At 47.9% G+C, this 284,908-nt stretch overlaps 7 protein-coding genes and 1 long non-coding RNA gene across 16 annotated transcripts; 3 read left to right on the forward strand and 5 right to left on the reverse strand.

Moving 5' to 3' along the window:
* Positions 1 to 2,428: 2,428 nt before the first annotated feature.
* Positions 2,429 to 76,076, reverse strand: MPRIP (myosin phosphatase Rho interacting protein). The gene is made up of 24 exons (XM_062503634.1): positions 75,957 to 76,076; positions 65,145 to 65,222; positions 63,263 to 63,328; positions 45,045 to 45,196; positions 43,027 to 43,111; positions 39,388 to 39,598; positions 38,351 to 38,867; positions 32,343 to 32,484; positions 31,725 to 31,841; positions 29,507 to 29,563; positions 28,272 to 28,340; positions 27,961 to 28,050; positions 27,432 to 27,541; positions 22,518 to 23,103; positions 21,493 to 21,609; positions 14,687 to 18,550; positions 11,674 to 11,821; positions 10,966 to 11,083; positions 9,946 to 10,105; positions 9,737 to 9,856; positions 9,168 to 9,254; positions 8,359 to 8,521; positions 7,945 to 8,030; positions 2,429 to 3,889 (listed from the first exon to the last, which is right to left on the reverse strand). Exons 1-24 carry the CDS (start codon positions 76,074 to 76,076, stop codon positions 3,818 to 3,820), a joined length of 7,335 nt encoding a protein of 2,444 aa, XP_062359618.1. The 3' UTR covers positions 2,429 to 3,817.
* A 10,918-nt stretch (positions 76,077 to 86,994) lies between these two features.
* Positions 86,995 to 89,857, forward strand: TNFRSF13B (TNF receptor superfamily member 13B). The gene is made up of 4 exons (XM_062503228.1): positions 86,995 to 87,133; positions 87,991 to 88,107; positions 88,588 to 88,797; positions 89,583 to 89,857. Exons 1-4 carry the CDS (start codon positions 86,995 to 86,997, stop codon positions 89,855 to 89,857), a joined length of 741 nt encoding a protein of 246 aa, XP_062359212.1.
* Positions 89,858 to 94,236: 4,379 nt separating this feature from the next.
* Positions 94,237 to 187,462, reverse strand: USP22 (ubiquitin specific peptidase 22). Of its 2 annotated transcripts, XM_062503471.1 has the most exons (14): positions 187,328 to 187,462; positions 155,618 to 155,750; positions 144,197 to 144,310; positions 143,597 to 143,641; positions 138,795 to 138,896; positions 120,112 to 120,281; positions 113,333 to 113,480; positions 107,253 to 107,358; positions 105,345 to 105,503; positions 103,109 to 103,235; positions 101,123 to 101,214; positions 99,621 to 99,683; positions 97,629 to 97,778; positions 94,237 to 95,673 (listed from the first exon to the last, which is right to left on the reverse strand). In XM_062503471.1, the coding sequence occupies exons 1-14, from the start codon at positions 187,451 to 187,453 to the stop codon at positions 95,631 to 95,633; spliced, it is 1,578 nt and encodes a 525-aa protein (XP_062359455.1). In that variant the 5' UTR covers positions 187,454 to 187,462; the 3' UTR covers positions 94,237 to 95,630. The 2 variants fall into 2 exon arrangements, with proteins under 2 accessions (XP_062359455.1, XP_062359456.1); XM_062503472.1 differs by lacking the exon at positions 143,597 to 143,641.
* A 16,113-nt stretch (positions 187,463 to 203,575) lies between these two features.
* On the forward strand, positions 203,576 to 213,686 carry DHRS7B (dehydrogenase/reductase 7B). 5 transcript variants are annotated; one of them, XM_062503562.1, is made up of 7 exons: positions 203,576 to 203,607; positions 207,840 to 208,015; positions 209,550 to 209,665; positions 210,325 to 210,535; positions 211,166 to 211,258; positions 212,468 to 212,620; positions 212,942 to 213,686. In XM_062503562.1, the coding sequence occupies exons 1-7, from the start codon at positions 203,588 to 203,590 to the stop codon at positions 213,145 to 213,147; spliced, it is 975 nt and encodes a 324-aa protein (XP_062359546.1). In that variant the 5' UTR covers positions 203,576 to 203,587; the 3' UTR covers positions 213,148 to 213,686. The 5 variants fall into 5 exon arrangements, with proteins under 5 accessions (XP_062359546.1, XP_062359545.1, XP_062359548.1 ...); XM_062503561.1 differs by lacking the exon at positions 203,576 to 203,607 and having other exon boundaries at positions 207,822 to 208,015; XM_062503564.1 differs by lacking the exon at positions 203,576 to 203,607 and having other exon boundaries at positions 207,826 to 208,015; positions 209,562 to 209,671.
* LOC134050472 (uncharacterized) lies at positions 204,144 to 207,203 on the reverse strand. Its single transcript, XR_009933696.1, has 3 exons — positions 206,974 to 207,203; positions 205,779 to 205,886; positions 204,144 to 204,386 (listed from the first exon to the last, which is right to left on the reverse strand). It is a non-coding gene; the product is annotated as an uncharacterized LOC134050472 (long non-coding RNA).
* A 140-nt stretch (positions 213,687 to 213,826) lies between the features above and the next one.
* TMEM11 (transmembrane protein 11) lies at positions 213,827 to 226,027 on the reverse strand. The gene is made up of 2 exons (XM_062503567.1): positions 225,909 to 226,027; positions 213,827 to 217,972 (listed from the first exon to the last, which is right to left on the reverse strand). The coding sequence occupies exons 1-2, from the start codon at positions 225,971 to 225,973 to the stop codon at positions 217,456 to 217,458; spliced, it is 582 nt and encodes a 193-aa protein (XP_062359551.1). The 5' UTR covers positions 225,974 to 226,027; the 3' UTR covers positions 213,827 to 217,455.
* A 1,883-nt stretch (positions 226,028 to 227,910) lies between these two features.
* On the reverse strand, positions 227,911 to 238,650 carry NATD1 (N-acetyltransferase domain containing 1). The gene is made up of 3 exons (XM_062503568.1): positions 238,472 to 238,650; positions 232,000 to 232,118; positions 227,911 to 231,266 (listed from the first exon to the last, which is right to left on the reverse strand). The coding sequence occupies exons 1-3, from the start codon at positions 238,566 to 238,568 to the stop codon at positions 231,150 to 231,152; spliced, it is 333 nt and encodes a 110-aa protein (XP_062359552.1). The 5' UTR covers positions 238,569 to 238,650; the 3' UTR covers positions 227,911 to 231,149.
* Positions 238,651 to 243,035: 4,385 nt separating this feature from the next.
* Positions 243,036 to 273,127, forward strand: MAP2K3 (mitogen-activated protein kinase kinase 3). Of its 4 annotated transcripts, XM_062503924.1 has the most exons (14): positions 243,914 to 244,049; positions 255,256 to 255,305; positions 259,879 to 259,911; positions 260,288 to 260,357; positions 262,135 to 262,183; positions 264,635 to 264,748; positions 265,224 to 265,343; positions 265,501 to 265,617; positions 265,760 to 265,811; positions 266,595 to 266,722; positions 267,285 to 267,362; positions 269,152 to 269,291; positions 269,976 to 270,021; positions 270,447 to 273,127. In XM_062503924.1, the coding sequence occupies exons 2-14, from the start codon at positions 255,290 to 255,292 to the stop codon at positions 270,528 to 270,530; spliced, it is 1,047 nt and encodes a 348-aa protein (XP_062359908.1). In that variant the 5' UTR covers positions 243,914 to 244,049; positions 255,256 to 255,289; the 3' UTR covers positions 270,531 to 273,127. The 4 variants fall into 4 exon arrangements, with proteins under 4 accessions (XP_062359909.1, XP_062359908.1, XP_062359910.1 ...); XM_062503925.1 differs by lacking the exons at positions 243,914 to 244,049; positions 255,256 to 255,305 and adding an exon at positions 243,036 to 243,105; XM_062503926.1 differs by lacking the exons at positions 243,914 to 244,049; positions 255,256 to 255,305 and adding an exon at positions 244,167 to 244,183.
* The last annotated feature ends 11,781 nt before the right edge of the window (positions 273,128 to 284,908 follow it).

A 284,908-nucleotide genomic window follows, 5' to 3' on the forward strand; every position in this document is an offset into this window, starting at 1 on the left:
AGAGCTGGGGCTTGGCAGGGAGTTGTTGCTGCTCTCTGTAACAACAGAGCACAGTTTGCACATGCACGTCATTGATGCCACTATCAAACATAAGATTATTGAGTCCTCTGACTGGAAAAAAATACCCCAAATTTATAGCAAAGTAGGTTACAGTGGTCAAACAGACTGCACACAATCTTTGGACGTGTACCTTCAAAGCTAAAGGCACAGATCAGCAGAAAAGGTTTGAAAATGTATTTCTAACAGTCCTCAACCTCCCCAAAAAAGCAGTTTATCAGGGCAGATGGGGTAGGTTGAACACTTTACACTTCTCCTCTCCCAACCCACACTGGGGCCTCTGTGCCACAAGACTTAAAAATCAAACCCACAACCCAGTCATAAAAGAGAACCCTCTGCAAACTGCTCAGGAAGAAATATTTACACTGCATGCTTGGAATACAACACAGGTATTAAATTACTTTTGTTTTTAAAAAAGAGAAGAATAAGAAAGCTTTTTCTTACCTAAAAAAATGGAAAAAATTACAGAGCAAAGGCAAACCACAGCGAGTGTGCGTGTGCTTGAGTGTCCACAACAAACTGAGTATCCAAACCAGGACAAATATCCAAACGTCTTTCTTGTGGTAGTGCCATCAAATAGAGTAGGTACAAAAGTGACATATTTTGCAATGTGAGCACTTTTACTACAGCCCAGTTCTCTGGTACCAAAAAAAAGGGAATTTTTTGGTTTGTAAGTTAGCACCAATTCTAAGCAATTCTATTTTTGAAGCAAACGAACACAGTTTGTTTCTTCATTTAATACACGGGCAAAGAAAATGTGACATTTAAAGGATTCAGTCTGGCTCAGGGGAGATGGTGCAAATGGGAGGAAAATTTTACTCAGGAATAATAAGATTACTTGGAGCCGACAAGGAGACACCTGTGCCTTGGCTGCACTTGACTTTTCCTAAACCTCCCTTTTTAGTGTTATCAGTAGTCTGAAGTGATGCAGAGTGCAGCAGCTTGCCCACACACTTTCTAATTTAAATAACCACTGATTAATCCCAAAAGGTGGATGAAGCCTGGAGCAGGAAAAAACAGGAGCATTAACTGAGGATCATTGCTTTGAGTAAAAGGACTTCTCCCTTTATTTTCACGTACTGGGCTCTGCAGGAATATTTCAGTTTCAGGGGCTGTTTCTTGGTGCTGCAGGTTCTTTTTCTTTACTGTCAAGACAGGTAAAGTGCTGTCCCTTGTTTTGGAGACACGTTCAGACTGAGCCTTATCAGGGGTTCAGAACATTTGGCTGCATAAGACACCTTCCTTCCTCCTCTTTCTCTCAGTGACCCCCCAGAATTCACAGCTCCCACGCTAAACACACTCCAAACATCCTTCCCAATCACTGCCCTGGAGGGTGCAGATGATCCTGGTGATGTCAAGGCCACTGCTCAGCCCTGTCTGTACAGCAGACCAAGATTCCCCATTTATTTTTCCAGAAGAGCCCAACGCCCCCAAGGAAAACTGCTCCTACAAGCTAAGAGCACATGAGCAGGATTTGCTGGGGAATCTGAGAAAGGTCAGGATCCACATGGCAAGAAGGAGACCAGAACTTTCTGCTTGGTTGGCTAAAAAGGACAGTTTCATCCTAAGTTGAAAGAGAACATGAGGAGGAGGAGAGTGTTCTCCTAGAGCCAGTGATATCTTGCAAGGGAAGAGCAATGACAAGGTTATCCCAAATCCATGCTGCATCCCATTGCCTCCAGGAGATCAGAGCTCACCATGGACTTGGAACAGCCAGGGATGGAGAGGTGAGGTGATCCAGGTGGGTCATGGCAGGAAGGTTCCCAGGTTCTCCAGTGCCCAGATCATGGAAGTGCTGTGGTGAACTCGGATTGTGGCTGCACATCCACACATCTGAGGGCATGTGCTGCTGATGAGGGAAAGGCTTCGTATCCAACAGGCTGAGCATCTTTCCTCCCCTGCTCCCATCTCCAGGACCTCCATGCACAACCAGGCACACAGAGCATCCCAGCAGGAACAGGTACTCTGCCCCTGCAAGGTGCAAGCAGGGCTCCTCTGGGCAGGACCAGCTGCCAAGTCCTGCTGTGAGGTGCCAAGCTGGACACCTGACCATGGCAAGGCCACACAAGCTGGACAAGAGCCTGATTACCACCGTGACACCATGTCCTGCTGAGGGTCTAGTGGCTGGAAAAGAGATTCTGCTCCCAAGAGGATGAAGGTAACACTGGTAGCTGCTGTGGTCCAGCCTGGTAGGACTGGAGGTGGCTTCACCAGCCCCAGGGTGCTCTGAGAGCTCTTCTTGTACCAACCACCAGAGCCAAAAACAGCAGGGAAGCACCAGGAGCTGCTGGCCTCAACATTGGCTGAGTGCCTGAAGGACAAGGGGAAGCTCTGCTCTGGGTGAAGGCCAGGATATCTTCCACATCCCAGCCTGAAGTGGTCACTCAGCACCTAACCAGGCTGGGAAGCCAATGTGCTGGAGTCTCCTTCAGCTCTGGTGACCAGAGAGGCAGGACCTGGGATCCTTCCAGGTGGCATCTTAAGATTTATTCTGGGATGAAGCCCCACACCTGCAAAGCAGCACAGGCTTCTTCCAGGAAGCCTCTGCTCAGCTGGCTGTGACCATCTAGTTCTACGAACTCCTCATCCCTTGGTTTGTATGCATTTATCTGCCTCACGGTGCTAAACTGTATATTTTAAATACAAAAGCTATTAGGACTGAGAAGGTCTGAAGCACATACGGGTTTTGAGATTTTTATTTCAGGAAAAGATTAAAGAATTAAAATAGGAGCTGCCCTGCTGACAAGAGTTGAATTGAAGAAGCTGGTAAAAAAGGAGCATTATATGCATTGAGCACTGTGCATTTTCGGTCAATATTGGCTCTACTTTCTACTCTACTTTCCTTTGACTAGGAAAAGGGAGTTTCACATGCGCACAGACCCTGGGATACACAGGATTCAATGAGAGGAAAGGTATAACAGCAAAAAAAAAAAAAAAAAAAAAAAAAGAAAAAAAAAAGAAAGAAAGAAAGAAGAGAGAGTGCTGGGCTTGATCTAACAGAGGCAAGAAAGTGATCTTACAGCTTGGCCCCTGGAACACCAACTCCGACCACCAGCGACACGGGAGCGAGGACGCGCCGATGGGGCCGACTCGATGGTGCACTTCAGTAGCTGCAGCTCCCCATCCAAAACCACCTGGGCAGCCACCAAAGCTTGCCAGGCTTCGGTGGCACCTACATTCAGGATACGGCACAGTCACGGGGCAGGAGAATCACTTCTTGCATCCTTCTCCAGCGAGATGTCAGTGTTGTACCTCCAGGCTGCGGACGCCGGCACGGACTCGCGCTCCCCGACAGCTTCCCCCGGCTTTCCCCCCTTGTAGGTGCAAGTAATGCAGTCGAGATCAATGGTTAGATCAGGCTCCTGGTGTGCTCTGAGCACGGGGTCTCTAGACAGCAGTAAGAGCTTGGTCTGGCTGACACCACCCAGGCCCTGCTTGCTCTTCCCGACAGAGCTATAGCTTATTAACAGGCTACTGAGCCTTAATACTGACACTTAGTGTAATGGTTTACAGTAAAGAAAGGATTCTCCTACAAAGCGCCGAAGAGAGGGGGAGAAAACCCCCGCTCCAATCCCTTCCTCTCCCTCTCAGAGTCTCTGGAGTATCTCACAAGCAGGGAAAGGAGCTGGGGAGGTGAGGGTCCCGTCGGGGCGTCAGGACAAACGACAGCAAGGACATCGTAAGGAACGAGAGACAAACGGTGCTGGTGCTGTGCTGCCTCAAGCTGGGAGGTGCGCGTGGTCAAGCGGAGCGGGGAGAACTAGTCTTTCTTCAAGTCCCTGGATTCAAAAAGCTTCAGGCGTTCTTGCACAGTCAGGCCTTCCTTCAGACTCTGGGAGAGACAAAAGACAGAGAGCGTTGGGGCACGGGGAGGGAGCGATGCTCGGGCAGAGGAGACGTGGCAGTGAGGAATGGGCTCCTCGGCAGAGGGAGGATTAGTGGGACATGCTGAGAGAGAACACACGGTTATGGAGGGCGGTTACTGGTGGGTGGTGCCTTGAGACAGGGTGAGATTGCAAACGAACCAGGCGACGAACCAGAAGCGAATGACAGGCATGTCATGCTGCAAGCAGGATTAGCTGACTTGGGAATGACCCCCAGAGCTCACAGGGCACTGCTGGATGGGGCAATTCCAGTGGGGGCCGTTCCAGACAGGCCAGCTGGGATCTGCTATGCTGAAGTCTCAGGATGCTGAGCAGGACCTGCAGGCTGGTCCTTCCCTGCCTCCCACACCACTGCAGCACCCGTAGGGACAGTCCTGGCTCCACTGTGTGCAGGATTTGCTAAAGACAGCCTGGAAACTGCTGTGTGCTGCCAGCGACCATCCCACCCCTTCTCTCACCCCACCGTGGGAGTCTCCCAAAGCAAAGATGCCTCGACAGCCCAGAGTTTGACAGAAGACTCCTAAATGCTACTCAGGTCTGGCAGGCTCTGATGGCTGATCCAATTCAGATGCAGCATCCAGATTTCAAGGCACAACTCTCAGTTGGCCAGCAGCCCCCTGGCATTTGGAATTGTAAAATCTATCACCTACACATGGGGACTCAGGAGCACAGCACTAAGAAGGGCAGAAACCCAGAAACAAATTGCCTGACTCCTGTAGGACAGCTTTAAATTGAAGCCATCCTGAGGGGATACACCAGCCTAATGCCAGCACCCTCCTTCCTACAGCCCCAAACCTGTGGCACGAGAGATTGAGGACAGCAAAACATTTTAGGTGGCGAGTTGTCCCTGTAGATGAAGAGACACAGACACCTCCTGTCACTAAAAAAAGCCCCACAGCCAGGGCTCTTCCCCTCTGTGCCACTCTGCCTGTCCCCACCCCACAGCTCTGCCTGCCAGCCCAGTCCTTGGAACTTGCAAGGAATTCACACTGCAGCTGGAACATTATTTGCTTTACAGACCAAGACTTGGCACCTTCAAAGGCACAGACTGGAGGGATGGAAATTAGCTCCAAGGAGGAAAGTCTGAGGGAATTGGGATTGTTCAGCCTGGAGAAGGCTCAGGGTGACCTTAGGGTCCCTTCCAGAGCCTATAGGGGCTCCAGGAGACCTGGAGAGGGACTCTGGATGAAAGCCTGGAGTGACAGGACAAGGGGGAATGGTTTCTCAGTGCCAGAGGGCAGGGTTAGATGGGATATCGGGAAGAAATTCTTCCCTGTGAGAAGGAAGGCCCTGGCACAGGGTGCCCAGAGCAGCTGTGGCTGCCCCTGGATCCCTGGAAGTGTCCAAGGCCAGGTTGGACATTGGGGCTTGGAGCAGCCTGGGATAGTGGAAGGTGTCCCTGCCATGGCAGGGGGTTGGAACTGGATGATCTTTGAGATGCCTTCCAACCCAAACCACTCTGTGATTCCATGATCCTACTATCAGGCAGCCACCTCCCCTTCTCCCTTCCTTTTCTTGGCTGTGGTGCCAGAGGACTGTTCTATCACAGCAGCAGGTTGGACTTCTGGGCTGAGTTTTCCTTCCCATGTATTTATCAAGGCAGGACTCCATGATAAACTTGCCCCAAGGCTGTGCAGATTCCCATGGTTACTGTATTTCTGGAAATGTTTTTCCTCCCACAGGCCCACAAACACATAAGGAAGCATGGAAATAAAAGCACTAAATTGGATTGGATTTCCAAACGCTGCGTGCTCTCTTTCCAGTGGGCAGCAGAGTCTCCTGGGATGAGTCTCTGAGCACACACTTCCTAAAGGAAGTTTACTTTGGGCCTCTTTAAATGGGAGCAACTTGTGCATTCCAGTTCTTGCATCTGATTTCTCAGTGGATGGGAAAGCGATACCAGGAATCACCAGACTGTTCTGCCTGATGGCACAAATTCCAGAAAATTCAGCCCCTGGGCAGTCCCACAACCCTTTCAGTTGCTGATGAGGAGAGCTCGATGAAGTGAGACTAATGTAGGATGGTATCTGTGATAAAGGGATCTTCCAACAGACTTCCTGGGCTCTCCACCCTCTGTGCTGGGAGCTCCCCCCTTCTAACCTGCCTCTGCAGGTGCTCCCATCTCAATCTTTGCCATGGGCCAGGGAATTCACTATTTCTCCCATTAATGGAGATATCTGGCTCATTAGAGTCAGCCTCATTTCTTATCAGCTCCCTCCTTTGGCTGGATGAGCTTGGAAGCCTTGGAGGCTCAGGGATGGAGAACAGGAGGAGGTTACTGAGCAAGGAAGACTTGCTCAGGCATGGATCGACCTGAAAAAGCAGCAACTGTGGGTAAAAGAAATTAGGGTAGTCCAGGACATTCCCTCTGCAGCTGAGCATTTTCCATGCTCTGGGCTGTTATGGGAAGTACACTTAAAGGTATCCCTGACTATTCCTGCACCTGGCTAACAGCAAAACAAGTGTTTTCCTATTAGACCTGGACAGTGCTGGAGTTTAGTCTGAGGCATGCAGAGTTATTCAGGCATGCACACTCAGTGTCCCACGCTCCCAACACAGTAAACAGGAAAACGTGCCCCACCATGTCCAAATCCTCTCTGTGATAATGAGCTGTGTTGGTGAGGGTGGGAAGAGCAGGAAGACAAAAAGCCATATTCCTCAGGGAAGAGGCAGAGAGACTGCATTTCACACAGATCTTGGGTACACTGACTTCTCCCCTCCCCTTCCCCTTCGCCCAGGAAAAGAATTAGCAGTGAATAAACCAGTGAGTCAGTTATTAAGAGGAGGAGGGCTCTGGTTTGGCAGGGAGGTGTGAGCAGTGCATGCAAAGGTTGGGCTGCTCCCGTGGTGGCTGTGGCGCTGGGCGGGTGCCGGTGTGTTTACCTACGTGGCAGGGAACCTGGACTCGGGTTCATTTCAGTTATCCCATGAGACCTGCTCAATAACGGACTGTTGAAGGAAAAAGCAAAATAAAACAAAAAACAAAAACAAAAGAAGCTCATAAATCCCAAAGGAATTTGTGCTGGCGCAGCCCCAGCCCCCCGTCCCGCAGCAATGCCTTGGCACAGACCCTGCTTCCTCTCCTTCCCCACCAAGCAACACCCATGGGAACCACACAAGGTGATCTGAAGTGGTGAAGGGAAACCCAACATCAGAGTGGCTCAGCAGGTCTGGGCTGCCCCAAAACGTGCAGAAGTCTCTCTCTGTTCAGTGGGTACAGTGCAGATGCCCTGAGCTGAGGAGCTGCTGCTCACAGAGCTCTTAAGTGTTTCCCCACATGGGCATCAAGCTCAAAGTATTTCTCTTGCCCTGCAAGGGCCCAACCACTTCAAACATCAGCACGAGACACCAGGTGAGAGGCACAGCAGGTTTGCTCATGCAGAGCTTCCTCCCAGCTGCCCTATGTTTAATGCTGACTCCTGATCAGCATTATTTGCCCTTCCTTATCCCTGCGGTCCCACATGATGTAACTGGCTGCCAAGGAGAGCTTGGCACGGCATCACTGGGCTTTGGGATCAAGAGCAAGCACAGAAGGACCACAGAAGCACAGGGCCATCTGCACCATGTTAACACACAAGCAAAGAGTGTGTTAAATATGCCCAGGACTCAGGCATTGCTGATAAAGACAAAAAAATCTTGCAGTGACGAACACTAAAACTAATGATGTGCACATTTCCACCTATATTTCAACTGAAAAGAGGAAGCAGATACTGGGATAGTCCTCCTGTGAAAAACCAAACAACAAAGCAAATTTCAGCCTTTTTTCCAACCAGGAAGAAGTTTCATGCCTCCATGTCAGCAGGGTCTGGAGAGGGTGAGTGGGCCCTGCCTGGCTGCACAGTCAGTCCTTTCGCATTAAAAAACCATCCAGGCTAGCACTAGTGGCTGGGAAATTCTTAATTTTGTTCCCCTGCCCATTTTTTTCCCATTTGGGACCCCCAGCTAAGAGAAATGCTGGGCATTCCTCATTCCCATCCCAACTGGGCAGGACATCTGAGCTCACCTTTGACCTGATATTCCTTAGTTGCCGGCTAACACTGGATCTGTCTTTCTTCAAGAAATCAGGGTTGCTTTTTGATTTCATAATATCTGGGAAGAAGCAAAAGAAGTGGGATTAGCCTGGTGCCCACTGCCTTCCTGCAAGGACAGGGCTGGGGCTCTACCCTCCCAGCCCAGGAAAGTGCCCCGATGAGCCTGACTCAGCGCTGCCCCAAGGGCAGAGGGGGCTTTTGGGCATCCCTGCATCACCAAGTTTTCCTGATGCAAAATACCAGAAGGCTTTCAAAACCCATCAGCTTTGGGTTGGAAGGCCAAGTCCTACACTCAGACCCATTACTGCACGAGGTTTTGTAGTCCAGGATGCCAGTGTTAGTTCGGGACACCCAGGACTGCTTAGAGCTGCTGGGGGAGGACTGACCATATCCCGATACAGTGGTGTTCACAGGGGATTTCTCTCCCTGAGCTTCTGTGGCTGCTTTCAGCTGCTCTTTCAACCTGCTGATATCACAGTCTGCCTTGGCCTTCACGATGCTCAGCTCCGTGTAGATGTCTTTGTACTTGTCACTGGCGTATTTCTTATCCTGGCAAGGGAACAAGAACAATCCAATGGAGCCAGACAGACAGCTGGAGCTGAGGGGTTTGTGGATGCACCAAAGAGGAGCTTGGCAAACGCCAGAGGAAGAAGAACTGGCAGAGGGAGAGAGAATTGGCCAGGGCAACACATGCCCTGGGATCTGCTTCCAACAGGGATCCAGGACTGTGGGAATGGAGAGCTGAGAGCCAAGGGCCAGCACACAGTGCTGCCCGTGAGTGCAGCCCCTCAGCTACAGGCTTGTTTGTGGCTTTTCTTTTTAGCCAAGACACAGAATTCAAGCAGAATTCCCAGAAACGGCCGTGGCTTGTTCAGAGCAAACCAGTTCCACCGCTGCGAGGCTGGGCAGATCTTTTAACACTGATTGTTTGTGCCATTTAAATCTGATCTGATGTGACAGTAAATGGGGAAATCATGCTGAAAGGGATGTTTTCCCACACTGTCTCCTTTGTGGGGTAAGTCTTAAATTGATACATGGAGTGCTTTACTGATGACATCAAAATGGGTATTGAATTACATTCAGGGGAAAAATTAAATATGGTTTCAAATCTGGTTGTAAATGGGCTGAAATCTAAGCACAGACACTCAGAAGCAGAGCACAGTAAGAGGATTTGCAGAACCACCCCTGGCATTACCCTCAGTGCTGTCTGCAGCTCATCTTTGAGGGAGCTGATCTCCTGCTTCAGATACTGGATTTCAGATTCTTTGACCCGCAGCAGGACCTGTGGGAACAAAAATCAGCATCTTTGCACCTGAGCAGACACAGTGTGACACCTACCGTACCCAGTGGCAATCAAGCCAAGGTCTGGAGACTCAGCCCCATGCCAGCACCACAAAGCCTCTGTTTTCTGCTTGTCACAAGAAAACTCCTCCCGGTTCTCTTGGGAACCTGCCCAAGCTTCCAGTGCTGATGTGCTCCCTGCACACCCCAATTTCTGTCCCTCACTGCTTTGCATGGATTGGATCCCAGGGACAGGGGCTGCAGAAGGAAGAGCGAGCGTCTGGCTTGACGTGGTGAGAAGATCAGGACCCCAGAATCTCCTGGCCTCATGCAGCCCATGATAACAGCACTGACCAGCCACAAGAGCTGACTGGGCGATGGGTGGCTGTGACACCTCCCGGCTGTGACACACTCCCAGGCTGTGACACGCTCCTGGGGTACACAGCACTCATGCCCACCCACGGGCCAGTCTACAGAACTCACCTCCAGCTCATAGGCATCCTTGCCCTGCGTGAGAGGCGACCCAGCAGCCTCTCCCCCGCCCTCCCCGGTCAGCAGGGTCCGCAGTCGCGTGATCTCCGCAGCCAGGCGGTTATTCAGCTCCTGGGAAGAAGAGCAGAGCTGTTGTGGGAAGGGGGAGCATGGCCATGGCTCAGCAGGGAGCTCGTTGTCACCAGGGCAGGGTTCCTTACCTGGTTGTGGGCGTTGAGCTCCTGGTTCTCCCGCTGGCACTGGCGGAGGGCCTGCCTCTCAGCCTCCAGCGCCTGCGCCAGGTGGGCGTTCTCCAAACACTTCTGGGAATACTGCTCTGAAAGCACCTCCAGCTCCCGCTGCACCGACTGCAGCTCCTCCCTGAGGAACACACAGGGGGGTAGTGCCCTCTCCACACAAACACACATCTCCATGCCCATTCTTCCTTCAGCATCCCAGGACAAACCAACAGGGAGCTAAGCACCCCCTCTCCTGGCAGAGCCATGCTTGGGCACCAAAGGGGACAGGAGGTCATTCTCCCAGAGGTTAAGTGGCAGAACTTTCTCAGGTTCCCAAAAACTGAGCTGAGGTCTATCAAAATCTACCTATGAAACATTCTTCCCTGTGAGGGTGGGGAAGCCCCGGCATAGGGTCCCCAGAGAAGCTGTGGCTGTCCATCTCTGGAAGTGTCTAAGGCCAGGCTGGATGGGGCTTGCAGCAACCTGGGATAGTGGAAGGTGTCTCTGCTCATGGCAAGGGGCTGGAATGAGATGAGCTTTAAGGGCCCTTCCAACCCAAACCATTCCAGGATTCTAAGTTTGCTCTGGGCACCCAGGACCAGGTGTATTTGCACACCTTCCCAACTTACACAGATGTATCATGGCTGACAAAGTTGACAGGCAGTCCTGCTCAGTTCCCACAGGAGGACAGCCTTGCCATGGAAAGTTCAGAGCTTCCTCCTCACCTTTTAAACGACCCTGCTGCTGCACCTGCATGAAAAGCAGCACTGGCTGCTCATCTTCTACTTCTGGGGACCATAAAGCAGCCATTTTGGGTAATGTGGGGACATTGACCTAGTGCCTGAAAGATTATGGGCAACCAAGAGGCTCTGATGGATGCAGCTGGGTCAGGACCAAGGGAAGAAATAACCCCAAACTCATTGCCAGAATCAAATGGGTGAGAAGGGTCTCCCACACGTGATCTCCCTGCAAGATGGCAGCAGAGGACAGTGATGGTCTTACAGGTACTGCCTTTGGAGGGCCTCAATGTCAGCGTTGACGCTGCTGATCTGGGAGCGCTGGGACTTCTCCAGCTCCCGTTCCAGCTCCTCCCGGTGCGCGTTCTTCATGGCTTCAATGGCTGTGAAGCAGCACACTGTTAGCACCCAGCACCCTCCATGGGTTTTTGAGTTTCTGTTCATTTTTTAAAGGAACAAAACCAAAGTCACCCCTGAAAATCTCCCACTGCTTCATGGCCCCTTCAGTCTGTGCCCCAGCTGCAAATGCTGTTTTTTTTTAATGGCGTACAAATGATTGCCCACTTCACACATTGTTTCCTGGACGGTGGGACTCCTTAATGCAGAGCCCCTGAACTCCAGTGTTTTAACATTCCCTGGGGCACTGAATAATGAATTCAGTGTGGAATTCATAATAATTTAACCACAGGAATGACTAATGCCTTTCAGAGTTGGAATGGAAAACAGATCAGACTGTGTAACAGCCAAAGACAAGGGTACCAAGCCTGGAGAAGGACCAGGAGATGGGCACCAAACCTGGATGATCAGGAGACGGATTTCCATCTAAAACATCTTTCCCACAAGCCCGTTCCCATCTCCCTGTGCAGCCCACCTAGCCCTCACCCCATCCCTGCTCTGCTCTTCAATGCAGCCAACACCACCCCTGTGTCCCCATCACCACAGAGCTGCCCCACCACGGGGGACCCTCTGGTACCTGAGATGGTGGCAGCTGTTTCCTCTGCCAGCAGGCGATCCTTCTCCTCCCGCAGCTTCTCCAGCTCCCGCTGGTGCTGCCGCTGCAGGTCCTCGATCTTCTTCTGGTGCGTCTCCTCCATGGCTGCAAAGCCCCTCTCACATGTTGCCTACAAAAGGATGAGGGGAAAGGGTTGGCCCAGGAGCACAGGGCTGGTGCCATGGCAGTGGGGAGCCCACCAGGAGCCATATGCCAGTGGGCAGCTCAGCTCCCCAGGTCCAGCAGGGATCTTCTGCTTCCCCAGCCATGGAGCAGGATGGACCTCGCAAAGGTCAGGGCTTGTCCTGCAGTCACTCGACCCCTGACAGCTCCAGGGAAAGGGATGCACAGGGGCAGACCCAGTTGGGGAATGCAAATATAGGTCAAAAAAGCAACCAAAAAACCCTTCTGTGCCCCTGCTGCTCTTTGCAATGCCTGTTTTTTTCAATCTCCGGGTGGAAGGAAGATGATGTGACAGCAACAGGGTCTTAATTCTCAACCGAGTATTGCTACAAATGCTGCAGGGAAAATTTCTTGCTAATTTAATTACTAGGAAAGAACTCAGGCCAGGACACAGGAGGAGCAGTTTGGGGAGCTGGGATTCACCAGGGGTGAGGTCCTAAATTCCTGCCTGGTCCTTCTGCCCCTGGCACAGCCCAGACTTCTGCCTTTGCAGCAGACTGTTTTTTGCAGCCTGTTCCCAGCTCAGCTGCCAGCCCAAGCATATTGGGATTCTGGATGGACACACAGCTGTGGGACAGGGACAGGACCAGCAAAGCCACAGGCAGGCCCAAGCCACGAGGGAAGAAGGGGCACACGGTGGGGACAAGGTGCTAAGCCCCATCAGGCAGCTTGGGACAAACCTGATGCCAAGCACTGTAAAGGGCTTTTCCCCTTAACAACACAGGTTGGCTTTATTTCCTGATTTCAACTGAGCTTCCCTTGATTAACACCAGTGTTTTCTGTGGAAAGTGACAACTGTCACTTAGTGACCACTGGGACCCCATGGGAAATTTTAGGGAGACAAATTCACTCCACCAGTGGTAAAAGTGCTTAGGACAGTCCAACACCACTGACCATCACTGATACCCCTCAGTATCATTATCTTGGCTAATGCTCAGTTACCCATGCCTAATAATCATTCCCAATTTTCAGCTTTGGTGGTTTTTTCCCCTCCCATTTAATTTTTAATCCCAAGGCATTCTTCACTTTCCCAGCCTTGTTTGTTTGTTTGTTTGTTTGTTCATTTTTTTAAACTCCTAACTCTGTGCCAGAACCTGCTTGGACTTGGCTGTGGCACAGAGCAGCCCTGCAGGATTCTTCATTACACCCAGAATCATATAATAAGCTCAGTTGGAAGAGATCCACAAGGATCATCAAGTCCAACTCCTGAAACACCTCTAATTTTGGAAGAAGAAGGTGCATACTCTGCCATAGGTCTGCCTGTAGATTCACTATTTCATGTATTGTAAATGCATTGCCATAAATCCACATATACAAATCGGTATCTCATAGAATCACAGAATGATTTGGGTTGGAAGGGTCCTTAAAGTCCATCCTGTTCCACACCCTGTCACAGGCAGGGGCACCTTCCACTATTCCAGGTTGCTCCAAGCCTTGAACCTGGCCTTGGACACTTTCAGGGATGAGGCAGCCACAGCTTCTCAGGGCCACCTGTGGCAGGGCCTCACCACCCTGAAAGAGAAGAATTCCTTCCCAATATTAAACTTAAATCTACCCTCTTTCATCTAAAGGACATCCCCCTCGTCCTGTTACTTCATGCTTTTGTCAAAAGTCCCTCTCCAGCTCTCCTGGAGCCCCTCTAGGCACTGGAAAGGGCTCCAAGGGCTTCCTGGAACCTTCTCTTCTCCAGGTTGAAGACTTACTCTTGTGCTACTGATGTCACATTCCTACATCAGGCTCTTAAGAGAAGAATGGAACATATATTTAAGCCTCTAGTTAAGCAGGTTTCCAATTGCTTGGTTGGCTTTCTGACCATCACTGCTTAATTCCAATGGGATTCAGCAAAACTATTGCTCTCCCCAGGATAAAACCAGCTTTTGTCTGGGGCTGAGCCATACTTCACCCCCAACTCAAATGTGTCTCAAATGGATCTTGTGTCTGGAAGCAAGCTCTGCCACATTTTTGCCGATTCTTAAAAGCAACTGGTCTGTGAAAACCTCACTGCCACAGTCTCTGCATCGCTGCCCTTTAGGCTTTCTGTTCAGCCTGGCAGCCTCCCTTGGTACTGCCAGAGTCCTCTACAACCCTAAACTCACTTCCAAACTGGGAGTGCTCTCCCAGGAAAAACTAACCACCAAACCCATTTTTTTTTAGATGCTGGATGATTTCAAACCAGTTATACAGCCAGTCTGACTGGTGGGGTAATTTGAATGGTGGCATTTCATTGTCAGTGGGTTTCTCTGCACCTCACCTCCATAACTGTGCACTCTTTGTTGCGTAACAAATTATTGTGTCCAACACCAGCGTGGTCCTCACAGCATCCTGCAGAGGAGCACTGCTTTGCCACAGAATTTGGCATCTGTTTGCAGCTACTTTCCCTAGGAACATACATTTTGAGAGCACCAAGTTTCCGTTTCATCTTGCATTTCTGAAGGCAGCAGAGACAGACTGGAGATTTGATCAGATTGGGAAAGACAGAACTGAGGAATGCTTTTAAAGGGAAGTCACCAACAAAATTTATGTGTTGGATACAAGGCAGAACACTGAGGTCTTTGTGTTGAAGGAGTGTGATGTTATCAAAACTCTACTTAAATCCACCCTCCCAAGCCCTCAGCAATGCATTTAGAATACCCCAGCATGGAGAGAAAGGCAACACCATACTCTACAGAAGCCTGGCTAATACTTTGGGGCTTGTTTCAGCACGCTGGACCTTTTAGGGGATGCCCCTTGGTTTGGAAAGCGAACCCCGGGACTGCACGCACCCTCCCGCTGCTCAGCAGCAGAAAGCAGAAAGTGTTAAACATATCAAGACCTTTAGATTTTCAAAGTCTTTCTGGTATTTTTCCCTCAAAGTGGAAGCATTTCCCTCCAGATGTTTGTTCTCCAATTCATCCCTCATGACGTTCATCTGGGCCTCCAGCTCCTGGATGCGTTCCCTCAGGCCGTGCATGGAGTCTGGGTCACTGCCAGGGTCCTGCCCGGTGCCACCCGCCTCACCGGCCACCCAGGTGTCCCCAGCACCTGGGGCCACCGTGGGGGACACCTCAGGGTGCTGCCTCTGGTACTCGTCGAGGGTGTCTTGCAGGCGCTGCAGGTTCTGGCTGTAGTGCTCCTGCAGTGCCTGCAGCTCCTCGCCATGGATGGCCTGCAGCTCCTTGATCTTGGCCTGGAACTTTTCCTCCAGCGTTTGCATCTGCTCCAGGTGATACTGCTCCATGTTCTGCTTGTCACGGACAATGGCATCCAGCTGGCTGAGCCCCTCCATCCTCTCTGCCTTCAGGGCATCCTCTGTCCTGTTGAGCTGTTCGATCACATTTCGGATCTCCTCCTCGTACCGCCCCTGCAGCTCACTCAAGCTCTTGCTGCGTTCATGCCCTTCCTCCTCCAAGAGTCTCCGCTGGTTGTCCAGCTGGGACACCTTTGCCTTGAGGTCAGCATTCTCCCTCTCCAGCACGGCAATCACCTCGCTGTACTCCCCCTGCTGCTTCCTGAGCAGCTCCTCGTACTCGTCCCGCAGGAGAGACACCGTCTTCACACGCTCCTGGCACAGCGCATCCATGCTCTGCAAGGACTCCTTGTAGGACTTCATCTCCCTCTCGTGCTCCAGACGGACTTTGCAAGCTGTGTAACAAACCTGAGCCTGAACAATGGCATCGTGGACTAACAAAGACGAATACCGCTCCAGGTCTACCATGCACGAATGGTAGGAAAGAGTCTGGGATATCTTCAGGAGCTTCTGACAGTCTCTCATGGCCTCCTCAGGAGGCAGAGAGAGTAAGGCAACAGATATCTCCTTCAGAACATTGGATTTGTCCTTTAGTTGCTGGGCAAGATCTTCCTGAATGGAAACAAGAGCTTCACTACTACGGTCTGGTGCACTGCCAGTCTCCTCCACCTTGGCTAATTCCTGGCATGACACCATTTGGAGACAGCTCCCATCCCAAGAGATCTGGGTTCTTTCCGAAGCTTCTTTTTGTATTTCAAGTGCTTCAGAAATCTGGTGCATAACACTGTCAAACTCAGGAGTCCTGTACGCTTTGATGATCTCCTCCAACATGCATTTGTGCTGCTGGAGAGCTGTTTTGGTATTATGGAGCTCTTCTTCAATTGTTTTTAATCTCTGATGAAAAGATTCTCTCATTTTCTCTGCAACAAACCCAAGTTCTGCCTTGATCAATGTAGCATCTGCTACAGCACTCAGAAAACATGGGGAAAAGCCCAAACTTGTTTCTGTGTTACCCTCAGCTTCTCCTTCTCTAGTGCTCAAATGCGCTCTCAGCTCCTCCACCTGGCTCCAAAACTCCCCTTCCAGCAGCAGCTTTTTAGACAGGACACTGGCCAAATCACTGGCTGTATGAGAAACACTTACTGGCTCCAACAAAACCACCCCGGCTGTTCCCTGGATCTCTCTCAGGAGCTGGGCTATCTCAGAGCTAGCATTTTTCAAAGACTCTGCTATTTGGTTGATGAGAGAGGCTTCAAATGCCACCCTCTCAGAAAGCCACCTCAGCTGACCAGTGTCAAACACATCTGCTTGCTGCTCCTCGGAGATGTGCTCCTCTTCCCCCAGATCCCCTCCTTCTGGAGCAGGGCTCTCTGTGGTGAGGCTTTCACTCTGCTGATACTCTGATGGGACTGGCGCCCCTCTCAAGGACTGGATTGCATTTGATAAAGTTGTTTCCATGCTGGACAGAGTAACAAGGAACAAATCACCCTCTTTTTCCTTGTCTGATTTGGGCAAGGATCTTAGCTGCTCCCTGCACTTCTCTAAGCAAGTCAGCGCTTGATCGTTTTTCATCTGGAAACCTCCCAGCTCGCTGACATGACTTTCTATGAGCTTCAGCTTTTCCTGCCTCTCGCTCTCCAGCTGTGAGATCAAAGCATTGACTTGGGACAGGCTGGTCTGAAGCTGTTCCCGCAGCTGGGACTCTGTGCTGGCCCACTGATGGTGGAGGGCGATGAGCGTCTCCTGGTTATGGCCATGCTGGCTTTCAAGCTTCATTGTCACATCTTTGAGCTTTTCCTCTGTAATATACAGTTTGGTTTCCAGGGAATGGATGATGGAGAGATAAGTCTCGGAATCGCTCGTCCCCGATGAGGGGTAACCCAGAGCTGGCTCTGAAGACATGCTTTCTTCAGACAGAGATCTGTCCTGGCTTGTGTCTGAAGAGGTACTGCTTGTCCAGTTTTTCTCTGATCCATCTGGATGGATGTATTTTTGACACTGGATGCTTGAAAAACGGATCCTTTGCCTCTTGGCCCCCATGATTCCTACATCAGGCTTTGCTAAGGCTTTCTGAACCAACTCTTGGTCCTGGAGCTCTACAACTTTAGATGGGGAGCCAAACTCCTCCACTTGCCTCTGACTGGTCTCAAGAACCTCATCCTCCTCCTCCTTCAGTGCGTAAGTCAGAGGTGGGAGGACATCCTGAGTTTGCAGAGCCTGCCCTAGTTGGGGTGGATGACCTTCGTCAGCCTCAAGACTAGGGCCAAGGTCTTCTGCCTCCTCAGCACATGGACCTCTGCCCACACTACCTAATTTCTTTAAAGCCTCCTCCTTGGCCTTTAGCTTTACTTTAGTCTCCTCTAAACTGCTATCCAAAGCAACCATTTTAACCAAAGCCTCACTGAGATCTTGATCTTTCTTCTCCACAATTCTCAAGTGCATTTCCTTAACATGTCTCAGCTCCTCTTCTTTCTCTTTCAGCACCTCCTGCACCCCCCGGAACTGATCTGACACCTCCTCGAACGACTGCTCCAGATTGTGGTAGTTGGTCTCTTCCATTTTCAACTTCGCTTGTAGCTTTGCAACTTCGTTATCCGACTCGGCCACCTGATTCATGAGCTCGTGGAACCGGCACTTGATCTGATCCCTTTCTCTTTCAAGCTCCTTGATGTGCTCGGCAAGTTTTTGGATGCTGGCCTCCTTCATGGCCAGCTGCTCCTCCAGCTGGTGGACGAGCTCGCTCCCTTCGAACTTGGCGCTTAACTTCTCCTTCTGCAGAATCTCCATTTGCTGCTCGCTGTTCTGCAGCTGGTTCTCGTACTCGTTTGCCTTGTCCTCCACCTCCTTCAGGCTCTGTATCAAAACCTGCTTCTCCCTCTCGCAGCTCTCCAGCAAAGCCTCATAGTTCTTCTGCAGCTTCTCCTCCATGAGGACCCGTGCCTGCTCGCTGGCATTCAGCTGCCCGCTGAGGTCTGCAATCCTGTCCTGGAGCCGCTGCACTTCCTTCTGGTGGTCCCTCTGCAGAGCCTGCTGCATCTCCAGGTCCCGCAGCTCCTGGGTCTTCTCCAGCAGCAGAGCCTCCGCGCTCTTCAGCTTCTGCTCGCTGGCCTTCAGCTGGGAGCTGAGCGTGGCCTCGCCGTGCTGCCACTCCTCCAGCTGCTCTTTGGCTTTCTCCTTCTCGCTCCTCAGGTCGCTCTTGAGCTTGGCCAGGGTCTGCTCCTTGATGGCGAGCTCGGCCGCCGCGTTACTGAGCCTCGCCTGCAGGCTCTGAATCTCGGCCTCGTGGTGCCGGATCACGTCCTTGGCCTCGGCGTAGCTGCGCTTCAGCGACTGAATCTGCTGATTGATCACCTCTTGACGCTGGCATTGGGCTTCCAGCTCGCTTTGGAGGTCTTGGTTGACTTTGTGGAGCCTCTGCCAGGCACCTGATGGCGAGGCGGCCACCTCGGTCTTAAAAAAATTGATTAAATACTAGATTAGTAACACTCTTGGCTCTCCCTTCTGAGTGTCACACCTCTGGCCAGGCAGGCCATGGAAAAGCTCCTCGCAGCGACTTGGCTGCTACCCACAGCTCCAATTGGGATGATTTGTTCTTGGCACAATTTGGTTTGTTTAACCAACTTTTTTTTTTTTTTTTAAATGAGCGACAACTGCTTTCCAGTAACAGAAAACACTGACCACGACATCAAAACAGCTGTACAGTAACAGGCTAAATGGAAAAAAAAAATAAACCCAAACTCAAACAGAATCAAAAAAACAATGAAAAAGAAACACCAGTAGTAAAATGGAGACAGACAGACAAAAGAAAAATGCCAAGGATGACGAGGAGGAGGAGATGAAACAAGGTGGGAGGAGAAAGGAACTGCTTTTCTTTTAGTGAGTTTGTTTTTTTGGTTGTGAAACAAAAAGTGCACAGTTCAGGTAATACAGTCCACCGACCAAAAGCAACAACAGTAAGTGAGGTGACAGCAAATGACATCACATCCCACCCAAACACAGGGCGATGGGCCAGCTATTGTGGTGGCGATGTCATTTCTGTGCCTGCCAAACAGGACTGAGTGGCTGCTCATTGCATTAGAGAGATGCTGTTATGCTAAAGCTTAGGGCTAGGGAGGATCTAATTTCTCTACCTGCAAAATAAAATAAACCAACAAAAGACAAAATAAAAAGCCCAACAAATGGAGGGAAGGAAAAGGTGTGATGAGAATGTAAAAATGAAAGAAACCAACCTTTGTGAGATTCAAACCAAAGCAATGGAGCATGCAAAGAGAAAACTCACAGAAAGCGTCATGCAAAAGGCGACAGAAATTATGTATCTTAAAAAAAAATACACAGACAAGAAGAGGCGAGAGAAGCACAGCGTTAAGCCTAGGAATTTGGCCTGCCTTGCTGTACTCTGGTTGCTGATTAAGGAAAGCCCACAGATGTGACACTCAGTTATGTTAAGTTAAATTTCATGCTTTACACCAAAAACATGCAAGAACATCCGCCCGGGACAGGTTAGTGCGTGCCCCCTCCCACCCACAGCAGCTGGAGCTAGGGATGTCTCCAGCCCATCTGAAAGGAGCACGAGCTCCTGGTGTTTCTCCCAGTAGGGATCAAGGTTAGGGTGCCCCATCCCGAGGAAGCTCAGAGCAAGAGAGGAGTTACACGAGGCCAGAGAGGCTTCGGTGCATGGCACATGCATGGGAGGGGTGGCTCAGCACTGCCTCACAGAACAGGCAGCTCATGGGGTCTGTGCAGGGCTGGTCAGGCTGCCAAGGAGGGGTTGCTGCCTCCTAGGCAGCTCAGGAGGGATGGGTTTGGCAGCAGTCAGGCTTCTCCATCAGCCCTCCTCATAGACAACGAAGGAACCTCCTCAAAATCAGGCATGATGGGGGGGTCAGGGGGGGCACATGAAAGTCAGAGGGTTTGTCCAAGAAAATCCTGTGATGTTTGTCTGCAGTCTGGGGCTGCAGAATTCCCCCAGTGGCTCCACTCCCTCCACCCGAACAGGGTTTGGTGGGGTTACTCCCTTCTACAATAGGACTTTAATCCCTCTGGCTCCCAGGAAACACAAGGGAAATCCCCAGAACAATTAGACTGGAGTAGGCAAAAGCCTCCAACCTTTCCAAAACCCCTCTCCAACTTCCAGGTCCAAGTTTGGGTCACTTCTCACTGCATCTCAGCCTCTCTGCAGGCTTCCCCTCTTGCCACCCCTCCTCATATTGAGGCACTGTGGCCAACTTCAATTTGATGATGGATTCAGCATCCAGCTTTTAACCCCATTCCTGATTTTTCCAGGCTCCAGGCAAAGGGAGGTCAGACTCTCTGCTCTTCCAGCTCTGCCAAGTGAAAATGGAACTCCTCCAAGCAGGCACTGTCAGCTCAGAGACTCCAGAAATGAATTAATTACTCCTCCTGGGAGATCATGGGCAAGGACGGCAAGACGTCCCCCTCCCTGGGCTGGCTCCACTGCCTGTGCAACTTCCTCAGGGAATATTTTCCTGTGAGAAATAAGGATGCAAGGTTTGGCATCGACACTGGGTTTGCTGCCATGGGACCGCAGTGTGTGGCCATGCATGGCCACTATGATCCACAGCCAGTCTGGTCAAGTAGATTTGAGCAGGTCAAAATGCTGCCCCTGAACAGAACAGGACTATGGACTCCTGAGAGCAGCCAGAAGATTCCCTGCAGGTGCCACGATTTCCTCCAGACATGGATGTTCACAGAGGAATGGCTGGGAAAAACCTGCTTTGTTTAGACAAGGGGAGGGAAGGTTTCCCCAAAGACCATCCTGCCTCTTTTGCTGGATCCTCCAAAACTCATTTCTAGGCTTTGCTGAGGAATCTTGTAGATTCCAGCAGAAACCACCAAAGTGATCCAAGATCATCCAAGGTCATCCCAGTGCAAATCCCAATCTGGCTGGAGGGAATGTGCCCAGGAGATATATCTGAGTGTTCTGTGTTTGCCTGTAAAACGGGTACTCAAAATCCCCAGTCAGGAGCAACTGGTGGGCTACAGGATGCTTGGAAAGCCTTGTGTTCACCCCACTACCTGAGGGGAGTATCTGGGGCACAGAAAGGGGGAAACAGCTGCTACAAAGGCAAAACACAGTATGGGATGGATCAGAGGTGTACTTTGCTGAGGTCCCATCTGTTTGGCTCAGTTTTGTTTTCCCTTGGGACAGCTAACAGGTAATGTTACGTTCTATTCCATCCCAGATCAGAGGTTTCCATAAGCAGATGACTCTGGTAATGCTACATAACTAGCCATGTTTGCAAGAAGATCAAATCTCTCAGAGCTCAGCGGTGGTCACCCAGGATGTCCCCACAAACACCAGAGACAGAAGCCCACTGGGGATACCTTGGGCACAGGGAAGATGGATCTCCCTCTCCTCCCTGCTCTCCTACCTGCAACACGTAGCCCTCCCGGGCGCTCTGCTCTCGGCCCAGAGCCACTTTCAGCTGATCCTGCAGGTGCCGGTTCTGCTCCAGGAGCTCCAGGGCCTCCTTCTGCTTCTGCTCCAGCTGGAGGGACACGAACAGAGACAGTGTCCAGGGAGTGGGCAGGGGATCAGCCATAAGGAACAAGTGGCTCGGAGGGGACATAGAGCAGAATTAACAGAGCTTTTGAAGGCAGCGCTGCTCTGCTCTGCTCTGAGACCTGGATTTCATTTTGCCAGGAAAATCCCTCCCCTCTGAAAGAACTTATTTATGCAATAGTGTAATTCGTAAAGCTCACTGCGGCAAAGGATGAATGGCACCAGTTCGTGCCAGGCACAACCCTGGCAAATCCCAGCCCAGTTCTGCTCTGTGATATTCCTGGTTACTCCATAAGAAAAGGTTACCTCTTTCATTCCCACTAATACACCTTAATCCCAACTCAACAACCTTTTTAATCCCAGCCATGGAACTCTTCCAAGTAAACTGAGTCTCCTCCATTCTTTTCCAAAAATCTTAAGACTATTTGATGGAGGCTCCACAAAAAGCAACTTTTGTGGTGTGTGCTGCAACTCAAGGCAGTTTATAGCTGCAGACACAAATCTCTATAGCTGCAGAGGCACAGAGTATTAGGAGTTTGAATTTGTAGTCTGGCTAATACGCCTTGATTGTACCCATTTTGTCAGAGACAGGCTGGCTACAACCATCACAAATCAGGCTGGGACTGGCTGGGAGGGGTAAGGAAGTACCAGGCTGTAAGAACAACCCTTTCTGCAGTTGTGGGGAACTTGAAAGCTGCTGGCAAGGCTGAACAAGAATAGATGCAGATCCGTGTCCTGCCAGCTCCCCAAGGAACCTACAGCATCTCCGCTAGTTGCTATTATGAAGGAGGAATATTTACAGCTATTTTTAAGCCTATCTCAGGCTCCCTACCATCACCCCAGTGGCCTGAAGGCCATTCTGACAGGCAGCCTGCACCCTACACACCCCTTTACCTCCTTCTCCAGCAGCGTGGTCAGGTGCTGCTTCGCCAGCCCCTCTTCCCGGTCCTCGGCGTTGGCGAGGTGCAGGGGTGTGATGGGGATCTGCTTCTCCTCCCGCAGTGGGGTGGTCTCCACCTGGTGCCAGCGCTGCTCGATCTCCACGTGGACATTCTGTGGTTTGATGTCTGCTGGGACGGGCAGGATCCTGTCCACCTCCATCCTCAGTGCCTCTTCTGACCCTGCCCCATCCACGGCATCGATCATCTCGAAGCGCTTGCGCCGCTCCTCCCGCCGCCGGGCTCGCTCCCGCTCCAGCTCTCCCGGGTCAGCGTCGGCGGCTCCGGTGTCCCTGGGGAAGGCGGCTGAGCCGCTACTGGAGGAGTCTGCAGCGTTCGCACGTTCCTGCACCAGGGCCTGCTGGATGGGGCGAAATTCAGCCCAGTCAAAGGTCTTGGACCGTCCTTCTCGTCGGCGTTCGCGGGCTCGGCTCCGCTTCTGCTCCATGTCCAGTTCAGCTTGTTCCGCATCCGGCTTCTCGCTCGGCTTTGGACCGGTCTCGAAGGAAGAGCTTGTTTTGCTTTTCTCTTCCGGCAATGAGCTACGAGGACAGAGAGAGGGTGAAGGAAAGTATCAGTGGGTGCTGGAGACAGCCAGGCGCTCCCATGCATGCCTCCGAGAGCCGGGTGGAAAAGGGCTGCTGGAAGCCCAAGCCAATGCCACGTGGGTGCCCCCTGCCCCTCCGTCTCCCCTCATGTGCAGGAGCTGTTGCTGCCCTTCCCCTGGTTGTGCTGGTGTGCAAAGCCTTGGTGCAAGCGGCCCCAGCTGCTCCTGGGACACCCTGGCACCAGGAGAGCAGCTGATCCCAACCCTGCTTCTCCTTGGCAGCCACACTGGGGCCAGTGACCATGACCAAGCAGCAAACCCATGGCTGAGGCAGCAACCCCAAACTGTGCTGACAGAGGTTCCAACAGCTCCTCCAGCTCCCCAGCTGTGGGTCTCCATGCACACCCCAACTGGCATAGTCATGTGCTTGTGGGAAAGATGCCACCAATCCCATCAAAGCCAGGCTAGCTTCAGAGCTGTGGGGTGGAGTAGCACAGAGCAGTTCCAAGAGTCTTGGGAAACTAGGGTAAGGTTCCCCTTCAGCTTGGTAAAGTATTAATGGGTCTATAACTTCTCCATGCCACTATCTTCCCCGAAGGCACAGACTTCCCCAGGGCACCCAGCCCCACAGGCAGCACGGGCAGCCCCCTGGCACTGGGCAGCCCCTCTGGCACTGGACAGCCACCCTGGCACAGGCAGGGGTGAGTGCAGCAAGGAGAGCGCGTTACTCAACACATCACGGAAATCACTGAAAATGCCAACTTCTCAAGCAAGGAATGATTTTTAGTGCTGAGTTAGGAATGGTGGGTTGAGGGGGGAGACATACTCATCAGGCAGGGGAAGTTAATATGGGAAGGCAATACCATTTCTAACCTACAGATAATCCATAATGCAGTATTAGCTTATTAAATACAGACATGCCAGCCCTGTAACATGCAGATCAAAATTAAACCAGAAAACAGCAGTATGCTAAGTCTGTGGAGGAAGCCTGTCCCAAGGGAGTAGTGGGCACTTGCTGAACTCTTTCTGCTACTCAAAGCTCCAACAGCTTCCTCCCAAGGCACAGTCCTGCTGCTCAGGCTGACTCCTGGCTCTCCCAGCTTCCAATACAACCACAACATCCCCAGCCTCCAGCAGGGGCTCAACAAGCTTTCTGCAAAAGCTGAAAAACAGCTCACTGTGCCCTTCACTACAAGCTCTGACCCATGGGACCACATGCATGGGGACTGCCGTGATTTGGAACAGCAGCAGCAGCAGCAACAGCAGCATTTCGGCTTCTCCCACCTCAGAAACACACCGCAACCCCCAGCCAAGAACCTCATGGATGTGCACACGCCCAAAACAAAGGATGGGGCAGAAGAGATGGCTCTGGATGGGCTAGTATCTTCCGATGCACTGTCATCCAGCAGCAAACCACAGCTCAGTAGAGCTGGGTTTTGAGAGACTCTGGTAGTTACAGGCTAAAACCAGCTCAGAGATAACTCCTTCTTCAGTGCTGTCACTTGCAGCTAATAAAATAAACCCAGAAGGCATGATGATGAAATGTCACTGCTCCTCACCCATGATACTGCACGACTCCAAAGCCAGGCTCTCAATCTGGAGTCAGTTAGTGATTACAGCTGCATTTTTAAGTAAAGCAGGGGTGAGATTCAGTCTTAAAATGGAGAAGAGTGTTAGGAAAGAAATGGGGGTCCCGTGGCCTGCCATATGGCGTTGGGATACAGAAATTTTGCTGTCCTAAATCCCACGTGGAAGAATCTTGGCATTTCTAGAGATGTCATCTCTCAGGAGTTCATTTCTCCTCTGCTGCTTTCCAAAGGGCATGGGATGTGGGTCAGGGAGCAGAGGGACGGCCGCTGGGAACGAAGTGAAAACACTCAGAAGGTTGACCCTAAGTTTCTCATTTCATCTCCTCCAAGTGCCCCATGGCTACTAATTGTGCTCAACCATTTCACATCTCCTCCACCATATTAATGAAATTAATTCATATCACACAGGAAGGGAGTGGTCTTTGCCTCCCAATGGTGTTTATAGGTCAAAATAAAAAGGTTTTTTTTAATAGGGGTGGGTGTGGGAGCAGTGCAAGCTGAGCACGCTGTGGCAAGAAGCACACAAAGGTGGCAGGAACTGGGGAGCACTGGGGAACCCAGCCTCACAAGGGCTGTGAGCTCACCATGGATCCAGGTCTCAAGCAGCCACTTTTGTTCATAGAGGTATTTTCTATTTGCCCCATCATCATTAACGGACTGTAATTAGTGTCTCTGCAGATTGCAGGGCACTGTTGAGGGCAGGGAGCAGTGCAGCATCTGCTCCACGCTGGGTGCTGACACATGCAGCAATGTAAACCATCATTAGGCCCAAGAAACCAAGACAAGGAGTGTTTGGCTAGGTGGAGCCATGGCAGCAGGTTAATGAGACATGGCCAAGGGCTGCAGGAGTGTGTGGGTTGGGGCCATCCCAGAGGTGGGTGACCACCACTGCCCTCCCAGCACACCCAGCACAACACCCCGCCTGCCCCTGGCCACACTGCGCCAGCACCTGGCACTCCTCCATGCTAAGCCATGGGCAGTTTGTCCTTCAGCCTTCCAGCAGACCCCTTCACCCACTGCCTCCTGAGTGTGGAATGCAATGACATCCCAAAGCCAGGTGGGATGGGCTGAGATACCCCACACTGCTGCCAAGGGCTGCCAGGCAGGCACCAGTGAACACAGCCCTGCTGCACACACAGCACAGGTCTCCTCAGCAATGTGACCAACCCACACCAGCCTCTACCCCGTCTGACACCAGCAGGGTGGGAAACAACAGAAGCACACACATCATTCCCTTCTCCCAGCTCAGGATTGCTTCAGTCTGTTTGCGCAGTGTAACAAGTTACTGCTCAACCAGGACCTGCGCCTGGACCCTCTCAGAGGAAAAGCCGAGTGAAACCACTTTGTGTGGGCTCAGAGCAGGTGCAGACAGTGAGCACAGGGCTATTGTGCTTCAGTAACCTGTGAGCAACCATAAATACATCTGGCTCTTTAAAGGCAGAGAGGTCCCCTCAAATTTCCTTGGTCTTCATCTTCGTATCTAGTCACATCGGAAGATACCAGTGTGGGGTAATCAAGGGTCAAGACCAGGTTGCTTCTTCCCTTCTCTCTGGCTTTTATTTAAAGGAAGAAAAAAAAAAAAAGAAAAAAGGAAGGGGGAAAGAAAAGAAAGAAAAATAAATGGAAACTGCAGGACTTCCCATCCGAGGTGCAGAAAAGGAGGAGCATGCAGTGAATCACGAGATATACAAACCACAGAACGTTAATACAGGAGAGAACACAGTTTTCCAACCTGGGCTTCAGCACGGATAGTTTCAAAGAGAAGTTTTTCCTGGATTGCATGGAAATCAAACATACACAGGAGTGAGGAGAGAGGCGGCTTCCCCAAGACCCCTGTGAGATCCACCAGAGCTTGAGCAGGGCTGGGAAAACAGTGGCTAAGGGCTAAGCAGGATGGGGAAGGAGAGGCTGGAGCATCTCCAGGTCAACAGCACTGGGTGAGAAGAGCCATTCCATCAACACAGGGACAAACCTGGCAAAAACCTGCTGGCTGCAGCTACAGTAAGGACAGGAGACAGTGTTGCAGCCATGTCCACGCAGCCTGTAAGAGGTGGCCTGTAAGAGGTGGCCTGTACTAGTGTGGCCAGCTGTGTGGCCAGCACAGACAGCTGTGAGGAGGCCAAACACCCTGCACACACAGCCAGAAGTTCCCACAGAAGGTACTCTGTGATGCACGAGGTCCCCTTCCTCTGGCACCGACGCAGGAGGAGACACCAGCGTTACTACAGCTTAAGGGGGACGAGCTGCAGCAGCTTTCTGGAAGATCAGAAGAGGAGGGAAGATGAATTCCTGGCTGGAGTTTAAAATAGATCAGAGCCAAACAGTTTCTAAACTGAACCCTGGGCTGCTGCTGTTGTGACCCATAGAAGGGCTGGGTAGCTCGTGCTGAACAGTAGCCAGAGGAAAGGGTGAACCCAGCACAACTGAATCCAATTGGTTTCACAATACCTGGTGGGAATCCAGAGGAGCCTTGATACAGAAACAGTATTTCATATTCCTATGCACAAATTAAAACCACATTTTCAACCCTCTTTGAAATCTGCACGTGTAAGAAGAACTCGGCATATCAGCGTTCCCACAAAGTGTATCCAAATTAAGCTCAGAGAGATGTGAGAAAGAGCTGCAGCTTCCAGGAACAGACAGGCTCAGAAAGAGGAAAAGAAAAGGGATGAGGGACAAGTTACTCCTGCACAGCAAACCACACAGCTGCAGGGGCTGCTGCACTCCCCCTTACCTTGTTACATCAGGAGCAGTGGTGGGGCGAACATGTTTCATGATGGTCTGGATCCAGTTGCGGCGGATACCCGATGTCATGGCAGAGAGGGTGAACTCCCCTTCCTTTGTCTACAGAGAGAGAAAGAACAGCTCAGAGCAGGTGATTGCACCCACCAGCAGCTTCGCAACTCCCCAAGACCACCCTGCACCCATCCCCAAGCCCCTGGTGCTGGGGCACTGCTTCCTAGCCACACAGAGGTCAAACCCAGTCCCTCCATCCCACAGCACACTCCCTGTGGGCATTAGAATTTCTCAGCAACCAGGCTGATTCTGCCATAGGTGAGACACTAAGGCTGTGACAAAACCTCCCCTTCCTGACAGCCAAAAAACTGGCTCTCAACCCCAAGGGCACAACTCTCTGGAGCACTGCAGGGGGATGCTGAGTGACCTTTCTGGTGTGTTTGGGGAGATGTTCCCTTTTTCAAGGACAAACATCCCCATCAGATGTCCTGCAGCAGGACTCTTCCTCCTCCCCATGTTGTCCTTACGTGGATCTGGAAGCCGTAGTTCCGCTGAACTGGGTATTCAGTGACATCGTAGCACGTGGATAAATCGATTTCTCCATCCAGGTCAGCTGCCTGCAGAGGGAAGAGGGAAAATAAGCCACAAAGCTTTGCAGCCCCAAAGCCTGGTGGGCTCACAGGGAGGCACAGCAGGTCCCTGAAAAGCACAAAGCCCTGAAGGGGCTCCAGGATTTCAGCATCTGGGAATGGGGGCACTGAGGGAGGCAGTGACCTGCCCAGCTTCTGTTTGGGAGCACCAGGAGCTGCCCTGTTGAACACTGACAGAAGGCACTTACCTCCTCTGCCACTGAATCCCGGTAGTATCTCAGGCTCTGGTCAGTCAGCACAAACCAATGCTTCTTCCACTAGGAAACAACAAAGATGGAGCAGTCGCAATCCTGCTCCTTCCCCACCAGCATAGTCATAGCTGCTCGTCACAGGTCGACTGGCAGAGTCCCCCCACCAAGGACACAGCTCATTGCCTGCCCTTCCCAACTCCACACGTAGCTTCATCAAGGCCCCTCCATGGGAAAGGGGAGACCCAAACAGGCAGCAGTGCAAGGGACAGTGATGGTTTGCTGCCACCCTGCAGAGTACCAGACCCTGCATGTGACAGTGACACCGCGAGAGCCACAGCGCAGTCACAGCCTCCCCATTAGCTCCACTGCAAGAAGAGGCTTTTAGGGACTGCACTTAAAGCCTTTTCAGCACAAAAAAAAAAAAAAAAAAGTAGTAAAACACTCATGTTTTATCAGCAGTACCTAGAAATTGAGCTGGGAATCTATTCTTAGCCCTTGCTCTATACAAATCTGCCTCCTGAACGCTTCCAGCACAGGCTCACCCAAGGTAGCTTTCAGTCAACAAAGCACTAGCTCCAGCTGCCAATTCCCCTTTGGCTGTCTATGGATGTGTCCCTGGACCCAGGGGTACCCACAGGAGAGCCTGGGCCACCCACAGCCACAAGAAAATTGCCCTCATTTTCCCTTGACAGCTGAGTAGGAGGGAAGGGAATCCAGGGAAGGGGTGGTTTGCAACAGCCAAGGCCATCCACACTGCCTCAGCACCAGTGCCCACTCCTAAGGCTCCAATAGAGCAGAATATCCTGCAACCCTTTGGGAACTGGCAGCAAGAAAGTGACACCAGCTGCTTCCCTCAGAGCCATTTATTTATTTATTGCCACTTCCCTGGCACTCAGGAAATTTTACCTGAGCCTCATTACTGACACCAAAGAGGTTGCTGGGTCACAAGGGAGATGAGACTAATAAATAGGGAACAGGAACATGAAACCAGCGCTGCCATCCAAGCTGCCCTGGCTTGATATGATATCCACCTTTGGAACCTCCCCAGGACAAAGCACCAGCAATTCCCACTTCAAGAGAAGTCCAATACTGATCTGCTCCATACACTGGGGCTCCATCAGCACTGAGAGCTGCTCCATGCACAGCCAGGATGTTAGAGTGAGCTGCCAGAAACCAGGACTGACCACAGCATCAAACACTGACACGAAGGGCAGAGCTTTCTCCTCACTCACCTGCCCATCCTCATACTGCTTTGTCAACCAGCCTTTCTTGAAGTTCAGCAGGTCAGGCTGGAAGAAAGGATAGAAGGATCAGGAGAGGGAAGAAGCATCTGCGCTCAGAAGGCAACAGCAGCAAGTTGATAAAACCCAGAAGAGCAATAAAAGAGACGAACAACAGTTAAATTCATAGAATCACAGACTAGTTTGGGTTGGAAGGACCCTTTAAAGGTCATCTAGTCCAAACTGAACCATTACACTGCATGGTGGTTAAATGTTTGCTCCTAGGAGGAACTGAGACCTCTGCACACCTCTGCAGTTTATTCAGGCTGTTCCCTTCCTACCATTTCTCCTGCAATTTCCTACTGCTACACCAGCATTACACAAAAAGGATAAACAAGGAATTAGCAAGACTTCAGGCAGTTTTACTCTCTATTATGGAAGAAGATAGATATTATGGAAGAAAAACTATGTGCTACTGATGCAAGGCTGCAGGGCTTAAAACAGGCTGAGTTCCCAAGGCTGGAAATACAGGGAATCTGAGCCCTGCACCACCCAAGTGACACCTGCTTTTTCCTTCAATGTGGGTGCAGGGGGGTGTTGAATTCCTGAAAAAAGCAAGGAGGACAGCTTGGGATAATGGCTGCCAACCCGTCCTCCTAGCCCTGCCTGTGTGCAGGGAAGGATGTGGTGGAAATGCTTTCACTCCCCCGAGGCTGAGCTCCTCCAGCTGCTCCACGTGCTGCAGAGTGGAGGAGGAAGGGAAAAGGACAGCAGTGTGTGAAAGCCAGCTGCAGCATCTGAAATGGGTTACAGCAAGGGCAGCAATAGAAACCGGGTCTGGGAGTTTATTCAATCAAACTCGTGGGGCAGCACATTCCACATTTGAGTGATCCAGTGGTGGTGTGAACCCAGTTCTGCTCCACAAAAACACATGGGAAAGTAAAGCATTAAATTATAGAATGTTTTGGGTTGGAAGAACAGTAAAATCATCCTGTTCATGATCACACCCTGCCATGGCAAGGACACCTTCCACTATCCCAGGCTTCTCCAAACCCCACCCAACCTGGCCTTGAACACTTCCAGAGACGGGGCAGCCACAGCTTCCCTGGGCAACCTGTGCCAGTGCTCCACCACCCTCACAGGGAAGAATATACTCCCAGTATCTCATCTAAACCTGCATGACTTTCTTCCCTTCACTAGATAAGGTGCACTGCCACTTCACATGCACTTCTTGCACTTTTTATTCCCACCAAGAATTTTAAAATCACTCTTGTGGCTGTACAGGTCTACAGAACAAGCTCCAGAAACACCAAGCTACTGAATTTTTCTGGTAAGTCCTTGAATTGAAGCCATCCATCCACAAAAAAATGCAACTTGTATTTACAGTAGCTCTGTAATCTATTTGAGAGACTAGCAAGTGTATTTATTTTGCTCCTACAGAAGGGCGGTGAGGGAGAGAAGAGCACTTTGTGTTTATTCTGTACTGTTTGCCTCCAGGTCTGGTGAGCATTTGAAATATGCAAAGGGAGGAAAGCTCAGGAGGGAAGATTCAGCCCTTCCTTGCAGCCTTCATCCCACTCACACCCTCTTCCAACTGCATAAACATCAAGGAAATGGCATTAGAAAACTAGGACATGTGTCTGCTTAGCCTGGTCTGTGTCCCTGCCCCTGGCAGGGGAATTGGAACAGGATGATCTTTAAGGTCCCTTCCATCCCAAACCATTCTGGGATTCTGTGATCCTATGAAAATACCACAGTCATGACACAGCAGCTGCTCTGTCCAGAAACAGGACTGACCCTCTGTGAGCTGGAAATGCCCTGCTGCAGCCTCTGCTGGGGGACACCATGGGGCAAAGAAGGGCTCTGGCCAGCTGAGGTGACCCAAACACTTCCAGGGTGACCTACAGCATGAGTGTTTGACACATCACACAAAGCATCGAGGAAATGGGGTATTCCAGGGGAAAATAACCAGAACAGAGTCTGCTTCCTAAGCTGCTGCAGCACTTTAAGTGCTCCTCACAAGACTCTGAGTTTTGATTTCTGCAACAAGCAAGAAGTGTGGTTCTTCACACCAGATTCAGGTCCCTGAACCTGCTCCAAGTCTGAGTGTATCCCATATCCTATGTGCTGGCTGTGAGGAAAGCAGCAACAGTCCAGTTTTTGTGAGACCTTCTGGGAAGGGCCTCTCATGTCCTCCTCCAAGGTAGGGGACATGGCCCTGGTGGCTCACCGTCATAGAGGACTCCGTGGACCTTCTGTCCAGTGACTTTGCCCGGCGGTGTGGGGACAGAGGTGACGCAGACACGTCCAGGATGGAGCCCACGGCTGCTCCTTCACAAGTGAAGTCCTGTGTGAACAGCATTAGCCCAGATCAGTGCAGAAACTAGGACAGAGTCCTGCTCTCTTGGCTCATGGCATAAAAATCTGCTTTATTTAAGGGACATCTCAGGCTCAGAACAAGTGTCATTTCCTTGGCAATACATTTTTTTGTCCTTTCAGGCATTAATTTGTTCCCATTATATCCAAGCATATCTGGGGCTCTCAAACCTGGCTTTTTTTGTTCCTTCACCCTATCCTGATGTGTCCTGCCATGCTGGATCTGAAGTTTCCCTGTGTTATTATGGAGAAAGAAGAGACAGCCTGATTTCCCACTCTGACCTACACCTGGGCCAAGGGAGCAGAGCAGGAAAATTTGCACAGACCGAGCACACACCAAGGTTCAACTCCTGCAGGAACTGCGTGTGACTCCAAATCCACACCCAAGGACAAACCCTGTAGCTGAACCCTCTATCCTGGGCTGCAGAATTCCAGGTTTCATCTTCCAGGAGAATTTGGCTGAGCATCTTACCCGTTTCCGTGGGAAAACTCTCTTCTCGCTCCTGCCCTGCCGCGTCTCGCTGGAAAGGGCAGCACCTCCCGAGGCATTTGTTTCCATGTGCTCTGCATTCTCAATATCTAGTGCCTCAAATTTCTCAATCACCTGGGATCTCCTGGAAAACAAAGACAAAAGGGAAACCAGAGATGGTTTAAACACAAGAGCAGCAACTGCGTGGAGCTGTACAACCCCACAAATTTAAGGTCGCAGAAATTTCTTGACCCAGAGTTCATGCACACCTGGCTTTTGGTCCCTGTTTTGCTGTGAGCTCCAGCGTGGTCAAATCCAGGGTAAAATCCCTGATCTGACATCGTTTTACCCACAAAGTGGGGAAAAATCTCAAATTATTCAGCTCTGCACCTAGCATCTTCTTCACTAACTAGAAATTTCTCACAAAACCAGCAATAAGTTTTTATTTGTGAATTTTACAGCCCCTTAGGAATCCCCCTTAGGGATTATGGAGCAGCTTTGGCTTAAGCTTTGCCTCTTACCCTCTAGCACTGGGGCTCTCAATTGTTCCCTAGACCCCAGAGCACAGACACATGAGACCAAGCTGGGGTGCAGAGGTAATGGGTGGCTCTGGGTCCCCCAGTCTGTTCACTGCAACAGGAACCCTCTGAAAACTCAGCCTCACACAGGGAACAGCCACAGGATTGCATGGAACAAGGGGTGTCCATAGGTGCCCCCAGACCACACTTCTGGCTCAGGGTGCACCAGCTGGAAGGACATAAGATGAGGAGCACCCTGTACCACAGCAGGGCACTCCCTGAAGAACCTGGGGCCTTTCCCTCCTCTTAACTGGGCAGAAAATACAGTCTGGACATCAGGGAGCACAAGCTGGGCTCTCAGACACTGCCTTGGTGGCCCATTGTACAGTGGCACTTGTGTCTCTGAGGATGGAGAACTATGAAGAACTGTGGAGGAGCCAGCCCTGGATCAAACCCAAATGGGATTCTCTTAAGGACGAGCAAACAGGTGGAATTAGAAGTACTGTTTCAGCATGAGGAGCTGCTTGCTGACCTACAGGAGAGGAATTTCCAAAGAACCTTCTCATGTCTAAGTCTGCATTCTCAGGGGTTCAGACAAGTATCAGCCTCAGGTCTTCAATCACAAACTGGAAATATAAAGCAAAAACCCACCACCAGCAACTGCCAGCTGTACTCTGAGATATGAGGCTTGAAGTTCCGTTTCAAACCTCCCCAAAAAGCTCTGTCCAGGTGGTTTCTTGACACAAAATTTGGACCCACATGTACCACATCTAAACTTGGGGCTGCTTGCTCTGTGCGAGTCTCTGATGTGCATGAAAATCACAATGGCAACCACATGAGGGAGAACAGGTTATCCAAAATAAAAATATTTTTAACACTTCCCACAAAGAAGAACAGTAGGTTAAGGGTTCAAAAATCATGAGATGTTCATTTTTCAACCAATATTTGCACCAAATTCTATAAATGAGACAACCAGTCTGAGCACATCCCATCCCCTGGGGGGACTGGGGCCCCCCACTGCTGCTCAGAGCCAGGCTGCCAGGACACAACCAAAGAGGAAGAGACAAAATTGGTGGGGAAGACATTGCTTTGTAAATTTAAATATCTTTGATGCTTTCAGGGGACATCTGTTCAGCCCCTGCTGCCTCCCAGTTTGCAAACTGGGAGTGGGCAGATCCCCAGCTTGTGCAGAGCTCCCGATTTCCCTGGGATGTTCTGCTCATGAGATGCCTGACATAGGCTGTGGAACATAAATCCATGTTCTGTTTCACTGACAGACTGGGAATTGTTATGGAGCCACATATTTTTAACCCTTTTTGTACTGGCCCAGCCTTCTCTGAGTCTCAGTTCAGGAGGGAGGAAAAGGTCCATGAATTAACATTGTCCGCGCCCTATTAGGTGAAGGTCTGAAGAAAAACAAATCAAGAGGAAAAAAAAAAAAAAAGAGAACATAAACCCAACCAAAAAAAAAACTATAAAAACAAAATCAAAAGCAGGTTGATTTCTCATGAAAGGGGCTGCACCACCAGGTTGTTCTACGGCTTGAGATTGAGATGAGATGGTAGCGAAGCAGGCGAAGTAAAGGTGGACACGTCACACAGCAACACAGCAGGAGAAGGTGGAGAGCAACAAGACCTGGAAGAAAACAAGGCTGGAAAATGAATGAACAGAAGAGGAAATTATATATCTGCATCTACATACAAAACAAAATCAAAATCATTCCAGTCATTCATCATCAAAAAAGGGAGGAGAAAAATAAATCACTGCAACCAAATCACAGCCCCAAGGGTTAATATCATCCGGATTACAGGAAAGACTTTTTTTTTTTTTTTCCCATTAGAACAACATTTAAGAGAGGTTACTTCCAGAGATCTTGGAGGGACAGGGAAGGAAGGGCTCTCCTCCCCTCCCCACTTGGATAGAGCTGCTCCCTCTGCGCAGCAGCTCTGTATGGACAAAGCAAGGCTGGGACAGGTATGAAAAAGCTTTTTAAAAGCTGGGGTGCCATTTAGTGCTTTTTGACTACAAAAGCTCATCCCAAGGAATTCCTTGGCCATGCAGGCTGTTAATCTTTTCCAGGCCACTAAACCCAGGCTGCAGATCTCAGCTGTTAGTGGAGGGAGTGTGCAGTGAGAAGGAAAGCTCCAAAGATCAGCATGAGCTGTCATTAAAGTGATTTTCTTTGATTGGAAGAAAGGGCTTTGTTTTTATTGGATTCATTCATTATTTAGCATCAAGAAAGATAGTGAGTGTCAGAAAAAGGAAGAGGAATTTCCCAAGAGGTCCACAAGAACGATAAGAATAGTTTTACAAGGAAAAAACCCTGTATTTGGGAGAGCAGGCACTCCTCTGTATGGGGAAAAGCAGAATTCAGAGCAAAGCTTTACACCTCAAGAAACTATGGAGAAGGAATTTGAGCAAGAAAAGTCTTTTAAGCAATGTCAGGCAATTCTGCTATTAATTGATGCTAGAAATACACCTCAGCCCTTGACCATACTCCTACAGCAGATCTGGCTGACACCACTGTGAACTCTTGACAGTGCAAGAAGAACATGGGGTCAACTGGGAAAGCTGTGGTTTTACAGGCTGCACTCCTGGAACTGTCCACAAAAAGCCAGGTTTGTGAAACAGAAATCCTGAGATGTGCAGGGATTTATCCCTGCAGCTGCAGAGTCCCTCTGGGACACGGGGATTGATGTTTAAGGACATTCCTGCAGTTCTTTTCAGCCGTGATTTTTGTGTGCAACACCTCGAGATTCATCCATGGGGTTTCCCTGGGGTTTCCTTCTGCCCTAGGGATGGGTCTGAGAGGGGAGACTGGAGATGGCTCGACCTCTCTGGCCTCAATCTCTTTCCCCCAGCCCAGTGTGATAGCCTGGTGGGTGCCACAGCCCCGTCCTGCCACGTGCCAGCAGAGGGAACTCGAACTCTGCTGCTCCGCCAAAATTGTGGAGATTATCTCCTGTTTTTTGATTCCTCGTTCTGAATGGCTGCAAGCTCAGACATCTGCATGGGGTGTGGAGGCAGCATCAGGTATAAATGGTCAACACAAGAAATTCCTGGACTTAAACCAAGTAATATTTCCTGCGATAAGGAAACAGGATGAGAAGACTCGACAAAGTGCCTACAGGTGTGGCACTCAGGATGCCACCCTGGGTACCTAAAATTATTCTTTTCTATTCACAGCTCTGACACCTGCACTGATTTACACAAAAAAAAAATGGGAGGAAGAGCTGAAAATATCAACAGAACCTGAGTAAGTTCATTTGGCTGCACTGAAGGGCAGATCTGCATGATGCCTGGCTGGTGCCTGTGGGCTTGGCATGGGACAAGTGGTCCCAGACATGTTAGTGGGTTATTGAGAAGGATTATTACAAATGGTATTAAACCACGGGGGAAAAGCCAACCCCACAGCATGGAAATGAGTTACTGTTGTATCTGCCCAACCTCAAACTCTCTTTTATCAGAGCTCGGAGGAGAAAAACGAGAGTGACATGGTGACTTAGTGAACTTAAGTTTAAAAAGCAGCCAAGCCAAGCTGAGCAGGGTGCTGGGGGATGTTAATTTTCTGGTGCAACACTGAACAGTGTCTCTGTGACCTGTTGAGTCCACTGAGCTCCAACATGGCTGTCCCAGCTCCAGGACACAGAGCCTCTCCATCCACACCACCTGCGCTGGCCAATTCCCAGGTTACCAGAGGAGAACACAAACGTGCCCATCCCTGAACACCCACTGAGCCATCCCTGCTCATGGCACACTCCTCCAGCACTGTGGGCTGTGATCCATGGCCAAACCCTCTGGCGGGTAGGGAACCCTCCCCCTTCTCTCTGCCATCACCCCCCTCCCAAAAGCTGGACCAGGTTCAGCTCTGTGGGCAGCAAGACCCCTGTGCCTGTTGCAACTCCTGCTCCTCTCCCTGCACCCATTCTGCTCTGATAAAATCCCTGGGTTGATACAGGGGAATTTCTGCCAATACTGACAAAGCAAACAAAACTGTTAACAGCCCAAGCCAGGCTAGGGAAACTAGACTTTCCCTGGGAAAAGGCACCCACCAGCAGGTAATGAGTGGGGCTGACATTAAAAAAGGACAGACTCTGGCAGCAATGCCCTCTACCAGGCCCTGTTATCTGTTTTAATTCTGCTCCCCAACTCTGTGCAGAATGATCCCAGTGCTGCAGGATGCCCAAGGCCAAGGGACTGTTGGCACTGGAGGAATGCACTGTTCTATCACACTGGGGACAGGCACTGGCCAGGGCATCCTGTGCATGCAAACACAGCAGGCACACAATGTCACCAACAGGCAGCACCAGCTCAGCCTGAAACCAGAGTGACCAGCCTTTTCTCAGCCCCGTCCCCAGCCAGGATGGCCAAGGTGGATTCCTCCTCCTCCATCCTGGGGAAAAGCCAATTCCCAAGGCAGAAAAAGCCAAACCCAAGCCTTCCTCATTTATTCCCAGTCCAGCACTCCCTGCACACACTCTGGGCCAGGTTTGGGATCCTCCTGCTGACTGATGGCACCAGCACAAGGCTGTGCTGCACATCCCAGACCTGCTCCCAGCTCTCGGAAGCCAGTCTGGAAAACAATCCTTTAGGGGCTGGGAAGAAACAGAGGAGAAGCTCCTACTGGAACTGTGCGAGAAAGAACATGCCCGGAGGAGAACCACGGCAGGAAAATCAGACTGGCAGGCGGCCCTCTCACCCGGGGCCTGGCTCCCAGTTTGCTCCACTGCCCTCACTGCACAAATGTGCCTCTCCCAGGGCGAGTGGAGCTCGTCCTTGGCCTCGCCCGGAGGGCACCCAACGCACGCTGCCGACGCCCTCCCCGTCCTCCTCCACACTAAGCTGTTTTGCAGCCTGCTGAGCCCTGCCTTGGCACTGTACCCACCTCTCCCTCCTCTCCCAGATTAATGCCGTGACATTTTGAAACCTCTCTCAGCTCATTAGGCAGTTGCGTAAGGCACCTGGCACTAACGCCATTAGGAGAGCTAACCCAATTAATGGTGCTGGCTGCCAGCGTGTGCCGTGTTGGGAGGGGATGGCAGGGTGGGCTTGATGGCAATGTGGGCATCCAACACCACCCAACACCAGGGTAGGGTTAAACAGTAGGAAGAGATTCTTCCCTGTGAGGGTGGTGAGACACTGGGAGAGATTGCCCAGTGAAGCTGTGGCTGCCTCATCCCTGGAAGTGTCAAAGGCCAGGTTGGACGGGGCTTGGAGCAACCTGGGATAGTGGAAGGTGTCCCTGCCCATGGCAGAGGATGGAACTGGATGAACTTTAAGGTTCCTTCCAACCCAAATCATTCTACATTCCCCCGAGAGGCCAGGCAGGGTGACACCTGCCCAGTACCACTATTAAAGACATCCCACCGTGTGGTCAGCGTGGATGGGCACCCTTAAATCCAGGAGCCCTGAAAAACAAAGAGGCTCCACCCAGCGAATTCCAACCTCACTGCTGCTGGAAGCATGCAAGGAGATGAGTCCCTCATCCCTTACCTTCTTTCATTCCCAAAGAGCCGGGCAACTTCTTCTCTCCCAGGGCTACGAGCCCGGGTTCTCCGCTCTAGCCGCTTCCTCTCCACCTGGAAGGCCTCACGATTACTGATCCTAATGGCCTTGGGAACGTCGGCCAGGGTGGTGTACTGCCGGCTGGCTTTAAAAGAAAGGGGACGCCCCGATTTTTCAGCTCCCCTTCCTACATCTTTGTTGTTGGAGTCCTTGTGCATGGGACAACTGCTCTTCGAGTCCAAGGAGTTCAGAGAGAAGCTGTGAATCATTCGGTCGCCTGATCGGATACCTGGGGAAGGAAAGGGCTGGGCATGCTCCTGTGAGGGCGATTTGGGATAACTGTACCTGTTGTTCGGGGTGCTGGGGCTGGGTGGACTTGGTGGGGGTGGCAGTTGCTGCTCTTCCAGCTTCGAGTCTTGTTTGGTCTTCTCTAAGGAGAAGTACCCGCTCTCAACACGCGTCTTCCGCCCGCAGTCTATCCGGTCTCCGTTCATGGAGCTCTCCTCTAAGGGACAGAGAGGTCACCCTGCTTGGTTTCAAGTCCAAGTTCTGCTTTTAAGAAAGAAACACCCTGATTCCACCCAGGATAGGGGCAGCTGTGACAGCAAAGCTGTGAGAGCACCAGCCCCATGCGGTGCTACCTCCTGCACCCTTGGCTTTTCCACCCGGACCAGCCCTCATGCCCAAGGAGATGGTGGGACAGTCTGCAGGAACTGGGGATGCTGATCCAACCCTTGGGACAGGTTTGTACAGGTGAAAGATCTGAACTTTCAAACCAAGAAATGGGCAGCTGCAGTCACAGTTCTATATCCATTCCCATCCCTGTCCTTCCCAGCCTGGAAGCAAACACAGCTCCATGGGAACAAGGCAATGGACACCTCACTGCAGAAAACATTCCCCATTTGAGTGGGAGGATAAGAAAATGTCCCCAGCACTGTAACCTGTCCCCAGTCCCCATTGTTCCAGGGAAAACAGTGGCACGACCACCACAATGTTACATCAGTGCTGGCATCCCCATCTCTCACCTTCCTTGCTGTCCAGTATGGGATCCTTCATGGAGCTGGCAGCCCCAGCCTGGCCTTGAATGGGGCTCTGGGCTGGACCAATGCCACTGCCCCCATCTGCTTGGTCTTTGCCCCTCATTTCTTCCTGCCACAGCGTGGACTTGGTGGCAGGGACCTTCTCAGCGCTGGGAATGTTGCTGCTGGTCACAGCCATCTTAGCAGGACCAGGCTCCTTAAAAAAACAGGAGACACAGGAAGTTAGAGAGTTTGCCCCAATTCCACACTCAGGGTCCCCAAGGCCTTGGCCCCAAGGTGTGAATTCCACATAGCTTGGACACATCCCAGCAGGACACGGATGGGACAGTGACATGTGTCAGTGCTTCACACCCTTTTAAAACATTCCCCATCACCTTCAGTACTCCTCTGCTAACAAGGAGCTCTGGAGTCCATCAGATGATGGATGATGCCCCTTTGGTGGCCACAGCCCAGCCAGCCCAGGTTCAGAATGTGACCCAAAAGAAGCAGCAGCTTTCCCAACTCCTTCCTTGGCTTTGCTCATTCGCAGATGTTTTGCTGTTGTCATATTAAGCTTCTGCATTCACAGATTATTTTTCTTAAAGCCACCAATAAATCAATGACAATTAACTCCCCTTTGGACTGTGGGAAGTTTTCCAGCTGCTTGCTCCCTTTCCATGGAGCAAGGGGAATAAAGGATTGCATGAACTGGTAACTGAAAGCTGGGAACAAGGGCTGCAAAGAGCATCTTCTCTAACCCCTCCTCCCACATTATAGGTGGGTTTTAGCCCTGAACCTCCACTGGCATTTGCAGGGCTGTGCTGGAGCCACCAGGGAACTCCCAGGGAGTGGGTCCTGGCTCGACACACAGCCATGACAAGCAGCAAATGACCTCTATTTAAAAAAAAAAAATTCCCTTGGGCAATTTCACACTAAAGGAATGCAGTGTTGGAGGTAAACGATCCAGAGTTCACAGGCATCCTGCTCAAGGGGACCCTGCTCAAGAAGAGGATCGGGCCAATCTCCAAGGTCCTCTACATCCTCCTTCATTGATCCAAGACCAAAGCTAATCACCAGCTCAGGATATATATCTTGATATATCTCTTACACACACCCCCATGTAATTATTTGTAGATATGTATTTAATTAGGCAGAGATGTGGGCCAAAAAGAAGTCTGTGAGGGAGCAGAGACATTAACTCTCTGCTGCTCAGGGGTATGAACAACTCCAAAAGGCAGAACGCACCAAAATCGGCAAAACCGGCCTCTGGTTGCATAAGGTGTGTCTGGGCACGATCTGCTTAGCTGAGTCTGCCACACCCCTGTGCAAACCCAGGGCAGAGCCTCAAATCCCACATTTCAGCCCCAAACCCTGCCTTGAGTTCCCATGGGCATCAGGCAGGCACAGGCATTCCAGCCTCTCCTGCTGCCTGTACCTCTCTGCTGGAGCACGGCAAAAGCTGCAGGAGAAACCTGCATTTTTCCCCCTAAAACTGCAACCTGCTTGCAAAGCAAAGTGAAAACATCTAACACTCCCTGTCCAAAAATCTGTAGCAGGAGTGGTATTCCCTGCATTGCTCCCACCCTGGTGATTTTGCAGAGGGATGATGCAAAATGATGGGGGGGAGTTGAAAATTACCTTGATGCTGCAAGAGCATCCAGCTGTAACCAACCTTAGCTCTCCCACAGGCAAGCAAAAACTATGTGAGAGTGAGAAAAAGCAGGAATATCCAATTGTTTTTTAATATCACAAAGGTGTCCACCTTCCCCAAAGCAGCTCTAAGACATGATCTACTGCCTGATTAGTGTGTGGCCATCTTTAGGAAGAGTACAAGGTTTTAGCACCAGCACACGGAGACCAAGCTGAACAGCAGCCAACTTCAGGAGAGCCCATTTCACAGAGGAGAATTTGGTGCTGATTTTCTCCTCAACATCCTTTTCCATTCCCTGGACCAGCCACCCGCATCAGCAGGATCTGGGAGACAGAGGAAAGATGCTGCTTCTGCCTTTGCAGGTTGTTCCTCAGTGCCTGACACAGCACAGCATCCATACAGCAGCCGTTCCCACATGGAGGTTGGTTTTGTAAAGCGAATTTGAGTCTTTTTCCCAGCACCATGGGGCTGGAAGCCACAGGATGGAGAGACTGGAAGAAGGGTAGCAAGCAAGACAGGGTGGTCTGTCCCAAGAAAAGAGGGCAGTGTGCCACAAGGGTCCCTGGTCCCCATCCCCAAGCACCTGGGAAGCCCATCTGCCCATGGGGAGCCAGCATCCTTCCCACAGCTGCTTCCCTTATTTGGTGCTCAGGAGCTCAGATCCTGTACGGTTTCCAAGAAGTTGCCATGGTGATGAAATGTAACCCAGAATGATGTTTTTCTGGCTCTGCGCCTCTTCTCGTCTCCACCCCGTTCCCCCCCTGAACCCAGCCTGGGTTTAGTGGAGCACCCCAAGCAGGGTGAGCATCCCTGCCCTGCTGCATCCACTCCCTGGGGTGCCCCAGATGCAACAGTCCTCTTCTTGGGAATTGAGGATTGACAACTCATAACATGAAGGGAGGAGACATCTTCCCTGGAGCATCACCAGAGCCAGCACTTGAGGGGTTGCTCAGGCTGTGAGGACCCCAGACCTTGGCAAGAGTTGGCCCAGGGGTGGCTTACAGCTTAGTGTGCAAAAAAAAAGGATCATCTCCCACTAACTTTTTTCCCATTACCCAGAACATCTTTATCCAGTGGAGTGATGAAAATTTATTCAAACAAACACTGTACAAAACCCATCCACGGCCCAGTTTGCACCAGGGCCATCCCTGGAACTTCATCAAAGAGGACCTGAAAACCAAGGCTCAGGGGAGCCCTAACCAAGGCTCAGGGGAGCCCTGATGCTGGTTTAGGACCCCAGCACGGCTGAAGGAACCCTCCCAGGCAGTCCCCTGTGGCAGTGGGACGTGTGCCCAGAGGTCAGGCAGCCTCAGGGACACGGCTGTTCTCAGCCCCAGTGAGGGACGAGGGTGGCCTTGGGGTCATGTTCCCCATCTGTGGGATTGTCCCCCATTCTGGCCACGTGAGAGCCAGGCAGGAATGAGTGAGTCACGGCTGGCCCCACTTTTTACCATTTATAGTCAAAGTGAGCACGAAGCCACTGCTGGGTCCCTGGAGAGCCCAGCTCCAGCCCCCGGAGCTCCCAGCCTGGCCCTGGCCTTTAGTATTTTCCTTTCATTCCCATTATCTCTGGGGTCATCTCAAAGGGAGTAGCTGGAGCCCGATGGAATTTCATCCTGTTTCTGATGAAATGGCCCATGAGCAGCACCTCTCCCTGGTTCCCCATGAGGACCATGTGGCTCTGTGGCCACTCCCAGGATTGTCTGCAGGGATAGCACCACAAAACAGCACACAGTGGGGTAAAACGTGGCCCCAAAGCAGCCAGGAAAGCAGGAGTGTGTGACCCTGAAGTGATGACCAGGAATTAATTCGCACTGATCTGCTGCCCTGGTTTGCCCCAGCTCTCACCCTCCACACAGGCAGCACCAGAGGGCTGGTGCTCCCAATGGCTTGGGGGGATCTACCCCAGGACCAGAGCAAGGCTGTGGCCCTGACAGAGAGGCAAGGGACTGGGTGACAGTGTGTATGTGTGTGTGTGTGTCCCCCTGGGTTACCTGGGGAGTTGGGGGCTCTACCTTCCTCTTCTTCTTCTGATTTTGCTTGTTTGTCCTGGGATAGACGATCAGCATCTCCAGCCACCTGCAGGCAGAGAAGCAGAAGGTGAGGTCTGTGCCACAGGGACAGGAGTGATGTTGACCTGGTCAGGGTCAGCTTGGTGAACCATACCCAGAAACCATCCAAACCAGCTCCTGGGGGAAAAATAAGGCAGGAAAATATGGATGATCCCAGGGTGCTTTGGCTCAAACCCTGCTCTCTGCAAAAGTGAGGCCACAGCCAAGACTGACATGGGGCAGGGATTCAAGGATCCTGAAAGACTGCAGAGAGGGACAGAGCCTCCAGCAGGACCGTCCCCTTGAGCCATGCCAACACCCGCACAGTGCAGACAAAGCTCTTTTGTCCAAGGAAGAGCAGCTTGAACTCGGCATTGAGGAGTCCTGTGTCCTCCCACCGTGGCCTGACAACCTGCCCCCGCGTCTCTGAGAACTCCGCAGGGATCCCTGGACCACTAAGAAACATTCGTGCTTCAAATTGCCCTGCTCCCCTTTCCTTCTCCCCTGCTTTGCATGCTGCTGCTGTAAAGTGTTCAGAGATGACCACATCAAGTGGTGTTTGGTTAAGCAATAAACGCCAGAAGCACAGAATGAACGTAAAACAAATTCTCCCCCAGCCAGGGAAATCTTCCTGTCGTGCTGCAACTGCAAAAGAAACCAGCCTGGCTCAGCCCCAGAGTGGGACTGCTCAGGGATGATTAATGCCTGCAGTGAGGAGCAAATGCACTGCTTCAAAACCCATCGCTGGGTTGATGAGCAATAAATCAGCCCCACCTCACTCCACAATGCCTCTCCCTCCCACGGCAGGCAGGAGCAGCAACAAAGGCTGAGCTGGGAACCAGAGCGTGGGGAGAGGGTGGAGAGAGCAGGCCACTGGGGCTGGCCATGGTTTGGGACATGGTCATTGCTCCTGCCAGGGAGAAGAGGAGCTCGCTCCCCTGTGCCCTTATTCCCCCATGGCTCTGCATCTCAGCTCCACGTCACTGTGAATGGGGCTGGGGGACAGTTTGCCAGCCCAAAGTTCAACTGTGCTCACTCGTCTCAGTAGGGCAGGGAAATTTCAATGTATGAAAACACCCATCTGGTCAAAATCCCAAGCTCTTAGTAGAAAAAGGTCTATTTCAAACAATAGTTTACATAACAAGGGGAGTCACAACTGAAGATAAAGCTTGGAAATAAAAACCTCAGCAGAAAGTGCTGACTCTGCTGCTGCCAGGGCTGGGGGAGGCAGAAGATGGGAACAGTGGGAAAGAGCAAGTGTTCATCCCTTCAATTTCCAGCTGGAGTTACAAATGTCATCAGATTTTGGGAGGGAGGCACTGAGCTCCAGGCACTCCATGTGGGAAAGGCTCTCAGGTGAACAGCAGCACAGCCACGCTTTATCACAGTGTGCTGGCAGCTTGGCTCTCCCAGGACTCTGCACCTTCACCTGCACCAGCTTGAACCCCAGCTGGCATGTGAGTGATGGAAGAGGATGTTTCTAGGTCACCACCCAACACCTGGAATTGGGAAATTTACCCTGATTTGCTCGTTTTAGCAGTCAAATCTTTGGTGTCACTGAGCCACTGCATTCCTGTGGTATTTTAATCTTCCTTGGAGGTGAGATGCTCCACTGGGACCAGGGAGGTGGGGAGCATCCAGCCCAGGATTCCACATCTGCCCAGGGATGGATGAGGACCAGAGGGTGCATGGCACTCAGGGTCGGACACGCCAGCCCCTGAATTATGAATTATGCCACTGGTGTGGGGACAGGACCTGTGCCAGCAGGCTGGGTGCCTGATGGGATCCCTAAAAGCACTGTGGGGTCACCACAGCACCCATCATGAACCCCAGCACCCAGGATCAACCTGGGTATGCACAGCCATAATAGCACCCAGCCTTGATCAAGGTCCTATCCACCTTCCTCTTCCTCCTGGCTAATGGAAGAGCTGGGAGTGGCTCAGCCCCAGATCTGCACTCACCCACTGATGATCTCCTTGTTCTCGGCCCGGATGAAATGCTCCTTCTCCGGGGTCAGGATGCACAAGGAGAACTTCTGCCCTGTCCGGCTCTCCCCATCCACCACATCTGTGCACTGGTTCATGTTGATGGTGCCCTGTGGGAGGGTGGTCGGCTGCAAGGGAAAGGAGGAAGGAGCAACTTTAAGGAGAGAAGAGCAGAGGAGTGCAGAGCTGAGCCCTAAAACCTCTCCTGGAGGACACCAGGATCCTACACACCAAGATGCTTTGCCCACACAGCAAAGCTCTGTGCCACACATCTGGGGACACAGACCAACAGGTACAACTCCTGCCAGACCAGTCTGGTCCACTGCTGCCAGTAAGGTGCTTCCCCTACGCCAAATATCCAGGGAAGGATGGCTGCCCTGCTGTGGCACCAAGGAAGGCACTGAGTGGCCAGCTTTGGGTCTGCAGCTGCAAACCATCCGGGCTGGTGGGGTGGCACCTGGGGACAGGGATGGCAAAGCAGCAAGGTCCCACTGCCATCAGCACTGGATGGCTCATATAAACAGACAGACATAAGTGACAGGTTTTTCCCATTAGAAACAAAAAAACCCCACAGAATTTGCCAGGGAGGGACTGCAGCATGGAAGGGACCTTGCTTGGAGGGTTTCCTGAACAGTGTCACCTCTCAGCCCCGTAGCTCCAAGGAGACCTGGTGAAGTGGGACAGGTGGTGGCCCCTGTGGCCCAAGGGGACATTGAGGGACACCCAGAGGGGTGTCAGCACTGACAAGAGCTGACAGGTCCATCTGGAGCAGCGCTGGCTCATCCGATTACAGCATATCCACCCATCCCCAGTGCCTGCAGCCCTCCTCCCTGAGCAATTCCATGGCTTCCATGTCCTCAGCCTGCCTGTCCCCAACAGGATTGGTGACACTGGGGTCCTTTCAGCATCCCAGGGCAAACCTGCACCTGGGACATAAATGACTGAGGGGGAGATCCCTCTGAGCTGCCAACAGCACCAAAGGAGGACCTAAGGCAGCCTGTGGACACCTCCTCGCCCTGCCAAAGCCTCCTTGTGCCCTCCAGATGGCCGGGCCAACAAGGAGACAGATTTCTGGCAGATGCTGTTAAGGTTTTTACCATGGAAACCAGCTCCCCTGCCAGCAAAACCCCTCCAAAAGCAGCCTGTGCCATGCAAAGAAATGGTGACAGGGGAGAACTCAACAGCTCCAGCCTACAAACCCAGAAAATTCAAATCAGTCTCCCAGAGCCTCCAGTTTAGCCATCTGTGGGTGGTGGGAAATAGCCCCTTTGCCCAGGAAAAAGGCTTTCCCTGCTGCTTTGTCCCTGGGTGGGAGCATCCTATGACAGGGTGGCAAGGAGCCATCACAGGTGCTGCAGCACCGGGTACATGAACAGGACCTGTTGTACATCAGGGACACCAAACCCTCCTCTTTTCCTTGTGGAAATCGGCATCCAGAGACCCCCCCCAGGATGGAGGGAGGGAAAGAAAGCCCAGCCCAGACCCCAAGCACGGCGCATGCCCAGCCCCCCACCCCGCACCACCACGGGTAGTCAGCTCCTAAGAGGATTTTTTTGTCGTAGACAACAAAAATAAAACCCCGCTTTCCGGGAGCTATAAAAACCCAACGGAAAAACTTTCTCCTGTTCCAAGTGGAGTCTTAGAACAGTTTTTGTCTTGCTGGCCTCCGGCACAGCCAAGGCCTCCAGGACTGTAAGGGCCAGGTCCAACCTCCCTCCACTCCCAGAGCACTTTTGCACCAGGGAATTCAACAAGGACAGGGTGGTGAGGAGCAGGGAGGAAGCCCCATTCCCACAGGGGAATCCTGGGCCTTGACTCCCTGTAAGGTCCCAGAGGGATTTGGCAGGGAGCTGACACGGGAGGAGAGGAAGAACCAACACCCTCCAAGCCCATGGCAGTTCAGGGCGGCTGCTCCTGCTGCCCACACCCAGCCCTGACCGAAGTGTGCCGGGAGCAGAGGAGCCGGTTTGGGGCCCCTCCACTGCTGGGCTGGCCCTGCAAAGTGGTTTTGCCACTCAGCCCTCCTTGTGAAGGGTGAATGCTGCCATCTTGCACAGCCTGACACATGGGTGTCCATCCACCACTGCACCTCCAAGCCAGGACACCAGAAAAGAGGTGGGAACAAAGCCGGGAATGACCCTCTTCCACCTGCCCCAGGGATGAACCCTCCATCCCACAGCAGCTCCCCTGTACCCCCACACCCCTCAGCAGCACAGGAAACCTGACAGACCAGCAGCCTTGCTCACTTGGGATGTAAATTCCTTTACACCATTTGTTTCCATCCTGGGAGGCAGCACAGCCATTTTGAAGTGAAGCAAAATGCAAATAGTGCCTGGTGGAAACGCGTGTGTGAGCTCACAAACTCCACCAAGGAAAAGGAGATGGCTTGGATCCCTTCTTCACCTCTGAGCACCTTCTGGGCTGGAGGGTTTCTCAAGGCTGGGGAACCTCGGAGAAGGATGAGCAAAGCTGGTCCCTGGCTAGGTGAGGACTCTGTCAGTCCAGCAGTTGGAAGGGAATAAATTAATGCAGAAGCAGAGATGTGTTGCATGGCAGAGACACCAAAACAACAGGGCTGGGATTTCAACCAGCCCTTGGAAGAGCAGATGCTTTGATACAAGGCTGAACCCAGCATCAGACCCCAGGGTGGCTTCGTGTCTGGGTGAGGCAGGAGTGGATGCTCAGGCTCAGCTGCTGGCGGCTGCCAGTCCCCAGCTGAGGGACAGCCCCATCCCCAGGCACCAGCCCTGCCTTTGCCCTCTCCCATGCTGCTGCCAATGGGAAGGAGCCCACAGCTACCCCAGAAGTGGATCTGATGGCTGGGTGTGCCATTTAACTAGGGGTAGGAGTGGAAGCACAGCAGGGTGTACCTCTGTGGAAGCAGAGGACACCATTATGGCCACCATCACCAGCTCTCCTTGAGGCCACCAGATGCCTCCAGCCCAGTCACTGGAGCAGTCCCTGTCCCTCATCAGTACAGGACAAGGAGCACTTGCATCACACAAGCAGCTCCAGCTCTCCAGGCTGCCAGTACCAGCGGAGGAACCAGAGACAAGGAACAACTGGAGACGAGGAACAATTGCATTGCTGTTTCCCTCTGGAATGACAGATCCCTACTGACACACACACGTGCTCACCGCGTCCCTCTCCATAACACACAAAGCCTATAGAGTGCTCTACTCCTCCTCCTCCTCCTCTCCCTCCCCGGGTGCCCAGGGAGTGAGTCATGCCAGGCTCTCCACATCAACAACATCAGCAGCCTCTGGATGAGATACAGGGATCTTTGGATGGATCCTCCTAGGATGCAGAGCTCAGCAACTGCAGCAGCCCCTTCCTTGGGCAGTGGAAAGGAAGGAAAGAATGGGGACCTCTAAGAAGCTTGAAGGAAGAAATCCCAAGCAGGGCATTACTGCATCCTCTGGCACAGTGCTGGATGCTTCACAGGAGATGAACTCCCAGGTACAGGAGTTGGTGCTGTAAATCAGAAGGGTTTATCTGCAAAGTCCCTCATATCCATAAGGCACTGCAGGGTTGAGGTAGAAAAACAGGATTATTTGAGGTAGAAAAACATTATTATTTAGGTTCAAAAAATTCTGATTTTTTTTTTTTCCAAGGACATTCCCAGTCATTTCTAACACATGGGAATAATGGCAGCTTGATACAAAATACAAGGGAGATTTGTTCAGGAGCTGTACACAGGATGTTTTGGAGCAGATAACCCCATGGTCGAGCTCCTGAAGAGGGGCTCTGCCATGGCCTCCATGGGACATGACCAATGCCCAACCCGTTGTCCAGGGCTATTACACAACGTGGGTTGATGAAATCTGGAACACAACCTTTAAAGAAAGGCAATAGGGCAGGGGGAGGAGGAAACCAAACAAAAGGGACATTTTACTTTCTGCCAAGAACCAGGAGGGGAAGAGAGAGGAGAAAAAAAACCAAAAAACAAACCACGACCATTTGTCTATCTCGCATGGCGGGCTGGTTGCCTTGGCACCAGGACCTGGCTGTCCCAGGGGAGATCACAGCTCTGCTGTCCCACTCTAGGCTCAGGATCTGGCTGCTCTGCCCTGGCTCCCAGCACTGCCCTGGAGCAGCAGCAAGCCTGTGGCGCCTGGGGAAGACATCCACACTGCCTCCATAAATGTGTCTTGACAAATGTTAATTCTTCCAGCTAAAATATTCATGAGGGTGGCTGCTGAGTGCTGCTCATTTGAAGCACTCTCGAGTGCTCTGTGCTCTGCAAAGGCAGCTCCTGTACCTGATGAAAGCTTCAACCATCCCACTGCCCAGGCTCAGCTGATCACAGTGCTCCAGGCCAGATTATGAACATAAGGAGCAAGACCTCGCTGTCCCATCATCATGGGCACATGGAGATAACCATGGCATGGGCAAGGGTACAGACAGAGTTTGGACATGCAGCTCCCAGAACCAGCATGGCACTGGGAGCCTAAACCAGAGCCACATTCACCATTCCTACCAGGAGACCATCGAGAAAGCACCAACTCCTTGTGAAATTATAGAATCACAGGAACACCTTCAATCATTAACCCAGGGCACTGCCAGGTCCCCCACTAAACCATGTCCCTAAGCACCACACCTACAACATTTTTGAACACTTCCAGGGATGGTGACTCCACCACTTCCCTGGGCAGCCTGCTCCTATGTTTGACCACTCTTTCTTAAAAGAAATTTTTCCTAATATCCAACCTAAAACTCCTCTGGAACAACTTGAGACTGTTTCCGCTTGTCCTATCACTTGTTAGCTGTGAGATGAGACTGACCCACACTAGACTACCACCTTTCAGGTAGTTGATGTAGTTGCAGAGGATCCCTTTTCAGACGTAGAATCAGCCCTTTTCAGCCATGCAAGGCATAACCTCCTAAAACCCAGCTGGGGATGCAGCTCCCAAATCCCAACTGGGGATGCTCTGTGCACACACACAGGGCTGGCTCAGCCTGCCCTGAGCTGCCCAGGCATCAGGCAAGCACGACTGGCACAGCAGCAGGGCTCTAATGAGCCTTTTGGGCTTCCTGCCACCAGGCATGAGGCTATCAATAGGGCCACAACGGGGCTGGAGCGCTGCGCTGGGCAGATTTTATTACACTTATAGATCTGCTGGCAGGCTGAGCATCCTGGATTTATTAAATTAGACAAAGGCTCTTGAGAAAAACCTCTGTGGGGTCTGCAAAAGGATGGACTGGAGCAGTCACCCATTGAAGGGCAGCAGATGGTTGTGCTCCCACATTTCCATGGCAGCTCTGCTTTCCCAAGCAAGGGGCAGGTGTCTTTTCTTGGCCACCTGGGCACACCTTTCTCACCTGCAAACCTCCTATATCAGCATCTACTGCTCTGTGAAAGCCACTGAGAAACCTCTGGCCATGCACCAGGCAATGGAAAAACAGGTCTTTACCACTGGCAGGGGAATCACAGAATCAGAAAGGCTGGAAAAGACCTTTAGGATCATCCAGTCCAACCATCAACCCACCACCATTAAACCAAGTCCTCAGGTGCCACATCCACAGGGAGGTATCAAGCAACACATGTCCCATGCACTTCAGTACTCACACCTTGTGCCCCTTGCAAGAAACAGGGGAAGATGCCCCCAGATGCCACCACTGCCTGGATTTATCAGCCCGCCAAACACCATCATCCCCTTTCTCAGATGCAGGCATGAGCAGTGCTCTGCAGATATGGCCTTGGCACCTGCCAATGTGCCTCTGTACTGGCAACAAACCCGTGCCAGCACAAGAAGGGATAGGACACTTGCCCTGGTGTGCAGCCAGCAATGCAGAACATCCCCCAGATGGATAAATGCCACAAATGCCACTTCCCCCAGCACCACCACAGATTTCCCCACTGTTGACCCTGGCTCGTTCATCACAGGTGCTGACAGCCAGCTCCTGAGATTTGTTTTGCTGAAGGAACTCCCCACAGCTCCAGGTCACCCACCCCAAGGAGATGGGATGGATAAGCAAGTGTCACACACACCTGTCCCTGCATACCAGCCCTGAAGAGCCCTCCTGAGCCTCCACCAGGACATGAAACAACATCGGCTCCCCTTTTGCCAGTGTGATGGAATTTTCTTCCCGGGGGAGAAGTTTGAGAAGGGGGTGAAGTGCAGGGGCTGGGCAGGAGAGTTCAGCCAGGGGCCACTTTTAAGCGGAGTCGGTGTTTATGTGCACAGACAGCGAGTCTAAACACTGAGTGGGGCCGGGAGCTGCCTGCAAACTGGCTGGCTGCACCCTCAGGCTTCTCTCCCACCCAGTGCCACCTTGGCCAGCCATGGGCAACACCCATCCCAGGGGTGCCCAGGTACCAAGTTTGGGACTACACATCCCATTGGTAGCCCTGTCCCCACGAGCACCCATCCGGTGAGCGGGTGCTGGAGCGGCGTGAGCCCGGCCGGGGCTGTGCGGAGGCTGGAGCTGGCTTGTCTTGGCCTTATAAGGCTATTTTCGCACTGCTCTTGCAGCTCCCAGCTGCTCCCCACTCCAAAGCAGGGTCGGAGTTGGCAGCCAGAGCCTAGCCTGCCTCCTTCCTGTTAACCTCTTTCCTGCTGAACGGCCTCTGTGGGGTCTGTGCGTGGTGGGAACAGCCGTATCTAGTCCTGGCATAACCACCCATCCTGGGCAGGGAGGGTCAGCAAACCCAGTGATGGTCACCAAGTGAGTTCAGCCTCCCTCAGCGCTGGTGTCTGACCCTCTAGGTCCTCAGCAGCACCAACAAATCCAGGAGCCTTTCAGCAAAGCTTGCATCCACAGATACGCACATTCCACTTCCAATGCCGCTGGTGAGGAAGAGGGAGAGAGATGCAGAAAACACTGGCACCATGATGGGAAGGACAGCAAGGTCCCAACAGGATGGGGTATCCAGAGGCTGCTCTGAGCTGCCGTCCTGGCTGTTTGCGGACCAAAGCAAAAGCAAAACGTTGTACAAGGAGCCCAGAGCATCCACTCAAATCCTATCCCAACTCTCTGGGCACCAAAGCAGAAGCCCAGAAATGCACAGGCATTGGCCAGTCCTGCAGTGCCAAAGGCACCACCATGCAGCCCTGAAAACCCAATAGTTATTCTTTCCTCTTGCTCTATAGGATTTAAATGCATTTAAAAAGCAAAATGTCCTCCTCCCGTCTAAGAAGGGGGGTGGGAGGAATACATCATAACAGATCCAACCCCATCTGCTCACAGCTGCCAGCATGGCATCTTCCCTGCTCCCGGATGCACAGGCACAACAGCCAAAGGGGAAGCAAATATCTGCAGCCTTCCAGAAAGTTGTCATGGTAATCAGCCCGATGGCAAAAACCTGGCAAGACCATGGACAGACCAGAGCTTGGTGCAGGGATCATGACAGGAGTTCCCTGGAGAGGGAATCGCAGTCATTTGGGGGTGGGAAGGAAAAAAGGGCTTCATTTGCATCTTGATACTTGAATCTTAAACTGCACTGTTCCAAATTGGCCTTGTCAACTTTATCCTCCACCCCCTCGGTGTAGGAGACGAGTCCCAGGTGGTCCCTGCACCGTGTGCCAGGCACACATGTGCAGGAGCTCAGCACCACCTTCGTGCTCGTGGCCCTCCACAGCAGCAAGGGGCTTCAACAAACACCAGCAACCACACCTCCCCAAGGTCACCCACACACAAAGATGCTCATACACACAGTGATGCCAGTTTTGGACACAGCTCAGGAGGAGGAAAGCTTGGATCAAGGCAGGATGACCTCTACCCATGTTGGCCAGCCCTGATCCACCACAGCTGGACCTGGATTTCTGCTTCATGGGGGTGAGGGAACATGACCAAAGTAATTGTCATCCAAGGAAAGCAGTAAATTAGATCAATCAAATCCTTTCCACTAAGTAAATCCATCTCCCATCCAGCCTAGAGGGGAAGGAGGGACAGGTCTCCTCATACCCAGCCATCCCACCTCTCCCGCAAATACAACCAAGCAGAGGAATCAGTGCAAAGACACAGGGACTGAATGAGCCATCAGCAGCATCATAGCCATGAAGAGCCACCTCCAACAGCCATCGTCTGGAGCTCTGGATAATTTCAGGCCCTGCAGCCACCATGGTGGGGTATCCCACCACCTTCACTCCCCAGGACTGCAAATACAGGGTCTTGTGCCAGTGCTCAACACCTGCAAAGGAGGAGAGGACAACCCTGGGGATCAGCAGCACCAGATCCACCGGAGGCTCAGGCAACTCCCACGGGTGCAGATGCTTCAGTGGAAGTTCTTGAATCCGGCCAAATTAGTCTGGAAATCTCATTATTCCCCAGCGCCGCTCTTATGAGCTTTGCAGAGCTTCCTGCCAGGCTGGGAATACCAGCATGCTGGGCTCCCAGGGCCCTTGGGGTCTGCAGCTAGAGGTGTGAGGGCCAACCCAAACCAAAGAGCTTGGCTAACCAAGCAGCAGCCACATCCTGCACCCCACACCCCTACAGAAAACCCCACACCCACTCTGCATTGCTTCCAGCAGCCTCCAGACCAGCTCGGAGCCTGCAGATCTTCCCAAAAGATGAGGTGATGGCTGGAGAGGGTCTTCCAAACTTTGACCATTGGCCATCCCACCAAATTGCCCAGAAAGCTCACATTTTGTGCCGTTTCAAGGAGAAAAGTTCCCAACAGGCACACACGACTGTTGTGGGGCAAGGAGACCACCCAGCAGCAGCTTGAGCTGGGCTTTGCTGCCACTGGCATGATGTGGTGGAGTCACTGACAGCAAAGAGCCATCGTGGCCAGACAGGCACCACCAGGATCACAGGCAAGTGGCACCTGGGGTAAAAAGTGCTTTAAATGCCCAGGAAAAATTCTCAACTAACACATGAGGCTGCTAGAACTGTCCCAGGGTAGCAGTATTTTCTCTCTGAACCTGCTGCTCACATCTGGCCCCTGCAGAGGAGTACAGGGAGAAGAGAGAGTTCAGTTGTGTGCTGCTCCCACCCCCTCCTTTGGGAGCAGCTGTGCAATCCCAGCAGAGAGGAGCAATCTGGGGCTAGTGCATGTGAGGATGATGAGCACAAGAGGTTTCTCCATCCCCCATGCCTGGGATGACAGATTTCATCCCCCCAGCATTGGCCTGTACATGGCATTAACCACCCATGCAAGCTGAACATCCCCTCCTTCCACACATCTGCTCCATCCATAATCCCTGCTGTCCCTCCCCTAACAGGAAAGCAGCCAGGAAAGTGAACCAAAACCCTAATTATATCCCAGTAGCTCCCCAGCGCCCTGGCGATCCCTGTGACTTTATCGATGTGATCACAGCAGGGCTGATGAAATGTGGAGGAGAGGGCCAAGGCTGGGTGTGCTCCAAAACCCCACCTTTTCTCTCCAGTCACACCATCACAACAGGTGGAAATCCCGTATGAGCTCAGGATGCTGCTGGGACACTTCTAAACCCACGCTGTGCGCCTGTTCCCTCTGTCTCCTCTGCCCAAGGACCCACAGCATAGGGAACTGGGAGGAGACTGGAAACAGCCATGGGTCACAGAGGGAGAGCAGTCCATGGCCTCACTGCAGGTTCCCAGGGCTCTGTTTGGCCATAAAATCATGGAGAGTCACAGCTACAGCACCTAGAGCCGCAGCACCCAAGGCTTGGAGTGTGTAAGAGCCAAGACCCCCAGGATCATCCCACAGAATTCCAAAATGGTTTGGGTGGGAAGGGACCTTAAAGCCCATACAGTTCCAAGCCCCTGCCATGGGCAGAGACACCTTCCAATACCCCAGGTTTCTCCAAACCCTGTCCAACCTGACCTTGGACACTTCCAGGAAACAGACACAGCATCTCTGGGCATCCTGTGCCAGGGCCTCCTCACCCTCACAGGGAAGGATTTCTTCCCTGCAGCCCCATGGCAAGGGGTGCCATGGCAGCAGAGATGGGGCCAGGAAAATGTGGGGGAAAAAAACCTCCATGGAAGGTGGGACCTTCCCAGCTCTCCCCAGCACCTGGAACACCCCAAGCCCCACATGCAGCACCTCTGCCCCTGGACCTGCTCTCCTGTGGCAGCACGAGAGGAGCCATGCTGCCTGTGGCAGAGCACGAGGCTGTTAACACACCCACAAACCAGCTCCTGGATCAGATCTTGCAGGAAGGAGGTGAAGGGTAAGCGAAGCTGTTGCACACGTGATTTACCTACAGTAATTTCAACTTTCAGCAAGCCTGTCTGGCTGTTTTATCTCGTTACCTACTTGCAGTCAGACTTCAGTGACTGGATGGAAAAACCTCCTCTGTAGCTTTGAAGAAACAGAGCAAAATAAAAAGATCTTACAAAATACATATTACCAAGAGCATATTCACATGCTGTTACTGGTCCAGCATAAAGGCAAAACAGTATTTTTTTTTTGCCCATGGTAAGTAAATGAGCAAGACCAATAATCAAACCTGCCTGGAAATTCTCATTTTTCACCAGAAATGCCTCAAAATAGCAGAGAGAAAAGGGGGAAGACTACTGCAAAACCCTGTGCTTGGTAACCCTGAGAAAAGCTGTTTACAAAACCTCACTGAAGACCTCAGCATGTCTCCACACAAGTTTTAACCTGACGTCCTTTTTACAGCCTCCAAACCTGATGAATAATTCATGCCTGGGATAAAGCAGAAATATCATATTCACCAATGCTTACCTAAGAGAGAAACAAGGACTGAAAATAAGTAATTTATTAACCCCGAACCGTGTTGCTGCTTGAACAGAGGGCACACCTCAGCTTTGGGTGGAAAAATTGCTCCTGAGCTGAGGCAAGAGCACGCTGAGACCCTGTGCTCAAATTCAAACCCTTGTCGTGGGCTCAGTGGGAAGAAAGCCCCCCAGGAGCAAGTGTGGGAACTGCCACCCTTCCTCCTCCTCTTTCTCTTCCTCCTCGGGGGTCGCAGCTGCCCCCTCTCCATCGATGGGAAGCCCACAACCCCGCGCTCTGCCACGGCTCCAGCCGCTTTCTCAAGCATTCCAAAATTTGGCTGGAGTCTCTTTTTTGCAGCACACCCCCTTGCATGGCTGGACGCCTGCCTAATTGCGTATTTATTTATTTCTGCATTTTCCCAGCTCCCCGCACACACTGGCGCAGGGTGGGGGGGAAGCCAAGGCCAAAGCTCCCCAAAAAAATAATAATGATAAAAAAAAGCTAAAAAAAAAAAGAAAAAGAAGGAGTGCAGCCCCCCACATTCCCCGGAGGGTGGGAGGAAGCTGGGAAGCGCAGGGCTGGCTGGGAAAGGGGTGGGAGCGGGGGGCAGAAAGGGGGGAACGCCGGCGGCATCGCCCACCCCCTTGCTTTGTGCGCGCTTGGGGAAATTAAAAATAGCTGTGTCCAAAGAGTGGCTGCAAGCGCCACAAAGAGCGTGTTGAGCGGAGGCAGCTGCAAGCTATTTGCTGCCCCTGGTAATCAGCATCTCGGCTTGCAGAGCCCCTCCGGCCCCCCCCAGCCCCTTCCTCCCCTGCCAGAAGCTGCCGCTGCCTTTCTCCAACCCACATATGTCATGTCAACAATCAATGAATGCAGGATCTCTGCCGGGGAAAAAAAAAGGGGGAATGCGCTTTGATTTTTGGAGCAGCTTTGCTGCCTTGTTCCATTCACGTTCTCGTCCTCCTCTCTGAGCTGTCACTGAGGGGTTCGTAGCACTGAATCCCACCAGTCAGTGCCAGGATACTTCATGACCCTCAGGGAACAGGGATGTGTCAGCTGCTGGGATGCTCCTCCTTCTAGGAGCGAGAAAAGGGATGCTAGTACCCAGCATCACCCCACCTGTAGCCCACAGCCCACTGGTGGTCCCTCACCTGATCCGGTGGCCAACAACAGGACTGGAAAGAATTAAACCTGACCCCATCCCCACCACATGGCTGCAAGCTGGTGGGCTCCGGGTTGTTCTGCAGGCACCTCGTCTCACATCCTCTCCCCAGCACCAAGCAACAGCAGGACGAAAAAATGGTGGTTTTGTTGTTTCCTTGGGTGGTTCGATAGTTCATGTGTGGGACTGGCACGGCCACCCAGGGACTGGGGGATACTCAGGAGCCCAGCGATTCCCTGGCTTGGAAAGAGCTGGCATCAGCTGCCCCTTCCTCCGCTGCCTGGGGGGACCACGGGGCCCATGTGAAGGTAACTGCTCAGCCTTAGCTGTGTCATTTCACTGCCAGCCCAGACATCTTCCCTCCTAAATGCCACCAGAGCTTGATTTCCACATTAACCTTTTACAGTAGATACAATTTTCCCTTTGCCAAGAGCCCGCAGCCAGGCTGGAAGCCACAGGTCCAGGAGCCACAAAGGAACTCCAGCTGCTATGAGTGCCTGTTTCACTCTGCCCCCCCACTAACAAGATAAATGCAATTTAAACTCCAGCTCACTTCCCTTGCTGCTCGGGCACACGTCTTCTACAGAAACATCTTTGCTAGGTCCCGAGGGACAAGGAGTGGGGAAAAAGCAGAAGGATGGAGCCACTTGAACCTGTCCTTGCTGCTCAGCTTAAGAGCAATTCCAGCTTTGTGGCTCGCCCTGCAGAAGACAATAGGGGTTGTGTTGTTTCCAGGAAGGAAGCACCTGGGCCAGGTCATCAAAGCAGCTTGTGCTAGGAGGTCGCTGACTGCATCAAACTTTCAACTCCACTTTCATCCTCTTTCTGCCTGTTAACTCCCACACCTCCCACCACGGACTGTTTCACACCAGGGCCTCTCCTGAGAGGGTCCTGCAGCCACAAAATGTCCTTCTTGGGGGGGCTTGGATGTGGGCAACAGTGCTCTCCAAAGCTCACAATAAAACCAGGCACTTTTGGGGTCCCAATGATGGTCCCTGACCATTGTCAGATGGAGCCATCACTAGAGGAGACATTCCTGTTCCCTCAGCCCCCTCCCAAATTCTCCTGCAGCTCAGCAGTTTTACCTTCCCAAAGACACTAAGCCAAACTAAAAGACATAGAACAGAAGAGGGTTCAGCAAATGTAGGGAATCATTACTAGAGTGTCCTGACAGCAGGATCCACCTCCCACAGCAACTGGGGCCAGGCACTTGGAGCAGAGAGAAATGGGAAGACATGAACACCCCAAAGTCACCATTATGGGATCCCCACGCCCAACCCCAGTAATGACACTTGCATCAGCATCAAGACAGATATTAATATAAAACCACAAATGAAGATCTGTGTATCTTCCTCACACCCCCTTCAAGGCTGCCTGGTCTTAGCTTCAGCAATGTCCCAGGAAATGAGTTCCCAGGGCTCCCTGTAGGTTTATGGGGTCTTTTTCCCCCCAAATCAGTACTGAAAACTAAACAAATTCATCAAAGATCTGAGGTCTGTCAAAATTCACCAGGACTTGTGCTGCCCCTACATCTCCTCTAGAGCAGTCACAAGCATGTACTTTGTCCCCTCTCCCTAGCACCCTGATTTCAGGTAGCCCTTTCCCACGCAGCTTCCCTGAAAGGATCTCTGCTTCCCAATTTTCCCATCATTTCCTTATTGCTACAGCATCATCTACGAGATGTGCACCAAACATCCCACATAAAACCTCCTCAGAGAACACTGTCCACCCTGACTTGACTACATCCAGTCTTGGAAAAAAACTGGGATGGGGGTCCCTGTCACCGCCTGAGCCTCACACAGTCCCTCCCAGCCTTCCTGTCTCTGCTTACTTTAAATTTCAAACACGCTTTGATTCAAGCCAAAAGCTTTTTATGCTAAACAGAAACTGAAAGTCCTGATCTGGCAAACAGAGGCACTGGCAAAATTGTGTCCATGGGGGAGACCACTGGGGATGAGGGGAATGGGGTTTGTAAAGCCTGGTGCTCCCACGGAGGAGGGCGCAGGGAGAGCTTGGAAACATTTAAATGGCAAAACGTGTGGAAAAAACTAAGGACAGAGAGGCCAGGATGTTTAAGGTTCGTTTTTAATCCCTGCCAATGAATTTCGACTCTGTGCCAGAACTGAAGTAAACTGCTTTGATCTAAAAAGGAGGGAAAAAAAACACACACACGGGTTCTTAGCTTCTTAAAACAATACAGATGACAAAGGAGGTAACTACAATGCAAATTAACGTAGCACAGCTCTGCTGACAGTGACATTTTAAAATGCCTCTTTTCTCCAAATAAAGAGGTTTTTGGAGGGGGATGAATTAGGAAACAATAATTACAACAGGTCTGTGGATCACAGCATCACTGAGCATGCATCCCTTCCTCTGATCCCCATCCAGCTGACACCAATGCTTACACCATTCTCCTTTTTTACCCTTTTACCAGTTCCTTAGGTTTCTGTGGCCAGGAGTGGGGCCTGGGGCTGAGCAGGTCTCCAGATGTGACCCCACAGCTCTGTTGTATAGTGCCAGACCTCCCACCTCTGAGCTGGCCTCTCTTCTCCTATTTATACACCCAGCCCAGGGGTCCCACTGCTCCCTTAACCATTCCCAGATGCCAGGCTGGCCTCGCTCTTCATCCCACCCCAGGCCCATCAGCTCCCAGCTCCCTCTGGACCTCCCTCCCTGCCATCACAGGCTGGAACAGAGATGTCGGCTCCATTGTACTGAGGTTAATGACATTATGATCCATCAGAGTTCCTGATTTAGCAGCAGGACCACCCAGCTCTGAGCTCAGGAAGGGTCTGCAACACCACCATGGAGGACACAACCATCCAACCCCAGCAAACTCTGGTATTGAGGTAGCTGACTACTGGTTCAAGCATCCTCCTAGATCCCTTCCCAGTTCACAGATCAATTTGACTCCAGCAAGGGAGAAGCAGAGAAGAGATAGGGCTCACACATTTCATCAAGCTGGGAAGTGCTGGACACAGACTGAGGTCAGTTTGTTGCAAAATGGGTATGTCATGCCCAGGGGTGCTCCTCCTGAATCCCTGCAGAGAAGCTGAAAGAGCCAATCCAGAAGATGCCCTCATCTTGCCTCTCATTCACAGCACCAGTGAGTTAGAGATGCTTCCAGACAAGCCTGAATTTTGCCTTGTTTCAAACCAGCATATGCACAAAGCAAAAAACCTCTAAATTAATAGTCTCAGCTACCAAAAGGAAGCCTGATGTGACACAAGAATACCCCCAGGAAGGATGCAAAATGCCAATCTAGTATAAATCCCAGCTCAAAAGAAGTGGCACAGGGATAAACCAAGGCACAGAGGCAAGGCCTGGCCTTGGACATGCAGTGACTCATAAAGAAGCTGGCCTGGAGATCCAGACCCACTCCTCTGACCTGCCCCAGCCGTGGGGCTGGATCCATCCTCAATCAGGGCTTGAGGCTATGGGCCCACCTGCAGGCCCTGGGAGGGACATGGCAGCGTTCCCCATCCCCACAAACCCCTCCTGCCTTTCCATTCCCACGCAGACAGGCTCTATTTATAGAGACCTCGGCCGCTAATTATAGATCGCAGCAATCAAAACAAAAGGAGGCAAAAGCTCTGCACTTGCCACTTGCTGGCTCTGGCCCCTGAGCCTGGCACTATTCTTGTGGCAGCTCCCATATCCCAAACAAAATGTCCTGGACTGCCCCAGCACCGCAGTGCTGGGCTGCTCTCCCACAGCAGTGGTTTCACTGGACACCACAGGGCATTTTACCAGAACTGCAACTTGTCCTTGGACACTCACAACACAGCAGCTCAATCCCAAGCCTGCCCCAACTTCTTTCCTGCTTTCTCTCAGTAAGAGTGGCTTTGTCATCCTCCAGCTGCTGCAGAGAATCATCAGCCCCTGTCATCATCAGTCCGAGCACAAAGGTTTATCAAACAGCAGGAGCAAGCCACCATCGGGGTGCAATCCCAGATGTTCAGCATGGGAAGGCATCCCCAAGTGATCACACAACCTCCACATCCACCCACAGGTGGGAGGCAGGAATTTCTGTACTCCTGAGCAGGCTTGGCAGAGCTGGGAATGGCTGCTGGCAGAGGGAAAGGGAGTAGGATCTGCTGGGCATTCCCAGGGGCCTGGCTGGTTCTGGGTGCCACCAACTGCACCCAGCCTGAAAGAGGGAGACCCCAGGGACAGAGTTTGGCAGCTCAGCCTGGTCCGAGGGGATGAAGGCTCATAACCTCTGCAAATTCTCCCTATTTCAGCCATCATGAAGAACTCATTTCGTTTTCAGACTGGAACGATGGCAGAGCAAGGACAGACAGAACGATGGACACACAGAAAGAAGGTGGCCAAGCAGGAGCACAGACTCAGGATCAGCTCTGGGATATACCTGAGCAGGTCTCAGGAGAGAGCTGGATGCCAGTAAGGCAGCTGGTGCCTGCTTGTGCCACCTTCCATGCCCAAAATGCTCCAATCCAACACCAAATTTTACCCATCCCACAGCAAAAGACTCCCATACCACTGCTCTCCAACCCGCTGGGTGCCAGGAGCAGAACCTCCCTGGCCAGGCACAGGAATGTCGCCATCAGCATTACCAGCCCAGGACTCCCCTCCCAAGCTCGCCCCTTCCCTCCAATTCCGCTTTTAATAAGAGCAAAAATTTCCAAACCCACAAAATTTATGTCTGAAAGGTTCAAGCAGAGCCATTCTATCCCAGCCTGTGACTGCCTGGGAGGTCTCCAGCCAGCTCCCACATGTTCCAGAGGCTGCTCCACACCAAGGCTCCCACGGGACCCCCACCCAGCTCAGTGGGGCACACTGAGGGGAGATCATCCCTGAGTGGACTGCACAGTGTATCCCTCATGGAAAAAAACAGTGTCTCTGCTGGCACCCCCTGGATGAGGTCCCAGCCCTGTTACTCCTCAGCAGGCCAGGGAGTTGGGGAAAGGGCAAGGAGCAGGCGCAGCTGGAGGGGTGGAAAGGTCAGGAGGGTATTTTCATACCATGTGTCAAATCCCAGTGAGGAGGAAGGATCCATGACAGCTTCCTCTATGAATATGACATGGCCAGACTGTCCTGCGATCATCACAGCACAAGTGGCCATGGGGCAGCAAGTCCAGGAGCCAGTACAGTGGTGTCACACTGGCTGGGACACCATCCCATGCTGCACATGTACCTTCCCTTTTTCTCTGTATTCTTCCATTTTTCCCTTCTCAAGGGGAAAAAGCCCAACAGGTGCCTGTAGAGCTGCAGGATGCTCCTGCTGTCCTCTGGGTGCTCTTTGACAATGGCCCCTGTGGCACAGGGCTGGAGCACTGCCTGTCTGCTTCTGCCCAGATGCAGCAGAACCTGGCGCAGTCCAACCTCGTCAGGATGCGAAACAGCAAAAAAATATTCCAGATTGTGTTGCCCAGCATTCCTGCACCTCTACCTCAGACTGGGGAATCTCCCTACTCCACCCAGACACAAAGCACCCTTCTGTCAGTGTAGGACAGGAAACACCAGCCCAGTGCAGAGTCAGGTTGCTGACACTGAAAATGTATTAAAGACTCCACTGCTCCTACCCAAGACATTTAAATTATTTAGGGAACTTGGACCAACCCCAAGTAAAAATACAAACAAACATAGCATGAAATCTGAGCCACACTCGTGTGTCTCTTCATTCCACGGTGCCCTCCCAGGTGGCACTGGAGGAGGACCAAGGTACACTGACCTCGCAGGGAGCATCCCTGCCACAGACACAGGTCCCCATGTGTCCCCGTCCCACACGTGTGCTCTCTCCAGCTGGCTTCCTGAACCTCCTGCCCAGGCAGAACCCAGCACATGGGTGTCACTGTGCTGGCCTGCTCAGCCTTGGGAACCCTCCTGTGGGCTTGCTGCAGCCAGCAGGACAGATCAGCAGTCCTGGGTGCTCCTGGGATTGACCTACTGGGCTCTTCAGCCTCACTCTGCAGCTCCCAGAGGATGGGTTTCCTTTCCTTTGATCCCCTTTTACTGATGGGAACAGTGCTGGTGACAAGCTGCAGCTCCAGGGCAGGCAGGCACTGGAAGTTGTTCCAGCTGACCTACTTTCCATGGGCATCACTAGGCAGGGCCTCCTTCTCGGACACTGCCAAGGTGATTCACCACAACCAAAACCCAGCTGGCACTGGGAAACTGGGCAAAAAGGAGGAGGAACTACCTTGGAGACCCCCTCCAGCACTTCCTGCCAGTGTGGGATCTGTCAGCAGCTGATGAATCCCATGCCAGGCGGGACTCACACGCCTCTGAAACACTCACCATCCTCTGCAGAGCGTCCACTGAGCTCCCACACAAACCCAGCCTGGCACAGAGTCAAACCCAGCGAGCACAACTCTCCTCTGGCTTGGCAGAGCACTCCAAGGACAGCAGACAACCCAGCTGATCCCCAGAGCCTGGACACAGCCAGGCAGCACTCACCATCTCGTCGAGGGCATAGCGCAGCAGCCCGTGCTCGTAGAGGATGAAGAACCGACGCTGCCATTTCTGCAAGAGAAGACATCAAGGTGGGTCATGACAGTGCCCACCAGTCCCTCGACCTCACTGGGAGCACTGGAGCTGCAGATCAGCTGGCAGGATTCTGCCAAAGGTATGTGTGCACCAGCCCACATTGCCCAGTGCTGACTGCCTTGAGCTCTGGCAGCCTTGGAACCTTGACCGTTCCCTGGGGAGCCTGTTCAGTGCCTCACCACACTCTGGAGGAAGAACCTTTTCCTAATATCCAAAATGAACCCCTCCTGACTCAGGTTCATGCCATGAATACTGGGGACACCAGAAGGATCCCCAAACTAAATGCTCTGAGCCCTCAATTTCATCCTGCATCATATATTCCAGCATCTAGTGCTGGAGGGTGACAGGGTGTCATATCAGACATCCCCTAGAAGCACAAACTCAATTTGGATGGTGGCTGCACTTCTGGCATGCCACTGCCCAGGCAATTCTGGCACCACACTGGCACTGCTGCCTCTGCAGCTCCACAGCAAATCAGATTGGAGAACTGATCTGGCTGGAAAACTGCCTTTTTTTTTTTTTTCATATGTGCCAGGTCGTTTTCAGCCAAGAGCAAAAACTGGTTGAGCAGGCTGAAATAAAAAAAGTCCTGGATTCATAGCCCCAGTACAGCAATTCTTATCTCATTTTTCTCAGCCCTTTGGGCAAAGTCCAGGGTACTCAGGGACAAGCAGAACTGTGGAGGACCTTGTGGACCTCCACAAGCCCCAGGTTAACAGGCAGCCTGGGTTTTGGGGAGACCCATGTCCCATATCCCCTTTATGACAGGCCAGCCAGCCTATGACAAGATGTGACTCCAAGTAATGACCCATATACCCCAGGCTGAACTGAAAACTCGATTCTTGCTCATTCGGGAGTGATTTTTTTTATTACAAACAGCTCCAAGAGCATTCTGGCTGCATGACAGAAGGTTCACGGACCATTGCCATCCCTCCCACACACAAGACAGCCCCATACTGGCAGCCTCAGCAGCAAGCTCCCTGCAAGACAAGCTTGGGGACAGGCTGGAAGTCCTCGTCACAAGCCAGCAGTGAAAGGAGATCAGCCTGGCCACATCCTTCTGAGACTCATACCTCCCAGGACAGGAAAGTGGGCGATGCTCTGACCCCACAGGATGTTGCTGTTTCTGTCAGGTATGAGAAAAACCCTTTGGGAAGGACCTGAGTGTGTCCTGCTCTGTCTGCAGGTCCCTGCTGCCAGCATTTGGCTTTAGGGTTCTTTAGGGTTATAGCAAATGGGAACCACCACTCAGTCCCTTCCTTGCTGCAGGACCTGCCTGACACTGGCATATCCACACTAGGGGATGTGATGCAGCCTCCCTCTAGAGCTCTGGGCACATTTATGATGAGCTGCAGAAAATAAAGTAGCTGTTTCCAAGCCCCAAAGGAAAACAGGGAGCCCTTCTGATGGTCACAGCACAGCTCAGAGTCATGCAGCCCACACCACACTGCCTTCCTAGCAGCATGACGCAAGTCAGGAAAATCAGAGCAGCATCAAAACATCAAAAAGCAAAAGCAACAAGCAATACAATTGCACAGACTGAGCCTGACCTGCAGCTGCAGTGCCCCAGGCTGCTGCCCAGCACGGGAGACCTTGCACCCCAGAGAAGGTATTCCAGCCTTGCTGCCGGAAACATCTCCCAGCTTCCTGGTTTGCACGAGGGGATGGGTGCATCAAAGTGCCTTCGGCACTCCCAGGGTCACAGCCACTTCCATGGGCAGGAACAGCCCTTGCTGCTCCTCCTGCCACCCCCACCAACGTCATGGGGAGGGGATGTCTCAGCTTCACTTACCCGGGAGCGATGGACGGGGTTGTCAAAGTCCGTTCCTTCCGGGGCCAGCAGCAGCCAGCCACCATAAATGGGTTTGGCCTGCAAAAAAACAGCAGAGAAACACTCACACACAGCGGAAAATGGCTCAACATGGATCAGCACCACAGGGAATCAATGGTCAGGGACCACGGGAAACTGCAGCAGCCCCAGCACGAAGGCAGCTGTGTGAGCTCAGCCTCCTGCATGCAGGCAAACTCAGCCTTCCCAGTGCAGGGAACGTGGTGTCTGATGGCAACCTGTGGTGTGACACACACTGTGTGCCAACGGCACTGAGACGAGGACTCGGGAGGAGGCAAAATCCCAGCCACAAATTCCAAACACAGCTGCTCCTGCATGGCACCGTGCCCGGAGCACCAACCTCCAGGGTACAGCCGAGCAACAGAGCCCATCCCCACTGCCGGCTCTTCCCGACGCCATCGGCAGCGTGCCTCTACTCCAAAGCAAAAACACACTCCAAAGGAGAGCTCCATGTTTTCCGTTCGTTAATTAAGAGAGGAAAAACTACCCAGTGCTGGCAGTTCTCCAGCTCCCAGCCGCTTCCCGTGCTGTGCACATCCAACTCCTGCTTCCCTGCAGGGGCAGCCCCTGCCAGCTCTCTCCCCCCACCAGCAGCATCCAGCGGCCCACAGCTGAGCACACATGAAGGTCAGAGCCAGGAAGAGGGAAAACAGCTCACTGAGCCAGCCGGGAAGAGAAAGGGAAAGAATACTCGGAAAGAACCTTGCAGCACTGCTGTATGGAAAAAAAATATCCAGGCTCTTTCCAGCGGTGGCTTGGGTGCAGAAGTGGCCAGGGTGAAGCTGACCCACGGCAAGCAGTGGGATGGGGATGGGCACAGAGCATGTCCTCCCACGCAAAGTCCTGCAGGCACCGCTCCTGCTGCCTTGTCAAGCTGTGAACGATGAGCCAACACCTGGCAAGGGCTGGGGCCAAATCCTGCTGCAAGAGTGGCAAGGCATTGCCACACCAGCAAGGCGGCTCCACAGATACCAAGACAGACCAGGAGGGAGGAAACCCAAGGAAGATCCAGCTCCAGGAGACCCTGGCTCTGGGAACACTGCTTTCCACCATGGAACATCCAAGCACGTCCACCCTGGCCCAGCCAAAAAGTCACAAGGACACACACTCCCAGCTCTTCTCTAACTGATTCACTCAATCTTGCTGCTTTCATTCTTTTCTGTTCCTTAAAGTTTAAAACTGTTTCCAATCCAGTACCTCCCCTAGATTCTTCCTGCCAGCTTCTGTGGTTTTGTAATGTTAAAAAAAAAATTCCCTCTGGAAAAATCCCTGCAAACAATAGAATAAACTGCCTATACACCAGAAACTGTCAAATGCATGAAGCACTGAGTAAGCAAACTGGAAACACGCCGGAGGAGACCTTTTGCTGTTTATAAAGTGAAAAGAAATAACAAAATCTCTTATCCCCTTCACAATATGACATACCAGCTCGAGGTGTTGCTCTCCCAGCAGCTGGGAAAACACGATTTGAGAAGACCTTCCTTCCTTCCTTCCCCCTTTAAATGAGACTTAAACCAATGAAAATGAAACGCTGGGATTTTGGATCCAATCTGGGGGAGTTAGGAGGGTCCAAGGCACCCCATACCTGTTCCCACGACCACACTGGGGGTGCAGAAAGGCACCTGTGTGCACCACAACCCTCCCTGGGTTTGGCAAAGGGTCCGGAGCCCCCTACCACCCCTGCCCAGCTCACCTGGACACCGGTGCCCTGCTCGCCCATGGCTCCCATGGCACCTCCAGCTGCTCAGCACTGCTCCGTGCCCAGCTCCGTGCCAGTCTCCGAGCCGCCCACGCTGCCAGCACCCCACAGGTGAGCCAGGCTCTGCCACTCCCCCGGCACACCCCGCTCCGTGCCCCCACCCAAAGCCGCCCGTGACGCATCCGTGCCCACGCGATGGGAGGACTCCAGAGCGGGGGATCCCGGTGCTCCCTGCCATGCTGGGATGTGGCCACGGCCACCCACGTGGCCTGGGAAGAGCCAAACGTCCCAGATTTCTCTTGTTTTTTACAGGGCAAAAGCAGAATTGCAAGTGACTAATGATGACCCCTCAGAGACCCTTCAACTGTGACAGGAAACGGGGTCCCCAAATTCCCGTGAGAGAATTTAGGGCGAGTGCTGAGCAACTGGGGCTTGAGAAGATCTTAGGAGTGGCTTCCACCATGCAGGAACAAGAGGGTGACAGTGATATCTGAACGCTTGGCACCACTACACCACAGCAGCACCCTGGTGATGCTCTGGACAGCTGAGCTGTGGGCAGGGCTCAGCCCTCCTCCATCCCCCAGTTTTTCCATCCCCCCAGTTTTCCCGTCTGTGCCCCAGCACAGCTCCTGACCAAGAGCAACTGCTCAACCCAGCAAAGCTCCATGAGCAAAAACTCTCCCTGACATAAGCCACAGCACTGCAGCCAAACAGAATCCAGCCCGTGTGACAGGCAGCAGGCAGGTCCCAGTGCCACACCAGGGACAAAGAAACCATGAAACCAACAGGGACATCATCACCAGAACCAGCAGCAAGCAACCTTAACCCAGTATTATAGGCATGAAGTCCTGCCCTACCTCAACCTGGCTCACACTCCCCAGCAGACATTCTTTTGCCCTCAGCCACTCCAATTTTAGCTCAAACTGTCTGCAAATAAACACTGAGCACCTGAAATACACACCCTTAACACAGAGCACGGCCATTTCTGTACTGACATCATAAATAACCACCAGTGGGCTACACGTATTTTGGCAGAAGAATCCAATTCCAGATATTGAAACCAAAGGAGCTGAAAGGTACGAATTAGAGCCAGGCAGCGTGGGCAGTCTGGTTCCACCCATCAACAAATGAACACGCAGCAGTGCTTTTTAAAGCCAAACCAAAACAAGCTCCTGCTAAAACCAAGCAAATGCCCAGAGAGATACAAGCCTAAATGAAAGGGATATGAATTAGCACACGAAGTGTATGAAATAAGCTCATCACACCTGCATTGGAATGGCCCTGCTGAGGAAAGGTTTAAAATAAACCCAATGTGGGAGGCAGGTCCAAGAGGGTGGTGGAGCACCAGGATGGAGCTGGAATCACATGTCCTTTCCACTGACTTGGCTTCCTCTGGAGAGCTCCTCAAGAGGAGAAAAATGCAACAATCAGCACTGACCAAGACCTCAGAGCAAAAATCTCCCTCTTTCAAGGAGATTTGTCCAACCTCACATTCAGGGATGGTGTTAAAGCAACGCCAGGGTTTCCAGGATGCCTTCAACCACACAGGGCCCTGTCTGCCTCCTGGCAGTCCTGGTGATAGCCAAAGGGCCGCTCCAGATAGTTTCTCCACAGGTAGCAGCCACACAGGATGCTGGGTGGGTGGCTTTGCTTTTATCTAGAAAGCACCTGACTGGAGGGTGAGCCACAAAATGCCGTGGGAAAGCAGAGTGGAGAGTGTCTGCTGATGGAGCTGGGATGGGGTGATGTTCACCCCACCATGGCGTGACGCTCACCTCACCATGGCGTGAGAGCTGCAGCCAGTTTGCAGCCCCACAGTGCCCAGTTCCATCCAATCCCTCCCGTGGGACTGCTGGGACTGAGGCTGACTCAGGCAGAAGCACCCCCACGTCACCACTCCGCTTCCTGTCACGCCTCTGGGAGCGTCCAGGTATCGCATCCCACCTTTGAACCGACACTGGAGCTGGGCTGTGGGGCACCTGCAGTACCTCACCTGCCTATCAGGCCACCGTTCCAGCCACTGCTTGCATCCCCTCAGCCCACGGGCCTACAGTGCAGCCAGGGGGAAGATGCTGCCTCCAGCCCAGCGCTGCCGGCAGCACGGCGGGTGGGAGGAAGCGGACAAGGAAGTGGCCCCAGCTGGGTTTACACAAAGCTGTCAGGCTGCTGTGCTGATGCTGCCCAGGCATGGACAAACCACCCCAACCAGCTCCACCAGCACTGGGAACACAACTCCCAGCAGATGGGGAATGGGGCTTGAAGGACGTGCAGAGCCACTCAGCACCTCCCAAAGCCCAGGGTGATAGAGGAACCCCTACACACCCCCAGGGCCACAGAGGGCAAGCTGGGTCACAAAAACGTGGCAGCCCACGGAGCGCCATGTCACAGGGCTGGAGGTGGGCTGTGACCAACAGCCTGTTGGACCAGCTTTCACACCTCCTGTGTTTTTGGTGGTACCTTCAGCTTTTCCCTCCCCACACAAATCTGCCAAGCACGCAGGAGGCAGCAGAGCCACACCGTGCCAGCCCCACAGCGCAGCAGGCGTTCATTGCAAGGTGGAACAGGAGAGCTGTACCGACATCCACATTCCCCCTTAGGGTCCAGACTCAGCCCACATTGCTGCTGGGGTGCTGGACACCCAGGTGGGCTGGGATGCCCCCAATAGCCAGTGCCCACCCAGCCCCACATGTTCTGAGAGAAGTCTGAATCCATTGCCGGGAGAGACTCCTGGCTCCAAGCGCGTGGCGGGAGGAATAATCTGTTTAGGCTGCCGGCAGACGTAATCAGCCTGTCTCGGGTGGAGGCAGGGCTTGTTTTGTTCAGGCTTGGCAACTGAGCGGGAAGGGGAAGAAAAATGGATTGTTGCATTGGAGCTTTAGGCTCTGCCTCCAGCACTGGGAGCAGGGAGCCCTGTGCACCAGGGAAGCAATGCCAGGGCTTCCAGCAGCCCCACAAAAGAATGATGTACCTGACCTGATCCAGGCCGTGGGTGAATCTATGGTGGAACTTGCTCCATCACCTTTATGGGTCAGCCATGATATTCACCAAAGGAGCCCTTCTGACAGCGGCGAGCCTCTCTGCTGCTCCCCACACCCAGGGCAGCACAGTGGGGTCACAGCTCTCACCCAGACCCAGAAAGTGTGGACAGTAAGGTCATCGTTGCCTGTGTGCTGCCTCCTGATCCATTCAGAGCTCCCCAGAGGAAGGGATAAATTTCTGACACAGTTCAAGGAGAAAGTTACCACAAATACTGTGGTTGAAACCTCAAAATAGGAAATCTGGGCCGTTTCAGCTCTGCTCTGCTCTCAGTTTTGCACACCTTGGAGCCAAGAGAACATCGTCGATGGATGAGTCGGAGCAGCCGTCACTCGGCAAGAATGGGGAAGGTGGCATGGTGTTCAGGGAGGGAATGGGATGTGATACCCAAGCAGGCATTTCTGCCCACAGCAAGGCTTCCAGGAACTGAGAGACAGGCATCACCTGACATTCTGAGTGCTCCCAGTGGGATGGCAGATGGAGACCCACCAGAGACCCGTGACCACAGCTGTCCAGAGGCTCTGCAAACACTGCTATGCAAACCCACGCTCCAGCAGCAATCCCAAAAGCTGGGATGAAGCCCAGCCTCAGTACTTAAGCTACTTATATCCCTGTTTCTCTGCCTGTACAACATTTCCCCTCTGCTGTCTGTCACCTGGTGACGCCAAACCCCAGCGCGGAGGCTGCAGTGCTGCTTCTGAGCATCCACAACCATTCCTGAAGCAAAAACACTCTCCCATCCCCCAGCTCCTCATCCAAGTGGCTACTCACTGCTCCTGGGTTCAGTCCAAACAGTGCTATTTCCAGGATGAGACCTGGGCAGCTCCTGGAAGCCACCCTGGATGATACAGAGAGTCCTCTCTCCATGCATATCCTGCTCTTCTCCCAAAACACATCTGGACAAGGCAGACACGAGTCAGCCACTGCCAGAGCTGCAAATCCCAGGCCAGGATTTCACCACCAACACATCTCCACATGCAGCACAAGGCCAAACCAGACTAGTCAGACTGGACCTGGGGCACAAGGAGCACCAAGTGCCACTGCTGTGGACCAGCTGGTGCGCACTGTGCATGGCACAGGCCTCCTGGCACACCTCTAGCACTGACCCAGGCGTCGGCAAATCCCAAAGGACAGTGGGCAGTAGGAGTGACCGACCGACCAGAGGAACAGGAAGGGGAAAGGTTGAATTCACCCTTCGTGCAAACAGCCGGCCTCCTACTGCAAACACCCCTGGTCCCGGGCGAGTGCTGCCATCGCCTTGGGGCAGTCGGAGCAAGAGCTGGCCGAGGCCGGCTGCAGCACGCACAGAGAATTTGTCAAGCAGCAGCAAAATGAAGTGGGACAGAATGGACTTTGCAATTCCAGTTCCTCCTGGAGCAGCCCTGAAGCTGTGTGCCTGGCAGCGAGCAGGCGTATCTAACCACTTCCCACCACTGGCCTTCCTCAGCGCCTGGGAGAAGCCACAACATCTCTCCACAGTGCTGGAGAGGGGATTTATCACTTTGTCAGGTGCCAGTGCAGATAAGGTGCGGCGCCATGCAAAAACCCAGCAGCGAGTGAATGTGCAAAGGGGACGGTTCTCCAGCACCCAAAGGCGCCGCCACGTCCCTCCCCTTGGGCCAGGCGGAGGTTCAAGTGCACCCCAAATCAACACCAGCATCCAACACAGCTTCCAAGTGCCTGCTGCCCTCCCCACCTGCACGTCACTGTCCAAGGATGGGATGCTGCCCATAGGGCAGAGCCACCATGACCCTGCCCTCCAAGTCCCCTTGGCTGTGCCCCGCCCCCCCCCCCATGTCCCTGCCCTCCACAACCACCGACAGAGGCAAATTTGACATTTGCAGAGAAATCTCCCCCTGTTCAGTGGTAATAATCAGTCAAGTAGAGGCAGATTTTTGCAGCATGATACAACCAGCGGGGAGCGGGGAATGCAAGCGCAGGGGCTGCCTTCCAGGAAAATGGGGGGTTTTCCTCCTAGAAAGGAGCAGGACTGGAGGGAAAAGTGTGGCCGGGACATGATCCCTCACCCTGTCACCCTTTGGATAATGCAAGGAGCCAGGACAAGACCCCTGCAGCACAGAGCACCCCAGCCCCATGGATGCAATGTCCCAGAGCAAAGCCAAGCCTGCGACCCGACACTGATACACTCCAGCCTCAGGGCTGCTGGCCACCAAGTTGCTGAGCATCCAGAACAGTAGGAAAGTGATAATGTCCAGTGGAGAAGAGATGGAAATAACCACCCCCTGTCACTGGGCACGGGTGGTCACAGGAAGAAGCAGTGGGAGAAGTCTGCGAGCTCTATTTTCTAACTGGGTGGTCCTCCGGGCATCTATGCCATGATCTCTAATAAAAAGAAAAAAAAAGGGGGGAAAAAAAGACACTGGTAGCTGGAAAGACATCCTCAAATTCCTCTATCTGTGCCAGTCTCCACGCCCCGAGAGAGCAAATGCATGCAGAAAATTAAAAGCAACTGCTTTACACTCTGCTCTTCTTCCAATTCAGGCCAGGCGAAATTTTTAGGTTAATTCCCAGACTGTCCCATGTTGTTGGGAGCTTCATCTCAGACCAAGGACATGTGTGTGCAGACATGGTCAGGCCCAGAGCAGCCAGCATGGACAGTGGAGACCCCATGGAGATTCTCCCACGAGAGCCTTGGGTGGCTGCTTGGGAAAAGGGTCCCACTGGACAGGCTGGTTTTCTCTTGGAGACAGGAGGGGGACCCTGGGAACCATGCATCTTCCCAGGGCAGGTTCTGAAAAGCTGAGTTCCATATGAGGTTTGCAGGTGGTTACAGGGGACTGTGCAATGCCAGCACAGGCATGTCTTGCCAGGAAAGTGGAAATTCCCGCAAAAAGGGAATTTCTCCCTGGATGGGAAAGGAGCAGCATAAGACAAGTTGACAACAGGTGGGTGGCACAGGACAGAGCCACCAACAGCACTGTGTCTGCCAGCAGCTAGATCCTGCCATCACACAGGATCAAGGGATCTGACAGCCCACGACCCACAGCAACAGATTTTCCGAAAGGGAGAACAGCCGCGCTGACTGACCCAGTTTTCCCCATGCTGTGTGGGCACCCCAGAAGGTCAAACACAGACTGGGGGGAGTAAAGGGCACATCACCTCCCACCTGCAGCCATGGGAGGGGACAGTCACGTCTCCAACAGGTGGTGGGACCGCATGAAGCTGTCCCAGATCACACTGAGCCCCATCCGGCAGCACAGCCACGCACAAAAAACAACTCGTGAACGCAGCGCTCCCAGGATTAGGGACTTAGCGTCTGCACAGCCCTTTGAAGTTGGAAGCGCTAAGTCTGATTATTATTAGAGAGCTCCAGCTCATTAATCCTGATGTTTGGGGCTGGATTTCCCCCCTCCCAGCCCCATTCCTAAGCCGGTTCCCGAGTACGACGGAAATCCACTACTACCGCTAAATATTTGTGACTCTGCTAACATAGTCTGGGTCTCTGCCCCGAGGGGCTCCAGCGCCCTGCAGCACCCCGGGAAGCAGTGGGGGAAGCTCCTGACATCCACACAGGTATTTTTATCTAATAAAAATCCAAAAGAGACACGAGTGAGTAAGTGTGAAGTACCTTCACCTTTTCTCCAAGCCAAGTACAAAGGTCAGATGACTCCAAAAGACTTTTCCAGCCTGACTCTAGGTAATCACCAACACTGTCCCTGTCCACGGGGTGAGCAGGACACGCTGGGCACCGAGCCTCCACGCTGCAGAGTGAGACCCACCCCCCAACCCAGCCCAAGCTTCAAATGTTTGAGTTTAAAAGGCAGAAACATTCAGAGCTGTTAAATGAACCGTTATTCCTGGGTGTGCTTCGGAGGGAGCACACCCCCACATCCAGCCAGGCTGCGAAACGGGGCACAAACTGGGAAGAGATGCGGGCAGGGTGGCGGGGATGCGCTGGGGTGGTCGCGGCCGGGGGGTCCTGGGCACGGGGAGCTGCAGGCAGGGAGGGAGGTGCGTGTGTGCATCACACGCTACCACAGCCACCATCTTATCTGGGAAAGCGGGATTACTTCACCCCAGCTGCAAGGGAGAAGCCGAGCAGGATTGCGCCGTTTTCCCAACCGGAGCCCCCCGCACCAAAGGCCTGGATCCGGCCACAGGGCTGACCCCGACCCCATAGGAAGCGGACGTGGGGGCAGCCCCCCAGGGCCACCCACCACCCCGACGGGAACAAAGCCAACGAGGGGCTGCCCGAAACGCATCCTTGGGTCCCCAGAGAGGCGGGTGGCCCCCGTGGCAGGGCGGGCAGACGCTATGGCGGGCAGAGTGCGATGCTCTGAGCCCCACAACAAGAGCAAATAAGCTTTGCACCAGGAGGCAGCGCAATCCCTAGGCAGCGAGAAGGGGCCGGTCGGGAGCGGGGGGCTCTTCCCGAGCCCCCTCCGGGACGGCTCCTTTGTCTGGGCACGGCCGCGACTCTCCGCGCCGCCCTCCCCTTTCCCGCACACACCACGGCATTTTTTTCCAGTTACATTTTTTCCATATTAGCCCTCAGATTTCACGATGCACCCCCCCCCCCCCTCCCGCTCCGCCGCCCCCCCAGCGAGCGCAATATGTCTGATCTCATTGCCATAATAGGATCGGGAGCGGGGATGGCAGCCCTCGCCCAGAAAGGTGTGGGAGGAGAGAGGGCGGCCCTGTTCCCCTCACCCCAACACCACGGACGGGACCTCGCACCCCAAAAACGCCCCCCGTGCCCTAAACAACCCCTGCCATGGGAGCGCCGGCCTTGGGCCTGAGGGAGGCCTGGGAGGAAGAGGAGGAAGAGGAGGAAGAGGAGGAAGAGGAGGAAGAGGAGGAAGAGGAGGAAGAGGAGGAAGAGGAGGAAGAGGAGGAAGAGGAGGAAGAGGAGGAAGGCACAGCCCAGGCAGCCCCCAGCGCTGATCCCTCTCCGCAAAGGGGCTACGGGACCCTTTCCCATGTCCCCAGGAAAGCAGGGGGGTCATGTCCGGCACGTCCAGGAGGAGACGTTTTGTTTTCATTCGAGTTTTTCCCAGGACTTTCTGGATCACCTGATGGAGCTCACAGGACACCCCCCACCTGCTGCCCTGCACCCCAAGAGGAGACGGGATCACCCCAAATGCTGGTGCAGGGCTCCAAAATGGCCTCAGGGGTGAGGCCCCAGGGGAGGTGGCACTGGGGTGAGCCATGGCCTCAGGGACCAGTGGGCACACTGTGTGACACGTGGGAATCTGTGGGGTCAGCAGGCATCCCATGGGATCTCTAGACACTCTATGGGACCACGTAGCACCCAAAGCACTCTTGGACATCCCATGGGCTTCACAAATACCTGTGAGGCCCTGTGCTGCCCATGGGGTCAGCAGACACCCCAAGGGACCACAGGCTACACATGGGACCAGCAGGCACATGCTAGAATCAATGGATACCCTATGGCACCAGAGAGCAACCATGGAGCTCCTGGACACTGTATGGGATCAGAGTGCACCAGTAGGGTCCCTGAACACCCCACAGAACCCATGGTTACCTGTGGGTCCCTGGGCTACCTGCAGGATCAGCGAACACCCCATGGGGTTCCTAGATATCCTATGGGACCAGGGAGCACCCTTGAAGCTCCACAACACCCCATGGAATATAGAGATACCTGTAGGTCCCTATCCCCACAGCATCCCTGACATGATCCCAAGGTACCTGTGGGAGCAGCAGGCACCCACAGGACTCTACAATATCCAGCAAGCACCCCGTGGGACCCCTGGGGATCCCATGGGATCCGGTACCAACCATAGGGACAAGAGGCACGCGTGGCACCCTGTTCTATCCGTGGGACCCTATACTATCCAGCGGATCCTGAGCTATCCATCGGGACACCCATGGGACCCTAAACTACCCAGGGGGCTCCCAAGGTACCTGCGGGACCCCAGGCTACTCACGAGGACAGCGGACACCTCACGGAGACCTAGGGCGCCCAAGGGGCGGGCAGGGGGCGGGACACCGGGGTGGGTTCTGGGGGGAAAACAGTGGATTTTGGGGTAAGATCCCACCTGGTTGAGGTCCTCGTCGTTGAGCAGGTGAGACTCGCGGGGTTTGAAGCAATTCTGGCACTTGCTCTTGTTGAAGATGTTGGCCTGGAACTTCCTGCAGGGATTGTCCTTGGCGGCCATGGCGCGGCCCGCGCCCGCTGCGCGCCCGCTCAGCGCCCCGCGGAGCGCCCGCCCGCCGCCGCGCCCATCGCCGCCGCCCCGCGCCCGCGGGGGGCGTCACGGGAACGCAAAAACCGACACAGAACCCCAGCGAATACAGCAGGAGAAAAAAAAAAAAAATATCAGCAGAGGGAGCGGAGGGCAGGGCGGCCGCCTCTGCTGCGGCTCAGCGGGCGCGCATGGCCGAGCGGCGGCGGAGCGCGGAGGGGCGGCGCTGCCCGCGCCGTGCGGGGCCGGGCGGGACGGTGAGAGGCGGTGCGGAGGTCGGTGCGATGCGGGGCCGGGGGCCGGCGCGGGGCAGGCCGGGTGTGCGGGCGCTGCGGGAGCCGCTCCCGACTGCGCCGTCCGCAAAGTTTCCAGCGCCGCGGAGCCAGGCGGAAAAGGGGCGGGACAGCAGCACGGACTGACGTGCCCGCCCACCAATGAGAACGCGCCTCCGCCCCTAACGGGAGGCCGAGCTGCCCAATGGGGAGCAAGGAAAGGGGCGGGCGCGGCGGGGCCGCCTTGGCCGCGGGGGAGAGGCGGTGCGCTGACAGCTGGGGCGGGATCGGCCCCATCGGCTCGGTTCGGCCCCCATCGGCTCGGTTCGGCCCCCATCGGCTCGGTTCGGCCCCCATCGGCTCTGCTCGGCCCGGCCCGGCTCGGTTTGCCTCAGCCCAGCTTGGTTCGAATCAGATCGGCGCAGCTCGGTTTGGCTCAGCCTGGCACAGATTGGCTCCGCTCAGCCCACCACAACTTGGCATATTTTGGCGCAGCTGGGCTCGGCTCTGCTCAGCTCAGCCCAGCTTTTTTCAGCCCAACTCAGTTCAACCTGGCTTGGCTCAGCCTGGCACAGATAAGCTCAGCTCAGCTTAGCATGGCACATCTTGGTTTGGCTCTGTTCGTCCCAGCTCAGCTCTCTTCAGCCTGTCTCAGCTCAGCTCAGCTGGGCTTTGCTCAGTTTAGTTTGTCCTGGACCAGCTCAGCTCAGCTCAGCCCAGCTCAGCTCAGCTCAGCTCAGCCCCTTGTAGGAGCAGTTGTCCGGTGCCCCCACCCTTGGTCCCCCTAGAGCACAATGACCTCCCCAAAGAGCGCACACAGCCCATCCCAGCAGTGGGACACACTGGGGGGTGACAATTCATGACCCCGACCCTGTCCCCAACCCTGGCACACAGGGGTCACCAACCCTCGGACACTCAGATTAGGTGGGGACAATGTCCCTCGCACTCCTGTGGCACCTCGGTGGCCTGTGGGACTGGGGACAGACCAGGAATGAAGCAGGGACGGGGTGCACATCCCACCTCAGCCACGTCCCTGCTGTGCCACTGCCCTGGGGCCAGCTGGGAGCTCCTGTTTGTCCAGCGAATTTTTATCCGGTGGAAACCGGCAGGTAAATATTCCTGACCGGCTGATAAGGACCCGGTGTGAGGCCATGGGTTTGGCCTCCCAGCTCTGCCCCTGGGTTCTGCACAGAAGCACCAGGGAAGGGACCTCAGTGCCTGTGGAGCATCACTGGGTCAGGAGAGAGGTGGGAATGCTGCCCCTGGGGCAGGGGTACAGAGCAAAGGTGCCGAGTGGCACCTCCAAAATGCCTGACACATCCTACCACAGTCAGACATCACCACGGCACAGAGCATCTCCTGCTCATCCCAGTGTTCCCCACCAGCGTGGGATGCTATGAGGAACAGGCACATGGATCTTCCTGGATTTTTGGACCAGGAAAAACCTGTCAGAGAAGAGGCGACGGCGTGGTCCCCTCGCGCCCGGCGCTGTCCCGCTGTTTGATGTGGGACCCGGTCTCGGCGGCCTCGCCACGCCGGCTCCGCGCTGTCATCCTGAGTAAATAAAGCCCAGCACAATTGCCTGCTTGTTTATTAATTTTTGTTTCATCAAAGGCAACTTTAATCATCTCTCTCCCTCCTGCCAGGGCCACTCGCAGCACACACCTGGTGCCACAGATTGGGATGGGGCAGCACAGCACCAGTGACCCCAGTGCATCCTCACCCAGCCCTGAGTCCACATGATGATCCCAGGCTCAGGGTGGCCACCAGACTCCCACATGTCACCGTTTTGGGTGGATTTTCCCACCTTTTCTTTGATCCTAATGTTGCAAAAGCAGCATGACCCTACCCCAGGAAGAGAGGTTTTTCCCCTCTGGAATGTACAGGCCCTGCTGCCCTCGCTGTGGGTCCAGGGTTCACCTGGCACATGACTGTGGAAATCCTTCTTCCCTGGAGAAGAGTGGATGATTTTCCCAACCAGCTCTTGTCCTTCTCTGATTCCTTCCTCCCTTCTTCCATCCCCAATGTTGGATTATTCCATGCCACATTGCTTGCTGGCGCGCCCTGCATCCCACAGTTCCTACAATTTTTTTTCCATCAAAAGCCCCTCTGCAGCTCCATGGACGCCTTCATGTGTTCTCCTCATGGTCCCCAGCCCTTATCCACCTCCTCAGGGCATGGACCCCACAGACTGGAGGAACTCTGGAGGGAAGGGACTGCTGTTTCCCTATTTCCATGGGTCACTATTCCCCCAGAAAAGGGCACAGTGTTGGCACAGAGCAGGGAGCAGGTCCTGCATGTCCCACCCGCAGGCTGTGCCTGCCCCGTGGGCCCGGGGCCGTGACCTGGCGCCATGCACGGCTTTGCTGGAGCCAGCAGCACCTCACGGGAAGCGCCTGGTGCTGGGACTGGCTCCAGCCTCTCCAAAAATCCAGCTGAACGGGACAGGCTTCTCCACAAACCTGTCGGGCTGCATTCAGCCGTGTGGAGCCGGCGTTCGCGCGCCGCCGGCCGCCCGTGTGCCACGTTTGGTGGCTGCTGGAAACTCGCTGCCTGTCACATCCCCTGTGTTCCCCAAATCCTGGCACAGCCATGGCATTGAGGACCCCAACGCATGCCATGAGAGTGGATGTCTTGCCCCATCAGCCACCCCTTACCACCGCTGTGGGAATGCCCAGTTGGGGCTGCCATGTCTCTTCAACCCAGAGCCGGTTTTTTTCTGGAGGAGTTTTCTCCAATGAGGGCAATTAAAACATTGGGAAAATGGAAAGTTTTTGTCAGGGAGCTGCAGTGGCAGAGGAGGAAGGTGCTGTGGTGAGTCAGCCTTACAAGAAGAAGCCCCAGCACCAGGTAAACAAGGTGCAAACCAGGAGGTGTTAGTCACCAGCACAGGCTGTGCTGGCCTCAGCCTGGGGAGGGCAATGGCAAAATCCTCCGGCTCCAGGAAAAGGTTTGGGAGCACCAAACCCCACCCGTGAGAGGAGAGCAGCACCTGCTCCTGTCATGATGTGGAGATCCCACCAGCACCATCCATTGGCCCTGCTCACCAGGATGTCACTGGTTTGGGGACACGGTCCGTGCTGCTGTGCCATGTTTTTCCTGCTCTGTGCAACATTTTTACGCAGGGCCGGGACAGCTGGGTGCTCCTCCCAGGTGGCCATCACTCCCCACGGGACCTTGGGCAAATCATTTAATGCCTGTGTGCCGCCAGGTCGCCGTCATTACCGTGGAGCCAGCCGGATGGATGCCTGGGGGAGAGGGCAGGAGCCATGGCTTGGAGGTGGCAAGCCCTGGGATCCACAGTGGATCCAGGCTTGGACCGAGAGGTGCCTGAGAGGGCTCCCCTCCTCCTGCCCTGCTCCAGGTGGAGTCCCAGTGTGGGATGCTGGGATCCAGAGCCCTCCACAGCCCTGCCAGGGGAGCATCTGACAGGGGAAACACTGACCAAAGGAGGCTTGGATGCCCCTCATGCCATCATGTGTCTTATAAGGGTAAGACCCACAGGGTGGAAATCCACATGGGGTGGAAATCACCTTTCTGGATGGAGAGAAAGGCCCTGGGCTGCTCTGTGCCCAGTTGTCACAGAATCAGAATGGTTTAAGTTGCAAGAGACCTTAAAGATCTTCTTGTTCTACCCCCTGCCATGGGCAAGGACACCTTCCACTAAAATAGGTTGCTCCAAGCCCCATTCAATCCCATTTTTCCCACTGGGGAAAAATAAAAGGACCCGAATAATCCACTGGAGGAAATCCACAGCATTCAGCTGCAGCTGTTACAGTCCAGAAGGGAGGATGCAGCTTCCATGGTGCTGGAAAAGCCCACAAGGATGGTCCAGAGCAAGCTGTGCACACATGCAGAGGCTCGAGCATGTCCCAGAAGCCACAACAAATCCTGTCCCACCAAGCAGAACTTTCCTCTTGTCCAGAGATGCCAAATGTCTGTGAGTTCATACCTTTCTCCTAAAATTGATTAATTACACTCCAAGTTGGGTTATCAGTGGCTGCTGCTGCCATCAGACCTTGCTGTGATTTAGCAGGAAAATCCATATCTTTTGTTCCCACCTGTGTTTCCCCACCTTTTGGCTGCCAGGCAGGGCAGAGGGGATCCCCCTGTGAGGCTGCCTGCCCAGCCAACCCCCTCTCCCCTCAGCAGCTCTGCTAAAAACATCACCCTGTGCAAAATCCAGTGCTCTCAGCCTCCTCCATCACTCGCCCCCTTGGCCACCACCCCGGAGCTGCCAGCGCAGCCGTCGGATGTCTGCTCTGCTGACTCCATATAATGCAAGTTTTACAAATGAAAATGTCACATGGCCCTAAATTAAATACTTTGGAGAAACCCATTATAATGCAGCAGCACAATTAGCTTTATCAGCCAGCCCAGAGTCATGCCAAAAACCAAAGCCGACTCACTTGACAGGAGCTGCCATCCATGAAACCAAGCTAACGACCTTAATTATATTTTTAGCTTCTAATTTTTGGCTGACAGTATCCTCAATTACCCAGCCCATAATTTGTGCAGGGACGGCGATCAGCCTCACCTGGCCTGTAATTCCCAGATCAGCCCTTTTATCCCTTTTAAATATTAAATTGACTCCCACTGGCCACCCTCCAGTCCTCTGGAATTTCCCCAGGGTTTTAGTGTTAAAAATTAACAGCAGAGCGCCTGGGCAGGCTGCAACCCCCTTCCCATGTGGGTTCTGCCAGGAAAACGCCTCTTCAGAGAGAATTCAGCAGTGAGGAGAAGGAGTTGTTCCCACCAGGTCAAAACTCCATGTAATCAGATCAGCTGTTCTGGACAAAGATTGTTCTTTGACTCATCTCCCTTATCCGCCACCCACGCTTTACACCTCAGCAGATAACCCTGGCACTGAAGCCTCCTCTCCCTGCTCCTTCCCTACGCATTTTTAGGGTTTTTTCCTCATTTCTGTGCCAGACCTCAGCCAACCCAGGTCTTTTCCCATCTGGCCATCCTTGGTCTCCAGCCGGCTGCTGAGTTAGGGGAGCCAGCCCCGAGCACAGCCTGGGTTTTGGTAAAATGTTTCCCTTTCCCTGATCAGTGCTGGGTTTTGGCAAGGAGGCTGTTGCAGCATCACCCTGCTGATGCACAGGGGCACCTCTGGAGCCTGGCTCACCCAGGGCTCACCCACAGCCCTGGCACAACCTCTGTGAGGGTCAGACCCTCAGCACAGGGGCTGCCACAGTGCCCAGACACCGGTGGGTGCTGAGCATCCTTGGGATGCTGCCCCACTGCAGCTCTGGGGGTGGTGACAGGACGAGGAGCAAAGGGAGGAATGGAGCAGTGTGGGGGGTGTGGGGGGCCCTGAACCCCCCAGGCTCTGGGGGCTGCTGCAAACCGAGGTGCCAGGAGCTGCATCCCCACATGGAAATGTCCAAGACCAGGCTGGATTTGGCTTGGAGCAACCTGGGATAGTGGAAGGTGTCCCTGGCCATGGCAGAGGGTGGAACTGGATGAGCTTTAAGGTCTCTTCAACCCAAATCATTCCATGTGTAATGATTCTCCTTGACCTGGCAGGGCTGGAGGATTCTCGGGCTGCGGATGCCGCCGGAGCCCCAGGAGCCAGCGGGAGAGCCGGGCTGGGCTGGCCAAGGGTGCCATCTCCTGGGGACAGATCCGCACAGCCGAGCTGCAGGAGCGGGACAAGGAGCCGCACCCCGAGACACCCCGGGGGCAACAGCCCGGGCTGGGGGAGACAGGGCCACCGGCGCACGGTAACTGATGGTCACCGTGATGGTCACCGTGATGGTCACCGTGATGGTCACCCTGATGGTCACTCTGATGGTGGCCCTGATGGTCACCGTAATGGCCCCCGTAATGGTCACTGTAATGGTCACCTTGACGGTCACCCTGGTGGTCACCCTGGTGGTCACCATGGCATTACCATGGCATGGCCACGGCTCTGCAGAGCCCCGGGGCATCCCCAGGGCCAGGCAGCCAAACCCAGGTGGCAAACCCAGCAGCAGCCCCCTGGGTTTGGGCTTGCAGTGACTCTGTGGTTTGCCACGAGGCGACGGTGGCAGGACGGGGGATGCCCAGGGACAGGCACGTCCTGGCCCCGGTGCCTCCGTGGGGAATTGGGGTGACAGAAATGAGCTCTCGGAGCTGTCTGTGCTCAGCCCGACCCCACAGTTGGCAGTTTCGACCCAAAAGGGCTCCTCCTCCCCTTCTTCCCCCAAAACCCCTTTTTTTCAGGTCCTAAAGAGAGCACGTGTGTGAGTCCTGGACTGCTAAAAAAGCAGATGGGCTGAGGGGAGGAAACCATCCCAGCAAAGCCACTCAAGGGGAAGGCAAAGCACCCCCTAATGTTTTCAGAGCCAAACATTATCCACCCTGTATGCCTGTTACCTGCAGCTCTCCTTGCAGCACTGCCACTGGGGCAAGAGCCCAGCAGAAAAACAGATTTTGTTGTCAGGACAAAACTGAGCCCTGTCACCCCAAAGAGAGTGTGGCACCTCCAGAGCCAGGTGCAGATGGGCACTGAAGGATGCAAAACGATGTGGGGGGGATGCAGGAGAGATGCAGATGGATGCAAAGCCATGTAGAGGGATGCATTGCACTGGGAGGATGCACAGCTACTGGCTGATTCTCTGGGGAACCAGTGAACTCAGCAAAGGAAGGATTTAACCCAGAAATCCAGAACAGGGGATGGTGGTGGCTGCCCAAACCACAGGAACAGCCCCAGGAAGGGCAGGGTGGCAGCCACTGCCTTGGCTGTGAGACAGGAGCTCATGGGGGACCATGTCTGGAGGTGTTGGAGACCCACAGAGCATCCTCAGAGGCTGTAGGAGGAGGGTGATGATGTTTGGGGCACACGGCCGAGGAAATGGGGCTTCAGTCCACACAGCCCCAGAATTCTACAGCTGAAACCACGCTGCCTGATCCCTGCTCAGCGAGGAGGGACAAACCACCCCCAAGTGCTTCTCACTTCCCTCTTGAGGACTCACCAGGGTGGAAACTGCAAGTCTCTGGTGCTATTTACAGAGGTGAGTTTCCCCTGCAAAACCCCAGAGCCAGCAGGCTGGCTCCATCTCTCCGGAGCCATCTCCCTGCTCTGCCACACTCAACCAACTCAGCAATGCCAAAATCAGGATTTCCCTCCCAGTGGGAGACTCAAGCACAGCAATGACCCCATCTTTTTTACCAGATACAGGACATGTGACAGCATTGCTGTGTCCTTGTGGCTGTGGTGTCTCCTCTCCTGGTCCTTGTTCCAAGCCCTGTGGTCCATGGGATGGTGCCAGTGCTGCTTTCCACCCTCCTGCAGGATCTGGGGTGTGATGGGCCACATCCAAACACAAGATGCTGGGTTCCTCTGCTTTGGGGCTCTGCTCTCCTTGAGCAGGATAAGCCTCCAATGCCCCTGCAATGAACACAGTAGCCAAACATCCTCTGGCCTCTCCATTCCAACTCCACAAGGCAAGCACAAAATAGGAGTTTTTGAACCAAACAGAAAACCCTTGATGCTGCTCCACTGATGTTTTTAGTAACAGGTATTGCTGCTTCCTTCCTCCTTCAGCTGCTTCTGCAGAGAGGTCCCTCCAGGCTGAGCTGAGTCACTGTTCTGCCACACTCCCAGCACCTCGTGCCTCTGCCTGGCACCACTGCCAAAGCCATGCCCAGCATCTCTGCAGGAAGAAGGGATGAACCTCTTGGAGGCTGCCAGCAGTGCAGAGGTGGCTCTTGCCCTCTGTGAAAAAAGCTGTTATTAATGTGCTATTAATGTGTTACTAATGCTTTGTGCCCCAACTCAGCCAGCACTAAGTTGCCCATGCAGGACATAGCACAGCCTTCCTGCCTCCCAGATATGGATGCACCTGAGAAAATCAGTGTTTAAGGCACCTTGTTGGGCTCTGGAGACATTCTGTGAGTTGTGAGCAGGAGCCAGGACAGTGGCTGACCATCCTGAGGACATGGAAAGGATGAATGCTCTGAATGATGCTTGGTCCTGGCAATTGCCTCTTGTTCAGAGCAAAACACCTTTCTTTAAAGAAAACATCCCACTGGCACAGGCTGCCCAGGACAGTGAGGGAATCACCATCCCTGGAGGGATTTAGATGTTTAAGTGTGGCACTTGGGGACGTGGCTCATCAGTGAACATGGCAGTGCTGGGGGGATATTTGGACTCGATGACCTTAGAGGGCTTGTCCAGCCTTTATGGTTCTGGGATTCTGCTGCAGTCCTGTGATGCAAGATCAGGTGCTGCAGAGCTCCCACTCCACCAAGACCCTCTGAAATGTGACCACCTGGCCCAGGACACCTGTCCCTGGTCCTGGTGACACATCACCCCACAGTGTCCCCCCACAGTGTCCCCAGCAGCCCAGGGACCCCACGAGCCAATGCAAGGTGCTGAGTGTGCAGCCAATTTGCATGGAAGGGACAAGGGGAAACCCCAGGAAACGCACAGCCCAGGCATTAACCAAATCTCTCTAATAATAAACCTCTGAGGCGTGCAGGGGCTCAGGGCTGCAGCTCGTGGGGCCATGGCAGGAGCCGAGGGAGAGTAGAGACTGCTGGAGAGTCAGACGTGAGTTACCCCACGGAGGGGCTGCAGAGGGATGGATGGGGGTGAGGGGTTTGTCTGTGCCAGGGCTTGGGGTTGGTGGTGCTCCCAGGGCCAGCAGGGAGTGGAGCTCAGAGCTCTCACCTTGCTGAAGGTGGGCAATGCTGTGGGGATGGACAGGGAAACACAGAATGATTTGATCTTAATTCTCATCCAACCCCCTGCCATGGCCAGGGACACCCTCCACTATCCCTGGTTGCTCCAAGCCCCAATGTCCAACCTGGCCTTGGACACTTCCAGGGATCCAGGGGCAGCCACAGCTTCTCTGGGCACCCTGTGCCAGGGCCTGCCCACCCTCACAGGGAAGAATTTTTTCCTGATAACAAATCTATAACTACCCTCCTTCAGCTTAAAGCCATTCCCCCTTGTCCGTGGCTGCTTAAAGCTTGGCATGAGGGGTCCATGGGGGAATTCAGAAGGTCCTGGTGGCTGAGAGGCAGAGGGAAAGACTCACCTGGCTCTTCTGGAAAATCCATGGCTGCTCAGTCCACCACATGTACCTTGGGACTCCCCAGGGAGGAGAAGACCTGTCCTAGATAAGGGCATCTCCTTGGACGTGTGGAGGGAGATTCCAGCCTGCAGCCCCTCGGCTTTAACACAGCTCCAGATCTGCTTCCCATCAATCATCCCATGGGAAACCCCACCTAGGTCAAGGATGGCTCAGCTGCCTGCCATCCCCAGGGCTTGCAGTAACCCCTAAAGGGCTTCCTGCCACCCTTGGGGGGCTTCTCTGGGTATGAAATTTCTCCCAAGAGCATCCAAGGAGTGCAGTGGCCTGAGCCTCGCCCTGCCCGAGGGATGTCTCCAGTCAGCTGGACAGAAAGTCATGATTTAATTGTATAGCAATGTTAATTGAACAACTGGGAATGTCGGGCCAGCATCCCAGTGTAGAGAGGATTTTTTCCCTGGGAATGGGAGGGTTTCACGTGTGCTGCCCCGGGTAGGACCCAGCCCATCCTCAGCCCCTCTGCAGGGAAGGTGCCGGGTGGGCAGCGCCAGGACAGATGTGCAAAGTGCCCAATCTCTGCACACTCCCCAGTCCTGGAGAGAGAGGAGAAATCCTGGCAGAGTGCAGGGGATTTTCTGTGTAAAAATCAAAGGTTTGGCTTTGCTGCAGCAGCAGCTCAGCCTTTGGGCACGCAGAGGCTGACGCTGCAGCTTCGGGGAAGTTCTCAACCTTTGGGCCCTGTCAGCACCAGCATCTCTCAACTGTGCAGGAAACAGCTGTGGCTCCAGGCACAGCTCTGGGTAGGGATGTGGCTCCCTGGAGCCCTCTCAGGCAGCCAAGGGCACATTTCCATTTCCACCTGTGCCACTCTGGTGCTGGGTTAGAGCTTCCTGCAGCTGCTCCATTGTGCTGGCTGCAGACCCTGAACTTGGCACAACACAGGAGCTTTTATCAGCCAGATAGCTCTTCAAAATGTAAGTCTTGAGCAGATTTTTATGCTGCTGAGATTTGCTGCTGTCCCTCTGCCATCACATCCAGTGCACAAGGGCGTGGGGAGCACTGGGGCAGCAGAGGATGGAACAAGCAGCCCATGATAGGGACAAGAGCATGTCCACCTCCAGCTGGCACTGGTTAAACTGGTGCCTGAAGTCTTCTGGGGAGATTTCCCTCCTTCTGCTGCTCTGACATGTCTTATACATCAGCCTGGGTTTCACTAGAAACCGGAACACCCAAGAGAAAGGGCAGGAATGACACACAAGATCTTGTTTCTGGTATTTTCAGAACAGCCTGTAAAGACAGGAAAAGTCCCCAGTGTTTGAGCTCCCACTGGCAGGTGCAGGGATCCCCAGACCCTCGAGGCACCCCTAAGCCAGGGTGGGCTCTCTGTGTGTCCCCTGGGACTGGCACAGGACACACACAGATTTTAAAAAGCAGATTTGGCTGTGTGCTCTTGCTCAAGCCTGGGAGCAGAGAGGGCTGAGGGACAGCCAGAATCTCCCTGCCAGAGGTCCCAGCCCTAGAAAGGGATGAGGTGGTTGCAGAGCAGCCCCGTGGTGGCCACTCCATACCTACCTGTGTCTCTGTCCTGCAGCCATGGATGGGACAGGTGTGGGGCAGGATGCCATGAAGAACTGCACTGACCAGGAGTACTGGGACAGCCTCGTTTTCCAGTGCATCCCCTGCAGCCTTGCGTGCAGCCAGTCCCAGACCAGGAGGTGTGATGCTGTGTGTGGTGAGTGCTGGGGTGAGCCTGGATGGAAGAGTCAGGGATGGGGCAAAGCTGGGAGGGAGGATCAGACCCCAGGGTGAACCCCAGGGCAGGCTCTGAGCCAGCTCAGCTTTGCAGAGCCAAAAACACAGAGGGATGTGATAGCTTCCCATGGACGGGCTGGGGCTGGCAACATGTCGGGAGTGAGGCCAGAACCAAGTGCCTGCACCTCTGCACTGCTCCTTTCTGGGGTCACAAGGCTGCATCAACACTCATGTCGCCTAGTGGGGCCACCCCACCGTCCAAAGGCAGGGCTGGGAGCCACCAGGTTCAGTGGATGTGGATAATGATAAACCCCCGACCTGGGACAGGCACTGAGTCCTGAAAACGGCTGGGGAGGAGGACAAGGGACAAATGAACTTTGTACCCAACCCTGTTGCCAGCACCCTTCCTTGAGTCATGGGCTGAGGTGGCTTCACCCCATCCCAGGGTTCATTCAGTGAACATCTCCCAGTTGGGGACAGGAGATGCCATTCCTGGCATCCCAAGCCAGTGTTGAGGCAGGTTTTGGTGTGTCCCAAAAAGCCATGTGAGCCCCAGGGCAGCAGCATCAGCTCTGAGAGCAGCAGGCAGGAGCTCCCAGGTGAGCACAGCTGCCTTTCCCCAGCTCTCCAGCCAAACACCACCCTAAATCCTGTGGATCTGTCACCCTACCAGCCCTGCAGGGGTTGTCAATGCTTCGTGAAGTGAGCAGGTCCCACCCTGTGCCTGCCAGAGCAGTGAGCTGGGCTCATCCTCGCATGAATCCAGGTCTTGGGGTGGTGGGGGGATCTGCTGAGGACTCTGTGATCATCTTCTTCCCTTCTCTTCTCCTTCCCCAGAGTCCATGGATTGCAACAAGAGACCTGGATTTTACTACGATGAGCTTGTGAAGAACTGCATCAAGTGCAGCTTGGTGTGCGGGCAGCACCCCAAGGAATGTGCCCTGTCCTGCGAGCGTGAGTTGGGGAAGGGGCACCAAAACACCCCCCTTTGTCTCAGGGGACTGCACTTCTGGGGGCCGCCATTTCACTGGGGCTGGGGAAAAGCAGCCAGGGCATCTCTTTCCCATTTTCTCCATCCTACAGTGGCTTTTCCCCATTGTGTGCTATTGTTTTACAGGCTGGGCAGCTCACGCAGCCAGGGTGGAATTGGTAGCTGTGGATGCCACCCGGCTGAGCTGCTCCCAGCCCTCGGGGAGGGGGGACAGGTAGATCTCCAAGTCCTAAACTGGGGTTGAAACAATCCCTGAAGATGGGGGAGGGTGTGAATGGGGTGTGGGAAGGAATCTCCTCTACCTCATCAGTGCCAGCGAGCAGAGGGGGATACAGAGCTACTGTGAAATTCTTTCCCAGTGGAGGACACAGGTGCTATCAGCTCTTTCCCCATCAGAAAGTCACCCCAGAGGTGTCTGATCCCCCCATGTCTCTGCCCCACAGCCACCCCTGCGGGGCCGCCGGCCGTGCTGGAGCAGAAGGGATGCACAGAGCAGGACCCGTGGCTGGTGCTGTACCTGCTGCTGGGGCTCTGCCTCTGCACCCTCATCTGCTCCCTGCTCCTGGGCTGGACTCACCTGCGCAGGAAGGGAGAGGGGGTGTCCTGCCAGGCCAGCGCTGGGACCTGCCACTGCAGGGAGGACCCTGCCAAAGGTGGGTGCTGGCATCACGGGGGGCACTGGGAGAGCGTGGGGAGCTTGTGGGGAACAGGCTGGGGCTGAAAGCAGAGCCAGGTCCTAACAGGGGAGGGAGAAAAAGCCAAGACAACGAGTGTGAGCCTGGAAAAGGAGCAGGACTGAACCCCTGTGCCCGATTCTCCACCCCAGCACCTCAGTCACTCCCTGCAAAACCCCAGCACCTCTCCAGTCCCCATCCAGACGCTGAGGGAACAAACACCTGTCACTGAAAAACCCAGTTTTAGTTCTGCAGCCAGAGGGGCTTCACAATTCCTTGTGTTAGGGAGAAAAGGAGAAAGGATAATGTGGAACAATTCAGCATGGAAAAGGTGCTTTTATTTTGACTCCTTTTCTTCTCTCCTGCCTTTCCGAAGAAAAATTGCCTACTTACCTGTTTCTGCATACACATCACACACATCCATGTTTACATACATCCACCTCAAAGCCATGAATGTCAAAAATCACAGAGGAAGACTCCACGAGCCAGTGTGACACCCAGAGTCACTCCAAGGACTGTCCCTCAAGCCGTTCCTGTCTGCCTTGCTGAAGGACACAGGGATCAAAGGGTCATTTTTAAGATAAGCCACTAGGTTTGGAGAGATTTTCTGTGTGGTTTAGGTGATGCAGCGAATCCAAGCTGGAACTGGGTGTCCTCTCCATTTCCAGGACCAGCTTTTCACAGGCTCTAGTGCAACACTTCAGGGCATTCTCAGGTAAAAGCTGCTCCTAAACCCCCTCAGCTGACACAGAATTTATTTGCAGATCGTCTGGTGGAGGCTGGCAGTGTTGGTGATGGATTCACCAGCATCAGAATCCCAGAGCCAGTGGAAACCTGTGGCTTCTGCTTCCCTGGACATGGCTCTGCTGTACAAGAGACCAAATCCTGCCACAGCAGCTCCTGCCACCCTGGGGAAAGGGCTGCTCCCTCCTTCTCTGGGATCTGCAGCATGGGAAGTGCTGGGGCCATTCCCAGTCCTGACGACGGCCACTTCAAAATCATCTGTTCTCCTTCCCAAGAGAAGACACCCGTGGTGTGACCACAGTGGATGTTCCAGCACGGGATCAGAATGGAGGGATGCTCCCTCTGCCCCCACATCAAAGCTGCTTCACCCTCTATTGCCAGTGACTGGAACAGCCTCTACCCAGCCCAGGCTGTGGGATAGACAGGGCTGGAGGTTGCACAGAGCTGTTTGCTTCCACTCAGGGAACTAAATTCCCATTATTCTTGTGTACTCCCAGTGAAAGAAATCGCTTCCCATGTAGCAGCATCTGACTTCATCCTCCACCTTGACCTCGGTGCCACTGGGGACAGCTCATGGGGGTTTTCCATCCTGGTTCCAGCACCAGCATCCCTGCAAAGGCTCAAGTGGTGCCCACTGGTCCCCATGGAGAGCTCACCTCTCCCTGCTTGGAGATTCCTTCATGTATCAGAACAATTTCCAGCACAGCTGTAAATGTCTTAAACATGGAATTGGATCCAAGGATTTTCTGGTGACATTTATATAAGGAGGCAGTGTGGGAAGCTCCAGTGTTAGTTTCCAGCACTGCCATAGGTGATGGTGAGCCTTTGCCTCATGAACAGGACACGATGCTGCACATGACGAGATGGGACAGGCACCAAAATCCTCAATGGAATTGGGTTTCCATACAAAAATTCATCCAACTCTGAAATTTTTCTACAGAACTGTATTTATGTATATCTGACCTGGGTTACTCAGAAGAGCTGGTAAAAGTGAGGAATCTTCTGGAGTTAAAGCTGCTTTGAGAGAATATTTTTATCTAACCTGGCTTTGAAAGCTACCATGGAAAAATAGGAGTTTCAGTGTGTGACTTGAAGTCCTCATTTCCACTAAAGGAAACTGTAGGAATTTTTTTGTTTAGTTAAGAATCACTCCTGGTAGGAGCCCATCCTTTCCACTGCCCCAAACTAGAGCTTTAAACTTGAAAGAATAAATGTAATTCAATATATGCACAAATTGGTGCTGGGAAAGCAGACAGCTGGAGAAAACATGAGCAGAGTTATAACAGATTTCTATCCCTACTATATTATACATTCCTTTAAATGTAAATACTTTCTTATCATTAAAAAAGGCATCACCTGGGAGGCTGAGCCTCTCACTCTGGTCACCTCCCACTGTCTCAGCATCCACAGTCCATGGGCCTGCCAACCTCCACAGGCAGGGACACCTCCCTCTATCCCAGGTTGCTCCAAGCTCCGATGTCCAACCTGGCCTTGGACACTTCCAGGGATCCAGGGGCAGCCACAGCTTCTCTGGGCACCCTGTGCCAGGTCTTCCCCACACTCACAGGGAAGAATTTCTTCCCAATATCCCATCTAACCCTGCCCTCTGGCAGTGGAAGCCATTCCCCCTTGTCCTGTTACCCTATGCCCTTGTCCCAAGTCCCTCTCCAGCTCTCCTGGAGCCCCTTTAGGCTCTGAGGCCTGCGTGGAGCCTTCTCTTCTCCAGGTGAACATCCCCAGCTGTCCCAGCCTGGCTCCATGGCAGAGGGGCTCCAGCCCTCGGAGCAGCTCTCGGGACTCACTGCACAGTTCCACATCCTGTTTATGCCAGGGGTTCCAGAGCTGGAATCAGAGCTCCAGCTGAAGGGTTTTGCACTCACCTTGAGGCAGCACCAGCACATCCTCCCCTGGCACCAGGGCTGGGAATGCCCCCAGCTCTGTGCCCCCTCTGCCCAAGCACTGCCCAACAAGGACAGGGAATTCAGGAGAAGGAAAACTCTCAGGAGCAGCCAGTGCCTCACCAGGCTGCCCCTTTCCAGCAGGGAGCTCCTGGGGACACTTGGATCCAGTCCAGCCCTGATACCCTACAGACCTTCACGTGTCACCTCCAGAAACCCCTGGTCATGGTACTTATACAAAGAGATTCAGAACCTTATTTAGAAACAGGACAGAATTAAGTGAACACGTGCCACCAGTGTTGCAATTAGGGCATCCCTGGAGGATCAAGAGGTATCAATTATTCAAATGAGAAGGATTTTAGGGCCATGCCTGTGCCAGTGAGAGCAGGAGCTCATCCTGTGTGGCACCAGCAGCTCCTGCCCCAGCTGGCTCAGGAGGCTACTCACACCCAGGCAAAGCCAGGGCTGGGACAGGGCTGCTCCTCCTGTTACCATGTGGTGTCTCAAAAATTAGGGAAAACACTTATCACAAGCCAGACACAAGAGGGGAGCATCCCTCACCCTCCCCTCCTTGTGGGAATGTAACTATGATTATCAGCAGAGAAAAGGTAACACAGAGCAACTCGAACAAATTAGCAGGAAAATAACAAACACCCTTAGATGGAGAACCAAGAGGAATCAATGGATTTGGAATCACATTTTACAGCCAATGGCCAGCAGCTCCAAAGTATCATACCTGGAGACATCAGTTCCAATATTAGAGGGACACTATGTACAGGACACCAGCAATTCCAGACAGAATGAATCAAACCACATGGATTCTGGGTTTAACCAATTCTCACATTTTTGCTTTTTGCATCAGGCACCATCATCAGGCAAAGCTTTATCTCTACTCGAGTGGCTGAGGGACATGAAAATGTAGCTAAAACCACTTTCTGGCTATTTTTGTGTCCCCTGTAGAGCTGTGTTCACTGCTGGCAGGTAACAGAACACACCCCACCGTGAGCCTGCATCGCAGCACCAGTCTTTGTTTCCAGGCATTTCTGCAAATGCCTCCTCCCAACAGATCCAGCTGTGCCGATAGAAAATGTACCTCAAAACAGACAAGTCAAGCCCAAACTGCTCCTCCGGATGAGGATCTGTCACTGGTGGAGGATGCAGCCTGTCACTGCTGAGTGTCAGCACATCAGGGAGGTTTTGCTTCACCCTCCCTTCGGGTGTTCCGCGGCCGGCGCTTTCCTACAGGCGATGTGGAAGGAGTTCCACGGAGAAACCTCCCGGCTCTGCCGGGTACAATTCAGTGCATGAATTCAGCTGCCTGGAGGTTTGGAGGGGGAGAGAAGGCTGCGTTTGAGAGAAAGCAGCGTGAGGGGTAGCGCTGCTCGTATGCCAGCAGCTGCTCTTCCATTTTTATAGGAAAAGGGAAGAAAAAGCTGTCCCCTCCTCTCAGAGCCGGCATGGATTTACTGCTGCTGGAAATAGAACCCGGTGTGGTTCGGGCAGGGAAACAGGGGGTGCGGTGGCAGGCGGGAGAGGGAGGAAGAAAAGAATAATAGAGCTTTTAATATCCCAGAAATTCTGCTTTTGAAACCAGAAAGCTCCCCCCGAGAACCATCTGCGCCGGTGCAGCCGCACAGAGCAGAAGCCTCTCCACCAGATGGGCGGGGAGGAGAAATTAAGGGTGATTTATACGGCTGCCTCGTCCCTAAACAATTTGTTCCTGAAGGCTTAACAAAGCAGGCTGCAGCATCTCCGCGTGTGCTGTGGAAAACAGAATTCATTAAAAGGGCAGCCAAAGGTTTAGACCTCGGCGCCACAAAGCGAAGGCACCGCCGGTGTCATCCTCATCCTCATCCTCATCGTGGCCGGGTGTCTGCCGCGCGGTGGCAGCGCTCATCCAGGCGGGAATGCCAATGCAGCAGCGCTGGGAATGACGAGAGCCTGGCTCCTCCGCAAGGCTGCTGCATTATTAAAGAGCAGCAGAAAGCGTCGCACGGCACCCGCACGATGCTGGGCTCGGGGGGAAGGAGGGGCTCCTCTCCTGCAGATGCTCGGCCGCGTTCCACCGCGGGAACGCTCGGGTTAAACCGTGCGGCACCGAGTACAAATGGAAATTAAATTACCCCGCGTTACACAGGCAGGGGAGGAGATGGCCTCGGTAGCACAGGGGTACCCCCACACCACACCCAGCCTCCTGGGTCTGACTCCAGATGCTTCAACTCGTTCTTTCTTCCTCCTTGCCCTGTCACAGATGTACAAAACCTCCTCGCACTGTTCCAGTCCGTGTGCAAATCAAAAGAATTCCACCGTTCTTCTGTTCAGCTGCTCTTGTAAGGCGCTCATTAAAAAAGCAAACACACTCAATTCCCTTATTTTCCTGTTTATCATACTGTCTCAGGCAGGTTAGACAGCTGTACCTCCTTCCTAGAGCACAGGACTAGAGGCTTAGATCCCTCCCTGCCTTTCCACACTGGCAAAGCTGAGGAATGGCTGGCTGGGGATTCATGCAGAGGTTAAAGATCAGCGAAGCTCTGGCTGTCCCTGGATCCCTGGAAGTGTCCAAGGCCAGGCTGGATGGGGCTTGGAGCAGCCTGGGACAGTGGAAGGTGTCCCTGCCCGTGGCAGGGGCTGGAACAAGATGATCCTAAAAGTCCAACCCAAGCCATTCTGTGAGTTGTGGTGTGACACCAACTTAGACAGTGCCCAAACTGACACTTCACCCTCCCCACAACGGAGAACTAACTGATTTTTGCTCTTCCAGCTCTGTTCTGAAGGTTTCCTCTCCCAGGCTACAATTCCACCCCCAGCCCAAGCTCCTGAGAGCAAAATCCAACACGAGCAGCTCCTGCTGGTGCCTCACCACAGCAATGGAGGGGGAGGAAAGGCCCCAGAGCTGCGAGCTGAGAACACCGACACACAGGCTGTGGCACTGCAAGAGGAGAAGAGCACGTGAGGAGTTAATCCATGTGGGAGGATACAAGGAACCAATACCAGCCTAGCACATACCAGGAAAACGTGTTGTTTACTTAGAGCACTGCAGAAGGGCTCAATAGCAGCAGATCCATCGTTTAAAGCTGCCCCAGCAGCGACCGTTCCCAACAGATGGTACATTTTTCACCACTGAGGTTCTCTCAAGTGTCAGATATATATACATCCACCTTTGGAAGGCAGCAGGGAAAAAAGAAAAAAAAAAACAAACCAAAACCAGCAACAACAAAACAAGTGCTTTAGAGAAATTCAAACTTATTCACAAGATTAAAAAAAAACAAAACAACAAAACAAAACCAAAAAAGAACCAAGACCACTCTTACAGTATAAACACACCAATTCATTCATTTTTACTGATGGTTGCATTTATGAATTTCATTCTCGTGAAAAAAAGGGAATAAAAGGAAAAAAATTAAGAAAATAGCTATTTATAGAAAACAAAACAAAAAAGGGCTCAAACAACAGAACCTGTGCTGATGCTTTTGGATGAGCAGTCCGATGGCATTGAACATTACCTGTGCAAGCAGGCATGCTTGAAAACCTGTCTGAGTACTGCAGCTTCAGTTCCACAATCCAGGATTTCTTTTATGGTTGTTGGAAAAAAAAGAGCCTAATAGTTTCATACTGTATTTATTTAATAACTAAAATTCACAAATAAAAAGATACTTGCAAAGTCCTTTAGTTGTCTCATCCCCTCCTCCTCCACTCTACTGCTTTCAGACCCATATGCATAAAAAAATGGGTTTGGATTTTTAATTTTAACTGTTATATGATTGGTCGTTGGAGCTGAAGCACCGAATGGAGAAGATGCTTTATGGAGATGAGGGTAGAATCCTTTGCCTTCCCACACACATTTTGGAGGAACACAGGAGATGTACCAGTGCCCGGACTCCTCTGCTCCCATTTCCCCCACCCAGAGCATTCCTTTCATTTTATATTTCCTCTGTTAAGTGACTGACTGCAGCCTCTTTTCCCCCTTTCTGCCCTCGTGGGACTGCACACACATCGGACATTGTTCATTTCTCACTCTCCAGGCTGTGAGTCAGTGTCAAGTAGGTCCTGTTTCAGCTCAGTGCGAGTTGGTTTGTAATGGGTCTTTTCATTTCAGGTAGGTCTGTGTGTCGATTCAGAAGGCTTGTGTTGTTTCTTCCTTGTTTACATCTGACAAGCTGCTGGGTAAGGCTATTCATACTCCAGGAACTGTTTGTGATAGAACAGCAAATATCTGGAAGAGAGCAGAGGGACAGTGTCAGTTCTGTGCCAAAGCAGATGAGTTTCCATTGATGCAACCGTAAGACATGAGGGCTGTTAATTTTGGTTTTGTTATAAATTTGAGGTGATTCCAGGGACACTAACCAGGGATGAGAAGGAAGGAAGCCAGCTGACATAATTTTACCAGCAACTCAGGGAACTGAACAGCTGTACATCAAAGAGGAACCCCACGGATGCCCCATCCCTGGAAGTGTTCAAGGTCAGGGACAGGGCTTGGAGCAAACTGGGATAGTGAAAGGTGTCCCTGCCCATGACAGGGGGTTGGAGTGAGATGAGATTTAAGGTCTTTACTTAGCCAGGCCATTCTATGATTCTGTGAAAGAGTCAAAACTTGTAAAATCTACTCAGGATCTGAAAACTCTGGAAGACTGGATTCTGTTGGTGCCCAGACAGGCAGCAAATATTTAATACTAATGTGACAAAAAATAAAGGTGCTTTAAAATGCAACTGTTGCTTTAGAGTCACGCTACCAGAGACCACTTTGATTACTGTAAACTGCCTCCTTTACTGGAACAGAAGCAAAATGGTGCAGCAGCCACATGGGTGAACACTCATGTCCCAGTCAAGTATCTGATGTGTCAATCTGTACTCAAATCTGGTGTTTTAAAGGATGAAATTCTTCCTGTCCCTAATTACTGGGTGTGCACTGGTAGAGAAGGGAGCCCAGCTCCTCAGCAGTCACACAGAAGAGGGGGACTGATCTCCACACAACCCTGTTCCTAAACTGACACAGGCACTGGTGAGTCCTCAGAGCACTTCTGAGATGTTCCAATTGTTACCATTCCATCCAAGTCCTATGGATTCCCTCACATGATGCAGAGGTTTTGTGTCAGCATTTATCTGAGCCAGGAAAATGTATCAAAGCTCAAACCAGCCTTTATGAGCAATAGTTGTGTTGTACCTCCTCTCCTCCTTGCCTCTAGCAAGTTCTTCCATGGGCATAACCCCACCAGAGCACCAGGCAGGTGTTACTGAATTACAACAAACTCATTTCTCTGCTCACCTCAAAGCAGAAGTTCCCTGTCAAGTTACTTAACACTAAAATTCAGGTATTACAGATTTCTGGTTTTACTTCCTGACTGAAGTTTAAAAAAAGAAAAAACAGGAAAATCTATTAAAAAAAAATTACAACCTGAACACTGTGCCTGCAGCAATCTTTGAAAATGTCACAAATAATTAAAACAAGAATGGTAAAGACTTATCTCTGCAGTACCAAGTCCACAGTTGAAAATTCAAAATGAAGACTTCAGATTTAAAATTGCTTTTTTCTTGGAACATACGCCAGCCCCCAGTGCTTCCCTCAAATGAGGAACACTATGGTGCTTCCTTTGAAAAACACTGCTCTGTTCTCCCAAAAGTTGTGTAATATAAATATCAGAAACCATAATGCCAGTCTGAGATTAATTTAAAGCCATAAGCTAAGAAACAGCTCATGTTCTCTACCTGCCTCCCATAGAGCCTTGCTATTCTGGGTCAAAGCACTTCCTTCATGGCTTTTCCTCAAATCTTTTACACTCACAGTAATCCAAAGGCTCTGCAGGCACAGACTGGATTGTGTCATAGAGGTAAGCACTGCTCCTGCACTGTTCCTGGGTGGTCACATCACTTTGGTTTTCAGAACCCCTTCCATTAGCAGGAGTTTGGACATGAGCACCAGTTCCAGACACTGCAGAGTCACCTGATGTCCTTCATCCTTCCCCTCCCTTTCCTTCAGTAAATCCAGGGTTATAAAGCAATTATCTACAAATATAATTGTGCAGTCTTGATGCTGGAGCACTGAACCTTACAGGGGATATTCAAGAACGAAATTATCCTTCTCTATGATTAAAAAGGGGTTTTTTTAAAGTAAGGAAAATCTAACAAAGGTCAAAGTTTGCCTTCCTTTCCCCTTCCCAGGGGACCACTTACCCTTCACTGTCTAGCACATCCTTAATGCTTGCCTTGGTGATAATGGCATCATCACACTTGAACCACTGGTCCTTGTGCTGCCGGATGAAGCTGGTATAGTGCCCACTCTCCAAGGTTCCCTGGTGATTAACTACTGCAAACAAGGAATACCTGGGACAGAACAAACATCATGAATATGTGCATCAAAAGGGGGAAAACAAGACATTTCAGACAAGCAGAAACTTTTGTTCATAAACACATAGAGCAATGGTAAAGTATCTGGTCCATTAAAACACCAGCTTTAACACTAGCTGGGAAGAGAGTGGTCTTGCCCAGGGAAAAAAAAGAAACATTTTTCTTTTCCTGTCTTGCTATTTCTGCAACTCTCCAGTCTGGTGACCACTGACAGCTTTACCGATACTGGCTACCAAATTTGCTTCTAAAAAAGATCAGTACTGGTGTGTTCCTGAAGAGGATCATGGATTATCCAGTCTGACCTTCTACTTCCCTGATTTACTCTTAGAGAACCAGAAAAAAATACATTTGAGGCATAGGGAAGGAGGTAATCTTAGATATTTCTAATGATAAACTGCTGAACTGATTAACTGTTCTTCATCTGCAAAGCCTGTACTTATTTTGAAATACTGAATACATTCAGCCTCAACTGCTGTTCATTTGCCTGAAAACTTGCAGGCCCACCTATGTTCCAAAAAAGATACTGATAATCAGGCTGCTCTCATTTCCTTTTTCTTTTTTAAAAACGTGCAAGACTGAAGTCTTTGGCTCTTTGTTCTAAGGTAAGATTTTGTTTCCAGTCTTAAATACACTAGTGGCTCTTTTTCAAGCATTTTCCACTAACTCTTTCAAAAAATGCTGCCCTCATACTTTGTGTGTGACACAGGCACAGCTACACACTGGTAAAATAATCTCTCTAATCTCACTTGATATTGTCCTATTCCAGTTCAAAATTCACAAAACTCTTTTGACACAGCAGTGACACAACAAGGCACCTATTCACTGACTGCCTACAGAGCCACTGATTTAGAGCCACCCTCTCTAGGGGAGTCCTTGAATCCAGCTAGGATGGACAGCACCCTCAGGCCCAGCTGGAGCCTTCTGATACCACGCCAGCTGCTCCCTGGCACCCAGATCCCTGAAAAATCCAGATGTCTTTGCTCTCATTACCTAAATAGCTTAATTTTTAACGATTTCTCCAAGTTAAGGCATGTGCAAACCTCAAAAGTGATCAGCTGTGTTACCTTCAGATCTTTTCTAACACTACTGAACACCCCACATCTAATGATTCAAGCTGTAACCTCACACAACACCTGCCCGGTACCTGCCTGGATGACAGCTGCACTAAGCTGCTTAGTTTGGTTTTACATCTTTGTGTGATTCCAGAGTCTTACTGAAACTTTTAGTGGCAAACCAAGTGCCTTGAATTTAAATACACAACAGCAGCAGTGAAACTTGTAACCTTATTTAACTGAAGGGGTAAGGTTTGTGACCACTTCTATTCCCATAAAGCAAGGGATGCTGGTTTCAATTACACCTCCTTTACATTCTTGAGCAAGTCCCATATCAGCCCATCATTTATTCTGACTGGAATCAATACCTGACCAACAGACCCCAGGATTACTGGGACCATCTACTGACTTTGAGTGCCAGTGCTCTATTAACTTTCTTTGGTCCTCTGGAACTCCCTTTGCTATTGCAATAAGAAGAGGAGTATTTCAAGGAAACACCCATCCATTGTAATAAACATTGTGACCACAGAATTTAATTTTGCCCACAGACCATTTGCTGGGTGTATCACCCTCAGCTCTGGAACAGCTGCCACAGCCCCATAGAAGGGCAGGAACTGCAGTGAGTGAAGCTTTATTTTGCAACATTTCAGACTTACTGTGCTGTCAGATATGGTAATGCACTGGCACTGCAGGATATAAAGCAACACCATCTCTTTCTAGAAGGCAACTACCTTTCACAATAGGAGTCATGGAATGTACCACTTACTTATTATCATTGTTTAGACTATCCGTCGGCTGCTGGTACTGCCCGTTCATTCTGCTCTCTTTACTGCAACACACACACACACAAAAATCCAGTCACTTAAAGCAGTGGCTTCCCAAACCCAGGAAATTGCTCTGACATGTCACACAGCCCATTTGCTGAATCCAGGTCCTTATTCCAGCCGAGCAGCAAAAGGCTGATTAGGATGCTAAAGATGCTTTATTTGCTCTCACAACAATGCTACATCACAAACACCATTTCTCCTCCTGGTCAAGGCTTCAAATACACATCTGTTTACGTCAAATGTTTCATCCAAAAAGCTTAAAAACAGGTTAAGAAAAGATTTGTATTTGAAACCTGGGAAATTATCTAATTACATCAATCCTTTATCTTGTGATGGGTCAATCATCCTGGCTCTGACTTGTAAATTCATTTTGTGTTTTGACAGCAGCAATAGGATTATGCTGTTGATTTCCTAGCTGGTGAAATTCAGACTACTGAGTTATGCTTGCTGATGATCCCCTCTCTATTCCATTATGTTGGATACCTTTCATCAGCAGAGCCTTTTCTATCCAGGGAGAATTCACCACAGAGGAACAAGGAAATCTCAAAATCTCCAGAATATATTGGAATAAACCATACATTCTTAATATAATAGTATTTAACAGACCTTCAAGGCTCTCCTTTCTCTCTTAGAAAAGAAGCATCTAGTTTTTTTCCTGGGAAATGAGGAGTGCAGGCAAATCTTGAAATTTTAAGTAAAATTTCAGCATCAAATAGTCTCTCTGTTAAGAGATACCGTGGTTGGGGGCTTTCTGCACTGCTTCAGATATGAAAGAGGATATTCAGATTTAATTTATATTTGCATGAATAACTGACAAATACTTTTGAATTAAGCTGATGAAATTCCTTTCATAAAGGTGCATTTATATAAATGCCATGTCTTCCACAAACCTGGGAGGTGGGAGAAGTCTTGCTGTTTCTATTTTAATCTGGACTGTGTTTTTGCTTCTTGCAGCATTCTCAAAACAGAAGTTGAAGGTACTAAACAAAAGCCCCCAGATTTGCGTATGTGCAGGAATAAAGAGGAAGGATTTTTATAACTTCATGAATACTGGTTAGGGATTAGGTTGGCTCTGTTCTGGCCAACTGCACAGGATGGCAGGTGGGTGGGCACTGAGGGGATGGGGCCAAAGCAAGGATTTGAAGGCACGATGGATCTGGGTCTATAAATTTAACAGGCAACCAAAAACATAACACACATTAATTAAAGAACCCAACCACAATGTTTAAATAGAAATCCTTTTCAGGCACATGAAACTAAGGAGTTTATCTAAGAATGGGTTTAGACAAGCTACACCTTCCACAGAGAAGCTCATGGCAGAAGTACCACCATAAACACTGCTCTGTACCCTTTCAAGTATGCTCCTTGTTTTATGCTGCACTTGTATGAACTGGGAACCAGCTCTGCTCAATTTGTGGGGAGTTTTGGACTTGGAACTCACCTGGAAGCCATGAAAGGTGTCATGTCCAGCTCCAGTGGAAACGAGACATACGTAGTGATCTTCCGCCTCAGTTTGGCTGAGTGTTCAAACCGCTGCAGGCAAGAGCAAGAGGTTTTTTCTTTAGAGAAAGGTTAAATTTTATGTCTTATTTATAAGTGTCCTAAGATGAGAAACAGTAACATGAAAGTACATTAGCAGTCACCATACAAGGACAGCCCCAGATTTTTCCTACCAACTCTCTGGGCATGTCCATGTAAATAACAACATATTTCTACCACATTACAGGAAAATAAACCACCATTTATGGGCTCAATGTTAATACAGTATTAATTAGATTATTCACCTTGCTTGCTATGCATACAAACTTATTCCCACCTGACATCAAAGAAAAAAACACATAAAACAGGGAGAGCACACAGAGCCTTTACCCAAAGTTCATTGCACTAGGGCTGTTCAAACCCTTGGCTGCTGCCTACCCTCGCTCACAGAACTGGTGATAACAGTTTGCCTTCAGATTCACACTCTGAATCCACCCATCCAATCATCTCAAGTGACAGGAGTCAAGCCTACACAGGAATACCCATTCAAACTAAGGCAAAAAATGGAATATTCTATCAAAAAAAGCCTTGTTCCTCAGCCAAAAGGGGCCTGCAATACCCATCATCCTCTCTTCATCTCCTTCATTGAACATTAAATGGGAACAGGAACAAATACCAGAAAGAGATGAATGAATGTCTATTTAAAGGCAGCTTCTCTCTCCATTTCTCAGAAACTCTGCTCTATTTACACTTCAAGTTAATTATTTTCCAATTGTGATGCTGCAACAATTCCCTAGCAACAGATCCAGATGTGAAAACCTGAGACTTCTGTAATTCTTATCTTTTGTGTTTCTCTCTTGCATTAATTAATCTTACATTAACACACAAAATGAAATTTGCATTTTGCACAGAGAGGACAACACAGTCCAAAAAGTCTTCAGCAATTTGGGCTAACACATAATTATAGGAAAGCAGTGGAGCACGTTTACCTTGACTTGTCTAAAGAGCAGAATCATGAAGGTCTGTCTTGTTAACTACTCTATAGCAATAAAAATGAAAGCCCAAAATTGCTTCCAAAAGCCAAGCGCTCCTGAAACTTCAATTCAGTAATGAAACAATGTCCTTCAGGAAACCAAATTAAAACAAAGGAACTGTGCTTCTGCCCAGTCCTGTCAGGCTATACCATCTTTGGCATGTGACATTGCACATCCTCATGGTCACTGGTCAAGATGCAGCTGAAGAAGCTGGTGGGGATGAATACCTGCAACCATGACTGTGCCAAAGTCTGGAAGGGCCTGTGAGTTAGAGGGGGAAGTTTTTCCACCTGTAACACCTTTTTCCAGGATGTGGCATCACTTTCCAAGGACCCCTTGCCTCTTGACACAGAATGACTTCACCTGCTGTGACAGCTGCTCACTTTACACATTTCAGACAGAAATTAAATAAGACTAAACTATCCAAGGGCCCCAGCTGTGACATTATCTCTCATAATTACACATGACATATGCTTTGGAAATGTTTAAAATGTTTAAAACTTCACTGCAGTTAGGAAGATACAATAATGTTTCTCCATTGATACCAGAACTTTCCCATGCTTTTCCTTCAATACAGTGGCAATCTTTCAGTGAAAGTGTAAAATTTGTACTATGTAGGATAAGGCAGTAACTGTAGATTGGTTTCTGTGCTGGTTCAGGTTTTAGACCAACCTTCCATTCTGTCTCTAGATTCAAGCTGGTTAAATTCCCCCAGACATACTGCAAAGCTACATCAGAGGTAATGTAACACTATCTTAATAGAAAATCTAGCTGGGCAAGGAAATATGTTCTTTATATTAATTTATATCATAAAAATTTAGTCAGTGAAAGCCAGAAGAAACATCCAAGAATTCAGCCCATCCTCTCAGAGAGGAAATCACATCCTCTGCTCTGTTGGCCCCCTGTGAACTTACTTTGAGATGAAAACAGGCCACAATGGGTAACTTCTTCATAGTGAGTTGTTTGGTAGATTCTTGGTAGCTATGGCAACCACTACATTTGATTTTGGCACTGCTTCCTAGATGTTCTGGCCTTGTAAACCTAAAAAAAATATTGAAAAGCAAAGGAATGCACAAAACAATCAGATGGTTTTTGACACGTGCTGAAAATGCTTTAGCTTGTGGGTCACTGGCAGCACAAGACACGAGAGTCAGTGGGTTTTCAGTAATTTTGGGAAATTCTACAATAAAACCACAATAATGTAAAGTACTGTGGCTCAGATATCCAAATGTGACATAGATCATTGCTCTAACTTGTACTGAAGTGAATCAGTGGGTGAGAAAGGAGCTCAGTGTTAGTTCATCTCCTACAGCAAAGCAGCTCATTTTCACACAGAAAGCCAAGAAAAACCTTTTGTTTTCAAACCCAAAAACATTGATACAGAAGACATTCTTCTGCAACACACTATTCTACGTTGTAGCCCTCCAGGGCTGGGATCAAAGCTCTGAGATGGGAAGGTCTGTAAACACAAAGTTCTTTTCAAAATACAGATACCCTTCTAAAAAAACCTTTGTTGACAATTAGAAAAATCTCGTTCAAAAATTTCAGACAGAACTGCTCAAAGGAGACATAGGAAGAGAACATTAGGGAACAGGGAAGTAATCACAGAAAATGGACTACCTCAATGTTCTCACTACAAACTAAAGCAAAATCCCTCTTTTCCAGAAACTCAGCAGAGAAAGGCCAGGACCACGGACTTGCCTTTCTCAGTCCTTTCGTCCAAATTCAGATTTCCACAGGGCAAATCAACCATTTACCCAGAGGCTGCCTTATAACTAGAATTTTTGAGATTAAGTATTTTGAAATATAGTTTAATTTTTTTTCATTAATGCAAATGAAGAACATGAGGGCAACACGGTATCAGTTCGTCCCTCACCCTCATTCTGACTATGGCCAAAGCAGCCTCCAGCACTAAATGGCATCACAGCTTCCTGATGAATTAACAAAATTTCCTTTACCTGGCCTATGTGCCATCATTCTCTGGTTTTTCTTTTTTTATTTTTGCTTTGTATCTGTTTTCCCTTAAGTTTCTAAAAAGGCTCATAAACTTGCTCTGATAGTTGTTTGGAATGCCCTTGTATTTCCATTTTTGTGTCACTTTCCTGCTCAATCCTTCCTTCTTCAGGTCAACTTCAGCTACATGGCCATGCTGACATGAAGTTACACACCTTTTTTGTTGCTAACTTTTGGATAAAAACATAGACCCATCCTCTTCATCCACTACAGTGCAACTTCCTTCCAAAATCCATACTTTGTGGAAGTATCTTTGAACCTGGATGTTTTTCCTTCCCTGTAATAAGCTGTGTTTCTACTAATCTCTATACTGAAGAAAATCACCATATTGAAGAAAATCACCAGAATTCAATTGGTTTTGCCTCTTGATGTCTTCCTGCATCAGTAATTTTTCATTTGCACTAATTCCCTCATTTCCTGAAAACTATTGATCTTAGCAGTGTCAAGCAGATTAGAAATCAGATGTTAGAGACTATGAATTTTTATCTCAGGAGGATTAGCTTTGCCCCAGGCTCCAGGTAACCTCTTCCTCAGGCAAATGTCTGCATTTGCCACAAGAGAATGACTTTCAGATCTGCTGAAAGATCCAAGTGAGCTGTACACAAAGCTATAACCTTCTCCCCAGGTACCTGTTTCCAAGATGCCTAAGTGTCAGCCTCAGAACTACCTTTAATTTTTGAAAGCTCCATTCCTTTAATCCTTAATGGCATCCCTGCAACTAAGCTGGCAGTAGCTGACTCTCAGTTGTGCTTAGAGCAAAATCTGATTCCTACCTGGTGTTAGAATTTACATAAATATTAAATACAATGTAAACTCTTTTCATGTGCCTCCTCTGCCACCAGAACCAAGAACATGCAGACAGACATTAATGATTTTGATAATGTAAAAACACATTGCCTGGCAGTAGCCAATGCAAAATTTGTTTTATTTTTACATCATGTGGCAAAAGGCTTTGAGTACTTATTGCTGCTGTGAAACCTCTTACACTCGAAAAACAAAATTACATGTGAAAATGCTGTTTGAGGACAGAGCTGTGACAAAGCATCACTTAGTCCCAGTGTTCAGAGCCACCTGGAGAACAAGATGAAGCCAAATTCCCTTTCTCCAAGCCCAAGCAGTGTTTGTGGCAGGCCATACCTTCTCAAGCAGTCTGTGAGGGTGGTGGTGCCCGACACGTGGCTTTCCCCATTGACGACGCTGCCATCGCTGCCCGGACTCAGCGGCCAGAACGGGGTGGAAGAGCCTGGCAGATCCAAACTGATGTCCCAGAACGGGTCTATCGTCGTGGAAACACCACTGTGGGGAAGAGAATGGTTCCATACACCTCCAAAGGAAGCCAAACCAGCAGGTTCTCTCTTGCTTTGGGGTGCACTCCATTTTTAGGACTTTGGGATCTCCATCACCCCTAGAGGGCACTCAGAGATGACAGAAAATAGAGCTGCTCCAGCGTGGTTTCCCACAATTGATCTTTTTCCCTGCTTATTTAAAAGCTGTATGTTTGGGGAAATGTATGTGATGTATTAAATGAAAAACAGAAGTATTTAAGACATTCTCCCACTCATTGGAGCCCTGAGACTCAAAGCAGAGCTGCTCTGAGACAGGGACACTACTGACCAGTATAAACCAGTTAACATCTGTGACAACAGCTGCGTGCCATCCAACTAGTTCAGAAGCTGGTCTGGTGTGCTCAATACAGGGAAGATGGCGCTTAAGGCTACCTCAAAAAAGAGAAGGCTTTTAAAATATTTTTGCTGTCTAGCAATGCACTGAATTCAGCTTTGCAGCTCCTTTCAGCAGCATCTCCTAAAGCCTCTGAGATGTGAGAGGCCAAAGAATAACTGCACCAAGCAGTAGCTTGTGTTCTCCATCAGAGTTCTCTAAGGACAGCTGAAGACAAGCCAAGAGCCAGACTGTGGAAAAAGCTGCTCAAAATTTTGACTGCTATTGACTTAAATCTTTTCTTCCCGCATCCACGTTTTCAAGAGAACCTTCCTTGTTATGTTTATTTTTTAGCGTTCTCTCTTCCCATAAAACCAGAGTCTTTCACTCTGCAATCTAATTAAGCCTTCGATATTCTACCTTTTCCCCTGTTTCATTTATGCAAAAGTTGTCAATTTTTAAAAGAAAACTTCTTCTGTCAAAGCTTCATCAATGTTAATATTGTGTCATAACAAATCAAGCTTTGCATTATCACATAAGGATTCTGTGGCTCTACCAGGCAAAGAACCAAATTTCCTATGTTTTCCTTAAAGTAAATCTTTTGCAAATCCCTCCAGGAAACTGAGAATAAAAGCAGATTCAAACAAGCCCAGCCCATGTGCAGGACAGCAAGAATGTAATGCAGAACAAAAAACAAGAACTCTGACTTCTGCACTATGGCAACACCAAACATCTCCAAAGAGAAATCAACTTGTTTCCGTACGGAATAGAACAATAAATACATTTTTCCATACTCTTGCAAAGGCTTTTTCTCTGGTACCTGAGATTACATTAGGCATCAGCCCCTTTGAAACCTCTCCTGATGATACATGAGGCTCCTGACTAAAGGAAAATCTGGTTCTGCATCAGAATTTTCTTCAAATGTAGTTGCAATTATGTATTTTGAAATTCAAAGAGATCTTGGAAGCATTTTTCCTTATGACCTTGCAAAACAACAACCTTTTCCACACTAGTAAAAGGTTTGTGTGCATAAGCCTATGGTACTTTCCAGGCAGCTTTTTAGGTATGCCTTGATATGTGACAGTTATCTGGTAACTGATTGCATTTAGCTGACAGAATTAGAGAATTGTGGGCAGGGACAACTTCCACTAGACCAGGCTGCTCAGAGCTCCATCCAGCCTGGCACTGAACACTCCCAGGCATGGGGCAGCCACAGCTTCTCGGGGAAATCTGTGCTGCTGCCTCATGGTGCTGCACTTACACAGTTCTTGTCTTTCTGGAGTTCCGATGGTAATTATTGGTATTCAAGAGAGGAAAGGTTCAGTGCACTGCACTGGATGGGATGCAGATTCAAATCAGAGCCCAAGAGCAGGAAAAGTGACTTACTGGCAGACTTGACAGGTAACATCTGACTGCAGTCCACCTGTGAAGATTTGGTCTATGATGCAGTTACAGTGGTTGGGGTTGTTGGCCTTCTTCCCATTATCATCACCTGCAGGAATGCAAACACAGGCTCAGAAGTCAAAAATCCTGAGGGAACAGTGGTTTGTCTTGGACTGTGTCTCCAGTAACTCTTTCTAACTCAAACTTATACTGCGAGTTCACAGTGATAATACAAAACCCTGCAAAAGTTGTGCACTGAAGAAACCAAGGAAATAAGCTGAATTCCTTGAAAAACATCTTAGATAACCAAAAGGTGACTCAAGTGTAGAGGTGAAGCTTTAAGCCATAGCAGCTCTTATCCAAACCCTTGCTCAGGGTATCTCCCTTTACAGAGGTTTGCTTTGCACTACATAAAGACCAGCTCCTAAGACAAAGGAGTTGCCAAGATGGTTCATGAAAATCAATAAACTTCCCTGAGAGAGAAAAGTTCAGCAAATTCTACTTCTATTCCAGTCAACTTCTGTGAGTAGAGTGAGGGGAGAGGGTTTGTTAAGAGCCACTCACCCCCAGCCCACTGCCTCCATCCTGACCTTTCAACATCAGTGTGCACCTTCCATGCAGGATTTCATCAGTGGGCAAATGAAAGATGTCCTTATCTGAAGTGAGGTCATGCTGTGTCCTCCTCCAGCTTCTCCAGAGGCACAGCAATCCTCTGAGTTCCCCAGGAGCACAATGAACATATTCCCATCTTTTAGGCATCACTGTCACTAAAGGTCCCAGGAGTAAAGTGTCATTTTCAGGATTTGAGTGCTGAGATGAGGCCAATTCAGTTTCTCACAGTAACCAGAGTATTAAACAACCAAATGCTTCTCCACACACTCCTCAGCTTCAAAGGCTTCTCCCTCCATTCCCCACAGGTGAAGTAGGAATGATACCCTTTTCTCTGGATTTCCAGACTTGGAAAACACTGCTTGTTTTCCTTGGGTAAGACAGATGCAACTGGGCTTGCTTTGCAATCAGAGAAGCACACACCAACTACTACACAGCATCAGCTAATTATTTTTTAAAATACATCTCAATGTGTTTTCCCACCTGCTTCAACAGCAACTGCTACAACAGAACTAAGTTTGGACAGGGTTTCCCAGTATATTAACTTACTGGGAAGTATTTGATTTCTGAAATTAACTTACTGGGAAGTATTTGATTTCTGAAACTGAAATACTAAGATTGAAATACAGAAATATTCCTCAAATCTCAGCTATTTCTCAAAACCAATTATTTTCTACTCAATAATGTCCAAAAAACCACCTGAAGAGACGAGAAATTTCTAAAAGTAGGGCAACAGACCATTTTCACATGTCTGAGGTGCTCTAGCTGGAGGTTTTCTTGTAGTAGGAACAGACAGAACTACATTCTTTTTTTTCAATTAAGCTTTAGAATTATGTTGAAAAGTATTATATAATAATCTGGCAAAGGTTCCACCAGATACTAAGTGTAGAAAAGCAGTCATAGGTGATACCTACTAAGTTGCAATGGGCCACTTGAGTTAATTAGATTCCAAATGCCTCAGGAAAGCTCTCCCTCAGCTGCTGGATTTAGGCTTTAGAAACTTTTGTCTGAATTGCCAAGAAAAGCACATTGTTTCCTTAAAAAGACTCTTGAAGAAAATGCTCTAAAATTAGATTTCAAGTGTGCTAGGTTCAAGTTGGGGGTTATCACACCCGGTCTGAGGCGTTTCTTGATGGGAATTTCAGCTGAATCTTACTGAACTTAAGAGCTTTTAAAGGGCTCAATTATGCTAAGCTAATGAAGATGGCATACAGGATAGAGACTGTGCAAGGCATCCTCCACCTACAGAAAAAGCTTCACTTATATTCACAAGCATTAAGGAAAAAAAAAATCAAAATAGAATTAACTGGGTTTTAGTTAAAACTCCACTTTTCCTTTTTAAAGACTCCATGTGCAACTATCACATCCTTGTAATCTCCCAATTTCAAACACTGTCTCTGTTTTGTTTTGAGGGGGCAGAATGAAAAAAGCAATGCTGAGAGCTTATCCCTGGACTACAGGTACCATCCCAGCTGGACACCTTCAGCAGACAGTCATTTCCTCCTACAGAGAGAACTGAGCTCTCCCTTTTCAATTACACAAGTCAATTAGGATCAGCCATGAGAGGGTCTCAAATGAATATCCTGCAAGCTTGTTCCCAGCAAAACAGAAGGGTATTACCCACTCAACATTATTTCCCATGACATTTGGTTAGAGAGGAGGGAAAAAAGAGTAAGATTACCACCTACACACACTTGTCAATATGGAACAGATGCTGAGGGGAGGTATATTATGCAGCTGAGAACTAAAAGCTGCTAGATTGTTGTGCTCAAGTTAAGGTTTCCCTTCAATATTTCTGTTTCCCAAATGAGGTTTTAATTTCAGATATTTTTGGGGGTTTAAATCCGGTCCGGGGAAATCAGCAGTTTCTAAGAATGGTCAGCAAGAGACTAAAAACAAACTTAAAAATATATCTATGTAGACATTAATGTGATTATGAGAATGGCTGAAAATTGAGTTTAGGAGTTTGCACTCAAATTAAGTGCAACTCTCAAAAAACCACACACAGGTTACTACTGTGTCTGTGCAATAATTAAGCATGCTAATCTGTGTTCAAATAAGGTATTTAATATACCACTAAAGGTAAATAATACACATCAACCATAAAAACAGCTATACACAACCTTTTAAGACTGCTTTTGGTCTTGATTTAAAAACAGAAGTTTTGCCTCAGTCTTCCATTCTGTATTTTAAATAAGAAAAGGGAAGTCAAGAGTTGTCAGATTTTAAAAGGGGTGTTTATCAAAACAATACATTAATGTTAGTATTTCTGCTTTACTTTGGTCCCTGGTGTTCTGGAACAAGAGCATGTTATTTCTGACAAAGCAGTGTACACACAAATCTATATGGATCAGAACAGATGACATGTTTCACAAGCTCTATCAATTCCTAAGAATATCACACAGAATTCACAGAGCAGGGCAGTGTTTTCCTCCCAAATCTCAGTACACCATTCCTTTTCTGGTTTCAGATTTACTTTGCAGCATCCCTTGTTAAAGGTGAATGCAAAATGCTTCAAGAAATCCAAATAAATGAGGCATGATCAGCTTTAAAGTACTACTCTCCCTTTTTTTAGACTGAATAAAGTTTGGGATAAAAACACAGGATTACTTCTCTTTTTTTATCTTGCTTTTTGAAGCTTTGTGTACCAGTGCCCATCTCTGCCACTTGAATACTGTTGCTCCTGCAATAACTACAGAAACCCCCCCAGTCAGTGATGTCACTGGGCAGAACAGTAATTTTTGACTTGCAGTACTGATCCTTTTAAGAGAACAGTAATGCTGGTCTAAGTATCTCCAAGCTTGAAGATGTCTGAGATAAAGGTGGGAGACTAAAAAGTGTCTGCAGGGCTGGAACCTCACCGGTGTGGAAGTTTGCAGAGTTAGAACCCTGAATTTATCCCAGAGCACTGGGGATAAAGATGCATCTGTCATGTTGACTAAAGGTTGACTTAGTGCTTAACAGCCTGGGCAGAAATACAGATTATTTACAGTACTTTTTCCACCAAAATACTACTTTCCAGTTACGTCACCTGCCTCCAGCTGTTGAAATGAAAAAGTGATGCACAGGTAAGGCAGACTCGACCCCTTTTATTCAGAAATATTTTCCATTATTCAAGCAGCACCGAGGAGACCTACTTAGGGTTCAGAATATGCCCTGCCCAGATGCCACAGCTCAACCCAACAGTGCCAGCACATCTATCACCCCTCAGACAGGATTCACATGGAGATCAGACAGGTATCCTGGGCCTCCAAAACTCCACAGATGCCACTAAACAAAAGTATAGATTCAACCAGCATTTAAAACCCCAACCAAATCAAATCAAAATTACCTGATCCAGCCTGCCCACATAATCATCTCAAGGCAGTTATAAGACTACAAAACTTATCTTTACATGGACATCACACATACTTTTCTTAATTAAGGCAGTGACAGATCAACAACAAATATTCCCAGCATTGTCTTCACTTGATTAAGACACTTCTTAGACAGCTGAGTACATGGAATGGAAAAGGGATAAATGACTAATGGCAGCCAAACAAACATCACTGGGTATTTATACATAAGAAACAATTTCATTTACTTTGGTGCCTGAAGCCTTGTTGATCATGAATAATGTCCAAAAACTAGAGCAAAATCTCCCCCATTACTTTATTTTATTTCACTGTGTGTTAATTGTAAAATTTCATTACTATTGACTGGGAGCTTTAAAAGCTTTTTTCATTCATTAAAACAAATATTTAATATTGGCAGGGGAGGTATTATTTGCTTATTGTAGCTGTAGGACATATTCTCACTATTAGTAATAATATTTTTACATCTGCACACTTCACATGCAAGTGTGTCTGTGCGGATACACAAGTGGGAAAAATTTCTCATTATATTGAAAACTAGTTCATTCCAAATGTGGTTTTGCATGACTATACTTGAAATTCTGGTTTAGATTAACTTGTTTGGTTCCCACACAACTGCTCTACCACTTCTTTTAAATTACCTTTATGTGGTATAAATTATTTACTATGATTTAATAAAAGCCTCCCTGTTTCTTCAGAAACAGAAATTTGAAAACCTGGCTGCAGAAATGTCAAGGAAGATATGTCAGAGAGATTCTTTATTTAAAGTCAAACCACATCTTTTTCTAGTCTTTTCAGATTTTTTATCAGTTTGAGAAGAGCTCAGGGACCTCTACTGTTGCAAATTTTTCTCTTTACAATTCTGAGACACAAACAGTGCTTCATTAATTAATGAGGATGTGTAGAAGAAATGTGAGCATAATTTTATATCCAAAATGATGAAAAAAGCTTCAAGATTTGTTAGATCAGTGGTTCAGAAATTTAACAGGAATGAAGAAGTACTTCTGTTTGCAGCTGAATTTATTCAGCATTAAGAAGTGAGAAGTCAATATTTGGGTAGATTTTGTTCCTTACTGGACTGCCACACCAGTTTAATTTGGATTATTGAAATCCAGTGAGTGGCTGTCAAATGACAGATATTAATAACTACAGAGGAACTGCTCTGTCTACTCCTGTCCTTAGCAATACGTTTTTTGGAGAACATTCTTTATCACCAATTATGGATGTGAACAAGCCCTTGATAAAAATAAGATTCTCAATGGTTCACAGAAGCAGCAGCAGCCTTCCCTTTGATAATCCTCTGATAAGCCAAAAAACGAAACCCTAAGTGCTTTTCCCAAGAGCAGTGCTTAAATCTTCTTCTTGACAACCAAGAACTTCTTGTTTGTTCTGTTAGTATCAACCTTACTACTTCTCCCTTGAAGGAAGAATAAAAATTTCACTGCTGCAGTAAGTGAATCAAGCTACAGCAAACATTGGCAGATTGGGAAATTTTCAGTTCAGCTTGACTTCACCTAACAAACAGAAAATACATCACTTCATATGGCGTTACAAAATCAAGTCTTAGACGCTTCATATCAAAAAGCATGACACTGAATATTTTTATTGTATTGTACAATTACGTACTGTTCTATACAGACTAATGTAACAAGATACCAAAGCCACCCATTGCTCTTTCTTATTCACATTTCTGTAAGCAATTTGGTATCAGAAATACAGTAGAATAATTTTTAAGCAGAATAATAGTATTAAGACATAACCTCTCCCCTCTGTTATTTTCATCAGTCCCATGACACACTGAGTAAGAGTTCTAACTACTTCAAGTATAAATAGAATTAAATTGGCAATTTAAAATAAAAGACAGTGACTCACAGCCAATAAGAGAACATCATGATGGTGATTCAAACCAATGTGCAGGCTTGTCTACTTCTAACTCTTGGTACTTTTTGACAGTGGGAATGGTTTATTTATTTACAAATACTTTAAGTCTACCGAACATTTTAAAAGGAATTTGCTAAGAGCGCTATCTGTACTGGCACTAGACTTGGCTTACGAAGAGATGGCTCTACCTCCTTTTGATGCAATAATCCTTGTTGATTGGAGCCTCAGGACAAGCCTTACCTTTGCAGTGTCTGTGTAGCACATCTAATGCAGCAATGAGGAACTCGTGTGCATCTTGTTGCTCGTACCCTGCTAAATGCCGTGCGTGAGTCCATACCAGGTGCAATAACCTATATGGAATGTGAGGAGATCGGTGCCCAGAGTAAAACTGCTCAAAGCAAACAGAAGGACATGACTGTTAACAACTTGCACAGCCTCAGAGCGTTTCATTATTAAAAAGTTAAATGAGAGCAATTAGTCAAATCAATTTAAACTGCTTAATTCTGATGGCCTTAATAATAAAGGAGAGAGACAGCTTTTGTCACAGACTACTGGAGAAGTGATCTCAGAACTGAGCAGTTCTGTTTTCTCCCCTGAAATTCCATCAATTTGTGATGGATTAGCCTGAAAAATGTGGGAGTGCAGGGAGTGGGGTAGACAGACACAAGCATCACTCATAATTTGTTTACAGATACCACTGGATTTATTAAAATAGCCTGGGAAGGAAAGAAAGGAAAAGATCCTGCATTTGAAAAGGATCAGCAATTTCATTCACTAATTATGTGAATGAAATGCCCCCCCCCCGCCCCCCCTCATATCAGAACAAACACTGAAGATGAGAATATTAGATGCTGACTGTCAGCCAATCCCTGACCCATGGCAACTCTGCATCCAAATGCTATGCACACTCCAATTTTATGGAAAAATTTCCAAGCAGGGCAGCAGTCTCATGCCAGTATTGGCCTTTCACCGTAAAAGGATTTAAAAACAACTTTATTGAGCCAGCTGTTTGCAGAGCTGAAGGTCCCCATTCAGTCAGCGATCCCCAAAGCCAGCTGCCGTCACCGCTCCAGCAGGGTGTCCCTGCCTGGGAATCTGGTGCTGGACCAGCTCCTGCATCTGCTCCTTCATCTGTTTCAGTCAGAATCTGATGAGCTGGCTCTGGACTGGCTAAAAACTGCCCCAGGTGATTTTGCCAGAAGCACATTAGAGAGTGCACAGATGAATTATTCAGTCAGCACAGCCTGATGTGAAACACTGCTGCTGCTGGGGGGGTGACGCAGCCGGGGAGGGAAATCAGCACAGGACAGGAAGACACTGATCACAGAAACTTTATAAAATTAAAAACCAGCCAGGTCCCACTTGAAAAAAAAAACAACAAACAACAAAACCCCCAAACAACCCACCCACTCACCCCAAATAAAATATGCCAAAAAAACCACCCATGCTAAGGGTCTGTGTTTCCCTGGGTTGAAGTTCAGCCCTTCCTCTATCCCTGCACAGCAATACCACTTCCAAAAGCAAAGCAGGGATGCTTGTGGGGCCTCTGCAGGATTCAGAAAAGGCCCAGAAGAGTTTATTCCCTTGACAGAGTAACATTTTATTTTTAAGAAGCGAACATTTGTAAGTTGTTTTGCCTTCCCTCACCTTCAGCAAAGCTATCTGCCAGTAAATGCTGCCTGCAACACCACAATTATGCTTTACCAAGATCCTATCAAATCCATGGCAGTTTCTTTTCAGTTACTCTTCCCAAACAGAAGACAGTAAGTGGCAAATACACAGAACAAAATCAAGATTGAAACCCCCAGCAGTATATATTTCTCATCCTTATTGGGAAAGTGATCTTCCTTCCCCATCCCTTAGTTTCTCCCTGCACAGTCTCTGACCATTTTATGTTAAGTCCAAGCACTGTGCTACAAACCTGCTGAAAGAAAACACTATTTTAAGGTGACAGGTTGGCAAAAGGCAGCACAATCTTCATCTAGTCCTCATATTGGTAGGGATTTCTACATGATTTTAGTGTATTTCCTCCCACAGAAATTTTTTCCTCGCAAGCTGTGCTCTTCCCAAACAAGAAGCTGTACCTCTGCAGCCAAACACCACAAAATACTCCTATAAATACAAAGATCAATAGTTAACTCTGATGCCAACAAGGATGACACCAAGGGACTGAAGCAGGAGTGTGGTAATTGAAATCTGCTGATGCAGCTGCTGCTCAACATAATTCAGGGAACTGCAGCAATAAAACTTCCCTGTTCTGTCACTCCTTACAATTAGTCCCAGAGCTCTCCGGTCATTTTAACCACCAGCACTCCATGTAATTACTCCACTGCAGGCACAATACCTGCCAGCAGATTTTACATTCTCTGCTGCCTCAGTAGGATGAGAAGAATCTGACAGGAAGCTTTAGCAAATTATTAACTATTATCACACAAAAAAACCTAGAAACGTGCCTGGTAAGAATGTGGGGTGGGGGAAAAGCTTCACTGCTCAAATAAATAAAACAAAGAATCTGAGCACTTTCAATAACAATATTTTGACTGGAATGTATAAAACATCCATCCCATCTCTGTAATTTCCTTGCTGCTGGGAAGAGCAGCCTATCAGGGTTGTTCCAATCCACAAAAAAGGAAAAGAGTCCATGTAAAATCTTATTCCAACCTTTTCACTGAAGTGTGCAAATATAAACAATGATGTATTTGCAAGTTACCTTTAAAACACTTCAATGGCACAAGCATTCCAAACATAATTTAAACTTTTTTTTTGTTTAAATTTGTTTTAAATTCAACAGTATCAGTTGTTTATATTGGAGAGAACTAGTTTGAGCAATTTCAAAATGCTGGGTAATACACTTCTTAATTGCTGTTCCAGGAAAAAAAAACCAAAACGGGAGGGGTGAGAAAGGAACAAACCAACCACGATTCAAAGCCTCCATTCTTACACACAGCCCAAGTAAAAGTAATTTTGTTTTTCCACTTAAAACACTTGCTTTTGCATTCTAGAGAGAATCTATGGGGGATTTAGAAGACTATAGGCATTGTAATTTGCATTATTGTTACCAAAAATATACAGACACCAGTGAGGTTTTCAAACAAAACCAGACCCCATTGCACTACACATCTGTACTTCCTTCTGATCCTTCTGCCAGACACACGCACAGAAGTTTCTCAATTATGTGAATAAACAGATAGATTTGATTTATCCTGCACTTGTATCCATGAAACAGTCTCTGAGCTTTGTAGTTACGAGTTTATAGGCAGAAATCCTGTACCAGGTTCAAGTCCAATTTAAAAAGTCAAAAAATCCTCTTGAAAATTAGTTCTCAGCAAAGACTTCAAATTTTCTGGCAATTTACAATGGATGAAAGGAGTGGGCAACACGTGGAATACATGCAATAGAACACCTTCTGGGGGTTTCCAAAAGAACAATGGTTCAAAGAATCACAAAATACATTTTGCTTGCATGAACTTGGTATGTTCCACATTTATTTCAGGGAAATGGTTTTACTAAATCAGCACACACTCTATATTTTCCACGACTAAATGCAAGGCTTCTGTCCATATAAAGAGCCTTAACTACATTTTTACTCCCTCTTGTACCTTTGTTGCAACTTATTTTATGCGTGAGTCACTTCAACAGTAGCATCTTCAAATATTGAAAATAAATAAATCATAAATCATCTCCTCCTTTTCCCTCTTGGTCCTCACTTCCCAGCTCTTCCCATGCTTGCGCTGTGCACTGTGATAGGCTCGTGAGGATGAACAATGATGGGAAAAAGGAAGGTTTTGGTCCTTCCATCTCTGAGTGGATGCACTGCATTCTGCTCTGCTCCCAGGTATTCTTACTATTCAAGTCACAGATCTTCTAATCCTACCTTCCTGAGCGGTCATTCTGAAAAAGATTTAGATAAACCTCAGGGTGTGGACCATCCTGAAATTAATTTTCATTGGTGAAGCAAAACTACAACACAAACACCAGTAGGTAAAAAGGAGTGCACCAACCCTTTCAGCCAAAAGGCTCAATGAATGGATTCTGGGTGCTCTATCTTCCCTCCATCCAGCTTCACCACTATCTGTTACTCCCAAATCCTTTTCATTCCTTTTCTTATGCCATGATTCTATTGAAAAATAGGTTTCATGTAGCACAAATGAGAATGTTAATTGATGCAGTGAGATATTTTTAAAACAAACAGAGCTCAATGCTTGGTGTGTCTGCCAGAAAAGCTACCAGGAAAAAAAACCACCTCAGTGCTGAGAGCCATCTGATAGTCATTACTCACCACCAACCTACTTCAAGGTGGAAGAACTTTGTAGCTTCCTATTTATCACAGAGAAATCACTCAACCTATATAACAACATGATCTTAAAGAAAAAAGAAATAAAGTGAGATGGGTAACTTCTGTTTGAGAGGCAAAAGAGCAGAACTTGCTTATTTATATATACTAGGTTTTATTTAATGTTCAAAACAGTCTTGCTTTTTCTCCTGGAGAGCTCCCACTCAGGCACTCACCAGATCCCCTGGCATTCCATTTGCCTAAGATCACACCTTCAGAAAAGAAGGGTGGAGGGGAGATGAAATTAACCCTTGCCCTGATTGTTTGTCCCTGGGTAAAATGCTTTGGGATAACCACACCAGTTAATCCTGGTGGGAAAGCTATGTAGAAACAAGACAGAACCTGAATCAAAGTTTCCCTGGTAATTCAATTACAAAGGAATTCTTAACCATAGCACAGAGATCTCCTGGCCTGCCTTCCTTCACTCAGACCTCAGCTCTGCAAAGCTAGTGACAGAATCTTCATTACAATCACTGCATGGAGCTGGGACACGAAACGTAACTAGTCTGCTCCAAAAAAAATGCAAGATTTTTGTTTTAATTCTGAATGCAGAGATATTAAAACTCACTGGGAACAGAACTGTACAATGGGTGCTGACAGAGCCATAAGTACAACAAGGTATTTACTGCTTGTGAGCTAAAATATACCAAGTTGGTTACAGACCAAACAGCTTTGCTTAGGAGGATTAAGCTCCAGTTTTACTTCAAGGAGGTTGAGTCACTTTCTGTGTCCTCCCACAGCACATGGCTGCAGTATTTAATGTGAAATAAGGACAGGGACTACTGCTGTCTGCACAGTCTGGTGTCACAGATATGGCTGTTCCCTCATCCATACACCCTCATGTTGCAGAACATTTAATTAATAGAATGAATGCAAGTGTAGGCATGAATTTCGATTTGAAAATGAAGGCTGAGCTTCTCAAAGTTGTGTGTGAAATTAAAGTTGGTTACAATTGAAACTACAACAAATGCTGCATTTAAGCCCCATTTTGGATAACAGCCTGTTCTTTGTTCCGTGCTCACAGTAGAGCAAAAGGCATTCTGAGCCATTAACAGGGCTCCACATACAAAAATGGAAACAAAAATCATTACCTAGAGAGTCCTGATCTTTCCTGCAGCCTCTCAATCTGTAATGTAACACTTATTTTCCCTTTCCCAAGGGATTTAAAAAAAAAAATTGCATGTGTAAATAGAATCTGGTGATGTTCATCAGCATGAGACTTTATATCACTATTCAATGAAAGGATACCAAGAATATAACAGTTCCTTGTTCTTAAATGAGCAAATAGGTTTCTGTATTAACAGGATACAAAAACTGGTATTTCTATTCCATGACTGATTTTTTTATCTAGGCATTGTGGCATTTCCCCACTTAACTGCACATCTGGTTTCAATAATCCTACAGCTGCTACCTATTGGTCTGCCTGCCTTTTGTTTTTACCTCCTTTCCTGACAGACTCAGGAGCAACTGAAAAACAGAACAAAAAGTAAGAAATGTAACATATAGCTAATGGTTGATAAGCAGCATGAAATGTGGCAAATCCTCGTAGTCTTGAAAGTGAGCAGAAAACAACTTTATACTGGAACAACTAAAGGGGCTTTACCTTCTTCTATGTATGTTTAACTCACCTGCAGTGACCAAAAAGAATCATCTCTGGTGAAAAAGGCACAGGAGTAAAATGAAATTGGAAATCACAAGATAAAGGTAAAGCTATTTTAGGTTGGTCCCTGTCAGAATGAACTTCCACGACAGCACATCCACAGAAAACCTGCTCTGTGTACAGACATCTCCAGCAATTTTAAATGCTTCACGACAGTACATTCACTACATCTCTTTCTGGGCTTTTTTGGTTGGTTTTATTTTACTTACCAAGAACGCCGGATCGACCACTGAGGGAAAGGCACAGAACTGGCTTTGTTTTGAAAGACATCTTAAAACTAGGAGCCCATGTCCACCCACAATCCTTGCAATACTGATGTGGAATTAAGACAGATAATAAAGCTCTTTGGCTATTAAGGAAAAGCCTGTGCCTGTCTCACACAGCACAGACCAGACCTACAGTAAAAACACACTGCAAAGCAAGTTTCCTGAGTGGGAAAAAGAAAGAAGTGCAGCTTGTACAGGGAAGACACAAACTGTAGCAACACATTCACTTATCTTTATCCTCTTTCCTGGCCCTCACTGGGTTTACACAGAAAAGATGTTTCTGCCAGTGAACAAGCACTGAATTGCAATCTTTAAAATATTCATACAGACCTACATAATCCAGTACCTTAAACCACAAGGATGTACACTCCTGCCTTATTCTCACTCCCATTATCACCCAAAGAGCTCATGACATATTTTCCAGTTACAACTTGCACCTTTAATTAAAGCACACATTGAGCTTTAAAACTAAGGACTCCCAGATCAGTCTCAGAAGAACAGGCAGCACTGTAATTATTTCCAATACCAGCTTTGCCTAAACAAGGGTGACTTCAGAACAGGACTTAAAAGCCATTAGTTTTCTTTTCAGCAGGTAGGTTTTTTTTACAGTGAGCTCTCAATCTCTACTGCTCTATTTTACTACAATTTGAGGGAAAACACGACTTGCATTCCCTTTATATTTGCAAATAGAACACAATTCCTTTTGGGGTAAGAAACAGCATCTGCAAGAAGGTGATGCTTTGTGGCAAACAGCACTCACCTCCTGAAAGAGCGTAGACATTTCACAGACCAGACATGAGCTGGGGCTTTGCATTTCACATTTGTGCCTGTCGGAGAGGAAGAAATCTCGCAGCAGTGGAGTGTGGGTAAGTGCCTGGACAATACAGTTCATAAAACATGTGTTCCCAAGATTGATTAGCCCTCGTAGACCTATAAAGACAGAAAGGGGGAGGGGATGCATAAGCATTATCAAGTTTTAAAAGTGGTAATTTGCATTTTTATATAGTTTTCACAATAGTGCTATGGATTTACTATATTACATGCACAGCTCCAAATACAGTTTTATACTGGTTTAGGGAGGCTACTGGCATTCGTGTACTCAAGTCACAGGAAGCTGCAGAAGCTTTCTGAACTACACTAGGATTTCTTAAATTCTAAGAAATAAGGAAACCTAAAAAATTCAGCAACACCAATACCATTTTTTTGCAATGGCTGTTGTGCCACATTTCACCAAAATATGTCCCTCCCCAAGATTGATACCAAAGTACAATGACAACAATTGGTAAGTCAGTACAGTAAGAAACCAATACATTTAAAGAAATCAGTGAGTAAGTTTTCAGATTGTTTAAAAAAGCTTTCCCCCCATGCAGGTCATGAAGCCAGAATAAGGTTTTTGTACTGTTATTATCATCTTTCTAAGACGGGCAGCAAAGGAAACAGCCCTGACAAGTCAGGCTGTGACATCCAATGCAGACTTAGATTTTGTATAAAACCCAAGATCTGAACAGAACAACTTTAAAAAAAAGAAACTCTGAACAACATTAATTCCACACTCGTTTCGGGAAAATTAAACATTAATCTACAGCATACATCAAAAAATTCAACTTGGCATAAGAGGATTCATCACACCTTAAGTCAAACGTTCAGTAATGCCCAGAGACGATTCCTTGTGCTTGGAAACCAAGATGCTTAAAGGAAAGCTCTTTTGTTGCACAACAGAAGAGAGTTTAGGAGTGGGGAAAGCTTTTCAGTCATTTGCAAAGTCTAAGTGAGAAGAAAAACATGCTCAAATCCTTGAGTATTCTTCCAAAATGTTAACACAATACCACCAGACAGGAGCACTACACAAGAAGAGCATCAGGTGGCCAAGAATGCTTATTTTTAATCAACAACTTACTTTGAAACGAGATAAAATGCACCGACAGATATTACTCTGGTATTGATTTTAAATCAACACAGTCCTCTTCTGCAATAAAAATAGGATTACTACAGAAACATCGAAAGAAAACACAGGATTACTGGACAGAGAACGAAGAATTTCCTTGTCATTCCACGGGATGAAAAAAACCTCTCAGCTGGCAGTGCTGTGGTAATTAGAAGTGGTGCAGTTCCCGTGCAGTACAGCAGATAGTGCTCCAAGGGCTCTTTAGCATCCTGCAGCACGAGGGGGTGTGGTCCAGTCGCTGTGTTACCCACCAGAGCCGGCACCCGGAGCCGAAGGCACGGACACAGAGCACTCCTACATTATTTTCCTGTTTATCTCAAGCAACATCAACCTGCTTCCAGCAGCTTCCCTGTTCCTTCTGTTTACTCACAGGACAAAGTTTCTCATTATAGTACAGTGACTTCTACTGGGCAGAAGCTTGTTGCAATTATTTGCTTGGTTTTCATGCTGGGAGGCAATAAGTGTGTGCACAACATTAGCAGAGTGTTAAATAGTTAATTTGTTGGAGCAGCTTGAAATACTGTGTGATGCTTCAGCTTGGTCCACAATCCTATTTCAATTCCCAGTCTGTGTCTCTGCAAACAATGTCACAACAGGAGGGGGCTCGTGCTGTGCAAGTGGAGAAACGTTTTGGTACCTCTTGCTTACCTCTCCCCTCGTTTTCTGCCATTTAAAATCGACTGGGTTTACTTAAATCACAGGCTGTGCTCACAGGAGGCTGGAAGGCTCCCTGACATGCAGGGTATTTTGAGAAGCGGAAGAGTCTCTCCCTATTTCTCCCTCTGGTTAGCACCAGATTTCAAAGCCAGCCTGTTCAGCACAGAAAGCTGGAGGAAAACCAGTAGTAAATCTAGAGATTCCCCTTAGTGCTTTTTGGTGCCTAATAGAGCAGTCACAAAAGCAAACACAAAGGCAGCTTTTTGGAATCATTTATTAAACACCATTTTTTACATGCCTGTGGCTGGACTGTCTTTCCCTGTGACCACAAGAATCAAATCTTCCTCAAAGTTGCCACCAGAAGACAGTTACAGGTATCAGACTCAGAAGGCTCTTGGTTTACTCTGCTTGTTTGGTCTTTGGTGTCAGTTTTTCACGGATCTAAATGGAGTGATTCATGTGCTGGGATTTCACTTGAATGAACCAAGACAAAGCAACCTGCAAAACAGACAAGGCTGAAATGTGAATACTCCAAACCCCAATAAAAATCAGAAAATGGTGATTTGTAGCAAAACATGAGAATTTACTCAGTTGAAAAGGGAAAAAGGGAAGGAGCACACATCAATCTTATCCTTGTGGGAGCAATGACTGCAGCTGCTGTAGTCTCTTAAACTGGTGTTTGAAATGAAGCAGGTATGAGGAACTACAGCTCAGGTACTGCATAAATATTTGCAGCACATTGAAAAACATCAGAATTTGATGTAGGTAAACTAAAGAGCTGACAGAACTCAGAACAACACATCCTCCTGTGCTTAACTTTTATGGGGAATAATGAGTTTTGCTGGAAATAAAACCAGCTAAAAATTAAAGCCTGTACAGCACTCTGGTCAATAACATATTGAGAATGTAAAAGCTTTGTGCCTGCCACACCTATTCTTCCCTCCCCTTTAATAAAGCCTGGCAAGGTTTTGCTGGAACAGTCAAGCATTTCAACATGTGGGTCATAAATTAACAGAAAAATAATGTGCCAAAACCTCACATGTAGCAGTCCATTTCTGCTATGGCACCACAGTGGTCTCCACCAGGCTCTAATGAGAGCACAGTGTCAGAGTCTAAGGATTGCCAGCAGGCTCCAACCTCAACTATTAAAGCAGCTCTGGTACTTTGCAAACTTCTGCTGTGCTTCATAGCATTGTCTTTATTCTTGTTTCTTATGAATTGCTTCTGAAATATGCAAGAGCAACCTGTGAGACACTTAGTATTTTCTACACATGGTTGTGTGCTGTTGTGGTAAATGTACTTCACAGGAAAAGCAGTTTTAGCTCTGAACCTTGCTGATACAATTCTAAATATTGGAATAAATTAACACTGCTGTTAAGACAAAATTGTCATATATATATATATATATCTCTATATATATATCTAGTACAATCATAAAAGAAGGAAATGTCCTTTAAACATCATGCATGGAATACAGACTCTACCAAAAGCTGGGCAGGCAGGGCATAAGCAAAAGCAAGAAATCTACTTCTGCAATGCCTTGAGCATAGGGAAACCAATCTGGGAAATTCTTTGTACATTTGTTCTCAAGACTGGGTTCTGGCTGGCTTACCTTTGTCAGCTTCAGTTCTTCCAACTTCTTCCAGGAACAGGTTCTGTTTTTCCAATGCTCAAAGCAATAGATCTGCAACACTGGGCAACAGTGGTTGAGATCCAGAACACTGGTTCTGCCAGTCCACCCACACAGGGGAGATGAAAAATCCAAGACAAGATAAGGAAATTCCACTTCTCCATGAAATGCAACTCTATAGCTATTAGAGGTGGGGAAGCAGGGAAATGAGAGGACCACACATAAATAGAAACCACAGAAAACCCAATCTTGCCCTCATGAAGGAGGTTTTGTTTGCCTCCAAACTCAGGCTTCGGGCTGGAACTGGAAAGAGTAAACAAACCAGTCTGAAGAAATGTTCCCATGCAAAAGCCTAGGATTTAGTGGAATGAAGGTTCTGGAAGGAAGAGAAGCAGTCACTGGACAATGCATCTTGGTGAAACAACCAGGAGAGCATTCAGATGCACCAAAGCACAGCCAGCCTGAGATCCTTTCTACATGGAGCACAGGTTGCAACACCTTAGAGCAATCTTTGTCCCCTACCCCCAGTCCCTCATCTGGTGTTGATGCTTCCCTGCAGCTCCATCAGACAGTGTCATAAATCAGTGCAAGCTGAGGAAGAGCTCACTGAAATATTTAAAGACAATTCAACACCACACTTGGAAACAACCAGTGTAGCACAGCAATGAAGATTTCTAGGACAATTTTGGATCTTCATCCTATGTTCATCCAACAGCAATTGGCAACAACATTTAAGAGCACCTTTCTGAGAGCATTTCAAGACAGGACTGCCCTAGCACCTAAAACTACACCCAAATTCTCTCTCAGCTCTCAAGTTTCAGGTGTAGAACATATCACACATGACCTGAATGGAGCTGCCACAAACACTGGCTCAGTCAGACCCAGAGCTGCTATTCTACCTGCATGCCAGGAGCAGCAGTTTTGCTAATGGGGTTAGTGACAGCAATTATTTTTCAAAGCTAATCCCTTTTGAAATGTTAATACAAAAACACTCATTTCAGAAAGCAGCAGTATACAGATATGTGAAATTACAAGTCTACACAGGAAAACTCATCACATTCTGTGACACCGATGATCACATGAGTGATCAAAAAAAACCCCAACCATGCAGTTTTGGTGAATTTATTCCCCAACACTTCAGCTAAGCATCCTTTCTCAGGGACTGAAACCCACAGGAACTACAGAAGCAGGAACACTGAGTCAAATGAATTAGAACTTTTTCTTCAGAGGTTTTTAGAGAACATTTTTTACAAGCTTACCAATAACACATTTGGGTATTAAACTGTTTTGACAACTGTTTAAGAAAAAGCTATAGAAACTTTTACCACAGCAAAATTAAATGAAGAAACTTCAACCACATGATCTTAAAAACTAATTGAACAATTCAACTACCTACAGCAAACACAGAACATGCAATCTACCCTGAAAGAAAAAAAAGCAATCTTGGGAGAGAAAAGAGGAAGAAGAAAATATGTGATCCATTGATTCGCATTGGTTCATTAGATCTTTCTTTCAACAGAGTAGTTTTGACAGCAACACCAAGCAAGGGATTACATGACAGATCAAAGTGAAGATGAACACTCAAGGCAATTATCTTCCCTTGCTGGGTTACTGCTGAAACAGGTGAAAACATTCTCATGCACCCTTGTTTTTACTTTTCTGACTTGACTCCCCTTCTCCAGCTATTCAGGGCTGCCAGGTCAGTCCCTGCTCCGTTCAAATCACTGTAAATCCCTTTGGAAACAAATCTCCTTCCTTGAGCTGTACCACCAGCACCAGCACCAGCACTCACCTCCCACCCCCTGAGCTATTCCATCACCAACAAGCACAACCTGGAGAGCTTCACTCGCTCTTCTGCTCTACCCAATTTTTAAGCTAAGACTTTTAAAAAGTCAGAATAGAGTTTTAGAGCAATACATCTTAATTTAGAAAACGAGATCTGCAATACATGTATATTATATTCTATACACGAGTATTTCACTGTATCACTGCATTATCTAAAAATGTCTCTTGAATATCATATAAATGTGTGTGCACATCAAAATTCATAGACCATGTTGAATCCTGCAGTTTTGGGAGGCTGAGAGGTGACAGAGGATATTGTATTTAGATAATACTGTTATAAAAATAGGATTTCTTTTTCCTGTTTTAACTATAAGTAAGTATTTTCATTTGTCACTGACAAGAATCAAATAAAAATCAGCCCCTTCATCCAAAAGCCCTGATAATACAGAAGACACTGAGTCCAGAAGCAGTCAGCATAAGACTGAAGAATAACTCCTGTAAACAGACAGAAAGCAAGTTACAGGACTATTTTAGATGCACTGCATTGTGTACTGCACTAAAACCTACAATTTAGCCACTCCTACACAGCAGAAAGGCAAATAAATCAGAAAAGGCCTTCTGGAATGAAAAAAAAAAAAAAAGAAAAAGAAAAAAGTCATCACAGGAAAAAGAAATACTTGAATTTTAAATGAAATCCCATCTTTAACTTTCCCATTTCCAGCTAAAGGATTCTGGATCACTGCATTTTTTCCATTGCTATTGAAGTAACAGATTGCTCAACAGCAAAAAATTTGCTTATGTGTACAAAAGGGAACTGTCCATGAGTTTGTTTCCAGTTAAGAACCCTGGAGTCCAACTACAGAAGCTACTACACTGGAGGGAACAAGAATATGCCATGAGTGGCACATGCATTGCAAAATCATTAAGTGGGGAGAGAAAACAATATAGTCATTATTCCTCCTTGGATGTATCAGCAGCACCAGAAGACCAGGACTATTTATAAGGCTGAATCATCAAACCCCCAAGTTCTGAGTCTTGGTGTGTCACTCCTGTACAGAGATGGTGGAATTCAGCCCCATTACTGACCTGCTTCACTGTTACCACAGCTCTACCCCGAGCCAAAACCAGCTTAGTCAGCCCAAAGGATGGATCCAGACACAATTCATTGAGCAATTCACACACACCTGAGCAACAACCCAAACCCACAGGGGGAATTTGTGCCATGCACTGAATGCAGGCTGGCACCTCAACCAGGGGCATGTACTTCCTCTGCCTAAGGTACTCCTTCCTGACTAAGGGTGGTTTTGTTTTTCTGAAAGAGAGCTAATTTCACACATTCCAGATTTTAAGTGGTTCAAAATAAACAAAACAACACAGCTGTTCATATTTCCCAGTCTGTAAGAAAAATCTCACCTCGTGTGTTTTGACTTGAATTCAACACTTGAAAGTGTATTCAAGTACTTTATTCAGGCTCACAGGGCAACTTCAAGTCTTTTTTTGGATAATTTCTGGCATATTTGTGTGCAACTGAGCAGTTCTGGAGTGACCTCAGCATTCCAAAGAGACTTTCCAGGTTTATTCTTTATGTTGTGTTTGAATTGCCATTCAAAAGTCAATGTTTTTGTTCTTTTCTTCTCCATAAAAATACCCATAAACCCATGAAAAGTTACCAAATGGCAACAACCCACCTACATTACGTTGCCAGGATAGATGCACAGTGAGATTTGCAGCAGTTCAGAAGCAGAGAATAATGTATTTTCTAGCAGATCTATGAAGAGGACTTAGTTCATTCACACCACATGGAAACAACAGCACTTACTGAAACACCAATAATGTTTTTCCAGCATTTAGTTTGCCCCCCACCCTTCTTAGTTAACAGGGAACTGATTGTATTCACTATTCTTATTCAATAGCTTCAGTGACATCACATAATAACACACTTAGAGAAGGGACAAACCACATCAGGACAGTGCAAATGTAATTGGAAGACAAAACAATAACTCAAGAGCAACTTGTTAAAGGGGAGAAACTATCTGAAATCCATTAAGTTCAATAAAAACAATTGTGAAGTAGGAAACAAGAAGAAATTAAGAGGACAAACACAAAATAAAAAGCAATGGCTACAGTAAGTCAGCCTCAAGAACTTAATCTTGAGCTGTAGTTCTACAAACACAAGAACTTAACAGGAAAATGAGAAGGCCTGCAGGTCATTCTGCTCAGCTGACAGGTAAATCTCAGCTGCATGATGTCTGGAATTGAGCACCCATTTCAAAAAGAAATTATGCAAAATCAAGAACATGAGTAAAAATTTGTATGGAATTAATATTTGAGGTTGGAGAAACAACTGAAGAATCCACTAGTTGAGTTAATTAATTAAAACCAGATAGTGTTGGTGGAGGAACAGCCAGGCTGACAATTTTCAAGTACGTTACAGGCCACTACAATGAGGACTGTAATTAACTCCTGTGACCTACCAAAACTATAATAAAAAAAGACTGAGCTCACAAGAAGTAAAATTTAATTAGATATTAAAAATAATTGTCTCAGTCAGAAAACATTGCAATGAGGGAGTTTGGGACTCTAGAGTTGTTGGAGTGGTTCCAAAGGCAGCTCTGTCAGCCCAGTGCACCTGACTCAGGAGAGATGCTTGATGCCCTTCCCTGTTTCTCATCCTAAGCCTGCTCAGCCATTCAGACTGATTCAAAAGCACACAGACCAGACTGGGACAAAGCACACAGACCAGCTCTGGCTGTGAGGTGAGGGCACTGCCACACAACAGCTCAGCCCACCTGATGCCAACTGCAAAAGTGGCGTCACAGAAAGGACGAACTCACCCCCTGCACACAGCAATGAGCCTCTGACCTCTGAGCAGTTTCACCCAGCTCACAGGGGCCAGGACACACAGACAGTGCCAGAACAAGAGAGGGATGCAGGGACTGGCAGTGCCTCCCAAAACAGTCACCCCTCACCCCCTCTCCTGTAACAAATTCCCAGCACAGGCAGGTGTCTCAAAGCCACAGGCTGAGCAGTGAACAGCCCTCAGCCCTGGATCCCTACTTGACCTCACAGCTTTGCAAACCAAAATTACCTGCCCTGCTGCCACTGAGGCAAGGATGGAGAACAGGTAACAGCTGCTGCTGGAATGAGGTCTGCTAACTCTCCTCAATGCTATTTTTAGACTACATAGGTATTCTGTGCATGGGCTTTTGCATTTGTGGCTCAATATATCACTCTCTCCATTTAGTAATGCAAAAAAAAAAAAGAGTCACAGGATAAGGCAACGAGATCGCCTGGGTCTGGTACTTTGGTTCATTACCTTTGTGTCACACATGCTACTGTGTGTCAAGGAAAATGTACGTTTGCAGCTGTCAAAAAGGTTTAAAATCAATTCTGGAAGAGCTCAATGGAGTCCCTGTATCATGCTGCACCTTCGATTAAAAGCAACTCTGTAACATTGACACAAGAGTGGACCCAGGATTCAGCATAGGAGATGCGTGTTTGTGGCTTATCTAAACAAAGAATTTCTAGTAATGACATAGAAATAACCAGCAACAAATATCGATGAAATTCAAGAAAGGCTGCCCTTTGCCAGATTTAGGAGGAAAATGACATCTCTAAGCAATGACTACCAAAGATGGCTTTACTACAGATCCTTCCCCAGAGCAACAGCTTGGCCTTTCCACACATTCTACTCGGACACATATTGTTGGAAGAACCTAAGGGCAAGTGACATCTTTGGAGCAAACACATCAAACAAGTTACCAAGAGTATGATCCAACACAAAGTGTATAATTTTATATCACTATTGCCCAGATGAAACCAGAGCCAGAAATGACTCCTGAGCATGCACAGTGCGCCAGACACACAAAATATTCTCTATACTCTACTTCCAGCATGTATATCTTTGAGCCAATTCCCAAACTGATGATGCCAAAACAGGAGCCTTTCCACTGCCCAGAGTTCTCATTCCTTGCCTTAGGGCACATTCCCTGTTGAGTTCATTTCCTGGGGTTGCTGTGTGTGTTCAGTAGTGTGCAAGCACCGTGCTGCTCCCGATTCTCTGGAGGGGTACTGAGCAGTAAGGATTGTTTTTACTCCTGTTTCTCAAGGCCTAGAGCACTTCACACAAGGCAAGTGATCTCCTTGGATGGTGTGGGTTGTGAGCTTACAGCCTGTCACTAGTTTGCAGTGGCTGCATGCCCAGATTAAGACCAAGCACACAGGGCAGGAACACTTGATGTCCTTTAGGTTCTCCTCCTTGTGATTTGGTGGCAATTGGCTCCTGTGTGCACACCCTCAGCTTTGTAAAATGAGTCAGCATTCCTAAAATATCTGGCAATACAAACAAACAAACCCCTTAAGGTTAATTTTTCATATGGCCTGTGTAAATAGAGAAGCTGTTTCAAGCAAGACAAGGGACTGCAAGTATCTCTTCCCTCTGAATTTAGATTAAGAAATGGTGTTTCCAAAACAAAATAAAAAAATGAGGGGTTTTGACTAAGCCACTGAAAAGTGCATTGAACCTTCCACTAAAAGCACAAGAAAACAGCTGTAGAAGTTAATATCACCTGATATGTCCCTGTATCTCAATTCAGAATTAACAGTACCTGTATTATTCCTGACAAATGTTTCTCTGAATTATTCTTAAATCTCTTCAATGATGAGATCCTGCAATATTCCCTGATGCCTCTTGTATTCTGAAGTGTTCCGGTCTCATCTTTGTAAACAAAGTAAGTCCGAGTTTAAGAACTGCAACAACGTTAATATGGAAGATACACATACAATAAAACCTACAGATAAGCTCCCCTAATGCTAGAGCTTCAAATCAAAATAAATATAATGCTGCAAACAGCAACAGCTTTACAACAGCTCCCAAAATGAGGAAGGAGACAACTTGTCCAAAACACTGGGTAATCGCTGGTTTTCTCTCTCTATGAATTTACTGTCTCCCACAGCAAGCTTAAGTTTAAAAAAAATGTGGGGGAGAGGAAAAAGGGAGTTAAAGGAAAGGATCTCTACATTGTGCAAGAGTAGTTTAGAGCCTTTTGGTAAATCATCTCACAAGATGAGGACCCTGGAGCACCCTGCAAATAAAGGTTTGGGTGGTTTTTTTTCCCCTTAAAGGTTGTGGAAAATGTCAGTTTTTATATCTGTAATTTTGTATTTCAGCATTTTTATTGACCATCTGCATTGTGAAATTGTTTTTCTCTTTCAGGTGTCAGGAAGAAACCAATGCAGCATGTTCTCAAATCCAGAAACCTACACAGCATATAATCATCACAGCAACCATTTCCCTGTTTGATTCTCTCAGCTGAAATGAAGAAAGCTGAAAGAGACATTAAGTTCTGCAGCAGAACTTGAACCAAACTTGTCTGAATTCCTGTCCTGGCATATCAAGACCCACTGAACAAATTTTGCCTGCTGTACTTCAACCTGATCCAATCTCTGTCAGGATCTCTCTCTGAGCATTGAGTGAACATTGGGGAATGTACACACTGGAGAAGAAAACATCTTTCAAACAGGTCACTAGAAATAACCACATAATCAAATTTATTACTAAATATCAAAGCATTATCTGACCCCTGTAAAATATGAAGATCAATTGGCAGGAGGACAAAGACAGGATCACAGAATCTTGGAATGGTTTGGGTTGGAAGGGAGCTTAAGGATCTCCTAATTCCAACCTGGTAGGGACACCTCCCACTGGAGATGTGGAAGCATGTCACAAGAGCTTCAGAAACAAAAAGGCACCCATTCCTGAGAAGCAGAAAGCAATATAAAATGCCACATTTAAGTACATGTTCTGCACAAATTTCCTTAGTTTACTACTGAAGCCAGAGACCTCTCAACTCTGCTGCTCCTTGTATACTCAGATATACAAAGATGAACAAATTTAAAGCTGAATAAGGCCATGGAGAAGCTCTCAAAGCAACCAGGAGCTGCCCCATCTCACAGACTTTATAAAGTAAATTTCAAGACATTGAAGTCCTAGGAATCTGAGCAAGTAAATAATTATTCTCATAATTGCTGGAAGGTCAGGGAGAAGAGACAGAAGACACCCAACAGCAAAAAAGTAACAGTAGCAGGCAAAGAACAGGAATTGTTTGTGGAAACGCTGGGGTAATGGATCCAAAGCTTTATGAGACTGGCCTTTAACAGACAGTTAAGCTGTAGACCCTTCAAGGTGTTTTCCTCTGGCAAAAGAAAGCCTTTACACAAAACACTTCAAAAGGTGGAACAGAAGAAGATATTCTCTTTGCCCTCCCCCAAAGCAGCCCAAGTTAAAAGCTCAGCGAGCTCTTTCGTGCTCTGCACAGAGCACAAGCCTTGCAGAGAGCCCTGTGCAGATGGCACCCGTATAGAACAAGAGGTACTCCCACCAAACTGACAAAATAAAATTCACACCCGCAGCCGTCCTTTCCCCCTAATATCACACCATATGCTGCCTACAAGTTTTTACCCTTCCTCCAAACAGATTTCACAAATTAATAACTTAAGGAGCAGGCTAAGCGCCAATGAAATTAAATGCATCCAAATATATTAATATGCACAAATTATTGTTGATGAACTGGCACAGAGCTCGTCCAACAATCCACAACACACAAACCATGCCACATGCTGTTTATGCATATTCCTGCTTTCAATATATACTGTATCTACCTTCTGGCCACACAAAGCCAACACTGGAACAGACAGGAAAGAGCAGAATGAAAGGTCAGAGTAAATATAATCCAAAAGCAATCCACAAAAGAACAAAACTGAGATGGGGATGATTGACCTTGTTGAAAATGCTACGCTTGCTGTGCTGACACCGAGTTAATCAGGTGAAAATACAGTGATAAATCAAGACTTATTTCAGATTGTTGGCTAGAGAGATCTATGGATGCCCCATCCCTGGAAGTGTCCAGGACAGGGCCTGGCACAGCCTGGGACAGTGGAAGATGTCTCTGCCCATGGCAGGAGGGAGAACTGGATGAACTTTAAGGCCCCTTCCAAGGCAACTCATTCTGTGATTCTATGATTTACTAAAGATAAGAAAATGAACCTTCTCATGCTAAGGACACATCTCTGCCCATGACAAAACAACAGGCACTGGTCCATAACCACTGCAGCTCCATGGGCTAATTCTCAACTTCCTTATCTGTAACAATAAATACCTCATCTAAATAAGGTATCTCAGCTAAATAAGGCATTCAGAGGGCCATAATCAGATTCTGGCTAAGTACTGCTGTTGGGCTTTCCTTGGTAAGAAAATTCAGATTCCCACAAAAATCCATTCAGATGACAAAGTCAGACTGCATTTTTCACTGAAAGGCTGCTATTTTGACTGCATACTGAAGTTATATAATGATTTAGTGAAGAAAACACAGCACAAGAAAAAAATTAGCTACCATTAGAGAATGAGATAAGACAAATAATTGAGTCAGCAAACATTTTACATTTGAAATCAGTGTCTCTGAAGGGAAAAAAAGGAAGGGCTTTTTTTGGTGCTTTTATCCAACTGGATTTAAACGATGAAGTTTCACCTGAAAAAAGTGCAGAGCACAGTTCAGAAAAATCAAATTGAAACACTGTCTGCAAACTAAAAATAATGTGTCTGGATCAGTAACAACCATGGATCTACATCTAAAAAGTCCAGAGCAGGAAAATCAGGTTTGAGTTAGAAATTTGGAATGTGATCCAAGCCCTGGATCAAGAACCTTGTCTTCTAAGGAATTTCCCATTGTGCTCCAGGCATCAGTGCAGACACACACAGGATATCTTCCTTTGTCTCCATCCCCCAAGAAGCCAACTAGAGTTACAAAATTCAAGTATTTTCTATGCAAGTAATAGGAATACCAATTTTCCAAGACAGGATAACAGAAAAACTCAACCCCAACTGCAATCTGCTGATTTCAAATACAAGTAGTTCTAACTTTGTACAGTCTGCAGGGGTTTTAGCTGATGTGAAATGAAAACATCAACAGGACAGTTCATACGCTGAGTGGCATCAACTCCTGATCTTCCTGAAAGGGGGTCTAAAATTCTAACAAATATTGAGGTAGAAAGATCAGAACCCCCCTCATTCTTCATTGGAGCTGGCCTGGTGGCAACAAGGCATTCTGAGGAAGTGCTGGTCAGTGAAATCTTCAGAGGCTGACTGATTTTTGTTAACATAAGTTTCTGAAACAAAAGTTTGTTCACTCCAAGCAGGAAAATGCTGCAGGGATTTCACTGATGTTCCTAATCCTACCCAGGAACAATTAAATCACAGGTAACTCAATCAACTGCTATGCAGATAAACCACACAGTGACATCACTGCAGTGATGTAAATTGCTTTCTGACACCAGCTTTGGAAAACCAGGTGACAAGTTCCCAGACAGTCAATACACAAAAAGGCAACTGAAGCATCCAATCTAGAATTCCTCCTCACAAAAGCAAAGAAAGCTTTTCTTTTATATTCATCAAGAGCTAAGCTTCGGAAGTCTGCAAGACTTTCTAAAAAGTACAGCTCTACAAACCTCAGACAGTAAATCACTACTTGTGTTTTAGAATTCTTAAAATATTCACGTCTCTCTAATTTTTCTTAGAATTCCCTGGGAGCTTTGAGAGGAGAGGGCTTTTAAAATTTAGTTTTAGGATCAGCTTTATCAATTTCAGACCTAAGAAATGTATTACACAACTGGGTCCAATGGCCAGACAGGCTAAACTTGAGATGAAGTGAAACAGGAACAGAAGGCTCTCCCTATTGATATGAAAGTATAATTTTTTTTTTAATTTTACCCATTCAACCTTTCAAGAAACAATTTTTCAAGAAAACCATTTTAATAATGAAGTTAATACAAATAAAGCCAAAGAGGAAACATTCACCTAAGTAGTCTTAAAGGTGGTTTTCCTTTCCTTCATCACATAGCAATCTAAAAGAATTTAACAATCAGAGATTTCTATTCAGGATGCACTTTGTGCAGTCATAACTTCAAATATTGAAGTATTACTGCTTACAAATCAGTAATTTAAATGTAAAGCCACAGCTAAAAACGTGGTGCTGTACCAAACTATATTTTTTCATTCCTCTTTTCCACTTGAGTTACCTTAAGTATCATCCAACAAGAAAAAAGCACACCTGAGCACTGGCACATTCACAAAAAAAAAAATCCAAGTACTAATGCAGCCTTCAACACTTCCAAGTTAAGAGAGGCAAAAATGCTTCTGGTAGCTTGTCTAGAGAACCAGAAATATTTTCCAGGTCACTGTTCTTCTTCCCTTGCCACCTTCACACCAGAGTCCTGCTGCAGTATTTATTGCACTCATGCTGCTCTTTGGCCCATCAGGCAGCTCAGCACTGCAGCTGCAAAACCCACCTGCTACTCCCAGGCAGTTTTGGTTTTGCCACCACTCCACCCCATCACTCCTGGTGAGAGGATTTGCTCAGTGTGCTGCAAAGGTTTGTCTCCCCTCTGCCTTTTTGCAACACTGCAAATGGGAATCCCGAGTGGCTCCTGCTAATTACCCATGTGCATTGGGAGTCTAATTCTTCCTATTGTTAAAACACCCATCTTTAGCCACAAAGTCACTTCATATGCTAATCAGAGAGCAGCTGATCCCAAGCTAGTATTTCATATACTCAGGAGAATGGATCTGCTGGGAGTATTAATGACAGCAGAGCAAGATGAGCTTGGAAAATAGTTCCCAAAAGATACTGTATTACTTCTAGTTCAACCCCCTAACAAATAATTTGCTTGTGAATGTGGAGCTTTGTCCCTTCCCTCCCTTGCAGAGGGAGGCCACTTTACAGACAAGAGGAGACTGAAAAAATTATTTTTTTTTTTTTTCCTTTTACAATGTTGGAATCTAATTTAATAGCTGTTAAGAAGTCTTACCCAATTTTTCCATGTAAAAGTTTTTGTGTTTATGGGATGCTTGAAACATCAGTTCCAACCCAAAATCAAGAGGAGCATTTCTGTGAATACTTAATAGTCCAGGACACTACTCAGTCCTGCTGCTGAGACCAACATAAAACAACTTGGGAAATTTCTACATGCCCCACAATATGCCATCCCTTCAGCCTGATCTGTGGAAAAAGCTGTGGCAACACAATGAAAAAAATCAGCATGCAAGTGTCTGAGGTGGAGCAAGGTCTGAGAATGTCTTGAGCTGACACTGCTTCCACAGAGCTCATTTATGGTCTGAGTGGACATGACATTCCTCCCGAATCTCCTGAAATACAGAAGCTCCATCAAAATGTCAACTCAGGACACCAGAACATGTAATGTCCCACATAAAATCCACACTGCCAGGATTTCTCATCATGGCTTTTTGCCTGTAAGACAACTCAACCTTTCCACTTGGTTAACACTGCGTTCCAAGTCACTTTGAAGGTGCTTATATGCTGGGAACAACCCTGTACATCCCAAAAGACAGGAATCAGCACAGTTTCCACAGCCTGCAGCAGTGCCCACTGTGAGTTCCCATATCAAGAGCAATTTGCTCAATGGCAAAATAGACATTCAAGTCAAGTTACCTGCACTGTCTTCTTACTAGCTGGAAAATGTATCTATGAGATGGAAACACAGAGCATTTTAAAGAGAACCAAGGAAATTTTATGGATTTCTGTGAAGTTTTTTTCCTTATTTTTCTGAGGATGTGAACAAGAAGTTCCTCCTTCAGTGGGTTTCAAATTGTCATTCAAGTAGAAAATTCAAAAGCTGTGAGTTTTGCACATCATTTCCTCTAGTGAACTACCAGTTCAAGTCTCCATTATAAGATATTCATCTCGTGTCTGAGTATTCTTCAGTTTTAATTCATGGTGCTGATCAAAGACAAAAGACCCTGCAGCTGTACAAAAGTTCAAACAGCTCAAAAAGCAGCAGACACATCCAGCTGTTTCGAAAAGCACCGTGAGATTGCTACAAATCTTGGATAAAAAAATTCCCTTCACCTAGCCACAATGTTCAGCCATAGAGTAAACATCCACCTAAATGAGTGTCATGCATGTAATACAGATGTGACAGGCAACTGCAGCAAACATACTGTACCACCTAAGTGTGTTTTAGATACAAAGAACATCAAGTTTAATGTCTTTTATTGTCAGGGCTCAAAATCATATGCAAATCCTTCACATACAAGTTATGTACATCCTTTCAAGGCCACACCTGTCCAGGTTTCAGTCTGCTGTCCCATGTATTTTAGTTGTAACACTGATACACTTGTCTTACACAAATGCTGAAACTAAGTGTTGGCACAACCAGCATTCCATGTCATGGCAGAGCAGTGAAACGTTCCGTACCCAGGTGATGTCCATGGATCTCTGGGGGTAGGATAGAAAGCCACAAACCTCCCCCTAGCCTTCCTCTTAAAGCAGCTTTGAAAAGAGCATTTTATGCATAGAAGGCAGCTGGTTATGTTTTAACAGACTCTTGTGTAAACAGAAGTGCTCAACAGATGTGCAGTGTCTATCAGAGATGGTTATCAGCATCATTTTCATTTCCAGAACCAATAAAACTGGACATCATGCCTATTCTCTGAGCCATTTACCTACCTCAGAAGATAAACTGGATTGACTAATATCTGCTATAGGGTTGGTAAAACACCTGATGTCAAAAGAATTGAGTATTAGAAAAAGAGAGGAATGAGAATGTCCAGCTACTGCAGCATTTCAGTGTGCAAATAGGCTCTTCACTGATCTGAAACTGCAAACAGACAAGTCAAAGTGAGGAGAGGGAAGGCAGAAAGACTCTGAAGCAGATTTATATTTAGCAGAAGGTTAGGTGAAGAGAAAAGGCTCAAGGACAATGGCAGGTCTTTTCTTCCTTGAGCTAAACCCCCAATGCATTTTTGTGAAAGAAAGCAAGTCTTCTGCTTTTAACTGCAGCCCAAAACTGCATTATGTCTCCTGGGTGCTTTGATTTTTTTTTTTCTTTCCTTTCTATATCTCAGCACAGAGGCAGCTCCAGGGCTCTGTAGGAGAAACTCTTAAAAGCAGGCCTGCAGAAGTGAAGAGATCAGTCATTCCCTTGCACCCGTGTTCCTCGAGCTCCCCCGCTCAGGCAGCCACGGATGAGATTTCACACAACCAGACGTGGCCTTTTTGAACAGCCTGAAAGATTTAAAATCCTCCAAGAGCAAGCAGAGCATTCCTTCTGATTGGAAAAAGAAACATGGAAATGTGCTTCAATTCTTCACGAAGGTCATGGTAACCTTCAAAATTCTAATCAAACTTCTTCCCCCTCCCCAGCTCTATTATCTTTAGTAATTTGTAATGTTCTTTACAAAATATACTGGAGTTTCTCAGAACACAAATCCCAATGTGAACATGATGCAAGCAATCCTTGCTTAGTTATTTTTTCCTAGGCTGCTTGAAATTTCCAATGTCCAGATGTTTTTCCAACTGTCTTTCCTGTCCCACGACTGCAAAAACATAGGTCCTTTCTTTAGAATTACCATTTTATATACATTTTCAACTTACTCTGTGCTTCTCAGGCCATTTTTTTCCAAATAAATATACACATACTTTGGATTAAATTACTTCCTGTATTAGAAACATGACATTAGAAAGCATGTTCAGTGCATTTGGACAAATGCAAACGTGCTGAAAGCGTGACATGTTCCATGAAACAGTACAGAGTTTTAAATTTGTGGAAAAAAACTCCAATGGTTTCCTACTTGCACTGTCTATGGCTACACCACCAACCTTTAACCATTATTTCCAACCTTCACCATTAAAATGTTACTGTGCATTTAGCAGTGTAGGAAAATGCCTGGTAATCTTAATTAGTTTATCAGGGAGCTAATTGTAAGCCCCTGCTACCCCAACCTAAATCAGCAGGGAAAAAATTAGAAGAACTGTAAATTTTTATCACCTTTACCCAAATACTGACCAGCCAGAAGCAGACACACACATTTCAGAGAATTCTTTGCTCCAGACCAGTGAGCTCTTAAGCATTAAACCTTTTGAGATGCATTTCAAACCTGCTATTTGACACCACTGGAGAAATGAAAAATCACTTTTCAGAGCTCACATGAAATTGAAGAGATCACATTTAGAGTGTAAAACATGAAGCAGGAATGGGCTGCTTCTGCTAAACCAGATTTACCAATAGACTGCTTTGGTTCAGGATACACCAACTACAGGATTTCCCTTCACATCCCTGCACGGGATCTCCGATGAAGGCTGAATTGAGATATTATCAATGACTTCTCATTACAAGCATATTGTCAAAAAAAGGATTGTGTTTTGTAGCTGTTACACAGCTCAATCATCAGCAGTATTTGAAGTGCAAGAGCAGATATCCTTCCACAGCAAGAAAAAGGCAGTGTAAAATAAACTGATTTTGTTATTCTAAAGCTTACAGAACTCTGCTACAATTAACAACAGGAAAACAACACAGAATTTTGAACATACAAGTCAGTGACAATTTGGCTCCAGAAAGGATTTCTGGAACTCACCTATGGTGCAGTTTGTGGTTATTTTTCTTCGCTTGGGGTTGTGTCGTAGCAATTCTAATTCTCTCTTGGTCGGCTCCCATGTTGAATACTTCTCTCCAATGCCTAAGCAGACGAAAACAAAGTTTCAGGAAGTTCTTTAGTAAAAGGATTAAAAATTCTGTTCCGTTCAAAACTTTCAACATGCTGTCCATTAGGTTAGATTCAATTTATGCACAGCTTTAGGACACTGATTGCTTTTTTACCCTTTCTCAAAAAATATGGTTCAGAAATGTATTGTCAAATTTTCCAATAAGGAAGAACTAATATAAGAAAAGAAAGGTACTTCTTTACTTATAAAGAACATCTAGGCCACTAAACTCTCCATTATTGGATGACAACCCTCCTTTCAGCTAAAAAAAGGAATTCCAGCACAAGAATAAACTTGCTATTACTCAAAAATAAGTTTCTTTGTGCTTAGAGGAGGTCAAATAAAAACAGCATTGATGAGCTTGACAAGTTATTAAATAAATCTAAATGGATCCAGCTTAATGGACAGATAATCTTTAGAGAACAGCAGAATTTAATAATTCAATATACTAAACAGTTACTACATATCTTAGGATATGCCATTACATAGAATGTAATGACCTTTCCTTGTACCATTAATGCAGGAATAGACAAGTTTTAATTTTTGACATTCACTTTATTGATATATCTAATGTTACCTAAAAATGAAATTAGTGGTAGGTTTAAACACCACCCTCCCTCCACCAAGCAGCCAAAACTCTCCACATATTAAACTACCCTTTCTCATCAGCTAAAATCTGTCATTATTCTCTTTGAAGACAAACACTGCATTTCCAGTAGATTTCTTTTGCTCAAAGGGAAGTGCAGCAGAAATGAGCCAGGTCAGTAGTATGGAGACCAGATTTGAAATCAGCAGAGCTGTGTTCAGTGTAAACCTGATACAAGAAAAACACAACAGTGAAGACTCACGTGCTGACCAGCTCAATACTGCTGCAGCTTTCTATGTAGCACAGAAATTGCTGTGCAAGGTCAATTATTGTGAGTCACAAAGGCATTTCGGCATTAAAAATAAAGAGTTATAAGATGGCAAGCAGTCTATTCTAAAACTGAGAATTAAAGTCAATTAATAGTTATTTTTCACAGAATGCATGGAGCAGAAGCAACACTTTGCTATAGAAAATAAATTATAGATCATACATATGAAAAGGATAGTAGAAAAATATAGCTGGAGGCTTACACATTCTGCATAATATACATTAAATTTTAATAGCTCTTTGATCTTCGTTTTCAGAAATAGCTATGCTTGTCAGAAGCTACCCTCCCAAAATGTTCAATTCAGTTACTACTGACCCTACAGGTTCTAGTAATAGAAGGTCTCATTTTTCAGTTCTCAAGGTCTAGAGAATTCTTATTTACACAAATATACCCATCTCTCACTTTATCTGATTCAACAACAGATTATGCAAGGAGCTTAAGGAACAATACCAGAATCCCCTTCCTTTATCCAAGGTTCAGCATCAAGCTACACACTCAAGAAAACAGAAAAGGCAGGGAATGACTGAGACTGATGAGATAACACAGCTGCAATGCTTTGGACACACTGCACGAGGGCAGAGACCCTTTGGAGATACACAGATGGACACTTCACAGAGGATGGAACATTGGCTTCCAACAGGTTTGGCATTGGATGTCTGTCCAGCAACCCTGGTCATGTTTGTAATGTTCCCTTAGGAATTTATATAAATTCACTGGTAACACCGTGTTAGTTGCAGCAATTGCACTGTGCAGCTGTAAATTCCTGTGTTTGGCTTCACTTCAGCTACAACATGGCCAAAACACAGTCAGTCAAGTGTGATGAACCCTCTTAGTAATTTAAATAATAGCCCCTTGGATATGTTTAAATCCTGGTTTAAGTCAAACACAACAAAATTCATACCTTGAAACACATGTGTACTTTAGGCATGCAATAGCTCCACGTATATCAGCAGCACTATTCATATATATTTATATAGATCTATATATAATTATATAGTTTAAATGCTGTAGAGGATGGGGACCAAAGCATGTCACAAGAGCAACTCTAAGTAAGGTTAAACATGACAGACTGGATTATGTTTAAGGATTCTGGGTGAACCAAATATTTGTTCAATTAAAAAGAAATGAAAGGAAACAGAAAAATCATGTGCAATTAATGCCACAAACAGAACAAACCAGACAGAAAATGTTGTTGCAGAAGCCTTTCATTAGAGAGAACACAAGTTCAGTCAGACACAGAAATTAAAACGTGTTCTGTTCCAGCTATATAACTTAGCAGGAGTGCTGAGGTTATATTACTCTTGAAAATTTGGAAAAAGCAGAGCCATTTTTTAGGAATGGTTTGATGTTTAAAAACTAAAAACAACAACAAAAAACAACTGAAAGACAAAGAAGGAAAGAGGTTTAATAACACTCACAAGCATGCCAAAAACTCCAATATAAACTACCTTAAACAAAGATTTGCAAACCATGCACAGGTCACCATTTAAATTAAAGGAAAATAGTGTTAGAAAAGTGCAAATTAGTAATTTTTAAAATGCTGCTATAAAATAGCCAGAGATTCAAGTCACCATGTGAAATCTCTATCTAAGAAATTATTTTATTGGATGAAATGCTCAAATTGGCATTTCCCAGAAAATTCATCATTTAAGGCATAGGGATGAGTGAAGGAAAAGACAATGAAGGCTCTAGTTTACAGAAGTCACAATTTTTCAATCATTGTTTACTTTGCTAAACTTCAGCAAATTTCAATTTTTCCCCTCCCAAAAATTCAGACATTAATTAGAATGAAGGGCTCTGTGTATTCTCACCTCCCCTGTTATTAATATTCAATATCAAAGGAAAAAACAGTGGCCAAGTTGCAACTTGTTCAGAGTTACATCAGATAACCCTGAACTACAGCTGGACTGGGGAACTCAGCACACCACTGGGAATTAATACTACAGGAGTATGAAATGAATCTCATGATATTTGGGGGTTTTCTTAAAGCCTTTTTTTCTCCAGGCATCATGTTGTTATGTGAACTTCTGATAAAGTATGAACTAACACCCTTCAAACACTGTGGAGAGAAATTTGAAAATACACTGCATTTACCCTTCAGTTTTTAAGCCCATCAGTTTCTGCAGACTGGATTCACTTCTGAAGTTCTTTAAGTTGGCAATGAGATCTGAGGTAAATGAACTCTGTGGTAGCAATATAAACCCAAGACACTGAGTCTGGGGTTTGTGCTCCTCTTGACATTCAGTTTGGAGCAAGAAGGGATCTTTCAGGTAACAAGAGGGAGCACATGGATTGGAACAACAGAGAGAGAGTGAAAAAAACAGACATAGTTCTCCATTATTTCTCCCATGTACATTTCTCATGCCTTAGATAAATTTTTGAGGAAGCACATGGCTTCATAACAAAAAAACATAAAAAGAACCTATGCCATGACTTTAAAGAAAAAAAAAAAGTCTACATTATAGACTCCAGTAATTTAGTGTTGCTGTCTATTCCTTGATTTTCTGTCTTCACTGGCCACAACAGATTAGTTCTCCAGGGACAGAAGATGCAATGTGCATATTCATACAGATATGCATTTGTGTATATATATTTAATGTGCCATTCATTAGTCAGTTAATCAGTACAGAGGCTTCCTGCCTGGCAGATCCTCTGGGTGATTCTTCAACTTCCTCTGCACAACTCTGTGGTCCAAGATGACCAGAGCAACTATCTTGTAGCTGCAATTCCCTGGGATACAAACTACAGCAAGCTGATGTCCAGGGCAGGACACAGTGGCTGCATCTCGGTCCACAAGGTACAAATGTATCAATTGGTAAGGACAACGTAACTAAGAAATTACTTTTTAAATCTGCAAATTTATAACTAAGGGGAGGTTTATAATTGGGGGAGGTTTCCTCTTCTACACCATAACGAAGATCTGTTATGTTGTTACAGCTGATTAATTTGGTGCCCTGAACATAGATTGAAGGAGTTTCCAGAATAGGTGCAGAGCTTGAATGAAAGGTTTTTAAACATATTCCCATTTTTCTTGCTTTGAAAACCAGTGCTTTGTGCAGAAATATTTTAAGGTGTACCTCCTTGTTCTAAGACTCACTATCCTTCTTTCCTCTGACTCCCTTCCCTCAAACAGGGAACAAGCAGGAAGCAGACTGGGATCTGTAGTAGGAACCAAGTGAAGGCAGCTATCTTTTGAGCCAGCAGAAAAGCTCTTGTTAATACGATGTTAGCTGCTATTTTTAAAATTGGAAATGAGGTTAAGAATGGTTTGAAGTCATATCAGCCCTGACTAAGGCTGTCACATTGAAACAGGATGCCATGGATTCCAGAAGAGACATTACTAGACAGAAGTCATCTGTCTTCAAATACAGACTTCCCCACTTTAAGAAAACATACCCCCCAGAGGACACTGGAAATGGAAGATGACAAGCTTTTAAAACTGATGCTTACAAACTACTCAGTTTAGAATAAATGATATTTCCTTTCCAAATAAAAAAAGAAAAAGAAAAACAAAAACAACAAAACCCACAAAAACAACAAAAAAATTAGAAAAGGTTTGTTTTGGAGGAATTCTATCAAGGAAAGGGTATATGAAATCAAGTCTGCTGCATTTATTCAATCATTGGAACATATCCAAACAAGAGGAAAATGATTTGCACAATAAAACTGGCATTCTTAACTGTGATTCATGTCTAAAATGGCAGGATAATCAGCAAAGGGACGCTTGTTAGTGAGGTGCGTCGCCAGCCCACGCCTCTTACCTGTCATTGTACACTGGTAGTGAGAAACCACTGTTGGGGTGAAGGCTAAAAAAGAAAAAATTAGGGAAAGCAAACTGAATAAAACAAATGTGTGTACATATATTTGTGTGTAAATATTTCTACATAGATACTGTGCGTGTACCATGAAAGCACAGGTGTGTAAGTAAGCTGGCATGATCTATTTAAAAAAAAAAAAAAGTTAAAAACAAAAAAATCACACACAAAGGTGGCACTTCACGTGAGGGGAACAGATTCATTGCCTGTACCACGTAAATAAGCCTAAAGGAGCAGACTGTTACATTTTCTACCTAATACAGATCTAACTTTTGATATTAGGCAAGTTTTGTAGGATTAATGTTAGATATTTCTATATTTTTTTGCAATTAAAAATAAAATACTTTTGCTACAATTAGGTGTGGCGCACGTGTTAAATTCAGTCTGACTCCTGGAAAGCAAGAACTAACATCTCTCTCCCATGGCCTGCACTACTCTCTCTAAAGAGCTCTTTCTTCCCCTTAGTGGCTTTTTTGCCACTGAACAAATGGGAGGGACAGGTATGATTAAAAACAGAAACAAGAAATTCAGGCAGGAAAACCAAACCTTGTATTTTCCAAGCTTTTCGTTGTTCTTCTTTGGCAATTTGTTCCATGTCTTTGTCGTATATGTAATCTTGACACATAAAGCAGTATATACCCCCATACAAAAGGTCTATGGCTGCAAAACAGAAGGGAAGTTGGGGAGGAGGAAAAAAGATGTGAGTTCATAAACCAGAAGGCATTTTAAAGCAGGCTTCCAAGTCAGGCACTCCGTCTTCCAAGCAGTCCACAAAAGAAGAAAAATCTGTACCTTAGAATCTGGAAGGGGGAAAGAAAAAAAAATAAAAAAACTGCAGACATTTTTCCAGTTTCAGCATGAGTTATTCAGTTGCTTCTGGCACAGAAAGAAAACTGTGCAGGACAACAAAGAATCAGCTGCCCTCAAGCTGTTTGTAATCCACGATTTACCTTTCAGACACCTCAGTTATCCAGAGGCATCAGGACAGTGACTGACTACAACACACACAGAACCAGCCCTGTAAGAGTTTATATACGAGTTTGAACTGTCTTTTCCTAAGACTTCAGCAATTTTTCTTCAAGGCCATTAAAATAATTGGAAAGCACCTAGTTAAAATCCAAATGAAGGCTAAAACAGAAGACAGCACTGCAAATTCAAAGCTATTTCTCCAGGGGAAAAGTTTTCCAGGGTAGTTTATTCCACAGATTACTTCTGTCTCTATCTTTCATTTCACACACCCTTTCAGAACAAACAAATGAACACTGACCAACCTTAAAAATATTTTTCTTGCACAACCTTAAACAAAAGAAAGCCAAGAAACAAAAACTTACTCCAACTTTTTCAGTGGAGAAAGTGCAGAGTCATCATATTAAACTGCTGATTTTCAGTATATAGATATGAAAAAAGTCAGAATCACAGAAAAGTTAAAAATCAGTGGGCACTAACCAATCTTACTAAAACACAATCTGCACCAGCAAACAGCTAAGAAACACATCACCCTTCTCCCTCAAGTGTTGAGCTTTCATTTATTTTGCTTTTCAGTTCCTTTTACTTACAGGCAACTAGCATTATTAGAATAGTCTTACTGCAGTGGAAACTTGTTTTAAACACAGGAAGCCATTACCACATTAGGTGGCCTGCAAAGGAACAGCACTGCATTACTGTGAAGGGCTCAGTAAGCCAAAGCACATGCCATGCAGCAGGAATTCTGCCATGGATCTCAGCAGGCAAACACAGGTGAAGTCTCTGTGCTGCCCTCTTAGTGGGGCAGTGTTTGTGGTGAGTTTTTTTGGTTAAGTTCCTTTCTAACCCCATCTCCTCCATCCTTCACAGCCTCTACTCCCTCACAACCTGCTGTCTCTCTCCTTTAGTCCACTGCAAGCTGGTTTTTTTTCTTCCTTCTCTTTTAAAATCCCTTTTTCAATGATTATGTCAATTGTTTGTTACTTCCCCTATCATTCAATAAACCCTATTACTTTGAACAGTTTTTTTATCTTGCTGATGTGCTCCATTCTTCTGTTTTGCCTGTCTGGACCACACTCAGTTTGTAAAAGAGGACAAGGACTGTGTTACCCCATGTAAAGTCACAAACTCAAGATTTTCATTACCTTGTGCAATGTCCCAACATCAGAATATTTCACCCTGATGCTCAGAGGACTGAATAAACTCCTTTAGCAGAATATCCCAAAAGGAGACAAGACTCTGAGCTGTGGTGGAAGATCAGTAATAAAACACTATGCAGCTGGGGGGATGGTATATCACAACTTACAGAGTGTTAGAGCTCTGCACTATTTACTCCATTACTTACTGCGCTACCAATTCTGCACAGTTTTCTATAAAAAAGCTGTTGAAAATCCAAAGTATTGGTCTTAAAACACAAACTCAAATATTGTTCTGCATGTACTTTTAAAACATCCGATCAACAGATCCACAAATAATAGAACATGGCTAGCAGAATATTGAATAAATAGGTCTCTGTGAGCTCTAACAGTGACAATTTACCATCAGAATGTGTAGGCACAGATGTGCTCAGAGGATTCCTTACTTTTGCTTTCTTGCTGGATTTCCAAGCCTGAGCAATGAAATAGAGATGTCAAGATTTAAACCAACAAGACATCACCTTCCACAAACCACTTGTTCAGAGCAGAAGGAATTTCTGCTGTAAAGGATCAGAAAGTTTCAAAGAAACACCAGCAGAGTTAAAGCCATAACTGTACAGCACCTGATTAAGGACTCTTGAGGAAATATCCTCTCTCCAGCACACTTATGGGAACAATACAGTTGTACATTTGCCAACACTTCCAATGTCTTTTTAATGACTGCAAGGGGTTTTAGACAAATTACCTCAAGCACCAGTGACAAGGCAGCCACACAGGGCTGGCCACAGCACGGAGGAAGGGCAGGAGATTCTCACAGAGCCAGAACATGGCTGCTCAGAAAAAGAGTCAACTAGGAAAGTTTGGAAATTACTTGTTTCAAGTTAATGTAATTTGATTTTTTCCCTTGAAATACACTTAAAATTTCTCATGCAGGTTGTCTTGAGGTGAAGAAGAACAGCGGAACCACTGAAGGGATTGTTGTACTGACAGAAACTCCTCACTCTTCCCAAGCAAGCAATTCTTTAGCACTGACTGAAGTTACACCACACCCAAAGGACAAAGTCCCCACAAAACTTTCTCCCTCAAAGGACTGGGGGGAATGAAACAAATTTAATCTCATTATTAGGCTGAACTTTTTTTTGTTTTAAACTGAAGTGCCACGAAGCTCTAACCCAAACTGAAACACTTGGCCAGGAAATTCTGCAAAAACACGACAGTAAAGCATGAGAATGCACACGTAGCAAATTCCACCACTGCTATTTGTGTAGATATTTTGGATCACAAAACTAAGAAAAAGGTCTCATATTCAAAAGAAGTTTGGGAACCACCAGCCTAGGAACAATGCCCAGGTGTTTTGGATTAACCCACTGCCAAGTCTGCCAGGATGCCCCACACTGCTCACAATGAACATCTCTTCTAGGGAGCTCCTCTGGAAAGGCTGCTACTCCCAACTTCCAGAATCTGCTTTTCCTAAAACTACTCCAACCCTTCTCTCAGGAAGGTACAGAGGGATGAAATCAGTGAACTTCACTTTTAGTTTAATACACATACACAGAATTTATTATCCTGGTAAAATAAAATATACAGTAAATAGATATCTACCTTCTTCTTTCATAAGAAAGAACTAAAAGCAATTTAAAATAATCACAATGTCATTTTATTAAATGGAATCAATCTAGATTCCTGGTTTAGGTTTTCAAAATAGCTACTTGGTGTTCACAAGCAGAGCAATTTAAGAATGAAAATATTTCTTGGAATGTAACATTTTTCTTTGCTTTCTTACACCTTCTGTGCTGACAAGCTTCCCTTTCTTTAAAGTCTAATCTCCTCATAGCCCTTTATATATAAAATTATAAGCAGCTGCAATCTAAGAGAGGAATGAAAATACATTCTATTTTTCCTTTAAAAATAAAACTGTCAGCCTGGAGAAACAAGGAGGCAGCACAGAAGATCATGCAGGAACAACAACAACTTTATCTACTGGTGCAAGGAACACTAAGTTTTTAAAAACAACAGCTCTAGGGTGAAAGTTTAAATCTGGCAGCAAGAAGTCTTCAAACTGCATCTGGGAGCCAAGTGAAGTGTTTTACTTAAGCCCCAAGTGCTTTACTTTTCCAACTATATCCACTGATGTCCTCGTGAAAATGTTAAGAGACCAGAGATGATAGGAACTCAACAAAAACAGGGAAGTGTGCCACATCCAGGCAAAAAACATCGGATGTTCAGTTTTTGAAAGATCCAGGTGAAAAGCACTGACTTTGCTCAGGTTGGAATGGGATACTTCACCATAATATTCAGTATCATTCATCAGATGGGAGGTATTTTGTGAATCATGTTTTGGTATCATCTCCCTTGGATCACTGGGTGCACTCAAGTAGAAAAAAAATGTCCAGCAGCAACTCAGAATTCAGGTCAGTTTTTACCTTACTGAAATTAAGTCCATCGTGAATTTCTGTGACTCAGTCTTGGCATATTATCAACCTCAAATCAACACACCCTGTGCTCTATGCAAGAAACCTGCATTTTCTTCAACTTCTGTTAACAAAGGAGGCTAAATTGGCAATTCTTTCAGACCATTTTAAGCCAGCAGCCCAAGCTAATTCATGCTCCCTGATTTCTCACCTTGAGTGTTAATCATTAAACCCATTCCAGGTAATTGGCTCAGGTTCTCAAGAAGTGATTTGTTAAACTTCAGCCAGTTCTCCACTGGATCTTGTCTCTGATCTATCAGCACAACGCAGGCATCTGATTGCCTTCCTCCCAGTTTCCTGGCACCTGGAATCTGCACCACAGGTCAGAATTCCTGAACTGATAAGAAGTGAGGAAAAGAATGGAAAAGGGACTACTTCTGCTAAATGATGATCCAGCCATTGAGAACTGCAGGCACTTATTGTCAGGGAAAAAACAAACAAAAACAAACCCCAAACTTCCTTCTGTTGCCAAAATCTTTTAATCCACATTAAAAATGATTGTCATAGTCAAGCATTATCCTTCCCTCTCACATTCAGTATCTTCTCCTAATACTTGAGATAGTATTCCATTAAGTGATGCTTTTTCTTCTTTTTTCAGACCAGGAGCCAACAGGTGAGAAGTGTTTTTGTGGCTCTGAAGTCTCCAAGATGCCTACTGGCCCCATATAAATCTAGAATTTTAATGTTTAAATTCAATTTGCCTGCAATCCAAACATGGCAAGCACCCAATACTATCCTGCAAACCACTTAACACCAGGAGCCAAATGGGCAGCCCCTCTGTGATGGTTTAAAATATCATCCTACAACTCCATATGAATCCAAGCCAAGAAAGATAAGATGAAAAAAATGCCCTGGTATCCCTATGGAATCTAGATAGAAAATATGCTTTTAACTGTTAATTTAGAGGAACCACAGTGTGTCAGACCATTTTATTTTAAGTTGTAATGAGTGGAATAATTATTCCAGCTCCTTGACCTCATTCAAAAATACATGGACTGTACACACACAGTACCTACATGTGTGCATGTCCCAATATGCTGCAGAGGAGGCTGCAGTATTCCTGTACTTAAGTTGTCCCATTATAAAATATATTTTACCTTTAGTCAGTCTTCTTCCTGCCCTCCTCTGACCCTACAACCTTCCACAGTTTCTCTCTTCACAGCAAACCTTTGAAAACTGAGAAGAATGAAATTCTCCTGCTACAGCACCTCTACATGATCCCACAAAATATTATTCAAGTTTGAAGAGTTAAACACTCCCTCAAGGAGTGTTAAAAGTTAAACACTCACTTTTTTCAGGGTATTTTTCAGAAATCTGGGGAACGAATCCCCAAATCACAGCCACCAAGTTTTGAGCTGTTGCACATGATGTGATACAAACTGTTTCTACACATCTACATAGTCCCATCTGAATAACAGTGGAGACTTATCTAAAAAATACTGTTTTCAGTAGAAGCAAGACACAGAACTGCACAGAAGTTTGTGGTTGGGTCTGAGGCAAGCAGATACATCCAGAGCTGGCAAACAGGTAAATCAATTGACTTTCTGAGGGATAAGAATATTCCAGGCATAGAGACAACTTTTCAGGAGTCCTTTCTGATACTACAAGGAGCTTTTGAGGGCTGGCTGGCAGGAGCTCATCACAACCTGCACCTTCCAGAGCAGCTCCCAGCAGAAGACTGTTCCAATTAACTTTCCTGCTGCCTCCTTATGAGTCCAGTCTGGCTCCAAGCTTCAGCTAAGGCCCAGGAATGCCATGCTGGAATGTGCCTCATGTAAGCAAATGAGGATTTCCCTGCAATACTTTGCACAATACATCCCAGAGCAGCAAATATTGTTAACAGCAATTGGGAATACTGGAAGTTCAAGTCATATCCTGCAATTGACCTGTACAACCAAAATGCGTTCCTCCTTTTCTTCTTCCAATCAATGATCCTCCAGCTGGTATCACAAGGATATTATGTTGAAGTACAGTATTTTGTACCTTTTGCTATCAAATTTCACATAATTTGTTTTTGCTGGAGTCACTGAGGTTATTTAATTCACAGGGCTACCCAGCCCTCCTCAGTACAAGCAACACCTCTCAACTTTGTGACCATTAGGAATTTCATAGACAGACAAAATTCCTTCTTCTCAATTACTAGAAAATAGCAGTAAACTAGGATTGGTTCTACTAGTTAAGTCTGTGTCCTACACCCTCTGCTTTCAGTTCATTCATCATCAATTTCTCTTTTTCCTGCAACTTATGCACCATGATTCTCATACTGATCCTTGCCACTTCTACCTCAAGCAATAACTTTCAAGGGGGCAAAATGTCAAATCCTTAACCTGACCCAGACAAGTCAGGTTCAGTGTATTTCCTTTTTATTCTATGAAAATCAGTTGTGTTATCAAAAAAGGCATATGAATGTGACACAATCCATCTCTGACAGAACAGAACACTGTGTGCTGCTTTCCATTCACCTTCATCTCATCAACAAACTTCTCCATGCCATCATCAAGTAAAGCATTAGAACTCAAAATCAAGAGGCTGGTAAAATGCCCAGATGACCTTTTCTACCACTATCTGAGCCTGGATGTGAATCAAAAAACCAAATTGCTACTCCAGCACTGCAGTAAACTGGGCTGGGAACAACTTTAACTGCCCTTTTCACATAGGGTATAATGAAAATCTTTGCTGTTTAAAAAAAAAAAAAAAAAAATCAACACTACAGTCAATACCTTCCAACTAAAATGAAAATTAAACAGTGTTTACTGTCACTCCTTTACAGAAGTGTTCTGTTTCTATATATTAAATTTCAGATAAGTATGCACTAACAGCAGTAACCAGGTTTTTCCCTTTTACCAACTTCAGTACAGAAACCAGCTTTCTGTCATGTTTCCTCTGAATCAGATGGGAAAAAATCAGTTATTTGTTTTCTACAGGAAGTAGAAGCTTTTTGAATTATACCAAAAAATCCTCAACTTAATCTATGAGCATTATTATCAGGCTCACCCACCCAGTTCCTCTCACCACGAATGTATTTATTGGACTGAATTTTACATCAGCATATACTTAAAGAAAACAGTTCCTCAAGAAACAGTTTGTGATCTAATAAATAATGAATGCACTCTAGCAGGACCAACTCCATAATGAACTGTTTGCCAGTATCTCTAGAAATGGAAAAACAGTTCAGTCTTCCAACTATTTCTTGGTTAATCTTTGAACCACTGAACCTCACTCCTGCTAATTCACCTCCCTCAATTCCTTAACTACAGCATAAGACATCAGAGCAGATCAACACTTCACCCAAAACCTGCAGAGGTGCTGTTTCAGAGACACTGTTCAGTTTGTAAAAGTGCACCTCTAACACAGAGTATTATGCACAGTATGAGCATGCAGGAGTTGGCTCCTCAGCAGGGAGTTTAAATTAATAGTTCTACACAGAGCTCTGATACCATAACTGAACTAACTCAGAATGGCCATCTGTAACAGTCTGTCCTAAGCCCTATAGCAGGATATTTTTCTGCAGCTAGGAGTGTGTATATATATTAAAAAAACCCAAAACAATATGACAATATGTAACAGGAAATATTCACTTAGAAAGAATACTAAAACTTCATTTGGTGTCTGCCCAGGATTTTTCAGTCCCAATTAGGAAACTGATAAATTAATCACTGCTATGGTTTTGAGATGAACTTTATAGTACCAACCTCTCTTCTCTTTTAGAGCTACTGTTCACAGACATCTTCCTGCTTCTGCTACTCTGGGACTAAGTTACTGTGTATTTTCCTTCATTGAGCAGCTGTAGAAAAGATAAGGAAGAGACCATCAATTTTTACAAGGATAGAATCCACCAGCAGAATCCCCAGGTGCTGAACCTGATTTGGAAGGATTATTTAGGAAGATGACAGAGTATGTTGATGGCACACATTCATTTAGAATAATCAAAACAGCTCCAGAAGGATTTCAAGTTACTTAACAAACAGGCAATAGCACCAAGACTGAAACTCCAACCACTGAAGAGGCAGACAAGTAACACCAATCAGAAAAGAAGCCTTGGAGCTATGAGTTTAACTCCCAAGTAACAATATCAGCTCTGTGCTGAACAGCAGGTTAAGAAGTACAAAACAGAAGTCATGGAAGTATTAACTAAGAATTTAACTCATTAGTACAGGAAACTGTCTTAATCCAAAGGGCTGGCATCAGAAATGGACACATTGGAACTGGAGAAGTGAAACATAATGATAGAGAATCACATTAGAGTTTCAATAAAAAAGAAATAAAAATAGCTCATGTTCCTACAGGAGGGGAAAAGAAAACATCTGACAGCATCAACAATATGAAAAATTCCAGAATACATCAGTAAGGACTTTGCTCTCACCATTTCACAGCTCCTCACAAAAGACACACAGAGCCCACTGGGAATATCAGACTGTCCTGGAGATTGACTGAGAGAGAGTGAGCAATGCAGAGATTAAAAAAAGCAGCTCCTATAGCTGGATCTTACCTCACCTGTCACCCACATCCACAATTCAAGGAATACATAAAATTAAGTACAGCATTATTAATATACATTGAACAGGGAAGCAGATTCAAGAGCACAGCTATCACTGTAAAGTCAGATTCTGAGTGACTGATTTCCATGGCTCAAGGAAGCAGAGATAGCAAGGGATGGATTTAACACCACTCTTGAATGTGATGCTGGAGCCTCCTGAAAGACACAGCAGAGAGCTGCAAACACATCCCTGCCATGCTCAGACAGCTGTTAGAGCTGAAATCCATGGTATTTCTTACAACTGTGATTAAGTGTGCAGCTCCTGCCTGTCTCCATGGAGACTGATGTTGGCTCAGCAAAAAGTCACCAAGTGCTTTAAAATAATTCCTCTTCGTTTTGAAATTTCAAAGCACTTAACTTGTTTTTGCCTATCAGATGTTATTTTCCCAACTAAAATTGCAGCAGGAAAAGCAACCAAAAGCACTAGTAAAACTAGTAAAATATTTTTGTAATATTTTTAAAGCTCATTTCACATACAGCTGAAAATTGAACACCAAAACATACATTAAAAAGAAGAGAGAAAGGAATCTCCAAAACTAGAAATCGAGCAGTCACTCGCACAATCTTCACATTATTTGTATTTGTGCACCAAGTAATTTATATTTAGCTGCAGAGAATCCTTTTTGGGATGATTCAGTGAAGTATTTCATGCTTTAGCTTAACTAACTCTTGCCCTTTTTAATCTAAAGGCTATTCCTTTTGGGAAGTACCTTATCTGACACAGTCTTAATTGTTTAGTGCCAGCATAATAACTACAACAGTCCTCAAGCAAGAGCATCTTTAAGAATCTCCCTCTTCCATCCAGTTTTGGTTTTCCTTTGAGGAAACAAGCTAATTCACTAGAGCATACAACAGCAAATTCTTCCATGCATAAAAAATAACGTGAATTTAAGCTTCCCAAATACATAAACAGCAGCTGAGAATGTGTGCAATTATAAAGCTTTTTTAAAAGGTTCTCCATAAATATGGTGAATTTAGTGGTAAAAATATTACAGTGTTTACAAAGTGTCCACAGATAAACAGGTAAATACTGCTGACAGTCTCAATTTAGCACAGTATTTTTTAAACCTTAAATGTGGCCATAAAGTTGTATTAGTAAAAAAGGTTGTTTTATAGATATACACATACCCCCTTTTACCAGAAATTCTTCGAGTTCACCTCAAATAATTTGCACTTCTGCGTTGGTAAAGATTCCAAACTAATTTCAGCTAATGAACTGACTTTAAAAGCTCTTTGAGATCACACTCTGCAAAAAGCAATTAAAAGACGTCACACAGGGTTGGTTTGGTATTTTCAGTTTTTAAAGAATGGCTGACATTGGCAGGAGCCTCTGAAGTGATCTTGTCAAGCCCCTGCTCCAACAGGGCCATCCAGAACATCCAGGCTGCCCAGGCCCATGTCCAGAGAGATTCTGAATATATCTGGGGATAAACCCTCCACAACCTCTCATGGCAATTTGTTCCAGTCCTCACTCACGCTCACAGTCGTGTGGTCATCAGACAGAACCTCCTGAATTTCACTGTATTCTGAAATACAGAACAACCTATATTTCACTTTGTCCTCCCTGCCTCTTGGACACCACTGCATAGAGCCCAAGACACATTTTTTAACCCCTCCTTCAGGTATTTGTACCCATTCATGAGGTGCCCCTGAGCCTTTCCTGTGAGCTGAGCAGTCCCAGAGCTCTCAGCCATACCATGATGGAATTTTCAGTACTATTTTCAGTATTCTATTTTTCAAGACATTTACAGACTTAAACTATACCACTACTGAGCCTCATCTTTTTCTTTCTTGACACATATGGAGGAAGAAACTATAACAATCTGCTGGTTTAAATCATCTTTTCCATAAATAGTAAACTTACACACCCATTTCTTAAGCACAGGAGTATACAGCACTGTTGGCCTTCTGGAGCTTCTCTGTCTTCATGGAAATTAAAGACAGTTTGTTCCATAAGCACTTAGGATAAATTAAATTAGGAATGATGGCCACACTGGTCAAGAGGAAACTTATGCCATGAAATTAAGGCCTTTTTTTTTTTTCTTGTTTCTTACATCACCCCACCAAGAATGTATTTTAATTTGAAGAAAAATTATATCCATCCATTTTATAACAGAATTTTAATATAGAATATAATGCAAAATCCTGATTTATAACTCAAAAATGTTCTGAACTATAAGCAATAGGTAATTTGAAACAAAATCAAAGGCTTTTGGTTTTGAACATGAAATTGCACCAAAGTTGACAGAACAGAACTTGTTGGCCTTGAAACCAGCATTTTTGAGACTGTTGGGGGAATGGTACTCTATATGAATTAACCTGTTTTCTTACAACTTAGGTTACTGACCCCAATAGAAACAAGAAGCCAACAGAGAAAAATTAAATGGTATCCCGCCCACAAGCTTCAGCAGTTTAAATAATTCTGATTGTTACGTGATTAGCTTTGTTTGTGATAGAAATGATAGGTGTTTTCCTCAGCAAGAAAAGAAATGAACACGACCTCCTGAAGAAAAACTTTACTGAAATAAATGTTCTAGTTCCAGGAATCAAACCCACCATTTTTAACACTTAGGAAAAAAAAAAAAAGACCCAAAACTCTTCCTCCTTACATTTTTAGATATGACATTAATTCATAAATACCAAGATACTAAGGAAATTTTAAGTTGTGAAGATAAACTTAACAGGGATGTAACGGAAGTTTAAGCACCAAGTTTAGAATAATGCCACTAGACTAATTCATACCATCAATAAAATTATCTCTCTGCCTAATGAGGTAACTACAAGAAAATATCACTTTACTGGCCTGGAAGGGACAGGGGTAACACAGAGGATGATGAGCACCACTGGGATAAGAACTCACCTAAATTGTGTCGCTTTGTCTTCGCGTGCTCGTGAATATGTTTCTTTGTAAAACAGCCAAAGAAGACACAGTAGAGGCAAGAGTGGAGTCTGTTCAGGTGGGCACCACACATGTGACAAATGCACGACTTTGCCTGAAACAACAAAACAGACACAGGTTGTGAGTGACAAACTCATCCCCAAGCCCAGGTAACCGGGCGCAGCTCTCACGGCCGCCCTTCCCTTCCACTCTGTGCCTCTGGAATGCTGCAGAACACCAGGGAAACTGTTCCTCCTCATGTACAAGTCCCCCAGCTGGACATAACAGAAAAGTCTCTTTCATTTGTCCAAGAGATTCCCAAATCCCACCAGGGAGCAGGTCTCACAATTCATATGAGCACCAGAAGCCAGGGAAAGCAGCTGCCCAGCAGGGAGGTAAAGTGGTGAAGAGTTTGGATGGTGGGACCATGGCAAGAACTCTGCTTTTTTTCACAGCACCGACCTCCTCAATGCACTCAAAAGCTGCAATATAACTTGAACATTAAAATGTGTGTGGGTATATGGTACTTCATTTCTCTGCTGGGAGATTCTGCCAAATTCCCTCATTAGATTTTTCTACATTAGTTCTCAAAACAGTGGCATAATATCAAATCCATACCAGCCAGAGTTAAAGAAGTTGTCTTTGCCATTCTGAGGCTGGCTTTGAACCAGGAGCTGAAAGCAATGGGCTGAACTATTTCCCAAAACTACCCAGAATGGGCAGGTCTGAGGAAACTTGCCTTGATTCATTGGAAATTAATAAGCACACACCCCTGATATGACAGTCTATGATAGCAATACATTTTAAAAACAAGTGAAGCCTAAGGACCAAAAAAAGTCATTGGAAGATTAAATACTTCTTGACTCCTAATCATATTTGAAGCACTCTAAGCCAACAGCACCCAAATCCATTCCTTAGCATTAAAATAAAGTACTTCTTTTTTTTTTTTAAATTACTCTGTCTAATAAGAGACTTAAGAAAGTTTTGAGAGTAAGTCTTTTGCTCAGACACACTGAAAGTCATTTAGGTTCAATGCAATCTGAAAAGAAGTTACAGACAGGAGAAATCCCTAGCAGTAAACTCACTTTTTATTTTAGAACTGCATTCAGACTTATGTTTGAAGGCAACTCAACTTCTATTACAGCTTAGAGCTACAAAGAACACTTAGAGGTATGTCTGATTTTACAGCCTAATCTGAAAATACTTATTCTTTGCAGTATAGAAAGACCCTTTTCATACTAAAAATAGTAAGAATTGGGATTACTAAAATCCTAAGATATCATCTAACCCAAGCAGTGTATTTCATCAAAAACAACCCATAAAATTCTTCAGTAATATTTGCCCAGTCTGCCACAACGTAAAATTACTGCTGAATAAATGATGCACAATCTTGTTCTCTAGTCTGGCATTTTTCTCTCAGAATACTTTTGGCTTTTAAAAAAAAAAAAAAAATCAAAGCAGTTTGCAATATGTTTCACCATGCAATTTATTTTCAAGCTCCTATAAATTAAGACTTAAATTCTGAATCTCACATGTTGTATATTCAAAGTTATCATAAGTTGTTAGGGGAAAATGTTGAATTGAACTCCACACACCTACAGAAAGAAATATTTTAAAGTTGGGCCAAAAAAAAAAAAAAAAATAACCACCACCAGCACAATTTCCATCTTTAGAAAAATGCTGCAGAACTGTCAAACTGTTGCCTAACGGCCGCTCGTTGGCTGCAAAAGCTAAATAGGATCAGCCTATCTGTTAAGATTGCTGCTATGACAACAACTCCAGCACCCAGCTATTTTACTGAGCCAGCTAAAAATAAATCTTTTAGCATTAAATGTATTGTAAACACATGACATAACAAGCATGTAAAAGCTGGTCATTTTAGGCTAAAAGGCAGAAAATTCGTATCTTAAAGTGTTTTTATTGTAGTGAAAATTATGAGAAATTGAAGAATGTATAAGAAATTTAGTGGTCAGCTGAAAGAAGTTCAATTACCTCTTGAAAGGAAGCTATTTTATCCATATCCTCTATTTGCTCAGTATAGCTCAAGATGGGTTTTCAAAAGTTCTAAGAAAACAAGGTTAAAAGACAGAGTGCTGAAAGAAATCAATATCAAAAACCATAGTGGCTATTCTTAACCAGATTAGCTGTCTCCTTTTCATCTGTCTGTGCTTTTAAACAATTTGCTAAGTTAAAACAAAGCTGCCACTCTTCTACCCCACCCCAAATAATCAAATTACTTTGTTTCGTAATACTCCCACCCCTGCTCACATCTCTTGAGGCTAAAGTCTAAGATGAAACAGAACATTGCAAATGAGTAATGAGAATCAGTCGGATCCATACAGTCACCAGCTTTTAAAAACAGGATTCAACTTTTTAAAAAAGCAAGTTAGGTCTTGCTTAGGGTCTGGATATTTTAGGGAACTCACACAGGATTTCAGCTACAGAATCAACCTGTCACTTCTCCAAGACAGAGGAACTGTATCCCTGCCTTATCCAAGACAGTTTTCCCCCTCCTTCACACCCTCTCCTACTATTATTCTGCTCCCTCATTTTATGCTGTACCCTCCCTGCATTATCCTCACCCTCAAGAGCCCCACTCTCCATCTTTCACCCCATTCTCTCCCCCCACCATATACAATCCCTCATCTTACGTCCCCAACCAGTCTTCCTTCAATCCATACTCAACCTCTGCCTGTACCCTGTATTTTTGCTCTGATATTCCAGCAAATCACACAGAGAAACCAGAAGAGGCCTTGATAGTTTTCCTTCTGGAAGATTACAAATCACTTTTTTAAATGCTAGGAAAGAATGTAAATATAAAGAATATTTATATTTACAATATAAATAGTGTATGCACATACAGAGAATTCCTGATAGTTCTGACAGCATCTCAATTCCCTCTGTGTTTCACCCTCTATTGATCTGTATTGCTGCCAGGGCTGGGGTAACTCACAGGCAATGGTTTTGTACCATCTAAAGAGGAGGTTTAGCCCAGCAATGGTTTTGTACCATCTAAAGAGGAGGTTTAGCCCAGCAAAAGAGGGGGCAAACATTAGTACATGACACACAGGGGAACTGGCTGTGATCACCTGTAAGACAAGCCACCAGTGCACCTCTAAAACTGCTCTTTCTCAATGCTGTGAAAAGTAATGATACAAAATGAGTTAAAAAATAAAGCAGCAGGCATCACTAGGTCAAAACCTAGAGTGCTGACACTCCAAATCTTCCCAAATTGTCAGAACAGCTTATTACTAGTTTACCACCCAACCATCAGAACAGCAGTGGAGAAAATGAAGACACCCACTGATGTTCTGCCCTTGCACTTCTCGGTCTGACAGCTCCAGCTCCTGCTCTGTTGTCCTGGGCCAGCTCAGGCTCCACCTAAAGCAAGGAGGTCACACAGGGCAGGAGCATCAGTTGTTCTAAAACCCCACAAACCTGTTTCAACTTCATGTAATACTGCCTCCTCAAATCAACCCATGGCAATGGAAATGAACTATCCCTACAAAGCCCACAGTGCAGGGAAAGCAAGAGGAATGCAGTGACCTGAGCTATTACAAACTCTCCTTCCATATTTGCAGCTATTTCAGAAATAGCTTTACAAGTACCATTTTTATTTAACTGTATATCATAAGAGGAAAACATCTTTTTAGAAGTTTTCCACTGTGGTACTTAGAAGTCTCGCCTCTTATGCTCACACTAAATATATCAAAGCACTTTGAGAACAGAGAGGTTTTTTAGCTACAAGCTTATAAGCCAAAGACCTCCTACCTTTCACAGTCTGCAAAATAAATCCACCATAAAGGTACAGGGGAAAAGATGATCCAGGTAACACTAACGAGACAGTGGGAAGCTTGGGAGGTTAAAAGATCATGAGGAAGGTGTTGCCAGCCTGTATGTGTTCACAAGTAACTCAAAGAACCAGATTCTTAAGGCAGTCTTAAAGCAAACACCAGTTATGAATCCCTGCAATGTTTGATCAGGTATAAATTTGTAGCATTAGGAAAATAAAAGCTTCCCAAACCAAATCTATTTTATTTCCCCATCTTTTAATGTAAGTCTTTTGTATAAAATTGATACAATGTTTAGACACATCAGAAAAAAGAAAGTATTTCATTTTCTAACATGCTATAACCATTACTGGAAATTTTTGGTGGGTATGCATCATTTTCCAGCCCAAACCCTCTTCAGAAACAACTTTATTCTCAGTCTGCACAGATTCAGTTGTTTGTTTGGCAGCTCTACATATGACTACCTAGAGAATACACGTGGGAATTTCTCCATGCCCAAGTTTGCCACCATAACCTGCTTTGTTCCCCAGGAGCAGTGCTTGTGCTCCAAAAGTGTTACCTCTGCCAAACTATTCCTTACAAGGTTGTGCTTCAGAGCATTTGAAAAAAGGTGAAAGCAACACTTGTGCACAGCCTTAGGAATCTGTGACAGTTCCTGCAATAAAACTCTGCTTTCTTGAATTCTTAATCCCTTACAGCCACATGAACAAAAGTGAAGAGACTGATTTAAGGTTTGTAGTGTTCATTACCTTAACAGCAGAACAGGGGAAAGAAGAAAAAGCAAATCCAAACCAGGAAAAGTCAGAGACCTTAGACTGAAAACTTTTTGATTTCAAGTGCAAATGCCTTCACTGGGCCACAGATCAAGACACTAAAGAAAAATTTAAACATTTCTTCACATATTCAGCGTTGCAGGCCTTAATGTTCACATTTTAGGAACAGTCAATCCTCTCTGGGAATCTTTGCCTATTCTATTCCCCTTGCTATGTTTAGATCATAGCCTGGACACAGAGTTTTATTTTTATTCTTATTCATTCATCTTGCAACCAATTCTCTTCCAGATCTAAAGCAGCCACAGCAGCTCATGTTGAGTGATATCCGGTGTGCTTCCCTTGGCCTATTTTTCAAAAAGAAAAGAGGACAGATAATCACAAAAGGCCATGAAACCAACCACTGCTTCTCTCCTTGCTGGAGACCCAATGGCTATTCCAACAGTGGTGTTTTTTTTCTGCCCTGTGGGAGGACAGAGCCAGTATTAAAGAGCATTTATTACTCTTGAGTACTCTGCACCTCAAGAGTAACAAAAGTGGGTCAAATCTGCCTTACGACAATTCTGTCACTCCTTAGTCTGTATTTACTCCCAGACTCCCCATGCTGTGTTCCTGACACCAGTCTGTCACAAATCCACCAGCTACCCCCAGTACAGGGACTGGGACATTACAGAAATTGAAATAATTAAAACTTCAAAGCCATGTTCTTAGACTTGAAGAGACAAAAAGAGGGAATTGATTCTACAGTTCTTCAAGATATGACATATAAATCACTCCTCCACATGCTGATAGGATGATTCAGTTACTGTGAATCAGTGCACTGCTCTGACACATCAGCTTTAAATAATTAAAAAATCAACTTAAGTATTGTTCACTCACTTCCTGCAACCTAGTCTTAATTATGATATTGTCCAATTAGAAATGTCAATTTTGTCTTTAAAAGAACATGCCATCAATATTGCAAATTTTTTTTTTTCAGACCACAGAGGTCAGGGGAACTTGTAAAGGTTTTATTTGTACAAGCAAAACTGTGCACTAGTTACAGAATTTTTGAGTCTGGTAAATGCTCAGAAAAATCACAGGTAACTCCATAAACTGGGTTATCCTAAGGGTTTGTTTAGATAGCAGCAGAACCGAAAAAAAACCAAAACAACAACAACAAAAAAAAAAAAAAAGGCAAAGAGATGTCTACACAGCTCTCCCAGACTGAACAGGACACTTGGCTCTGACCATCTGCTTGAAGTTTGAAGACGACAATATCATAATTTATAATTAAAGATGAAATGGCCTAAGCTGTTAAATAACATCACAGTTCTCAAATGGAGTGTAAATAAAAATATACCATTATGACTATGTGAGCAGCTTGCTGCTGATTCCAGTGAATCCTACTTCTGTCTGTAACTGAAAAAAAAAAAAAAAATGTGGAAGAGAAAAAGGAAAGCATTGAACATGCTAGAAAGCAAGTTGAGGAAACTTTTTCCCCTTTCATCTGATAGGGATTACATGCATGGACAATACTCAAAAGAAATACAATACATATTTCTGAATTCACTCTAAAATGAAGACATTTTGTTAAATGAGAACCATGCTGTAGCCAAAGTCTGTCCAAGTTACAAAAACATGACTTTGGTTTAAGGGCTCTCATCAAGAGAACACTGCAAGTCAACCTGCAACTACATAACTCAGATAAAATTTAATAATTATATCTGGGGGCAAAACAAAGAACTGAGTAGGTATCATTAATTCTACAAACTGATTTTTCTTCTGCTCTCCTTATTCTGGATGATGTGTCATTTGAAGAGATGGATACTCAATCTGTGGTTTTAAGTTTTTCCATTTTTTGTTTTACACATTCTGCAACAGGTTCAAGGCTGAAATGAAACCTGGGAAGAAGAGCTGTGCAATTTAAAAGACAGCATGAACTAGGAGGAAAAAATAGGAGGATGCTCTAAAAATGTAATTCTGCTCTTCCTGTACAGTCACAGTAGTAAAAAGTTGTATTTCAGCAAGAACAAAGCAATTCTCTGGAACTCAAATGACTATGCTGATATTGCTTCTTTGCTTCTCCTTTGGTAGGTGCTCATCCCCTCCACCAGCATTTACAAACCTAAACGATTCCTCAAGTACTCTATAAAAGATGCAGATAAGAGCCTATTGTGTTTTTAAACTATTTAAATAATGGACCTTATTCCAATTAAAACACGTGTCCTTCTACAGTAAGATTCTTTTAACAGTGGGAAGTCTATTTGCCTTGTGAAAGCACGTATGCTTCTTAAGGTTCAAATGCAAGGCTCTTTCCCTGAATATATACATTGCATGGATACATTCTGCGTGTTGATTTTTATCTATTTCCTGCAATGCACCACTGCAGCAGCAAATTCCACATGAGAACAAGGGGCTTGCCAAGACCGCAGTAGTGTGTGCTCAGATCGAGTGCAAAATCTATTCCTTTCCCTCACCATTCCCCCACGTCAGCAAATCGTGGAAATGTTTTTAAATGTCCTGTTAGGTAACTTATTGATCTCTGCTGTGGGCACGTGACTGGGGAAGCAATTCAAGGAATAAGCTAAACAGCCAAACCTGCCTGATGCTATGCAGAGTCTTATTAAACCCTGCCCAGGCTACAGAATACATTTTGCCTGCTGTAAAACTAAGAAATGGGATTATTCCTATGAAAATAGGAATGCTCTTGGGAAGTTTGTCACAGTACTTCGATGGAAATACTCTAGATAGCATCCCTTCAGAAAAGAAAGAAAAAAGAAACTTCAGGATCAAAGCCCTAACAACTCCTACAGGCTCATTTGGAAAAGCACACATATTCCAGCTATCTTTTCTTTAACTACTCTATGATAGCCATAAAAATACAGGCACTTAATTAGTCCAGATCAAAGTCAAAGCAATTCTGCTCATAGGAAAGATGGATGGGATGATGCTACAGCACAGATTCTCCATGGTGAGACTTATCTGTGGGACAAATATGGCAAAAAAAGACCAACAGTAGAAAATGAACAGCAGTAGAATGACAGAGGACATCTAGTAGTGACTGATTGATCTTTAAGGTCCCTTCCAACTCAAGTCATCCTATGATTTTAAAAACCCCAAGGCCAGACTGAATTGGGCACATCCATTGCTGATTTGTCAAGACTTGTTTGAGTTGTTCTATATGACATATATATGAAATTAGAAATTCTGCTTGTCTAGTTCCACTTATGATTTCAAGAAGTCAGCATCTGAATATTTATGTTCAGGAATACTCCAAGCCTACCTGCATGTTACTGCTGAGGAACAGCCAGAGAATGGAAGCAAATTCTCAATGTGCTTGCACAGAACATGTTTTATATCCAGTAAGCTTCAGCTTACTGTTTCTTTACACCTCAATACAAAACATATTAATAATTCATGTTACTAGAGCTAAATAAGAGGTCTTTCATTCACTTTTATGCAAACTTTTATGCAAATTTGCAAGCCTAAAGTTATGGAGATAAGACAGAGGTAGTCAGAATTGCAATTCACCCTTCAGAGGACAAGATTTAGACAGATGGATATTCTGAACTCTTCCAACAGGCAGGTCAGCATAGAAAAAACATTATTAAAGCAGTATGAGCATAAAATATGTTCTCCAAGAGAAAAGGAGCTTAGATTTCTCACAGTAAAACTGGTAAGATGAATGAAATCATCTTCAGAAAAACAGCTTTGTCCATTTAAAGAGTTTGCAAACTGCTGCAGTCCCACAATAATAAAATAAACATTAATCACAAAGCAGGTAGGAAGGTGGGCAACAGATTCTTAGCAAAGAGCTTCTGTCTTTTTCCATAGAGTGTACACCAACTATGTTCTTACACTCTGTCATGTATTTAGAACATTAACTTGTTTTGCAAAATATGTGCATTTTACCCTCCTCCCAAAGGAATGAACTAGGAAGAAGGTGCTGATAAAGTGTGACTGCCTCTCAAGATCAGGGCACAGGGAATTCTACCTCCTGTGGTTAAGAAAGGCTCAGGGAAGGGGTGCTTCCTACACAGAGAAATTTGGAATCATATATATGGAACCAAGAAGCAACAAAAATGTCATTCAATGTGCCCCACCAATATCAGGACTGTTAAAGACACCACTTGGTTATTTATTATGTATTTTAACAAGGTTTCAGTTATAGGAAGAGTGTAGGATGACAACCTCTCAGAAGCAGCTCTGGATTCTTTCCTCACTGCAGTTTGCTGACTACATCTGAAGAGATCTCTGATGTTTTCTCCCAGCAATATCCAAACACTCAACAACACTTTGTTTGTTTATTTTCTTAATGTACCAATCATGACTATTAAGCAAAAATCCATATATTTCCTTCTCACAGCTGCCTGTAGGCCATTGATAGATTAGTTATGTATTAGTGTCACTGCTTAGTTGAGGCAACCTGACAGATTCCTGAATTGAGATTTTTTTAAATGGAACACACAGAAATTCATCGTGGTATTTTGCATAGTCTCTTCTGTAAATTACAAAAAGGAGTGCTACTAAGAAAAAAAAAAAAGGTGTTTTTTTTAAAGTCACATGTAAAAGTCTACACTTTTTCAACAGTGCAAATGTAATTATCTGTCTCTTTCTGAGGTGTCATCCTCAGTGATTTTGACTCCAAAAAACTTACCATGATTTTGATCAGTCACAGTTTAATAAACATGAGGCAAACCTGTAAGTGAATGGAGTTGACATCCAGGCCCTAAATCCGTCCACTGACATTTGTGTAAAGGAAAAAAGGAAAAAACAAAAAAGTCTAGAACTTCACTGCAATGCAATTCTTCAGAAAGCAGCAAAAAGAACCAGCAAAGAGATTCGAACTTTCACTCTGACCCAGCTCACACAGCTGCCTGCAAGGACCAGGAGAACATTTGTGTGCAGGTCAGATTCCACTCACCCTCACAGCAATGAGAAAAGTTCCTGCTCCTAGCAGCTTTGAGTTATGTGAATTCATTAGGAGAAAAAAACTTGCTCTTATTTCTGTGAGAATAAATATACAATCAAGTTACAGAGATTTTTTTTGTTGGTGGTGGCTTTATTATTGTTGCTACATTTTGGTCTTTTTTATTTCATTTCCAAGCAGCTGCTCCATCATATTAAAAAAAAAAAAAAAACTCCACTGAAACCAACAGCCAAGCAGGAATTGGCCAGAGCTTTGTATATTTGAGTAGCACTATATGAAAAATATTCATATTCAGCTCAAAGTCAGAACAAAAACATTATTTTCCACAAATTCACGGAAAACAAACTTTGACAATTCCAATGTCACTGCCGTAGACTTGTAAACAATGATTCATGAGTATTTTGAAACAGACTTTCCATTTCATGTTTCACCTTCTAACATTTCTTCTGCTCATTCATAACTTGGATCAAATTGGAAAGATTTGGCTGAATTTCAGAGCATTTGAACACTTTTTATCAACTCAAGGTAGCTGCAAGACTGCAACAACCCTGGAAGTTAACCATCAGGAGACTCCAGCAAAGTGCTACATGTTGATGACATTCATCATCACCTACAGCAAAAGATACCAAGATGTGACAGGAACATTTTGTGCTGACCAGCCAGGCCCCACTCTCTTCACTCATCTTCTGTACTTATGAGAGGAAGTGCTAAACCCTTAAATCATCATAAGACATTCTCTCCAACCAAGGCTGATCCCTTTAGCTTAGCCCCATTCACATCCCACTAGTATTATTTCCACATCTTTCTTTTTAGTAGGCTGCTTGGTTATATAATACTGCCCATTGAAAGCAAAAATTAGTAGATTATAGTGTTGGGTTTCATTTATGGACATTGTGCTTGGTTTGTCATTTAATGTAAAAAGTGTTAGTTTCATTTTAAAGCATGGCTATGAAAATTAGTTAAGACAAAACAAATGCAGACTGCAGGAGCCAGCTGGGCTCAGTGGCTAGGAAAGCTTATTAGGCAAAGCACATGCTTTTAGCTAGAACACACCTCTGCATTCCAAAAAGAAATCCCAGCAGGAAAGCAAGCTTTCGCAACACCAGGGTAAGAAAAGCAAGCAGAAAAACTCCCAGGCTGTTAATTACAGACAAAGTCTATTTCATAATAGCAACAACAGATCTTTCTCCCTATTTTCCTGTCTCTTTGATGGATAGAATAAACCAAACCCAAGGCACCTCCACTTTTTTCCATTTGACTTTGCCATGTTTACAGACAAGCCTGTCTCACCTACTCTCTGCTGTCCCAAAGGAAGGGGGTGGAAGGGCTGCAGAGAAAAGGGTCAAACAAAATACAATTAAAAAGTGGAGGAACTGAACCAAACCTTCCTTCCTTGATGTAAAGCATGAAAACATAATGTGGGTGTTAGACAACCTGTCTTTGTAACAACCAGTTTCTTTCTAAATTGATTAGGTAGCATGCAATTCTAAAGCTTCTATTAAATATGAAAGATGGAAATGGAAGATATTTCAGTTGAAGTGCTACCCAGTCTTGGTGAGATAAAAATCCATCTGCCTTTATGCTACTGAATACATCAAATCCTGTATCTTCAGGAGTGTGTGAGAAGTAAAAAAAAAAAACAAAACAAAAAAACCCAAACAAACCAGAAAACAAAACAACTCCTTAATGCTGTACCTACCCCATAAAAGACTCCTCTTACAGAGCAGCTGGGGAGTTCCATGTCTGGTAGCCAGCTCCAAGCAGTTGTTAGTGATCTTTCAAAAGGGGCACAGCTTTAAACCTAAATAATTGAAAATCTGAACTCAACTTTAAAAAAAAAATCCTAAAACTATTCCAGCTCCTGAAACTGTTCAGAGTTCTTCAGAACAGAAACCATCAAGACAGAACACTTCAGACACGATGCCACTTCTTCATTCCACAGTGCATCTTTCTGACAGCACTTCAGAACTTGTAAATATGCACATTGCCTCACATTCTCACAAAATGCTCTTTAAACCAGAATACGAGAACTCAAGTTACAAGACAGCAAAAAAAAAATGTTTAAAGATGTCAAAGAATATCTTGAAACTACATCCAAACCAAAAATGCTTATAAAGCTTAGAGACAAAGACCTGATTTTAAGAAGAAACACAAATGGGTTCACCTTCAGCAGGTTTAACTCCTTCCCTTACAAAAGCCAGCTCAGTGAAGTACTCAAACATAACCCTCTCACCTTCCAGGGGCTCTACAAACCCTTATGTCTGTGCCTGGTAAGCAAGAAAAAGTAACATGCTACATAATACATAACATTTTCCACCTTTTTTTTTTTTTATGAGGACATTAAGGTTTCTGTTAAAGATTTAATTTTGTCCACTGCCAGAGAGCTAGAACAGTACTTGGATGTAAAAGACAATTTGCCTGTCAAAGTTAATAAATTAATCCAGTTATTCTTTCATTAATTACACAGAAATTAAGGATGCAGAGTAAAGATTCTCTAAGAGAGAGGAGATTTTTCAGAAACTTTACAGGCAAATTCAAGTGCTTTTCATCAGTCCTGCAAATCCATTCCCTGGCACTTCTTCCTCAGTAATGAAATAATTGAAAATAACGTGCCAAAGGACTTAATCAGAGCAGGATTTCCTGACATCCCATTTCTGATAATCAAGTGATGGCAGTGGTAAGTGATGAGCGAAACGAGGGGACAACAATACCTACGTGTTTAACCCAAAATCTGCATTAGGACTTGCCAGTTCACCATTCCCATGGAAAAAAGACTTACCAGATCTACTAATATTCCACATGACCCTCTGAACAAGTGCTTGCACAGCAAATTCATCACTGCAGTTCTGCTAGAGACAAGTCAACTGACAACACTAGAAAACTACAAGGAGAAAAAAAATCCACATAGTGGACAGGTCAGGAATACTATGAAGAAAGAGGGAAAACAGAACTCCACTCAATGTGACAACTTCTTAGATCAAAACCATTTCAGCCTACTCAGTTCCCTTTTCTTTCATTGGCTCTTGGGAAACTCTGCATTTTGGAAAGAGCTCATCCTCATTCTCAAATGAAAATACAGTTTATGCACACATACACACACATGTACAATGTGTTCAAAAGTGTTACCATTCTACTTCAAAGAAAGCAAACAGAATTTGAATCTTAATTTCCTGCAAAGATGGTTTCAGAACACAATTTAGATACTCTTAACATTCAGCAAACACCAAGTACCAGGAACACACTGCCATTTCAATTAAAATAATACCTTCACATGAGAATTGTCTGTATAATGGGAAAGTACATGGGGTTTTGTAGGGGCTTTGATCTATTTACTTCCATTTCTATTAATGCCATGGATATTCAGTAATTCACATTGCATCCTTGGACAGAAACAGATTCTGTAAGAGCTGAGAGACCTTTAAGAGGAGAAAAATGCAGAAGGAGAAACCATAAACCATCACTGGAACACATGCACCTGACAAATTAGGAGCACGTGGCATTTCAGGAATAACAGTGCCTGCAAAAGATGCTTGAAAGAAGCTAAGTCAGTCTGCTTATGCATTCCAGGTGATTGCCAGCAACTCCTCATGCACGTGGCACTGATTCATTCAGACACGACAGTCAGAACTACAGCTCCGTCACATTTGTCAAGCAGAGAAAGACATAACTTAGATTCTACCTGACAATAGCATATACTGAGCCCACAGCACATCCATTAGCACTAATAATTAAGATAAGTAATGTTTCATTTAGCAAAAGGGCATCTGTACAGTAAAGCTACAGACAGCTTCAAAAAAAGAATTACTCAGATATAATTTAGAACTTATTTTATCAGAAGAGTGTGAGGGTACTTGGCACACATGCACTTTTGTGCAAAGCAGAATACAGAAAACTTTAGTTGTAGAAATGTAATAATCATGTGATTTAAGTAACTACTTTGGAAAGCAAAAATTATGTATCTAAAGACTCCCAGCTAGAAAAGACACTAATGAAAACTGGAACACACACTGGTGAAACAAATTGCTTTTTAACTCCTATCGCAAACTAAATTAATCTTTCAATCAGAATAAGACAACAAACACCAACAGCCAAACACATCCAAAGAAACTACAAAAAAGGATAAAGGGAAAAAAAAACCATCATGCATATGGTCTAGCTCTGCTGCTCTGACAAAACACAGCAGACCTTGAAACCTCTTTAATTGATAGTTAAATTAGTGAACCTGAGACTTAAAAAGGCAGAGAAAGAACAGATTCTCTACTATACTGGATACCACACACCTTGAAGCATCTCCTATTACCATTCTCCACTTCTCCTGCCCAAGGTTAAGCAAATTACCAGTGACTATATGTGTGTGGGTTTTTAACATATATACACACACACCAAAAAACCCTAATTAAACTTCCAAAAAAATCCACTACAATGATTCTGTGCATTGAAACAAAGGATTAAAACCTCAAATTTCAAACTGAGACTTTCAGAGGTTAACATCTGGAAATGCATTTATATAGGGAAAAAAGAAAAAAACAACAAATCCTGAGCTCCACCCAATGACAACATCACAAGAAAGAAATAAATGCTCTTATAGGATTCTAAATAGAAAAGCACATTTTCTTGTCATACATTCTGGTCTCTCATGATATGAGATGAAGTTTAATAGAAGCCTGTCGTGAGACAGTGGGATTGAAAGAAAGAAATTTTATAACCACTTAGAGTAATTATTTGCATTTTCAGTAAAACAATAGATGAAGTCACAGTATTATTAACTCTGATATAACAGAGCAGTTACTGTTCAGTGGACCAGAACACAGTCACTGAATGCAGACTGATTGGAACAACCTGAGGAACATTTTTCTTCTTTTATGATTAAGACAATACCATGGAGAAGAGGAAAACTTTATGACAAGCAACTACTATACCAGACTTTGCATACATTTTTTGACTTTTTAAAATTAAGTACCTACACATTACCTACATATAAAACACCAAATCAACATGAGACTGCCTGACAGATGAGACAAAACAGTGCAGAAAGTTTAATGAACCACAGGCTTAAGAAAGAACCAACCACACACTTCAAACACACAAGACTGCTGGAAAAACTAATAAAATTAATGCTTTGTTTGTTGAACGTACATGAATTACAATTACAGTTTTATTACTCAGTATTTGTTCAAATATACCCCAGTGCTCCTTTACACAAATCTACGCTTCAAAAAAATCAATGGAGTAATTAGAAACACTGCAGAGAATTAGTGCATTGAGTAACATTTTCATAATTTTTCCTAAGAAATGATTAACAGACATTAGATACCATGAGCAGTGCTTTTGAGGGACTTCAGGCTATACTCATTTGGTTTTCCAATTGAAGAAAAGAGTTCCCAATTCCAACTGGCTTCCCATCAGCCAATATGTTACTTCAAGACTCTCTGAGAATAAGTGAGTATTGGTACAATCAAGAAATCTTACATGCTACTACAGCAGCAAGTGAAAGGGTTTTGGGCTTCAGACTGATAGAAAAAGTTTCCTTTGTTATGTGGCTTTAAATTTGAATTTCAACACCATCATTAGAGAAAAAAAAAAGGAAAGAAAAAAAAAAAGGACAAAAAAGCAAGGAAGTCCATTCACAGAAAAGAGCCATAACTTTCCTCTGAGCTGAGTCTATGCTGTAATTTCTGCTGACTTTATACAACATCCTTCAGGGAAATCAAACTTGGCCAACAGTTTCTGTGCCAAGGCCTAATGTTAACAGTCGTGTGCAGAACACATTGCTGGGATGGGCAGAATCAGCAGTGCCACCAAACAGCACCCTGACAGAATCAGCCTGAAATCCCATTTCTTCTTTAAGGTCTGGAGGGATCATGACACCTGAACAGAACTCTGGGTTGTTCTACCACACTCAAGCAGGCAGTTATCAGTGAATTCCCTGCCATCTCCTCACTGCTCAGGGATTTCCCAAACCACCAGCCTATTAAAAATACTCTTCCCTCAACATCTCCCCACCCAAAACAAAGAGGCTTTGCTTCCAACTCTTTCACCTTCCCTCACTTTGTAGGAGATGTACATGCTTCCATCTCTCATTATTTTCCATTTACTTACTTTCCATACAGAAACAGAAAGCTTTTTTATTGCATTAGAAGGTAATTATTTCTATGAAGCAGAAGACTGAACTACAGAGAAGCCAAGTAAGCCAGTGTTCAGACAGCAGCAAAGGCTCTCCTGCCTTCCCTTCTCAATTTCAGTGCTCTCCCCAAATGAACATGGATGGTCTGCTGGAATCCACAGCTTCCCCTTAAGCAGGGAATCCATCTGATGCAATCTCACAAGTTACCACATTGCATTCCAACAGGGAAACATCATCACAAGGTAGGACTCCACAAGCTCTGCCCCAAAGCTGTAAATGACTGAGGTCTGAAATTAATCAGTTCAAGCAAAGAGATCCACTTAATACTTCTTGTCTCCCAACTGAGCAACTGGATTTGGGAGGAGGGAACAGCTGGATTTGAAGATCTCAAACAGCTGTCTCACTGGGAAACAAGGAAGCAATGTATTTATCATTTGCTTTCCTTCTTCCCCATATCACACAAACCTTAACAGTTTTCAGAAACTTTTAATTATTTATTGCCCTGATCATACTAACCAATCTTCTTTGGTAGATGAGACATTTTTGTACATTCTTCCATGGATCTAGCCTGTCCCAGCTTTCAAAACTCAGACAGACTTACCAACACTTAAGGAAAACATTAGCTGATATACAGCAGCTCATCAAAGCTCCAAATCCCTCACCAAAGATAACACAGTAGCAGACATTTGTGTGCGCTTGGCATTGCTAAAAAGAAAAAAAAAAGAAAGACATTGTATTTGCTATTAAAAATAACCACCACATTCAGTGCAATCAGAATGTTGGTAAGAACAGAGAACTCATCTGTCAATTTGCTCTAAACAAATTCCTGTTCCTGCACTCACAGAAACAGTACCAGGAATAAATTCAACACCTATAATGCACAGACTGAGCCTCAATCCATCATTTGGATGTGGCAGTGGAGGCCAGCAACAGAACAAGGAACTCAACCTTTCTGCCCTCAGCTCCCAAGAGCTGTGCAGGCTACCCCAGCAACAGGAAATCTGGGCTCTAAAAGCCCCTGTTCATGGAAAAATGAAAAGCTGATACAAACACAAACCACAACATTGGGATAGGGTGGGATAAAGGGAAACATGGGAATGAGGGAGAAAGTGAATTATAAAGTCTTTTATCTGAACAAAAGCCAGAACTTCCTTGGCATACCGCACTTGAAAAACCAGTTAAGAGCTTGAAGCAAAACCAAGGGATTCTTCAGGAGAGTATTACAATTGCAAATCACCAGTAATCTCACATAGATTAGAACAAAAATATTCCATGAGAGCCAGTAAAGGCTTCTAGTCCTGATCTCTTGCTTTGTCTCCATAGTTATAAACATGGGTGGTGTTTTGTGGACAAATACATGGCCTTTATGATTAACAGCAGGATTAAAAAAGCATTTGAGAGCACTGAGGCCTCAGGCCTTCTTAGAGTACCTTAAATTGCTGAAAAGCTCTCCCTGCCAAGCAAAGAGGTGATTTGCTCAGGTCTAAAAGAAGCCTTTCCTAGTTCTGATTTTCAGGGCAGTGTTTCCTGTGATCTGGAAATGCAAAGAATTGAGGCACAAGGAATGAAAAGCAGGGGAGTGCTGCGTGACACAGTGTAGGTAATAATAAACTCTCCAACACTGCATTTTTACCTGGATTTTGTCCTATGGGAACACAGTCATAATAACGCAACTTCTATGGCACCTTCTCTTAAAATACAAGGGAGGATAAATTATTGGTGACACAATGCACAGCCACTGGATATGATGAGATTTATGTTGGAAATACACTGGGAAAAGTTTATTTCTGTGTGACTAAACAGTCAGTAAATCTCACCCCCCTGGTAATCAGACACCACCATGCCCAAAATGTAATGGATACCTTGTGAAAAAACCTACATAACTTGCATTTTTCTACAGCACGTATATAAGAGCAAATGTTATGGGGGACTCAGATCCTGTATCAAAACCCCACTTATTTTCCTCTTCAGGGCTCTACATCTCAGATATAACTAAACCAAACATCATCTTTAGGCCAGTGCCAAGATATGATGATACCCAGAGATCACAAAGGTTCTCCTCCTTTTGGAAGATCCTAAGGATACAGATGGCAGAAGCTACAGTTCTTCAGAACTGAGCCAACTGAGCCACTAACTCTTAAAGAAAACATAGAATTTCCACAGCACCCAACTATGGCAGAGAACACAACTGAAATAGCAAGGGAGACACTGTTAATTTCCTTTTAAAATTCCCCTCCTCCTACATTAAAAGCTTTCCTTCCTTTTTATTTTGAACACAAAACAGAACTTCCCTACATGAAAAACCAGAAAAATTATCCACAATCAGATGTTCATCCACGTCTTGACTAGCGTTACACAGGAATGTGTTTCAGTGTATAATAGTTTTTCCTCCCTGAAGTCAGAAGAGCCATAAAAAGAGGGGGAAGGGAGGTTGATTGCACGAGTTCTGCAGCATCTGGCTATGCAATAAGACTCTTGAAATAATTTTCTCTAGTGTAGCATATAGCCAACAAATCTGGCAAGAAGCAACTTTCAGCATGTGTTGCTGTGACAGCAATGAATTATCACCCCAGTCTGCAGCAAGATTAACACTTACAACCTTGGCATGAGGAACAGTCTGCTCAGACTCTGTGTCAGGAGTACTGCTCCATGCTTAGGCTCGAAAGGGTGGGCTCAAGTCAAGAAATTAGGAGCACAGAAATGTAGACATTTGTCTAAACTGTAAACAAACAGATAATTCCTAGGGAAAAAGGCAGTGTACAGGCAGAGAAGTAGGAACACGAAGGAAAACTCATAGTGTGGAAGAAAAAAGAATAAAGAAAAAAGTAGCCATTGAAAACAAGGTACTGTCTGTCATAGAGGATGTGCTCCAAAGACCAGATACAGAACAAAAACTGGGAAACAATGCACAAGATTCCTCCTGCTTAACAAAAAACCCCTCAAGTATCCAATCAAACCAAGCTGGTACGAAGTAAGTGGCTCTGAAGGCTTCGTGTGATCACTGAGTCCAACTCAGCACATTACAAAGTTTGTCAGATCTTGCATGCTCTGCAGCAGAACTCACAATTACTTCTGAGTTAAAGGCAGTTTCAAAAACCAGCTTTGGCTTCCCTAGAAGGTCAGAGAGGAAATTACATCAAAACCCACCTCTGCTAAGAAGCAGACTCCTGGTCATCCATTCTACTTTTCCAGCTAACTGAGCACAGAGAGAAGAAACCTGGAACCAAAGCTCCTCATCCTAAGTTCTCAGACCAAAAACTGCAGAAGTGAAGGACACAAAGCTGAAGAAAACATAGCAGAATCTCCTTTCTGCTTGAACACTCACCATACTTAGACCTTCTTTTGCCCTATAGAATTGGTAGGACTATAAAGCATGATTTCTGCTCTTTGATCTAGTTTGCTAAATTTTTTTTAATAAACAGTTTGGAGATTCCACCAATCATCAATTTCAATTCTAATGCAACTTTACATTGCTTCCATGAACCAAAGAAAAGTACATTAATGCTGTTAAGAGTTGATTTCACATATTTTATGTTCTAGTTTCAAGATGTTAACTTGAAGGAAATACTTTAAGTTAAGCAGTTTGAGTTGAAACATATGAATTGGTGAGGTTAAAGGATTCAACACTGAGGAAGAGCAGGACAAAAGGATTTTATGTCTTGAAAGAAAACTAATTCACTATTAGTAGTTGGATAGAAAAGTATTTAAAAGTGACAGGAATAGTCTTGCAGGCATCACACTCAGCAAGGGTTTACGTAGAACAGAGCTTTCTGCATGACAAAAGGAAAATTTCACCATTTTCTTGAAAAGCTTTATTTCAGATACCTGTAAGTAGATATAACACACCTGCAAAAGACAGAATTAAGACAACAGTATGAGTTGAGAATTTTGTAAAGAACCTATCACAAGTCATTTACTACCTTGCTAGGAAATTACCTCCAATTCCCTGTGATATGAAGCTTCTCCAAGTAAAAAGGCAGCAAAAATATTGTGTAGCAAAGAGAAGCACACGCTGAGTAAAACAGTTCCTGCAATTGAAGGTCACTTTGAAAAAACCTGCTTTGTAAAGAAATCAGGGAAATGCATCTAAAGCCTTTAAATTATTTCTCACCATACATTTCTTCCCACTGCTTCATTACTTCAAGCTGGTTTGTCCTTCAGGATAGACTCAGCCTTAAATGACTTGCCTTGGTAATACAAGACTGGATGATCACTCCCAAACCTGTGTCATGCCCTAAGAGATCACAAAAACATGATCATTCCCTCCTCAAGAACAGAGATAAACACTATTGAGGCTGGAATACAGTAACTACTACTTCCTGTGGTCCATTCTCCTTGCAGTTTACTCCTCTAGCACAATCATCAGGGCAAGGGAGCTACAAGGCAAATCCTTCCTTCCCCATTCCCACTCTTACCAAACAGTTCTGAAGACCGACTGGGAGAGTTGATTCAAAATAAACTGCTCTTCCAATAAATCCTTTGTACATACTATCAAGTTGGGTTTATTACCTTATTTAAATCAGACACTTGAAATATCTGCCCAAAACAGTCTCATGTGCCTCAGCTCAGGGGGGTTTTCAGGTACAATTCTGCATGGTGGGTTATACCACCTACCTGTGCAACAAATGCCATCACAGTAAAATCCAGACTTGGCAGCTATTTTGGGCTGCTGGATTAGAAGTGTGAGCTGCATTAATAGGTCAATAAGAACAAAGCCTTCTGGATCAAGACAGTGAAGAAACACTGGGTAGAAGTTGGTGTATCTCAGCTCCTCTACAAAACAAAGATCTGTTTGAGCAGCCACCAGGGAATTGGATTCTTCAAAGAGTTTCACCCATTTATTGTCTTCATTTCCACAAGATGGGAATATTCAAACACATGGGTTTTGTGGGGTACATCTTGTACAGATGAGGTTATTCTACACTAAGACTGTTCTGGAAACAAAAAAAGCCACAGGGTTGAATACAATGCAGTAACACCAACAACTGATTTCAACGGTGTTCTAAGAAACAGATTTTTTTTCAGTAAAAACTATAAATTCAACTAGGGAAATGAAGGGATTAAAACTTCTGCTTTTATTTTTGAGTATATCTGAAGTTGTCATTTCAGACAGTAGAATGAAAGATTTGGGATTTTGTTTCATTTTAATGAAAAAAATGAAAAAAATCAGCATTAACAAGCTTTTTCTAGTCTGAGTATCTTATGGATAACAACATTTTTAGTAGTCAGGAAAAAAAACCAGCAGAACAACACATCAGTAAGCACCACACTTAATCAAATTGAAAAAATCTGTCTCAATACTGAGCATCTGTACATATTACAGAATTGAACATTTAACAGATACAGTACAGAAGCATAAACTAGGAAAAAGGAAAGGCTAACACATTGAAAATGTTTAATAGCTGAATAATGTATTATGAATCTACTCCAAAAAAATAGCCTGACAGATGCCCTAGCTCAGTCCTTTCCATAGCTGCAGCAGTCCAGGAGTTACTGAGTCCCAGGCCAGCTCTTGCCCAGGGATCCCTGGCAGGGATGCAGAGGCTGCACCTCTCCACGACCCCGGGAAGCACGTTTGGCTTTCACTGGAGTGCTACTGTCTCCATCTGGCACAGCGGCCCCCAGGGCTCCAGCCAGCTGGCACGGCTCGGAACAGCCTTGGGGCTGCTCTACACTGCACAAGGGAGGAGGCCAGAGGAAAACCAGCACCATAAAGAGATAATTTACAGTCCCATTATCCCATCATCCTCAACTACATGCAGCAGGAGCATGATCTAGGCACATGCCCCATGACCACATGCTTTAAACCAATTAAAAAAAAAAAGTTACATCAGCTTACTAGAGTTTGATTATAGAAGAAGGAAATTTTAACTCAGAGACGGGCCTATTTAAAGAGGGACACAAGAGGCTCATAACTTGATTACTTTGAAAAACACTATTCATTTCATTAAATTAAACATAATATGAAAAGTGGATTTGCTGTAACAGCTGATCACAGATTACAGGCATTCTACACTCCCTGATTGATTTATTTTTCACAAGGAAACTGGGGTAACTTATTTGCATACAGGAGTAAGTCCCAACAATTGCAGACATAAGACAAGTTTCATGTATCAGGCTCAGCACACGCCAGTGCCTCATCTGTGAGAGCAGCAGGTACCAGCACACCACTGAGGTGCTAACAGGGGTTCCTTCACAGAACCTTTTGGATGAAGTCAGCATTAGAAACTCTTTACAGAAGAAGCCACCATTAGGACAACACTCACACACGATCTGTCACTGGCACAGTCCAGAGCACAGCAGTTATTATTCAAGCTGCCACATGCAGCCTCCCAGTGTCACTACTCAGGTCAGTGAAATATCAGTGAGAGGAGGAAAAAAATTTTTTTTTCATCTTTATCTGTTCTTTCTGGTTCATGGCACAACCACACAAACATGACACAGCAGTGGTACGACAGCAGGAACGTGCACGGCCCAGAGTTGGTAATTCCTTACACTATTAAGGAAAGACTTGTTCACCTACAGCTGAAGAGGTGGATTTCATGTTCCTCACTCACCAGTCTCCACGATAATGCACAGGAAAGTTCAAACTTCACACCTCTTGCTTTTCTGTGGTAAATCAAATATTACCTGTCCTTTACCTCAGTGGCATTCTTCTCACCCAAACCATTTACCAATTCCATCGTGTACTTGTGTCTCACTGCAACCCATATCTGTAACAAGTTTCCAAATTTCAATTCAAGATTTTAAAACCTGTCAGATTTGCTAACTCATCTTCTTCTTAACATCCTTTTCACCAATGTATGAAAGAACTTGTCTGCCAGTTTCAATGTACAGGTACAACACGCTTACAGAGTTAAACTGCTTGCTTTATAAAGAATTTCTGTAATAAAGTAATTCTTCAGGTTACTACAAAACTGGAGTTCTGCTTTTCTACAGTCACATTTTTACAGTACACAGCCTAAGATGGACAAAGAAAACATCTACTCCCCAAACCTCTCAATAATGATGTAATTATTATGAAGAGATGCAGAAAATAACTTTAATTTATTGGGGTAACTCTGGAACTTACATTGCAAGAAAAGTTCTAAGTAGCAGAACTCCTATGTGACAAGGAAGTACATCACAAAGGGCAGCACGGTAAAATTAAGCTGAAGACAGTATAAGATAAATTTTCTTAGGGAACAGCCTCATCATGACAGAGGAGAGTCTTGCTCTTTATGCACTGAACTGCAGGAACTCTTGAAACTATTTTCACAGCATTTCTCATCCTGTTCTCCACATCGAGATCATCCCGCATCCAAAACCACAAAATGTAGTCATGAGTGACCAAAGAACTGAGTGCTCATCATGCAGATAAACATATCCAATAATGAGCTCTCAGGAGGGGATGCTTGCTGAGAGCATGGCAGAAGTCAGCTATGCACAGAGGCCAATGTGAATCAGTTTCACCCTGGTCACCAGCTGCCAATAGGACAGAGATCCATTTAAGAGTAAAACTGGGCAGTAATACGAAAATAATGAAGCACAGCAAAGAAAAACAGAAAACCTTAAGTCAAATTTTGCATTTGTCCCTGGAGGCCAGAGGGTCACAAAAGCTCACCTAACACAAATAAGGAACTGAAATCAGTCAGCTATCTCAGCTGTCTGCACTTACTGAGCCCTCATACATCTGCTGTGCAATAAATCTCACCTTTATTTACCAAGTACATTGTAGACGAGGTTCCTTAAAATCTCACTTGCAATGCAGTAACAAGGCTGATTGCAGAGGACAGAAGCACAAACTGTAATTAGACAAGCTTTGTGAAATAACATCAGGTTGTACAAAGACACAAGGAGGGAAAGATACCTTTTAAGTAGAAGTTGGCAAGAGGGAGATAGGCAAAAATAAAGCTTATAAACTGTTGCTTTCTCTCCTTGTGCTGATAAACACTGAAGTAATTCAAGTCTGTACTTGATGCAAAAACAAAAGCCCTTTAAAAACAGAAGCAAAACATACATATAAAAGCCCTGGCAGTCAATTCAGTGAGATGAATCCAAAGCCAAACCCTATTTAAAAGGGGCTACTTGTATGCATGAACTTCTGAGTGACAAGCGAGGCAAATGGAACTCGGAGCCACATGGGTGTTTGATACTCCATCATGCCCATCACCAAACTACATTCAAATAGTGCAGGCTCTTTTATATGTTTAAGAAAAATAAAGGGACTAATAACTAGGTGATTTTTGAATATACTACTTTTTCAACTTTGGATTAATACATGGATGAAAACTTGGTTTAATATACTAGAGAAGAGCTGCAACACAGAACTCCACGCAAAGGCACTAATGACAAAGAGGAGATATTCCAGTGACCTCTTGAGTGAAATGTAGATTTATAATCTCTACAACTTAATTCTAACTGAATGTATGAATAGCTGTATTTTCACATCTTACATGTATGTGCAGAAGAGGTCAGCTGTGTGTTCAAGCCAACCATAGCAAAACCAGCATGGTACAAGGACAAAACCATTTAAAGCCAGTCAAATTCCAGTTCTGTCTTCAGACTTATTACTAAGCAGTGTCAGTTAGTGAGCTGCCTCTCACCATTGCTTTAAATATGAGAATATTTATCATGTTTAATGTCAGAATTCATGTCAGGACATGAAAACTTGCACTAGCCTCAATAGTTACATAAAAAGACACTATATTTTAAGTAGAATTGAAAACAACTGGTGTTACCAATATCTACTTTTTTCCTCTTTCGAGTTTCACCTTGTCTAACACCCAATTTTTTTACTCAATGACAAATTCAGTGCACTGTAGATCTTCATGGATATACTTCCCAGCAGGATATGCTAACATCACCAGTGATACTATGCAAGAGGTGTAGACAAGAAGAGCTACGTTAATTTCAAGCTCCATTAAACACAGGAAAGAAAGAATAAGGAGGGGAAAAAGTTCTCTTTACCAACTTCAAAAGTAGCAGAGACAGGCAAAAAAAAAATACAGATTTTACATTAGCGTTGCACATCACCAGGAGACTTAAAGGAAATAAAACCATACATTAAGGAACAGTCTACTTAAGTGGAGATATGGAAGATCTAAAGCAGAGTATTTGCTGCATTCCACACACAAAAGAATGTGACAGGACAGACTGCTTGCTGCTAATCAGTTATCAACTGATAAAGTAAATCTCAGGTTACTTTGAGTCAACTGGTGTCTGGTAACAGTTCACTTTACAGATCTTCAAACAGGTCTTGAGACACGTAAAATGATTCTTTCTCTTAAATGAGCGAGATCAGCACCATGGCAGCTGCTGCAGCACTAAAGCAAACCACTGATGGTTCCTGAGCTGCTGTGCCAGTTGCATTATGTGGTCCCGCTCCCAAACAGAATGCAGGTTAATTTTGCAAGCAGTAACTCTTTACAACATTGATTCTATTAGCAGCTAATGCAGCAAAGTTCTTAGCTTGAATTAAGCCGAGTGTACATAAAGGACTGCCAAATCAATATGTAAGAGAATACAACTACCAAGACAGAGCTTTCATCCAGTCAGAACAGATCTATCAGCTTCTAGAACTGTTTCTGCTAAGGAAAGGCTCCCAATTCAGGCCTCTCAGATAACATATGGCTCTCCCTATGCTCCAACACTGCTTGCTGACAACACAGTCCAGGATAACAGAATAAACTGTAATGTCATTACAGCATTTCACTCACTTGTTCCATTGTCCATAGGTTAACAAGAGACTGGAGACAGTGGCTCTAGGCAGCTGTGCAAGTCTAGAAAGGTCCTAAAAGTGGCTCTTTGCATGGTGGGGAAAAATATAATTTCTTTTTTAATAATGCTCTGAACAGGCCAGTGGATTGTGTATGGGTCACCTTCAGAGTACATCTCTCTGATGCACAGTAAGAGGACGTATGTATCTCCTCACCTTTGGATGCTGCTGCGGGCTACAGACACATTACAAATACTTGGAGAGCTATGGGAATGTTAAGTAATAAAAAACCCAAACCCACCTTTTAAAGTAGCTGTCAGTCAAGTGAAATGGAAAGGTGTAGCTGTTTAAAACAAAACAAAACTGTATCTACCAGGAAAAAGACAAAAATAAACCATAGTTTCCTCATAAAAATGTATAGTTCATAAGAATCCATAGATCTGCACATGAACAGGAAAAACTGTGGGTGCTTGGTTTAATGTGGGAAACACAAGGTTTTAAACCGAGTTAATCCTTCTCTGGTTTAAAACAAATCAGCCACCACTGAGAATCAAACTAACAGTTGCAATAGCATTTGTTAAGAAGGATCCCCAGAGCCCATCCCAAAGGAAAACATTTTTTTTTTTTTTTGCTCAACTCAAAGAGCACCAATTCAGAAGAAGGGGAGTCAGGAATTCACAAGCAGAAAACTTCCACTACCAGTCAGTAACATTTGCCTGTAAATTTGTTACACCGGTTACTGAAACAGAAAATCCTCAAATGAAAGGAGGAGAGTACAAGGTTTGCAAGCAATTTGCAGCTCTGGTTTCACCTTAACGCTACAGATTAAGGCTTGAAACAAAAATGAGGCTATCACCTAACCTTTGTTTGGGGTTTAAAGCTTTGATGGCTTAAACTAAAGCTCAACACATAGTCCAGCAAATCAAACAAAGCCATTCCACCCTGCTCACCTTCACAATACTCACTGTCATTTCAGTTTAAAAGCTTTCAGCATTAAGCAAATAAAATCGTTGACAGCAGACAAAATTAAAGAGATGCCACAACTACTCTGACAAGCAGCTTGGCTACCAGCAAACCTTTGACTGCTGATAAGACTACAGGAAAAAAAAGAAATAAGCCTTTCTGTCCAACATATCCCTATATTTTCCTTCATCAGCTTGTGCAGATCTATCTTCTTGCTCTACAACAGGGAACAAACACAAGTAGGGAAAAGCTGCATTCATTGTCACTCCCATCCGTGTTAAAAAAAAAAAAAAAGAGAAGTCTGATGGTTCAGACCCCACAACTTACAAATTGCTATTCACCACCTTCAAGTTCACGGTGCAAGACTAATTCCTAACCTTTGGTGCAGAAATCAACAAGTGATTTAAAAAATAAAAAAAAAACCACGGTACAGGATACAAAATAAGGATTAACACCACTAGAAAGAGGAAGGTCTACTATTATGCTCTTCAACATCAGAGACAAACTCATTGGAGCATTCTCAATTTGGCATGTCCCACATACACAAGGCTCTGCTAAGTATGGAGCTAAAATCTCATGCCTGGGTATCTCTCACAGAAAAGATTGTGCCTTCACACTGAGAGGAAAGAGAACATTACCTTCAGCAGGGCTAAGGACCTTTTTAATCCATAGTGGTTAAGAACTAAGGAAGATTGCTCAGGTATGAAACTGGAGACCTCCTGAACAATGAAGCTTGCAGTTGACTTTGACACTTCTCATGAGCTTTCAGGGAGAAGGCAGTTCCCACAGCACATGGCAAAGAAGAACATCCTTCCTGAGTCAATCAGACAGTCCACTTAGGCAGCCAAAGCAGAGTACACAGCTGAAAAAGAGACAAGCTTCTTGAATCCTGGACTCCTCTTTCAAATGCTCCACAGGATTTGTAATCCAGAAGTTTGGTGCACACGCTAAAAACGTTAAAGAAAAACAAGCTAAGATTTCCTCATTAATGTAAGCAATCCAAACACGGAGCCTGGGAAGGTGGCACAGCCTGGTGAGGTTCCTGGCCTGTCTGTTACAGCACAAAGCAAATCACCTAAGCAACATCTCCCTGTTCCTGGACAGGTACGTGGGGAGCAAACGTGCCTCAACAGGCACAAGATGAGAAGTTCCACCAGTAGCTTACCCTGAAGACTGCAAGGTCACTTTAGCAAGAACATGACACACTGTTTTAGACTGAACCACAATGCTTGCTACTGAAAACATGACACGGCAGTTATCTGCTAAGTTATTTTAAGCTTTTTCTACTTTGAAAGTTAGGAAATGAACCAAAGTCATTACAGGTTTAAGTTTTAAGAATTGATTATCTGTCAAAACATTACAAGGAACCACACAAAGTCACAAGTTCATGGGGAGAATGATACCTGACAGAAAGTCATCACCCATAAAAGCAAGTGTTTCTTCATATCTGAAAGGATCAATTGGTCTGTAGGACCCATGTAAAGAGAGAATAATGGGGAAAAACAAGATAAGCTCTCAAACAGGCAGAAATACACCAGAATGCAGCTGCTGTCAGTGAGAGTGCAGAGCCCCTGACAGGCAATTATTCTTTGATCTATTGGCTGGAGCACTGAACAAACATTCTGAAATTCCACACAGAACCTTGTGCATATCACGACTGTGGTCACAATGACCAGTTTACTTTTATCATCAAGAGACTTTTCATGGTAGTGATAGTAAGAACCATTCAGAATGAGACCGTTTTCCTCCAAGCTGCATAGTCTAGGAAGAGGGAATTTTATGATTAAATTCAGTTGCCCTTCCAGCAATGAAACCATTACTTACCAGCTCCTGGACACAAAGATGCATCTACATGTGTAATTGCTCGCTGATGGGGACAAAAGCTACATTCAGCATTGCAAAATAGATTTTTCTCATCTATAATTCTAAAGGAATAAGACAAGTGTTTCAAGTATGACTCTACAGAAAAAATGGAAAAAGCTGACACGAAGGTCTGGCACAAACCTTTTCAGCATCCTCTGTCTGCTTTGGAATTCCTGAATGGGGAGTAGTGGTAACAAATTTAAGGACCTCTTATAGAGTGTTACTTAATTAAGTGTGAGGTAATTTTCATAACAAAATATTCAAGGTAAAGTCCATGACCTACAGAAACACGAGCTTCGCCATCAGGTTATTAAACAGATTCTAAATACGGCAAATTAAAAATCAAGAGTTACAAGTTAAAGTCTCCCAACAATGAGACACTCCACCCTAATTTTGTGTCACTTTACACACAACTTGAGCCCTAAAACCTAGTTCCAACTTTTAATCACAGTAACTACAATTTCAAGAGGCAGTCCTTGGATTTCTCCCTCTCCCTCTTCGACTGTTCCACTCTTGAGCCTGACAGTTTTGCCTTAGCTTGGGCTTCACCACCAGCAACACAATTACACCACAGCAAGCCCTGTGCCTAGAACAGCTCGTACAAGTGCTGCACTTGAGTTTGGCCAAGATGCAGTGAGATGAGGCAAGTCACAGCCTCACTCCTCTGTATGGATACAACAATGCACCGTGATGACAGCTCGAATCCTGGCACAGCCAATGCTCTGGGAGCAAACACACTCTGAAAATCTTCACCAGAATCCCAATGCCTACAAAGACACATACATCATTACCTCTTGCTTCTGACTGGGGATTGAAATACACGTTCAAGTGACAGCTTTCCCACTATAAACCAGGTTTTAGAGCCATTCTGCTTGAAGCACTGGCTGTAAAGCAAACTGAACCACGAGCTGGAGCTCGTAAAAGCTTATTCACAGAAAAGGTGTGTATTAAAACCGAATAGCACAGCACTAAAATGGTCTGCCAAGGCAGAAAGCAGTGTAGGTACAGCAGGAGAACGGACCCTTTCTGCCCCCTGCAGTTCCCACTGCTCCCTGGATTTTTAGACAAGCTTAGGAGGGATAGTAGTTACCATTCTAGAACCAGAACCATTTACATCTGGCTCTCACCAACAGCCAAGGCATTTTTTGAACCTACCTTCATCTGAACAGTTAAATTGTCCAGTGCCTTCCATAAAGATAAATTATATATACAGAATGTTTCCTGTGATAAACATATAATGTGACTGCCCTTGATCATGCAATAAAAAGAGTATCACTTGCTAATAAACCTTTAATTTAGCCTCATCATTTTGATGATTAGGATTAAGAAGAATCTTCACCAATAAATAGGTGCTCTTAAGCAGTCGCAGCTTGCTCCTGGAATATGCATACACATGTACATAATATATGTGTATGTAAACTATTAAAGGACAAAGGATTGTTCTCCAGTTATATGGAGTAAATAGGTAATTTTATTTCTGGTTACTAGACTACAACTACGCCACACAGAAAACACCATTTTTCTTATTTTACATGTAAAATTGTAAGGCATATATACGGACAGGGAATTTCAGTGAATTAAAATTCCATGGAAGAAGGTCTCATGTGCACATACATAAAGGGTGAATAAAGTACCATAACTGTCATTTACAGACTTTCTTCAATCCTTATGAACACAGACAGGGAATTGAATCCAAATTTAGCTACCCAAATTGTTCCCCTGTATTGATCATATACACCCACGTATTTCAGGCGGGGTGGATTCAGAAACACAACTGTTTTCATACTGGCAACTTGCTTTAAAAAAAAAAGTGGGGGTAAAAGCATTTTTAGCATGTATAGGGAAAACTGGTGTTTTCCCTGGGCTGACAGATAATTCTGAAACAATCCTGTTCTGCTTTATAAGCCTGGCTGTGCAAAGAGGAAGTGAGAACAGATTGATTACAATGGAATATTCTGTATTTCCAGCTGCTTTCTCGAGCAATGATAAACACATCCTACATTAGATTTCGGAAGGAAAAAGCTGTTGCAGCACACAAGAGGTATGCAGGTTACACAGGATGCTCCATATTTAGAAAAAGGTAATTCTGCTAATGAAATTTAATTTTCATTCTTCCACATAGCACTTGCTTTATATTTGTCTGACACATCTTCATACCTCACTTGCCATTTTTTTCTTCCACAGCACATATTCAATTTTTTCTCCATTTAAGATGAAACCACCATCTACGATATCCCAATCTGTATTTTAGCATGCTATAGGCTAAATAAACCCAGATTTTGACTAGTATACTTGACCTGCATATAATATACATAATGACCAACATAATACTGACCTGTAGGAAATTGTAAGATATTTAAAATAAGTCTGGCTATACTTTGCAGGGCTATCTAGTAATTAAATCCGCTTAAAATATATTTCTTCTCAGATTCCATTTTTTCCTCTTTAGGTAAAAAAATTTGGGAAATTGGATTATCCTGAGAACGTGAACTGAACACAGAAAAATGGTTCTGCACCTCACCCTTTTAAGTCCATCCTTCATGCTCTAGTTCTATTACAAATAATAAGCTGAGCAGCTTAATGCAAAGCACTGGGATCATAAAGTTTTCAATGGGTTGTTCCAGCAATAACACAATCCGTGCTGTCCCAAACCCCAAGTTTTGCTCCGTGTAGCTGCTGCCTTTCCCTCCTCAGTCACCAATGCGACGACTGAGAGAAATCTGCCAAGTCACTTTGAAGTGAAAACTAGTTGATTCTAGGGAAAAACAGTAATTAGTTGCACAGTGCAGACAGAGACCCTCCAGAAACATGCATGTGTATAAGGATGTTATTACAGGAGATAGGTGGGGGAAAGCACTCTTCCTGCTTTTTGCCTGGTTTACAGGGATTTTTCCCAGGCGCCAACAGCCCCCGGAGTAAACCCCTCCTGCCCTTCTCTGTACTCCAGGCTGAGCCAGTTCTTTCCCCCGCCCCACCAGAGAAGGAATCCCCTTCTCCAAGTGGATTATCAGCACGAGCAGCTCTCTCCTTTTTTAAGGAAGAAGACACATATCACCGAGAGAGCCGCAGCCCCCGGCGCCGGGACCCGCTCCCAGCCATTGTGCTCCGCGCAGCCCCCCGGGCTCGGGCGCGGCCCCGCGGGGCTCCACAAAGCTCCGCTACAGGCCGGACGTGCCCGGTGCCCCGGGCCTCCCCTCCCCCCGGTATTCCGGGAAACCTCCGGGAGGAGGAGGAGGAGGAGGAGGAGAAGGAGGAAGCGGCGGCGCTGCGGAACAGCCCCGCTGCGGAAAAGCCGCCGGGGCAGGTGGCAGGGAGGGAGGCCCCGGCGGGATTCGTTCCCTCCTCCATCCCGGTGCCCCCCCTCGCCATCCCGGAGGCACCGAGCGCTTCCTCCTCTCTCCCCCCAGGACCGCGTGCGGGAGCTCGGGCCCACCTGCCCCGTGGGGAGGGAAGGGGGGAGGGCTAGAGGGGGACCGGACCCGTCCCCTCCCCGAGGCGGCGGCGGGTGGGTCGGGGAGGGAGGGAAGAAGGGAGGGAAGGGAAGGGGGGTGGATGCGAGCCGCCCCCGGTACCTTGCGCTTCCTGGTCTCGGCCGAGCCGCTCCACACGAAGCACTGGTAAATCGCCCGCAGGTTCTGCTTCCAGTTCTCCACCTTGAAGCCGGTCACATGGCAGCACCCGGCCGCCGGCGGACTCATGTCAGACCCCCCCACATCAATCCGCCCGCACACGGGCCGGGCCGGCGGGCAGCGAGCCGGCCCCTTCCCCCGCCCCGCAGCACCGACACGGGCCGGGGCCCCCCCGCCCTCAGGGGCTCCGGCCCCTCACGCCGCCGCCGCCGGGGAGCCGCTGGCACATAGAGCCGGGGCTCCGCCACGGCCCCCCGGCTCCGAACAAAGCGCGGCGGGCGGGCAGCGCGCACTCCCTCCCGCCCTTCTCCCGCACACACAAAGATGGGGCGCTCTGAGGCGAGGAGAAGGAGGAGGCGGCGGCTGTAGCGGCCGCTGCCGCCCCCGGAGTGGCCGCCGCTCCCTTCTACCTCATAGAGGCCGCTGTGGAAGCGGCGGGCGGAGGGGAAGGGAGGGGATGGGGGCGCTGGCGGCGGCGACCCCGGCCGCGCTGCGAGCGGGCGTGTGTGGGGAAAGGGGCGAGTCCCCGCCCGCCGCCGCTCCGGCTTCCCCCGCCGGCGCCTGCACGGCTCTTGTCCCTTTAAACCGCCCCCCCGCCTCCTTCGCCGGCTCCTTCCTCCTCCGCCTCGCCCGCGCCCCCCCCGCCCGCCGCGAGCAATGGTCCGAGCCGCTCACTCAACCCAGCCCGCCCGGCCCGGAGTGGGATAGACCAACGGGGAAGGTGCGGGAGGAGCGCCCCCTCTGCCCCGCCGCCCGCGAGGGAGGGAGCGGCGGGGGGAAAGAGCGCGACGATTGGTCCGTCTACCCGCCAATCTACCCATCTCTAGTGTCTCATTGGCTCCTTTCCCTTTCTTCTCTCCCCCTCCACCCTTCCTACCTAGCATTTCCCCCGCCGGAAAGAGGCGGGACATCCCGGACGATGGACGGGTTATATGACCAACTAAGAAAAGAGGTGGGGTCTATGCGGTGGGAGCGGCTGGATGATTGGTTGGGATGGGTGTCAGTCGCGTTGCAAGAGGAGAGTGGATTGGCGGTGGCCATGAAGGGGCGGTCCTTCCCAGAGCAGCCTGCGCTGCTGTCACATCCGCTGGTCCCGCTCTCGCTGTTCCCTCAGTGGTTTCCTGAGGGAAGAGGGGTCTCCTGAGGGGAGAGGGATCGCCGGGCTCCCGGGAGAGGCTCCGCGCCACGCTCCGACGGGTTCCCAGGACCATATATGGTCCCTCCATACCGCCAGTCTGCGTCCCGGTGTTTCCATAGGGAAGAAACAAAAGCGCTGTATAAGCAGAACTGGTGCTATTTCAGCTTTTTCCTATACAAGGAAATGGGAAGACGGTGAAAAATGTTGGGATCTGTGCATCGTTTTCAGTTCGTATGTCACACACACTATAGGGTTACATAATGGCGTGAGGCAGGAGGGAAAGGATGGGAATTAAGCCGTGGTTTCTGAAGAGAGAGACCGGAGGCTTTGCAGGAGCTTCTTAGACAAGCACTGCAAACACTGTGCAACAAGGAAATAACTGGTGAAGTGCCACCACATTATCTCTCCGATCCGACTTTTCAGTACGTGCTAATCACATTCCTCGGGAGCTGTAACCTTGAAATTTTCACCTTGCAGATTTTCATACAGTGTCCAGTTTCCTCACCTGCTTCTACAGCTTGCAAGAAATAAATACAAAAATTTGTGACAGTCACCTGAGGGCTTTCCATTTCCTTCGGAAGTGCTGCTGTTTTAAAAAGAAAGCAAGGTAGGTAGTAGGAAAATTAGTTTATGATTTGTCTATAGCTAGGTTTGGTGGCAGAGCTAAGAAAAGAGCTGGGTTCGTGCCCCCAGGCTGAGGCAGCAGCAGGACATGCTGTCCTTCTGCGTGGGACACCTATAATTGTTGCATCTCCTGGCTCACACTGCTTATTAACCTCTCCCAGAAATCCTTCTTCCATGCATACTATGGATTATGCTCCAGCGATAAACCTGGAATTGCCCCACAGGTGGAGAAAAAGATGCCAAGAAGCAGGAGAGCGCCCGATTATCCTGCTGTGTACACAAATTGCACTGAATGTTTCTGAAGATTATGAGTGGAATGTGGAGGGAGGCTGTACCCTCTCTTTGACCCGATGTAATCATTAGACCTATTAGTGCAGCCTACACCTCCTAGGAAAGGAATTGGTGCTGCACATCCTTCCCGTGTTAACTCAATTTCCCGGAGAATTAACCAGTTTTCAAAAGCTGGAGTCAGAGAGAGCCAGCCTGTGAAAACCACCTAAACATCCCTCAGAAAAGAGGGAAGTTAAGGATTGCCTGCTCAAGGTGCATAGAAGGGAACAGGATGGGTGATTAGTGTCCTAACAGCATCTAATAATTATTCCCTGAATATTTTCAGTTAAACAAAGCCCCTGATATTGCTACAGTCTAAATAAAAGCAGAAAGTTATTCTTATTCTGCACCAACCTACTGTTACTAATCTGGGGCTTTTCTCCATGGTTACCACATCAAAACAGGAGATAAAGATAAAAGAGAGAATTTCTGCCAATGAAATTTAAGTCCATCTCGCTGAAAAAACAGGATACCAAAGAGACAATACATATGTTCAGTGTCCTGCAGACTGAAATTTTCACGGAGATTTCTGTGCCACTCAGTCTTGCAGAGTCTCTGTGTTTACTCTCTGTAGGGTGTGGTGTCTTATGCAGGAATAAGAACTGTGAGTTTAAATGCAACTGTTTTAAGAAACACCTACATTTTTAGTGTTTCTCTCTCAAAGAGAGAACCTTTGGAAAAATACTGATATCTCTCTCTCTCTGTCTCTCTCTCTGGCCATTTCCAGAACAATTAGCACAGGTAACTACTCCTGTCCTGGAGGTTTCTGGCCCATCTGAGGATGTAAAGAGCATCCTCAGAGCCACAAAGAACCCAAATGGAGGACACCCATCCTGGACCAGGCTTGGTAAGACCCACAGTCACTTCCCAAAGGCAACAATGTAGAAATTTGAAGATCAACTCTTAGGGGACACTTCCAAAATATTGATGTTACCTTTCAAACTAAAAGTGCACCCAAGATTTCCTTGGCACCTTATTCTCTTTTATTTATTTATTTATTTAATCTTATAAAAGGAGTTTATTTATGCCAGAAATTCATCTTGAGGTTCTTGTGGTAAATTGGAACCAGAGTAAAAATGCACTTTGTAAAACAGTGTAGAAAACACTGGCTTTTGAGATTTTTTGAGGCCAGCTCCTGATTTGGGGGGCTTGAGGCAAAACTTTACACATGTCATTAAACCCCTTGCTTTCTGTCCTGTGAAGACACCATAATTTTTTCCTATGAAATATAAGAACTTCCAACTCTACAAACACTTCTTGATTGATGCAGCCCACACACTAAAGGTGACACAACAGCACAGGGTAGCAGCCAAAACGAAACAGGAGTGGAAAATAGTGACATTTTGTCAGGTAGTGATTGTTCAAATCAGGGCCTTCTTGCTGCGCACACACACACACACACACACACACACACACACACACACACACACACACACGAGTTTACAAGTTTGCTGTAGTTCAATTTACTCTTGGGCATAGCTTGAGAATGTTTCTAGAATAAAACCTTTTGGTGCAGCAGATAGCTTGGGAAAGGATTTGCCTCTGGGGGAAGGAAACAGTTTCAATCCCTCCTGTGTCACTTGGAAGAATTTTTAATTTTAAAGCATTGATGATTATGCTAATTAGTGCTTACCCTCAAATGCCAGTGGAATATAAATGTTGATAGTAGCTAAAACACACTGCAAATGTGCAGCAGTCTTCCTCCAGAGAGTCATCTGCATTCCATGATAGCTCAGCTGGGGAGAAGCAGCATTCTTCACATGGAAAAGCAGAGTAACTGCCTCTTCTATCCATTTTATTCCAAGGTAGCACTTCTAGGCTCCTCTGGATAGCCATGAATCAACTGGTACCTCATCACTTGGGCATGCTTTGCCATGATATGTGTTAAAATATCCAATTTATTTCTCAGGTATAGGAACCTTTCCCTTTGATCAGGTGTGTGAGCAGCATCAAGGATTTGGGTGGGATTCCTCCCATAACCCTGGATTACACGTGGAGCTGGCCTAAGTTTGGACCTTCAAGAGGCTGAAGCCCCTGTCTCCACAAGTGGACTTGAAGGGGGATGTTCAGGAGCTTTGCTCCTGCAAGCACAAGGGCTCTCCATGCTAATAACCAATACAGAATACGTGAAGATTCCTCAGTACCTCTCCTGCATTTTTTCAGGCACTCTAAAAAATACAAGTTCTTCCACATTCTAAAAGGAAAGAACTTACAGAACAACTCTGCTTACCAAAACACACAGAGAAAAATATTTTAAAGCCTAAAAAGAACACCTTTACCTCTTAAAAATGACCCTATTTTTAATCTTCATGGATTTTTTTTTCCTCTGAACTCAAGCCTTTTGTCATTCAAGCATTGTAAACTTCCATCCAAGTAGTGCTTCTATTGCTTAATCCAAAGGCTTCAGAGCAGATGAAGTTGTATGTCTGGCTGCAAGGCTTAAAGCTCTGGAGATATCACATTGTGTGATTCTGCCTGAAGCTGATTGCTTCTGAATCCCTACAAAGTTCATCTGAGTTAAGGTCTGTAGGGAAACACTGGTACCTGTCATTTATCGTGGGGATGGAGTACTGACCTTGCTACAAAACCAAATGGGTTGTAAAGTCCCAGCTATACCAGCTTGTCTAAAAAGCCTTTTTTTCATTCCAGTCCATTGGTAATGGCACCGGGTAGGTGCCAGAGCATGCTTTCTACATGGTTCAGTCTTAGCATAGGACACAGAGTGATTTCTTGAATCCACAACATTCCATGATAAAGGATTGGTTCTGCTGAGCAGATGCTGCCAGAAAGATGATTGTCAGTCCAAGGACTGCAGATAGGTGGATTTCAGTGGATCAAGCTGACTTTGAACATGGTAATCAACTCCTGACATTCTCCCTTGGAATCATGGCCCCTCATATAGCAAATTTAAAGTACTGACACTAAAATTCCTGTCTGTGAGATCTTTTGCAGACCTCTTCAAAGCAATGCACAAGACTCCAAGGATTCATGGCCCATGGATTGAAAATAGTCCTAGAAAAACACAATGCCTGTGCTTATTTTTCAGAAGATCACTCGTTAGATTTCCCATCAGCACTGTCAGAGGGTGAAATCTTGGCCCCAGCTGAACTCAACAGGAATTTTGCCACTGACTTGAATGGAGCTAAAATGTCACTCCTGCTATTTGTCAAGCCAATTACATCCAGACAATACTTTAACATCTGGCTTCAAGTGAACACACAGTGCACTTCACTCCCTCAGTGTCTGAAGACAGCACAGGACGTTGGCTATCTCCATAAAAAATGAAACATTTGTTCTTGGCAAGCTGCTTGTAATGAAGAGGGGATCCATCCAGTGACATCCAGGAAGCAAGTCCCTGTTCCTTAGCCTATAGTTAGTAGCTATAGCATCAATAGATTTTCTGTCACTTTCTGGGAAGAATGTCAAAAGAACCCATCTACTGTTGCAAGTCATTCTGTTGCAAAAACTTTGTTTGGAACAGCAGATCTGGCCTCTTCTGTGGTTTTTCACAGAGGAGGGGGGTTTTCACCCAGTTCATCTGCTGTTTACCAAGGCACTGGAAGGTCCCTTGTTAGGTCAGGAGCAGCATTTCTATCTAAACCCTTCTCTGAGTATGGTGGTTGAAGGTAAGGCTGAAGGACAACTGATTATAGGAGAACAAATGGTGTGAGTTCATTTCCCTTTCTAAAAACCCACCTGAGACAAGGCAGTATTGATTTATTGCAAAATATAAAGGTTAGGTCAACCTCAAGTGGGGCACACCTTTTCCTGGTAGGAAAAAAAAACCCCTATATATAGAATTATTTGATAAGTGGTGATTAAAAAATCTATTTGAATGGGAAGCATCACAGGATCATAGATTGGTTTGGGTTGGAAAAGATAGTGAAGATTATCCAGTTCCAGGCCCATGCTGTGGAGAGAGACACTTTCTACTAGACCAGGTTTCTTCCAGCCCCGTCCAAACTGGCCTTGAACACTTCCAGAGATGGGGCATCCACAACTTCTCTGAGTCACTGGATGATGTCTGGAAGAACAGAGGTGTACAAAGAGAGGGGGCTTTTGTGCACCAGGTAGGTAGGGATCTGTTCCCAGCTCTAGTACTGCTCACCTGTGCAAAACCAGCTTCCCTTGGTCTCCTTCCATCCCCTGGGATGCAAAACCAAACTCAGTCACCAGCATCTGATGAGCCTTAATTCCCAGCACTTAAATAATTAGCTTCTCAAATGTACGAAAACAACTCTCACTTTCTGGATTAATGAAGGGAGCTGGGTTCCACTGAGCACAGCTATTATGGGGCTGCTAATGCAGTGTTTGATTCCATCAGCTGCCACTGAGCACCCCTGGGAGAGCAGGAACACAGGGAGAGCAACACTGCAGGGTTAAAGGGGAAGCCAGCAGGGGAAAAACCCTGGCAGTGCTTTGTGGATTTATGCAGAAAGAGGGATGGTTTTATTTCTGTGTCTACTGATGATGATGCCACATAACCCAGAAGAAGGCTGAAGCTCAGGGAGGTCCTTGCTTTAATCACAGGCCAGGTAAAGTCAGTTTCTGAAGCAGGGTAACAAAAATGTGGCACAAACGGAAACCTAAAGCTTAGGTAGTCACACAGCAGCTTCTGCCCAGTTTCTGTAGCTAGAGCAGTAGAGAATGGCAAGGAGCTGCAAAGGCTACAGTGGAACTGTAATGTTCTTGTCCTCTGTGTTCATTTGGCTGAGGAGCTGGTAGGAAACTAATTGCAGAAAGTCAATCTTGCCTCATTTTGGCAGGTAGAGGCATCTAAACTCTTCAAAACAAATTTCTTTCTTTGGGATCTTGGCACAGGCCTGGCAAGTTTGTTTTTCCCAAATGGAAGGAGAAGGGACAGAGGAAATGTCAGCCTGCAAAGGCTGCCTTGCTCTGCCCGGAGAGGTTTAAATTGAGGCCACATTACATGGACAACTCAACACTGTTGGGACTGTTCCCTTCCTCTCTCTGCTTCACTGCTTCCCTCTCTTGTACCTGGTATAGGGAGGAGAGAATAATTACAAAACCAGGGAATTTGAGATGTAACTGCAGCCACTCGGCAAAGTCATGCAGCTTTTCAGAGAACAGGAGATGAAAAGGCCTGGGGTGTTGACTTCCTCAAATTCATCAGCCATCAAAGAGCCCCTTCAGTACATGTCATGCTCCCCTACCCATTAGTACATCCAAATCAGTGGTCTTGCAGCCCTAGATGTGGATTTGGAGCTAAATATCTTCTTACACTGAAGTTCTCCTTCAACAATATGCCCTTGAGCGCATCCTATCTATCACATCTGCAAACCAAACCAAACCAAATCAAAACTTTTGACCTTCATAAGAAAAGTCTGAAATTGCAATGGAAGCCCTGGGTTAATCGAGAATCTTGGTGAATATGTAGCAAGAGTTGAGAGGTTAACACAGAAATTCATGGAACTGTGATGGTTTATGCAGCAAAGTTTCTGCTTCATTCAGTGCCAGGCACCAGGCACACCAGGGACCTGCAGGTGCTCAAGAGTCTCAGCACTTTCCCGAATCAGAAGCACTTCCCTAGAGGTGGTCATTCAAAATTTAAGCACCTTTGAAAATGCATGGATGCTGCTTCTCGTGTCAGGGCTTGTTGGGCCACTGACTTCAGAGGAGTAATTTAGCTGAAGCAATCAGGAAATAATTATTACAGTGGAGAGTTAAAAGACAGTAATTAAACTGTATAAATAAATAACTGAAGTGACTAAAAAAGTCCACCCAAAGCCTACTTTTGGAGCACTATTTAATGTAAATGAATCACTTAGTGGACAATACAACAATCATCTGTTCAGCTTCTATTCATTATCAAAAACAATACAGAAGGATTGGCAGGGAATAGCCATGTGCCAGAGGGAGCCCTTTAGGAAATACCACAGAATCTGGGCTGGCTTTTGTCTGTTCTTCTATTGTGTTCTGACAATGCTCTGCTAATGAATGTCCAACGTCATTTCAGTTGTCTTTTTATTTTTTTTTTCCCCCAAAACAGATCAGTGGTAGTCTTGGCCTTCCAAGGTTGCTTGTTCCTGTTGAGAAGACTTCCACACATTATATATCACTTTAGCCAAGGTCCAAGAGACTGAGGATGTGTTGTCTCAGGCCCTCTGGGAAATCCCACTGTAGGTGATGAGACAAAATCCTTTGATTTGGGCAAAAATCCATCAAGTTTTAAAGAAATCATCATGTATCTTTGAAACACGCAGTACTTCAGTGCATTGTATACTCAGTAAATTTGTCTTTTGTTACCCTATTTGAAAGGACAATAACCTCATTCTGAGAAATAAGCTGCTTTTCCACAGGGAGTATTTACACTGATCATTCCCAGCATTGTCATGGGAGTTATCTGCAGGAAGCTGCAGGCTAAAGGGAATTCCCATCAGGAATCTGGGGAGCTGAACCTACCAGGCAGACAGACACCTATGCTAGAACAAACAAAGGTAAGACTATATCAAGCATTAAAATGCTGTCATTATGCCTCAGAATTGATGATCCACAGACATTCCCATCTCTTAGGAGTTACTGGTTTGGAATAGCTCCAAGTTCACACCTGAGGGTGCAGCAGGTACCCACAGGGGTTCCCTTTTCTGACCTGGCTCCTTGCCTCACTCCTGCGTTGCTGCTGCAACTTTCAGCTCCTGCAGCGTTGCTGGCTGGACTCTGTGGAGCCCCGCAGTGCAAAATCACTGTGACAGTCTGAGTTAAAAAAAAAAAAGGGGCAACAGTGATACACTTAAGAGAATAAACAGGCTTTTCTGCTGAGAAAATGCATGTGGAATAGCACCCGGGTTTGACTTTTCAAGGCTGTCTCTGAGGTTGTTTTATTTTGTACTAAAGAAAATCTGAGGCTCTGCAGCAAATTTCTGCAGCCAGGGATGATTTCTGTCAAATCCAGTGATGGTGGAGGATGTGGGTTTCTAGTTAATGCTATCTAGAATTTGAGATAGAAATGCACACTTCATAAGATCTTGCTCCAAGCTCAGTCTTCTAAATAAAACAGAGATGGCATCATACCCTCCAGGACCTTATGCTTGCAAAATCCCCACCAAGTTTGCTGCAAGCTTGGTGAGCAGTTTGGGAATTTTACTCACAGCATGAATTCAGAATGCCTCTGAAGGTGGGACTTGAGGGTTGACAGCCCCTCTGGGGGCTATTTCTGATATTACTATTTCCAGCTTCTCCCTGTCCTTCAGCTGGAGATCACTGGGGCTGCAGGATGGGTGGCACATCTTCTCCTCTCTGTCACCGCAGTGCTCGGAATAGAATGGAACCTGAAATAATTGCTGAGCTGGATGAATACCCTGGGCTGTGTGTGGGGATGCACAGCCCAGCTGCCACCTCGGGGCAGGACTGAAACCTCTGACAGCGAGCTGGGGCAGCAACAGCCAAAATCCATCCTCCTGTAACTGCTACAGCTGTTTGGGAGGCACCAATAGTGTTACAGCTACCTCCAGACACACCAGTTCTTGGTACCTGCGAGGCCAAGCTGCCAGGCAGAGTGGTGGAAATGGGTGGTTATAGCACTCTAAAACTGCAATCCTAAGTGCTGCCCCTTCACTAGAAAAAAATCTGTCACTGGGATTGGGCAGGGAGGGAAAACTGCTGAGCTTCTGATAAACAGTTCATTTTGCAAGATCATTGCCACCGTTTGCACTAATTGCCACTTTTTTATAGCAATCTCTGTTAAAAGACGGAATTTCTCAAGTATCCTGCTGGTAGGAAAAGAAAAGCTGATTGTGGTAATGCTCAGTATATTAAAGGCATCATCCTAATTTTGGGAGAAAGAAAAACTGGAATAATTACCTTCCTTTGTTTAATAAACTTCTCCTAAAATATATATTAGAAAAAAAAATATTCAGTAAAGTTCTGTTCCTCCCTGCTCTGGTAAAGAATTCTTTTTGTTGGTCCCTCGAGTGGATACTTAAGTCAGGTCTCGCTGTAATTACACACCTCGCAGCAGTGCGGGAGACTTAATTAAGAGAGTCACTGTAGGTGTGTTGTCAGACGGATACAACCCAGTGCTGCTGGAGAAGGCACCAGCATCCAGCTGCAGTGGGCATGTTGGGGAAGAAAATTCAACTTTGCAGAGGATTTTGAGATCCTCCTGGAAAAAAAAAAAAACAAAAAACAAACAAACAAAAAAAAAAGCAGTGGACACACCCAGCAGCCTCTGCTCAAAGCCCCTCAACTCCATCATCAGGGAGTCTGTGGTTTTAAAAATCTCTCTGTACTCACCAGGAGACGCTCTGCCACACGGCAAGATTTCAGATTCTCTCCTCCCCTCCTCCCAAAAGTGTGACTCACCAGTTTCAAATGGTGACATTTCATTCCCAAACTATTCCGGGAGCAGCTGGCTCCACAGCACATGGGGATGTGGGGAGAAGGGAGGAGGGAAGGAAGAGGCAGCTTGCACAGTGAAAACCACTCATTCTCTCCCCCACACAGGTATGTTGCTTTTAAATTTCAGAACCACGTAATTTGGGACACGCTGGCAGATTCCATCGGAGGACAACAATAAAACAAACACATTTCAGGGGAAAAAAAAAAATCTGCACGCGCCAGTGATGCAATTCCCTGTCAGCCAGGAGGGGCTTGGAGAGGGGTTTGCTCTCGGGATGGAACAGACGTGAGGAAATGCCCTGTCCCCACTTCTCACCCTCCATACAACTCCAAACCCCGCAGTTCTGGGCGAATTTCTGTGTGATGCAGGGTCAGGGTTTAGTCAGCATCAATATTTTAATAACCATGAACAAATGGCATGTGCAGTGTGCATTCTCGCTGGCAACGGGAATGATAGAGAAATCCGTGTCAGCTCCCCGTCCCGAGGGGAGTTTTGTGTCACACTGCAGTCCGGCGTGGCACATGAACACAACATCCCGGATGTGCCAGCACACACGTGCAGGCACAGAATCCCAGGTTCCACAGATAATCCGAGCTAGGAGGGACCCACAAGAATCACCGAGCCCAAGTCAGACGTGAATGGCCCATCCGGAACCCGCGACCTTGGCGCTGGCAGCAGTGGCTGGTGCGGTGCCGGGGACAGGAGCGAGATTTGGGATTGTCACCCTGAGCGCGGCTGTGGGGTCAGAACAGACACACAGCCCCAGCCCCAGCCCCGTTCATTGATGCTCGCCAAAGCGCACGGGGAGGGAGCTGTGCGCGGTGCAACCCGCCGGGCACTGGCACAGCAGCCTGGCACCGAGGCACTGGGGACACCCGGCTGCAGGGACAATCCCCAGGGAGGCGACAGCCTCAGGGAGACGTGGAGGGGGCCCAGCCCCTGGTTCTCCCTGTGTGTGCCGGATTGGAGTGCCGGGAACAGGCTGTCACAGCCCAGCCCAGCCCAGCCCCGTGCATGTCTGCACAGGAAATGTTTGATTACAGCTTCATTCACCTCCTCTGCTGCCGCTGGAAAACGGGACGCTCTTCCTGTGGCTTTCTCTGCCCGGCAGCAGACCTTGCGCTGGCCAGATCCAAGCCTAATTCCTATATTTTCCTTGTGGGAGCCCCGCTGAAAGCAGTGCTCATTAAAGAAGAGGAGGATGGCTCACTGCTCGATCTAGGCATGCAGCAGCAACGACCTTGGCTAGGTACCCATCTCCTGAATACAAAAATGGATATAAAAGCAGCAATCCCCCTTTTTTAAAAAAAAAAACACCCAGTCTTCTGCTAAGGTAGGGAAAGGCAGTGGTTTGTTAAATAAATGCGTCTGTCAGGGCTGGATTTCTTTCCCAGCTTCCCTAAATGCCCTTCACCAGCAGAGAGGGGGAGGGGACCTGCTCTTTGAAGCCTTTTCCTTATGGGAATAGAAAACACGGAAAGAATTCAATTCTCTGCCACAGCCCAGCAGCACTGATCCACACTTCAAACCCCAAAGCCCGGGAGCCCGGCGGGCTGGTGGGTGCTTGGAGCCTGCAGTACCACAGATTAGCCTTGTTCGATATCCAGCATCATTAAGTGTCCCCCCTGGTGTTAAAGCACAGAAAAAGGGGCAGGAATGGAGACTGGGAAAGAAAAATTAGGAAATTCTGTGCAGAAAGAACTGCGGTTATCCAAATCTTTGATCAAAGCACCATCTAGTGAAGAACAGGCTCCTTGCAGCTGGCAGCGCTCTGGGCAGCTGCACCAACATTCGCCTTTCACCACAGATTTGCTGCTAAAAAACCCCAAATATCACCCAAATATGTAAAGCCCATGAGGGACCTGAACGAACAGGAACACGCCCCAAAAATTGCTGCCCTCTCCTTCAGTCTTTCTGAGTGGAAATGCGTTCCTCCCCTCATCTCCCACCAGAGAACCTCAACCCCCCTGCAACCCGCAGGGAACGAGGCACCACAGGAAGAGAAGGATTTCCATGTTGTAGTTTGGGAGCTAAGGAAAAGAAAAGGTAAGTGAGCGGTCCAAGGTCGTGCAGGAAGCCAGAGGCAGATCCGGTAATAGAGATCAGCCACCCTGGACCCAGGGATGCCTGAACAATAGCACAGCCTCTCCCTCTGTTGTCATTTAACTCCTTCCTGACCCACCAAAACCCAGAGAGGGGTGGGCTCTCCACTCCTCTGCCGATGCTCCTGCGGCTTTACAGCTCTTGGGGGCCCAGCCCTCAGCCAGTAGCTGCTTTCCCCCCTCCAAACCAAGAAGTAAAGGCAGTAGGGAAGGGCAGGGTTGGATATCCTGACAGCAGTGAAGCTGCAGGTAGGAAATACTTCTGTACAGTTGGCCTGAGCTGTCTCCTCATCAATTAAAACAACCACAATTAGCATATTTTAATGAAAATGGTACCTCATCTTTGCCATTTCTGTGTGTGACAAAACATCATTCTCTCCCCTGGAAGCATTCAGCTCCATTAAAATGATTGTGGAGTGTGGGGATCTTTAGCTGCAGGAGGAGAGAATATTGCTGCCTCTCCCTCTTCCCCAGTTTTTGGGTTATCGGCAAGGATTGCGGATTTGAAGCACGATCACACATCAGAAATGCAGTTTCACTAAGTCTATACTGTTCTCAGAGTGAGCTTGGAAATGCTGCAGTGCAGGCTCTGGAGGAAACAGTAATTACAAACAAACCTTACAGAAAATAGCTGGAAAAGAAAAATAATACTCAGGTAGTGGAAAAAAACTGAACTGCAATGAACTGAACCTGCAGCAAAATTCTCTTAGAGACAAGAGCTGAGAGAAATAGTGACCAACTATCCAGAGAGAGTCCTCTGAAAGGAGTTTGATGTCCTTGAATCAGAGCCCAGTTCCAAACCAGAGCCATAACTGAAGCAAAAGTTAAGTCCATCTTCTTGGGTCACTGTCTGGAAGAGACACTGACAAATCTGCAAATAGCTGCAGGGGTAAAGATTTGGAAAAGCCCTGAGAACCCCTTACTTTTCTGTTTTCCATCCTAGGTCTGTTTTTCCTGCCCCCACCATCCTAGAATGTTTTCACTGACTCCTATAAACCCAATGATGGGAGCAGGGAGGAGAGGGGGAGAGTCTGCACCTTTGTATGAGAGGCTGAGACAAGAAAATCTTTAATCCTGCCACAGCCATTTGGACATTTACATCTTCCAGCCACAGGCACTGTGAAACTGGGAGCTCTTAGTTCAAGGATGTTTTCCTTGGGGAAGGGTTTTGTTACCCTGTGGGGATTTCTGCCCAGATCGTTGCACCTAGGGTAAGCAACCAAAGCTTTTCTTACAGAAAGAAGCTACATCTTATACTCCTTGGGAAAAAAAAGTGACAAATAAGAAACCCACAGGAACTAGGGCACAAAATTGCTGCCCTAGAGATTAGGGTTAAAAGGCTGCAGATCTGCACTCAGTGATTGCAGAAAAGCAGATGTCACCAAACACAAGTGTAAACTCAAATGCTTGAATTTGGAGATTTTTTCTTTTCTCTCCCTCAGAAAAGAGCTCCTGCACTGCAAGAGGGCAGAGATAGAACAGCAGGATGTTTGTCAAGGAAGTGTTAACATGCTAAAAGGATTCCAGCCTTTGCAGTTGTGGCCTGACAAAATGAGAAAGAAAAGAGGAGAGATTTGAGTGCTAATAAAACCAACAAGCCTCGTTTTAGATTATGTGCCAACATTTACCAGTTGGAGCTTGCACAGTCTGCAAACCAGTCCTAGATTTGGGGGAGAGTCTTCACTAATGGTTCTGAGAACAAAGACATGTTGACATAAGTAAATCATCTAATCCCTATCCAGTGTGTGATGTGTCAATGAGCAGGTTTAAATCAGAGGTGAATTTCTTGCTAATGACATTAGATTAACCTAAGAAAATGGAATCCAAATAAAACCAACAAAGTCAAGCTTTACTTCAGTGACTTTTCCTCTCCAATTGCAGCTCCAGTCTGACCCTTTGCTATGTGACTTGCTGGGTACTCGGTCTCAATCAACTCTGCCAGCACCTGCCAGTCTGGGGACACAGCATTCCTGTTAAAATAAACACCTGGGAGACACAGGGGAAATGCCAGAGCAGCTTGGGCAGAGCTCTCAGGTAACTGCTTTCCTGTGCATTAAGCTACAGCTCTTGCTGCCCCCCTTGGGTGGGAAAGAAGGACTGAAGTGGCTTTTTCCATCTCTGGTTTTCAGCAGACTGAACCAACTACAGCTCCCAGTAAGGATGCCATGACATAAACCTTCTTCTGGGTTTTCTTTTTCGATTTAATTAGTATAAATAAAATTATTGATTCTTCAGTTTCATTAAGTATTGTCCCTGAAGTCAAAAAAGTGCATTATCATCCTTCCTTTCAGACAGTGATTTTTATGATGATTTTGAATTATTTTCTCATATTTTCCCTGAAATATTGATTCCTTACTAATGATGAACCGGCACTGAAGCTTTGAAATAATTTCAGTGTTTTCCCTATTAAGAGTAGAGGAGAAGAAAAAAGTTACCACAAAAATTGATGATAAAACCATCTTTCAAAGAACTTATGCAAAAAGCTGCCCTTTATCTCACTCCTGCCCATGGGGAAAGACATCTGGAATTAACTGCCCTGGGAAACATTTAAGTGTCTCTGACTGCCTCTGTAAATGTCCCTTCTGCTCACAAACACCTTCACAAAGAGATGGAGAAACTCCCCGTGCCTTTCCTTCCTCAGGGCAAGAGTCCTGACACATTTGGACTTTGGGCTTTTGGGATCATTGGAGCCAGGTTTGTGCCACAGCTCTGGCAATTCTCCATGGCTCTTATCAGTGCCAGCACCCGAGCCAGGGGATTTAAAGCTGCACAACCTGCAGCACATTCAGGCCCCATTTCAGCACAAAGCTCATGGAAAAGCAGAGAAATCGGGTTTTTCCCCATCATGGATTTGAAAGAGGCTCTGCAAAATGTCTATTTTCGAGAAAATGCCTATTTTCTCCTACAGGAATTGACTGTTGTTCCTCACAGTCACACCTGGCCCAGAGTCCTGTCCTGTGCCAATGCCACTCTCAGGCACAGCGTGGAATTTTGGGGGTGTCCTGCGCAGGGCCAGGAGTTGGTGACCCGTACCGGTCCCTTCCAACAGAGCTTTTTCTGTGATTATTCCTGATCTTCAGTTTTCATGTGGAGATATCAAAGAGAACAGAACTTAGGTCGGTGTAAAACAGTGACCATTGCAGCTGGGAATTCGGAATGTGCAGGGACAGGTCGGAGATGGACCAGGATCTGCTCCGTGGGGCCCAGCAATGGCACAAGAAGAATGGACACAAACTAATGCCCAGGAAATTCCAGCTAAACATGAGAAACTTCCCCGTGCAGTGCCCGAGCTCTGAGCAAAGAGCAGAGAGGGTGTGGAGCCTCCCTCACTGGGGATATTCCAGAGCAGCCTGGATGAAATCCTGTGCCGTGCTCTGGGATGGCCCCGCTAAGCAGGGAGGCTGAACCCGTGCTCCACAGTCCCTTCCAGCCTGACACCTTTGGGATTTGGGGATTCTGGAACTGAGGGCAATGCCCACCGGGGGGACCCCGAGAGAGCGGAACCCCTGGTTGGCAGCGCCCGTCCCCGGCTGGGCTGCACAGGCGGGCGGACAAGTGAGGGCAGCCGCTCTCTGGCAGCGACTTCCGGTCGGCGTCACGGTGGAGTGGGTCCGGGCGGAAGTGCCCCGGCCCCACTTCCGGCGGTGGCCATGGTGACGGCGGCGGCCAGGTGGGGACAGGGAACGACAGGAGGGGACTGGGAGGGACAGGGAACCCCCAGGAGGGGCTGGGGGGGGCTGCGGGTGCGGCCCTGAGCTGGGCGAGGGTCTGGGAAATGCGGGAGAGGTTGGGGGAACGCGGCTCTGGTGCGCGCAGGGACACCCAGCGCTCTCCGGGACAGAGTTCACCGCTGGTACTGCCATTAAATACCTAATTATAGATAAATAGGGAGACAGCCGGCGGTCATGTTCTCATGGAGGTTTAGGTGGTTCTCGATTTGGTAAATGTCTGCCAAATGCTTTCTTTGGAACAAATGTTTCGGTTTTCTAATCAGGCCACCTCTGTTTCTTTCTGTTTTAAACACCAATAGAGGAATTCCGCGTGGGAAGGTGGAATTACAGTTTGTAACTGAGTAAAAGTGGCAGGAAGATTAATGAGAAGACGATTTAATAGAATCCTAGGCTGGTTTGGGTTGAAAGGACTTTAAATCCCATCTCATTCTACCCCTGCCGTGGACAGTGACACCTTCCACCAGATCAGGTAGAAGACCAGATAATCTCTCAAGTCCAGGCTGGTTTTTTGGGTGCTGGAAACATATTTTTTCCTCTCTTGCTGCACCATGGGTTGAAATTGTTGTTTTTGCATAACAGTTGTGGAAGAACTTAGGATGCACTGAATGACTGCTGAGATACAACAGAGGGTTTCCTTAGGTGATGCTTCAGGTAATGCCTGGGTGGCAGTTTTCTTTTGAGAATTCCAGCTGGGTTGTCGTTTTCCATCTCCTGTTTCCTGTTTGGAAGGAGAAGCTCTGCCCAGTTGCTGCATTCCTCCTTAGGAATTTTTACTGGTTTCAGAAGTTTGAGTTCTGTTCTATCTCCTCAGTCTGGGGGTTAAATTCCCCCCCCACCCTCCATTGGAAAGGTCAGAGCCTGTATTCCCAAGGTTTGTTTTTAGAGGCAACCCTTGGCTGAGCTGGCATTGGACGCTTGCTTGGCTCACTGCCATTTCCAAATTTAAGTCGGGGCTGTCCTGCTCCAGGACTGAGGGAGCTCCAGCTCAGAGTCACTGCAAGTGAGCCCCTTTCTCAGGTAGGACATTGTGCTTTCTTCACACTAAAGTCCTCACTCAAGCCTAGAGGAGCTGTGCTTTTTTCCTTAGGAAAACTTGTTTTTTTTCCCCTTCCTGTTATCCCCCCAAGCGTTGGATTTGGGAATGCAGCCTCCCAGTTGCTGCCATTTGTCACGTAAAGGACAATGTGATTCTGGGAGCCTGAAGCTGCAGAATTAGTGTTGTTTGGGGAAGCTTCCAGGGGTTTGGTTCTTTAGAACCTGGTCTCATCTTTGCTGCCTTTAGTGCACTCTTGTCCTTACTCATTAATGTCCTTGTTCCTTCAGAAACCATTGTCCTGGCTTTTATAGGAGAAATCCAGTTCTGTTTTAAGGGGAAAGTTCTGGGTTTATTTTTAATTGGATAAATGTGATTTATTCTATGGGAAGCCTTCCAAAAGTTTCTTATCACCTGTATTTGCTCACAGTATGAGTTCTTATTTCTACTCTCTAATAACCTGCATGTTCCAATCCTGCCTTTTGGGCTGGAGAATTGGGAATTCCAGGACTTGGTTTGCACCAGTTAATGAGCAGTGGCTTCTCCCATTCTGAAACCTGGTGTTATAAACATTACCTGCTAATAAAAGGGATTTTTTTTTTCAGCGTGAATACTCAAATTATTGAACAAAGGTGGTAGTGGGGTCTCAGACCTTTGAGCAGGAGGCCTATGATAGTCAGCTCATCTCAAATTAGGTGTGGAACCCATGTGTTCCCCACCCTCACCCCTGTTTTTAATGTGACACAGCATTACCTGCTCTGGGTGTCTTTGGCTGCTTCACTGTTACCTAAAGTTGGGTTTGTGGTCAAAGCAAGTAATGAAATCAAAGCAAAACTTGTTCCTGTAGGTCTGAATTGCTACAGAAGTTCCCCTGTCCCAAATAATTTATTCAGCTGGGTTGTCCTCTCTCTCAAGTCTGATTGAACTGAGATTTTGTTTTGTTTTGTTTTTTTAAGAGGCCATTTGAGCACCTTAGAAGGTGTTGCATCTGCATGCCCCAATATAAAGAGATTTACATCTCTGATTGGCAAATCCTTCTCTCCCTTATCCCATATTTCCCCTCCCCAGGGCTGTTACCTCTTGGTTCAGACTCCAGCCTGGAAGCTGCCAGAGCAGGATGTTGCTCCTGCCTGGGTTCTTGGTTTGCTGCAGCCCTCAGGCAGAGGTGGACAATCTGCTCAGTTCCTGTGTATAACATGGAGGAAAAGGAAAGAAAACAATAAAAGACTTGGAAATATTTTTTCAGATCTTAGTGTGCTTTACTTAGGTGCCAGGAAAGCCCCCTCTTCCCAGTTATCTTTTCACCTGCATTTCACTGAAACCAGACCAGGGCCAAATTTTTCCACTTCATGAAGGAAGTGCCACTGCACCTGTCAGCTCCCACTTTGGAAATAATCAAGGGGCCTAAACGTGGGCTGAAGGGTTTTTTTTTATTCCAGAATGTCCTGTAAGCCCAGTGTCAGCACAGCACCTGTTGTCCCTGCCTACACCTCGTGTTGAGAATCTCAAGAGACCTTTGAAAGAGCAAGAAAGGGGAATCATAAAAAAGGCAGCTGCTTTCAAGGACCAGCTGAGCATAAACCAGTCAGGTTCTCATCCAGCCTGAAAATCCAGTGGCCTTGTGTCAAAACATCTCTTTCCCAGGAATTATTTTTGGGGAAGATCCATTCTCTTATGTCAAATGAACTGTACCAGTTCCTGGCTGCAAAACCAGTACAAAATACACCCTGTGTGTACTCCCTCAGCACAGGGGTGGAGGAATAAGATGCTTTGCAGTGGCCTGAGCTGAATCCTCCTTTTGGGTTTCTGCTTTCCCACTCTGGGTACACTCCCTGTGCCTGGGGGAGCTGCTGTTCTGATGTCTCCCTGCATTATCCACAGTGGATCACACCAGGAAGGAATTCAGAGAGACTCGAGTCAGTCTGGGAATGGGAGGCTCCAAAGGACCCCAGGAGGAGTTGTGCTCTAACTTGATGGCTTTGGTATTAGACCTTGCCAGGTTTATTTAGAGCTGTCTTTATGTGTTATTTTATTGTGTTCCACCTGTACCCCCAGAAATACTTATTTTATTCAGTTCACTACTATTTCAGCAAGCTGTTCACTGAGCAGCTATTTGAGGAATTCTCTCCAAGCCCCTGATGGATATCTGGAAGAGCCTGACATTTTCCACATTAGCTCTCTTCCATGGCATGCAGAGCCTCTGCTATCCCCTCAGTTCCACACAAGCTCAGTCCTACTCAGTGACTGAATTCTGCCTTAGCATTGTAATTACCTCTTGTTCTGTGCTTCTCGTGCTGTCCTTTTGTTTGAAGGAGCACAAGTTGTGTGCCCAGAATTTCCCAGTATCTTCCCAGTAAAGGCCTGTCTTGCATTTCACTGCCTGCAGGAGAAAGGAGAAGGGAAGGGAAAATACCCTGATGTTTGGTTTTGACCCAGAAGATTTCAGGAAGGGGTTGCAGTTCATTTTATTCTTACACCAAGCTTTGATAAAAGCTCGGGGATATTTTCAGAGGGAAAATTAGTGGCCTTTTCACAGAAGTCTCACTTGTTCTTTGGCTCTGTAGTAAGCTGTCACATAAACTACTCCGTTGAAGGAATGGCTTAGCAAGGAGATTAGGGCTATGCTTTAGTATCAGAATCCAATTCCAGGATGAGATTTCAGTGTGTTAAGCAAATAACTGGCTCAGAGAGAAAAACTGGAGCCTCCAAAGGACAGACTGGCTTATATCCATCTGGGATAACACACAGTAACTGATCTCTGGCTTGCAGATACTCTGGTACTGGCTGTACTAGAGAAATCTGAACAGTTTTATCCCAGTCCTGGGGAACTTCCACATAAGAGGGTAAATTTAGGGCAAAACATGGGAACAGCATCCCTGAACTCAAGTTTGTTACATGACAGCTGCCAGGATGCAATCCCAAGTGTCCTGCTGGGATGTTCACATTACTGTTTAAATGCTTAAAATTACATACTGATGTGAACTTTCCAAAGCCTAAACGAAAGGACGAGAAAATCTGCTGAAGACACAAAGGTATCTTGGTACTTTATTGGTGATCTAAAGCAGGGTTAAGAAAAACAACTTCAAAATATTTTCTTCATGGTGAGATGATCTCTTTCCTTTCATCCTGTTGCTCTAGGAAGACAGTTCAGAAAGGAAAGCTCATGGATTTCACAAGCACTGTCATCATCCCGCTGCTTTTTGGCAGCTTGGGGATCTTTGCGCTGTTCCGGCTGCTGCAGTGGATGCGGATGCGAGCCTACCTGCAGGAAGCAGTGGTGGTGATCACAGGGGCCACCTCTGGCCTGGGGAAAGGTATGGACCCTAAGCAGGGCACCAGGAGAAGGACAGGCAGGGGGCTGTGGCAGGAGCAGCTCTTGGAATAAAAGAGTAATGAGCTAAAAGTTCCTGTGGATCTGAGTTTTGAGAGACGTGGCTCCCACCCGAATTATAACCACAGCCAGAGCAGATTTGGATGCAAAAAAGTCTCAGCATTTGGTAGAGAAAATTTTAATCATCTTGTATAAACTGGAGCTCATCAAAGCAAGGAATTAGATGCTGTTCTTGTGCTGTCAGGGGTCTTTTCCCTAAATCCTGAAAAAGTCAGGAAGCCAAATTATTTCTCTCAAACCTCCCAGAAGTGGTGTTCTGCATTCATGCACTTCCAGCTTCTCTGCCAGACTTTCCACTCCTTCTCCTTCCTTGTCTCTCACCCTAAGTTAAGGTACCTTTCCTCTCATGGTACAAATCCATCCATTCTAAAGTCAAACTCTTGGCATTATTAACACCAGGGAGCATTTTTTTCCAACTGAAACTTATGCTTTGCTTCAGTGGCTACATTCTCTAATTCTGCTTTCTATAATTGCTTTAAAAGCTGCTTGAAGAGAAGACAAGGTGCTCTCTGCTATCAAGGCCTTTCATTAGGATGAGTACATTTAAAGAACAAATAGAGCTTTAATTGATGCTGCCTTTGCATGTGAGTTTTTCCCTAAGGACAGGGGTGTTCAGGAACTGGTCAAAGGAGATGAACTGGTTCTCTCTGCCTGCCTCAACCAAAGAGTGGGAGTGGTAAAGGATCTTGTACTTCTCATCAACAAGAGAGGAAATTAGTATTCCAGGAGAGACCTTCAGCTGGAGCTCTGTCTGTACTTTGGAGTGCAGAGACTTCCACCTTTGTACAGTAAAGTTTCCTCCCTTATTGACTCATTTGCAAGATCTTTTACAACTGCCCTTACTCCTAGTTATTAATACACCAGACCACCTCTAATTACTGTGTGTTCATTGCCATCCACTGTCATCCCTTGTGCAGTTTGTCCCTCTGGCTCCCAGAGGGGACAGGAACATGCAATTAGGAGGACAATAGCCTGGCATCCCTTCTCCAGGCTTCTCCCAGTGAAGAGAATCACCTTGGTGAAACCATTAAATCCCAGGCTCCCAGAACCTCTGGAGGTGTTCATTAAAATTGAAACTCCTAAGATCTGTGTTAGATGACACACACAAGGTAACTGTGGTCCCCCTTAAGAAGGGCATAAAGTAAAAAAATGAAGAGGCATGGGTGAATTTGACCAGCTGAGGGGGAGGATGTGTAAACAGCACAATAAGTGTGTAACCAGCACAGTATCCGTGAGCACAGCAGCTGCCTCAGCACGAGCATGTGTCTGTCACAGTCCCAGGAGAGTGGGACATGGCTGTGACCTTGCTGTAAATCAGCCTGGCCATCACACAGCAGCAATAAAGCCACCTCAGACCCTGCCAGCAAACAGCAATTTTAGCTATCACCAGGTCTGATGTGGATCTGTCCTTTGTCTGGTACTCACATGCCTACTTTTCTCTCTTGCTTCCTCCACAGAATGTGCCAAAGCTTTCCATGCAGCTGGCTCCAAGCTGGTGCTCTGTGGCAGAGACAGTGAGAAGCTCAAAGAGCTGGTGCAGGAGCTTTGTGCTGTGAAGAATCACCGTAAAAACGTGAGTGTGGGACAAGGACAGGCCTGTGGGCTCATGTGACCTGGATTTCTGCTTGGGTTGTTGCAGAAGTTACAGAATTGCCTGTGGGTTGTTCTCTTGAGCAATAGGAAAAATGCAACTCTGTGGTTAGGGATAGATACTGATACAGAAGTACACTGAGGTGGCACGTCATTCCTTGTAAAAACCCCACAAGAAAAAGCCCTCTTGGCTAGAAATGGAAGTGAAAGCACATGAGGGCAGAGTGCCCAGACCCCTTACACCTGCACCTCATACACTGAATCTGGAAAAGTGACTTTCTTTCTGTTGGCTTAAATTTTTTATGTCTATGTCTGCTGACAGTGGCTAGGAAAGGTACTGCTGGCTTCTGCAGAAAATACATGGGTTACATTTTGCCTTTTTCAGATGCATTTCCCTGAATACAACAACAGGAAACTTTAGTACTTGAGGAAGATCTCCCTTGTCCCTTTCCTAAGCTCAGGGATAAGGAACAGGCTACAAGAGCAGAGAAGGATGAGCACAACCTGCTTCTGTCATGAATTCCTGCCACCTGGAACTGCTGCACTGTGGTTGCACAGGGTCTGGATGGCCCTGCTCCTGTGCTTCCAGAGCTGGCACATCCAGCACTGAACTGTATTTTGCTAACTTTAGTTTATTCACAGACACATGAACCTCACCCTGTGGTGTTTGACCTCTCGGACACCAAAACTGTGGTAAATGCTGCTGAGGAGATCCTGAAGACCTTGGGTCACGTGGACATCCTGATCAACAATGCTGGCATCAGCTTCCGAGGCACAATTGTGGACACAGGACTGGATGTGGATAAGAAAGTGATGGAAACAAATTACTTTGGACCTATAGCCCTCACCAAAGGTACCTGTGACCCACAAGATTTGGCTGATGCCTCTGCAGACCAGCACAACTAAGCAGAGCTTCACTTGTGTTTGTAATTGTACGGCACAGGGTGAAGGGAGGTTTGGGGTTATGGGCAGGCTTGAGGGTATGACTGTGTGGGAAATACCCCACTGGAGATGATCCCTGGTTCCATCTCCTGCCTCTAGCCTGGCAGGGACTTGGGAAGAGGTCCAGTTATCCTGTCTGTACTGACAGAACACTGGAGAATGTGGTGGGGGTTCCAGTGGAGCTGCAGCTTTCCTGGGAAGCTTTGATTACACAGAAAGCTCAGCCTGGAGGGTGTCAGCTGCAGGAAATGGGAAGATGTTCTGGGGGCAGGAAAAGCAAGTCCTGCTGCTCACTCTGTGGGAGATCAGAGTCACCACAGCGGCCCTTGTGCAGCCTCTGGCACAAGGAATCCTCTCACAGGTGAATGTCCCAGCCAGACACAGCTTCAGTCAGAGGCATCCCAAGCACTGTCCCAACCCCTGCACTGAACAGGGATCTTGTAATTCCCTTCAGCATCTCTGAGAGCTCTGAAAGCTTTGATTCTTGACAGCAGCAATGGCAGGAGTGTTGTCTGAATGGGTCTTTTCTGTCCTTTGCTAGCACTTCTCCCCTCCATGATCAAGAGGAGACAAGGCCACATTGTGGCCATCAGCAGCGTGCAAGGCAAAATAAGCATTCCTTTCAGATCTGCATGTAAGTACCTCCACAGAAGATGGGAAAGACATATTTGGGGCACCAGGCTGAATAAATACTTGGCTTCTGCTTCCACATTTAGCTCTCTGTGGAATTGGCTGTGTGCAGGGAAGGCAGAGCTGTGCATCACCCTCAATGGGGTCACAAACCACTGACAGCACTCTTCAAACCAAAATCTTAGCTCTCTCCTGAAGTTTTTAAGGGATGGAGAAGGAGAATACATTTTGAAAACAGCTTGATACTCCTGTCTTAACACTTGAGAGTCACCATAATTCCATAATCTTACAGTATTTTATCCTTGTCATTTGTGTGCATTATCTCCTCTTAAGAGCAGGAATTTTTTGTTTTAATAAATTATGAAGTACAAACAATGCCAGAACAAAATGCCAGAAAACCCTTAGTGCTAAATCAATTATGACAAGAAATATTGCTGGGATTATTGAACAAAAAAGCCTTTTGAAAGATGGATGAACTAAGAGGAGAGCATTTGACACACCAGCATCTGTAAATCACTGAAAGTAAACACCAGAAGTAGAGTGGTGATGGCATACAATGGGTCAGGAATGATGCTGAGTGGGGGACAGCCCAGAATGTCTGAGCCATGGGGTTTTGCAGGTGATGTGGGTGTAGTTGCTCCAGGAAGTGTGTTCTGAGGAGCTGCCAGAGCCACGTAGATCTCTGGTGCTGCTGTACTGATGGTGGCAGTCACAGGCAGTGACCAAAAGGAGTCACTCAACCATTTCACGGGGGAAAATTCTGCCCTAGGCCACGCTTCCCTGCTCTGCCTGCCTGGGTGATGTGGTGTTGCCATGTGTGCAGCCAAGCCCTGAACCTGTTCTGCAAGTCCCCAGTGCTCAGCACGTGCAGGGCAGCCAGCTCTGCCTTCCAAAGGTTTTGGGTCTCCTCTATCAGGAGTGGGAGGCAGCTTGGGTTCACTCTGGAGTGCTTTGGCAGGGCTGTGATATTAAGCTCAGGATCCCAGCCAGTTTTCTACTTGAGTTTATGTTTTGTCTTCCTAAATTGCCTCTGACTCCCACTACCTGTTGCTGTCATTCACTAAACAAAAAAAACAAAACAAACATAGAGGCTGGGGAACAGTTCTTGGGTTCTTGCTGAGGAATGGCTGCATTGCAGTGAAAAATCCATTCAGAAAGTGAAAATTCCTTCAGCTCCTCCTCCTTGGCGCACAATCCTTTTCCTGTTTTCCAGATGCTGCCTCTAAGCATGCTACCCAGGCCTTCTTTGACTGTCTGCGAGCAGAGGTGGAGCAGTATGACATTGAAGTGACAGTTGTGAGCCCTGGATACATCCAGACAAACCTGTCCCTCAACGCTGTCACAGCGGATGGATCTCGCTATGGAGGTGAGATACCACTCACTGCCCTATTTTTAAAGCATCTCCAAGTTATTATAAGGTGTGTTTGCAACACCTAGCCTCTGGTGGGGACACAGATTAGCCCTGAAGGTTCAAAAACCTTGGATGCAAGGTAGGGACAGCAAGCCCCAAAATTTAGCCTTCCCAGACTGCAACTATTGTCTTCTGGGCCAACCATGAGGAACACCTGCCTGTGCTCCCAGAGCTGGAGTAAAAACCAAAGCAAGCAGCCATGTGCAGGTAGAACAGTCCTGGGAAGGGCACTTGACTGAGGCTTTACACGGTGCTCACTCAGCTTTCCCTTGGCAGTTATGGACAAGACCACGGCCGAGGGACAGACGGCGGCCGAGGTGGCTCAGGTGGTTCTCAGTGCAGTGGGACAGAAGAAGAAGGAAGTTCTTGTGGCTGGCCTGACCCCCTGCCTGGCTGTCTACCTGAGGAACCTCTGCCCCAGGCTCTTCTTCACCTTAATGGCATCTAGAGCAAAAAAGGAGAGAAAAGTAAAGGGCTCTTAAGAGTTCAGCTCCCCTGAGCAGGGAGAGGCTGAGCCCCTGCAGTCAGCTGGGACATCACTAGAGGTGCTCCTGCAGGAAAATCCTTTCTCAAAATGCTGTTTACCATTGCATGGAGACTGGGAAGTGGTTTCCCCCACACTGCTGGAAGACAGCACCTAAACCTCAGCTGGAGAAGGAAGGGTGCTTGGACAATGGGGGGAGAGTTGAGGCTGCAGGGGAGGGGTCAGGGGAGCATTGCAGCTGGGGAGCCCCTGGCTGGGAGACACCTCACCTCACTGCAGGCATGCTCAGCTTTACTGGCCTGCTACAAATAAAACCCACCTGTTCTGCCTTCACACCAGCAGACCTTGGCTGTCCCCACCCCTGTGAAATACAGTCCTCAGCTGGGAGCTCTCTCTGGGAGCTGGGAGCAATGATCAGTGTCTCATTGCCACTCCTTCCAGTCTGATCCAGGACATGCTGCTTGCAGTGGGAAACTTCACAGCCTCTTCCTGTTAACGTGCCAAGTCAGCTGATAAATTAAGCTCAGTTGAATGCCACTTTAAAAGTAACTGATGTACAATTTGGGTGTATTTGGCCATCATTTTGCCTGTCTGAATCATGCCCTGCTGATGTACTGGGACAGTTAATTCTGCAGTGACAGGGCTCTGTGAATCCCAGCCCAAGGAATGCAGGGAAGCACTGAACAGGTAGAACAGCACAGCAAGGCAGCTGCTGCCAGGACACACTGCACAGGTGATAGCAGCACACCTGGGCCACCTGCAGCACACAGCAGGTGTGATCCTGTGGATGCCAGGCACTCTCTGGCACTGGAGAAGAATCCAGGTGTGTAGGGTGCAGAGTGTAGGAGACAGACCCTTTGTTCTCACCTGCCTTAAAGCAATCACAGATGCTAATTAGGATCACATCCAGTGGAGAATGATACCTGCGTGTTCAGGTATCACTTCAGGGAGCCTGACAGCCTGAAGGGGTGCCATGTTCCATTCCTCACCCTTTCTCCTCATGTGAGGGATACCAGCACCACTAGGGAAAATGAACTGCTGCAGAGAGATGGGACAGAAATAAAATTGAAATAAACTCTACTAGTAGAAACCAAGGTCCACACCCCTCCTGCCACTTCCATGCACTTGTCAGCATTTTCCATGTGTCCTGCCTCACATGTCCTGCCTGGCAGTGCACATCTGATGACAAATAAATTACATTGCTATGAAATTAATCCCTTGGTCTACTCCAGCTCCTCACAGCATGTAGCATAAAAGGAGGAGAAAGCAGGAGGCTTTTGTTTTTACTTACATCCCTGCAAGGTGCTGTTGTACCAGTAGTAGCTGCAGAACAACATGCTTTATCCCAGCCCTCTTTATGGGACCTGTTAGCTTACACAGTGTGAATCCACACAGAGGATTAGTCACACAAACTCTGATACAGGTGTGCAGGCTCAAAAGGACCTTCTCATTCCAAAAGCCTTTTCTTAACCGGTACAGATTTATAAATGATCTTTGAGAACCATGATGTGTTCAGTGATGACAATGCTGCTGCTCTGTCAGGACATCTATCCTCTGCCACCTTCCCTGTGGCTGAGGCTGCAGCTGTGTCACAGAAAGGCTTGGGGTTGGCCTGACAAGTTGAACCTTTCAGGTGTTTTTTTCCTTTTTCACTTTTTCCTGTTAAAATAGGAAAGCAAGGCATTACCTTCTCTGCCTCTCCACAAGGGGAGTATTGGTGTTAGTTGTGCTTTTCCTTTTGTTTCCCATGCTCAGATCCTCAGTTTCTTGGTGAAATGTGTGCTCCTGCAAGGCTTGTTCAGCTGCTCCATGTTGTGGTGTTTCAGGTCATGGCTACCCAGGAAGGACCGAGGGGCTGCTTTGCATTTCTGTGTTCCCATCTAGGGCACTGAGGGTGAAACACATCAGGCCTGAGGGAAAAATTATGTGTGGGGTTACTGTAGCTGCTGTGGGAACTACAGCTCCAAGGCAGAGGTTGCTGAGAGTGCACCCATTCCCTTTGAAAGTAAATTCCCTGGGATGAGGGGAATGCTGCACACTCCAGAGCATGTCCACAATTGGCAGGGTGGGCAGCAAAGCGTGGGGGCTTCTGAAGAGAGGTTTGTCCCCAGCCACTGTTTGTCCCTTCAGCCACTGGTGATTCCACTGAGCTGCTGGCACTGGGGACAGCAGATACAGCACCACTTCACATGCATGAGAATTTCTGGAAGTTGTTTTACCATTTCCCTGTGCACTAAAATACACCTCAAGACTCCTCTCATTCTCCCAGGTCACCCTGCACAGTTACAGCCCTGACTGACTAACAGCCAGAATGTTAAAAAGTATTTTAGCTACGTTATCACTGAGATTCCTTGGAAAACAAGCCCCTCTGCCCTTCCACCTCAGAATGGAGTAACAGCTGTTTTTTCAATCAGACCTACCCATTGTGACAGCTAAGCTGACTTTTCACCTTTCCTCCTGCAGTAAGAGACCCCAGGAAACTTGGTAATTTTTAACTCAAGTCTCTGATGCCAGCCATGCTTTTAAGGAACCTGCCACAGTGATCATTCCAGACCAGGGGAAGCTTAACACAAAAAAGTACCAGGACCCCAGAGGTTTGTTGCAGGAAGGGAACTAATAGCTCTGAGAATCATTCTGCACTGAGTGAAAAAAGACCAGGAATGCCTTTGGTGTGGGCAGCACAAAGGTATTTCAGGGCCTTCTGCAGCAATAAGCAGTATTAGCTGTGACAGATGTGCCACTGGCTTCAAATCCATCCAGCAGGGACTCTGGAAAGACATCAGGGTGGAAGGGCAGCCTGCCCAGACTACTGAAAGATGAAGTAGTTGCACTTCTTTGCCAAGGCAACTGTACATTGTTGCTATAAATAGATGCTCTGGATCCCAGCTTCTTTTAACCTTGGAGGGAAAGAGTTCAGCCACTTTACAAAGGGCTGATGCCACCCAGAAATGTCTCACTGCCACTGGAGCTCCTCCAGCCCACTCAGTACAGCTGCCTGTGCTGGTGCTAAGGGCTGGCAACACCCATCAAACCCAGTTTGCCCAGCACACACACAATGGGCTGCATGCCCTGCTCACAGAAAAACTGCCCCAGCAGAGAAGCACAAGCCAGAACCGTGGTCAGAACAGCCCATGGAAGCGAGGACAGGGGGAGGAGTCCTTGGTGCTTGCTGTGGCAATTTGGAGAGATAAAGGCAGAAAGGCAGAATCTGGGGTCTGACCCCTTCCAAGGTCGGTGTTTCAGCTGTGAAGGTCACGCTGCAGCTCCCACTGAGGCAGGGAGCACACAGTGCACAGGCAGCTTCTCACTGCAGGCCTTTGCTCTCCTATTCCAAATGTAACACCTGGAGCTGTGCCAAGCTGGCCCTGCCAACGGCAGCCACACCTATTTCTCCGTGTGGTGGGAGGAGATTAGAGACAGCAAGACCCTATCTTTTAAAAATAACTGGCAGATCTCACAGAAGAGTAAATGCTTCCCATATTAAGAACAAGATTTTGAGTTTAGAGCTAAAACATGAATTAATGCACAGGACTGAATTCTAAAATTTCAGGTAACACAGTTACAAGATGCAGTCACGTGGATGCCTTGCAGTAGGAGTAGGCAGCTCCTGTGTTCCAGGCAAAAGCAGTGAAACTGTGTGGTCAGGGCACAGCCCAGAGGTAGGACAGGTAGGCTCCCACCTTGGCAGCCCCCAGCACTGCATATGGCTCAAGGCATTTCAGAGATGTTTCCACCTTAGGAAGAACTCATACAAGTACTGAGCAGAATGTGTCTGTACGTGGACACAAAGTGGTATCACTATGATAACAGTGACAAGAGAGCTTCAGCATTTCAAATTCTCATCCTTTAATGGTCAATGATAACTTCTGGCTGGTTCTGTGTAATACAATTAAACAATATACTTAAATGTTTCCCCAAAAAAAAAAAAGAAAAAAAAAGAAAAAAAAAGAAAAAAAAAGAAAAAAAAAGAAAAAAAAAGAAAAAAAAAGAAAAAAAAAGAAAAAAAAAGAAAAAAAGCAGCTCTCACACCCCTTCTTTCTATTGCTTTCTTTCATTGACATTCTGCTGCTGGATTGGACTCCCCTGGCCTAACATACGGATCTCAAGTCACCACACATCCACGTCTCAAGTGTAACAAAGAACTGAAAAACCTTGGTGCACCAGTGATGTGTTATTTGAAAAATAACAGCTCTATTAAACCAAATCCTTCCCAGGCTCCACCGCTTCTCAAAGAGGAAAAACAAAAATGTTACTGTGGGAGTCTTAATACACTTGTCTTTGTGGGTTTCTCTCTTCCCTGCTGAAGTCATACAGCATAGAGTTCATAGATCTTCTTTACACAGTACACCAGGGCAGCGAGTGCTATCGTGTTGTGCAGTCTCTTTCTGTGCAGGTCGTCCTTCCTCACCAGCACCACGGGAGTGGACGAGGTGAGCGTATGCAGGGGCAGGCGCGAAAGTTTATAAGCATCGTACTCGACCTGGTACTTGCAACAGGGATCAAACTGCCAAGAGATCCCGTAGAGGGTGCAGCAAGCCACGCTCAGCACTCCAGCGGGCAGGGAGATGTAGTGAGAATAATCTACTGGCAGTGCCAGGGGGGTGAAGAGGCAGGTGGTGCCCGCCAGCACGGCTGTTTTGTGCAGGCAGTTCCCCACGGTGATCCAGCGCGCCGTCTCGTCCCCGATGCGCGTGGGCTCGATCACGATGTACTTGTACTGCGCCTCCAGAGCCTGCTCCAGCTCGTACTCAAACTGGTCCTGAGCGTTCTCCCCGTTGTAGATCTCGTGCACAATGTAACAGTCCGTGGAGGACAAGGTCACCCTGGTAAGGGGAAATGAAGAATTAAAACTACAGGGCTGAAGGACAGGCTGTTCACCCACCCGGCTGGGGGAGCAGGACACAAGTGCCCCAAGTAGAGCAGCCCCTCAAGGTCACTGCTTCTGTTTCAAAACCAGCAGCTTCTCAACTCAAGCTTCATTTCACATCAGCTGATTACTCTTGCTGTATGATAATTCATCCCAAAAGAAGGCAACGTATTTTTCTTACCTTTTCCTAACTTGAAGGATCTAGAACAATTTGAGAAATAGGGCCTTGCAACAGTCCTGAAATGGTTTCTCACACCAATACCCAAGCAGTTTCTTTGGAGACAGCAGAAGTGTCACACCTTAGTGACCACAACACATCACTGAACAAACCACACAGACTTCAGGAGCTTTCACAGAAACCAAGACAAGCACCTCATTGACCAGGAGGACAAGCTGCTCTGGGAGGTTTGGAGAGAGGAAGCATCTCCAGATGAATACATTTGCTTTCTGATGCAGCTTGCTATTTAGTCCTCCTTATTAACACAGCCTAGTAAATCCATGGTAAATCCAACAAGGATGTCCAAGGAACACTGCTGAGAGGGAAGCAGGATTCAGGTTGTGGCAGAACACTTCACTCCCTCTTCTGAAGTGGGAGGCAGCAAAGCAAGACACAAGCAAGTTTTTAACCCAGGCAGGCTTAAGCAGTGAAGAAAGAGCTGCTCACTTCACCTGGGAGCACATTTCCTACTCAGGGGAGTCAGGGAACTTGTATTGGACCAGCAGCTTTCAGCTACCTAATGTCACATCATTTTCTACCTTCCCTCCACCGTCTTCACCACATCACCTTATATCTGCAGCTACATTCCCACACAGACTGATAAGGAACAGGATCATAATGTTCACCTGCTCAGAGAAAGGGTAAAAACCTTTCCATCAGAACCAGGCAAAATCCTCCTTTCTAAGCAGAAATGAATATTTCTGACATACTTGTGCTTAAGCAGAGCAAAACTGAGCACGTGGCCTAGCAAAGATAAAAATATCTAGCAGATTCCTTTAGCAGAAGGAGAACAAATCACACATCTGACCTAATCACAGCAGACAAAACTGCCTCATCCCAACAGCATTCAGACCCCCGTGATATCGGGAGGAACACACTGCTGATGTGGAGAACAGAATGAGCACTTTTTGCTCCATTAGTACAGTGGTACTTATGTGCATGCACTGGAAAATAAGGGAGAAAAATACACATTCACAAGCTGCTGTTGCCAAACATTATCCTTAATGTGCAGCTCCACTCAGGCTGCAAAGGGGATTGAGCAGTGGCCAGCTGTAATCAAGAATATTGTTAAATTACAGGCTGTTGCAGACATGGCTGCGTTTGTAACAGCAGCAAACATCAACCAGCAGGACCTGAGAGGCACCACCCTCTCCCAAAGCAGAGTCATAAGCAGTTTCATTAAAAGTCCAGCTGGAATTTATGTAACCTACAAGGAAAATTCAACTTACAATGTAGTTATTGAGTTCCTCGCAGTGCCTTTCCCCCTTTGCCTGTTCATGAGTAGAAAGAAAAATAAAAATCCACTTTAATTCCGTGTATGCCAGGGGCTTCTTTAGGGCAATGAGCTTGTCAGACGTTGTTGGGAAAATTATCTTTAACCCTTTCAGCACAGGATGTGGTGGGCTCTGATGTTTTGCAGTGAATTGAGAGGTATTTAGAGAGAAAAAAAATTAAATACAAAGGACCTATATAAGGAGTTTCTAACAAGAAGCCAGTTAAGCAGGTCTTATACTGACACCAAGGACACAGCTGGTCACTGGTTTCTGCCAAGGATTCTTTTCCCTGATAACAGCTGCTCCAAGTGCAGCTTCTTCCAAATCAAAAATTCCAGTTTCATTGCAAAAGACATATAGAGGCTTAAGGTAACTGCAAACCACTACCCATGACTTTGTGAAACCACTTGCTAGGGCACAATGACTTCATGGAAAAGCTATTGCTGAAAGGCATTTTCAAGCTGGAAGCCAACCCAGTGCTAACACAACCCTCCAGACAAAATATTTCCAACAAGGAGCGTGTTTCAGTGTTTTCTAATACCTGGGAACATGGAGATGGGTCTGCAAAATAGAGAAGCAAAATCCAAATTCAACTAGGAACTTCCCAGAGGCTTAGGAACACCACAGTTGCTGTCATTCCAGATCTCCCTGTCATCAATGGGAAAACACGGATGAAGTGAGCCCATTCCTTCCCTGCCTGTACAAAAGCCATGGGAACTGAGCTTCTAACCCTAGGAATTAAGGATCTACATTACATGGGATTTCTCCAGGCTCAGCACCAGGACAGGTGGCACTAACCCATCAGCCTCATTTCTCCTCGCTCAGCTCTTGCCTGTTCTTCCCTCTGAACACCCCTCTTTTCCTTTCACCCCCATTGCACAAGCAGAGCCACACCACAAAGAGCCACCTGTCAGCAGGAATCCAACACACTGGCCAGAAGCAGCACTGTCCATCTCCTCTGGAATTTTCTGGCTTGCCAGGCTCTGGGGCTTTATAACAATTAAGTTGAGAAAAGCACAGTCCTCTAGTGCCAAAACAAGCAGAATTTAAAGTATGTTCTGTTGGGGAAAAATAAAAATCACCAGGAACTGAACAGCACGAAGGCTTTGTCCCTGAAAAAGTCTGCCCCCCAACTGTGCTGTTTCTCCAAATGAGTCCTCTAAAATCAGAATAAATCTGTATCATAGTGCTGAAGCTGCAAATGGCAAAACAGCCAATCCAAGAATGACAAATGAAAATATAGCTGCTGGAATAGGACATGTGAAGAGTCAGCAAGGCAGGCAGCAAGTCTCTATTTCTGCTCAGGGAAATGGGGTTATCATCTATTATTTCCACACAAGAACTGGCTGCCCCTGGAGCATGGAAAGCTGAAAACTGTTTGGATTTCACATGGTACAGAAAGACACCCTGACATGTGGGCTTGAGGAGGTTTCAGCCGAGGACTTCACAGAGGCAACTCTCCTGACACAGCCTTTCCACTGAACACAGCAGCTCCACACAAACAAATCCAGTCAAAGCAACTGGATTTGCTCAAACACTAGAGGCCGTGGAGTTTGCCTTTTGGAGCTTGTCACCCACCCCTGGCCATGACAAACACAACTGCAGAGCTGTGCAAGCAACTCCGAGCTGGCATCCACCACTTACCAAGCGTGGGGATTTTATATCAACTCCATTTTACTTAAAAGAACAGTAAATAACCAGAGAGCACCTAATGCCAGAAGACATAAAATGCTGTCAGGTGTTCAGAAGCCTGACAGGCTGTTTACTAGACAGAGCCTAAAAGCAAAGTTGTTAATATTATTCAATCAAATTATTTTCCAGGACCTGCTTCCCCACTCCAAATAAGAGGGCACAGTTAAAAAAGTTGCACAGCTATTCTTTAGGAATAGTTCTAGGCCTTATATCCAAATCCTTGCTCTACTGCAGCTTCAGGCATTCTACATTTGAGAAGTTTTAGTGTCATTCCTTGTGCTGAATGAATGCCTGGATGAGGGAATGTGACAGAACTCTCAGCTGTTCAGCACAGCAAGATGTAAATCTCTTAAAACTCAATGATGCCAAATTTTGATATTGCCAAAGTTATAAATAAGGAGCCCATTGTTAACAGAGCTACAGCAGCAGGAGGGGCAGAAATGTCTGTGTTAGCTATAGAGCAAGCTTCAAATTACATTTGGATTGTCTTCCTAACATGGCAATATGGGAGAGCACCAGGAGAGGGTGAACAACTGCAGATCCAGCAGTTCATCAAATCCTGAAATGGTTTGGGTTGCACAGGACCTCAAAGCCCATCCAGTTCCAACCCCCTGCCATGGCAGGGACACGTTCCACTATGCCAGGATGCTCCAATTCCCATCCAACCTGGCCTTGGATACTTCCAGGGATAGCCACACAATCTCTGGGCAACCTCTGCCAGGGCCTCACCATTCTCACAGGGAAGAATCTCTTCTGAAGTTCCAGTCCTCAGAGCAGTTCCATTTCTCTGCCTCCACCTTGGAAGCAGGCTCCTGCAAAAAGGAGCCTGTCTGGTAAATGGAAATTTCAATTAGATAATCTTTATGGATGAAGAAATAAGTAACACTCCAAAGAGGAGGCATAATGCCACTCCATGTGACAAGACCTTCAGTTTTGCCAAGTGGCAAAAGCAGAAACAAAGGAACAGGGCAGTGAGAACAAGGCAGGGAAAAACATCCTGGGAGAACCCTCAGCATCCTCCTACCACTGCCCACCTGCAGGGAGAAGGACTGAGCCTTCTGAGTTTGTTGCCTTCAACCTAATGGCACCTGCCAGACAGACTTTTGGTAAGGGTTTCAAGTTATCCAACTATCTCAGTCCTGCAAATGCTCAAAATCACACGTGGAAACAATCTTAAGCTGCACAAAGCTCTAGTACAGTTCAGGGCAAAAAAAAAAAAAACTTCTTGTGAGCCCCTCCCATAACACATAAGTCAAGTTTTGTTGAAGTTTTCTTTCCTGGGCAAGAGTTTTGCTCAGAGCACCAAGCAATCAGATTAACTGAAAATGAAGACCAGTTTGATAAGTAGTTAAAAAAAATTAGAAAAGAGAAGCTTGCAGCAGTGTGATAACACCTGGTCACAAGCAGCACACACAGTCCAGCTCAGCAGTGCAAGAGGGGTTTCGTGCTGGCTGTGCAAGATCTCAGAAAAAGGACATTACAGATGGCCAGAGCATGTCTGGGAGCATTGTCAGCATCACAGCCAAGCTGGGGGAAGTCAACAGAGCCAAGGCATGACAAACATTAAACCTCCCTCCCTCCAACATAAATCCTTCCTGAAATTTAATTTAATTTCAAGATTAAGGAATGAGCTGTGGCCTGGCTTTAATTCTCAGTGGAAATATACCACCTCTCAGTCATTACTCCCCAGTGTGTTTCTACTCAGGATATGGTGCACAGAAAGCATAAACACATCCCACCCTAAACACCTGGAGAATTGTTTCTCTGCTGAAGGTCTCCACAATCTACCAGGCTCAAACCCTGAGCCAGGGCTGTCAGGCCTGGAGCTTTAAGAAGGGCACTCAAGCAGAGGAAGAACAGGAAATGCAGGGCAATAAAGCAAGACTTGAATTCCAAAGATACACCTTTAATTCAAATAGAAAAAGGACAGGAGAACATCGGGAAGCTCTTCAAGCAGCCTTAGGGAATGACAACATTCCCTGAACACTAAGCAAAACATCACCAGACCATTACAACAAATCCAGCCCCCAGACAACAAGGAGGTGTCAATTTTAAGTCAACTAATGATTAGCCAGGCTGATGGAAATAGGTCAATCATTGCTGCAAGCAGAGTACCAGAAATCTGAGCAGTGCAGGTAGAGAAAGGAGAACTCTGTGAGGGCACAGAGGAGCCAGTGCAGGCAGTGGTGATGACATGAAAGCTGTTCTTTCCAGAGTTTGTCAGAATATCTCCCAGGGGAACAAACAACATGCTGTCCACTGCTCTGGTGGCACCGGGCTGCCTTTTATACAAAAACTCCCAGTACAATCCAGGGTCTGTTCTGTATGAAAAAGTTGTTTTGGTCTACAGATTAACAATTCCCTTTAGATAGGCTCCATTAAAGAGTCTATCCAGAATGAAGAAAAACAAATATTTAGTTGGTTCCCTTCAGTGTTTTTGGTTATTTTGTTTAACATTATTATTTTGCCACCAGAGCCAGCTGGAGTTCAGAGTCAACATCCTTTGAAATTAATGTCCTTACATTCACTCCTAGCAAGGAATGCACTTTTTAACCAATTACAGCTTTTTCTGTATCAATAAAGTCACTTATGAAGGGACTCAGTCTCCACAGATATGCTGGTCTTTTTTTTTTAATTTTTAATAATTTTAAATGAAAGCTGCTCTAGTCTTGCAGCAGACAGGATTTTATTCAGTGCTGAGTCTCCTCACACCACCTCCAACACACAGATGCCTTTTAGAGTGGCTGACTGACAACTACAAACACTCCTTGAAGCAGCTCAGTTACCAGGAAAACTGGATCAGCACATTCAGTTCAAAGGAACGTGTCTTTGGACAAGAATCCTGCCCAGAGTAAGAAAACTGTATTCACCCTATAAAAAGCACATGTCATCATGTGATGACATCAGGTCTGTCAGCGCTGCCTTTGCACAACCGGTGCTGCAGCAGCCCAACAGGGCAGGTGTGGTTTGGGATCAGCCACTGATGGAGAGGCAGAGGCCCAGTCATCCACATCTCCTGCTCTGCAACTGCCAGGAAGACGCAGCGCCTCGCTGACATCACCCAACACCTTTTGGAATTATCCTCCTGGCACGTTTGCACAGGGTGACACCTAAAAAAACCACCAGCCTCTGATGGAGATTGTGAAATGCTGCTCAGGGGAGGATCTGCTGTTCTGTTCTCTCCCATACCTTTCTCACTGGCAAAGGGAAAAAAAATATACGTGCAGCAGGTTCATGGAGTGACTCGTGTTTAGGAATATTTTTGATCATAAGATCAAGAGCAATCACAGCTTTGAAAAAAAATAACAAATAACCTCAAATAACAATTACATTATTGCACCGGTCACACACGAAGTTACAAAGTAACAACTCACTTTTAAGTCTGCCTCAATTTTCACCCTGGAAGAATAATTGAAGTTACTATGTGTTCTTTTCCATATTCTGTTTCTTCCCTTCTGCTGGGAGGACACGTCTGCCACAGGAAAGAGCCACATAAAAACTCCACACCTCCCATGCTGGGGCAGTGCCAGCACTGGGTGCAGACAGTTTTACCACTGTGGTATTCTTAGTTGTTTATTTAAACCACGCTGATACAGGAATTCCATTGGCCCTTCCAGTTCAATTACTTTTGAATTCCCTGAATACAGGCAGCATTCCTGCAATTCACATCAGCGCCAGAATTTTCAGGGCTACTTGTAGCTCTCCTTGGCCATGTAGATTCAATAGCATCAAAGCAAACACTGTCGGATCACAGCAAGGGAACAAAGTGAAGTAAAGCCACAAGACAAATTAAGGGGGATATCAGAGTTTCGAGGCGAGGCGGCAGGACAAAGGAAAACTCAGAAAACACTGCAGCAGCTTTCAGCAGCTGCCGGTTACATCAGTCAGCCCTGGGGCAGAACAGAAAAATGCCAACGTCAGGAAATGCGGGATAAACCCAGACATTTTCAGCAGGTGGGGAGCTGTGCGCACAGATTTTCAAGTAGCTCGACCAGACACTGTCTTAAGCTGTGCCAGGGGAGGTTCAGGTCGGACGTTTGGAAGGATTTCTTCACAGAAAGGGTGATTAAATAGCAGAATGGGCAGCCCTGAGAGGTGGTGGAGTCACCGTCCCTGGAAGGAAAGACTGGGTGGCACTCAGTGCGCTGGTCTGGGTGACGGGGTGGGGATCAGTCACAGGTTGGACTCCATGATCTCAGAGGTCTTTCGAACCTAACTGATTCTGTCAGGTTTCCTTCTATCTATTTTTCCCATTTTAAAGCTGCGATTCCCAAACTTCCACCGCTACTCTGTGGGTATTTCCAGCCCGTGCTGGCCGCTTCTCCTCCCCAGCAGAGGCCGGAGCACGGTACCGAGCAGAAGGAGGTCACCCTGGAGGACTCGCCGCTCCCTCCTCGCCTTTAAAAATAGCCGTGGACGGAAGGAGTCTGCCGGGGCCGGCCCTCCTCTACCCGGCCCCCAGCGCCGCATCCCGCCGCGGGCAGCGCTGCCCCAGACACGCCGCGGGCCGCGCTGACCTTCCCCGGGCGCGGCCGCACCGAGCGCCCCCGGCCTCTCCGCGCCTCAGCGCGGCCGCGTCCCGCGCCCGCCCCGCCCGGCCACGCTCCCCTCGCGGCGCCCCCGCCCTTGCCGCGGGGTCGCGGGGCCGCCGCGGGTGGTGCAGCCCCGCAGCCCCCGCCGCCCCTCGCCCCGGCCCGGCCGTCCCTCACCTGTCCCGGCCGCCGCCGCTGTTGGTGCCGCCGGGGCCCGCGCGCCTCCTTCCCCACGCCGCCATCTTGGAGACACTCGCCTCGCAAATGTCTCCGCCGGCGGCCCGCGGGCGCGCCGCGATGCCTGACGGAAGATGTAGTGCGTGGGGGCGGCGGCGGCCGCCGCTCGGGGTGGGGCTGAGCCCGCGAAAGGACTACAAGTCCCACAGTACCCCGCACCGCCGCGCGGGGCTCTGGGGCGCGTAGTCCCTCGGACGGGGGCGGTGGGGCCAAGCGGGCACCGAGGGGAGACCCCGGGGAGACCCCCGGCCACAGCCTCGTCACCGGCGGCGGAGCAGCCCCGCGGGGCTCGGCTCGGCCCCACCGCCAGGCATCTTTCACCCGGTGGGAGGAGCGCGGCGGCGAGTCCCGGCCTGCCCCGCGGCCCCGCCAAGAGGAGGATGCGGCTGTTTGGGGTGGGTACCTCTCGGCACCCTCCGCATCACCTCATGTTCCTGATACAAAAAACACAGGAGGTTCCTTTCTTGCAAGGGACTAGGGACTGAGGATCCCCTCGTGCAGCACCTCCCTGGGACGAGAGGCTGCGCGGTTTTGGGGTGAATTTCACCCCCTTAATCAATCTCGAAAGAGGGGCAGTGAATGGGGAGGCTCCGCTGCTGAATCTCTGAGGAGGAATAAATCACAGAATCACTTACGAAAAGACCTCATTATCATCGAGTCAATATAAAGTTTATAACCAAACGCTTCTCTAGAATTGCGGTGTAGGTTTGGTACTGCCAGAGATTTCTCAGCTCCTGTGGATCCATCAGAAGGTTGTGTGGGTGAGTTGTGCTGGGGTGGTTGGATGGTTATCTCCACGATGCTTGAGCATCTGCAGGGCTCCCTCTTGGATTCCTCCCAGAAGAAGAGCCTTTTTCTCAGGAATTTTAAGTTTTCCTTTATCAAACAGCAGCTCCCTGCTCTGCACCCCCTCTTTTCTTGGAGCCCTCCTCCAGCCTGACAGTGTGCATCAGGAAGACAGAGGTGGCTCTGCATCTCCCGTTCCTAGACGAACCTTCTTTTTGACAACATTATTCCCAAGTGATGTAATGTGACTGAAGAGAACAAACCCCTGGCTGCCTCCACCTTCCCAGGCACCCCGAGGGAAGCCGCTCTTCCATCCTACAGGGCTCTCCTACACCGCTGCTCTCCCAGCTGTATTTTGGGGGGCAGCTGTTTTGGGGGAGGTAAACACTACATTCGCAGGAACAAGGAGGTGTTTGGGAAGTGTGCCCAGCCCGGCAGAACGTGCGGCAGTGCTGGGACAGGCCAGAGCATGGACTGTCTGGAATGTGGAATGTAAACAGAGCGTGTTACCAGCAACAGCCCAGCTACAGATCCCAACTGCCCGTGCTGTCCCTTGGGAGCAGCAAACCCCACGCTCCTGCTGCAGCCCTAGGGCTGCTTGGATCAAACCGTAACTGTTCTCTTCACCAACCTTCCTGGAAATTTGAGTTATCTAAACTCCGGCCTCAGCCTCTGTAGCCTTCACACAGCGTTGGGAAGTGACACAAATGCCCCACTATGATCCTACATGCTGAGTGCTCAGGCTGTGCTCCCAGCCCTGAGGAGTACTGGCTCCAGGATGGAAGTGCCTTGTGTCCCTCCGAGTCACCTGCCTGCCCACCTCACTCTAGACAAGCACAACAGCTGGATATTTAAATATTTTCATCTTAAAACAGTAGATATAAACACTGAGTGTCTGCTCATTTGCAGGACAACTCCCAAAGACTGGTCTGACATCCCAGGGAGGAATGGTGAAGGTGAGCAGAGCTGGATCAGCTGGCAAAGGAGAGGACCCAGTTGTGAACCTGCTCACCCTAAGCTCTGCACAGTCATCATGAGGTCAGCCAGCCCTGTAACCTCAAATAAAACACAATCATTTCACCCCTTACCTACTGTCCATTTGCAATGGGAGCATGTGGTCCCCCCCAGTGCAGCACAGCCACTGAAGCTCAGTTAAGCCACACTTTTATTGTATTGTATTCCATGCATTATGTTCATGTTTTATAGTATGACAGAGGGAGGGATCAAGATAAATGTTAAACATAAACAAGAGCAGAAAGGTCATTTGTAACAGGTCCTGAGAAGGAAAGGCACATCGTAACCACTGAATCCAACAGAACGGAAACCTTGGACAGAGGAAGACAACGCTGGAGAGTGGATGAAGGAGGGGGTGTTTCAAGTTGGGGGCTGTGGAAGCAGGTTTGGCAACCACCTGCATTTCCCCACCCCCCAAAGGTCTGTACTTCAAAAGGGTTTGGGGAGCTCAGTATTCAACCAAACCACTTCCACATGCCTCTTGCCCAGGGAGAGTCCAAGATCACAAACTCCTCCAGGTTTGATCAGCACCAAGGGGCAGCACAGGACTCAAAACTCCCTTCTGCAGGGACCAGCTGGGAAGATGCAGCTGGTGGTGAGGCAGGGAAGGGCTACCCAGGACCGAGGGACCCCAAGCCAGATCCCACTCGGCCATGCAGGGTCACAAAAGCACCGTGCATTGCTGGTGACCTGTGGGTATTGCTATTCACTGGCATCGAGGTGGAGGGAAGGCTGGGACAGAGCATGGGCACAGCAGAGAAATGGTTGGCACAGACACTGGCACACATCTCTGTCAGGTCAGACGCCAGGGGAGTTGTAGCACCTCGAAGGGAAGCAGCAGCAAAACTGTGTGCTGTGCCTGATTTAAGGCAGCGATTGCTGCAGGTGAGCCAGCACTGGGAAGCACGAGGTTCCTGCCAGAGCAGCACGAGGGGCTCCAGAGCTAGGCTGGACACTGGGACGCTGCCCAGACTGAGCACAGCACACCCTCCAGCTGGGTGACCCAACTGGGAGCTGCTAGAGACTGCACACAGTGGAAATTAGCACAAAACCAGGACAGAGGCTCGCAGCACTGGGCTCCAATATCACTCCCAAGCACCCAGCCCTGCTGTGGCAAAGACTCAAGTGTCTTATCTTGGCTTCCAGGGGAGAAAACAGTTCAGCTTCACCTTGGAATCAAGAGAAGGGATGGTTCAGTCATCACAACAGTACCAGAGCCAGCCTTGCTCCTGTATCTATGTGGTGAAGCGTGTTTTGCATGTTAAAGAAGGAACATTTAGCAGCCCACATTTCTTCTTGAGCCCCTTTAGTTTGTTACCTGCCACTCTTTCCCTGTCCCTCGAAGCCACCCTAAAGGTCACAGCCTGGATCAAATAAGAAGCAAGAGGGCAGAAATTAAGCAGAGGCAGGGCTGAGCTCAAAGCCTTTCCTAAGCAGCACAAGACAGAGGTGGCTCTGCCCCCTGGCACAGGTGGTGGGCATGGGCAGGGATCTCACAGCCTGCAGTGTGCACGGCAGGGACAGAGTTTGGGATGTTTGGAAGCCTGAGAGGGCTGGTGATGGGCAGCCCAAAAGCGTGGGTAGGCAGCAAGGGTTCACCTCGCACAAGTGGCCAGGGACAGCTCAGGCTGAAATCCTGGCACAGGGTCTTCATCTCTGGCCACCCCAACCAGGAGAGAAGATGGTAGAGTTTTTGCCTTTGCTGCCATGGACTTGGTGCTGGGCTCTGGGAAAGGGCTGAGCTGCCTCTCACCTGGAGCTTCAGTCACTCCGTGGCACAGATTGTAAACTTTAGTCCCTGCTGAGCTAAGCAAGGTCTGGATTTGGTCTCCAGGTGAGAGGCTCTCCATCTCCTGCCTGGCTGCAGCCCCCAGTGGCTGCTCAGGGCTGGGTGTGTTGAAAACATCATCTCCCTCACCACTGCGCTGCCCTGGGACACTACAAAATCCTGAGAGCTCAGTGTGAGATGCTCTGAGGTGTAGCTCAGGCCCTGGAAAACCCAGGCAAGGTAGGGCAGGCAGCAAGCTGGAACCTGGCAGTGCCCTGCCATCCTGGTGTTACCTCTATATCTGAGTGTGGCAATGCTGGCTTGTGCAACAGGATCATCATCCACGGAGGTAAGAGCACGAAATGAGAGTGTTCCTCCTGCTGGTGGCCAAGGTGCCCACGATGCTGCCAGTGCCCTGAGCTTGGAGCTGTGAGGAGGCTGCTGAGCAGACAGGTAATGCCATGAGCCAGGACTTCTTTCCAAAGGCTGTAAGGAGAAACCACGGGAATCCACATGGATGCAGGTGCCTCTAGCACTGAACCCTGGAGAGATGCCAGGAGCAAGTCATGGAGGCCTCACCCTGCTGCTCTCAGGATGTCATGACAGGGCTGATCTGGGGCACTGACAGGGATGCAGAGATGGAGAAGAGGGAGATGGGGGGAGCTTCCTCTTCAGCTGCAGGAAACCACCCTGGTGCCCTGGGATATCCCTCGTTGCTTAGGCCAGGGCTGGCTGTGGGGCTGGTCTCCTCTCTTGAGCAGGCTGTGTCTACACCAAGGGCAGGGAGACAGGAATAACAGGTCCATGACCCTGTGGGATGCCACTTCAGGGTTGTGTACAGAAGCTGGGCAGGAGCTGGCATCTCCAGGGAGCAGCATCTGCAACTCGGCCACATTTCTTCCTCTGCACAGACTCTGCCACAGCCTCTGCAGTCCAAGTCCGCTCCTCACACGGCTCTTGTCTCTAGGCTCGAAGATGTCACCATCCCAGTGTCTCCACAGCCAGTGCAGCAAAGCCCCCGAGGTACCACCATGGTCCACATGTTCTTGTATGTATTGCATGTGGGCTTGGACACGGCTTGGTGCCCAACAGGTACTGCAGGGGATGAACCTGACACAGGGCTGGGGCTCCTCCAGCACATTCCTATTTCTTCCTCCCCAACACTCCCTCTGTCCCACAAAGCTTAATCCACAGCATCTCCCCAGCTGCCAGGAGGAAAGGGGGGCTGGTAGCCCATGACCACCCCTAACCAATATCCCCCAACAAGTTCAGAGCTGTCATCACCAAGCAGAGAGGAGAGGACGAGGTGCAAAACAAGTCATCCCCTGGCCTTGCAATGGAGTTTGGTGGAAAAATCATCCTCTTCTATCCCCTGGCTTGGGAAAAGCACTGGGGGGCACCACATGTGCCCAGAGCCAGCCTGGCCCAGGGGCTGTATCCATGCTCACACTTGGGCAGAGAAGAGGAGGTTGTGCCCGCACTCACGCACCGCATGGACACGCTTAAAAAACCGGGAATTGTGAGTGTGGGAAGGGGTTTCCTGAGACTGCAGAGAAGCGAAGGCCGCGTTGAACAGTCAGGGACAGGTGTGCTGGTGTGGGAGCAGTCCTGCCTTAAGGCTGCAAGTGTTCCAGGTACTGCGGCAGCGGGTTCTCCTTGACGTATTTCTGAATGTACCAGCACGTCAGGTGGGCCTTCAGGTCCTCCTCCACCACGAAGTCCAGGGCTGCCTGCAACCAACGGAGATCAGATAAGTTACAACCAGCACCCCCAGCCTCTGCTCCCCTCTGAAGCCTCGTGGGAGTCTTATACCCCTCACCCAGGGGAAGCAGTAGGGGTCCCTCAGGTACCCCCTTTGTGAGGCAGGTGAAGGGAGAGGCTTGAAGGGAGAGCACAGCTGTCCTGCCACAGCCACCACCTCGCCACAGAGTCCCCAGCTTAACCCTCAACACATCCTGCCTGGTGGATGCTGAATTGCAGGTGACCCAGCCCACCTTCATCACCCCTTTGTCCCCACTTACAGGGCCAGGGAGCAGCTGTACCCCAAAGCACCACCCCACAGTCCCCCCACCCTTGTGCTCATGGCTTCTCAGCTGTCTCTGCACAGCCCAAGGCAGGCAAAGGGCCCACGAGGGCAGTGAAGGTTTGAGAGGAGGGTCCAGCTTAAGGTGAGGTGAACCATCAGCCCCTGCACATGGGTCTTTTGCTGAGAGGAGGAATAGGCCAAACCTGGGTGAGTGGCTGGATTTGTTGACATTTACCCAGCTCCTCCTGCCACAGGAAACAGCAATGTCTGCCCCCGGATTTCCATCTGCCCCACCAGACACCCCATCACTCATCAGAGCAGGATTCCCACAGGGCACACATGCAATTCCAATGTGGTGAGGCCTGGCTTCGACCAGGATCTTTAGCCACAGCTGGGATGGCAATAGCTCTTTCCCTTCTGGGTGCCTGTGGTAGTACCTTTGCCAGGTGCTTGGCTATTCCTCTCCCTCGGTAGGCATCCGGCACTTCCGTGTGCTGCAAGTCCACGATGCGCTTCCCCACGTACTCGTAGAGCAGCACAGCCTTGTCATGGCAACCTGAGGGGAGAGAGAGAGGAGAGGGGTGAGGATTGGGGTGTCCCTGGGGAGCCCACAGCAGAACAGGCAGTTCTGGGACTGCTACAGCATCCCTCGTGCCCATGGGAATGGCTCTGGTGCTGGGTCAGAGACTTTGATTTCAGTGACACCTGGATATCCTCATTGGTCCCCCCGAGTGTGAGCAGAGCTAGGTCTGCTTGGTCCTTCCAAGCCTCTTGGAAGAGCAGGAGCAAGTTTTGGACCCAGCCCTGAATCACTAATGCCAGCACAACATGTTTAGGGTAGGAAAGCAGCTGTGGGGAGGGAGGGAGATGTGTTGATGGTGGGAGTGAACAAAAAGAAGAGGGGGGGGGGGGGGGGGGGATACAACAAAGCTGAACCAAGTTACAGCTTTGTTGAAATAATTTCTCTTCCAGCACAGGGTTTTTTGTTGTGGCACATAAAACAAGACAAGACTCCTTGGTATGGTGTTGCAGCATTGTCTAGACACATTTTGGGGAAGATGCTGGGGAGGTGAATGCCACAAACACACAGGAAAATGCACACAGGTGTGCAAGGGGGCCTGTGCACACAAATTCACATGCACACACACACACACACAGGTTTCCTGTTTCAACACCCTGACCTTTCTCACAGCAGCTCAGTTACAGGAAAAAAGAAGTTTCAACTCATGTATAAATCAGAGGAGTCAGAACATCCCTCTGGTTTCATCCACAGAACCTGAGCTTCTTCTGCCTTCAGTGCAAAACCAAATGTTTAATTTCTAGAGAGCTTCTGTACTTAAAAGTGAGTTTCAGAAATGCAAGATCCCAATCAAAGGGACGAGTTGGATTAAAATAATGAAAACTTTTCCTTCTCTCTAATTTTTTTTAAGGCTGAAGTTCACCTGCATTCAGGATCTGCTTTAGCTGAGCTCAATACACTATTTCACTGCATTTTAGCTGACAACTCCAGCTCAGTTTGCCTCATCCCTGCATTCAAGAGAAACTAGAAATGAGCCCATTGGAATTTTGTGTTTCCAGAGAAGCAGCTCAAGCTTTTATTCCTGTTCCTTTTATGCAGACACTCAATTCTCCTACACTGGATGGAAACCTTCACATTTCCAGCCTGAGTTTATTCCTGCTGGTTTCTGCCCACTCATTCTTGTGCCAACATTGTTCTTGGGTGGACATAAATAATTTCCCTCCCTGCCGTTCCCCCAAGTATTTATAGGCTTCAGTCCTGCCTCTCTCAGCTCTGGTTCACCAAAGAGCCAAATTCTTTGAGTTTTCCCCAGACAGAAAAGAGGGAGCACTGCAGTGTTTCCCCATGTGGATCCAGGCACCCCAAAAAAAGCCAAGGGAGCAGGTGAAGCCCTTCCCCAGCAGCACAGACCTGTCTTGCTGGAGGGAAACCTGCCCAGGCTGGGGCATGAGATGCCCTCACCCTCACAGAGCATTTGGTGGCAGCTCTCAGGGGTGGCAAGGGCAGAGTTGGCAGCACCAAAGGCTGTAAAATGATCTTGTAACAGCAGCTTTCACTCGTTCCAGCCTTTCCATGCCACTCTGCTCCCAGACTAAAACTTTCCATAGCCTCTGCCTGAAGCTTTGAGAAGTTTACAACTAAACTGACAACAGAACAAAATATCTTTTTTTTCTTTAAGTACACTTTTTAAATACATGATGTGTTTAGAGGCATCACAGACACAAATGCATTTTAAAGCAGAAGGTGATGCAGTGTTTGAAGGATCTCAGATGTGTCCTGGACAGGCTTTTCCTTGATATTCCCTGGACCACAGCAGCACCAGAAACTCCCAGCCAGGACAGGAGCTGCAGAGTGCCACCAGGGCACAGATGAACACACACAGAAAGGATTTTACAGCCAGCCTGATTTTACAACAGCGAGTCAGTGCTGCAGGAAACCGGGCCCAGTTCAGAAAAACATCCCAGTTCAGCCAAGTGCATGATCACATCCACTCATGCTCACTTCAGTGACACAGCACATGAAACCAAGGACACTTGTGCCACCAGGTGTGGTGTGGGCAGAGCCATGGCTTGAAAAAAGCCAACCCTGGTGCCGTGTGGTACCATGGACATGGGGGGCTGCTCCCAGGAAAGCTGAGGGAGCTGGAAGCAGTGCTGACCCTTCTTGGGAGTACCTAGCCCCAATTTGGTGCAATCCCCCCCAAAGAGAGAGGGCACAAGCAGAAACCTCACCAAAACAAGGCATAAGAGACACCTCCTGCCAGCCTCCAGCCCGTGTCAGCCCCTGGGGTTCCAGGACAGGAGTTTATCAGCCTGCACAGACAGAGCTTGGCACAGCAGAGCCCCAGCAGCCTGCCCGTGGTGTTTGACTCACTGACACTCTCCTCCAGGACCCTGAGTGAGGAAGGGGAGTCATTGCAAATCAGCACAGCCAGAGAGGAGCAGGATGGCAGCAATGGCAGCACAGCTAGTGCCCTGCTCACCCTCTGTCCCTCCCTCCACTCACAGGGGGCACAGGGAAGGGGAAGCTTTTCTGGGAGCTGAGTGAAGGACAAGGTCTAACCTTGCTCTCTCTCCATGGTGGGTTTCCACTGGGAGCAGTGACAGGCTCAGCCCTGATGCCAGACACAAGTGCCCAGGCTGGGTGGCTCAGGAGCCTGGGGGAAGAAGCAGAGAGCTCAGGAAGGACACATCAAGCTGAGGAAGGGACACCTGAGGCATCTGGGAAGACACAGGCACCCTACTCTGCCCATCCTTCACCGACCCCCTCTCCCAGCATACACAAAGTACCTGCCCAGGGAGGGGAGGCTGCAGCACTGCAGGACTGTCCCTTGTCCTTGTCCCCCTGCACCAACCCCAGCCCACAATACCCCTTTGTGTGCCCAGGACCTGGGCAGGTCCTGAAAGGCCAATTTCTATTCCCCAGCCTTTTGAGCAGCCCCTGAGCTCCTTAGGACACTGCTGCAAAGCCATTCCCTGTGAGCAAAGGGAGAGAACAAATGCCAGCCCCATCTATCTCCCAGGGACAGGAGGCAGCTCAGGTCTTCTGCTGCTGAACCAAACGGTGGAAAAAAAAAAAAGAAGAAAAAAAAGAAAAAAAAAAGCTGCGTGTGGGGTGGGCTGAGAGAACGAGATGTCCTGATGAGCTTGTGCATCCCAGGCTGGAGCTCGCTGCCTGCTGTGGGCTGGCCTCACTCCCCAGGGAGCTACTGGCACGTTACTACGGAGAGCAAACACAACAGAGCACAACAGCCAGAGTGGAGACAGCACAGCCCTCATGGAGGGGCCTCACTCGCAGGAATGGTTTGGAGCAGTTTCCTGTTTAGGAGCTCTCTGGAGGCGCCGGTGGCACGGGAGGAGCGGGGATGTCTTTGGTCCCTTGGTCCCTGCTGCAAACTCAGCACCTTCCCCTCTACTGGAAAGCATCTGCCCCACCAGGGAGGAAAGTTCCAAGGCATGACCTGCTCCAGTTTTCCCTATAAACCTGATCCAGGGCTCTTGGACAAAGAGCTCCTGAGACTCAGATGAGCAGGAGCTTTCAGCCAAAATCCTGCCCAAACCCAGCTGGGGAGGAGTGGGAGATTTGGGAAGTGTGTGCTGCAGTCAAAGGTTGGATGAATGGGAGCTGGAATGCCGAGAAGCCCGCGCATCCCTGAGGAACTGGAGCTGCTCCATGCTCATGGTGAGCCTGACGGGTGTGATGGGCATCAAAAAGTCACAGCAGCTGCTGCTAAAAGCCCTTCCCCTGCCCCAAACATCTGTGCCAGCAGCTGGACCAACAACCAGCCGACTGCTTTGGGGTGGGTGATCCCTTTGGGTTTCTTGTTTTGACCTAACATTCATCTTAGATCTAAAGAAATACCCAACTATTCCTGATTAAACCAGCCTATATGATTCCCATGGAAGCTTTTAGCTTTGACAAATTGATGTTTTCCAAGAGAGTCACTGCACAGGGAGGTTTCTGGCTGGCTCAGGCTGTTAGTCACATCCTAACCCATTACAAATCCAGTTGGGCATCTTTCTGCCCTCCTCTCAAGGGATAACAAGGCTCAGTGAGGTCTGGTTATAATCAGCTTCACTTTCAGCTTCTAAATGCTCCTTCATTTGAGATGCAAGGGTAAAGGGAACGTGTTCAAGGGAACCAGCTGTTCCTATGAGAGTTTTAGGAGCTACTGCAGTAATGAGGGGAGAGGGGAAGAACCAGCAGAGAAAGAAAAGACAGGGCAAACCCCAAAAAATCGAGTGCAATTCATCTTCCTTGTGCACAAAGAGGAAGTCCTGACACAAGGTCACACAGGGGCGCAGAGGCAAACACAGGATGATTCTGAAAATGAACACTTTCACACCACTTCACAGCTTTCACTGTTTCAGGCCTCCTTCTCCAGGGATTTCCAGAAATTCATCACCATGGAAAGTCTCCTACCTAACATCATACCACCACAAACCACCAGCTGTCAAAGTCTGGCTGCTTGGTCCACATGCCTGGTGCACCCGTGTTTTCCCAGGGTATCATCCACACTTGACATTTAGCAGAAATTAGGACATCACAGGAGCCCATGAACTGCTGTTTATCTCTGCTACAGTGCAGTGACATGGGACTAGAGTGCTCTCTGAGGGACACAAGGGTCACTTCAATGCCAAAATCTGTGTCTGACCTACTTCTTGTCATTCCCTGCACGCAGCAAGGAAAACCTCCCAGAGCATTCCACACCACTGATGCTCATCATCGTGCCAGGAGCGGGAGCGACAAAGAGCAGTGCAGGAAATAAACACCCTGCCACGCACTCCCACAGAGATGTTATCTCCTGACCATCTTCCAGGGCTTGGCTGCTACCAGCAAGTGCCTAACAAGGAGGAGGAGGAGAGATGGATCCACTCCACATGGATGTTAGTCAGCACAGCAGCACGGACACGATCACACCGGGACACTGCTCTGCTCGGCTGCCTTGTGTGGTCAGCGCTCAGCTCACAGAAAAGGGCTCAGACTCCCTGAACTCCCAGGAAAAACACAACCTTGATCATGGGGATTCACCTGGGTGAGGCCATGGTCAGATTAGATGGGACTTGGAGCAACCTTGTCCATGTCTGGACACACAGAAGGCCCTGCCCAAGGCTGCAATGAGAGGAGCTTTAGGATCCCTCCAACCCAAACCATTCTGGGATTCTGTGATTCCACGACCCCCTCCTGAATCAGGAGGTTCTGTGCTGATTCACACACGACTCCCACAGCTGATTTTCTCCCTCTCAAAGTTCACCCTCTTCAGTCACGACTCATCCCTGCTCAGCCACCAAACGCTACTCGGCCCATGGTGTGGCTGGCAGAGCTTTTATCCAGAACACCACAATAAAAGATTACGTTTCCCTAATAATTGTTGACGCTTGGTTGTCCCCTCTATTTCCTGCTGGAACTGACTGGAACAATGCTCTGGTGGTAGCAGTGGGGACCCAGCACCTGGGACCTCATTTGATCTCAGGCTGAAATAAGCAGTTGGTGAAATTGTTTTCTCCGCACCCGTCTCCTCCTTCCTCGCTCCGTCGCTGCTGAGCTTCCAGCCTGCACTTTGTAATTAGTGGTTGAAATGAAAATGGGGTGGGGGGGGAAGAAGAGAAGTCTAAAATAAAATCCAGACTACTCCTGTTGTTTTATCGACAAAGCCTCCCGCATTCCCTATGATTTCTGAATTATACATTTTATTTATATACATATTTTAAAGGCAGCTACCCCACAATTTCTGCAGGGCAGCAAGGCAGTTTTACCCAGAGTAGTTCTCAGCATGACAAATGGATGGGGAAGAGATGCTGGGATCGTTGATTATCTGGAATTAACCATTAAGATGAAGCCTGGGAATCAGTGCACCACAGAGAAATTTTAGTGGTATCTACTTTTTTTCCCTTTGTTCACTCCACTCAATATGTGACAGAGCTTTTTGGGGGTCACTGTGTCACCGGAGCTCCACAGTCTTTGTCCCACAGGTGGGACACCAACCCCAACCGAGGGAGCCGAGAGAGCCCCAGATCTCCTGGGAGATTTTTAGGGTGCAGGAAGGGGAGGGGTGGAAGCACCAGCAGGAATCGGGGGTGCTGGGGAGGCTCTGAAGAGTATCGGGGGGCACAGGGGGGTGTCACACCACGGCAGGGCGGAGAGTACAGGGGAAAGTGCTGCGGGACACAGCGGCACGGGAGGAGGAGGGATCGGGGGAAATGGGGGGGAATGGGTGAGAACAGGAAAAAGGGGGAGGAAGAAGAAGGGGGAGAGCAACGGGGAGGAGTAATGGGGGGGGGGGGGACAGCGAGAGCTGTAAAGGAACAGGAAGCCGGGCCCCCAGCCAGGCCGGACCGGGGGCAGAGTGCAGCAGGTAACGTCCCGGGCAGCCCCGAGCCGTCCCTTACCGTTGAGCCGCACGGTGAACTGCCGCCGCTTGCGATCGTGCTCCACCTGGATGGGGCAGCCCTGCTCCAGGAGGCCGAGCGGCGCCGAGTGCGCCATGGCGGGCCGGTGTCGGTGCCGGTATCGGTTCTGGTGCCGGTATCGGCTCCGGTGATCGGTGCCCAGGCGCGGTCGGGCCCCGGCGCGGCCCCGGCCGCAGGAAGCCCCAGCTGTGCAGCACGTGCCCGCCCCGCAGCCAATGGCCGCGCCGCGCTTTTGTTTTGGTACGGCCGCGCGGCCCTTAAAGGGGCAACGCCGCCGCAGCTGTGGGGCCCGCAGCCAGCGCCCGGCGCCCCCGCGCGGGCGGGCACCGCCAACAGCGCCCGCCGGTACCGGCTCTGTACCGGCTCTGTACCGGCTCTGTACCGGCTCTGTACCGGCTCTGTACCGGCTCTGTACCATTTCTGTACCGGTTCTGTACCGGCTCTGTACCATTTCTGTATGGGCTCTGTACCGGCTCTGTACCATTTCTGTACCGGTTCTGTACCGGCTCTGTACCGTTTCTGCATGGGTTCTGTACCGGTTCTGTACCATTTCTGTATGGGCTCTGTACCGGCTCTGTACCATTTCTGTATGGGCTCTGTACCGGCTCTGTACCGGCTCTGTACCATTTCTGTACCGGTTCTGTACCGGCTCTGTACCGTTTCTGCATGGGTTCTGTACCGGTTCTGTACCATTTCTGTATGGGCTCTGTACCGGCTCTGTACCATTTCTGTATGGGTTCTGTACCGGTTCTGTAGCGGTTCTGCATGGGTTCTGTACCATTTCTGTATGGGTTCTGTACCGGCTCTGTACCGGTTCTGTACCGGTTCTGTACCGTTTCTGCATGGGTTCTGTACCATTTCTGCATGGGTTCTGTACCATTTCTGTATGGGTTCTGTACCGGCTCTGTACCGGTTCTGAACCGTTTCTGCACGGGTTCTGCACTGGTTCTGTACTGGTTCTGCACTGGTCCCACATGGATTCTGCACGGGTTCTGCACTGGTTCCACAGGGATTCTGTACTAGTTGTGCACTGGTTCTGTACTGGTTCTGCACTGGTCCCACAGGAATTCTGCATGGGTTCTGCACTTGCTCTGTACTGGTCCCACAGGGATTCTGTACTGGTTCTGCACTGGTCCTACATGGATTCTCTACTGGTTCTCTACTGATCCCGCACTGGTTCTGTGCTGGTTTTCCATTCTGGATTCCTGGGCTGCACTGGTGCTGCCCCGTTGTGCCACCTGCCCTGTGGCAGTTCCTGTGCTGGGTGCCCTGCTTGGCTACTGGGCTCTCTGCCCTGGGCTACTGGGTCATGGTCCCTGGGCTCCAAGCCCCATCCAGCCTGGCCTTCAACACTTCCAGGGATTCTGGGGTAGCCACAACCTCCCCGGGCACCCTGTGCCAGGGCTTCACCACCCTCACAGGGAAGGATTTCTTCCCAATATCCCATCTAGCCCTGCCCTCGGTCAGTGGGAAACCATTCTCCCTTTTTCTGTCCCTCCATCCCTTTTCCAACGGTTTTCTCCAGTTCTCCTGGGGTCCCTTTAGGCACTGGAAGGGGCTCTAAGGTCTTTCTGGAGCCTTCTCTTCTCCAAGCTGAGCACCTCTGGCTATCCCAGCCTGGCTCCAGAGCAGAGGTGTTGTATCATATGTATCATATGCACATCATATATCACATACACATCGCATCTTTGACCCCAGAGCTGTCAGTGACAGGAGCTGAGAGTGCCCGAGGTGTTTGTGCTGGCTGTGCAGTGGGACAGGCTGGCAACAGGAAAAGCAGCAGCCCCTAAATTAACCTGGAACCAGGAATAGTTCACCAGCACCTTCTCTGTACCTAGATACCATCTCATGTAGCTTGGCCTTTGTTTACTCATCCCTTCGGCTCCTGCTGCCTGAGCTGCAGCCCATCAGCTGAGGAATTCCCTGGATTTGGTTGGTCTGTGCTCCTCCTCCATTGGCTGCTGCTGGTGTTCTGCTCTCAGGGTTTCCTGCTCTTTTCCCACTCCCATCAAGCTCTGGCCCTACAGCATCCCCTGGCCCAAAGAACTGGAGGGAGGGCCTCATTCCCTTCCTTCTCCATGAATACTGGTGAGGAGATGTTGTCCTTCTCCTCATCCCATCCCTTTGCTCTGCTGTGCTCCCACACCGTGTGCTGGTGCAGGGAGACACAAAGAGCAGAACACCCGAGCAGGGGAATGCAGGGAATGCAAACACTGCAGCAGCCAGGCTGAGCACTGCTGGGATGTCAGGGAGGAAGGGGAATAAATGGCATGATCCAGAGCTGGGAGGGAGGGCTAATGTCCTCCAGCACACAGGGATGCTCGGGACACAGTGGGAATGGGAAGCTTCAGGAAAGAGGAGGAAGGAGAAGCAGATTTTGCCCAGACATGGGTGAGCAGCTCCTTATTGCTCTCTTGGTGATCACCCTGATCCAGAGCCTGCACGACCAAAAGTTCACTTACAGCCCCTGAGAGCATGGAGAAGCTTTCCATGGGTGCCAAAAAGTCCAGCACCCCTGCCAAAATCTCTGGGAACACTCAGGCTCCGTAGGGATCCTGTGCCTGTGATGATTCCCTGGGAGTCTGCAGGGCCCTAGCACAGCAGCTCAGAGGAGGAGGTGCAGGCAGAAGAAGCCATGCCAGCAGCACTGGGAAGCTGCAGAAGCAAAGGAGAGTTCTCCCAGGAGCTCCCCAAGCCCTGCCATGGCTGGGAAGTGACCACGTGGCTGCTCCTGGTCCCTTCCTCACAGCTCGTGGGGGTCCATGTGCTCCCTGCCTTGCCACCCTGCTGGATTTGGACACTGAATGCATCCCAATTTCCCTGTGTGCATCTGCAGTCCTCCTGTGCTGGAAGGTCTGGGAGCAGGGGACATTTGGGGAGCACTCAGGGACTGAGGGCTGGAGACTCAAATCCAGGCAGCTGCTTTATCCACTTGGATCCACAGCCGGCTCTGGCCCCCAGGAGGAGGGATGGTGCACACTGGGACGTGCTTGGGGACAGCAGGGTCATGTCCTGCGCTTGCAGTGACCCCACAGGTGCTGCCAGCAGCAGGGCCAGCTACCAGAGCTGGTCCCACAGCTCCCCACAGCTCCACACTTGCAAAAGTGCTGGTGGTGCTCTGCTCTGCCATGGACACCCCCAAAACTGACACCCCAGCACTGGCTCAGCCCAAACCTGTGTGGATCAGTTCAAATCCCACTGCTGATCCCAAGATCCGTGTGGATAAATGTTAAACAGGTCCACTCAGCCCCAGCTTGCCCAGCCCTGCAGTGACATCCACAGCTCTTGCATCAGCACTAATGACCCACGGTTGGGCTGCAGAACAGTTTTGGTTTTTTTTTTTTTTTTGGAAAGACTCCTCCTCATCCGTGTTGAAAGACTTGAAAGGTGGTGAATCTGCAACGTCTCTAGGGATGGTAATTGCCCTCCCCATTAAAAACCTGTAATTTATTTTCCATTTGTACTCTTCCACCTTCAGTGTGCAGCTGCTGGATCTGGTGCCATCAGGGCAGTTCTGCTTGAGGCACCCGTGGAGCCACAGATCCCCATCCATCCAGCTCCTTCCCTCTGGCAGTGATTCCCTTCTACTGCCAGGCTTTGAGGAAGTTTTTCCAGTCCTCAAATTTATCCCAAATGCTCTGCAAAGCTGAGAGCTGGCTGTGGCAGAGCAGCTTCGATCTCACCAGCGCTGTCAGCAGTTGCCACCCCTCCAACCCCTCCTTTGGATCTTTACAGATCACGCTAAGAATTCCATCCAGAAAATGGCACTTGGAATCTCCTTTTATTTATTTATTTTTTTCAGTCTTGTTCAACTGCATCTCTTATATCCTGTCCAGCACTTCTGCCTGCAGCCCAGCTCGGGTGTTTGTGGGAGCATCCTTACCCTGGGATGTGCCACATCTAGGAGGGATTGATTCCTCAGTGACTCAGAGAGGAATTAATCATAGAATCACAGAGTATCTTGAGCTCTAAGGGACACACAAGGATCACTCAGTCCAACTCCAGGCCCCAAAATCCCACCTATGCCAGGGAGTGTTGTCCAAACACTCCTGGAGCTCTGGCAGCCTTGGGCTGCGAACATTCCTTGGGGAACCTGTTCGGTGCCCCAGCACCCTCTGAGGGAAGAACATTCCCTGATATCCAACCTAAAGCTCCCCAGAAAGCTCCAGCTGTTCCCTTGAATCCCTATTTTCCAGCCGGACCACACTGGTGGCACCCGTGGCATGCAGAACCCACGGAAGATACGGTGATTTGACCATCCTTAGCTGACAGATGAGGTGCGCGGATGGAGGAGCAGCACAGGACGGAACTGCCAGAGGGATGCTCCGCACCCCAACCCTGCGGGGCCGCACCAGCGACGGGGACACCGCGGCCACCTCTCTTGGGGAGCACCGCCGCCCGCCCGCCTCACTTCACCCTCAGAGCCGCGCCCATGAACCGCAAAGCCGTTTCCGCGCGGGTGCCTTAGCCACGCCCCCCACGCTGCGCTGGCCAATGGCGGCGCGGGGGCGGGCCCGGCGGGGGCTGCCGGCAGGGCCCTGGCGGGCGGGACTCGCGGGCTCCGCTCGGGCCGGGCCCGCCGGGCTCGCACTGCGCCATGTCCCTGCCCAGAGGTACGAGCGGGCTGAGGGGAAGGGGCGGCCTCGGCCGGGGGGGAACCGCGGGGGAACCGCGGGGCCGGAGCTGTTGCCCAACCCGCCGGGCGTGAGCTCCCCGCGGCTTCCTCTGCGCGGGCCCCGGTGTTGTCGCCGGGTCCGCGGCCCGGTACCGCGATGCCCGGGGCTGCAGAGCCCTCGGTGGGGATGTACGGAGGGGCCGCGGGGAGCGGGACGGGGAGCGGCTGCGTTTGGCTTTGGAGAGAGCGATAAAAACGGGAGAGTTTTGTTTGCTGCTGCCTTGAGTTTGCAATCGTTGGGCTCGGAGCCGCGGGTGAGCGGAGCCCTCGCCGTGGCTCAGCCAGGTGGGAAGGGCCGGGCTGGGATTCCGGGTGTCGCCTCGTGTCGCCGTTCGAGCACGGCCCGGACCCGGTGCCGGCGTGTGCCGGGAGCGGACTCGCTGTTTTGCCCGCTGTCCCCAGCCGGAGAACGTGACCGTGTGTCACGGGTGTTATTTATAGAGCACGGCCGTGACTCAGGTGACCTGTCCCCATCGCAAGGTGAGCACCGGCAGGCAGGTATCGGCCTGGCATGGATGGGGACAGGGAAATAAATGGCTTTGCCGGTGTTCCGGTGCTGCCCGGAGCCGGCTCCACCCGCGCCCTGGGCGCAGACCGGGCGGAGCAGGGACACGCTGCCTCTCCCGAATCGGCGGAATAAAATTTGAGGGGTTTTCCCTGTGCGGGAGTGATGCGCTGGAAACTTGAAGTCAGGAGCCATGTGAGCAGATGAACGCACCTCTCGTGACTTTTTTTTTTTTTCCCCTCCCTCCCCCCCCGTTTTTTAAATGATCCGTGTCTTATCCGGAGGGAATGTGGACCTGAGTTTCCTGTTTGCTGTGTAAGCAAGGGGTGAATCAGCAGCGATTTACGGAGCTGCTGAGCGGAGCTGCTGACTCACAGGTAGGAGCACATGCCTCCAGCCATCCAGCCTTGGAAGGGATCATCCAGGCTTCTTAAAAGGTTGGGACAGCCGAGCCCAGCCCTTTCCTCGGCTGCCTGTGCCGGACCGGTGGATGTGTGGATGGAGGGACGAGGTGAGCCTGGCCCAGGGACCGACCACTTGTGCTCCACTGGAGATGAAGCCCAAACTGGGCCCGGAGGATTTTGGGGGAAGTGGCGTGGCTGACAGCAAGAGGTGATGCCTGGAGGAACACCTGGGAGTGTGGTGCTTTCTTTGGAGGAGGTTTGGAGCTGCTCTGTGTCTGCAGGTTTCTGTTGGTTGTGACGAACTGGTTCATTCATGCAGTTTTAACCCCGATGTCCTGTGCTGGAGGTGTCACACGTGTGCTGAGAGCACCCGGTCTCTGCTGGTACTGTCTCACCTGAGCTCCTGTGCTTCCATCAGCACGAGGGTTGATCCTGAGTGTGTGCAGCCCATCTGCCTCCTCACAACTCTCTCCTCTCATCTTGCCTGTCCTTGGCTTGTGCCTGCCTCCAAGCAGGCAAGTTTTTCCAGGGATGTTTGCAGGTCTGAGTGTGTGCACCTGCTGCTCATGGCAGCTACTTTTCCCTCTTTCAGGCAGCCTGAGTTTAAACTCAATTTCCCTTGTTTTCCTTAGGGAATTTCAATGAACAATCTCAGGTTTTCTTTGCTGGTTCTCCTTGCGTTTGTGTTGCTCAGGGTTGTAAGCAGAGGCTGCTGTGTTGAAGCTTTTGGTTGGTTCTTTCTGTGACAGGTGCCTTCCAAAACTCACCTGCTGTCACTTTGGTTTAGTCACGGGGTTGTCTCCTGCCTCAGGAGATTTTTGGGTTGCGTGGCTGGCTGTGACACTGGTGATAGGAATGGTGCTGGGCTGGGGCTTTGCTCTGCACTAAACATAGCTTGGGAGATAAACACCTTCTGGGGATTGTGTGGAGCTTAGGGAGGATTTCAGCTTTTTCTTCCTCTTCCCGTTGCTCCTGTCTGCTTGATCCAAGTTATCTCACAGGATCTTGCATGTGGGAGAACGTCTCTTGTGTTATCTTGCACTATTGAGGCTGATGTTTACTCATATATGCAAAAACTCCCTGTTTTCTCAGGTCACCCAAGTTCCCTTGAGCTGTGTCTCATGGCATGGGGTGGCACTGCAGGGAGGAGTTGGGAACAAAGCTCTGGAGTTGTCCCTATGTCCTCCTTGCACAGCTTTACAAGGGACACAGCTTCTGGCTGCAGCTTGCAACACATGGCTGGGCATGGGTGTGATTTTCCACCTTTTTCAGTGAATGGATGCTGTTGTATCCCTGAAATTAAAGCAGGAGGGGATGAAGCCTTGGAGAATTTTCAGCCTTTGTGTGGGTGCAGAAACCTGGTGGAGGGTTCAAGGTCTGAGACTCTGGGATACAAAAATCCAGTCTGTTGCCTTTTCCCTGGGCCTCAAGGTGTATCTTCTGCCTGCCCTGCATGTGGAAATCCCTGTGCCCATCACTGGGGCTTTTGGCTGTGACTTGAGTGGCCCCTGATGCCTGGGAAGCCCCTCCTGGAGGGACAGACAGGAGTGTGCCAGTGGGGAAACACTTGTTCCCCAAAACTTTGGAGTTCACTGGGAAAAGCAGCTGCGGGGAGGGAGGGAGGGAGGTTGAGTGCATGGGTGGGATCTGGAGGGAGAAGACCTGCTTATCCTGTCCTGGCTCACCCTGCACCAGTGCCTGAGTAATTCAAAAGCAAGTGTTTTTCCTTAGCAGGGAGATCATCCTTTGGCAGTAGAGGTGCTGTTGGGGAGAGGGATCAGGATCTCTCTGGAGCCAGGCTGTGTCTCTGGGGAGGCAGCTCTCCTTGGCCACAGAGGCTTGGAAAAATCAGCAGTGAGGAATGCCAGGATCTGGGGATGAACTGGTGCTTGTTCTTGTGGCACCTCTATTCTGGGTGGGTAAATAAGTGGTGGGGACATGTCCCTGCCATGTCCTGGCTGTGCCCTCCGTGGGAGCACGCCACTGTTATGCAATTCAGTCTGTGAATCCAGCACTGTCTCATCTGCCATTCACAGTTTTCCAGTTGCCATCCCCAAAAAAAAGGCAGCTCTGCCAAAAATACACGTGTGGGTTGTGACCTGCTGAAGCAGGACTTTAGCTTTGGGCTCCTGTCGTGTCCAGGCAGAGCGGCCACCAGCCTGGTATTCCCAGGGTGTGAGTGAGCTCTGATCCCAGGGAGCCACTATTTAATTCTAGTTGAAGCCTCACAGAGCTCGAATCCAATTAATTCTAACGATCCTAGAGAAAACACAGCACTTTGCTCCTGCCTTTGTCCTCTGCTGGCATAACGGTAGGTGCCTGGAAAATATCATGCTGAATCTTATAAATATTTAGCTGTGCCTCAGCAATCCATTTCCCTCCCTGGAGGGATGCTTCCCTGCTTTTCTTTTAGTGGATAATGAATCTCGCTGAAGGCTGATCCCTTTATTTTCCAGCTCTGAGCCATGGTCCAGGGCTGAGCTGGACTTTGTTTGCTCCTGTTGTTTTTAAAGATTGTTGTTGCTGGAGGAAACTCATCTGTGCTTTGTAGAAGCTTCCTTTGGGACCAGCTTTCTGGTACTGGTGATTTTTGTGGCCCACAATGACACCTCTGCAGATGTGGGGCTCTGCAGGTTTTTGGATGGAAGATGTTTATTGCTTGTGTTGGTTAATAAGGCACTGCCTGGGCTGACTGTTTGCTGGGGAAAGAGCCTGGGAGAGGAACTGGTGTTGGCTGGGGAGGTGATTTTACTCTATCAACAAAAAGTTTGGGGTTTTACTGGCATGACTCAGGATGGCTTGTGGGTACGTATGGAGCTGGATCTACCCACTGCCTCTTGCTGACAAACCTCTGTAGCACAGGTCAAGGGTTAGTCAGGGATTTGGAGTGGGGGAAAGGGCAGAGAGGATTTTTTTAGTGATGCAAACTGGAAGTTTCTGTTGTTTTTTTCCACCTGGGAGATTCTCAATTTCCTCGCAGCCTCTTGTCTCTGTGGGGGCAATGCTGCAGTGGTGCTGTGGCAGTGTTGTTGAGTGCCAGTGTTCATTGTCCCAAGGAACACTGGAATTACTGGGCACAACTGCAGCAATCTCAGATGCCACAGTGCTGCCTTGTGCTTCAGTTTGCTGTGGATCTGAGTCTGCTCCCTTTCTTTGGAGCTGGGACAGGGCTCTTTTCTCTTGTAGCCACTTCTCAGCCCAGCAAAAGGTTGGAGCAGAGGTGCTGCTTGTGTGGAATGTGGTGGGTTATAGTATGACCAAGGGGAAGGGCAGGATTTGGGGATCCCAGTGGGTAGGGGAGGAAGGAAATCATTCTCTTAGGCTGTGGACCTCCAGTGGGGTGGAGGAGAGGATGAGGTAGGTGGACCCTCTCCAGCAGCCACTGAGCTGCCACAGCCTCCATCCTCCTGCCTGCACTGTGCCCAGGGAGGGGCACTGCTGAGTTGATCTGACCTGTGCTCTAAACCTTAATTTCATCATTTCAATTGAAATTATTAAAAAAAAACAAACTGAAGATAATTTTCCACTAAAAACATAACTTGAGTGTAAGAGGAGGCAGGATGAGGAGGAGACAACACTTACCAGAAGTTGTTTGTGGAGCATTCACCCTTCCTTCCCCCTCACCACCACCACTACCAAAGACAAATCTGGGTTTGGAAAGGAAGAAACCTCCAGAGTGCTCGATACAAGTAATTTCCCATCAGAGGCTGCTAACCTTGGCTGTGGTTTGACACTGGCATCAGCCAAGCTGCTTGTGTGTGATGGAGCTCTCTGGGAATTGCTTGAACCCTTTTCTCCCTGGGATCTGCCTGTTGAGCACCAAGTGCCCCTTGTCACCAGTGGTCATCCCTGCTGCCTCCTCCCCTGCTGTGATAGTGCCTTTTAGGAAATGTAAAAGCAGCATTTAATTCTTGTATTTAATTCCTAAAGGTCTTGGAGGTTTCTCATGAGGAATGCATAAATCCCTGCATTTGGGATGGGGTCCTGCCAGCATCTCTTTGGTGGAGCCAAGAGCCACATCCTCCCTTAGCATCCATGGGTGATGAGTGTGGATGGGACCAGCAGTGCAGGACAGAGGGTCAGGAGGGGAAGAAGTCATCTTGTAGGGCCTGACAGGTGACAGTCATGTGTCTGACAGATCATAAACACGCAGGGCTGGTTATGTGGATGGGCTGGGGGTGGTTTAGGGGAGGATGACAGGGTTATCTAGGGTGTGTCAGCTTGTCTGGGCTTGCAGGCCAGTTAGAAACTGCTTTGTGGTGTGTGTGTGTATGAATTCCCTCCTAGCTGGGGTCTCCTGGGGATGGCTGATGCAGCAGCCTGGCTGTGCTGCAGTGGGCTGGGTGCCGTGGATGTCTTCACTGGGTGTGTTAACAGCACTTTAGAGATGGCAGCATCCTGACCTTGCTGGCTGGAGGGCGTTTGGCACAGCTGGAGCAGATATTCTCTCTTGCTGCACTCATCCCTCCCTGCAGGACACTGTTCATGGTGGTGAAGGGCAAACACACTGCACAATGGAGGAGTTTTTTGCTGTAGCACGAAGATCTTGCTTTACTTGGAGTGGGAAAGTTGAGGCTTGAGAGGGAGATGATGAAGCAGCAAAGTGTGCAGCCCTTGGGATGGCCCCTCTGAATCAACCCTGAGCGTTCTGGGCATGGCTGCAGGGGTGTGTTGTCCTACAGACACGAGGATGTCTTTGCAGCTTGTCACTAAAAGTGACGTGGCTCCTGTGCTGAGGGCCAGATGTGCTCACGGTCAGGGCTTTTGAGGAAAGCTGCTCTGCATAGTTCAAAATCCCCTGCTGCTCTGCACCGCTTGGTTTCTCTCCTGAAGTGCTGCCAAGTTGCACCCTGGCCAAAGCTGAAATGATCTCGTGCTGATACGTGGCTTTGGCTGCTCTTTGTCATCTTCCAAGCACCTCTGAAAGGTGCTCGGGGGTAGGTGACAGGCCCAGCCCCACGTGCCTGTTTGTGAAACCCCCAGAAAATCCCTGCTGGCACGGGGCAGGGCAGTGTGAGACAGCTTTGTGTGTGTGCACGTGTGCTCAGCTGACTTCTGAGGTTTCTCTGGTCTTCCCAGAACTCATGTTCTCCACCCTGTGCCAAATCCTCACCTGTTTTACCTGTGGTGCTGAGTGCCACCCCTGTCATGGTCAGAAAAAAAAAAAAACAAAAACCAAACATGTAATTGTGCAGAAAGAGGGATGAAGGTGCTGGTGGGAGTGATGCTGCTGGAAGACCAGCCTGGACCTGACCAATTCCTGTGCCAAACTGTCTCTTTTTGGCAGCACCCGTTTTCCTTAAGTCTGGAAGCAGCTCCACACTGCTTTAAGGCTGCTAAAATGAGGGATGTGGTGGGTGTTTTAGATTTTTCTGCTTGTACAGCTCCCTGTGTTCACCCTCTGTTAGCATCTGCAGCCTGTTCTCCTCATGTTTTTGGTTGATCCCTGCAGTTGTTTGGCTGTGAGCATCATCCATGAGCATCAGAGGTGAATACCAGCCAGGGCTGGGTTATCCTCAGAGCCCGGGATACCTCCAGGGCTGTGCTGGGGCTGCCTCTTGTACTCTGCAGATACTGCTCTCTTATCCAAGAGCAGCTTTTTGCAGGTATTAATTACACCTGTCCCTGCCTAGTTTCTCGAAGGGTGGTGAGAGTCAAGCGAGGAGGTGCCTCCAGAAATAAGCAAGCAGAAATTGTGGGTGAATTTCTAATTCTTATCAGTCTTGTTTGTGCTGTGCTAAGGTGCTTGAAAACCACTCAGCTTTTCCTCCAGCAGCTCCCCTGTAGGTGTGATTTCTTTGTGTACATTCCAGGTAGCTGCAGGAATTTACCCCTAATTTTGGACGCACAAAGGATTTTGTGTTGGGTAACTGTGGGTTTCCCCATGGGGCTTTACAGCCTCAGCTCAGTGAGGGAAACCGTGTGTAAGCATCCCAGGGTGTGTTTCCCTTGATCTCAGGCAGGTTTGATGTTTCACACATCTCCTTCCAACTCCTCTCCCCACGTCACCCTGCAGAGACAGCTCTGCTCCTTTCCCCAAAATACGGATGTGAGGCTCTCTCTTGTGGGAGAAAGGGGATTCTTAAAAACTGATTTTTCTCTTACTCGAATGGGAATGGTTTCTGGAAGCCCTGAATGTGCCCCAAGATAGCTGCAGGCTGAGCTGCACTGAGTCACTGTGAGCTCTTGAGCTGGGACCAGCCCAGCTGTGGAGACCTCTGGCTTCCTGGGATGGAGAGGCAGCTCTTTAATCTGCCTTTACCAGGAAAAGCCTACAACTCTCACTTCCCTAAACACTGGAAAAAGTGCAGTGTGACAGGTGGATATGAGACAGTGATAGAAGGAGGGGAAAGAAGATCAATCCCACCCAGAGGAGTGGCTGTACCCTTCCTGCCAGGGCCGTGTGGCAAAACATCACTGAGCTGTGGGCACTTTTCCTGTGGTGCCCCTGCTTTTCCTCATCGTGAATCAAAGCTGCCCTGTGGGTGCTGGGCAAATCCACCAGAAAATAAATGCCTTCCCCACAGAGACTTGGTACAACCTTTGATAGGAGCCTGTGGAGAGGAGACAGTGCAGGGTGATGCTGGGCAGTGGGGCTGGTGGTTCAGCCTTTAACTGGGGGGGCGTTTTTTAAGCTTTGCAGAAGGGAATGTGAAGGAACAAGGAGATGTTCACAGGTGATTTCTCATGGACCAGCTGGACATGGGATTTATTCTGGGAGTTTGTCCTCTGGGACAGAGGAACAGTGATGGGAGGGGGAGCAGGAGGTGCATGGTGTGAGCCATAAGGATGGTGTGGTTAATGCCAGGAAAAGAGGCTGCAGGTCCAGCCTCTTGGGGTTGAGCTCTCTGTGTTTGTGTCTCCTGCCTGGTTCCCTGTAGCAGAGAAGAGATGGTACTGAATATGCACCAAAAAGAGCAAAAATTTGCTGTGGGACAGCAGGAAATGTAGGGAACTGTACTGCAGAACTTGCCTGCTGCTTTCTGTAAACTGCTGGAACAGCACCTTGCTCCAAAGGAAATAGTCCAAGGTTTTCTGCTCTTACACCCCAGAGATGTGGTGCTGGCTCAGTGCTGGAGGTCAGAAGTTTTCCTCTGAAGGAGCACAGGCTTTGTTCACCCAAGCTGTAGTGGCATCCTAGGGAAGCATTCCAGGACCCTGAGAAATAATGTCACTGTGATCCCTCTGAGCAGCTGCTTAGCCTGGTCCCACTGCAGATGCTGCTCTTGAAAGTCCTGCCTGAAGCCTGTGGGCCAGGGAAGCACCTGGGTCAGTCTCTTGTTTCTGCCCCTCTCCCAGAGCAGGCAGCTGTGAACATGAAGGGTTTTTTTTCCCCCTCCATAAATTCCATTTCCATGGCAGGTGTCTGTTCCCTTGCGTCATTTGCAGAGATGACATCACCCTATCCCTGCCCAAAGCAAATTAGAGGGAGGATGGTGGATTTTTTTTTATCTTTTTTATTTTCCAATTTTGTTTTTAAAAGAAGCAGAGAAGGGAATACTTTGCTCTCTTGATAAGTTTACAAGGACACCTGGAAAGATTTGAATGATGCCAGTTTGGATAAAAAAAGTGTCTATTGATGCTGGAGTTGAGTTACTGCTGACAATTACAAACTATTCCCTTTCCCACTGTGCCTCCTGTCAAGCTGATCTATTCTAAGGACAGTTTGAGTTTTCTCTCCCATCAGGAATCTGTCAGTAGCTGGCTGCATCAATTCTAAGCAGATTTAATTTTTTCATGGCTTAGCCTACGGAGTGAGAAATCAAAGGAAGGAATGATGCTGATACCTGCTGGCAAGAAGATGGGCACAGGTGATAATGCTTCTGCCTCTTTCTTTTTTTTTTAGTTCTCTTTTTTTTTTTTTTTTTTTTTCTTTCCCTAGTGTGTTCTTTGCTTTTCTTTAAGCATTGTCTCCTTTGCCTTCCCCTGACAATCCCAGGGCATCAGGGTTGCAAAGTTGAGCTTTGAAGCGGTGCAGCCTCAGCTACTGCTTTTTTTGGGGGAAAATCCAGTTGGAGCAAAGGCTTCAAAAGAGGTGGTGTCCATCCTAGAGGATGCTCTGCCTGCACCCCTGCTTTGAATAGGTGCCCCTGTGACTGTCACCACCTTTGCACAGGGGTTTTGCACAAGCTCTGCTGCAAAGCACCACAACTCTGGGCCACGTACTTGGTGTGTCCTGTAATGTCACTGTGTGAGTGTCACCCAGACAGGGCTTTTCAGCTTCCTGATGGGATTCTGGCCTCTGGTCACACGTGGGTTCTCAGAGTGGAGCCCGTGTGTTCCATTGTCACGGGGCTGGGCGAGAGCAGGCTGACACATGGGGACAAAATCAAACGTTTTTTTTCCAGCCCTGGAGGTTGTGCAGGTAACCTAAAAATACAACTGGAATGTGGCTGGGCGGTGACATCCTCCCGGGGCTGTCCTGGTGTTATCTGGCCCCTGCACGGAGCCCGGGTGTGGCTGGGAGCCCCAGAGGTGGCTGTGCCAATGCCTCTGCTTGTCAGAGACTGTGGCTGAAGTGCCCATCCCCAAATTCCTCGCTGGGCACTGGGACATTACATCCTTCTCCCTCGCACAGTCTCATCCGGAGCTGGTGGCACTGTGGGTGTGACATCCTGCTCGAGTCCTGTGTGGTTCAATGATTGATTGTCCCCAACCGTGGAGGATCTCATGCCCCATCTGAGAGGATGAGAAAGATAACACTGTTCCCTTTCCAACTGGATTCAGTTCAAAGGCTTTATTTCAAAACAGAGTTTTCAGTGTGTGTGTGTGTGTCCCGTGCATAGCTCGGGCATGTGGGGCTTTCCCGTGGGATGTGCATCCCAGATTTGGGGCAGTGGCTTCCTCTCAGACCAGGGAAGCTCCTTTCCTGGAGAGATGTGGGAGGCATCAGGCAGTGTGCTACTGGGATGGGGCAGCCAGCTGGTGCATGGGCTTCTATTTGATCAGAGGGAATGAAATATTCCATGAAAATCACACTGTCCCTGTGGTTAGACAGCAGCTATTCTTACAGGACTGGTGAAGTCATTCGTTTTGTGGTCTATCCCAAACATGCCTATAAAAAGCTCCTTTCCAACCCCAAATGGGACACTTCTGCAGCTCATGGCAAAGCAGCTCGTCCCCTTCTCCACTCCCTGGCTGTGATGGTGACCCAGCCTCAACTGAAGTGGCCTCGGGAGGGGCTGTGTGTCCACAGGGGAAGGGTGGGGAGAGGGGCCCGCTGTTGGCAGGGCGCTGCTTGAGCTCACTGCTGTTTTTGAGGGTGTGCTCTTCCCCTTATTCAAGCCAGCCCCCTGGCAGGAGGCTGCTGGGAGGGATGGGAGCCATCCTCATCCTTGGCTCTGCCCTGGCATACCCGACCCTGTGCGAGTGCCTGAATTCTCCCCAGGATTTGCTCTCCCAGGATCCCTCACCTGTTATGGGGTGACATCCTTCGTGGGGAGGCTTTGTTAACACCAGTGAAACACCTGATGCTTTTTGTTTCACTGGGATTACCTGTGCCCTATAAAGGACTGGATAATTAATGGCAAACAGTGCATGTCTTTCCAGGCCTGGCTATTCGTACTGCACCAGCAATCCTTTGAAAGAGTTCCCAGTCATGAGACTTGAAAGGATGGTTTGGTTTATTTTTGTTTCTTCTCTCTTTTTTTTTTTTCCTTGTTTATTTATTTTATAAGATGCTTTTGAGATGTCAGGAAGCTCCACTTTATGCCACCCCTCATCCTCGGGCGCTGAAACCCAGTGGGTTTAATTCAAAAGAAATCTTGTTTCCCATCCCACCTGCTGAGTTAGGGACTTTCTGCTCCAAAGCAGCTCTGACTCTGTGGGTGTCTGTAAAGATCCTTGGAGTGTCTGTGTCTGGGTGAAAGGGAATTAGCTGTTAATAGAGTTAGTGATGGGAGGGCAGCACAGCTCTGCTCTGGGTGCTGGTGGCTTTCAGTGCCATCTGCAAGAGCAGCTCCTGCGTCAGCATCCTTTATGTGCTGATGATCTGTGCCTGAAACTATACTCTGGGAGTGGAAATGAGCCTGAGAAAATACCTTCCGCAGTCCTTCTGGGGCTTACATAAACACTATTTAAAATTAGAGCCACTCATTATGTTGGTATGTGCGTTTACCTTGACCTCTGACTTTTCAGCCTGCAAATGTGCCTGGTCCGGCACAGCCTGGAGTTGGGAGAGAGCTCAGGAGCAATGCACTGGTAGATTTTCTATAATTAGTTTAAGGTAAAGAGTCTGGTACAGTATCTCCCCTCCAGGCTGAAATCGAAAACAAAACTGCAGCCTGTCAGAGCTGAGGCTGGCTTTGATCAGGAACATCAGCGTTGGCTTCTGCTGGAGTGGTTTTGAGGGAAAGGGGAAGAGCAGCAGTACTTGGCCACTGCTTTTCTTGCACGTGCTTGCAGAGAAATTAATGCTTTTATTTTCTCACTCTCCCTTGCTATTTCCCACCCAAGTGCATGCAGCAATTTGTATTTTGCTACCAGAGATGCCATCTCGGTTGTCACCCTGGAATAGCTACCGAGCTCTGTGTTGGCATTGTCATGGAGCAATATTTCTACTATTTGTTGTGGTAATAGTTGTCAGCGGCAGAGCAATTAACGTGTCACCTGCAGCACAACCAAATGTGACCTCTTTCCATCCCAGCACCTCTTTGGTGCCCAAACCAGTAACCTTGGAGTTATCCTGGAGCAAGGGTCACTCCGGTGGGATGCCCGGGCTTTGCAGGCCGGTTTGGAATAGTTGAATTAGTGGGAAGAGAAGAGATGCCGTGTCCCACCGGGATGCGCTGTGGCCATCCAGCTCTTCAGCAGCTCCCGGAGCTGGAGCTGGCTCCCCACCAGTTTCCTGTTGACGTCACCTGCTATTTCTCTGCTGCAGTTTTTACAACTGTTGAGCTTTCAAGGGTAATCGGAGCTGAGCCCGGCCAACCTCGGCAGCTGCCGATGAGAGAACGCGGCTCTACCTTCCCCAGTTCCCTGCGCTCCCCTCCAGCCCTGGGGACCCTTTGGGGACACCCGGCCGGGAGGGCTCTGTGAAACCAGCGGGTGCTTCGGGCCATGCATTCCCACTGAAAAGAATCATCGTGCCTTGCACTGGATCCTGCGGGATTTTTTTTTTTTTTTATTTCTTTTTTTCCCCTCCCTCCTCCAGCCCGCCCCCATCTCTCTCTTCTGCCAGGCGTGCCGGCGCTGCTCTTCATTTCTGGGAAGCCATGGACAAGAAGCAAGGTAGATGTTGCAATTTCCACAACACGTGTTGGGGGAGAGCAAAAGGCTGTTTTTTCTTTTTTTTTTGTTTTTTTTTTTGTGCTAAAAGGGGCTGTGTAACTTTCTGGGGTCAATCCACGCGGTTTTGTTTCTCCTGGCTCGGGCATGGGGTTGGTCTTTGCAGCTAGGGATTTATTTTTTAAAGCGCTGGAAAAGTTGCATGTTTGGTGGGGTTAAAACTCTGGTGTCTTAATTGTTGAAAAAAAAAAAATCCAGCATGTCTGAAGGAAAATATGCAGAGGGTAATGCTGGCTTCTGGCTCCGGTTTGAGTCGCATTCCTGGGACGCAGGGTTTTCCAGCAGCTCTTTGTGGCTGTCCCCTGCCTGTTGCATGGGAAAGGTGGGTGCCCAGCAGTCGGCAGCTCTGATTCAGCACAGGCTGAGAGTCTGTTTTGGGGTTGCAAGGGGCTTTTTTTTTGTGCAGCGTGTTTTTTTCCTGCTGCTCGCTGGCAGTTTTGCAGAAGTGAGGAGCCCCTGTGCAGCGGGACCTCGGCGAGCTGATGTGATGAGTGATGGCTCTCGGCAGGTTCAGAGCCCTTTTTCCACTTCCACAGAGAGCTTTTTCCACTCCTAACAGTGGAAAACAGCACAAAATGTGCCTGTGAGGAGCTGGCTCTCATGACCAAGCATCCAAATTCCCCTCTCTGCTCTGCACCCTGCCTCCAATTTATTTCCTTTTTATTTTTTTTTTTGGTTTTGTTTTGTTTTTCCTTGATGCTTTTTTTGTTCCAGCTCTTTCTTTGCAGCAGGGCTGGGATCCACCCTCCAGCCTTCTGCCCTGTCCACGGTAATTGACTTTCCTCCTTGGACCCAGGAGAAGCGGGATGCATCCCAAACATTTCCCCCAGCACTAACAAAGCAGCTTGGCTCTCGGAGCAGCCTCCCATGCCTAGGACTTCACCTGGGGCTGCAACCAGAGCCCCGGGCAGGCAGTGGTGAGGTTTAATTTCAAAGGTCGACTCAGGCAAATAGTTTTATTTGCAGTTCTTTAGATTGTCCTGTTCATTTCTCTCCACCCACGCCAGCGGAGTGGGTTCAAAAACCTCCCGTGGAGAGGTGCAGCTTAATAGGACTGAAGTTGGTGGTGGCAAAAATGAGGATTCCAGTGTTGAATTAGACAGTTCCAGGAAATGTTTGGCGGTTCTTAACTGGTGGTGGTTATAGCATGAGAAAAAATCTCGTTGGGCTTTTTTTTTTTTTTGCTTTAGGAGGAAATGGTTCCTTTCTTAGCATAAAGGATGCAGTTACGTGCCTGCAGCATCACGTGGGTTGCAATTTCATCCGCACCAGGAACTTTTGTCAGCTAATTTTCCCCTGCCTGGGTGCAGGGCACTGTGCTCTGTGTGCCTGTGGCTGGCAGCCCTTTCCTGTGCCCAGAATGGTGCTGTGCCATCCTGTGGGTTTGGGGCTGGCAGCAGGGCCCTGGAGCTTGCAGGGATAACCAGAATGTATCCCCAGATTGCCTTGTCCTGCTGCTGCCTTTTTGGCCTTTGCAGAGGGATCTCTTGAGGGGGACTTGTGCTTGCAGACACCCCTCTTGCAACAGCCCAGTGCCCTGGGAAACTGGAGCGTTTCCAGGATTTTCAGGTGACATAAGCAGTTGTGCACATTCTAGCAATTCCTCCTGCACCGACCCTCCCGGGATCCCAAATGTGGGAGGGATTGTGCTGAGTCTCAAGTGTAGGAGAGACAGTGCCAGGGACTCTCCAGTGGGAAGAAGCTGACAGCAGCTGCCTGCGGGGGCTGGAGGCAAAAGCTGCCCTGCCACTGAAGGGCTTGAATTGCAGGGTCATGTCATGCCCATCCTACTGCCTTTCTGCTTCTCTCTTTTTTTTTTTTTTTTCCCTTTTTTTTTTTATTCCCTTCCCTGGTTTTTCCTGCACTCTCATTCACCCTGAACAGGGCATGGGTTCTCCTTGGGGGAGAGACACTGGTAACACAAGCAATGGGAGAAGCTTGCAGCAAGAAGTAGTTCAGGCCTGCCTTTGGGAGCTGGAAATCTCATGTCAAATTTTAGGAGAGCTGTAAGAAGCTAATCCAACCTCTGCCTCAGCTCCCTGGCTGCAGAGCTGCATCCTGGGTGATTTTATTCCTGCAGGCATGGACTGAGCTGGGTTTTCTGCCCTTAGTAGGTGGCCCAGACAGAACGTGGGAGTGGTGGTGTAATACCTCCGTTTAATAAGTGCCTTTTCACGTTGGAGCTAGGAAATGTTTTTTGGGGCTAAGCAGGACAGGCTGGGAAGGGGATGGTTGCTGAGTCCAACTCTGGGAAGTCAAGGGTGGTAGTTTGGGAGGACAGGGAAGTGTGCAGGGTGCCTTTGACAGCAGAGTTTGTGGCCAGTGCACATCAAAAGACTCTCCTGTACAGAGCACAGGGTTTGGAGCAGGGAATATCCATGTCCCTTGCTGCCCTGATACCCTATACTGCAAATCCTTCTTCCAACCTTGGGCTCCACTGAACAAGGTACCCTGTGATTCCCAACCCTGCACTGGGTGCTCCCAGCCCCCTCTGGCCTCAATCCTGCAGTCAGAAGTGCTGAGGAAGGGCTGAGGCCATCCTGCAGGAGGCCTGGCTTGGGTGCCCATGGACTGTGCTGCTGCCCTGTGAGTCACAGCCGTGGTGCCAGGGGAGCTGCTGGTGGCACAGAAGGCGCTTTGTGCTGGCTCAGCAGGGTTACTATGGCAATTGGGGAGAGGGAGAGCAAACAGATGGAGCAGAATCCCAGCCAGCATGGGGGGATTTTGTGTAGAGGTCTGGATGGTAACTGCTGTTTGTGGAGCAGAGACCAGCCTGAGTTTGGGAGCAGGTCCCAGGAGTGAAGTGCTCAGCAGGGAGCTAAGCCCATCCCCTGGGATAGGATGGTGCCCACAGCAAGCTTTGAGTGCAGAAGGACTCAGGGAGCCTCAGTTCTTAGATTCTGTTCTTGGCCTCCCACACTGAGTAGCGAGAGGCTGGGGGTGGGAAGGGGAGGCATTTCTGAACCCATGGACAACATCTTTCCTTTGGCTCCGTTTTGCATTTGCTCCTGTCATTACCTAGCTGGGTATTTTGCAAAGTGCCATCAGTGGGGGTGTGTGGGGCTGCTCACAGTACCCCTTCCAGCCCTGCTGGGTGGGTGATGGGGAAGGGAAACCCTGCAGGCTCACACATTAGAACTTGTGATTGCTCTGACGTGGTTCAGGTGGTTTTCATCCAAGCGGGATCAGTTTGGGGTGGAGTGGCTCATTGACTGGCTTCACTGAGCTGCAAGTTCACATCTTGGAAACTGTGCTGGTCTTGGAGTTTATGGCTCAGCTCTGATGCAGGAAAAGTGGCAGATAAGTTGGGGGCGTGGACTGATCTGTGCAGATTCCCTGAGCTGGGAGGGATGCTGCTGGTCCCGCAGTTTGGACCTTTGTAGTAAGTTGCTGACCAGCTTTAACCCACAGCCTCAGTGAGGTTTGCATTTGGCAAAGGACAAGGCAGGAGAAGCTGGTCCCAGGCACCTGTTTTGTTTTGGAGCTGGGAGGGCACAGGGATGGGGGCTGTCAGTGCTGGGGACATGTTGGGCTTGTGTCTCCCTTCTGTCCTGCTGCAGATGCAGGAGCTCTCTCACAGTGCTGTGTCTCCTGCTGAAATTCTAGCTCCTCGCTCTCCCCTCCCTTCCCTGGCAGCCTTTGGAGTGCTGGACTTTGTCCACACGCCTGCTCCCAGCAGCCAGGCAGGTGGGAGCTGTCCTGAAAGGCTGTCCAAGGCCATGCTGAGCTGTCTGCTCCCAGCCCCATGCCTGGAGCACACCTTGATATTCCTGCTTTCTACTGGATCTTCCAGCTCTGTGCAGCCGGAGCACCTTGAGCTGCAAAGTGCAGCTGTCCCCTTGTCTCTCCTGGGGGGATCAGAACCTCGATGCTCTCAGCTGCTGCACTTTCAGCCCCTTGGGTTCATTTTATTTTCCCAGGGAGCTGGGATGGAATTTTCATCTGTAGGTTTCTGGCCTGCCAGAGCCCCGTTTCCCTCTGCAGCAGTGGGTGTTGTTAACTCAGGGCTGTTTGGAGTTGGGAGGAGGGGGACAAGAGCATCATCTTGCCAGTCACTCCTGGTGCCTTTTCCTGGTGCCTCAGCCTGTGGTTCACAGCTAGCTGATAGCCAGCTCGTGGCTGTTTTTTGCCTGTTTTCCATTTGTTGTGGATGGGGTCTCACCTCTCCTGCTGGGACTGACTCTTGCTTTTTTTGGATGTCTTTTGGTCATTGCCCTCCATGCCAGATCCACCTCTGGCTCTTCCCAGGAAGGCCAGGCTGGGGCTGGGGCCCTGGGGGTCAAGGAGCCTCTGGACAGGGAGCATTTTTTGGGAGCCCTGCACATCACTAATGGCATGGGGACCTCTTGTGGCTGGAGAAACGGGGATGGGGCCAGGCTTGGCTGTGCTCCCAAAGCCCAGCTGCCTCCCTCTCCTGGAGCTCTCCTGGGTCCATGAGCCTTGAGGGGCACAGAGCTGCTCTCTGCTTTGGCTGGAGCATGAAGGCTGAGATGGTGTCTCATGTTTTCTCTTTCAGATTCCAAAGGATCCTTGGAGCCACACAAACCAGGTAAGTGCCCTGCAGAAATTGCAGCTTTCACTCCAGAAAGGGTTTAAATCCTAAAGAGTGGGGACTGTCAATGGACATAAAGGGTAAAGAGAGCTTTTGGGGTACAATGCTCGGCTGTAAGACATGGAAAATGGTCTGTTAGTGCACCCCCTGGCTATTTCTACAGAGCAATGTTCAGCAGTGTCATTGAGGCCCACATGTGCTCTGGCACTTGCCTGAAATTTTGGGCATGTGATCACTGTGACTTTCTTAGCATTTTGCTGACCATGGTGAGGGGTCCAAGCCCTGCCATTTCTGCCCAGTGCCTGCTGGGAAGAGGGTGCTTGAAGGAAGAAAGGAAAAACCAATTTGCTTATGTGTACATCTTTTCTTCCAGTGAAAGGCAAGAAGAAAAGGGATCTGAGGATAACATGTGTCCCCATCAAACCACCCATTGCCAACACAACGTAAGTATCTCTGCTGCTTAAAGAGGTTCTCCAGAGCTGGATTTGGCACTTCCTTGAGAGGAATGGCCTGTGAAAACTTCCCAAAATCAGCATAGTTATTCTTTTCTCTTAAGCTGTGGCTCGTGGGTGGTGAGAAGGAATTGCACATGTGTGTACAGATGTGTGCACAACGTGTGTCTTTCTGGTAGGTGCCTGTTTGATAGGAAATGTCCTAAAGGCAAAGACTCAGAATCCTCTGGGGAGCTCTCCTCAGTCTTTCTGCCATGGCTCTGCCAGTGCCGAAAGGCAAGGATGTGGTAGAGAGAGTGAATCTACCTGAGGGAAAAAGAGGGAAGAATTTTAGTGCAGAGGAAGAGAAAAGGTGGTGGTAGCTGGACCATGACAGAAGTCAGAGGCACAAAAGTTGGGGAGTGTTTTACACAACCTGATGATCAGGTTTAGTTTGAGTTGTTTGCAGCCCCTTATCCTGCTCAAAGGAAGACACAGACATTTTGCACTGTTGTGCTGTTTGGTGCCGGGGCCAGTGCCCAGCAGTATCTCAGGGCACTGGAATTTCTCCCTGCCCTGTTTGCTTCAAGCTACTGATGCTTGTTATGCCGTGGGGGAGAGCCCAGGGTAGCAGTGCTTGGTTTGACAGAGAGCAGAGGGATAAAATTCCACTTCTGTGGTGTTCTTCCAAAACACTTTGGGCTGCATCGCCACTGCTGAGCCTTGTTTGCTCCAGAAACCTGTTCTAGAGAACTCTTTTAGCTCTAAAAGAGCAGTGAAGTCCCCAAAAGAGAAATACCACTGCTGAAAAGAGTAGAAAGGGGGAGGCAGGGGAGCTCCCCCACTGATGCTGTGCAGCCTTGCACAGACCTGCCCTTCATGTGACAATCACCTCCTTCCCCCACGGGCACATTTGTCTCTGCTCCTGCCACAGTTTGAATTTCCCCTGGAGAAGGCCTCATGCTGGAGTCTTCAGGGCTTTGTGTGCCCAGAGGCTGGTGCAAGCTGTCCACAGCTCCTTTTCTCCCTGCTTTTCAAGCTGCAGTGCAAATATTTGCGCAGTACAAGGCTTTTGCTCAGAGCCCAAAGTACTTCCTTGAAGCCAGAGGCTGCTCTGATGGGAATTGAGACTCAACCAGTTGTGCAATCTCTGCTCTTAGAAACTCCCAGGGGATGGGGAGAGCCCAGCAGTCAGGCACAAGAGGCAGAACACTCATGGTGGCTCTAAAAGTACAGTGTTACCCAGAATGGGAAGTGGGCAGCAATAAGGAAAAAAGCCATAAAGGACAACTTTCACCTGCCTGGTGTTGTGCAAAGGGGACACCAAAGTGCTGCCTGCTTTGCCTGCCTGAAACAGGCAGCAGAGAGTACACAAATGACTCACAGGGGAGGAATTACCTGTTGTTCCCTCGCGTGCGTTTCGGGCTACGTGGCTGTGCTGTTACACCTGCCTGTCAAAACATGACAGCTGAGCTGCTCTGCCACAGAAACGTCTCATCTCGGCTCCTCGGGCTCCTCTCCCAAGCAGGAATGGTTTCACAGCCTGGTGGTTTGGTGCATGTCTCACCTGGCTGACTCCCCAGGGTTCTCACTGTGTCTCCTGGGTGTGGGGTGAGGTGTTACTGGCACGGTTTAAAGTATTTGTGGGTGTTTGGAGGGGGCTGGTTGGAACCTACAACGAGGCATGGAGGGAAAGCAGCAGCTGAAAGTGCTCAAAGGAATGTGAAACCTGGCTCTTGCCAAGAGGGTGAATGAAGCTGGGCTTTCTCCTCACTCTCTTTTCTTGCAGGCCCCCAAGGAACTTGGACTCCAGGACATTCATTACCATTGGAGATAAAGTACGTGTCAATGGGGTTTCTTTTTCTACTTGCTTCCAGTTTGATTTTCCCTGGGCATGGAGAGTTCTGTGGATTGTGCCTTGCAGCCTGTCAGATCAGGAGTGCGACCTCATGGATACAACTTTCAATCTAAACCATTCTAGGATGATCCATCCCATCTGTCCTAAATGAGGGTGGCCTCACCAAGCTCTCAGACTGCCCCAAACAAAGTCCCTTTATCCTGCCTACCCATAGGTCTTTGTTGCTGCTTAGGCTCAGGAGAAGCTGGGCACAAAGTTTCTCTCTGGTTCTCCAAAGTCTTTTCTAGTGACCTGATGAAAAACTGCTAGAAATAGCCACTGTCTCTCTTTTATTTCATTCTCTTGTTATGAGCTCTCTTGGGGCTGCAGAAGCTGTTTGCAAATGAGCTAAAAATACCCTGCATTGGATCAGTCCTATATCTAGACCCTTCCAGGCTGGGAGGTGGCTTGGCTGATGGGATCTGGGTCCCTTGGCCTCAGTGCAAAGATTAGGGTTCAGGAGAGGAAGCTTTGGTTGGGTGCAGGGAGCAATCCTGCTGCCTCTGCTGTTTTCTGGGCTTAGTGTTGTGTGTAGCAAGAAGTCTGGGAGAGATGCTCTCTGTGACAGCCTGGGCACTGCGTGTGCAAGGGGACAGTGCTGCAGCTTAGGGAAAACTCTCTAGAGTCACTTCCTTGCCTGCTCCAGTGTTTGCAGGAAGGGTCTGGTCTGGGTATTTTGGAGTGGCATGATGGAGAAGAGGACTTGGGCAGAAGTCCAGCTTCAGGAGTGGAGGTGGATGGTTACCTCGGGCCCATGGGATCTGCACAGGCCATGCCCTGCATCCCATTGTCCTGGGAGGGAAGCCTCGGGGCATCCATCACCTCTTGTTGCTGGGCAGGGCAGTGCTGGTTCCTGGAGTGTGCTGGGAACCGCTGGCTTCTGGGGAAGCCTCGGGGCAAATGCCAGGAAAGGAAAAACACAATAAGCCGGAACAACTGCTGAACACCGAAAAGCAGCACCAGATCTTTCCGGGAGGCCCCTTTTGAGCCTGTGCTGCTCCTCTGCCTGCTGCCTGTGGTGAGAGGTCAGCCCTGTCCCCCCAGCCCTGCTCTGATCCCGAAATGAGGATTTCAGGATCCACGTCCTGCCCAGGAAAGGGCCGGCACCTTCCTGTGCTGGGCAGAGCACAGCTCAGTGCTGAGCTCAGGCACGGCCCTCCCTCACTCCCTGCCTGCCACATCTGGCTGGAATCAACAGCCACATCTGGAACCAGCGGAGCCAGGGCTGGCAGGAAGGTCCAGCAGACCTGGTGGCTGCTGCCCGTGCTGTGCCCAGTGCTGAAGGGCCAGTGCTGGCCAGGGGCCTGGCAGCCACATCTCCCAGCCTGCCTTCTCCACGCCAGAGGCCGTTTCCTCTCCCCGCTCAGGGCGTAGCTCCCAGGCACCGTATCCGGAGCTGTGCCGTGCTTGTTTCCCACCCTCGCTGCCTTTGTGGCCGCTGGGGCAGTTTGGCATCCTGGTATTATTTTCATTCCCTGAGACCGGAGGAAAACTGGAGGCTGGATGGATAAAGCCTGGCTAAAAGGAGGCCTGTGACTTATTAGGAGGGATGAATGCAGTGTCCAAAAATAGCCCGTGTCTCACTCGGTTTGTGCCCTGCCCAGCAGAGCCAGCAATTACAGGGGAACGTGTCTTTAGGGAAACTTGGTTGTGGGTTGTGCAGGAGCTCGCTGGCTCCCTGCTGTGTCAGGCACTGAACTGAGCACATGGTTTTTTCCCAGCTTGAAGCAACACGTAGGTAGTTGTTTTCTTGGTGTTAACTCAGGTTTTACCTTGCTGGCAGCTTTTTGGTGGTAGGAGAAAGTATTGAAAGTGGCTAAAACCTGTTTGAATTCACTGATAATTAGAAACGGAGTTGCTATGTGCATCCTGTCTAAGAGAGGCTTTGCACAGGTGTTATTAGACACACATAGGTGTATTTGTGACTGATGATTTTTGGGATGTGGGGAGAGGTGAGGGGTCCCTGGCTGCACACTAGGGTTTGGAGCTGTGGTGGAGGCTCCTGACTGCTGCCCATGTTGGCACAGGAGCTGTTAAAATCCTGAAAATAGTTCAGCAACTGCAGAAATACCCTTGTGTGGGTAATCCCCTGCAGGCAGAGAGGCACCAACCTTTGGTGCCCTTTCTAGTGGCAACGTTCCTTGGGCTTAAAGGATGAAAGTTCTGATCTCCAGCTGCAGAGGGGGAATTAAATGAACCCTGGTGAGTATGGGGTGAGAAGATTTGGGCTGTGATTCAACAGAGCAAAAAATACCCCTATCCCCTCAGAGTGTGGTGCCTCTTGAGTCCTGTAGCTACCATTATTTGAAATGCTCGTACCTGAGTGAGCTGAAAGTGTTGCTGATGATCAATGTGCTTGTCCCTGATGTCATTATTTCCTCTCTTCCTGAAGAACTTCGAGGTGGAAGCTGATGACCTGGTGAGCATTTCAGAGCTGGGCCGTGGGGCCTATGGTGTGGTGGAGAAGGTCCGGCATGCACAGAGTGGCACCATCATGGCTGTGAAGGTGAGGACACCTGAGGGGACTGGGGTCAGCAGGGGCAGCTCCAAGGGAGCAGAGCTGCTGCTGAACTACACTGGTTGTGACAAAATGGGGATAGGCTTATCTGGGTTTGGCAGCCCGTGGTGTTCCTGGTGTGGTTTGGCCGGTGAAGGGTCTGTGCTGATACTGGCTGGGCATGGTGGGATTGATAACAGGTTTGGAAATCCAGGATTGGTGCCTGTAGTGCAAGGCTGGGATGTCAGAGTATCTGTCCAGGCTGCTGGCCTGGCTCTGCATCCTCTGCAGAGTGTGCCAAGGGTTTGGCATTCACTAGGGTTCTGTCTGGCAGAGGCAATTTGGGTGTGTCCTCCTGGGTGCTGCTGGCTGCAAAGTAAGGATAGAACACCCTGACTTCAGAGCTGCAGGTCCTGAGTCAGACTGGGGGATGATGGTGTTACCCCACCTATACCAAACCCTTCTTCTTTCCTGTTTGTCCCAGAGGATTCGAGCCACTGTGAACACTCAGGAGCAGAAGAGGTTGTTGATGGACCTGGACATCTCCATGAGGACAGTTGACTGCTTCTACACAGTGACCTTCTACGGAGCCCTCTTCCGTGAGGTACTGACCTGGTGGGTGCCTGGGGGCACCTGGGGCTATGGGATTGCACTGGAGGCACCAAACTGTCCCCAAACACCTCTGTGTTCCTCAGCCCAGCTCTTTACCTCCCTTGGTTTTCCAGGGAATTCCCTCTCATCTGCTTTCTCCCCATCTGCAGGGTGATGTGTGGATCTGCATGGAACTCATGGACACCTCCCTAGATAAATTCTACAAGAAAGTGCTGGAGAAGAAGAAAACCATCCCTGAAGACATTCTGGGGAAAATGGCTGTGTCTGTGAGTAGCTCTTGGGTTCTTAGATGGGTTTGTGCATGCCCTGATCCTGCTGGAGGGCTCTCCTGAGGCCTTTGGTGTGTTTGCAGTGAGAGGCTGCTGCTGTGTGTGACTTATGGGTGCTTTTCATTCTGTTTGTCCCCAGATTGTACGAGCTCTGGAGCACCTGCACAGTAAACTGTCTGTAATCCATAGAGGTAAATGCTGGATGGGGTTAGTGGAGTGTGGCTGGAGATGAAATCTTGAAATAAGCTATGGGAGGCTCCTTTCCAGATGTGCTGTGTCCTTCTGGGATGCCTAAAGTGGAATTTGCTGATGCTTAGGACTGTGGTGAACAGATCTAGATGCTTGTTCTTGAGGTGCTTCCCATTTTGCATCTCCTTTCCAAATGAAGGGTTGAATGTAACAACAGAATTCCTCACTACATATATTTTATGAGCGTCTCTGTCCCTCTTGGAGTACAGAAGTGCCTTGAAGGCAGCTCTTGGAAATAAAATCCCCAAATCCTCCTGGCTGGGTGGTTTTAGCAAAGTGAGGGCTGAAGGAAGCCTTACAAAATCACAGATGGGAATTGTAACACCCAGATCTTGCTCTGCATCCTGGTTAAGTCCCTCATGTAGTTGTGGAGGGAGCAGGATGTGCATGAGACAAACTGTCATGAAGATTTGGTAGAGCTGTGCTTTTAGGGCTATGCTGGGCACATAAATCTCTCCTAAAGAACTGGTGATAAACTTCACAACATTTTATTTCTACCTTTTGACCTGCCTGGTTGGAGATGGGACTTGTTCTCCCTGAAGGACATGGTTGTAGTTTATCTGTGAATGGCTTTTACTGCAATAAGACTGGTGGGATTTTGCCTCCCTCCCCTTGTGTTGGGACCTGCCTGGTCCCTCCCAGGCCTGCAGGGAATTGCCTGTTTTGTCTCAGACCCTTCAATACCCCTGAAAATGCCCAATTTGCCTTCTTGTATTTCCTCTTAGACGTGAAACCTTCCAATGTGCTGATCAACAAGGAGGGACACGTGAAGATGTGCGACTTTGGGATCAGTGGGTACTTGGTGGACTCTGTGGCCAAGACCATGGATGCTGGCTGCAAACCCTACATGGCTGTAAGTGCTACCCTGTGCAGCCTCAGCCCTGACTGTAAAAGGCTGCTGCTTAGAAATCAGTCTGTTCTACCTCCACCCTGAGATAAAAGCCACTCAAGAGTGTTCTGCACTCCCTGACTCAGCAGAGCCTCCCTTTAAGCCCAGTTCTGTGTGTTAATCCCACAGTGATTCTCCCTCTGTCCCTTCCATTTGCAGAAGGATACAAAACTGGCTGGTGCTGGTTGTGGCACTGCTCACTGCTCTTTGATAGAAAGTTCTGAGGCTTTTCTTGGCAAGATCATTTAGTTTCATCCTCAAGTCAGTACAAATTTCCCTTTGCTGTCTGTGGCATCCATGTGGGAAGTGTGTGCTCCTGAGGCAGGGATCCTGCAATTTCACTCTCTTGCAAAGAGGGAGAGCTGATGTGAGTTGTGTGGTGGAGCAAGATGTGGCTTTAATCAGAGCTAGATTTAACCTCAGAGCCAGGGAAATCCACCCAGCCTGGTTTTTGCAGCCAGATTTGCTCTGTGGGGTTTGCACTGGAAAAGCTGGAGTGGTAACATCTCCCATTTTACTGTTACAGCCAGAAAGAATAAACCCAGAGCTGAACCAGAAGGGCTACAACGTGAAGTCGGATGTCTGGAGCCTTGGGATCACAATGGTAACACCAAGGGCTGGGATCTGTATCTGCAGCCCTGGGGTTGGGATGGGGTTTGGGCAGGTGGGGCTGTACCCCTGCTGTGAGCAGTGTGGGTGAGTTCCCATCAAGCAGGACTCGGTTTGAGCATGACAGCTCAGGATAATGAGGTTAATTATCCAGGGAATTCAGGCTCCCAGCAGACAGTATCAGGATGACAATAGTATCCATGCTGAGTATCCAAGAATCTGGCTTTTAATTGCTCTGCAGTTTCCTGCCTGCTGGCTGAGGGATGGTCAGTGGGGCAGGGTTTGCTGGAGCTGGGGCTCAGCCTTCCTGCTTCAGCCCCCCATGTCAGCAGAGCCTTGCAGGGGGTTCCAGTCCTGCTGTGGTGAGAGCTGCTGTGTGTGGTTTGCAGCAAATCCTGCCTGCAGGGTAGCTCAGAGCAGCCAACAGGAAGGGGAAATGCTTTCAGTTCCAAAATCGCAGCTGCTTGGGATGGTTTATCTGCCTCCTGCAAGAAACATCTTGCAGAAAGTAGCTGAGATCCTGAGATCCTCTGGCGCCAGCAGACAAAGGAAATCCCAGCTGTTGGCTCCAAGGGATGCTGCCTGAGAAACAGCTCCTGCTTTCCAGGAGACTCTCTCTGAGCGTAGATTATTTTCAGGAATTTTCCCTGTACCCTCTTAGCTGTGGCTTTTGTTTTGGGGGCTGCATCCCAGCGTTTGTGCATGCTGTGTCCTGGCAAATATTTCCTCTTCCTCAGCGTGGTCTCATCCACACTGCCAAACCCAAGCCCCTGGCCCTGGTGTCCCCATGCCAGTGCAAAGCTGGTTTGGCTGCCTGGAAATGTCATCAGCTCTGAGCTGCAGGAAGCTGTGGGGTGGGAGACTCTGTGTGATGGAATATCCAAACCTTTTCAAAGCTGGAAGGGAGAGAGGACCTTGCTGAAAGCTGGCCAGCCTGCAGCTGAATGGAGCCCCAGAATGTTTGGTTCCCTCTCGTGTCTTCCTCCTGGGCTGTCTTCCTGGTTTTTATTATTTTTTTCTTGTTTTTGTTTTTAATTTATTTTCTTTGTGAAGGGGGTGGATTGATTTCACACCAGACAGTTTGTGGGCTATTGAGTTGCAGGGCTATTCTAGGCCTTCCTGGGCTGGTGGCTTCATTCAGTTTTGCAGCAGAGGGTCACTGGGCTCTGTCCCAGTTTCTGTCCTTTGAGGTTTGTTATTCCTCCCATCCCATCACACCCTACTAGGCAGGTCTCAAGGGTCTGTCGCCCATTTTGAGACAGGAACTGATCCTTGGAATGTGGACACTGCCCAAGAGCTGTGACAGACTTTTTCCTGCTTAAATGAGGGATGGAACAGAGGTGACTTGTAGGAATAACCCAGTAATTGAGGTGCTTTTGGCAAAATTACATTCTAGCAACTTACTTTTTCTTGGGTTTGTGGATTTTTTGCGTGTTTAGCTCATGCAGTGCCAGCCCAAGGCCCAGAGGCTGCCTTAGGGCCAGCAGAGCACTTTGGAAGCCACTGCAGAAACTCTGTGCTGTTATTATTATCTTTTTAAATAATCCCATTTTACATATCTTTTGTGACTTCCTGTAAATACATTAATATGCTGAACCAGCCTCAAAAGGAAGTATTTTTGGCCTCTGGGCCTTTGTATTTAAAAAAAAAAAAAAAAAAAGGTGGTGTGACCCAAACTGGAAATGGTGTATAAGGAAAGAGGGTTTTCCTTTGAATGTGAGCTGGCTGAGCATGGTGGGGTTGTGCTTGGTGTGTGTCTCACATTGCCCTGCCTCCATCCCCAGATTGAACTGGCCATTCTCCGCTTCCCATACGAGTCCTGGGGGACGCCCTTCCAGCAGCTCAAGCAGGTGGTGGAGGAGCCCTCGCCCCAGCTGCCACCTGAACGCTTCTCCAAGGAGTTTGTGGACTTCACAGCACAGTGGTGAGGCTCCAGCAGGGACTGCTGGCTCTCCCAGCCTGGCTGAGGAGGAGCCCTGATCCATAGGGGCTGGGTTTGCTGTCCTTTGGGAGCCCATTTCTCCCCTCCTCGCTGTACCTGGTGTTCAGCATGGCAGGAAGCGCTGCCCAAACTGGTTTTGCTCTCAGCCTGACTCACCCAGGCTGGCTGGAAGGTGCAGAGGTTTCTCTTCTCCTTTTCCTGTCAGTGCTGCTGAAATGTTGGTGTTTTCTGGCAAAGTGGCAGTGAAACCAGAACCAAGCCCTGGTGGCCTCTGGGTGAAAGCTGCTTTGTGGTTTTGTGGGAAGCTGCTTCCCTAGGGTGTCCCCTGTTCCCTGGGTACTGCCTGGAGCTGCCATGCAAAGGCAAGTTCACCCTGCAGGTGCTGGGAAACCATATCCTCTCCTTCCCAGTTGTTCTGGTCTGTGTGGGGCAAACTGCAGAGCTGCCTTCCTTGTGCTTTTTGTGGCAAAACACTTGAGTTGTCCTTCCCCAGTTACCAGCCTGGCTGCTTTGCTGGTGCTTCAAACCTGCTCAGCCAAGGGAGGAAAGGGATGGGTGCAGCCCAAGGGAAGCATTTCGTATTGGGTGGGATGGGGGTGACAGACCACATACAGCAAAAGGAAAAGATCCTACAGCCTTTCTCTCCCTTATTTTTTTTCCTTCCAGCTTAAGGAAAAACCCAGCTGAGCGAATGAACTATTTAGAACTTATGGTAAGTGCAGAGCTGTTTCTGCTGGTCTTTACTCCCAATTTTGAAACTCAAATCAGTGGTCCAGCAGGGAAATGGGACAACACATGGATGATTTTTGAGGTGCAGAGTGGGATGGGTTTAGTGTGTCAGAGGTGGAAGGGTGTGTTGATGTCATGGATGTTAACGTCAGGGTTTCCAGGTGTTTTCTTCCTCTGTCCTATCTGTTCTTGAAGAGTTTAGATGTCAAAGGATGCTAGTACAGCTGCCCAGGTGGGGTGTCCCGCTGGGGCTGATCCTAGGAATGCCAAAGTTCATCTTCTAGCTGAAGCATGGTGTCCATGGGAGTCTGGGGAGGAGACTGGAGTCCACCTCCAGCTGTGTGACATTTTCTGGGGTCTGTGCTTGGCCTTGGTGTCAGCTGACGTTTTCTTTGATCTCGTTGGCAGGAACATCCTTTCTTTACCTTGCACGACACCAAAGAGACTGACATGGCCTCCTTTGTGACAGAGATCCTCGGGGAAGACTCCTAACTCCCAGCTTCCTGCAGTCCCTCCATCCCGGCTTCCCTGCAGGACAGCGAGCGAGGACTCGAGTTCACGGTGGTTTGCACAAATCACAAATCATCCCAAATCACACCTCCCCGGCCTGGGGGCAGCTCTGGCCCCATCTGGTCTCGAAATCTCTTTTCTCTTTGCCCTGAGGAAAAAAAAAAATCCTCCAGGAGGAGCCTTTTGAAGCCAGCACCTTTCCAGCCAAGCTAAGGACTCTGAAGGCTCAGGAGGTCCTGGGAGAGGAGCAGTGCCTGAGCAGGCACAGGGTGCCAGAGGCCACCTCCCCTCCCCAGTGGCACAGCACAAGGGTTTGAGTTTCTTCACTGCCAGGGGAAGACAGAGAGAACCAGTGCTGCTGTGCTTCTCCCACTCCTCTCCTGCCTGCCCAAAGCCCCTTCCCTGGAGCCTGGTCTCACTCACCTTCCCTCTGTGCCTGGCTCTCTGCCCCCAGGAGCCCATGCAGCTTTAGGGGATTGTGGGGCTCCCTGGGCTCCTGCTCACACCAGAGGCTGTTTTGATGCCTGGCTCTACACCTTAAGGACCCTTTGAGGCAGTACCAGCTCGAGCATCCCTCTCCCTCAATCAATGTTGCTCCCTTGATGGGGGGAAAAGGCGTTTTTCCACAAACCCACTGTGACACAAGCTGCAGCCCACGCTGTACCCACGAGACTTCACCCAGCATCCATCCCTTCCCTCGTGGGCCCATGATGATGGAGAGACAGCAGATCCCCAGTGCTGCTTCTCCTCCCTCCAGCCCTGGGCTGGGAGGACACGTCCCTGCTCCAGGCATCGCCTTCCACAGCCCTGGCTGCCTCCACCTTTCCTGGCTCCCTGAGAAGACGCTGCTCCCTCTGCTTTCCATCCCGGAGCTGCTGTCAGACCTCGCACTGTGATACCAGCTCCTTCCAGAGGCTGAACTCGTGTCCCAAACTGTCCCCATCCCCTGCGGGTGCCAGCGGGAGCCAAACCCCAGTGACTGGCCCGAGGCTGCCAGCAGTTGTACATTTGATGTCTATATATAATGGACTTTGTAACGTGTTTCCTAGGTTTGATCTAACTCGCTATAAATTAAAGCCCTTCTGTATGGGAGGAGGGAGGAGCAGTTCCTTCTCTGCTGACAAATCCACTGTGAAAACCTGATGTGTTTCCTCATGCTCCCAGCCTGAGGAGCCAGGGGAGCAGGAGGGGTTTCTGGCTTCTACTGTACATGATCACAGATAAACACACCGGCTGTGGAGTTTTTTTTTTTTTTTTAACAATTGAGTTTTTCTGAAGGATTTTTTTTCTTTTCTAATATATATTTGTGTGTGTGTATGTGTGCTCTATATATATTATATATTTTTAAATCAATGATGAATGTGTGGACGTCTATGTGGCCAGCAGATCTGGCATAATAAGATTTTTTCTGGCTGAATTTGGGCAGGTGGGGAAGGGGTCACTAGTAAACTCTCTGGCCTAAGATTACTTTTTTTTTCTTTCTTTTTTTTTAAAGAAACGCATCTGTTTTTTAACTGAGTATTTTAAAAATGCTGTTCCTGAAATTCATGCCCTGGAGGTCTGGATTTCATGGTGACTTTCCAGTTCAGGGCCCCCCTTAATGAAGAATGATGTCCCCTTAAATTCATTATCCCCCCTCCTGCAGTCCAGGGTTTGAGGCAATGCTGGGGACCCCCTGCCTGGAAACTGGGGTGCTCCACTCCATCTATCCCCACGAGCTACTCCTGGGAAGGCTGCTTTGGGGCAAATGGTTTTCAGTCCTTGATGTATCACACAGCCACACTTTTCCCTGTGCCATTGCTCTGATCCCCCTCCCTGAGTCAACAAACCCTGGGGGAACCAGCCCAGGTGGAGCTGCACAAAACCTGTTCAGCTTAGGTTTGATCCTGACCCCCCAGCCCACCTCTGGATGGAAAATAAGGAAGTGACTGATGTTCTCCCTCCTCATCCTGCTCTGCAAACCACCCTACACTCACCTATACCTGCTTGGTTTGACAGCTTTACTGCCGAGATGTACAATTGTATGTTTTTTTGTAGTTGGTTATTTTGGATTATTTTTGTTTTGAGTTGAGCTTTTGGGTTTTTTTCCCTTCTCTCTTTGTTTAAACCCTTTTCCCCTTCGTTTATCTCACCCTTTTTTTGGTGCTTTAGGGAGCGGTGTTAAAAAAAAAAAATGCATGCTTTTTATTTTTTTTTGCATTTCTCCTGGAGAAAGTTCTGATTTCTGTATTTTGGGATAAGGGAGCATCTGCCCTTTCAAACACAGGGGAGATGGCTCTGCGGTGGGCTTGGGCCCCTGTGGATGAGCTGAGGCTTTGCTGAGAAGGCAAGCACACCACACCTCCCTATGGCATCTCCTCTGCTTCATTCAACACCTGTCCAAATCTCATGTCACTTTTCACCTCCTTGCTTTCCTTGCTCCCTCTGCAATGGCAGTTCCCTGGGAAGAACCAGCTTGGCTTAAGGTGGGTGAGGATTTTGGCTCGCATGGGAAGCCCCTCTCCCCTTGTATTTTTGGGAATGGTCTGTACCCCTCAACCCCCATCCTTGATTCTAATAAAATTCACCCTCAAACCCTCTGCTTGTCTCCTCTTGCTGTTTGAGCATCAGCTGGGGCCTGTTTGGGGCATCAGCTTCGAGGGGAATCCTGCTTTCTCCTCATATTGTGGCGTGATGCTGCTCCTGATTTGGGGATTATACAAACTGTGACTCTTGGGCTGGGATCCCTGGAGCTGCCCCCCTGGGATTGGAGCGGCAGGAACCTCTAGAGGGCTGCTGGTTCCAGTTTGGGGCTTGTACAACCGGCGAACCCCAAAGCAGCATCCCAGGAGTGGGACCCTGGGAGCGCTGCCAGGGGTTACCCGGGATTCTGCTGCTCTTGCGGCCGGGCAGGAGGGTGAGGATGTGGGTTTGTGGGGCTCAGCATGGATCGGGAATCCCCCTCGAGTCCAGGGTCCCGGGGCAGCACGGGCTGCCCGCGGCCGCGAGGGGGAGGCAGCGCCCGGCACCGGGACCGAACGGGACCGGGCGGGATGAGGCTGGACCCGCGGGGATGAGCATCCATCGGGATGAGCATCCATCGGGATGAGCCTGGACGGACCCGCGGGGATGAGCATCCATCGGGATGAGGCTGGACCCGCGGGGATGAGCATCCATCGGGAAGAGCCTGGACGGACCCGCGGGGATGAGCATCCATCGGGACCCGGCGGGATGAGCCTGGATCCTCAGGATGAGCCTCCACCGGCGGCGGGACCCGGCGGAGTCCTCCGCCTTTCCATCCCAGCCCGCTGCTGCGCCCCTCTCGGCACATCCCACCCCTCCCTCGAGGGTGCGCGGCAGGGATTAGGGCAGAGGGGTCCGGGGGATCATCCCCATGGAGGATGGAGCTGCAGGTTTGGGAGTAAGGAAACAGCTCCCTTCCCAAGTATTTTCCCTGCCAGCCCTCTCCAGGCAGGATCAGGCTGGAGACACCGGGTCCCTCAAACACCAGGATCTTGGTGGCGATGCTTTGCCTGGAAATGGGGCCGGGGGGAGGGTCAGCGATGCTGGGGATATCAGGGACCCCAGGAACACCCATCCCTGTGGTGTAGGGACACACTTGGAGGGGGCCCGACCTGCTGGGAGCTGGAGTCTGCTCTGTTCCAATTACCAGCTTAATAGCTACATCGAGACCATTAAAAATGCATCAGTGCCTCCGAGGAAAGAACTTCAGGAGAAGTGGAAAATTCATCACTTTGAGTTCCCTTATTAGGAGAAAAGGTGTTTTTTTTCCCCCCCATTTGTCTCAAACAGAGGCAAAAAGAGGTTATTTCTGCCTGGTGACTCCCCCATGCGACTGTCACGAGGTGTGAACAGGCAGTGCCCAAACCTGGGTGAGAAGGACACAGCTCCTGCTGCAGAGAAGGGAAAACTCAGCACATCCAACACAGGCAGGGGGCATGGGGACCATCAGGGCTGCAGCTCAGTCCTCCTCAGATGAAGAGCCAACAGCTTTCCCTGTGCTGGGAACACGTGTTGGGAACATGCTACAATAATGAGCAGGGACCCCAGGAAGGTGCAAAGGAAAGAAATTTATCTTCATTGCCAAAAAAAACAGCCTTTTTCAGCAGTTGGATGGTTATCAGTTTACATCACTTTAAGGCACAACAAGCCCAAGTCAAGCAACCACCATACACCAGGATGTGGACATGCTGCAGTCACACAGCACATCTCTCCAGTCTCTGTACCCCTGTTCCAGCTGAGTCACTCTCCCATAGCTCCCTTCTGCTTAGCCTAAGTAGCAGGCTGGTGCCATGTTACAAGGCCTCCCGTTAATAAAGCTTTACCTATCAGTAACACGAGCAGTCCCTCTGGAAAGACAGACCCCAATGTGCTGTCCCAGTACAGTGCAGGTGATTTTACTGGTCATACCGGCCTTTTGCAGGGGTGGTTCATCAGGAACTGTAGCGGTAGGACAAGGATTCAGACTGAAAGGGGGAAAATAAAGGTTTGATACACATAAGAAATTGGCTGTGAGGGTGGTGAGGCCCTGGCACAGGTTGCCCAGAGAAGCTGTGGCTGCTCCATCCTTGGAAGTATTCAAGGCCAGGCTGGACAGGGCTTGAAGCAACTTGGGATAGAGGAAGGTGTCCCTGCCCATGGCAGGGGGTTGGAACTGGATTATCTTTAAGGTCCCCTCCAGCCCAAACCATTCTGTTCATCCACTCTGTGGTGGTTCTCTCCAGGAGCTCCCGAGCTGGAGCTCACGCTGTTCCTAAGAGCCGCGTGCGGAGGAGGGCTGGCTAATGGATTAGCAGGGGGTGTGATGATGCAGCCAGTTTTCTGGGGCTGAGGGTTATTTATTTTGCTTAAGTTTTCTTTTATTTTACAGATGGTGGCTGAGCCCGTATCTAGGACAGGGGTGTTTTTTTTTGTTTCGGGTGGCCTGTGGGCACCTTGTCGCTCGATAATGTAAATTAGCGAGTTCACCCAGGCCAGGGGCTTGTACGAGATGTGTTCAATCCTCCCCTAATAGCTGCCTCACCCAGAAACTTCCAAAGCTCTTGTAGCACCTAAGCACTAATGAGCTGAAGCTGCAGAATAGCAATGAGGCCTCAGGAATATGGATCAGCCTTTCCTGGACCAGCCAGAAACTCTAAAATTGTTTCAGCAGGCACCCAGAAGGACCAGTGCAGCCCAGCTGGGAGGAAAGGGTTTAAGTGAGGTGCATTGGGTGGAGAAGTCTTTGCCACCCATGAGGAGCTGCTGGGGATGTCTCCCAGCTCTCCTCTCCAAGTGAGTGTAGGTGGCTTGTTTTGAGGTGAGGAGAGCTCAAACTCTGGTTTAACCACTGGTATCCAGGTATTCTGGTGCCCTGCCTTTTCCTCCTAATAATTGATCAACCCTGGCTATGAGTTTCTATGTTTTGTTTTGTTTTTACTGCTGGCTTGGACAAAGCATCTCCAAGGACTTTCTGCCTGTCCCAGCAGCCTGGTTTGCACACCAGCCCCAGAGTATTTATGGAGTGAGTTGTTCCACTGGTCCATGCACAGCAGCTTTGCTACTCCATCCCCTGGGAATTGCACAGGACCAACAGCAACTCCCCATTAACGGGATGCTGGAAAACTGGGGTGATTTCTTCTGGAGCCCCAAGCCAGGGAGACAACTCCTGGCTCGCCCAGCGAATATCAGCCTCCAACCTTCCCTCTCAGCTTGAAGCTCCTATTGATTTTTCAGAGGCGGGAATGCTGGGGGGGGGGGGGGGGGGGGAGTGGGGGAAGGAAGCTTTAGCAACGCAAAGCCTGAAAATATCAAAGCTTGACGCCAGCGCTTCGGGGGTGACCGGAGAGGTCACCTGGCCTGCAGGGAGCCCCGGTCCCCCGGTGGGTTTGTCAGGAGCCTTTCCAGCCCCGCGAGCGGCGGCTCTGGCCTCTCACATGCTGTGTTAACCTTTCTGGAAATACCAAGCGGAGCTGGAACAGGTTGTTTATTTCCAAACACCGGGAGCGGCGGCGGGCGCTGCAGGAACGTGGGCAGGGGGCTGAGAGGAGCCACGGTGGCTTTTGCACTTGATTTACATCTCGAAGCATCTCGGGGTGGAGGAGGAGACAGAAACCTTGATGAGCCAAAGCTTCTACCTTGATATCAGCTGTGTTTTCCTCAGTGTCATTCCCTGCTCAGGGCAGCTTGTTTCTCCTCGAGCGATACACTCCTTTTCTCCGAAGCTGGGATTTTATAAATAAACCCTAGTGTTTTAGACAAAAGCTCTGGCTTGTGTCTGAAGATGCCCCAAACGCCACAGAGGGTGTGTGACTGCTCTAAGCACCACTGCTCCACTCAGACAATTAATTAGCGTTTCCCAGGTCATCCCGACCCTGTGCAGGGGCTCTGCAGAACATCACTGCCTACACCAGGTCCCGGCAACGAGGAGCTGATGAACGATCCTGTGGGTCCCCCAGGATGTGCCTGTGGATTGAGAACGCTGCCCTGGCCGTGGCAGGAGGTGTTTGGCTCCTGCGCTGCTGCCCCAGGGATGCTCTGTGCTGGCAGGCTCGGAATGGCTCTGTAAATACCCAGCAGCTGCCGTGAATCGATTCGGGCTGGCTCTGCACGGCTCCGACCCCACAAATCCGGCAGGGAGGGATCGGCAGAGCTGTTGGGTGGAATTTTGGGAGCCTGGGAGAGGGTGCAGAGGTGCTGGTGGCTCCCAGGGCTGTGCTGGTGTGAGATGTAGGGGTGGCACTGGGACTTTCCCAGGCAGGGCTGTCTCCAGCTTGTCTTCTCACCCCGGTGTTTTTCATAGGGGATGCAGGTTTGTTTTTTTTTTTAAACTTAAGCTGTGCTTCTCTTCAAGAACCTCTTCAAACAGTCCAGAAGTGGCCTGGGGATCCTGGTGACTGCACTCCACTTCCCAAAGGTTTCCTGGGCTCTCACCTAGCCCATTTTGGCACAGAGGGGGTGAGCTGGGGTCAGGAGCTTCAGCTGGGAGAACCCTCCAGCCTCTCCCTCACCTTTCCTGTAAATCAGCGTGGAATCCACAGGAATTTGGGTTTGCTGTAGGCCCGAGCACCTGATTGCCCTGTGAGGAACCTCAGCCAAGACTGGAAGGTTGTTTGAGGGGATGCAGAGCAGCCTCTGTGACCTGCATTTGGGGGATCCTTCCCCTCGGGGAGTTGGGGGCAGTGCCAGCCCCACAGGGCTTGATGGGGGTCACCTTTCACTGCCCTCCCCGAGCCCCGGCAGCAGCAGGACACATCCTTCACATCCTTCACATCCTTCCCCATCATCCTGCCCCACCCAGAGTTCCTTTAATTACAGCTTTGAGAGAGATCTTCCCCTTTATTCCCCCAAATCTTCTCCTTAATTAAAATCCTCGATCTGGGCCAGGAGGAAGCAGCTGTTGCTTCTTTGCAGAGTGCTTGGGTGTGTTGCAAGCTGCCAACCTGATTGTGGGACAGGACAGGGACAGTGCAGGGCCAGGGGGCACTGGCATTTTCTCTGTCCCACCTGGCACCCCGAGGTGATGCTGAGGGGAGCTGGCTGCTGGGACCAGCCTTGCCCTGCCCGTGGAGAGGATTGAAATCATTTGAGCTGGGAGTGAGGATGGAGCACTGGATCCCTCTCCATCCTTCCCAGCATGGAGCTCTTCCAGTGGGGGTGCAAACGATTGAGTGCAACGAGCCCAAACTCATTTTGGGTTTGTCCAGCTCCTGATCTGGAGGAGGGCTTGGATGATGCAGGTGGATGAAGGTGAAGCTGGGTTTTGCCCCTGGCATCCATGATGTGTCTGGCCAGGGATTTCTCATTTCTCATTCCTCCTTTCCTTCACAGGAAGCCCACTGGGAGCCCTGCAGGACCCAAATCCATCACTGGCACCTCACAGCGCTCATGGGACCCCCCTGCCTGGTGTCCTCATTCTTGCCACAGCTTGGGGACATTCCCTGCCATTTCTTCTGCAGCCTCCTCATGTTTTCTCCCAGAATTAGCCCAGGGAGGTGATTTTATCCCTCCCTGCCTGCTTGGGGCGGGCGTTTCTGCAACGATCCATCCTCAAAACAACAGGGAAGAGTCAGGAACAATTAGTGAAGCTAGTGGAGTCAACTTTATCACAGCTGATGTGTCTCTTCTTAATGAAACTTGTGGAAGAAAAAAGAGGAAAAAAAGGGGAAAGGCTGCTGACAACAGATGTATTATTTCACCTCAGATTTATCAGTGCATGCATTTTTCATTCATGGAAGAGGCTGATATGCAGATTTATTCAGAGCACAGCAGGTACAACCCTCTGTGGATCAATTCCTGCAGCAGGCTTAGGAGAAAAGGACTTGGCTGAACAAACAGCCATTCAAGGAACTTCCCAAAGCCAGCCCCAAATTTTGTGTCCAAGATGGGCTAAAAGGCCAATTTCCCCCTACCCCCCAAATCCACATATTTCAGCTCCAATTCTGTTCCTGTTTTTGGCCAGGGGAGATTTCCACTGACCATTACAGCTTCTGTTTCCCATGTACTTCAGTGGGGGTGGCCTGGGTTGACTTGGTTCTTCTTCCAGCTCGGCTTTGCTGGGGACTCAGTGCTTGGTGCCCCCAGGGTGGCTTCACCCCTACCCTGTTTTGGAGAGGCTGAATTTATATTATGGCCTCTCTCTCTCTCTATATATATATATATTTAATACAAAAATCGTATTATTTATATTGAGATAGTTTTTTCAGGAGACCCTTCTTTGTTCTGGCTCCTTGGTCATCAAAGTCATACCTTGAACCTCAACACCAGAGCTAGGAGTCTTTTACTGGTAACTAAAATTTGGCCTCCAGGCATGTCTGAAGCTCTTCTCCTTCCATACACAGCACATTGTGGTTTCTCTGTGATTTGGGGGCTCTGCTCCCCTGGGGGAGGACACCCTCTGGAAGCCAAGTAGAGTTTAATCTCCTTACAGGGATGAAAGTGAGTCCAAGAAAAGTATTTGAGGTGTTTTTCCCTCTCATTAGGAATGGAAGACAGGAGTGTTCTGTCTTCTGGGTACTATACCAGCATGAATTATTTAGGACCAAGCATCTCTCCGATAAATAATTTCTTTATGTGGGGAGATTAAATCTGAATTTTTTTTAATGTAATAAAAGAAGCAATTTCTCTCTCGTAAGTCCTCATATTTCACACAACAATGAGGTCCCAGGCATCCATTGCTGTATTGATCAGCAAATAGGTCCATGTATAGATTTAGTTCACCCAACCTTGTTTAATTTTGGATTCATTGATTCAATGCACAGATCTAGATGAAAAGCAAGTGGGTTGTTTCCAGTGCTGGTGATGCTATTTTTAAATAAATCTAGTGCATGCTAAAATAAATATGCAAAACATTTTGTAAGGCCGCGTACGGGTGGGGAGACCAGATGTACTAAAATATTTAACAAACTTTTTCCTGATTTCTCAAAATGTATGTTTTATTTACTAAACACCAGTGGAATTTAATCTCACCCAATGTTTGCTCCGAGGCCGTCCCACACCCATTGTCTGGGGTGAGCAGGAACGTGGGACCTTGGAGGAGCTGTCTGTGCAGTGACATTGGTGGCACATTTAAATGCAAAGCTCATTAACCGTGTCTGGGATTTTTTGTTTGTTTCTCCCTTTTTTTATGTTCATGTTCCTTACAAGAGCAAGAGATGAAATATCCATCTACAATTCCCTTTCATCTCCAGGCGTGTTTAGTTGCTTTTTTTCCCCCGTCTTCTGTTGCTCAAATGACAAAGTTTCTCATTTGGAATTTTATTTGATTTCAGAAGATGAGAAAGAATTAAAAGGAGGTTGGGCTCACCTTACTCTATCCAGGATCCTTCAGAAGGAGGATGAGTGACTTGGCAAAGGCTCCTGCCCCAAAGGATGGAGTTCATCCCAGGGTCAGAGCTGCATCCTGTGTTTTCCTTCACCTGGGATGACCATCCTGCAGGTCCTACAGATCCCAGCCTGCTTTCCTGGGGAATGGCATCCTGCTCTGGGTGTAGTGCCTGTCTCCTTGAAACCCTCTGCTTTCAATCCAATCACATTTAATTGAACCGTGGTTTTGATCCCATCTGACGGTGGCAGAGATCTTGCTGATAATCAGATTCCCATGGGCAACGTGGAAACGGGGCTGGTGGAGGAGGGAGGAGAGACAGGGTCTTGTGTGATGCCACTTGAGACACAAGGGAAGTGACACAGCAGCCAGGCTCTGGGGTCAGGTCACGTTTTGGGGATGGGTGAATTAACTGAATGTCTCACAGGGGGCTGAGCCCTGCAGGTTGTGTTGGTTTTGGTTAAAAAAAGGCAATTTCCTTGGCAAAATCCTCCACCTTGCTGCAGGTTGGAGCAAATCCAGCATCCCCCAGCACTCCTGGTATGCAGCTTGGCCTCATCTTGACCTGTCTGGAGTCTGTGCAGGGATGTGGCTGAGCTCTGCACATCTGCCACTGCTCACACACATTAATTATGGGGATTCATGTGTGATTTACATGAATTCAACTGGAAGTGCAGCCCCTGAGATGGGGAATATTCCTTGTAGAGCTGTGCTGCCTTCTGCTCCAGGTGCCTTTCTGTCAGCAAGTGCTTCATGGAATGTTTGTTGTGTGTGTGATTCTGGAGGTAATAAAACAGGAGGGAAAGAACAAGCAACAGCCTCTCCTCCATCCCTTGGTCCTTGGCAGGGGCTTGGACATGGAAAGGAAGGCCTTGGATATGCTGAGACACCAGGATTTTCCCTCCAGATTGGGATGAAAACAATATCCTCCACCCTGAGCTCAACTTCTCCCCTGAGATGCTGGAGGGACACGTGTCCCCCATCCCAGTGCCAGTGCTGCTGACCCCAGGGCACACGGGGAAGAGAAAATGAGGGTCCACAACACAACCCCGATCCCTGTAGGGCTGTGATGTGGTGCTGCCATTGCATGAGGCCACTGAGTTAGCAGGTTCCCAGGACAGAGGCTTGGTGGACCTGCTCTGCCTGAACTCTTCTTGACCTTCCACAGCTCTGTTTCCCTTGGTTTAGATGTTACAGCAGTTTTTCCCAATCGAGCAGGTGGCTGTGGCTAATTTACCTCATTGCTGTTTGTATGGTACAGCCCTGTGGTTTAATGCACCCAATCTCCTTGGATCAGAGAATCCCAGAATGGCTGAGGTTGGAAGGGACCTTCAAGATCATTCAGTTCCAACCCTGGGACAACTTCCACTAGACCACATTGTTCCAAACTGCATCCAATCTGTCTTTGAACACTTCCAGGGGTGCAAACAGAAGAGATCTCTGACAGTGAACTGCCAGAGGAGGACAGAGGGCTGTAGTTGTGAGTGTACATGAGGAAAGAGAGAATCCTGCAAGGACCCTGCAGTGTGCTCACTTGGTCCAGGAGAGATAGCAACATGCCAAGAGACTCAAATATCTTGGCCAGAAGGATGAGAAAATATTGCCAAGGCAAGCATGTGTCCAACAGAGCAACTCTGGGCCTGGAGGAGACGAGGGGAGTCTGGAAAGGAACAGCGAGGAGGAAAAACCGAGGTGTAAGGTGACAGCTAGAAATAGAAGGGAGCAAGTGCTATTTGTATCAGAGGTATCCTGGGGAAGGCATGAAGGAATCCAGCCCTGATATCCCCAGCTCCTCGTGTTCAAGCCTTTCGTCCCAAACCCAGCACAAACCATTTTAAAGGCTCATCTCAGCTCACCACGAGAGAGGATGGAGCTGGGCATGGCAGCCGGGCACTTCCTCTGGTCCACTGGCTTGGTTCACACCTCCACTGGTTTGGTTCGGATCAATAATGAGCTAATTAGTTGCTATGGAAATGTAATGTGGGAGAACTTTGGGGAGGAGAAATTATAGGTAATTTTTATTTGTTTGTCCCTGTTCCTATAGCAACAGGAGAACTTGTCACTGACTACCAGTTGGTTTCCATGGAGTTGGCTGCTAGTTCTGGGTTATTAATGCCTCCAAGCATAAAACAACTTACCTAGTAGGGCTGGTGGATTGTCCTCCATCATCCATGGGAACTTTGCTGTTTGCCAAAGTCGGGGCCTGGCTCTCGGTGTGGAACGTGCACGCTTCCAAAAGTTGGGCTGGAGTGTTCGTCATCAACAGAAGTAGTGCTGGAAGGATCGATTATTCTACCCCTCTCTTGAATTGAAGACCTCGTGGAATGAATAATCCATCACTTCATAGCTTGTTCTACTCGCAGCATTGCCTGATTTTTAATTGGATTTTCTCCGTCTTCGGCTTCCAGATGCTTGGCGTTGATCTGCCTTTCTCTGCTAAATTAAAAAGTCTTTTAGCACCTGGCAGTTTTGCTGTAAAGGGACTTACTGTAATTAAGTCCCTTCTCATCTCACCAGGACTGGTTCTCCTGAATGAAGCCGTTTGTTTTCCTTCAGCCCCTCACCTGACGCTCCCCCCGTTTTTGTTCTTCTCTGAACAAAAGGGATGTGGTGTCTGCTTTGCAGAGGGTTGGAGTTCTGTCAAGGGACCTCTCCAAACTCCTCCAGAAGCCGAGCCTTGGAACCAGACCAAACACTCCTGAGCACTGAAGAGACTTGATTTGGGAGAGATTGGTTTTATGATAGGTTGTAATTTCCCTCCCACCAGCTAACTCTTCAGCTTTCCACGGGTGATAATTACCCAGTAGGAGCTAAAATGTCCCTCCCCACTCCCCTCTTTATCAACCCATTCTCCGCTTTGAAGGCATCTCCACTTCTTTCCAGAATGTCCTGGCCAATCTCCTCAGCCCAGTGATCTCAGAGCTGCCTGCACATCCTCTGTTCTGGAAGATGGTGCAACATCCACCACCTCTCCCCTCGGAGACACATCTCGCTCCAGCTTTGAAGGCAAATAAGTGGATCAGCATGTGGATAAACCTTTAATGATATTTGGCCGAGTGCACCACGCAGTCGGAAGGGAGGCACGAAGCAAAGGGCAGCTCCTCACCACCAGCCCTTCCTCGGATCTCTTGGCAAGCTCTGCTGCTGGCCCCCAGCTCTGCATGCTGTGCTCGCAGCTGCTCCGTCCCTGCTGGTGAGGCACAGCCCAAATGTCTCAAATGAGGGTGCAGAGGGGGATGGAGGATGAGTCTGAGGATGAAGGCTGGCTGTGGAGACGGGAGGAAAATCCTGAGCCATCCAAGTTGGGTCTGGCTGGCAAAGCCAGTGAAGCCAAACCTTCAAGATGGAAGAAAGGCTTCATCCAAGAGCTCCTGCATCTCCTTAGTGCTACTTGATTTGCAGATAAATTATGTAAGAAATCCCTCTGCAAACTCCGTGTTTGTTCTTCCATCTGTTTCTTTCCAAGAGTGGTACCCGTGGAGGGAGAGACTTGGGAAGTTCTGCATTTATGAAGCTGGCAACAATGGCTTCAGCACAGACTGGCTGTTGGATAGAGAGTGCTAGCTGGGTGAAGGGGGCACATCCACCACACCAGGAACCCAGCTCTGGGTTGGGAATCCAGGCTGGGGACCCAGATGAGGGCAGGAGGTGATGTGCTGGGGATGCATCATGTTGTCCTTGACTGGGGGCAGCTGCTGGGGTCTTTCTGCCCATATCAGAGTTGTGGCTATAAATAACAGGGATGTTCTGAGTGGTCACCTCAAGCCTGGCTGTGATCCATGACTCACCAGCTTCCTGTCCACAGCAACGCTATGGGTTGACTCATGGCTATGGGAGTGTTTCACCCTGAGCCCACAGCCCTTTGATTTCACCAGACAGCCTTGTGTGTTTACAAACGAGAGGTCTCCATTTCAGGGCTGTGAAAACTGGTGACAACCTGCAAAGCCACGTGGCAGATGATGCTTCATCCTGAGCTCCACCTGGTTCTCCTCCTCCCCTTCCCTCATGTGTGGCTGGAAAAAATTGCTTCCTAGCTCAGTTTGAGCTGCAGCTATCCCAAGATGGGCTTTGCTTAACCTGTGTTGTTGCAGTCTCTTGAAAAATCAGTGTTTTTCCACTCAATGTCTCAGCCTCCCTGAGCCTGGAGCAGCCACAGCTCTGCACCAGAGAAGGCATGTGGCCTCATGGAGGTGTGGGAAGGCAGATGGTGTGGGCCTTGTTCAGTCACCCAGAAGCTGTTTGAAACAGCATCCGAAGGGGTCTGAGCATGGAAAGCACCCAACACCTGGAAGGGTGAGACCAACCTTTGGAAAATGACTCTGAGTTGCAGAATCATGAAACGGTTTGGGTTGGAAGGACCTCAAAGATCATCTAGTCCCAACCCCCTCATCATGGGCAGGGACTTTGTGTCCCTGATGACAGTGGAGCTGTGCTGCTTTGCTCTGAGCATCTGTCACCACCATGGCCCGGCAGGGACAAGGGTGGCATGTGCATTGTCACAAGGTAAGGCTGGTGCCAGCTGAGAGAGCTGTCCCTTGGGGATGCAATGGCTCCTGGC

This window comes from Cinclus cinclus, chromosome 16 (assembly GCF_963662255.1).
Source record: "Cinclus cinclus chromosome 16, bCinCin1.1, whole genome shotgun sequence".
Lineage (NCBI taxonomy): Eukaryota > Metazoa > Chordata > Aves > Passeriformes > Cinclidae > Cinclus > Cinclus cinclus.

Coding starts and splice junctions, on each gene's coding strand:
- TMEM11 (XM_062503567.1), bottom strand. CDS start 225,973: ATGGCGGCGTGGGGAAGGAGGCGCGCGGGCCCCGGCGGCACCAACAGC. Junction 217,973..225,908: donor AGCGGCGGCGGCCGGGACAG/GTGAGGGACGGC, acceptor TCCCCTTACCAG/GGTGACCTTGTCCTCCACGG.
- NATD1 (XM_062503568.1), bottom strand. CDS start 238,568: ATGGCGCACTCGGCGCCGCTCGGCCTCCTGGAGCAGGGCTGCCCCATC. Junction 232,119..238,471: donor GTTCACCGTGCGGCTCAACG/GTAAGGGACGGC, acceptor CTCTCCCCTCAG/GTTGCCATGACAAGGCTGTG. Junction 231,267..231,999: donor TAGCCAAGCACCTGGCAAAG/GTACTACCACAG, acceptor CGTTGGTTGCAG/GCAGCCCTGGACTTCGTGGT.
- MPRIP (XM_062503634.1), bottom strand. CDS start 76,076: ATGGCCGCCAAGGACAATCCCTGCAGGAAGTTCCAGGCCAACATCTTC. Junction 31,842..32,342: donor GAGTTTTCCCACGGAAACGG/GTAAGATGCTCA, acceptor CTGTTCACACAG/GACTTCACTTGTGAAGGAGC. Junction 10,106..10,965: donor GCCCTCCAAAGGCAGTACCT/GTAAGACCATCA, acceptor TGTGTTCCTCAG/GGAGGAGCTGCAGTCGGTGC.
- MAP2K3 (XM_062503925.1), top strand. Junction 265,344..265,500: donor ACGGAGCCCTCTTCCGTGAG/GTACTGACCTGG, acceptor CCCCATCTGCAG/GGTGATGTGTGGATCTGCAT. Junction 267,363..269,151: donor GGAGCCTTGGGATCACAATG/GTAACACCAAGG, acceptor CTCCATCCCCAG/ATTGAACTGGCCATTCTCCG.
- DHRS7B (XM_062503562.1), top strand. CDS start 203,588: ATGGTGACGGCGGCGGCCAG. Junction 209,666..210,324: donor TGAAGAATCACCGTAAAAAC/GTGAGTGTGGGA, acceptor GTTTATTCACAG/ACACATGAACCTCACCCTGT. Junction 210,536..211,165: donor ACCTATAGCCCTCACCAAAG/GTACCTGTGACC, acceptor GTCCTTTGCTAG/CACTTCTCCCCTCCATGATC.
- TNFRSF13B (XM_062503228.1), top strand. CDS start 86,995: ATGGATGGGACAGGTGTGGGGCAGGATGCCATGAAGAACTGCACTGAC. Junction 88,108..88,587: donor ATGTGCCCTGTCCTGCGAGC/GTGAGTTGGGGA, acceptor TCTGCCCCACAG/CCACCCCTGCGGGGCCGCCG. Junction 88,798..89,582: donor CAGGGAGGACCCTGCCAAAG/GTGGGTGCTGGC, acceptor ATTTATTTGCAG/ATCGTCTGGTGGAGGCTGGC.
- USP22 (XM_062503471.1), bottom strand. CDS start 187,453: ATGAGTCCGCCGGCGGCCGGGTGCTGCCATGTGACCGGCTTCAAGGTG. Junction 144,311..155,617: donor GACAAAGCGACACAATTTAG/GTGAGTTCTTAT, acceptor TCTGTTTTGCAG/CCATAGACCTTTTGTATGGG. Junction 113,481..120,111: donor TGTCTACGCTCTTTCAGGAG/GTGAGTGCTGTT, acceptor TGCTTTGAGCAG/TTTTACTCTGGGCACCGATC.